Source organism: Quercus robur, chromosome 9 (assembly GCF_932294415.1).
Source record: "Quercus robur chromosome 9, dhQueRobu3.1, whole genome shotgun sequence".
Classification (NCBI taxonomy): domain Eukaryota; kingdom Viridiplantae; phylum Streptophyta; class Magnoliopsida; order Fagales; family Fagaceae; genus Quercus; species Quercus robur.
This window is the reverse complement of record NC_065542.1, coordinates 4,528,458-4,816,815: the sequence shown is the minus strand read 5'-3', so window position 1 is coordinate 4,816,815 and position 288,358 is coordinate 4,528,458. Positions and strand designations below refer to the sequence as shown.

At 34.0% G+C, this 288,358-nt stretch overlaps 14 protein-coding genes, 4 long non-coding RNA genes and 2 pseudogenes across 55 annotated transcripts in view; 16 read left to right on the top strand and 4 right to left on the bottom strand.

Moving 5' to 3' along the window:
- LOC126700610 (uncharacterized) overlaps positions 1–744 on the top strand; it is a 2,338-nt gene extending 1,594 nt beyond the window's left edge. Inside the window, exons 1-2 of the mRNA XM_050398830.1 lie at positions 1–7; positions 96–744. The exon at positions 1–7 is cut by the window's left edge and continues 1,594 nt beyond it. Of these exons, the coding sequence (XP_050254787.1) occupies positions 1–7; positions 96–744 (656 nt within the window). The remainder of the gene's footprint in view (positions 8–95) is intronic.
- Positions 745–1,829: 1,085 nt separating this feature from the next.
- LOC126699812 (probable disease resistance protein At5g66900) lies at positions 1,830–9,194 on the top strand. Of its 4 annotated transcripts, none has more exons than XM_050397787.1 (6): positions 1,830–1,906; positions 2,003–2,879; positions 4,998–5,398; positions 5,816–5,885; positions 5,982–6,177; positions 7,816–9,194. In XM_050397787.1, the coding sequence occupies exons 2-6, from the start codon at positions 2,276–2,278 to the stop codon at positions 8,915–8,917; spliced, it is 2,373 nt and encodes a 790-aa protein (XP_050253744.1). In that variant the 5' UTR covers positions 1,830–1,906; positions 2,003–2,275; the 3' UTR covers positions 8,918–9,194. The 4 variants fall into 4 exon arrangements, with proteins under 4 accessions (XP_050253744.1, XP_050253746.1, XP_050253745.1 ...); XM_050397788.1 differs by having other exon boundaries at positions 1,872–2,118; positions 2,202–2,879; XM_050397789.1 differs by having other exon boundaries at positions 1,871–2,879; positions 5,991–6,177.
- A 31,246-nt stretch (positions 9,195–40,440) lies between these two features.
- On the top strand, positions 40,441–41,079 carry LOC126699573 (uncharacterized). Its single transcript, XR_007646820.1, has 2 exons — positions 40,441–40,751; positions 40,950–41,079. It is a non-coding gene; the product is annotated as an uncharacterized LOC126699573 (long non-coding RNA).
- Positions 41,080–45,095: 4,016 nt separating this feature from the next.
- LOC126699839 (putative disease resistance RPP13-like protein 1) lies at positions 45,096–48,217 on the top strand. Its single transcript, XM_050397814.1, has 2 exons — positions 45,096–45,492; positions 47,939–48,217. The coding sequence occupies exons 1-2, from the start codon at positions 45,178–45,180 to the stop codon at positions 48,215–48,217; spliced, it is 594 nt and encodes a 197-aa protein (XP_050253771.1). The 5' UTR covers positions 45,096–45,177.
- Positions 48,218–58,280: 10,063 nt separating this feature from the next.
- On the top strand, positions 58,281–60,553 carry LOC126700040 (uncharacterized). 4 transcript variants are annotated; one of them, XR_007646981.1, is made up of 5 exons: positions 58,281–58,450; positions 58,544–58,644; positions 58,946–59,046; positions 59,585–59,947; positions 60,109–60,553. It is a non-coding gene; the product is annotated as an uncharacterized LOC126700040 (long non-coding RNA). The 4 variants fall into 4 exon arrangements; XR_007646980.1 differs by having other exon boundaries at positions 58,281–58,644; XR_007646982.1 differs by lacking the exon at positions 58,946–59,046 and having other exon boundaries at positions 58,285–58,450.
- Positions 60,554–62,938: 2,385 nt separating this feature from the next.
- On the bottom strand, positions 62,939–63,511 carry LOC126699838 (uncharacterized). Its single transcript, XM_050397813.1, has one exon. The coding sequence runs from the start codon at positions 63,509–63,511 to the stop codon at positions 62,939–62,941; it is 573 nt and encodes a 190-aa protein (XP_050253770.1).
- Positions 63,512–71,858: 8,347 nt separating this feature from the next.
- On the top strand, positions 71,859–154,274 carry LOC126699248 (12-oxophytodienoate reductase 2-like). Of its 4 annotated transcripts, XM_050396983.1 has the most exons (7): positions 71,859–72,026; positions 74,047–74,187; positions 74,318–74,397; positions 110,479–110,529; positions 113,051–113,227; positions 113,409–114,001; positions 154,137–154,274. In XM_050396983.1, the coding sequence occupies exons 1-6, from the start codon at positions 71,956–71,958 to the stop codon at positions 113,999–114,001; spliced, it is 1,113 nt and encodes a 370-aa protein (XP_050252940.1). In that variant the 5' UTR covers positions 71,859–71,955; the 3' UTR covers positions 154,137–154,274. The 4 variants fall into 4 exon arrangements, with proteins under 4 accessions (XP_050252940.1, XP_050252939.1, XP_050252942.1 ...); XM_050396982.1 differs by lacking the exon at positions 154,137–154,274 and having other exon boundaries at positions 113,409–114,155; XM_050396985.1 differs by lacking the exons at positions 110,479–110,529; positions 113,051–113,227; positions 113,409–114,001; positions 154,137–154,274 and adding exons at positions 74,997–75,167; positions 75,323–76,083 and having other exon boundaries at positions 71,860–72,026; positions 74,318–74,448.
- LOC126699252 (uncharacterized) lies at positions 81,565–90,571 on the top strand. Of its 3 annotated transcripts, XR_007646727.1 has the most exons (8): positions 81,575–81,975; positions 83,942–84,472; positions 86,248–86,303; positions 87,109–87,718; positions 88,438–88,822; positions 89,182–89,542; positions 89,791–90,021; positions 90,180–90,571. It is a non-coding gene; the product is annotated as an uncharacterized LOC126699252 (long non-coding RNA). The 3 variants fall into 3 exon arrangements; XR_007646726.1 differs by lacking the exon at positions 90,180–90,571 and having other exon boundaries at positions 81,565–81,975; positions 89,791–90,113; XR_007646728.1 differs by lacking the exons at positions 81,575–81,975; positions 83,942–84,472; positions 90,180–90,571 and adding an exon at positions 84,618–84,692 and having other exon boundaries at positions 89,791–90,113.
- Positions 122,923–124,730, bottom strand: LOC126699253 (uncharacterized). The gene is made up of 2 exons (XR_007646729.1): positions 124,283–124,730; positions 122,923–123,228 (listed from the first exon to the last, which is right to left on the bottom strand). It is a non-coding gene; the product is annotated as an uncharacterized LOC126699253 (long non-coding RNA).
- Positions 131,681–176,881, top strand: LOC126699243 (probable disease resistance protein At5g66900). Of its 4 annotated transcripts, XM_050396952.1 has the most exons (10): positions 131,681–132,262; positions 132,371–132,854; positions 134,474–134,529; positions 135,407–135,745; positions 136,396–136,829; positions 137,203–137,268; positions 137,393–137,754; positions 138,049–138,260; positions 138,359–139,233; positions 176,708–176,881. In XM_050396952.1, the coding sequence occupies exons 1-9, from the start codon at positions 132,217–132,219 to the stop codon at positions 139,195–139,197; spliced, it is 2,838 nt and encodes a 945-aa protein (XP_050252909.1). In that variant the 5' UTR covers positions 131,681–132,216; the 3' UTR covers positions 139,198–139,233; positions 176,708–176,881. The 4 variants fall into 4 exon arrangements, with proteins under 4 accessions (XP_050252909.1, XP_050252910.1, XP_050252908.1 ...); XM_050396953.1 differs by lacking the exon at positions 176,708–176,881 and having other exon boundaries at positions 135,419–135,745; positions 138,359–139,402; XM_050396951.1 differs by lacking the exon at positions 176,708–176,881 and having other exon boundaries at positions 138,359–139,402.
- Positions 140,790–144,011, top strand: LOC126699836 (disease resistance protein Roq1-like). The gene is made up of 6 exons (XM_050397811.1): positions 140,790–141,074; positions 141,158–141,276; positions 142,026–142,998; positions 143,184–143,456; positions 143,596–143,894; positions 143,984–144,011. Exons 1-6 carry the CDS (start codon positions 140,790–140,792, stop codon positions 144,009–144,011), a joined length of 1,977 nt encoding a protein of 658 aa, XP_050253768.1.
- On the top strand, positions 144,041–145,531 carry LOC126699250 (uncharacterized). Its single transcript, XM_050396987.1, has 2 exons — positions 144,041–144,640; positions 144,771–145,531. The coding sequence occupies exons 1-2, from the start codon at positions 144,335–144,337 to the stop codon at positions 145,278–145,280; spliced, it is 816 nt and encodes a 271-aa protein (XP_050252944.1). The 5' UTR covers positions 144,041–144,334; the 3' UTR covers positions 145,281–145,531.
- On the top strand, positions 147,416–176,881 carry LOC126699833 (probable disease resistance protein At5g66900). Its single transcript, XM_050397809.1, has 14 exons — positions 147,416–147,533; positions 163,817–164,388; positions 166,364–166,764; positions 167,179–167,445; positions 167,581–167,593; positions 167,643–167,670; positions 168,052–168,263; positions 168,346–168,776; positions 172,592–172,795; positions 173,037–173,061; positions 173,179–173,297; positions 174,104–174,230; positions 175,163–175,223; positions 176,044–176,881. The coding sequence occupies exons 3-14, from the start codon at positions 166,591–166,593 to the stop codon at positions 176,669–176,671; spliced, it is 2,289 nt and encodes a 762-aa protein (XP_050253766.1). The 5' UTR covers positions 147,416–147,533; positions 163,817–164,388; positions 166,364–166,590; the 3' UTR covers positions 176,672–176,881.
- Positions 147,486–153,243, top strand: LOC126699244 (probable disease resistance protein At5g66900). The gene is made up of 5 exons (XM_050396955.1): positions 147,486–148,095; positions 150,474–150,874; positions 151,279–151,640; positions 151,933–152,144; positions 152,241–153,243. Exons 1-5 carry the CDS (start codon positions 147,486–147,488, stop codon positions 153,077–153,079), a joined length of 2,424 nt encoding a protein of 807 aa, XP_050252912.1. The 3' UTR covers positions 153,080–153,243.
- LOC126699249 (12-oxophytodienoate reductase 2-like) lies at positions 153,707–154,274 on the top strand. Its single transcript, XM_050396986.1, has one exon. It carries the CDS (start codon positions 153,745–153,747, stop codon positions 154,258–154,260), a length of 516 nt encoding a protein of 171 aa, XP_050252943.1. The 5' UTR covers positions 153,707–153,744; the 3' UTR covers positions 154,261–154,274.
- Positions 171,801–175,617, top strand: LOC126699251 (3beta-hydroxysteroid-dehydrogenase/decarboxylase-like; annotated as a pseudogene).
- Positions 176,882–179,275: 2,394 nt separating the features above from the next.
- On the top strand, positions 179,276–271,134 carry LOC126699247 (12-oxophytodienoate reductase 2-like). Of its 23 annotated transcripts, none has more exons than XM_050396975.1 (7): positions 201,353–201,506; positions 227,905–227,996; positions 249,601–249,649; positions 249,761–249,891; positions 251,161–251,337; positions 251,518–251,997; positions 270,884–271,134. In XM_050396975.1, exons 1-7 carry the CDS (start codon positions 201,436–201,438, stop codon positions 270,994–270,996), a joined length of 1,113 nt encoding a protein of 370 aa, XP_050252932.1. In that variant the 5' UTR covers positions 201,353–201,435; the 3' UTR covers positions 270,997–271,134. The 23 variants fall into 23 exon arrangements, with proteins under 23 accessions (XP_050252935.1, XP_050252933.1, XP_050252929.1 ...); XM_050396974.1 differs by lacking the exons at positions 201,353–201,506; positions 227,905–227,996 and adding exons at positions 246,786–247,051; positions 247,595–247,721 and having other exon boundaries at positions 249,509–249,649; XM_050396978.1 differs by lacking the exons at positions 201,353–201,506; positions 227,905–227,996; positions 249,601–249,649; ... (2 more) ...; positions 251,518–251,997; positions 270,884–271,134 and adding exons at positions 179,276–179,444; positions 181,925–182,065; positions 182,177–182,307; ... (1 more) ...; positions 184,220–184,812; positions 194,519–194,672.
- On the bottom strand, positions 232,615–275,813 carry LOC126698454 (uncharacterized; annotated as a pseudogene).
- LOC126699246 (uncharacterized) lies at positions 252,579–276,258 on the bottom strand. Of its 2 annotated transcripts, none has more exons than XM_050396958.1 (4): positions 275,648–276,258; positions 273,580–274,196; positions 272,716–273,231; positions 252,579–253,111 (listed from the first exon to the last, which is right to left on the bottom strand). In XM_050396958.1, exons 1-4 carry the CDS (start codon positions 275,907–275,909, stop codon positions 252,953–252,955), a joined length of 1,554 nt encoding a protein of 517 aa, XP_050252915.1. In that variant the 5' UTR covers positions 275,910–276,258; the 3' UTR covers positions 252,579–252,952. The 2 variants fall into 2 exon arrangements, with proteins under 2 accessions (XP_050252915.1, XP_050252914.1); XM_050396957.1 differs by lacking the exon at positions 252,579–253,111 and adding an exon at positions 271,463–271,995 and having other exon boundaries at positions 275,648–276,253.
- Positions 261,068–264,543, top strand: LOC126699245 (uncharacterized). The gene is made up of 4 exons (XM_050396956.1): positions 261,068–261,241; positions 261,855–263,703; positions 263,819–264,023; positions 264,120–264,543. The coding sequence occupies exons 2-4, from the start codon at positions 261,861–261,863 to the stop codon at positions 264,424–264,426; spliced, it is 2,355 nt and encodes a 784-aa protein (XP_050252913.1). The 5' UTR covers positions 261,068–261,241; positions 261,855–261,860; the 3' UTR covers positions 264,427–264,543.
- Positions 276,259–288,358: the final 12,100 nt, after the last annotated feature.

Here is a 288,358-nt window from a genome sequence, read left to right as displayed (position 1 = left end):
ATCCTAAGTAAGTACATTTATTATCTATTTTCCTTAATTCACCCTTTTAGTAAAACACACGTTTGATCTATATTTGTTTTTTAATCTTTAACTAGGTATTACTCCATTGAATGGCTTTCGGAGAATCCAAAATGCATCCCTCCACATCGGGATCATGAAATTTCTATGGAAAGAAGCAAGTGTTTGGAGAGATACTTTGAAGATGAGAATGACTTAACGGTGGTGAAGTATGAGTTTGCTAAATTTTCAGGAGGGAGGTTTCCTTCACCAAGTGCCTTGACGGATAGGTGGACCTTACTACCTTTGGCTTGGTGGCAATACCATGGCTCCGCATTTCCAACTCTTCAAACCCTTGCCCTTAAACTTCTTGGACAACCTTGCTCATCCTCATGTGCTGAGAGAAATTGGAGCACGTACAAATTCATTCATTCCTTAAAAAGAAACAAAATGGCTCCTGCACGCGCTGAGGATTTGGTATATGTGCATTCTAATCTTCGACTCTTGTCAAGGCGCAATGAAGAGTACATACATACCGCAACAAAGATGTGGGATATTGCAGGAGACTCTTGGAATGAGAGTGACATGCATGGAGGAGCTGGAATTCTTGAGAATGCAGCTCTTACACTTGATGAGCCAGAGTTGGAGGCCATAGTTATTGGGAATGTTAACACTAGTGCTACTACTAGTGAAAGTGAAGTTCGAAGTGAAGCTATTGATCTTGAGGATGATGATATTTGTGTTTGATTGTCTTGTTGATTATCTTTTATTTTGTTTTAGTTTCAAACTTATGAGTTGTATTCTAATTTTCAAACATCATGGAATGTTTTAGTTTCAATCTTGTGGATTATATTTAATTTATGAACATCATGTTTTAGTTGTTATCTACTATTGCTCTTAAATTTGGTATTTGTTTATATAATGTGAAAAAGTAAAAGTATGCTTAGCAATATATTAAACATATATTATAAAAATATTTTTAATAATTTTTTAATCGCCGAGTCCTGCCGCACCTGCACCCACCTTTTTCAAAAATTGCCGAGTCCCGCACCCGCACCCGCACCCGCACCCGAGTCCTGAAATGCACCCGTGCTTCATAGCTAGAGAAAAATCAGAGGGAGATGGGTGTCTGTACTGTGAAGTTGGACGTAAACCCAAAGAAGAAAAAGCTTGCAATTAAGCTTGGATTTGACAAGTCACTTACTTGGGCCCTACATACTTGCATCTAATTACAAACATACCACCCAAACTCACATCTTAGACCCTAGACGTATTTCAAATTAATTCTGTCCATTATTGAAATGTGTGTAAAATTATTTAAAATGTGAAAATATGTGTTTTATCCACACAATAACAGGGCCTAAAAGTTTAACAAGGAGATTTTTGGTTTCCATCAAAGCTTCTGAGATTTTGCAATGTGAAAGAGTTATTTCCATGATATTGATGCAATATAAAGAGCGTAACTGGTACCTAGAAGTTTCAAAAAATAACTGGTCATAGTTTACACATAAAGCAAGACTACGCTTAAGTCTCTTCTTCCTCCCTCGCAGATAATTAGAGGTTTCTTGGAGGAAGGCTGTTGCACTTGCAGTTTCTTTTCATTGAAATTGAGGATTTTATTATTACTTTTTATAAAAAAATTTTAATTAATTTACGGTGAAATTATTTTTGAGGATGTTTTTATTTTGTTGGAATTTGACAATTGTGATAAAAAGTAATAACTATATTACTCTCCGAAAGATAATTGGTATATAAATATGGACCCCATCAAAGCTAGAATTTGATACGTATAAACTCCTCTATCAAACAGGCTCTTTAGCATCTTCTTAAGGTTTATACTTTATGCCTTCTTTCTAAGTCTACTAAAAAACAGAAAGAAGTCAATGTGTTCAAACTGGGAAACTTCCAGGTTCGTGGCATGAAACTACATGCACAATTGCAGAAAAAAGTATAAATCTGTTACTTGGTTTAGTCTTTTATTTATACCCCTATGATTGTTTTCCAGGGAAGAAGCATACATTCTTCTTTCATCTCAAATGGCTTTACTTTGATCCTCTGCTCCGTTTCCTTATCAGCACAGGGTAACTGATCAGAAGAAACAGGAGATAGAGATCTAAATTGGTATCCAATTTTTTTATTTATTTAAATCTATTTGGCCTATTCCTTGATATGTAGTGTGTTTGTTTCTTAACTAGTTTCCAAAGATCTTGCATACAGAATCTTTGGTTTCTTTTCTTTTGTCATTTTGGAGGTTTGAGTTAGTTTGCAAAGCAAAGCTATGGCATCATTGGTAGGAGGGGCTGCTCTGGGGGCAGTGTTTGGAGAGCTAGTTAATGTGTTGCATGACACATTTAAGAGTGTTGGAAGCGATGCCCTTATGTTCAAGTCAATTCTTAAACGCCTCAAACGCAGTCTAGATCTTATAGATCCAGTGGTTAAAGACATAACACGATTGAACGAAATACTTGATCACCGAGAAGAGGAAACAAAGAGCTTGATCGAAGATATGAGGAAGGCCAAGGAGCTCATTGGCATGTTGGACAACCAAGAGTTGGACTCCTCTTTCGAGAAAGAACTTGCAGAGTTGAATGAGTCCATTGCGACATTCTTTCAGTTTCATATCCCAGCTCAGAACAGAAGGGATATATTGCAGATTTTGGAGAAGCAGAATTTTCTTTGCGAGCGAATGGAGTCGCTAGCGATTAAAAGTGGGGCAACGTGTGTTGTTGCTCCACCCCTGGGTTTTACTATCGGGATGGATCTGCCTTTGATGGCGTTGAATGATGAGAGGCAGCAGATTCTAATAATTCTATGGACTACCCCTGCAGGATGCGGAAAGACCACACTGGTGAAAATGCTTGGTCATGGCCAGGAAATTAAAGGTATTTGATCTCTCTCTTCTTTTTTGTGTATGTAATTTTATGTGCATAATTGGCATGTGTTTGCATATTCTTAAAGTTATTTATTGTGCTAGTATGTGGATCTTAGTAAACTGTTACGTACTACCTAAAACAAAATACGTATAGAAGTTTGTTAAAATGCTATATAAACAAGAATGCTACACATTTTTTATTTTTTTTAAATCAGATGAAAAAGAAGTACAATGCTGTGTAATGGTTTAATGAACACCTGACACACTCATGCATTACGACTAGCAATAAAATACTCAATAATCTTAAGCTACAATTAATCGTTTATATCGCAACTACTGCATTACGACTAGCAGTAAAATACTCAATAATCTTAAGGTACAATCGTTTATATCACAACTAGCAAACTCAAGCCTTCTTCGAATCAACTAATTTTTTAGTTGAATTCTTAACAAAGTTCATTGTTGAATCTGAAATTGAACTATTGCTTGAATTTTATAAGCATCGGTGGCAAATCCCACGCGTTGCCAGTGATAATATTAATTTTTTTAATACAATTTATTTTTAATATTTTGTATATCATTAAAAAGTATATATAATTTGGAAATTATTCTTTTAGTTTTAAACAAACTTTTTCAAATCCAATTTTTTCTACCACACAATCAAAAATACCAAGAAACGTATCTAAAAAAATTAATAAAACTCAACAAAACTACAATTCAAAATAATAAAAAAAGAAACGGAAAAATAAAATATTGTAACTCTTTTTCCTTTTAAAAAAACCAAGGGTACAATTCCAAAGGGGAAAAAAGTAGGGAATTTTTTTTGAAAAAGAAGAAGTATTGTGTTAATTTTGCTATAATCTAATGTTACATCTAATCCAACATGTGAAAAGTGAATAGATAAATAAATAATTTGAAGCACAAAATTGAATTTGTTTTCTTAAAAATCTCAAAGAATACGCTAATAAGATAAGGAATTGCTCAAGCATCTAAGAACATCATATAAAAAAGACATAACAATCTACTACTAATTTGTTAAAAAAAAATTACAAATAGTGAAAGTAAATTGCACACAAATCATTGTCTTCGACTACACTAACTATTCTTAATTAGCTTATCCAAACTATTTTATTGTTTTTCAAATAAATTAAAACCTAAAAACAACACAAAATTTGACATATTATAATATGATTTCCTCAAATAAGATTAACAACAAACACCATTCATTAAAAGTATTTAGTGTTGTAAAGAAAATGATAAAAAAAATAATAATAAAAACTTGCATCAAGGAACATATATGAATTAGTTAATAATATTCATCAATCTAAGGTAAAGATGCAAGAAAAATAAAAAACTTCAACGAAAAAAAAATGAAAAAAAAAAGTTGAGAGAGGAATATATATAGACAACATTTTTGTTTTGATTTTCCATTGATTTATTATTTAGTTATAACATCAAAATTAAAATAGATGAATATGTAAAGTTAAAACCGCCTAAAATGAATTTGTAAAACAAATATTATTTTATATTTAATATTGTAAAAATAATTAGAGGTAAAAATAAATATGAAAAAGACTAATGGTGTGGTCAATGATATAGCGGATGAGGTGGTTTAATAGGAACGTAGTAACAATAAACGCTACACTTTAGCTTAAATATATATATATATATATATATATATATATAGATGAGTAATTGGAATAAATGGGATTGTAATGCATTCACACATGAAGATTTGAATTTCTGCAAGTGAAATTAAACTACGATTCATAAAAAGTAAAAAAATAAAGGTGAAGTTAAACTACAGTTTGAAACAAATTTATGTCTCATTAGGTAAGATATGATAGGCCTTTGCTAATTATGTTCATTATTTTGTGTTAAGTGTTAAGCCTCTTGACAGTCATGAAGCACTGTTCTTGGAACATTTCATCCTCTGCATTTATTGCCTTAGAAGCGGAGTAACAAAGAAAATGTAACATACACACACCTCTTAATCTTTGCTGCGATTGAAATTGTGTGTAATTCACTTCGTCTGCCCGCCATTATTATCCATGTTTTCAGTTTACAATGTTATAAGAAATGAAATGTGCCTTAATGGCAACTTTCTAACTGGATTGTTTTTGGGTAGGAAAATTTAAGTACAACAAATTTTTGGTCCACTTTTCTAAAAATTTCAACCTGACGACCATTGCGCAAAGACTTTATCAATTTATAAGTGATCAGGTGCCCGAGTTCCAAAGTGATGAAGATGAAATCAACCAGCTATGGGAAGGAGTGGCCAAAATTGGATCAAAATGTAAATTTTTGATCTTGGATGATGTTTGGTCTGAATCAGAATTCTGTCTTAAGGAGTTTATGTCTGATATTCCAAATTACAATATTCTGGTGACCTCAAGAACTGCACTTCCAGGATTTAGCTTTACATATTACTTAAATCCGTTAAATGATGACCATGCAACGATGCTGCTTCATCACTCAGCATCTCTGCTACATGAGAGTTCTAACATTCCTGTTGAAGCCATCAACAAGGTGCTTTGTCAATCTTGCATAAATATTCCGATGAAAATTGCTTAATTTTATTTATGCATATCACCATTGGTTAAGGAATGTATATGCATATGAATGAAGAAATACTATCTAGTTTTGGTCTTTGATAAGTACATGATACCGTATGTACCCTATTTCCAACCAAAAAAAAAAAAAAAAAACATATGTACTTTCCAAAATCATGCTTTCATACTTATACATACATTTGAGCTTGCTTGTTTTGTTTTGAACCAATTGTTCCAAAAACTTGAGTGCAAAAGGAGAAAAATAAGAAGGTCCTACTAGCCTTGTTTCATATTTCCAAACAATTCATGTGGTTTGAGCTACTATAGCATTGGCCAATATTACCCCTGTAGCCTCCAAACTATGACTAATTTTATTTGGTTCCTTAAATTGCAGATAGTGAGAGGCTGTAGCAGGTTCCCACTGGCGCTCAAAGTGATTAGTGGATTACTCAATGAGAAACCTGGTGAGACCTGGGACAGTATAGCTAAGAATTGGTCTAATAGTCATTATATTTTCAATTCAAATTCTGATTTGCTTGATTGTCTTCCAAAAAACCTAGAATTTTCAGATCACGAGGTCATCTTCAAAGAATATTTAATGGATCTAGGTTCATTTCCTGAAGACCAAAGGATCCCTGGTCCTGCCATTATTGATATGTGGGCAGAATCATATAAACTAGTTGAAGTTGGCAACAATGCCATTCACAATTTACAGAAAATCCCCACCCGGAATCTGGCTAATCTTGTGAGGAAAAGGTATACTGACTCTTTATTTCTATGGTCTGATATTCTTGTAGCCTCTTTCTTCATGTAACCATTGCTAGTTGCTAGATATAATTAATACTCCCTCTGTCCTAATTTATTTGTCCTGTTTGAAAAGTCAAACGTTTTAAGGGAACGTCATTTATTTGTCTTATCTACTTTATAAAAATGTATAAGTTTACAAAACTACCCTTAAATAAATATATTAGCTTTTTTTTAAAAGAGTTATTTTTAATGAGGCAACTAAAAATGTGCCCCAATTAGATTGATTTTTTAAATATTTGTTAGTTTTCTTTTCAAATATGTTTTTGGCCTATCAAGTGGTATCAGAGCTCTCACATTCCTCACTTCATTTTCAGTCTCAAGATCCTTGTTTCTCTTCTGGTATGATACCTTTGTAAGGTTGAATTTATTCAACCATCTAATTAGCTTTATTCCGTGCCAAATTTGCTTGTATTTCAGCATTTAGTAACCCTGTATTTAGGTGGGTTTGATGTAAGGGTAGTGAGTGAGATAGAGTGAAGTTTGCTCAAGAGTGTGCAAGAAAACAGAGACTCGCGGCTTGGCCTTGCGGGTGACTCGCAGCTGCAAGCCGCCAAACGCAGCACACGTGCCAAGCATGCCGGAAGGTGAACAGTCATGCTAGCTGGAGCACTACAGGACAAAACAGGACAACTGGCCATACGGTTATCTCACGACTGGATCTCGCGACTTAGTCAAGCTGCGAGGTCAAGCCGCAAGCCACCCCTGTTTTGTAAAACCTGACGTTTCACATTCCTCTCCCACTCCAGTATAAATACCCCTTTTACCCACAAATGTAAGAGAGCTTCCAGAGAGAATTTTGAGAGAAAAACCCTAAAGAAAAGCAAGATTGATTCACCCACAATCTATACATTAGAGTCTCTTCAAATTCCTCAACTCTCTTCCTCTCCATTGTCAAATCCTTGAGAGGCATTTTACCAAACCTTGTTCTCACCATATTCATCACTGTGAGAGAGCTGTTTGGATTTCTGGGAAGCAGTTAGGAAGGAACTAATCTTCATTGATTGATGCTACGGTCTAGTAGCGGAATCTGGGAAGCTAGAAAAGAAAAATGTTCGGCGCAACCTCGTTGGAGCAAGAAGTTTGGAGGGCTTAGGTGCACTGGGTAGATTAGGCTTGGAGGGTCTATTGCTGTCCATGTATCCCAACTACATTTTCTAGTGGATTGTTTACCGCTTGGAGGGCGGCGGAGATGGGTTTTTAGCTCGGCTATTACTCTTTGTCCATGCTTAGCCTGTGGAAGCTTTTGTTTCTGTTTTGGGCTTCATTAAATTGTTGGTTTTGTTCTTCATCATGTGCTTAGCTAGGGTTTGTTATTTGTTGGTTTCTCATCTTGCCTGATCCATTGTTGATGTGTTGATTCAAAATGCTTATGTGTTGACTGTGTGTTTTTCTAAGGTGATTGTGTGGTTTTAATCTGACCCACTCTACTGTGTAGCTACATTTGGGCCATTTTTGTCCCTCATTGCTATTTTCTGGTCATTATCATCTAGCTATTAGGGTTTCTTCATTATCCCTAAATTTCCACTAACCCACTGCTAATAATGTATGTTGGATTGTGTTCTGTCATTTCCTCTATTCATGATTCAGACTAGACATGTCACCATTCAAGAAAGCAGCTGTGAAAGGAGGCAGTTCCAAAGGGAAGGAACCCGTCATTGATGTTGATGATTACCCACCTCAAACAAAAGAGACTCGTTCTTCATCAAAGAGATTTGATCCCAACAAGTTCAGATCCTATGCAGCCTATCAGTCTCATGAGAATTATTTTCAAAATGCTACACCATTACTAGAAAGAACTGTGGATCAATCATCACTTCATGACACTGACATTCCGAAATGGTTTGCTCACAAGGACTGGAATTACCTTCTCTCTGATCTGGATGACGCGTATGAAGATTTGGTAAAGGAATTTTATGCCAACGCGATTGTGGAAGAAGATGAACTTAAGTGCTGGGTTAGGAAAAAAAGCTTTTCGGTCTCTCCTGCATATTTGGCAGAAATCCTTCACATCAACAGACCAATATTCCGACACTCACCGGTTTATGATGATCTTTGTCCTGATGAGGAGCTTCTCAAAGAAAGTCTTGGACAAGACTTGGAGTTCTCACCCAATGGAAAATCCATCAGTGTTTCCTCTCTTCCTCCAAAACTGAGAGTGCTTACAATTGTGATGTTTCACAATTTGTACCCTTTATCAAGCACTGGGTATATGAACCTCGGACGTGCTTTGTTTCTTCATGATCTAATCTCTGATGTAAAAATCGACATCTGTGCTCATATCTTTCATGTTCTGCGCAAAACGGTTCTACGAACTGAGTCTCGAACATGCATTCCTTTCTGCTGTCTCATTTCAAGGATCTTGAAGCTCAAGGGAATTTATCCAACGACAGATGAATCTCCTCTCTCGAAACCGAGTCCAATCAACATGCGTACATTCAATGCAAGCATTGGACATAGTCGGAAGGGAGCCAAACCAGAAACTTCTACATCTCACAGTGGCTCTCATTTCAGCACTCTCTCCCTTGATGAAAAACTTGATCACATTGTATCCTCTGTACACGAGTTGAATACAAAGATGTCCGGACTCACATCTACTTTACACCATCACAGCACTCGATGGGATATGAAGTTTACTTCACTTCAAACTCAATTGGATCAAATTCAGAGAAAGCTGGAAGAGGATGCATAGCCTATTCCATGACAAAAAGGGGGAGTGTTAGGCTTGATCAGAGGGGGAGGATATTACCTAAGGGGGAGTGTCTTTGCATTCTTCTTCAGTTTAAGTTGATATATTGTGTTTTATAAACTGTTATTTTGTGTTTTGTACCCATGTGCTTATGTAAGCTTTTAGGGTTAATGTTTTTATGCATATTATGTAGGCTTTATGGTTTGTACCTTGCTTAATGCAGCCTTTTATGCTATGTTGAAATCAGTACTTCTATCTAAATGTCTTGCATTTTGATTTATGTATTGTCACTCTTGTGCCCTTATAGGATTGTTCCTAGATGCATATACTTTGTGTATTATGCATTGGTTGAGTGTTGAGCATACAAGTATCTTGCCTTATGCTTATTAACTTGTATGTCCTTGTGTTCATTCCAAGTGTGAATGAGCACTGTGATTACTACCTTGTGGTGTTCACTTGGTTGATCAAGCCATGGTTTGTTTCTTAACTCCATCTTTGCTTGATCACATATTGCCTGTTTCATATGCATTTCATGATTTTCTGCTTACAATGATCATGGTGTATTGTTGTGTTTCAGGAGTCTTATGTTCATATGATTCAAGTGCTTCACAGCTTCTAGAGTTAGGTGTGAGTGAGTTTTGTTCAACTGTTCCCAACTCACATGTTAAGTCTAGAGTCTGTTTTAGGGTTTTGTCATGGAATAGCCAAAGAGGGAGATTGTAAGGTTGAATTTATTCAACCATCTGATTGGCTTTATTCCGTGCCAAATTTGCTTGTATTTCAGCATTTAGTAACCCTGTATTTAGGTGGGTTTGATGTAAGGGTAGTGAGTGAGATAGAGTGAAGTTTGCTTAAGAGTGTGCTAGAAAACAGAGACTCGCGGCTTGGCCTCGCGGGTGACCCGCGGCTGCAAGCCGCCAAACTCAGCACACGTGCCAAGCATGCCGGAAGGTGAACAGTCATGCTAGCTGGAGCACTACAGGACAAAACAAGACAACTGGCCATACGGTTATCTCGCGACTGGATTTCGCGACTTAGTCAAGCCGCAAGGTCAAGTCGCGAGCCACCCCTGTTTTGTAAAACCTGACGTTTCACATTCCTCTCCCACTCCAGTATAAATACCCCTTTTACCCACAAATGTAAGAGAGCTTCCAGAGAGAATTTTGAGAGAAAAACCCTAAAGAAAAACAAAATTGATTCACCCACAATCTATATATTAGAGTCTCTTCAAATTCCTCAACTCTCTTCCTCTCCATTGTCAAATCCTTGAGAGGCATTTTACCAAACCTTGTTTTCACCATATTCATCACTGTGAGAGAGCTGTTTGGATTTCTGGGAAGCAGTTAGGAAGGAACCAATTTTCATTGGTTGATGCTACGGTCTAGTAGCGGAATCCGGGAAGTTAGAAAAGAAAAATGTTCGGCGCAACCTCGTTGGAGCAAGAAGCTTGGAGGGCTTAGGTGCACTAGGTAGATTAGGCTTGAAGGGTCTATTGCTGTCCATGTATCCCAACTACATTTTCTAGTGGATTGTTTACCGCTTGGAGGGCGGCGGAGAGGTTTTATGCCGAGGGCTTCGGTTTCCTCTTCGATAACACATCGCGTGTTGTCTTTGTGTTTGCATCTTCCTTCCTCTTTATCTTTGCCTTTTTATTAACTGCTGTGGGTTGTGTTTTTAATTTGGCATAGATAGTTTTTCCAATTCCATATATTAGCTTATGTTAAGTTTCCGCACACTTGTTGTTTAACATAATGCTTGACTTGGTTAAGTTGTAATTTGGGGGTCTAAACGTTCAAGGGTGTATATACACATATTTGAACTTTCAACATTCTTCATCTTTATCATGCATTTTCATGTTCTTTGACCTAACTTTTGGGGTTTTTGAAATTGGTTGAAAATTTTCAAATCTTTTGAGTTTTTGTTTAAATGATTTTTAAACTTCATGCATTGCATCACATGTGCATTTTAACAATGTTTCATGAATTTTAGATTTGTGTTTTACTTTGTGTTCTGTTGTGTGCTTGTAGGTTTGGATTGGATTGAGCCCATGATGAATTTATTTTTGCATTCACATGTTCATGCATTCTCATGCATTCGTACCATCAATTTTATATATCTTGTTATATCAACTGCTTGGTGCTTTTCTGATTGTCTCCCTCTCTTTCCTTCTTTCTCTCCCTCTTACGTTAGTTGCGTCATGGCACCTAAGCGTAATCCCACTCCGTCCTGGAACCCTTTTCGTTCCGGGGCATCTTCTTTCTCTATTCCTTCTGACCCCACTCCCTTTCACGTCAGGTTCCGTGATGAGAAAGCCAAATCAGACTTCTTTAAGAACTTTTCACGATGCGACATTCATTCGAAACGCCAAGTCATTCTGTCAGATTTTTCTGACACTGACCTACACACTGTCATCTATAGTACGAGTTGGGAGTCACTTTGTGGCGCCCCGGTCATGTGCCCTTCTGTGATCATACAGGAGTTCTACTCCAATATGCATGGATTCGACTACTCTACACCTCTCTTTATCACTCGCGTTAGAGGTGTGCGCATGGTAGTTACTCCGGATATTGTAGCTGAGGTACTACATGTACCTAGGGTAGCGCATCCTGGCTACCCTAGTTCTAAGTGTCTGAGGATTGTGTCCAAAGACGAGCTCGCGTCTCTATTTTGTGAGACACCATTTTCTTGGGGTGACCGCCAAAACACCCCTTGCTCGGCCTTTGCTAAAGGTCCGAGATTCCTAAACATGGTGATGACATTTGTTCTCCATCCACTGTCTCACTATAACACTATCACAGAGCTTCGCGCTCGATTTTTGTTATCCCTCATTAAGGGTCTCACTATTGATTTTCCCTCACACTTTATTCTATCCCTTATATATGTCTATAGGGACACGGCGACTCGTGATAAGCTCATTTTTCCTTCTGCTATCACGAAACTCCTCCGCCATTTTTCTGTTGTCTATCCTGAGTCTCCTCACTTTTCGTTTATGTGTGCCATTGACACTGCTATCGTAAAGCAGAGTTTTACACAACTTCTCTCAAGGCAGACGCAGATGCAGATGGCAGTTCCTCCCACTCCTTTAGCTCCATCCATCTCCACTCCTTCTGCTTCTACGGGAGGTGTAACTCTGGATGCGATCATGGCGCAGCTTCAGCGCATGGATGCTCACCTTGATACACCATCTACTGAGTTGAATCAGGTGAACACTCGTGTTAACCTTATTGCTAGACGGCAGGCTCGCCTTGGTGGCTTTGTGGAGTCTCCCTCTCCTCCTCCCAAGGCATCTGAGACATTCGAGGATGATGATGACTCCGACAACGATGGTGATGATGAGGATGGAGATGCTAGCTCTTCCAGCTCTGACGAAATGTCTACTTGACACTCTTATCCTTTATCCTTTGTCACTCGTGACAAAAAGGAGGAGTAGTTTTGGTTATGAGAGTAGTCATAGTTAGGGGGAGGGTTAGTATAGGAGATTTTTGAGAGGGGGAGCGTTGATTTTGAGGGATGTAGTGAGGATTTGATGTATCTTTTTCTTTACTTTCTACTTCAGATACATTATATCTTGTATATTGGTCTTGTGACCATTCTGACATACATTGTACTTATATTCTTTATATATTGATGTATGTTTTTCACTTACCCTTACATGTGTTGTTTCTTTTCTTTCTTTATACACATGGTTCTTATATTCTTGTATACAATCTATTATTTCTGTTTCACACTAAGATGTCGTGATAAGTTTTGTTTAAAGTGTTTCAGAAATACAGGTTGTCAAAGTCTTTCTTGCGATAGACTCTCTTTTTGTAAAGATTTTCAAGAGTTTATGTTAGGATAGATTTTATTGTATTTAACAAGTGAATATGAGTTGAGTGATTTATGACTTCTCTCATATCTCATTTGTTTGTTGTGGTTTTATCACGGATTGCCAAAGGGGGAGATTGATAGGACATATGTGTTTCACATGTTAGGAACATATGTCACTATTTTATGTTATTGGCTAATTCTTTGACAAAACGCACTTTAGTTGTAATTGGGTAGATCTAGGATGTGTTTAGTACTTCAAGAAACAAGGCTTCAAGTTCAAGTGTTAAAGTCATGCAAGTCTGTCCAAGAACCAAGTCAAAAAAGTGTTGTTCATTAAAGCTCGATAGCTAGCATCTATTGAGGTTTAAAAAAGCTGTGAAGCCCATGGCTCGACAGCTAGCTCGATAGATGGCTATTTATCGAGGTTTATGAAGTTCAGTTTTTCAGGACTGTTTTTCATCGAATCCGTGAATGTATGTTTGGGTTTTTTTTTCTCACAACCATAAACATATATAAGGATTATTTTAAGGGCTGAAAAATGTGACACAAGTTGCACAAAAGCAAATTTCACAAGAGTGAAGAAGAGTATGACCAGAAACCTAGTTTGCCCTAGTTCTTGAAGAAGTTGCTGTGTTTGTACACCGTAGGGTTTTGTGACCAAGCAACTTCATGATCTTCATCGTCTAAATGAATTGAAGAACTTTGCAGCCAACAACCTTCTCTAGTTGGTGATTGAAGACACGTCCTGGGATCCGCGCTATTGGTTAGTCACGTACTGGGAGCGCGCATTGAAAAGGAGAGATTGTTACTACAGAACAAGTCCAATTAGGTATTGGGGTAAGGGTTCAACTGTAGGTTAGTATAAGGTATTGGGATTCCTTTACTTGTAACCGCTTGTTTTGATAATAGTGGATTTTCGGGAGTGGTGACCTTAAAATCACCTGGTGAGGTTTTTGCCGTGTAGGTTTTTCCCATTCGAAAACAAATCACCTATCAATTTATTTTCCACTACCTACTTTAGTTATTGGTGATTTGTTTGTGCTACCATGCACTTTGCATGTTAATTTGATTAATTAATAAACTTGGCTAATTAATCAATTAATTTATCACAATGGGTCAATACATTTTTGGCCTATCACATAATAATGAGATTTTTTTTTTTTTTCATAAGTCATAATGAGTTGCCTTTCATGACACAAATGGAAGAGAGTGTTTATGGACTTACTCAATAAAAATAAAAATAAAAATCAGTTGCCTTTAACAAGAGTAAAAATAAAATGCTTGGTTCTCAATTTGTCAATCGGTTCATCACTTATAAATGGGTTAACTAGTTAAGAAAAAGAAAATATATTTATGTACCATTAGATGTGTCACACCCCAAACCCAAAAGGGTCCAAAGCATGAGAAACATCTCAAAAGTACCTGTAGATTTTTTCCTTTTGAACAATTCTATCCAAATAAATCATATCAAGTACCAACATCAAGAATTATCATAATAAATCCGTTAGATATACTCCCAAAGTAAGTTAGAGCTCTATGTAACAATTACAACTACCATTGGCCACAAAAGAATGGAGGTCTAAATAAATACAATTACATATCAATAACTTATCCCATTAGTGGAAATAAAGTCATAACCACTATTAGATAGAAAAGAATTGAGTCAAGCCTACTCTAAGTTATACATCATCAATTATCTCCATCACAAAAGTTGAATTTAGTAAATAATCATATAACCAATTGCTGCACAAAAATAAAACTGGCAACGTCATCTTCATCTAACACATATATTAGGTAACTTTAATACAATGCTTTATTATGTTAATAATGAAAATCTATACAATGCTAACAAAAGAATTATAAAAAAGATAAAGATAAAGATAGAGATAATATAGTAGAAAGCAAACCCGAAAGAGAAAGGACTTAAAGCAATATCACAGTCAGAGTAAATCTTTTCCTTTCATTTGTGGCTCAATTGACCTGAAATTTCATGGAATTAAATAGCTAAACATAATGATAAGTTACTGAATTACATGATCTTTCTAAAAAAGAATTTGACTTAAAAAATGTAATATATTTAAGCATATAGTGTCTGAAAAATGAATTCGACTTTAAGCAACAACAACACCAGCAATTATGCAGCTACTTAAGCCTCCAGCAGCAGCAACAACATGAGTTATGCAGCAACTTAAGTTGAGAATTATTGCCACCAATCATGAGCATTGGTTCAGCCATCATAAATCCTGAAAATCAGTCTCATTCTAGTAAAAACCCAAACATAGAAAATCATTGCATCAAATCTAATCAAATCTTTGCCAAACTCAAGGAGAATATTATGCAATAATAAATCATGACAGATCATATTTAACCCCACCCTCTAATTTCATAGTGATTACAAAATTAAGAAAACAATTATAATATATGAAGCACATTACTAATTACATAAAAACAAAAGGAAAATATAAAACAAACTGATACAAACCCAGAGGAGAAAGAAGAAACAGAACAAAGTGGTAGATTTTTAAGTGAGGAGTTTTCCTACATGTTGCAATGGCCTTAATTGCAGAGAAAGGTTTAAACCCTCCTATCATTGACCTTCTTAACCAAAATTCTCAAAACAGAAACAGTACTGAAGGCAATTTCTTATTCTCAAACACTTCTACCTTCTGCATAACTTTGATTTTTTTTTTTTTTTTGGCTACCAAGCATGGTGCTCAAAAACTTTCAAAAACTACAACATGGTTGTAGACTAATTTAAAAATAGTTGATTTCTAAGGACCATGCTATCAATAACTTATTAAGGAAAACTCATAACAAAATGAATTGCATGGTTAACATTGGGAATAAGGCCAAAATCTAACTCTAACCTTGGTCCCATAGGCCATAAATTCAATCATGCAGGCCACACCTGTAATTGTTGAATCAGAACATATAGCTGATTACGTACATACTTTTAGATCAATCCTCACGTGCTCCAATTATACAAATATAAATAACCATATATCTTAGGCAACAAACTTAAGTGGACCTCGAGGCAGCTTGTACAAAACTTGAAGTCTTGAACTTAAGTCCATTATTAGGACCTAACAATTGCATCTACTGCAAAAATGCCTATGTTGGATAAGTTTGATTGGATCAATTTCAAGCTTAATTTTTCTTCCAATTAAACACTAACAATCTATTATTAATCCAATAAGTAAGCATTTCATGCACATGCTGATTTGATTTCAAAAAAACTTCTAGAGAATTACTACAATAAGTAAACCATTTAGCAAAATATTCCACATAATATAATCTTTTCAAGGCAGGCATTTTATCAAACACACATCATGCATTATTATTGCAACCACTGCTGCATATAATCTTATCAAAGAACTACCTACAAATACATTCAACTCAAAACCCAACAACTAAATCCTTTGGTAGACTAAGTTCTCCAAATTGCAATTGCCAGTACTTCGAATGAAATTTTTGAGGCTGAAAGTATATAGAACACATACAGCACGTTAAAACACACACATACATGAAGGAGAAAAATCTCATAGATCATTTAATCTAAAAATAAGATGTCAAAATCTCAAACACGTAAAAGCAGCAAAAGAAACATCACAAATTTATGCATAAAGCCATGCCTTATATGACTTTTAAATAATCCAAATGCAGCAATATTAGAAGCAATTTTAAGGATTATTCCCTACTCTCAGTGGCTTTTGTAACATAAAAATCACAGTCAACACATATACATCTCATAAAGAACAAATAACATATTTCGGGGGAAAAAAGATCATATTTAATGCACAAATTTAAAAATAAAGAGGAAAACTTACTGTTAGCAGTCCTGGCGAGTCAGCGGTGGGAGGGTACACATTGGTAGGAAGCTGGCTTGACAGAGGGGCTGACCTTCTTATTTCTATCTCTCTCTCTCTCTCTCTCTTTATTTATCTCATTTTGTTCTATGTTTAAAGTTTATTAACGGTTCTGGGCTCCCATTTTATTTTTTTTAATTATTTTTTTTAAAATAAAGTGTGGATCGATAGGTTTTAATGATTAGGAGTGTAGATATTGAAAAATTCAAGTGCAAAGGAAAAGCAATTGTAGTAAATTATAGACAACAGAAACCGTATTTGGGGAAGGAAAAGTATTCGAAGAGTATAATTAACAATGTTATGCTTAAACTTAGGTATATGGTGTTGCAAAGAAGATGCAGAATAGAATTCTTTCAAATATCCAAAACAAGCAAAACGCTAAGAAAAAACCAAATTGTAACTGAAGAACCTTTATTGAAACCATAGATAACTGAAATGCCTAGATCAAAATAAAGCAAATACCCAAACTGCCAAACATAAATCATAGTTATCGCAAGCTTTTGGTTTTTTCTTTTAAAAATTAAAATAAAATCAGAAAACAAAGAAAGGAAAAATAAATAAATAAACCTCACCCTGTAATAGTGTATCGCCGGTTGAGGGAAGCCAGTTTTTTGGTGGTTAAAGTCCGACGGTGGTGCTGGCCTAAGATGTCTCCCTATCTCCCCTTATGCATACGTTTTTTACATTTCATGCCAAACGGTAGGAAAAACAATGGCAGAACCCATCTATTTTTTGAAAGGGGTCAAAGAACAACAGTTGACAATTTAGATTTTAAATAGTTTAAAACAGAAACATATGTATATTGGAGATTTAATATGATAATTCTTAAACTAAATGCAGTGGTGAGAAGTTTCAAGGAAAAAGACTATTTGATGTAAAAAAAGAGTGTTGACCTTTAAAAAATAATGTTACAGAGAATAGATGAGGCAGAGCAGCAAATCATATGGCAGTTGCAGTTAACGATTACATTGTCCTCATTAGCTTGAATATGAATATCAAGATCAAAAACTCAGGTAAATAATTCCTTAATATGCAGTAACACAGAGTTTAACAAAATCTTCACTCTAAACTTCAGATTTGGCTAATAAAATCAATCTATAAAGAAAAAAGCTTGCTAAAACATGCAAATCAGAATCAATTCAAACACAAATACACTAAATGGACAAAATCTAATACGAAGTATAAGATTAGTAGAAGGGAAATCAGACCATCCTAACCTATCAATTTGTTCCAGCAACTTTTCTTGGAAGTTTCCCAAGTGTTGTAATTGCCAAAGATCTCAACAAATCTGTAATTTCAATAGAATTACAAGGTCAGAATTAAGCTTTCAGATTTAACTATTAAAATCAAGGGTGACACTCCCAATATCTTCAAAACAGATGGCAAATATGATAAATTAGGTTTACAAATTAGGTATAAAATATTAAATTATATGAAATAAAATTCTTGAAAAATTAACTTAATAACTAAATAGAATAGACTGAAAATAACATAAGAAAGGCAGAATTATTTAATAATAAACAAATTTTGCAAATTAACAAAACAAAACTCACAAACATAATAATAAATGATGCTAAAATACATTCATAACTGATTGTGCATGATGTGTGGAGAGCAAAACTTCATCTTTCTTTGAATTATAAGGTGAAATCCAAAATCAAAACAACCCAAATATACAAATTTGATGTGAGGAGAGGAAGGAAGGAAGGAAGACAGAGAGGCTACTGTTAGAAGCCAAAACTGAAGCGAAAATCCTAGAACAGGAAGATGAAACCGTGAGTGAAACAGTAAACAGAAGCTAAAACCGTGAGAATCAAAAAGTGGGGAAGGGGAAGGGACTAAACCTGAAACAATGAAACAAAACGTGGGACTGGGAGACAGGAAGTTGTAACCGTGAAAAAACATCAGGTTTGACAAAGGGAATTAGTTGAAAAGGCTTTGGGTGTGGGCTTGGGCTTTACAGTGGAATTAAATGTAAAAGAAGTGGACTTTAAAGTAGAGATAGGGCTGAAAATAATTTTAGTTTTATTAGGATTTTAAAATTGGTAAAATGTATTTTAAAATTAAATTAAAAATTCAGAAAAGGGGATGGAAATGACGTGGCTGCTGACGTGGCTTAATATGAGTATAGCAACATTAAATGTTACGCTTCAGCTTTTAGTAATATATAGATTTAAAGGTTCCAAAAAACATAATTTTCATGAAAAAATATTCTTTAACATATCTTCTATAATTAGGATAATTAAAGAATATTCTTAGAGCATTTGTTAATGGACTATTTAAAAAAAATTTGATACAAATTTTATGAAAAAAAAAATTATTTTTTTATTTTGTTATAAAAATATTTTCTAAAAAAAATGCGTTCAAAGAATGACCGCTCTAATTAAACAAAAAAAAAAATGGCATTATTTTTTTAAAGAAAAGAATGGCATTTAAAAAATAAAAATAAAATAAAAGAATGGCAGTTCTGATTTGATGGGGGGGCTGAGAGTGGGGAGCCTTCTGTAGAATCTATGATTTCAAAAGGTTTTGGAAAAAAAAGGTCGTACCCTAATTGCATTTGACATATATAGATCTTGTAATGGCCTAATTAACATGTGAAAAATAAATAAAAGATACATATGAGTTTAATGATGTACCAAAGACTTTAAAAGAGAGAGAGAGAGAGAGAGAGATCTGGCCCTCACACTTGGATTGCAAGTGGCCAGAAATGTTTGAGGCAATCAAACAAACCATGATTCTTTCAGCTGAAAATTCCATAAGCAAAATCTTGTATCCAAACTAACAAGTGCCACGCACATGAACCCATGAGAAAAAGGTTACTATTAACACCGACCAATTACTCTATGGGGCCATGGTCAATCAGTTCATACATCAGAGACAGATCAATGAGACCCACAAATCTATGAGAAGCATCACTTTTTATTTCAAATAGTAGCATAAAACACAGAGAAAGACACGAGATGTGAAAAAAAAAAAAAAAAAAACTTAAACTTGACACATTTTAAAGAGCGCTCTCAATTTCAAACCCGTAAGTGTACTCTTACTCAGTTCCTTGTCATCTGCCTTGTCCCACAGCATCGTCCTCATAGCCCTTGAAAATAAAAGGCTTTTCATACGGCGAAAGTAAAAAAGAAGAAATAGTTAACATTGAAGCTTTTAGAAGCTAAAATGTCATTCTTTAAAAAAAAATCTATGGTTTTTCTTATTTAAAAAAAAAAAAAGCTATAGTAAATCGAGGGGACTAAAGTAAACCCCATAGATTGAATTTGAAATCTATTTTATTGAATAATTATTATTACATACATTCGTTAAATGCATCATTTTATTCATGACATATGTGTTTTGCATGTGAATTCAACAACAATTGCATATCTATATATTTCCAAGATTTATTATAATTAAGGTTAAAAACAAATTTTTATTGTTTAAATTGAAAAATACATCACATAAAAAAAATGTTAAAACGAAAAACTCACTGTCTATGTTTTACTAAAATTCATTTCAATATTTTAACTTTACTTTTATTCATTTCAATCCTCTAATTTTCAAGTTTATTTAATTAAAGTCTCTTCATCAAATTTTTTTGAATGTTGTAGTTAATTGTACAAATTTTAGTTTTTTCTTCAAATTAAAAATAAAAAAAAAACCAATTATGATTTAAAAATATTTTCCAAAATTTTTTAATAAAAATTTAATAGAAAGTGAGAGAGAGGCTTTAATTGAATACTTCAAACTTAGAGGACCAAATGAATTCTGTTGGCATTTCCTCATGCACAAAGTGCTTGGGATGTAGGAGGAAAATAGTGAATTTTGCATTTAAACTTTAAAAAAAATTTAAAAGTACAAATTAACCCTAATTCAAGATGGTTTCTACAATTAATCTATTTTTTATAGGATTAATCCAATGTGTTATGTGACAGACTCACAAAGTCTATTACTAGTCCACGTTGAATTATTGCTTTCAAGATATATATATATATATATATATATATATATATTAGAGATTTGAAAATAAGTTGATATGGCTTTGGCAAATTCTTTTGCCAGCCAAGTCAACGAACCTGTCATTGTTTGGAAAAACTTTTTTTTTTTTTTTTTTGACTGAACTTCTTTGGAAAACTTTTTTTTTTTTGAGAAAAAAAAAATGGGGGTATTTATGGTTATATTAAACCCCCGGGCAGAGCACACATGCTTAGGGATGTGATGCCCACCAACGGACTCCTGCTGGTAGCGGGAATCGAACCTGAGCGTGTTAGGCAGAGCGAACGAACCATACCCAGCTGAGCCAAGCCCCCGTTGGCAACTTCTTTGGAAAACTTAGTTCTGAAGAATAGGAAAAATATACATAAAAACAAATTAATAGTAGGTGAATACAGCTAGTCTTGTCAGGGACACAATGGCCTAAACGCAGAAAATTAAATGAAACTTTAATGTCGGCAAATTGGGTTCAAATTCTGCTTTCATTAAAAATCTATTGGTGTATGATAATTATAAATACGTTTTACATAAAACAAACATTACAAGTTCATATCCTATCTTATGTAAAAAAAAAAACAACTAATCATGGCATCTTCAATGCAATAGGGAAAAAAAATTACCCCAAAGAAATGTATGATAATGGTGAATACCATGAATTGGTAGTTTACTTGGCACATACAAAGACTTCTTTCTTTTTTCTTTTCTTTTTTTATAATGTGCATGTTGCACCACATGATATTTATTTTAGAGGGATGCACAAAAACATTTATTGAATTTTTTGATGTTGTAACCATTTTTATAATATGATTTTTGTCAATAATATGATTTATAATTTTAATTCTTTTGGCTAAATGGTTTGTTGGGATTTTTTTGCATATGATAAATGCAATGAATCAATTTGATTATATATATATTATATTCCATTAAGTTATCACTTGAACTCTAAATCAATTTGAAATTATAGAAATAGAAAAGAAGAATATTTGTATTATAAAGTATTAGGTGACTGACTTATTTTTCTAAAAAAAGAAAAGAGTGATTGACTTATTCAAAAAGTCACTTTATCATTATATCATACCATTTTACAATACCTCCCACATCCCAAAACTCTATTTTTATTAAAATATTATTTTTTAATCTTTCTTTATTATTTCTTTCCAACTGTCACTTTTTTTCAGACTTGGCATGATTCCAATGGCTCCACCATCACCAATCACCACACCACCACCACCACACCACAACACACCTCCACCTCTACGGCTCCACCATCATCAATCACCAAACCACCATCTCCATGGCTCCACCATCATCAATCACCACACCACCACCACCACACCACAACACACCTCCACCTCTACGGCTCCACCATCATCAATCACCAAACCACCATCTCCACGGCTCCACCATCATCAATCACCACACCACCACCACCACACCACCACTAAAATGCTTCAGCCTAACTGCTTCAGCCTCTCATCATACACATTACACAATTAGAAAACCCAAACCTATTTCAGCAGGCCCGCAGCCATTGATGAACGTAGAGGAAGTCATGAACCCAGACACCGCCGATCAACCCCAATCACAACAGGAAAAAAAAAAAAAAAAAAAAAAAAAAAAAAAAAAAAAAACCCAGATCAACCCCGATCAAAACCCAGACATTGCTGTCGCCGCTAAATCAATGTTTCCTCTATCGTTGATCAACCCAGATCAACCACCAAAATCCCACCGGAACAAAAACCCAGACATCGCTGATCAACCCCGATCACAACAAGGAAAAAAAAAAAAAAAAAACCCAGATCAACCTCGATCAAAACCCAGACACCGCCGCCGTTAGATCAATGTTTCCTCCATCGTTGATCAACCCAGATCAACCACCAAAATCCCACCGGACCAAAAACCCAGACATCGCCGATCAATCCCGATCACAACAGGGAAAAAAAAAAAAAAAAAAAAAAAAAAAAAACCCATATCAACCCTGATCAAAACCCAGACACCCACCACTGGCCTCGCTAGGTCAACGTTTCCTCCACTGTGATGTGTGATGTTGATGTTGGGAGGAGGATGATGTTTGGGTCTGAAGAGAGGAGAGAGTAGATGAGAAAGAGAGAAGGAAGAGAGAGAAGAAAATAGAAATAATAAGGGAGGAGAGAGAAATTTCGGGGGAAAAGCAGCTTAAAATATTATTATTATTTTTACAATACTGCTACAGTGAAATTCTAAAGATAGAATTGCATTGTAGTAGTATTGCAAAAAAACTTGCATTACTTGCCTTTAGAATTCCCTGATGCAGTAGGTTTTGAAGCTTAAAATGCCAAATATACCTTACATATGGCATTAGCATTCTCCAATGCTAATGCAAGTGTGCCAAATGATATATTTTTAGCATTTAGCATGTCAAACATAAAAAAACAACCCTACTTTTTTTTTTTTTTAGAATATAAAAAAAAAAAAATAAAAATAAAAATAAAAAAAACCCCTACTTTAGATCTCCCAAATGCCACCAAAAAAAATATAAATAAATAGCATATGGCATAGTACACTTCTATTTAATTAGCAGGAGTGTACAGCACCATGTGCAATAATTATTTTACTCTTTCTTTTCTTTTTCTCTCTCCTCTCACATGTCACGTCATTTCTTCAAATAGATGTCTTTTTTTTTTTTTTTTTTTTTTTCTCTTCATTTATTTACATGGAAGTTCCTAATGCCATGAATAGATTGATAAGTTTTATTCCTTTTATTTCGTGTCGTGTGGGTGTGCCGACGCCACGTTGAGGTCAGGGTGTTCCTAGGAACACCCTGACTTGAAATTTTTTTTTAATATATACAATAATTTAATTTTTTTTATTTGTTTACCCTTAAAATATAAAATAGGAACACCCTCAAGCAAAAATCAGGAACACTCTCAAAAATTTTTATGCCAAACAAGGCATAAAAATTTTGAATTAAAATCTAAAAAAAAAAAAAAATCTTTTGCCGGCCAAATCCAAACGTATAGCTTTCTACCCCCCCCGCCCCCCAAAAAAAATTATAACACCTTATGATTTTATAGAACAAATTTGTTTGGATTTTACACGGCAAGCCCAAAAAAAAAAAAAAAAGCCCAACATCAATCCTAAACAAATACCCAAAGCCCAACCCAAACGTATTCTCAAAAAAAAAAAGAAAACACCAAAACCAAAACCCAACGCTAATACCTCAATCTTCAAATGATAAAGCTAAAGCAAATCTAAAATCAGAAACCCTAAAGAAGAAAACCTCATCAAGGACAACGCCTCTGCCTGAAGCCTCATCATCAAGCACATAGGCGCGACGCGGCGACGGAGCCTCCGCCTGAAACTCAAGCAATAGAGCTTGGATCGGCTATTGGAGATCAGTCCAATCAGATCAAAGCTTGCAACGCCGACTGAGAGAGAGAGCTCAGTGTATGCGGCGCCGATCGGATCAGAGCTTGCGACGCCTCAAGGTATTTTACACTGTACTTCTCTCTCTTTTCTCTCTTAGTCTTTGGGTTTTGGCGTTTTGCTGTGGACTGTGGTGCTCATCTGAGACTGAGAGAGAGAGAGCTCTCTTTCTTTTGAACTGATTCTTTAAGTCTTTCTTATTGAATTTATTTGCCTCTGTTTGTTGGTCAGGTGTTGGTGAGTGTCTTTTTACCCTTATTCAAATTTTTTTTTTTTTTTTTGACTTTATCTGTTGGTGTGTCACTATTATCTTGGTCAGGTGTTGGTGAGTGTCTTTTTATTTTATTTTATTTTTTTTATTTATTTTATAGTGTATTGACAGTATTGTGATTTGTGAATTTATGCTCCTCTCGTGTGAATCTTGTCTGTTGAGTGGGGGTGGATGGGTCTGGGTGGTGTGGGGTCAGGGCCGAATTATTTGAATTGGGGAAGTGTAGTTTGTGTGTGTTAATGCACAAAAAAAAGATAAATAAATAAAATAATGAAGCAACTAAACACCAATAATTAATAATTTAATTAACTAATACATTATAAAAGATAAACAAATTAATGAAACAACAAAACAACAATAATTAATAATTTTATTAATATTTCAAATGAACTTATAGTTTATTGTATAGGTATCTTTGTTCATTTCATTTCTTTTTTATTTTTTTTTTCTTTTGAGGATTTTTGGTGTACAGAATGCAAATTTGTTTTGGTTTTAAGAATTTTTTTTTTAGCACAAACTTCATGTTGGCCAAATCTTGAATTTCGGCCGGTATTTAACGAAACACCCGAAATAGACCGAAATGACCCGAAATTTTTTCAAAGTGGAATAGGAACACCCTGGACAAAATTCCTGGAGTCGCCACTTTGTGGGTGGTGGCATGACTAGATCGTGGTATATAAGATGAATTACGTAATGTATTTTATTTTATTTTTCTCTTTCCCCCTTTTGCATGGAAGTTGATATGAGTAGACTGATGAGTTTCATTCCATTTATTTCGTGTCGTGTGGGTGGTGCAAACTGCAAAACGACCACTTTGATTTGTATATGTGGGCCTTTGTGTGGAAAAAACAGGCACATTATGGCTTGAAGTTTCGGAGAATGACTCCAACGTTGTATTTAGCATTTTAACTAGTATTTATTTTTTTAGAATTTTTTTTCATTCATTTTTTTGTTCGGCTTTCGTTTCTTTGGGGCCTTCTGACTACAGTAAGATTTTCAGGGCACTAGCTTCGGGATCAAATTCGAGTTATGATTTGAGTGGAGAAAAAACAAATTTGAGCTAGCTCCACCATTGTTCCAAAAAGCTCAAGGTATCATTCTCTTATTTTGAAAAGTAAGGGAAACGTGAAATGGGCTAGATCTTGTTCTAGCTTCACAAAACCTTTTAATCAATAAGGGATCCTGGACTCCACAATAAAGAATTCTAGAATTTACCAAAACGAAGAACAAACTTCTCTAAAAATGTTATTGATATTTTGAACTCTTAATTTTCGTTTTGCGTATTAAATGTCTATTTAAAGGTTCCAAAAAAAAAAAAACTTAATTTTCAAGTGAAAATGTTCCTTAACATATCCTAATTGATATAGTACCATATTAAGACTCTAAGTTAACTAACAAACCCTTGAAAACACATAGAATCAAGGAAATAAAATTCTATTTCCTAAAATTACAAAAATTACCTAAAAAACAAAAATTAACAGATGATGCATATAAAGTAAACCCCTACCTTGTCCTATATTAGACCCTTCTACATCTACTTGAATGAAACTTCGGCCTTAAGTTTTTGTGGTTTTGAAACTTGCATCCTTGAGATTTCATTGGCCTCCAATTGATTTTCAACATCAATCAACAAAGGATTGAAAGCAAAATCAAATTTGTTACTACCAAAAGTGAATAGGCTTAAATGTGTTGTCAATGGGATCAAGAGATTTGAGAGTTATGACTTATGAGCTCACCTTCATATCTAACATCAATTTAATCATTCACAGTATTCAACTTATAATTTTTGTCATTCTCCCCAATCAACTCCATATTTTCCTCTTGAACCTCTTCAAGAACTTCTATAATATCACCTTCAATAGACAATCTTTCTTCAAATTGTTTGGCTTCCAACTCTTCAATTTTTGTCAAAACTTGATCTTGTTGGACAAAATGGGCTTCTGCACTTTTTGGGCAAATTAATTAGCATTTTTCCTTTCATCCCAAACTAAATATGGAAATGCCCCTCTTTTGGAAATCGAGTTTCTCAAAATCGAGTTAAAAAAAAAAAAGATCTGGAGCCTTATAGTGACGTTTATAAGGACCTATAGTGACGTTTTGTAACTTGATATCCAGTCCCAAGAAAAGTTTTTCAAAGAAGAAAAATTGGAAGTTTCTTCGACGAAAGCAAGTTAAAGGAAAAACTTCAAAAGGCTGCTTTGTATGCAGAAGACCGGGACATTTTGCAAAAAATTACCCAAAGAAGGAGAAAGCAGCAAAGTTTCTTGAACAAGCCCAGATCCATGCAGAGGATACTCCATTTTTATCTGCAAATCCTTTCTTTTGCAATTATCTCTGAGCTTGCTATGAACTTTGTCTATTTCTGAAAGAAATTTTCTAAAAAAAAAAAAAAAAAAAATGTCCAAGCCTTCAAGTTTGATCAGTATAATATCCCAGCAAGTGAAACAGAAAACTTCATTACCCTTGCCTAAGAAACTGTTGTATCTGTTTAGCACTTGTGAGCCTATTTGGGAATTCACTAAGGGAGACAGTTATGTGAGGCTCTGGAAAGATAATCAGTGATAAAGTTATCTCTTCCTTTGATGTGCTTGACTTGGAAGGACCATTGTGAAAACCAATTTGACTATCTGAGTAACTGAGGATGTGGAAGCATTTTCCTTTTGAATTGAAGCATCTTAGGGAAGGAAGATATGAACTTGCCATGATAGTTTCTTTCAGATAGAACTGTTTACCAAAGGCCTGACAGGACTAAGATGCCAATTTTAGGCTAAAACGTCCACAGGGTTACTATGGAAAGCAGGTTCTTTGAAATCTTTAAAGGCAAACCCCTTAGTGTTTTATTTGATTATCAAATCCAGTGTTTTGATGTGATTAATACAGAGGATCCACAAATTATGGCAACTGTAAATCACAGAGCATACTAATCAGGACAATAATAATATATACTAATCAAAGGGGAGTGAAACTGATCACGGGCTCTGATACCAACTATTAACTATTAGTACAAAGGAAAAAACAGAAACCAGAGGGAAGATTGAAATAGAGGGTGTAAGAAGATTATGGAAATTGGTTTACAAAGTATACGACTAAGAAGAGATAAAAGATTACATGAAAATAAGGAATGGAACACAGAACTAAATACAGCAAACTCAAGGATATTATTAGACTTAACAACTTTTTTACATTGGATATGCTAGTGGACATCTTACAGGGATTCTTTTTTCTCCTTTCTTCACTCTGCCCCCTTACAAAGCCCTTTGGGGGCTATTTATAAGGAAAACTTTTACAGAAATATCTTACATTCAGAGTACAATGATCTTTGAAGAGAGAGTAGGGGCCGGCTCCATGTTGACATCTGGCTAAAGGAGCAGAGGCCTCAGTTTGTCATGATTAGGTTGTGAAGTAGGTGTATGGTAGGGGTCCTTATTGCAGAGGTGGACAGCTGGGAAGATGATCTGTAAAGTATGCTATAGGGATAAGGATGAAACGTCTGAAGACGTTTCTAGGGTCTTTTTTTTTTTTTTTTTTAAATACAATATATTAGGAAAGTATAGTCCCATCCATCTCTTCCTTGGAACCGTTCTTCATCTACATCAGCATTTACATCTGGATCATGGTTATGGTAATAGGGGTCGTCATACCCTTCAAGAGGATTTGGCATTTCCCAATGGTCTTCATGTGGTAATTGCTTTCTAAAGGTTTCTGGATCCATGGGTACTGTTTGAGATAAGATCCCTTTATTTAGAGATTTTGTCAGTGTGAGAGTATAATAACAGGATACCCAAGATGGGTCCCGATGTGTGTGTGTAAAGTGCCATCTGGATTGGTAAGCCACTGTATTTCTGCAGGGTAGAAAAGTCCTTCTGTACAAACATCATTTTTGGAGTTAAGCTTAACAATCAAAGTTGCTAAAGTAATCTTGCTTGCAAATCTTGGATGTTCTGTAGAAGGATACTTTATCCATTCTCCATCATAGGCATCATTTTTCAAAATGTCAAACCAGAATTTATGAAAATATCTGTTTTCACGTGGGAAAATATATTTGTAAAATTCTGGCTCAAAATGGATGCACAAATGATACTCATTAAGTAAATACCACATGTAGAGATAATGTGCAACCGTCCAATTTGTTATCCAAAAGGCAAAAGGGGTTTTCCATGGTTGGTCAATATCAGGGAAAATAGCAAGGAAGTGGGGTTGGTGATTTTTGAGATAATTATGGAGGATTCTAATAATCCTTTTGGCTCTGGCTTGAAGAGTTAAGGTCTTTATTTGATCTTTTATTTCTAGAGGGAGATTCTCTATCATGTTAAGGATATCACTAGGAATTGCAGGAGAAGGATTTGATGATGAGGAAGGATCTATAACAGGGTATACACATAAGGGGAAGGAAGAATTGTGGTATTGAGGATTGGAGGCTTTCTGGAAAGATAATTAGTGATAAGGTTATCTCTTCCTTTGATGTGCTTGACTTGGAAGGACCATTGTGAAAACCAATTTGACCATCTGAGTAACTGAAGATGTGGAAGCATTTTCCTTTTGAACTGAAGCATCTTAGGGAAGGAAGACATATCCATTTCTACCAGGAAGATGAAACTGGAATTTTTCAATTCCATGTTTGATTGCTAGAATCTCTTTAAAAGTAGAGTGGTAGTGTAATTCTGAAGGTTTAAATGCACCACTCTTATACCCACAAATATTTCTTTTACCATCAAGTTCTTCAAAAAGAGCTGCTGCCCAATACTCATCACTTGCATTTGTTTGCAATATCCGTTTGCCTGTTCCTGGGATCTGCAAAGGAGGAAGCTTTTTTGCCAATTTTTTCAACTGTTGGACTGCTTCTATATGGACAGAATTCCATTCTGGAGGAGATTTTTTCAGCAGTTGGGCTAGAGAATTTCTATACTTGGAAATTTTAGGAATGAAATCTGACATGTAATTAACAATTCCAAGAAACTGCTGTATTTATTTAGCACTTGTGAGCCTATCTAGGAATTCACCAAGGGAGGCAGCTATGTGAGGCTGTAAAACGTACTTTCCATCTGAAATGTTTACCCCTAAGAAATCTATAGAGGATTGTCCAATGATCATCTTCTTTTCCGAGAGCATAATCCCTTGTGATTTCACTAAATTATAGAATTCAGTGAATAATTTCTCATGGGATTCTTCATCCTTGGAAAACAGGAGAATATCATCATTTACGTAAATCAATGCATTGTTCAGGAGTGGCTGGAGCAACGTTACCATTGTTTTTTGGAATTGGGATGGGGCATTTTTGAGGCCAAAAGGCATGACAGTCCATTGATAGTGGTGATCAGGGATGCAAAAAGCTGTTTTGTATCGTTCTTCTGGATGGATTCCCAATTGCCAAAATCCTGCTTTCAGATCAAACTTTGAGAAAATTTTTGCATTTGAAAGATGTTGAAAGAGTGCACTTTTGTTTGGCAGAGGGAATTTTTCATCTACAAGGAAGTGATTGAGATCCTGATAATTAATCACCAATCTGAGTTTTCCTCTGACTTGTTCAGAATGCTTGTTAACATAAAAGGCTTCGCATGCCTATGGAGAGGTGGTTGGTTCAATGAGGCCTTCGGAAAGGAGGGCGGCAAGCTCTTGTTTGGCTAAGGTTAAATGTTCTGGATTCATTCCCCGATGACTGGCTTTTGTGGGATTAACGTCTTCATTTTTCTTGAAGGGATATGAAAAAGTTCAGGTTTTTCCACAGAGGGTTTGAATTCTTAAGGAGGAATTCAGAATAGGTATTTGCATAACAGACATGGATAATCTGGAGTTTTTCCACAGAGGGTTTGAATTCTTGAGGACCATCTGAGGTTAGATATTTGATGTAGGAGATCAAATCCTATGAGAAGGTCTCTTCCTGTGCGAGGGGATCCAAGGACTTGGTGTCTAATGATGAGAGTCGGAAAGATTCTAATGAACAGAGGTTTACTTTTCAAAGTGATAAAGAATGTTTCACCATTTGCCGCTCTGAACATTTGATTATGGGGTAACCAACATTCTGTAGGCAAAATCTTGAGGTGGAGAATTGTTGCTGCTGCCCTCGTATCAAACAGGGCTATTACTGGGATAGGTCTGGAGTAGGTGTCTAGGAGGATGTGTACCTGGGCTATAGGGGTGGGATTGGTTAAAGGGGCTATAATAGGCTGGGATGTATAGATGGTTTGGATTTCTGGTTCTGAGTCTTCATCATTGTCCAGATCTGTATCTTCCTCTGAAGTGGAATAGGCCATGACAACCAAAGCATGAGAGGAATACTCATCATCCAACGGGAAAAGTGATTCTACGACTGAAAATGGAGTATCCTCTGCATGGATCTGGGCTTGTTCAAGAAGCTTTGCTGCTTTTCCTTCTTTGGGCAATTTTTTGCAAAATGTCCCGGTCTTCTGCATACAAAGCAGAGTTTTGAAGTTTTTCCTTTAACCTGCTTTCGTCGAAGAAACTTCCAATTTTTCTTCTTTGAAAATCTTTTCTTGGGACTTGCATAATGTTTTTTCTTCCAGGAATATTTCTTGAAATGATCTCTTCTTTTTGTTGAGCAGGAACAATTCTTGTCATAACACTTTATCTGCAAATCCTTTCTTTTGCAATTATCTCTGAGCTTGCTATGAACTTTGTCTATTTCTGAAAGAAATTTTCTCTGGTTGCAGAGTTTTTCAAGGGCAATGAGAGCATGTTGGTAAATTTCTCCTAAGGAGGCTTGTTGCAGAGTTATTTTCTGGAGATTCATCATGCGAAGTGTCTCATCCCCTAATGGTTCTGGGAGGGAATTGAGGAAGGTATGCTTAGCATTGACATCATCCATACCATTGAAAGAGTAATATCTTCTAAACATCTTGTCAAAATGTTTCTCCAAATCTTTTCTTTGAAATGAGCAACATTTCATCAGCAAAAATTCCTCTCGTGCTGCTTCCTTATAATGGGTTGGTGCTCCCAGAAATTCATTATGGACAATTGTAAAGAAATCCTCCAATGTATTACATTGGGCTGCTTGTCTCTGTCTGTATTCTCCCAAATTGATCCACCATTCTCTCAATCTTCTTGTAATCCTTGCAACAAACTTGGCAATAATCTGAGAAACAGTGGCATTTGGGGCTTGAAATTCAGCTATGCACCAGGAGTACATGTTAAAAAACTCATCATGCCATTTGGAGGGAGGAACATTATCAAGGGTGAACAAATGTTTTGAATCTGTAGTTGGTGAGTAAGACAATCTGGTTTGGTGATCTGGAACAAAAGGTGGTGGAGAAAAGATTGGTGGCGGAGATGGAGGCCTTTGGGGACGGAGAACATCATCTTCCTCTTCTTGTTTTGGATCAGTCATAAATACTTCCTCCAAACCAAGATCAGACAAGTCTAAGTTTGAGTCTTCTACTATAGGGAGCACAAAAGGTTCTTTGGGGTCTTCAAGAGTGAGAGTTCTAAGAAATGAGGAGATTGGGTTTGGGGGATCAAGATTCATGGCTAACATATTCATGTCTGGAGGTCTTGAAGAGGCTCCTATAGTTGGATCTGGAAGTTGGTATAATGGTTCTTTGTCCCTTTTTATTGGGGAGGACTCATTTTGTGGTTTACTTTGGGGCTCTGGTTAGGGTAGGGTAGAGTATGTGATGGCCGGAAAAATTCCACTTGGTTTGAAAGGATTGTAGTTAGGATGTGTTATAACCGGTGGTTGGAGGTTTTGATAAGGAGAAGTTGGTGAAAATGGGGAGGTCGGTGGTACCGACAAGTCCTTGTATAATGATTGTCGTGACTGGAGAGGCATATGGACATGTATGGGAGGAGTGAGAGTAGGTTCCTTTTGTGATCTTTCCATAGATTGAAGCTATAACAACAACTGCTTCCTTTCTTTTTCTTTTTGTCCAATGAGAGGAAAAGAGACAGACAAGTCTTTGACTGTGGAGGTAATTGTGGCCAACTCCTATTCAACAGTTTTAATTTTTTTCCTTCAAATCTTGGACTAGAGCATTTGAGGCGGAAAAGGTGTGAGTAACTACCTCAGCCATCTTTTGCTGGAAAGATTTTATCTTTCTTTGCGAAGAATCTGCTTCAAACATCTCTTCTTCTTGGCAATCAATATAATTACAAACATCCCACCAGATATGGCCAGTGGATGATTTTCCTTCATAACAAGTCTTCCCATCTTCTCGAAATCCTTGAATTTTAAGACCATCTTCTTTAACATATGAGACTGGTTGGAGCATAGCAATCTACATCGAAAAGATTGTTACATCATTCTTTTCTAGAGGAGCTGCCAGGAATTTTGTCTCTACTTCCCCATTCTCTTTTCTGATAAAAAGAGGAGCCTTTGATTGAATTGGTTTAGCCGCTTGATGGAGGATCTCATATTTCGTAATCCATGACTCTGGGAAGAGAGAAGTCATCTGCTCTCTATTGAGTTGTCTTGGAATGAACGTGCCCATAAGTGTCATTCCAGGATCAACTTGAATTAATAAGGCATCATTAGATTGAGCCATATCCGGGACCGCCATGTCGAAAGCATGATTCTGTAGTCTATAAGCAAACTGGTAGTGGAGGGTGGCAGCAAATGTGTCTTGCACCTGGGAGGCTCCTGTAATTTGGACTTGTACCTTAAGAGCATCACAAAGATGGGGATCTTTAAGGGACATATTAAAATTAGGGAAAAGTGTGACAAAGACTGTTCCCGCATTTAAGGTGGTTTGAACTGCCCCTATAACTGCATTTTGAACCGACAATAGCCGGAGATACTAGACCATTGGATTTTATTTTGGCTTAAGTATCATCTTCGTTTGGTGCTGAGAATTCAAGTTCTGTTAAAAGCAAGGAAGAATGCACTCAAGCTATTAACAGATACAAGACCAGAGATGGAGAACAGGGCAGAGAACAAGGCAGCACTCAAGGAACTGAAACTCAAGAGAAATTGGATTAGTCTAGAACTGTTAGAAGTAATTGAATTAGTCCCTTATCATGAACACTTTATTCACATGCATGAAGGAGCCTTGCCACGTGGATAGAAGGATGACACGTGGATAGAAGGATGACATAAGCAGAAATATAGCTTGCACAAGTGGGACTGTTGTAACCTTTTTTCCTCTTTTTACGAAATTAGTTACTTTCCTTTACTTCCACAGATTGTATATATAGATAGCTACAGTGTACAAATTAAGTGGTATTCTCATATTCAATCAATAAAGATCATTCATTCTATTTAGAGAGAGAGAGTTCCCAAATTCTTTATATGGTATCAAAGCTTCGGTGAAGCACAACAATGGCATCCTCTGAATCCTATAATCCCTCTGATCCTCAACCATCACAGTCTGCCTTGAATTCCAATAACGATCCTCCTAATTCTACTCTTCCTAACCCTAATTCCACTCCTCCCAATCCCTATTTTCTTAGCTCGAGTGAAAATCCACGCAGTATCTTGGTTACGCAACCATTGCTTGGAATGAGGAATTACCAATCATGGTCTAGAGCGATGATTCTTGCCCTTACAACCAAGAAGAAGATTGGTTTTGTCAATGGCAAGATCATCAAACCAGATTTGGATTCACCTCTGTATGAAGATTGGGAGAGCTGCAATACTATGGTATCATCTTGAATGATCAATTCGATGCATGTGGATGTATCAAGTAATATTATGTACTGTGAGACTGTGAGGGAGATGTGGATTGAGTTGCAGAACCAGTTTTCACAAGGGAATGGTCCTAAAATCTACAATTTACAGAAGTAGATTTCACATCTTTGCCAAAATCAGATGTCAGTTTCTGAATAATACACTAAATTCAAGAGACTTTGGGATCAATTGCTCAATTTTGAGCCACTTCCACAGTGTTCGTGTGGTGCTATGAGGCTGCTAAGGACTTCACCCAACAAGGCATATGTTTTGAGGTTTTTAATGGGGCTTAATGAGAACTATGAGACTCTTCGTAGTCAAATTCTCACATATGATCCGTTTCCTTCAATGAACAAGGTTTACTCTTTGGTTCTACAAAAAGAATCACATAAGAATATTGGTCATGAAGGATCAAGCTCATCACAGGGAGATGTAGTAGCAATGTATGCTAATTCAAAGAACAATTCAGGAGGTTCTTCTTCTTGGAACAAAGGCAATGGGAAGAAAGAAAGTCCATTTTGCACACATTGTAACATGTCTAGGCATACTGTTGAAAAGTGTTATAAACTTCATGGTTACCGCCAGGATACAAGCCAAAAGGGAAAAATAATGCTAGTGCAAATCAAGTCTCTTCACATTTGAGCAATGGAACTGAGAATTTCACATCAGGAAGCAATTTGTGTCCTATTTCCAAGGCACAATGTGAGCAATTATTGGCTTTTCTCAATTCTGGTTCAGGATCAGCTTCTGGAGGTGATGGATCACACCAAGTAGCTAATGTGAGAGCTTCTTCAAGTATGGCTGGTGTGGAAGGACATTCTAGTGGTACTTTTGATGTGCTTTCTTCACAATCACAAGTTAATTCCTCAGCCAATCTTTGTTTTGACCTTATTTCAGGTACCTCCTCTAATTTTCCTTTTAGTCCTAATCTGTCACACTCTATATTTTCTACTAAAAATGTCAATAGAGATGCCTTTAGGAATTCTGATTGGGTCATAGACACAAGAGCTACAGACCACATGGTTCACTCTATTACTGTTTTTACCTCTATCACTGCCACTCTAAACACATTTGTGAAGCTTCCAAATGGTGAATTTGCCTTAGTGACTCACATAGGAACAGTTAAAGTCTCAGAACATCTTATTCTTTCTAATGTGCTTTGTGTTCCTTCCTTCAATTTTAATCTGATTTCTATCAGTCAATTGGCAAAATCCATTCTCTATTGTCTCATATTTTTTGGCAATCTATGCTTTATTCAGGACCTACCTCATTGGAGCACGATTGGTCTGGGTAAGGAGATCAATGGTCTCTATTTGCTATTAAAGGGAGAATCAGCATCAACTTCAAACTGTGTTTCTTTGTCGTTTCTGCTAATAAGGTTCTGCCACACATATGGCATGCTAGATTAGGACACATATCAGATGCCAAATTGGCTTTATTGAATAAGAACAATGTACATTGTATCAATTCTAATGCAAATTTTCATTATGACATTTGTCCACTTGCTAAATAGAAGAGATTATCCTTCAATATCAGTACAACTATTTCCAATGAATGTTTTGATTTACTTCATTGTGATATATAGGGACCTTTCTCTGTTCCCACCATTCATGGTTGTAGATTTTTTCTAACCATTGTAGATGATTGTTCAAGATGTACATGGGTATATCTGTTGAAGCATAAATCCCAAATTGCATCTTATCTAGACCAATTTTGTACAATGGTTGAAACACAATTTGCAAGGAAAGTGAAATGCATTAGATCAGACAATTGTATTGAGTTTTTTCTTAAAGATTTCTTTACTAAAAGAGGCATCTTACATCAATTAAGTTGTGTTGAAACTCCACAACAAAATGTTGTTGTGGAGAGAAAACAGCAACACATCTTAAATATGGCAAGAGCTCTTAAATTCCAATCCAATTTACTTTTACACCTTTGGGGTTATTGCATCTTAACTGCTGTTTATTTGATAAACAGATTTCCTTCCTTTGTTTTAAACCATAAAACTCCTTATGAAGTTTTATTTGGTCATTCCCCCATTTATTCTCATTTAAGGTCCTTTGGATGTCTTTGTTATGCTTTCACTCTTTCTCATAATAGGACCAAGTTTGATCCAAGAGCTAAAAAATGCATTTTTTTTGGGCTATCTTTTGGGGTTAAAGGCTATAGAGTTTTGGATTTGTCTACCAAAACTGTGTTTACATCTAGAGATGTTATTTTTCATGAAAACCATTTTCCTTATGTTCAAGGCAATACTGATTTCAATGATCCTTTTGTTACTTCTGATGTTGGTTCTCATTCTCCCACAGATAGTAATTTAGATTCTTTTGTCACTCCTGTTAGTATTTCAGAGGTCCATATTCCGTCTCATATTTCAGATGTCATTGGTGTTCCACCTCATACTTCAAATATTCCAATTACATTGGTCAATGATACTGACAACTCTACATCCATTCCCCGTGACACTGTTTTGTCTAATTCACATTCTTTAGAAATTACTTCCGTTTCACCAACTGTTCCTATACCTGTTACTGCACTTCCACACACCAGAAAGTCCACCAGGGTCCATAAAACACCTGCCTACCTGCAAGAGTATGCTTGCAATTCAGCTGCAATAGTTGTTGATCCGGGTTGCACTTTAGCTGCAAAAGTTCTTGATTCAGATTGCCCATATGATATGGCTAATTTTTTTAGTTATTCACACCTTAATCCTTCCTATCAGTCTTATCTCATGACTATCAGTGCCTGTCATCCAGAACTTGCTACTTTCCCCCAAGCGGTTCAAATTCCTGTTTGGAGAGAGGCAATGGATAAGGAAATTCAGGCTTTGGAGAAGACTGGGACTTGGATTCTTACTCCTCTACCTGCTAGAAAGACCCCTATTGGCTGTAAATGGGTGTATGTGGAAGATATGGTTCTAACAGGTAATAATCCAAGATGTATTGCCTCAGTTAAAGCTGTTCTAGACTAGAAGTTTGGAATTAAGAACCTAGGTTCTCTCAAATACTTCTTGGGCTTAGAAATTGCAAGGAGTGATAAAGGTATTAGTCTAAATCAGAGAAAATATGTTCTTGAAGTACTTAAAGAGGCTGGCATGGTTGGTTGTAAACCTGCCAAAACACCTATGGAACAACAGTTAAAATTGTCCAAGGGTGATGGTGAGTTACTTAAGGAGCCAGGTCAGTTTAGAAGGTTAATAGGGAAGCTAATGTATCTTACACTTAGCAGGCCTGATATTACCTACTCTGTTCACAGACTTAGTCAGTTTTTATCACAGCCTAGAGTCCCTCACATGAAGGCAGCAACAAGAATATTACAATACCTCAAAGGCACACCAAGGCAAGGAGTTTTCTTTTCTGTGGAGTTAGATTTGCAGCTTAAAACTTACTGTGATGCTGACTGGGCAGGCTGCCCTGATACCAGAAAGTCATTAACTGGATATTGTGTGTTTCTTGGCAATGCATTGATCTCTTGGAAGTAAAAAAAAAACAGGCTGTGGTGACAAGGTCTTCAACAAAGGCAGAGTATAGGTTAATGGCTTCAACTACATGTGAAATTCTCTAGCTGATGTACCTGTTGAAGGACCTTCATGTCTCACATAACAAACCTGCCTTGATGTACTGTGACAACCAGGCTGCGTTACATATTGCTGCAAACCCAGTCTTCCATGAAAGGTCCAAGCACATAGAAGCAAACTGTCACATTGTGAGAAATAGGGTTTTAGATGGTACAATTAAGACCTTCCATGTTAATTCAAGGAATCAATTGGCAGATATCTTTACTAAAGCTCTAGGTGTGGATAATTTTCTAAGGTTGCAAAAAAGGTTGGGAGTTATCAATATTTTTTCACAAACCATTCAATATCCTGAGTATCCATCCTTGAATCAAAAAGCAAGAGCTTTGCTCTTGAGGGGGAGTGTTAAAAGCAAGGAAGAATGCACTCAAGCTATTAACAGATACAAGACCAGAGATGGAGAACAGGGTAGAGAACAGCGCAGCACTCAAGGAACTGTAACTCAAAGAAATTGGATTAGTCCAGAACTGTTAGAAGTAATTGAATCAGTCCCTTATCATGAACACTTTATTCACATGCATGAAGGAGCCTTGCCACGTGGATAGAAGGCTGACATAAGCAAAAATACAGCTTGCACAAGTGGGACTGTTGTAACCATTTTTCCTCTTTTTACGGAATTAGTTACTTTCCTTTACTTCCACAGATTGTATATATAGATAGCTACAGTGTACAGATTAAGTGGTATTCTCATATTCAATCAATAAAGATCATTCATTCTATTTAGAGAGAGAGAGAGAGTTCCCAAATTCTTTATAAGTTCAAACACGGGAAGAAGAATTTAAACCATTTGTTTTATTAACAAATTCTCTGGGCACCAAGTAGATTAAATTTATGGGCAAAAGAAGAGAAGATGAAATGAAAATTATTTGTGGGTTGGACAATAGACAGCAGAGACAATTTTTAACAAGCATAATATGTATACTTGTGCTCATGTAAAAGAACACAGGAATTACTACTTCTATCCAATTTTTGCAGAGTTTTCTGTTATACTTTAGAATTGCAAGCTAGAAATAAATTTTTTTGCACAGTAAGTCTAATATAATAGTTTGCTAAATGCTATGACCACCTGATGCATGAGTTGCTAGCTTTGAAAGTTTAACGGAAAGTTGAAATTAAAAGAAATTAAATTAAATAATAATGTAGGTTTTTTGGTCATAGTAAATTAGCAATGTACAAAACCAGTTCTAATATTCAAGAACTAGTATGGTTTGGTCGTTTATTGAGGCTTTGGGTGGAAAAAAGGCAGGGGAACAGAAAGGGTTCAACAGTTGATTGTGGCTTTAGAGAGCAAACTAGAGATCTTTGGTTCCATTCTTTCTGGCTAAAGGCACATGACTTGCGGCTGCGGGTGATCAGGTGTATAATCAGATCAAAATAAAGTTTTTATTTCATGTAGATATATAATATTAGTAAATAATTGTTTAAGCAAACCAAATTTTATTAAGTTTGGTCTCTTCAATGTTCTGCATGTGGCTTGAAGTGAAACTCGAGGAATTATAATTCGGAGTGAAATCTGACTTCATGGATTAAATGGCTCACCTAAGAGGACTTTATGTCGTAATGCAAGTAACAATGAAAAATGAAAAATATAGACACTACAACCGTGACAAAGTGCTGAGATATTTAATCTAAGTTATTTCTAAATTCTAATGCCATTGATTCAATAAGTCATGCAACAATACAAGGCTTTTATCAAAAGCCTAAGGGCTATTCATTTGTACAATCTTTTTATCGAGGGGGGGTCCTAAAAGTAGAATATGAACATATTCTCTCCCAAATCTCTCGCCTGTACAGACACAATAGGCTTCCATCTATTTATCATGGTAATCTTGAATGCCTCCCAGTTAAAAAATTTGTTTGTGAATAGTTTTGCTACTAATAATTTAGGTTTCCTCCAACTCTCAGCCCATCCTCGATTAACCTTTAAATACCTAGTTCAAATCCTCAAAAGAGAGTGGGTCTAAGACCTCACCTCTCAGGAGGTATTAGGTTTTCAACTAAGTTTATGGTTACTAAATATTCTAGAAAAATGTATACAAAGGAAAATGCCAAAAAGGACAAAAAATTTTGCTATATCAAAAATGCCAAAAATGTAAACAAAGTTTATGGTTACTAAATATTCTAGACCTCACCTCATAGTATAGGTTTTTATTTTTCAAGAAAAAAAAAAATTTTGCTATATCAAAAATATTTTGTTTGGACTTTGGATTAGATTATTTTTAAAAAAAAAAATCAAGGGATTTTGAAGAATGACTATTAGTATAAACTAGTCGCTAACCCGTGCGATGCACGGGATAGTTAAACAAAATTTATACACATTCACTTTTATTGGTACAATCATTTGAAAATAATTCTAACTAATATCCAAATGTAAGAGACACATTGACTTACTATTTAAAGTAGTCTTCTGAAGAATTTACACATATTGTGCAATTGAGCCTTAATTTCTCATCAACAATAAAAACATGGAAATTCAAAACATTGAAAGAAAATAAAAATTAAAACAATTAATTCCATTATCTTTCATGCTATACTTTGTAATTGTACGGAATTAAGTCAACTCAATTTAAGTAGTTGTAATAAAATTGGCTTCTACTATTATCTATTCTATAGGGATATGAACATATTGGATTTCTCAAACAATTACCGGTATTGCAATAAAATGATTTATTATTGAAAATAAGAAACAAAGAAAATCTGTCTATAGCTTAAGAAACACAATATAATAAAATTAAAGAGATAAAATTTTCGGAGGACAAAATATTATAGATAATTTTAAAAACAGATTATACACTTAAAAGGGTTAGTAATTTGTAGCACTTACCCCCCACTATTAGTATACAGATACCAAGTGCGGTCGTCGTAACCCTTTGAAAGAACCTTCCCCAATTGGACCCTATAAAAAAAAAAAAAAAACACCCAATTAACAAAATTGATCCAAAAGGATCTAAAAAGCACACAAAATCAATTCAAAAAACAAAAATATAAGACAAAGTAATTACTTTCCGCTGTCAATGAAATCGTCTTTTGTATTGTTGTTCCAAACTGCAACACTTATCTCTCTAAGGCCTTCAATTAACGAAAACACAAACTTTTCTTGGAATACTGGAGTATTATGACTATCTATACACACACACAAAAAAAACGAAATTAGCATAACTCACTATAACTCTATAGAAGCCTCAAAAATATAAAGAGAAATTAAAGGGGTTGAATTTGATATTTACGTTTGGAGAGAGAGAGTTTGCAGAAACTGTGGTTTTATATTTCTTAACTTGAGAGAGGGGTAAGGTTGCTAGGGTTTTGAGGGTAAGGTTGCTAGTTTGTTTTTATTTTTATTTTTTATTTTACTGTGGCTTTATATTTCTTAACTTGAGAGAGGGGTAAGGTTGCTAGGGTTTTGAGGGTAAGGTTGCTAGGGTTTTGAGGTGTTATAATGTTTTTGTTTTTATTTTGGCTTTATATTTCTTAACTTGAGAGAGGGGTAAGGTTGCTAGGGTTTTGAGGGTAAGGTTGCTAGGGTTTTGAGGTGTTATAATGTTTTTATTTTTATTTTTATTTTTTATTTTTTAAATATTGTGCTGACGTGGAAAATTGTGGTGTCAGCAGAGGCTTCGGTTTTATATATATATATATATAGATTACTTTATATAAATTTAACAACACGTTTTATACAAAAAAAAAAAAAAAAACCAATATATGTATATGATGAAGTGGATTTTGGAGATTTACTCAAATAAAAACACAAGATAATTAGTTAAATCAATGCTACATTTTAATAAAGCTCAAATATTTCCATAATTTTTCATCAATTAAAATAATTGAAATTTCATTCTCTATTCAAATTATATTTCAATCTAAATTTAAAAACTAAAATTTTCTAATTTATTTAAATTAACCACAGGAATTGAATATTAAACAAGTTAGGACAAGAATAACAGATAAAAAATCTTGTATTTCAATGACATTGCTTGATCTTCTTAAGAGAACAAAGGCTAAATTATTATTATTAAAAAAAAAAAAAAAAAAAAAAAAAAAAAAAAAAAAAGAGGGGGCCAGGAGTACAGGAACAGTTAAAACAATACCAAACGCACCCGACTTCAAGGCCCACTTTCTGCAGGAATGGGCTGCTTCATGGGCTTCTTGTAAAGAAAAGAATTCTCTGGAAACTAACAGAACTTCAAAGAAGCTTAAAGGGAGTAAAGAAGACTCTGATTGAAAACTGTATATTGATTATGAAGAATGAGTTTACATAAATAACTTTTCCTTTATATACAAAAACAGAGAAAGCAAAGAAGCGGTAAATTAGGAATTCCCTAACTAATTCCCTAACTAATTACACTGTGTAACTGCTTAAGGCTTCAACCAATAGATGAGTGACAACTGGCTCTTTGAGTAACTGAATCTGCCTCGCTTCTTCTCACGTGTGAGCTATGTGGGCTGCGTGTCTTCATTAAACTAAACGCTGCCGTTTCCTTCACTGCCTTATTTCTAATTCTAACTGCAAGGCTACTTGGTGTCGTTTTCTTCTCATCTTGTTCAGCCTCTTTGTCGTTTAACCTTTGAATACCTTGCTGCTGTGTTACTTCAACACTTCTCTAGAGGCCCAACTAAAACGGCAGTGAGAGAATCTCTTGTTATATCTGTAGCAACTATAATAACTGGTCTCCGAGCATAGCTTCTTTGAAGGAAGGACTAATGGGAAAATCAATTTCTTTCTTTTTTTTCTTTTTCAATGGGAAAAGACGGTAATAAAAAGAGGCATAACAGAATGGTTCATAAAATGTTTTACTCAATATAGTTAATACAGTTATTACCAATAATATGCTATAATAAACCACCTTAGAAAGGTGCAATTCATTACTTTCTATGATTAGAAACAAAAACAAAAGTACAGTGAAAATATTTTGAATGCAGGTTGTCTTCTGGACAAAACTCTGCTTCCAGGCAACATTTAGAGTGTTGGTTGCGTTCTAGAAAATGCCATGAAAAATATATTTTTTATTACTTTCTCACATTTTCTCATCTCTCAAGAACATATATAATAAAAATAAGAAATTTTTAGATTAAAAAAAAAAATCGTGATCGTTATAGGTGGTGGCAGTGGCCGGTGGCCACCTATCACTTGCGGTAGTTGGCCATTGGAGACTAGGGACGTTAGTGGGGGTAGTGGTTGGGTGGCAAACATGTGAGGTGTGGTGTGGGGGGTGGAGGTTCAGTTGATAAGTTTTGAGTGAAACAGAAAATAGTTTACGGAAAATTAAACATTAAACCAATTTTCGTTATAAGTGCTTTTATTTTACAGTCAATTGGAAAACAATTTTCGGTTGATCAACATTTTTTGTCACCCCAAACACTTGTAAATGCAGAAAATATTTTCCAGAAGTCAATTTCCATAAAACCAAACACACCTTACACTTAAATCTATAATCTATTGGTATTTTGCACTTAAAGTTGCTTTTGAGATAGGCTTATTTGATCTATAATCTATTGGTATTTTTTGGTATTTTGCCATCTTGAAATTGAATAATTGAGCTAGAGGTCTATTTACACGTATATATGTTGTGTTCTTCCTCTCCGATTTTCAGTGTTTTTGGTCATTGGGAGCTTTTATTTGCTTGCAAATTGGGGTGGCCTGTTTGTGTACATTGTAGTGTCACCAGCTGTGAATTTCTCTTTACATTCATTCTGTTTGATTTGAATTTCTATTATAAATTTTTTTGATTTTATGTTCAATTCAAATTTCATATTATGAATTAGGAGTCCATGTCAACTTGTTCTTGTCTTGGCTAGAGATACGGTTGATTCCATGTGCATTAAAATTTGTAGAAGTTTGCTCCAATAATTATTCTTCTAAAACGTTGTTTTAACAAACTGTTATAGATTCAATGAGCTTGGTATTCATGCTTTGCAATTTTATAATCATGATTGTAATAGGTTCCCCTTCCCTAGAGGCATAGCCAGGAATAATTACTTGGAGGGACTGGGTTGTAGTAAAGATATACTAAATATAATAAAGTTTTACCTCAAACATAATATTTTCTCTTCCTATCTTTAATTTCTCACAGACTTATTAAACACAATATTTTTGTTTTACAGGACTTTGATCCATCCCGAGATTATAATTCTTGTTTCCCACAAAAGGAAATTCCACATTGGTTCAACATTTAGAGTGGTGAGACCCATGTGAGATTCTGTCTGACTCGAAAATTGTATAATAACACTACTTGGATGGGAGTTGCTCTATGTGCTCTTTTTTCAGTTGCAAAGGATGTAGCTAATGTCAATGACATTATGGATTCAAAAACTTCTTTCAAACTTATTTGTCAATTGAAAGCAAGTAATGGGCCTAATGATCTGAGTGTGAAACCTCGCCATATCTATTGGCAAACTAAAGAAGATCTCATGGTGTCACTGCAAATGTAAAAAAAAAAAAAAAAAAAAAAAAAAAAAAAAAAAAAAAAAAAAAGGGTTTTACACCAAGTTAGGATTGGAGGGCTAAAACTTGGGTTTTACACCACATCCTTATAGAATTTAATCTCTCATGTCATAAACGTGTAATTCGTATATATACATAATAATAGATCTTCCAAAAGGCAAATAAGAGATTTGTAAAAATTAATCAATCATGTCTAACCATATTTAATCTTTGATTCTCTCAAACCTTAGGTATATAATTAGATCAAATTTATGAAAATTATCTTAAACAAAAGGCAACAAACACACAGAGCCTATTCAATTTAATGGAAAAAAATAGAGAAAATAAATACATACCTTAAGCTTATGGGTACAGTAGTTGAGCAAAGGGAAAAATTACATCAAAAAGCCTTAGGTAGGAGAAGGAAAGAATACACCAAAATTTATATGAACAATACAATAAAATTCAAGTTGTTAACTTGTTGGATTTATTGAAGCTAACGTGTATTCCATAAAATAAAAATAAAAAATAATGATGGTGTTTACATCCAAAAAAATTTGTCAAACTTCAATGTGAGGGCCCAAATTTTATTACAGAGTATACAATATGATGTAACTTCTTATAATATATGGGTCTTACTCAATCTTTTTTTTTTTTTTTTTGGGTCCTATTCATTTCATATGTGGGTTCCACTCGTTTTGAATGGAAAAAGTCGCAGTACCAACACACCACATGCTGCCTCTTATTTATTTATTTAACAAAATGACAAATTTTTACCACAATTATATTATGTATCACATTATGAACAAGTGTCTATCACTTTCACATACATATTCACCTACCGCTTACAATTGACTTACTATGTCAACAATTATGACACGAATTATAGCATTTTACGGGGGTCTTTGAATTTTTGTTTTTATAAACATATACTGGCTATCTAAGGAAAGGCACGGTGGCCTTGTGGGATCCACCACAACATGCAATTCCTTGATCCACTGGCACTTAAAAATCAGGATAAAAGACCCCACCGCATATCTTTAGTGTAGTAGTCATTTCATAAGTATATGTGTTTGTGGGGTGTGGAAGGTAAGAACCGGGATTCAAGTCTCTAGGAAAGATGTTTACACATATATATACTTAGATTAGGTTAAAATAAAAATTCTATCTTGTATCAAAAAATCAGGATAAAAGACGATGTAGTAGAAGAGTGTCTTTGCAAAAAACTTGCACACAGCGACCAATCTCTTTCTACTCTTTTGCCTTACTGCAATCACTTCCCTTGACCTCTCTCCCAAACTTCTTCCTACTAAGAAGAAATCATGGTTGGAGCCTTGGTGGGTGCAATCGTTGGATCATTGCTCTCTGTATCCCTTAAGGCGGCTTATGACAAGTTGACTTCTCCTGAGGTTGTCAACTACTTCAAGCGAAAGAACAATGATTTATTGCTGACAAAATTGAAGATGCTGCTGAATTCTGCTGATGCAGTACTCATTGATGCGGAGGAGAAGCAAATTACAAACTCAGCCGTGAAAAAGTGGCTGGACGATCTCAGAGATGCTGTTTATGTTGCGGATGACCTCCTGGATGACATAGGCACTGAAGCCTTAGTAGCTGAATTTTCGGATGATAATGAGGTACGTAAATTCTTATCTAAAACATTTAATTCGTTTGACAATCGGATAAAATCAGATCTGAAAAAAATTGTGGAAAGGTTAGAAAATGCTATGAAAGAAAAGGATGTCCTTGGTCTGAAAGCGTTTGCTGGTGAATTACCACCACGACAATTAACAACTGCTTGTCCCGAAGAATATGGTGTATATGGTAGAGATATTGATAAGCAGGAGATATTTAAGAAGTTGGTATCAGATGGTAATGTTAGTGGGGATGGGATTAGTGTTATTCCTATAGTGGGCATGGCTGGGGTTGGTAAAACAACCCTTGCTCGACTTGTATACAACGACAACAGAATTAAGAAAAATTTTGATATCAAAGCATGGGTTTGTGTTTCTGAAAAAATTGATAATTTCAGAATAGCAAAAACTATTCTTGAGGAAGTCACTTTATCCAATTGTGACATTCAAAACTTGAATGTGTTGCAAATTAAAATAAGTGAGAGTTTAGCAGGGAAGAGATTTCTCCTTGTTTTAGATGATGTTTGGAATGAAAATTATGTTGCTTGGGATGAGTTGGTCAGAGTTTTTAGATGTGAGGCCAAAAAAATTAAGATAATTGTTACAACACGCAGTGAAAAGGTTGCATCAATTATCTGTCATTTTCCACCTCATCATCTAAAACAATTGTCAGATGAAGGATGTTGGTTGTTATTTGAAATACATGCATTTAAAAATGGGAAATCTAGTGAATATCAAGACCTCGAAGTAATTGGTAGAGAAATTGTCCATAAGTGTAAAGGCTTACCTTTAGCTGCAAAAACACTTGGGGGTTTGTTGCGCTCAAAACAAGACCAAAGAGAGTGGAAAAGGATTTTAGAGAGTGATATATGGGATCTATCAGAAGGTGAAAGTGGTATCCTTCCAGCTCTAAGATTAAGTTATCGTTATCTCTCATCACATTTGAAGCAATGTTTTGCTTATTGTTCGATATTTCCAAAGGATTATGAATTTTCAAAGGAAGAATTAGTTTTGTTGTGGATGGCAGAAGATTTATTGCAGCCATCCAAAGGAAATGTGCAGATGGAAGAATTAGGTGAACAATACTTTGATGATCTAGTATCAAGATCATTTTTTCAACGATCAAGTAACAACCAATCATGTTTCATAATGCATAACCTTGTTAATGACTTGGCAAAATCTATATTTGGGAAATTTTGTTTTAGGTTGGACATCAACAATTTATCTGAAATGACAAAAAAGACACGTCATTTGTAATATTTTACAACTGAATTTGATTCCTTAGGGAAATTTGAGGTGTCTTATAAAGCCGAGGGTTTGCGGACCTTCTTGGGACTAAAATCATCATTTGAGCTGTCTTCACCATCAAATAAGATAACACTGATGGTGATAGATGGTTTGCTGCAAAAATTTCAGTGTTTACGGGTGTTATCATTTTCTACCTATAAAAACATAATGGTGCTTAAATCTATTGATAATTTGAAACATCTACGTTATTTGAATCTTAGTAGCACTAACATCCAAGACTTACCTGATTCTGTGTCTAGATTGTATAATTTGCAAACCTTGTTATTGCGGGAATATCAATTCCTTGAAAACTTGCCAATCAACATGGTAAGCCTAGTAAACCTACGGTACCTTGATATAAGTCGAACTGTTTTGAATGAGATGCCATTACAGATGGGTCAATTAAGAAGCCTCCAAAAATTAAATTCTTTTGTTGTGGGAAAAGACAGCAGGTCTAGCATTAAAGAATTGGGGAAGCTTTGACATCTTTCTGGAATATTGTCTATATCAAACTTGGAAAATGTCCTTTCCAGTGAAGATGCCAAGGAGGTTAATTTGAAGGATAAAAAGTACTTGTCAGAGTTGGAGTTGCAATGGGGACGGGGCCATATCATCTCCCAGGATGGAAATGAAATAGATGTGCTGAAGCATTTGTGTCATCATACAAACATGAAATCTCTCACCATCCGATGTTATTATGGTAAAACATTTCCAAATTCGTTAGGAGATACTTCATTCTCTAATATGGTGTCCCTGAAGCTTTCTGATTGTGAGTGTTGCTCGGCCTTACCTCCACTTGGAAGTCTACCTGTCCTGAAGAAACTCTCAATTGAAGGCTTTAATGACGTGGTAAATGTGGATAAAGAGTTCTATTGGAATGACTCCATTACAACTACGCCATTCAAATCCCTCGAAACATTAACATTTAAAACGATGCCAAAGTGGAAAGAATGGGCCACATTTGAAGGTGACATTTTCTCTACTCTTCGAGAACTTCACATTATTAACTGTCCCGTGTTAATTGGGAATCTACCCATCTCTTATGGCTTTGATATTGATTCGGTGTCCAGAACTCGAATCAGTTGCTGGCTGCAGTTTTCCCTCCAACTTACAAAAACATGAAATCAGCTACTCTGACAATTTTTTTCCTTCTTACATGCAGTGGAGTTTACAGAGTCTTCACTCTCTCAAAGAATTCATTATTGCCTATCCAAGTAAGGCGTCGTTGCCCCCTAGTCTTATCCGATTCTCCATCTTAACTTTTCAAAATCTGAAATTGCTGGATGGTAAGGGACTTCAACACCTCACCTCGCTCCAAGAATTGTCGATTATTTGGTGTAAAAATATTGACAAGTGCTGTAAGCTGAAACCATGGTGTAAGAATTGGTCCAAGATTGCTCACATCGAGGTTGACAACAAAGTGATTCCACGTAAGCCATAATTCAACAAGCGCTTTTCCCAGGTAATTGTTCTGCACTAATTTTAATTTTATTATTGCACAATTTGTTTATTCTGATGCACCATCACTACCAGCGTTTTAATTTTGTTTGTTATTACCAAGAATCCTTATTCAAAGAATTTGCTTTTTATATTATTTTATTTTATTTTTAAATGGACTTGCATTTGGTTCGGGGAGCATAAATTAAAATCTCAGACAAAATTTCTTTTATAAATAACTTATATTGTGTATTTTTCAAAAGATTATTTGTCTATTCATCAAACTTAATAACTCCTAGCCATAAAATAGCGTCATCAATATTTTAAAATCTTTTGTAACAAATCATTTTGTTTCATCTTAATTTTTTTTTTTTATGAGAAGCTTGAAAAAAAAATGATAATACAATTAATGAAAATGGACAAATAAAAATGACTGCATCAATTTGAGACTTTTTTTTAAAAAAAGGCCTACAAACACACAGCTAACTCAAACTAGCAATCAACCGTGTTTTACATATAGAGAGGAAAAAAAGAAGATTTTTTCTTCAATTTAAGTTCTAATCAATAAGAAAATCAATGGCTATTAGTTATTGGATTTTTTTCATGATAATGTTTTGCTGTAGAAATATTAAAATTGGGTTTTATAATATTTAGGCTTGTTTATGTTGATAAAGACATCACATGGCTTAACTCTACATGCCATATACCATGTTTTATGATAGCACAATTTTAGTTTTGGTTGGATTATTTATATTTTTTTAAAAGAAAATAAAATTATAGGAAAACTTCAAAACATCGAGAAAGTATATATATATATATATTTTTTTTTTTTCTTTTTTCTAATTGTAGAAGTTAATATATTTTTGGTATACCTATTAAGAGATGTTAAATGCTATTCTACCCAAGACCTTGAAGAGAGAGAGAGAAGAAAAAAAGAAGAAGCACTATATCATGCTAATTAACAAAAAAATTAATGACCTATGCGATTTTCACATGGCGGTATATGCTCATTTCCTTGCCTTTCTTTTGCAGGGTCACTTTCTGTTGTCAATGACAAGTGCCTTACCCTTTTCACAGTCAATTTTATGCCACTGCTAGTTTGATCCTTTAGCATTGTGTACAAGCTCTTATGGGTCTGTTTGGATTGAGCTTATTTTTGCTGAAACTAAAAACTGAAATTGAAAATACTGTAGCAAAATAATTTTTAAACGTGTAAATAGTGCCGTGTGACCCATTTTTAATGAAAAAATTGCTGAAAAGTGGAATTTGTGGCTCCGTAAACAGTACACAGGTGCATTGTTCACCGTGGAAAAGTCAACTTTGTGGCTACTATTCATGAACAGTGCATAAACAGTAGCCGTAATACTCCCTGAAACGCGTGAAAAAAAATGGAAAACACAAACTTGTAAACGCAGTCGCCCAATCCAAACGAATACTATTTGTCTTCAAGTCATATACAATTCATCCTTGTTTAACCCAAAAAAAAAAAAAAAAATTTACTCTCATTCTTTCGGAGCTGCTTTGGCTTCATTATACATTCACTGCATTTCTACTTTGGACTTTTGATATACAAGACAAAGACCTTTAAGGAATGATTAACCCAAGGTGGGACATTTTTTCCAGAATATGTATTTGATGATTAACAAATTTTTTTTGTAAGTTTTAGACTATTTTAAGTAATTATTGGGATTTGACTTGGGCAATATGGTGTGCTACTTAATCTCAGGTAGACACTGGGGCAGTTGAAAGCTATGCTACTTCAAAAACTTCCTACATATCAGTTGAAACACACTGCTTGTGTCTGGAGAGGGACTTGCTCAGGCTGTCTTTGAGATTTCAAAACTTGTGGTGAATTGGAATATGTATAGTCCTCTCCAGAGGACAGGATGCTGCTTTTGGTTCTTTCTTCTATTCCTAACTTGAGAGAGCATAAATGGTTCGGCTCTTGACTACTCTTGCTGTCCTCACCAGTTGGAGTTGTCAAACTCAAACACCCTCTCTTACTGCCATAAATTTTATTGTCCTATGGTGAGGCATTGCAACCAGATTGCTCAGGTGCTTGTTCAATGACAAATCAAGGCCAATTTCAAGGCACTCTCAAGTCATTACCAGATTGCTCAGGTGCTTGTTCTATTCCTAACTTGAGAGAGCATAAATGGTTCGGCTCTTGACTACTCTTGCTGTCCTCACCAGTTGGAGTTGTCAAACTCAAACACCCTCTCTTACTGCCATAAATTTTATTGTCCTATGGTGAGGCATTGCAACCAGATTGCTCAGGTGCTTGTTCAATGACAAATCAAGGCCAATTTCAAGGCACTCTCAAGTCATTACCAGCAATTACTAATCTATATATTACTAAAAGCTGAAGTGTAGCGTTTAATGCCGCTACTCTCATATTGCGCTACATCAGTTGCCACGTCATTCTTTTTTTCTTTTCTTTTTTAAAATATAATTTGTCCTACAATTTTAAAATGGTTTTTACAATTTTCAGCCCTATAAATGCAACTCACTACTTATTTATTTACTTCCACTATCACGCTATAATAAATCTAGCCTACTACTTATTTATTTACTTCCACTATCATCCTATAATAAATCTGTATAATTAATCCAACCCACCTCTTATTTATTTAATTCTACTATCAAGCTCAACCCAAAACCTTTTCAGTTCAGTTTTAGGGTTTTGTGTGAGCTTTTTTAGCTTAAAGGTAAAAAAAAAAAAAAAAAAAAAATCGTTGAAGCCTTTCAAGCTTTAGGGTTTTTTTTTTTTTTTTTTTCTCCAATTTTCCTTACCATTTCATCTCCCTACTACTTCTTCAATCTTTCTCCCTCCCTTACCTTTTCATCTCTCCACTACCTTCTACATTAATGAAAATGGACAAATAAAAATGACTGCATCAATTTGAGACTTTTTTTAAAAAAAAGGCCTATAGACACACAGCTAACACAAACTAGCAATCAACCGTGTTTTACATATAGAGAGGAAAAAAAGAAGATTTTTTCTTCAATTTAAGTTCTAATCAATAAGAAAATCAATGGCTATTAGTTATTGGATTTTTTTTCATGATAATGTTTTGTTGTAGAAATATTAAAATTGGGTTTTATAATATTTAGGCTTGTTTATGTTGATAAAGACATCACATGGCTTAACTCTACATGCCATATACCATGTTTTATGATAGCACAATTTTAGTTTTGGTTGGATTATTTATATTTTTTTAAAAGAAAATAAAATTATAGGAAAACTTCAAAACATCGAGAAAGTATATATATATATATATTATTTTTTTTTTCTAATTGTAGAAGTTAATATATTTTTGGTATACCTATTAAGAGATGTTAAATGCTATTCTACCCAAGACCTTGGAGAGAGAGAGAAGAAAAAAAGAAGAAGCACTATATCATGCTAATTAACAAAAAAATTAATGACCTATGCGATTTTCACATGGCGGTATATGCTCATTTCCTTGCCTTTCTTTTGCAGGGTCACTTTCTGTTGTCAATGACAAGTGCCTTACCCTTCGCAGTCAATTTTATGCCACTGCTAGTTTGATCCTTTAGCATTGTGTACAAGCTTTTATGGGTTTGTTTGGATTGAGCTTATTTTTGCTAAACTTGAAAACTGAAATTGAAAATACTGTAGCAAAATAATTTTTAAATGTGTAAATAGTACCATGGGACCCATTTTTAATGAAAAAGTTGCTGAAAAGTGAAATTTGTGGCTCCGTAAACAGTACACAGGTGCACTGTTCACCGTGAAAAAGTCAACCTTTGTGACTACTGTTCATGAACAGTGCATGAACTATAGCCGTATTACTCCCTGAAACGCATGAAAAAAAAAAAAAAAAAAAGGAAAACGAAAACTTGTAAACGCAGACGCCCAATCCAAACGAATACTATATGTCTTAAAGTCATATACAGTTCATCCTTGTTTAACGCAAAAAAAAAAAAAATTACTCTCATTCTTTCGGAGCTGCTTTGGCTTCATTATACATTCACTGCATTTCTACTTTGGACTTTTGATATACAAGACAAAGACCTTTAAGGAATGATTAACCCAAGGTGGGACATTTTTTCCAGAATATGTATTTGATGATTAACAAAAAAATTTTGTAAGTTTTAGACTATTTCAAGTAATTATTGGGATTTGACTTGGGCAATATGGTGTGCTATTTAATCTCAAGTAGACATTGGGGTAGTTGAAAGCTATGCTACTTCAAAAACTTCCTACATATCAGTTGAAACACACTGCTTGTGTGTGGAGAGGGACTTGCTCAGGCTGTCTTTGAGATTTCAAAACTTGTGGTGAATTGGAATATGTATAGTCCTCTTCAGAGGACAGGATGCTGCTTTTGGTTCTTTCTTCTATTCCTAACTTGAGAGAGCATAAATGGTTCAGCTCTTGACTACTCTTGCTGTCCTCACCAGTTGGAGCTGTAAAACTCAAACACCTTCTCTTACTGCCATAAATTTTATTGTCCTATGGTGAGGCATTGCAGCCAGATTGCTCAGGTGCTTGTTCAATGACAAATCAAGGCCAATTTCAAGGCACTCTCATGTCATTACCAGCAATTACTAATCTATATATTACTAAAAGCTGAAGCGTAGCGTTTAATGCCGCTACTCTCACATTGCGCTATATCAGTTGCCACGTCATTTTTTTTAAATATAATTTGTCCTACAATTTTAAAATGGTTTTTACAATTTTCAGCTCTATAAATGCAGCCCACTACTTATTTATTTACTTCTACTATCACCCTATAATAAATTCAGCCCACTACTTATTGATTTACTTCCACTATCACCCTATGAAAGTTCAAAAACGTGTATAAACACCCTTGAACGTTTAGACCCCCAATATACAAATTACCAATACAAGCTTTAAATCAAACAATTAATGTGCGGAACATGAACAAAAGCTTAATACAGAATTGGTAAACAATCTAAGCCAATTAAAAACACATCCACAGCAGAAAATAAAAGGCAAAGATAAAGGGAAGAGAGATGCAAACACAAGGACAACACACGATGTGTTATCGAAGAGGAAACTGAAGCCCTCGGCATAAAACCTCTCCGCCGCCCTCCAAGCGGTCAATAATCCACTAGAAAATGTAGTTGGGATACATGAACAGCAATAGACCCTCCAAGTCTAATCTACCCGATATACCTAAGCCCTCCAAGCTTCTTGCTCCAACGAGATTGCGCCGAACCTTTTTCTTTTCTAGCTTACCGGATTCCGCTACTAGACCGTAGCATCTGCCATCCTTGGCATCCTCCAATGCTTCCCAAAGCTCCAAAAACACTCAACACTCTAAATTGGTGTGGGTAGTGTTTGGATAGAAATCTCCTCTCAATAGGTATGACAATGAGAGAGGGAATGAGAAGAGACTACAAAGGTTTCTCTCTAAGAATGAGTAGCTCTCTCTAATTGGGTGGGTGTTTTGAAGAAACCTCTCTTAGGGTTTTTTTTTTTTTTTTTTTTTTTTTTTTTTTTTTTTTTTTTTTTCTGAATAGCCACACATATCTTGTGGGAATGAGGGGTATTTATACTGGTGTAAGAATGGAATACGAAGAGTCAGTTTTTCCAAAAACAGGGTTGGCTGGCAACTTGACCTCGCGACTTGACTGAGTCGCGAGTTTAAGTCGCGAGCTAACTTAATGGCCAGTCTGGATTTTTGTCGTTTAGTGCTCCAGGTGGCGTGACTGTTCAGCTCTCCTGCATGCTCTGCACGTGAGCAACTTTTGGTGGCTTGCAAGCCGCGAGCCACCCGCGAGTCCTAGCCGCGAGTCCTAGCCGCGAGTCTCTGCTTCACTGCACTGTCTTGGGCATTTCTTCACACTCTCTCACACACTGCCCTTACATGATTCCCACCTAAATACAAGGTTTCTAAGTGCTATATTACAAGCAAATTTTTCATGGAATAAAGCCAACACATGGTTGATTAAATTCAACCTTACACCCTATAATAAATCTATATAATTAATTTAGTCCACCTCTTATTTATTTAGTTCTACTATCAAGCCCAACCCAAAACCTTTTCAGTTCAGTTTTAGGGTTTTGTGTGAGCTTTTTTAGCTTAAAGGGAAAAAAAAAAAAAAAAAAAAAAAAAAAAAAAAAAAAAAAAAAAAAAAAAAAAAACCGTTGAAGCCTTTCAAGCTTTAGGGTTTTTTTTTTTTTTTTTCTCTCCAATTTTCCTTACCATTTCATCTCCCCACTACTTCTTCAATCTTTCTCCCTCTCTTATCTTTTCATCTCTCCACTACCTTCTACATTAATATTATTCTTCCTCTTTCCCTCATCTTCCTTTATTTTTGTCTCTTCTTATTCACACCCTCTTACTATAAATTTGTTACTATCTCTTCTATTCTATGCATAGTTTTCTCTCACAAAAAAAAGGTTCCCTCTCTCTCTTTCTCTCTCTCTCTCTCTCTCTCTCTCTCTCTCTCTCTCTCTCTCTAAATTTTTTGGTGGATTTTTTTTATTTTTCTTGCATCTCTACTTTAGGTTGATAATTTTTTATATTCTTTAAAACTCTATTTTGGATTAATACGATTTAGTTTTGTTTTTTAAATTGTGATTTAGTTTTGTTTTTATTTTTATTTTTATTCTCTTTGATTGTTAAATGTTATCTTATTGCATTCTAAAGAATTAAATATAGCATATAAAAATATAATATTATTCTATTACATAGCATGATTTTGATAATTTGGTATTTATTCTGTTACATAGCATGATTTTTTATAGTGCTCAATTTAGATGTTAAACTATGACTTTACTAATTTTGTTTATTTTCTAATCCTTTGTGGTGAATAAAATACTCTTAATAGTTGTATTAGAAGTACTCTATAATGCCATTTATTTAAAGAAAAGCAAAGGTTAGCCAAACGAAAATAATCCGATAGGTGACAAATTTTAACTTTTGCAATTTTATTTTTATTATTATAATTTTATAACAATGCATGTATAGAAATTTAATTCTTAGATTTTGCTAATAATTGTTTATTTGATAATATGTTTTTGGCGGCCGAAGTTATAATTTCTACAAAGAAAATAACCTTAATAGATTATCAAAAACAAAATTTTATCCTAATATTGGTTCAATTAATCATTGTTAAGTTTTATTATTATTTTTTTTAGTTTACGGTTTTTTGCTGTTTTTGATTGTTCCTATAATAAATAAAAATATAATTACGAAATACATTACTCATTATTAGATTAGTTTAAATTGTAAAAAAAAATAATAATAAAACCACCATAAAAATAATTATCACGCGTAATGTGTGGGTTCATGGCTAGTACATTTTTAAAAGCCAAAGATGATCTGTGCCTGTGGTTGTTGGGTTTGTTCAATTGAGTTGTTCTTCTTGGTATAAACTTTAGGCCTATAATCATAAATTTTTTAAAAACTTTGTCAATTCTTCCGCAGGTTTTCAGATTCAAATGCACAAATTATTGATGCATCTGACAATATTATATGTGACAATTCCTTCAACTCATTTTATCGATGAATAGAATATTTATAAACCTGTTTGAGACCTGAGGGGGTTGCTACCATCCAAATGAATCTCCTGCGATCAAAACTTCCAAAGAGCTTTTTATGTCCAATGAGTTGATGTCTTCTGTCAAAATGTTCTGTTTACTTCAAGTTTGGACTGTCATATATACAGTGTTTCAATGAAGAGCATTGAAGGTAATGGTGCCTCTTAGCTCCAATTTCATCTCGTTTGTGACACCTTGACAACTAGATGACAAAGTCATTATATGAACTAAAATTCCAATTTGAGCCAAGCCACCATTTTACAGTTAGGTACTTCATTCTACTCGACCAGTTTCAGTTTGATTTTATTTATATCTTTTTTTAAATTTATCTTTTGATAAATACATCTCAAAAAATGTTTGAAGAATTAGCTGAAGAACGCCCTCCAGAAGATGGGGTTGCTTATCTCCCTTTATTTATTGAGCATTGTTGAGTATTGTCCTTTCTTGAAGGAATGGTGCCATAAGAAGATGCAAAAACGAGGGTGGATTTCTCATTTTAACAGCATGTGAATCAATAATGAAGTGATCATGATTCATATGAGCTGAAAGTGTAGGCTGAGTCCCCATCTGCTGTTTTCTTCATTCACATCTCAACATTTTAATATTAAAGTAAGGTATATCCTTTTCTACAGGAACCAGCTAGTTGTCAAATTGATTTAGTACCTTTTTTATTGGATAATCAAATTTTGATTGGTGTGAATTCTGACAAAGCAAAAGGCTTTCCTGCTTGCTTCCTTTACTTTTTCAGACATCATGATCAATTTCTCTGTTTGAATATCTATCTCTCATGTGACTATGCGAGCACCTGAAACTAGAAGAAGCCCATACAAAATCGTGGGGAGGTCTGCAATTCTTCAGGTTTGTTTAGTTGATATGTGTTTCTATTAGATTCCCGTTGCACTATGCTCAATTCCTCATTGTGTTCTTTTGTAGGGGAAATTCTTTTTGTCAATAACATTTGCCTCACAATCTGTGTCAAATTTGTGTGACTAGTTGCTTAAGATTTCTAAAATTCTCAAGTAGTTACAAGTCACCATTAAAATTAAAATTGAAAAAATAATAAAAAACTATTCTTGAGGATATCTGTATTGAAGAGTCCTTTTCATACCAATGTATTTGTTGATTAACAGATAATTTTTGGGGTTTGAGTAAACTATGTTTTTGTAGCATATAATTTATTGTAGACATTGTGGCAGTTTGAAGCAACTTTGTTTGCGTACCTTCTTACCATGGACATGATTTTCATGGCAGACAACTGCTTGATCTAACAACTCTGGTCTGTGTTATATAATCTTTTCTTTCTTTTTCTTTTAATGTTGTTGTTTGTTTCTTTTTTTCTTCTTTTTAGGAGAATAAGAATGGTTTACAGGGGAGAAAATTGAACAAGGAATAAGAACTCAAAAATGTTCCAAAAAATAGCAAAAAAATGTTTTTTAAAAGACAATCTCTCCCCCCCTTTAAAAGACTCCCTCAACCCCCCCCCCCCCCCAAAAAAAAAAAAAATCAGTTTCCTTAAGAAATACCAAGAAGATTAACGTGTATTAGAACATATTTTTCCACTGCCTATGTTTTTAAATATTTAATTATGCCTTTTTTTTTCTCTCAACTCCTTTCTTGGCCTGCATTTTTTCTGGATACACTGGAATTTTCCAGGTGCTGAATATTTGGCTTTCGTCTTTAGTACTCAAGTAATCTAAATCATATTTCCATAATAAATTTCAAGCCAGCTTTCATCTTCCATATTCATTGGGAAAAGTAAAGAATGATGTAATTGGGGTGGACAGCTAGATACTAATTAAATAAATACAATCATTGGTTACTTATTTCTTTAGATCGTATGCTAGTGAAGGATAAAACCTTGTTCATTATTTATTATGTTTTCCAATTTTTGTTCTGTTAGCAGAATCTCCTTCTATTGGCCTGTTCCAAGAAGAGCATTGATCTGGTGCATTTATATAGGAAGTCCAATGGTTTCGCAGATGAGATTTGAAACTTATATTTTTAAGGCTGTCCTTTGCAACAATGATTGTGGCAGACGGAGTCTAGGTAAGCGTTGTACAGGATTGCTGATGTCTATCACATACAGATTGACAGCCTTCACAAAATGAAGTTTATGTGCAACGATTTAATTTGGCACCCAGAGAACTTCAAACAATTTATAGTACGTTCCACACTCTTAGACAATGTTGTGGCTTTCTCAGCTTTACTACCAGCAATTTCAGCTAAACATTATTCTTTGTTCTGTTTTAGTTTACATATTATTTTCAAGGATGCTGCATCATTCAATATGTTTTCCAGTTGACATGTATTTCTTTGCAAGTTCTTCATTGGGTGCTTCCAACAATAATATCTTGTAAATAGCTCCGTGAGATTCAAGCGAACCAACTAAATCGGAGGTGGCTGCAGCAAACCAACTATATCTTCCTTTGCACTCAAGTCTTCCGGTAAGTATTCTAATCTTATCATTCTTCAAGACTATAAACAGCTGTAATTCCCCCTTTTTTTCCCAAGAATTCTAGCATAAATTTCCTACGCACTATTGTTGCTGGAGCCAGGAGGTAGGCTCTGAGAGCATGTATTGTTTGTTTTTGTTCAAGATTGGACTTCCAAGAGCAATTGAAAAAGTGGCCACAGTTGGACCTCAGTTTTAGCTTTGAAATTTGATTAAAAGGAAAGCATTTCCTTTAGGCAAATTGAGTATGAACCATGATATTGAATTTTACAACTTGATTATTTTATAATTCTTTTCCTTTTTGCACATGGTTATTGAATTTAATTTATACTTTCTAGGACTCTTCATTTGCTCCACTACAGAATTGAGGTTGGGAAATTTCGGAGAAAGAGTACCTTTAAATGAATATTAACAGTGGCAGCATTTCACAGCTCACCAGGTACTCCATCCTAGTTCCCTCTAAATTTGTTTGATATAAAACTATTATAACGAACAAGACTGCTCCTGCATTTATGCATTTCCATGCTTCAAATCAATTGAATCCTTGTTTTTCCCCTTCAAAAATATTAAAAAATTATAAGCAGCATATCAAGTTTCTGGTAGTCCTCACTAAAACTTTTACTTTGTTTGTGCACACACGTCATATATTTCTTTTACTTTGTTTACGCACACATGAAAAAGGCCAATGTTTTGGCTTTTTCAGCTCACCACCATCAAATTCCCTCTTTGGCTTTGGATAGGTTTGGTGTCTTTTCCACAGATCACTAGAAATTTTTTGTTCAAGCAATCCAGTAATATAACATCGCAAGAGGTTGCAAGGAACAAATCTACCTGACTTCAGGTTAGTCCTTGGTGCCAATGCCATCCTCTAATTTTCTTACAGATGCATACAAGTGCAATTTTGTTGTTGAATTTTCAAGGCCAGAGCAGTAGTTCCAATGAGAACTATGTGAGCTTGCTAGTCATGGAATGCATAAAATCCATACAAATGGATCATGCAACTAAATGGGGTTAGCTCATTTGCTTCAAACCATTGCTCTGGTTTGTCATTATCTAACAAATAGAGAAGCATTTATGAACAATTCCTTCATTGCTAAAAGAATTTCTTCTTCTGTTTTACTAACCAATATTTTGGTGCTTGATAATGCCAAGTTATATCCCATTGAATACTTATCAAAACAATTATTTCCCACTAAACATAATTCTTTTTTTATTTATTTTCATAACATGACTTTAAAAATCCACCATCCAGAATGGATATATCACAAGCAGAAAATGAAACGGTGGATTTTATTTTACTTATGTAATTAACGTGGGGTCAAGGAATGAAATTCAGTATATTTCATATGACTCAGTTTAAATCCAATTTACATAATCAGATGCAACAAACACACCTGCAAGTGGATATGGGCTTAATAAGATACACTCTTCAAGATTTTGGAATTGGTGGTGAACTTGAAGATGTGAAGTCTTGAGGACAGGTTGCTACTTTTGGTTTTCATCTTTCTAATTTCAGACAGCTCAAAGGATCACAAATCACTACTCTAGCTTTGGTTGCTATTGTCACCAGTAGGAGCTACTGAACTCTCTGTTTTACATGAAGAATATTATAAAGTCCTATGTTGAGACAACGTTGCCTGAAAGAGAGAGGAAAAGCTGGTTGCTGTGCCATTCTTGAGGCACTCATGTCAATACCAGTATTATGTGATCTCCAACTAGAAGAAGGTGCTATGTGATTGCAGGTTCGTTCAATTGATTGATTTAATCATTTTCACCAAGTTAGAAGTAGATTAGTAAATGAGCTTTATAGATCTTCAATCGATTTATGTTTCTTAATATAAGCTTTGGACTTTTATCGACTATCGAGTGATTATTGTTAAAATCTTTGCAAACTCTTCCACAGATTTTGAGACGCAATATGTGCAACATGTTCAAGGCTTCTACAAATGGTATACTCGGCAATTGGGTCACATAATTCTATTTACCGCTTGATTGAAGATTTGTGATGGTTGCTACAACCCAAGTTTACTACCCGCAATAAAAAATTCCAAAGAGCGAAATTTACATCGAATGAGTTGCAATGATGAATGTCCTGTTAACATGTTCTGTTTACTTGAAGTTTAAACCTCCCTTTGCACAGTTATACTATGAAGAGCATGGTGCCCCAAAACTCCAATTTTCAGCACCTATATTTGGTTGAAAAAAAATTCTGTAGGCAATTTGTATGATATCATTTGTGATTGTGACATGTCTAGAACTTTTTCATTTTCCGTGAGTTTTCTAGGATGTCTTCCAAAAATATTTTCCCGAATTTGTCTTCCTTGGTTACTTCTTCAATGCTATCAAGTATTCACCTTATTTTTAGCAATTTTGTTTTCTCTTAAGAATTCTATATATTGTGCCCATCTTTGATAATTTTGGCATCTGTCTTGTTTGTTAGTTTCGTGGGCTTTGTACAGTGTTCGATCCAGCCTAGGAGGACTAACTTTTCCTTAGAAATTGATACAAGTTCAAGATTTGAAAATACTAAGGGGGTGTTTGGTAGAGGAGTTTGAGTAATGTTGTTTGAGTGTTTTTGATATATGTGTGGGTGAAAAAGTGTGTAATGTTGTTTAAAATGCTCAAAAGTATGTTCAAATATACTTACCAAACAGGGCCTAAGCGGTTTAAAGGCATCACTTTATGGAAGTGCCAAATTTGCTTAGTCAATTGAATTTCAACACAAAATGTTTTTGAGATCATAGTGAGATCAAAACAGTTTCAACTTCAATTTTACACAAATTGATATGACAAAGGAGCATGAGTTCTTCAATTTTGGTTTCAAGTGAGAGACATTTAGGTATTTCAAGTGAGAGACATTTTAGTAGTCTATTCCGTGGCAAACAGGTTCGGGTTAAAAGCTTTGACTAAAACAGTTGTTCCAATGACCCTTTACTCGATCTATGATAAACCAGGTCGATCTGGAATGATCCATATTTTTGTTTACATAAAAGAAAACTTAACATACTTTTTATCCTCTTTTTCGTATTTCTTTTAATACAAATATTTTTTTTTTTAAGTCAAAGATTATAAGTGGAAATACATAGTTCCATTAACTTATCATCTAATTAATAGTCTTTTAGTCTAATAATTTCCCCAAAGAAGAAAAAGAAAATGCGTATATATGCAACATTAAATAAAGTAAAATGGCCTATAAACTAATTATGCTTTTGGATTAATTTTTTGTTGAAAGTTAGCAAAATTGTAGTTATACTTAAAAAAAAAAAAAACCTGTACATAAGCAAATATTGTAAAAAAGTTAAAAGAAAAGACTAATCCAAACTCATATAATATATATAGTTTTAAGTATAAAATATAACATGTTCGATAAAGTAAATAATTAAAAAAAATTTAAAATGAACTTATGAAAAAACTACCTAATGTTAATAGTGGATTCAATACTAAAAACATTTATATTTGAGAATTGCTCATCAAGTTGATGAGTAATGTCATAAGTATTTTCATTTACCATATGGAAAATTTCATACAACTACAATATACAAATATATGGTGAAAATAATTCCAAAAAAATTAAGTTTAAAATCCTATATATAGTAAAGGCTTGATGAACGCTCGGATCAAGTATGGGTTTGACCTAGAGGAGTTAGGTCCAAATCAAATACAGAAACTTATCAAACTAAACCAGTTGCTATTTCCATATCCTATTTTTTCAATTGGGTTTGGACAGAGTAACAAGTTCAGGTAGGGATAGCAAAAATTCCCTGGCCCAAAAAGACAACGGAACAGTGGTATATGCCATGAAAGTAATCTCATATAATATATCTCAATTTTGATTTCTTAGTGGATACTAACAAAAAGTAGCACAAAAATTGTAAAACAGCACTTGGAAATTTTTTGAACGCCAAATCCCCATTCACATGAATCATATATGGCATTTTTTTTACCAACATTTTCAATCCCATACCCGAGCTTATTTTGGTTTAACTAGGGGAAAATAAATAGTATTGCGGTAGATATGCAACCCCAATAGAAAATTTGGGTCTAGCATACCTAGAGCCTATAAACTCCAAGAGTCCAACCTCCACTTAAAAAACAACTAATATCTCCGTGTCAATCTCATTTTAGTTCTTTTTTTTATTAAAAAAAAAAAGAAAAAGAAAAAAAAAAGCTCATTTTAATAAATTTCCCATATCCTCAACTTATTCTTTTCTTTTCTTTTTTTCTTTTTTTATCCTTAACTTATTAAAAAACTTTAGTTATTCATAAACTGATTATATATCCAGCCCAATTGAAGTTGCAATTTACCAAATAGGGATCTTAATCGCATTTAAAAAATAAATAAATAAAAATAATAATAAAAAAAAACCTTTCTATTTGATAGACTTAAAACACCCAGCAATTTGAGATAATAGTAACTGAACAAATCCCAAATTTCTTACCTAAACTGAATCTTATATTCTTTTTTTTTTTTTTTTTTGGAGAAACAAACACACACACATGTAGGGAGAGGGAAAAAAGTTCTAACATAAAGGCACACCACTTCACAACTCAACTGAATCTTATATTCAATTCTATAATTAATCACGATCTTATCATTATTCACCATATTAAAGGTTCATGCACGTCAATTCAGGACCTCAATTTCACATTATTAACAAATTATCATTTTTTAAGATAAGTAAATACGCATATTTCGATTACAACCGGAGGAAAATGAAAGACAACAACAACAATTATAACTTGAGTTTGGTCTTGCATATAGACTCAACTGTCTGAGGACTAATAAAAACAGATATATTACAATTGTTATAAACAGTGGCATGGAACTTGAAGATGTTTAGCACAATCACTTTCCCAGGCAACACGGCTGTTGAAGTCAAATTCAAGCTCCCACCAGCAAAATCAGATAATAAATGGGGATTGATTAGCAATTTACCAGCCTTAAGCTCCACAGAAGTTGTAATGTTAAGCTTGTGGCGTGCAGTCACATATCTTTGCTCTATTGAAGCTTCACCCACAACTTCCCCATGATAAGTAACATAAGACGTGGTGTTTTTGTACTTGAAGCTTCCATAGTTTGGGTTCTCAATTGCAACAACAGTGCCTAATGACAATGTGACATTAGGTGTTAAGGCTGAGAAGTCAATGTTTTTTATGCCTTCAGGGTAGAGGGAAATTTTGGGGTCTTTAGGCTTGAAGATGGTAAAGAACAAGGTTATGATAACAATGACAAAGATAACAAAGAAAGTTGCTGTAACACCACAGCATAGTTTATGACTTCTACGGGAAGGTTTGCCATTAGCCATGTTCTCAGATTAACAATAGGCTTTAAGAGATTTTTCCCAAGAGGAATTCTATAAATCAAGATACTACTAACATATTATTTAATGTAAAGTGAATAGCAAATATAATGAGAAAAATCCCAAAATAGTACGAACACAACACTAGCCTCAAAGTTCTTTCAATTCACACCATTACAGTGAAATTCAACGGAACTAAGATCAAAACAAGAAAGAAAGAAAAGGGTTGATAAACAGCATGTGGGGTGGTTCAATTTGTCAAAAAGTATTCAAAATCAAGGTCGTTCACTTTCGGTGGAGCCGATATTTATTAGCAGAAATTTTGACCAAACAGTGGCCCTGGTGACTTACTTCGGTTTATGAGCCACACAACATCACTAGTTCAGACAAGGTCGTTGACGCCAAGTCCACACTCGTTCGAATTTTGGTTTGAACAATCCAAGAAAAAGGAGGCGAGTCTAAGTTTTTGTTTTCCAAAAGGGCTGGTGTGAATGAGACAACTTTTAGATGAAAGTGTTGCCAGTGGATAAAAGTGTGGTGGTGTGAGCTGGTTTCAGTGCAAACTACAAAGAAAAAGAGAGAGACAGAGATATTTAGAGAGGAGATAATTCAAATCCGTGTGGTTTAATAAAGAACAAGTGCAACTGCTTCTATGGACCAAAATAATTTCTAATTTCCCATTGCAGGTGATAATTGCAAGGCATATAATTTACAACCTAATTGAAAACAAACTTATGTTAAAAATTCATGGAGTTAATATTGTTGCCAATACTTGCCATGGATAATCCATTTTAACTAGATTGTTAATATAACATATAAGAATACCACTTAACCAAAAACTTTAAGTCTATGAGTTTGAACACAACTATGTTATGTTAATCACCCACTTTTCTTCTTATTATTCATTGTGGGAGTTCAATAACACACGTATATCCAACATTAAATAAACAAAATAAAATTGTGTCAAAATCCAAGATTATTGCAAAATGTGATTTATTAAAAGCCTAATTCTCTCTCTGTAAAATCCTAGCACAAATTAGGTGATTATGCAGAGGAAGTATGTAAATTTTCATATTGAAATTGATAGGGAAGAGGGAGATATATGTGAAAGAAGAGATCAAGAGAACAATGCAAAAGAAGTTATCATGACATCTCATCTAGGGAACAATTTTTTTGTTATTTTCTTCTTATTCGTATATAGAAACATTACTTAAAAAAATTAGTGTAAACAATATGATTTATGTTTTACTATCCTAAGAAGGATCCTATCTTTGATGTCTTAGATGGTATATAATCATTCAATAATCTTGTTTCCATAAAAATAAAAAAATAAATAAAAAAAAGTGTTGTTGCTTATGCCAAGAATTTCTATATGTTTTTCCTATTATAAAAAACACTTAATGAACATTTGGGCACACATGAATAATACTCTAACAAATGAAGAGTATACATGAATGAATAATTCTCCCAACTAATAAATTTAGAACAGGCACATAGCATGGGTGAAAAGTAGTTAAAATTTTGTTTTGCACATTTGAACTATAATTTTCTAAATCATACCTATGAATTTTCTTATTAGCATAAATTTTTTTGTCTATTGACAGAAAAGAAATGAGGATTCACTCCTGTGTTGAGACTAGTCACGAATTAACAAAAAATAAAAGGAAATAAATGCACTTGAGTTAAGGCGGTTGATTTTGACATTCAAATCAAATCATCAGTTTTGGTAACATGGGCAATGTGTTCCTCCTCTTCACTTTGACCTTCTTTTCCACTTTTAAAGGACATTCAAACCTCTGTTAATAAAAGAACTTAATTTGGACTAGTTGACTAGACTTAGAAATAAAGAACGTTCTCTAGAAAATTCATCAAAAGCTTTATATGCGTGTCCCACGAGTGGCACACATATTCAAAGAAGTGAAAAATGCCAGAGACCCCTGAATTGTAATACTGTGATGGAGAAAGTGAATGTTAAGATTGGGTTTAAATTCTTGACTATACACGCGTGATATGTTATATGTCGTTTTACTTATGTCTTTGATGATAAACGCAAAGCTACAGGTCGTTTAACTGAAGTTTGTTAAATAGCCGTTGAGGCTGTTAGTTTGTTGCTGTTGTTCAGTTTTACTTTGGCGCTAACCTCTGTTTTCTAAGTATATCTACTTTAATGATGTGGTTTATGAATTGCTTCGCTGCATAAAGAGTAGAGACAAGGGCAAGCGAGTTCTAGAATAACCTCTCCTTTCATTAGTCTGCTGCTCTTCTTTGAATGCTCTTTTTTAAGATATCCTGTGCAATTGGTTATGCTTTTGAAAACATTTTGTAATAAATTATCTCATGCACATGTTTAATACTTATTATATTATTTTGGGAATCAACTTCAATTATATAATATGTCATTAGAAATATTTTGCAAGAAATTATGTTATGACTTATGACCTATGTTTAGTAATATGTTATAATATTTTTGAGAATTAACTTTAATTATATGCCATCTCATTAGAAAGAGATAAAATGCAAATTAGTAAAATTAATATAGTTATGAATATGAGCTTATTATGCAAGTAAATTGAAAAACATGTAATCATTTTCATTGACTTAAACATTTATTTTTTGTGGGTTACAGTTAGCTCAACATATAGTCTCTTAAAATTAGTGCATTGGTCTGATAATAAAAAGCAATTATCATGGTAGACATCATAAGTTGAAATTTTATGGTCACTATATTCTTAACTACATGTTATTAAACTTGATTTGTAGAATGCTATATTCCAAAATAAATAGCATTAAAAAGATCTAACCATTAAAAAAATAACTCTAAATATTTATCGTTTTTTACCTCATTTACAAAATAAATAGCATTTTTTTTCTCCTTGTTAATTGCTTTCCATCTACAATTTTATTGCAATTTTACAAATTAACAAGGCAACCACTTCTCTTTCTCTAGTATCCTTGTTAAAAAAGAAAAAAAAGTAAAAACTTGTTGCACACACCTCTACTCACAAAAAAGCAACTGAAATTGCACTACTTAAAAATAAATAAATAAATAAACACTAAGGCAACTGCAACAGTAATTGTTCATAGGCTTTCTACAGCAACAGAGAACTTCCCCAGTTGGATCTATAATCAGAACTTCCCATGCCAAACGCTACTCATGCTCTGGAACATATCTTGGGTAAAAATGCCTCCATAAAGTGGTATAATAAATTGTTTGTGGCTCACATTTTGGAGAGAGAAGGAATTAGTGATCACACCCTTATAAATCTCATCAAGTTCCTTATGGTCATGTTCTTGAGAATTTTCAAGTTTTCCCATTATTTTCATCTCATTATCTCTTTTGTCAATGCCAAAATTACTCCCATCTTGAGAATCTTCAATTTTATTTCCTGGACACTTCAATACACTTCTCATTTCTCAATAGCATAATAACCTCCATTTTTAAGACCTTCATCCTGCTATTTTTCTACCTTCTGCGTCTGTAATTAGTGGTTTCCTGTATATGATCTTGCCCTTCCATTCAAATGAATTATTAGCTTCGAAAATCTTACGGGATAATTCCAAGATGCCATTTGCTTTTGAAATCATTTTTTTTTCTTTATTTTATTTGCAATTTATCATCCTCTAGAAAACTTAAACAAAAACAAAAAATTATAACAAAAATAATACTAGAGGTGAACACAGCAGAGTCATTCTCTGCTACTCCAACTCCAAGCCAAGTTTTTTTTCCTCAACAGCCCACACGCACACAACAATGTCCTCCTTTTGCATTACTACTACCTGCACAACACGAAACTCGATAAAAGGAATGAAACTCAGTTTATATGAGTATGAAAATGGTGAATCCGCGGTTTAATTGGCACATACAAAGTCCTTTTTTTTTATGTTGTACAACATGATAATATTGTCGATGTACACTTTCTCCTAGTCCTATCTCAAAACATGAGCTGCAATGCAAGGCATATTATAAACAGAGAGAAAAAAATGATTGCAAAGAGACACTGCCAAAAGAAAGTTATATGTCGTTCTTGAAGCTATGCTGTTATACTACATGCCGTTGAGAGATTGGGTTTAACCGTTTAGGTTCAACCGTTTAGGTTCTTGGCTGTACTGCGTGATATGTTATATGTCGTTCTACTCGAGTTTTTAATGATAAAAGCAAAGCTACAGGTCGTTGAGCAGTTAGTTTCCCATTGCTCATTTCATCTCTCCCTGTAACTTCTATGCATTTGTATTCCTGTTCTTTGTTTTTCCTTTTAAGTTCATTGCTATTACCAAAAAAACTACATTATTAATTAATTTAATTTCTTTTAATTTCCACTTTCAATCAAATTGTTTTATGTCCCTATCCCATTTCCAGCCAAATTTTTCTGGACATGAGAATATATTTAATTTATCCCATTTCCACCAATGTTCCTAACACATTAAAAAGTACTATTCCCAAAGCGTGCTTCTCCATAATGCTTGATTACGATTGATTTAAAAAAGGAAGATTCATAAGATCCAAAAAAAAAAAAAAAAAACAAAAAATGCTAGGCAAACGTTTATAGGAGATAACATGCACTAGGACATTCTTAACTTTTTTTTTGTCCAATTAATTTAGTACATAAACTTTGATAGTACAGCAAATGGACTCCTTATGTTAAATTCAACAATTTGCTAATGGAAACTAATGTGGTAGCCTATAATTTTAAAAAACTCATGCCAAAATTTTTATATTGGGCTAAAATAGCAATAGCCCAATAATATTATTTAAAAACAAGTAGAAAAGCATTCTGCCTCCAATCAAAGCCCAGAATTTTAGTAAAAACTCCAATCTAAACCGTATGTGGGTATTACGATATATATGACACACACACATATATATATCATGGGATTCAAAGGCACTTCTAATATTTTTTATAATACAAAACTTTTTTTATGTCATAATAACGTGTATCATACAACACTGAAAACTACCAATACCAAAGATATAGACATAAACCAACCAAGTCAAGTTACATTAATTCTCTGTTCTCTTTCATTTAGTCTTTCTCTTACTTCCTTCTCTGTCTCTCTGCATTATATTATTTTCTTCTTTCTATTTTCATTTTTCACATCAACTTGAAGATTTTTAAATAAGCATTTGAAATTTTCTCTCCTAAACATATAATAAAATTTAATATAGACCAAAAAAAAAAAAAGAGCATCCTTGTTGATTGTGTGATTAGACTAGTCATGTATGAACAAGGATAAAGGAAAAGAGAGAACTTAATGTTTAGGTGGTATATTTTGACATTTGACTGTACATATGAACCATTCAGTCTCCAAGCCATTCAAATCAAAGCATCAGTTTAGTAAGATGGGCTATTTATTTGCCAATTGTACTAGTTGGCTAGGTTGGAAATAAAGACTATGCTGTGTAGAAAATTCATCAAAAGTTAATATGCGTGTCCCACAAAGTGGCATACATATTCAAAGAAGGGGAAAATGTCAAGAGATCCCCCGAACTGTAATACTGTGATGGAGAAAGTGAAAATTGATATTAGGTATAAATTCTTGACTATAAATGCGTGATATATTATATGTCGTTTTACTTATGTCTTTAATGATAAAAGAAAAGCTACAGGTCGTTTAACTGAAGTATGTTATGTAACCGTTAAGGCTATTAGTTTGTCGCTGTTCATTTTGCTCAATATGAAAGTTTCTTAGTTTGAGCACTTTTAACTTCTTTGTTTTTTCCCTTCTCAAAAAAAAAAAAAAAAAAACTTCTTTGTTTTTTCAAGTTATAGACTTTTAGAAGGGAAGCAAGGCATAAATGATAAATCATAGGAATATGCTAAAGCTACTAAATTTAGTAGCATGTGTGTAACACGTGTGTGGCTGGGTATGTTCAATCCACTCTTGATATGTTTGTTAAATATATTAAGTTCCAATCTTGATTAAGGTCAAAGTCTGTTGTTGTCCATATTCAGTGTATCTAGTTTCTAGTTCTAATTGGTGTTCCAGCAATACAAGAAATTGGGTTTATTGTACTTCCAAGTATTTTTCGCATAGGATTTATTTAGCCTAACAAGTAACAAGGAGTCAAGGACTGACTTTTCGCCATGGACATAAACCATTCAGGTCAAACCACGTTAGTTCTTGTGTTCTCTCGCTTTCTCTTACTTCTGCTTTGTCTCTCTACATTATTTTATTTTCTTCTTCCTATATTCACATATTATGAAAACCTTATCTAATAATATGTTTTACCTCTGCCATCAACTTCAAGATTTTAAATATGCATCTGAGATTTCCATGTGATTTTTAATAACATTTATTCCTTCGATGAATTAGTCAAGTTTCTACCGCAAATACTGTCACATCCCAAGCAATATAACACACAAAACCCAAGTAGAAAATTTTTAAGTCTTTTTTTTTTTTAGTAAATAATCTTAGTCTTACCTCAATTATTTCATTAATCTCTAAATAGTTAATTTCTTAGTCCCACCTCAATTATTTCGGGAATCTCTGTTAAAATCAAGCACAGCCTCTCTCTCATTCTCTAGAAAATTCTCTTACATTCCGGAAATTTCTCCATAATGCTCTTTCTGGATTTCACTATGAGATATCTCTAGAGACTTCTACGTAGAAGTAAAACTCATCCACAAATTGTTGCAATAGTCTAGAGGCTGTCTGGGCTAGATATTAAAATAATAATAAAATAAAGCCTAAAACTACTAGAACTCTATTGTGGCAGAAATTAGATGAAGCTTGAAGCTTCAATGTCGGTTACTTAACCGACCTTATGCTTGTATAAATAAGAACCTTTGGTTTCCACGTGTGGTATGAGCTGTGAGAGACTTGTGAAGTAGAGTGTGAGAGTAGTACAAGGTGTGAGAGACGTGTAAGGTGAAGTGTGTGAGGTGAAGAGAAGTCAAGTGTTGGTGAAGTAAATTAGAGAGAAGTGAAGCAAAGTCAACAAAGAGGGCTATAGTGTCAGTAGGTGTGAATGTGTATTTGGTGAGTGAGTGTATGTAATAGTGCCCTGTGTATTGATGCAATAATAGTGCTTGTAAAATGTTGTAATTTAAAGAGTTAAGTTTTAAATAAAAACTCTTTGTTCAGTTTTTTGTTAAACAATCTAGTATCAGAGCTTCTACTAACTCAACAATTTATGGGTCAGTGTATCTCAAAACAAACAACAACTGCACCAGAACCACCAACAGTTCACATTGATTAAGCCGGCGGCTGTCAGAGAAGTCAAAATTCCAGGTGGTCCCAACCTGTGTCGTTTCTCCGCGTGGACGGCTGTGATTCGCTAATGTGGCGCGTGCTTCCAACCGGTCCCCACTAGTGGTCCAAGCGACCAGGGCACGACGCGTGTCTTAGTGTCTTTGTCCCGCGAGTGGCGGAGAGAGTAGCGACGTAAATCATGGTCCCCCCCCCTCTCTTCTCTGGTCTACTCTCGACTCGCGATGCATCTTTACCGGCTGCAGCCGGTTTTGGTCACTCTATCATGGAATGACGTGGAGGCCACGCTCCAAGAGTTCAGGGATACTGGTATACTAATCATACAATTAATCAATACTTCTGTTTATTAATGGAGTTATTTACGTATTGCAACTTGCAAGTTATCAATGACCGAACGATGATTTCTTATTTTGGGGTTAATACTTAAAAAGTTTGTAAGTTTGTGTTCCTGTCTTGTCGAAGGAACAAGGATATTTGAAGTGAGATTTTTTTTTTCAGTTGAATGAAAAATGGGGTGTTTGGTGGACTGATTGATTTTATGCCACGTGATTTTTGTAATTTTTCAAGCAATTCATGTATTCTTACCTTCTTTGTGGTTTTCTTTATAAGGAATTCACCACCCTTATAGTTTGTTTTATGAAGTATTTTCGCTAACTTTAACAAAATTTGATGAAGTTGCAATTGCCAACAGCATCCGTTGGAAAAACAACACCCATTGGGGACAAAGTATAGAATAAAGTTTACTCCTTGAGAAATGCATTAATCCAATGCAAACAATTTAGACCCCAAATTTTACAGCTAATGTCAATTTTGATACTAATTAAAATTAAACCCAGTTGTTTACGTAATTTTTCAATTAACATTAGTATGCATGGATAAACATAAAATATTCTTGTAGTGTGCTTTCTTCATATAATCATTGCTATATAGTTACTAGTCGCAATATGTTATAACTTTGTACACATAAGGCCCAAAATTTGTTGTAATGTACAGTAAATTAACTTTGATGGCAGTAATATTCATTATAGCATATTTGAGAAGTATTTTACGCATTTTAGGACTGATGAATTTAAATATCTAATTTTGTGCCATCTTGTTTGACTTATATTATACAAATCACACACGCATCCACGTATTCCTCGCACACATTATAAAGCAAGGAGTCTTGTCCAATCGGAAGCATCCTCCTCCTAACTTATTGTACAAAGCATTCAAGGAGAAAGAATATAATACTGCTAAAAATGGCTGCTGAAGCTCCCACAATTCCTCTTCTTACTCCTTACAAACTGGGCAGGTTCAATCTTTCCCATAGGTATACAATACACCTTTCAAAATTATTATTATTATTATTATTACTACTACTATTTTTTTTTTTTTTTTTGTTTTAGTATGATCTGAATTGTCAAAATGTGTGATGGGTTCTGGTTTTTCTTTTCCCTTCTTGGGAAATCATGTTATGGGTATTTTTTTGTTTGACTTTCATTTGCCAAGAAAGAAGAAGAAGAAGAAAGAAAAAGTTTTTGTGACAAATCACAGTTGGGACAATGAATTTATCTGCCATAATGTATAATTGTAACTGTTATACTAGGAAGCACCAACACGGATATAAGTATGACATGGCAATACAACAATTTTTAAAAATTAGAACAGGCAGGAATATGTATTTTATTAATTATTAAATTTTTTTTTTTATATGTTGTTAAACATTTATTTTTCATATTAACGTTAAGCATACATCAATTTTAAGAACAACAATGGATAATATGATAACAAAATCCAAAAACCAAAATATACCTCAACCATGTCCTGTCATATTTATAATCAAAATAAATAAAATATAAAAATAAAAAAGCTGGGATATGCATGCAGTCATTTGCATGTCCTAGAAGTGTCTAGTGTCCAATGCATGTCAGACACGGGCATGGCAGCCCAAATGAAGTGTCCATACTTCCTAGTTGTTATATACATAGGTTGTTTTGTTTACAAAGGTTTCAAGAAATCCTAGTGGACACTCTTGCGCTATTTGATCATTTTCTTATCAGTTCACATCTGTGTTTGTTTCATGTTTAACCAAGAAATGACACATTTTTCTAATAATTCTCTATATTAATCTGCTAAAACTCTGAGACTTAACTAATTTTGCAAATGTTAAGATTTATGAATTTAGTTACAACTCATGAAATGAGTAGTTCAGCAAGACAGCAATATTAATCATGAGCTGTCAGTGATGATTTTTTCCTTGATCTCAAAAGGGACAATATTAATCACGCTGTCATTTGGTTTGTCCAAAATTTGTAAATCATCTCTATTGTGTAAATTGGTTTTAGATTTGCAGATTAAGGTATCTGATAGCCATGGCTGTCAGGATTCTGTGTGTTTTCAGAACCTCTAAGTAATATATTTGTAGCTTCATCATGAGAGTGCTTACATTTATTTACAGTTGCAGTGATTATATAAGATATAAATCTATAGTTATAAAATCATTTCTCAAAAAAATTACGGTCAGACTTTTTTTGGGCTGGGGAGGGGGGATGAGATCCTTCCATTTATCAGTGTTATGTTAATACCCATGAACTATGACTACACATTCTGTATGATGAAAGGTAATCCAGTTTGGTTCCCTCCTCTATATCCTACCATAGTACCAAAGTCATTCTTGAAATGCTCCATGTTATCATGTGATGATCTTGGACCTACATGTGATTAACAGAATTAATCACCTTATTCTGTACATAAAAATTCAACAAAGTAATTGGTCCAACTTTTTTACTTTATCATCATTCATCTGTGATGTCCCCTCCATTTACATGGTTCATTTTTTTTTTTTTACTTATCTTCTCTGGAATTTTCTTAAAGTAAAACATGACCATGCTAGTATATTAGTATTGCACGAGCCACGGGCAGCAAATAAAAAATATACAGTACTCAGGAAAAAAATTTGTGGATCATATCAAACATTCTCTGTCTTTGTCTCTGTCTCTGTCACTCTTTCTCATTTAAGTATTTATTTTTTTACTCAAAAGGAAAAGCATTATAATGTATGTAGAGTTTTTCTGATTTGGTGTTTTTCTTTAACCCTCAAACCTAATTATTGTTTTATGTTTTAGTAATCCATAGGAGAAGTTGTGAAGCTGTCGTTAGTTGTAATCATTTGTTACTTTCCTTTTGTATTTCTTAATATCTATTATAACATATAAAAGGGGCTTAATCATGTTATTCTTCCCGACTTTGCTACAGCCCATAAATATTTGATTCCTATAGGTACTACTTTCTTCAGTTGGAAAGATTACTAACTTGACTTACTTAATCTATCATTTAATTTGTACTTTCAGAGTTGTTATGGCACCATTGACCAGATTGAGATCTTATGGCAATGTTCCTCAGCCACAAGCTATCTTATATTATTCTCAAAGAACCTCCAAAGGTGGTCTACTAATAGCTGAAGCCACTGGAGTTTCTGACACTGCTCGAGGGTAATATTACAAATAATAGTTTGCCAATTTCTTACCATGTTTCACAGTAAATGGCAAATTCCATTTTGAGGGTTCCCTTTCTTGCCTCGAAATTTTTATGACTTCTTAGGTTTTTTTTGCTATTGTAAAGGTATCCAGACACACCTGGTATATGGACAAAAGAACAAGTTGAAGCATGGAAACCCATCGTAGATGCTGTTCATGCCAAAGGTGGAATTTTCTTTTGTCAACTTTGGCATGTGGGGAGGGTTTCAAATCAAGGTTTGTCTTTGACTAAGTCCACCTTTATATCCTCTCTTCTAATATTACAAAAACTTTATGCTAAACAAGTCATAATTTGCAAATGAGTAGTTTTCGGTTTTCTATTACATATTGGGTTACCAAACTATTGATTGTTGTTGATCCTGAAGGAAGTATTGCATGTGAAACTATTTAGTAGAGAATCAAAATTAGATGGAAGTTTTGATTAACTTCTGAAATAACTATGCGTGAGTGTTCTAGAATGCTATTTCCTGCATAATGAGTGTCACATTTGAAGAAAAAGAAACTTACTTTTTGAGAAAGAGCATCACATTTGAAAAGTGATGATCATTGTTGGACTGACGGAGTAAGAGAAATTTATGTAATAATATAATTATTTTGAAAAAAATATTGATCTATCATTGAGGTGTTGTTATTTTTTGCATTATCCTCTCTATTATATGTGGATTTGTTATCACAAGGGGGCTTTTATGATTATCATTGCCTCAGTCGAGGGGGCATCTTCTGTTATAAGTCTGATATGTAAAATGTCATTTTGTTGTCTGCAGGTTTTCAGCCAAATGGTCAAGCTCCAATTTCTTCCACTGACAAGCCTTTGACCCCTCAAGCTAATGGAACTGACAATCCAGAGTTCACTCTTCCAAGGCGACTGAGGACAGAGGAAATTCCTCAAATTGTCAATGATTTTAGACTTGCTGCAAGGAATGCAATTGAAGCTGGTAAGTTTTTTGGTGTTTTAATGATTTTGTGAGAGTACAAGAGAGTGAAGAAATGTAATTTGAGACAGAAAAATTTAAGATCCATGGGGCTCATGGTTACCTTTGTTATTACATAGTCCCTTTATTAAAAATGTCATCATTTGTCTTATACACAGGTTTTGATGGAGTTGAGATCCATGGGGCTCATGGTTACCTAATTGACCAGTTTATGAAGGATCAAGTGAATGATCGAACAGATCAATATGGTGGATCCCTTGAAAATCGTTGCCGGTTTGCTCTGGAAATAGTTGAAGCTGTTGCTAATGAGATAGGAGCAGACATGGTTGGAATAAGGCTATCTCCTTTTGCAGACTATATGGAATCTGGAGACTCAAATCCAGAAGCTTTGGGCCTTTACATGGCTGAATCCTTAAACAAATATGGGATTCTTTATTGCCACATGGTTGAGCCAAGAATGAAGACAGTTGAACAAAAAAGTGAAAGTCCCCATAGTCTTCTGCCAATGAGAAAGGCTTTTAAGGGTCACTTTTTTGTTGCTGGGGGTTATGATAGGGAAGATGGGAACAAAGCTATTGTTGAAAACCGTGCAGATCTTGTTGTTTATGGTCGTCTGTTTTTAGCCAATCCCGATTTGCCTAAGAGATTTAAGCTCAATGCGCCTCTCAACAAGTACAACAGAGACACATTCTACATCTCTGATCCTGCTCTTGGATACACTGATTATCCATTCCTTGAAGACACTGCTTAGGTTTCCAAAGGAGAAGAGGGAAAATGAATTGTCTAAAAACATTGCTCTTTGTAATTTCAAAGTGGTTATTGTCTTCTAGTGATTATATCGTTGGTGCTGATCTGCATCTGTGCCTGACTAATCATAATTTTGAAGCAAAATTTGGCTATTACAAGCAATGATTCTTTACTTAAATTGTCAACCATGCGTATAGGTTTTGCCCTTCCGCTTTAGGCACAAAGGACTCAGTCTCCATATTTGAGGAATGCAGCCTAATCTTCTCACTTTCATTCGTAATATAACGACTAAATTTCAAGTTTGCAGTCAACCTGCTGTTTATCTTTCTAAGTTCAAGACCGGTTGCAAACAAAATATATGACATTAAGCACAAACGAAAACAGAGTTTTATCTATTCACTTCCATTCTGTTCCTTAAATCTCCAGTTAACAGAGAAACATATTTCAATGGCCAAAGATTCATGTCTAACAGAAACATCACGGTATTACCAATGCACCACATTGGAGGCCTGAATAATGTTTCTGTGCAATCAGTGGACAATAAGAAAATTGGAAATTCTCAGTGCAATAACCAAAGCATAACCTTCTCTTGTAAAAGGGCATTATACAGGGGTTGTCTAATGAAAAATAACCTATTCAAATAATGACTTGACAATATGTATTAGAAATTCCTTTTTCCACTCAATTTATTGGCAACCATGTAGAATTTAAGAAAAGTTATTTGTGATTGTCAAAGGGTATCATAAGGTGAGCTCCAATGTTTAAATTTGAAAAGCAAAGAACGTCAAGAGGATTATCTCTAGATTTAAGAGAATATATACATAACACTAATCATGTGTATATGTGCATGTTTGTGTTTGTGTTTGTGTTGAATCTATTGCTGACATGATAGCGTGGTTTAAGTAGTCAGTAATGGGTTCTCCTTATTCTCTTTACTAGATGAAAAAATGAATATACTGTGGCCAGATCAATCAAAGCTACTGCCAGTGTTAGTAACATCTACAGGAAGTCAGGAACCAACACATCAAAATCACTGACAGACCATTCTGCAGTCACTTCTGCGCGGCTAATATATATCTCTATACCAACATTGATTGAGGACCATACACACCTTGCTGGTTAAGTTCCTGGATCCTGTGCAATGGTAATATGGTTCCCATTAGTGCCCCATAATTATATTGTCCATCTTGAAGCAGAGGGACAAACTTAGCTGAACTAAATAAAAGTTAGACTAAACTAAGAAAGTTCACTATTGTGAATTAGGGAAGAAATTGCTCTAATGGGTTCAGGTCCTTCAGGATGCTGGGAGTGGGTCTAGATAAATGAAAAATCCAATGCAAAACTATGATATATTTCGATTGCATCTAATCTGAAGATTGAAAGCTGCATAGAGTTAGGGCTAGAATTTTTGGACAAAGCTGTAGCACCTCAAAGATAGCATATAGAAACTAACCATTTCTGGTAAGGAATTGCAATTAGTCGAATTGTCTATGCATAGAAGTTGTTGATTAAAATTTCAAAATGCTCCTATATGCATAGCACAGAAACATACATTTGAAAATGCTCCTAGATGCATAGCACAGTAGCATACATTTACCATGACACATGAACTGGGCATGTAGCCAAATTTTATGAGTCCACATTTGCATAACATTCCTTTGTGTGTGTGTGTAATTTCAACTAGGATTCTATAACCACTTTAATAATGGCTAAGGTAATAAAAACAACATAATGACCTGATAGAAGTACAACCGACTAGCGAGAGCACCCACATCAAGCACCCCAGTCCTAGAGTCTCCAACATAAATTGTTGTTGCTGGATGTATTATCATTTCTCTTTATCTAGTCACATCTGTCAGAACTCAGAACATCACCATCACATGGATCTCCATTATTCTTCCAACAGCTTTCTATATCAAGAAGATATAATTCAATGTTGGGCCCCCAGTTTTATCTTGAAGTTTGGAAATTCTAGCAACTGAAAAAACAAACCTCGAAAGACAAATTCATAAACCATAGAATATAAAGAACTAGTAAAAGTGACTCTTAGTCAATTACAGCAAATCTTGAAATTTTGAACAACAAAAAGTAGAGAGAGCATTTAGCCCTGCCCAATTAGTTGGAGTAAGGATTCATTGAGCATCTAAATTTTATGAATCTATATAATATCTAAAAACTGAAGAATAGCATTAAATATTTATTGTTGTTATAATTGACCAAAATAGACCAAAGGGGGCCGAAATAGACCAACGTGGGCCAAATTGGACTAAAATGGATCTAATGGACTGAAATAGACTGAAATGAACCACATTGGACCAAAATAAACTAAATAGACCGAAATGGACCGAATATACAAAAGTGAACCCAATGAATTGAAGTGGACCGAGCACCCTGTATAAGAGCTAATTTTTAGCCAATAGTATATATATGAACGCTATTTGGTATTGTTTTTAGTAAAACACCAGTTATTATAAATAAAAATATTTATATTTCAGGCACCAACATATGAACAATATATTTTTAGTAGCTTTGGCATCTTCCTATAAAAAGAAAATAATGACATGGCCGCTGATATAGTTCAATAGAAGTATAGCAACAATAAATGCATGTTTCAACATTTAGTGTCCATTTGAAACAGCTTATTTGGCTAAAATTGAATTTTTTTTTTTTTTTTACTGAAAGTGTAGAAAAAATGTTAAAAAATAAGTTGAATAATACAGTGGGACCTATAAATAGTATCAAAAAGTACAATGAGACCCATGAATAGCATAAAAAATAAGCTAAAAGTGGAGATAAGCTAAAAAATTCAGCTTATCCCAAACGCACACTTAGATATTATATAGATTTAAGTTTATTGTTTATTTCTTTCTCAAAAAAAAAAAAAAAAAAGTTCTTTGTTTATTTGATGCTGCCAATAACCTTGTAGCTTAACTAATATTTTCTAGTGTTTCTAGAGAAGGAGTCCAAGATTTAGATGAATCAAATCCCTCCTCCCCAACTATCGAATTATTAAAATAAAAAATAAGAAAGCTAAAATAAAACCATATCAAACAAATAGATGTCCAATGTGGGAATCAATTAATACCCACATAACATACACTCAGTTAATTCAATATCAATTTTTGCATCACATAATCCGTTAATTATATGATATTTTTCTTTGGCCAAAAATATTATTGCATCCCTAAAGTTTGTACAAAGTTAGACACATATGATAGAAAATTAACGAAAATAAACAAAATTAACGGAAAGTATAATGTTTTTAATAATTTAAGTAATGAGTTAAAAAAAGCTTTTAATAGTTTAAAGAAAAACAAAAAGTGAACTTGATGCAAACTTTGATAACGAGACAAATGCTCTTATGTTTTGATTTTGATTTTCTTTTTCTTTTTCTGGTTGGGATGAAATCATGTTATGGGTTTTTTTTTTTTTTTTTGACTTTCCAAAATAAAAATAATGTTTGTGACAAATCCCAGTTGTGATAATGAATTTATCTGTCATTGTGTATCACTGTCATCCTTATATACAAAGGTGTCGTTTTCATAATGTAAGAAATTTTCTATTCTGCTGATTTTGCTAACGTTAAGATTGGATGTACGTATTAGCTGACTTGCTGAACTACTCATATTTCCCTTGATCTCAAAAGGGACAATCACGCTATCATTTGGTTATCCGAAATTTTGTAATTCATCCATATCGAGTAAATTAGTGTTAGATTTGCAGATTAAGGTATCTGATAGTCAAAATTGTTGCTGACTTGCTAAATATTTAAAAAGTTAGTTGTGCATTCATCTTTAATTTAACATCTTTATATTAAGAAAAATTATTGAATACTCCTAAAGTACCATAAATACGTAATTTCCCCTCTCACATGAATTATGAATCCTACCACAAATTTAATTAGTGAGATCCACAGTTATGTAAGAAAAAGGAATAAGCATTTATGGTACTCCAGAAATACTGAATAATTACCCTTATATTAAAGAGATGAAGAACATTCTTAAACAAAAGTAATTAACTTATCAATAATAATTAGTCTTATTGGCTTTAGACTTTTTATATTCTTTTTCTTTTTTTTTCAACCATAATTATCTTAGCAACAATAAATGTATTACAATATATTATGAAGTAATCATTTTGTGTCTTTTTAGTTTTGTTAATATTAGGTGGATATTATTTTGCATTTTCAAGAATTTATTTTGTTCATACTTAAGCCGCTTTAAATGAAATCCTGACTACGTACGTAACTCTTTACACATGAATCTATCACGTAAAGCAGTTCAATCAATGCCAAATAAGTTTTTTTATTTTTATTTTTTATTTTAATCTCTACACTTAGATTATATTATGTCATAATATAATTTATATCTTGTATTAAAAAAAAAAATCCCAAATAAGTTGTGACAAAACCAAAAATGTTTCCTAGATTTTTTGGCATGCTATTTACTAGATGTCTTAAATTTTTTTGGGTAAACAACGTTTTTGGTCCCTATTCTATACACCATATTTTAATTTAATTTATAACCTTTCAATTGTGCCAATTTGGTCTCTAATTTTTCAGTACAATGCCAATTTAATTCTTACTATTATCTTTTGGATGAAAATTGATAATGTAGGTGGACAATTTAGTGACCCAATCCTTATTATCCAAGTCTTGGTTCAAAAAGTCCAACACAATGAATTTTCGTAGAGTATGGGCTAAAGAACTTTGTTTCAGTTAGTTTAAACGGTTTGCTGCATGGATTAAGGGAATACACGAACAGGAACGAAATGCTACTGTGTTGAAAAATTCCCAGAAATGATTAGGCTAAAAACTTGATTATTGGATACAAATTATTGGATACAGATTCATGCCCTAGGATTCCTTTCTTCTTTTTTTTTTTTTTTTGCTAAAGTCCTCCCCGCTCTTTTATTGGGATTTATACATATTATATAGGCCTCTTCTTATCATCCTGACTTTACACTTGTCGATCATCCAAACCCTTAATTGAGCACCTGTCCCGTCAGACACCCCTCTCAGTCCTTTGTGAGTAGCGGAAGCCAAGGTAGCACTGTTCAGAGGTCTTCTCCATATTAATGTGGCAAGGAGAGTAGTTATAATGCATTTAACAAGGCGGTGGCAGCCTTTGCTGAGATATTTCGGGCTTTCTTCCTTTTTACGTATTTAGAAGATGAGCTGTAGTGCCTTAGATGTACCTTTACTCCAGATTTTGCTTTATCCGAGGAGAAATTACTCCTCGTAAATACTTTCTTTGCCCTAGTGGGTCTGAATAAGGATTACTTGAGTCACACCGTTTCCTCGGATGGGCCGCGTCCTCGGACGGGCCTAGGCCCTAACTTGTTATTTTGGGTCGGTCCCCACAAATAAAATGTCTAATGGTCAAAATAAAAAATTAGCTTACATTGATGTGAGAATAAATTAAAATTTTATTTTGGTCATTTGTCATATCACTAATTTTCATTTAAGATATAATAATAGGAACTAAATTGACACAAAACAAAAAAATTAGAAACCAAACCGACCCAATTAAAAAATTTAAGATTAAATTAAAATATGATGTAAAAAATCAAAATCAAATATGTGCTTAAGGGTTTTTTTTTTTTTTTTAAGCCATTTTGTTTTTGGCGCTCCACTGCTCCACAGTCCCCGCTGTTATTAAATTATTGAAGGAAAAAGGAAAGTGGAAAGTGGACACATAATTTAGACTCTTCGCTGAGACCCTTCTTCAGTCTAAGTCTCTGTCTCTTCTGAGTCTCTTGTACTCATTACATCACTGGGCAAGATCTTATCTAGTCCACGGATTGATGGATTGGGCTACCGACGAACGAGATCGGCATGGAATTCTGGCCTGGAAGATCCATTTTGGCTTCCGGCCACCGTTTTGAGGAAGAGAAATAATACAGATCCGGCCGGTATACCCGTCCGGTTAAACAACAGTTCGTGAGGTTCGAAGGGCAAAACTGTTTTTCCGGTTTTTGAAACCATGTTGGTCAATTGTCATCACTTACAACATTCTGGCTCACAAGATATACACACAAGCTCTTCCCTGGACTCTGGTGACCGGTAATCAAATGTTTATTTATTTATTTTTATGTTAGCCCAAGCCATCAGGATGCACCACTACTCCATTTTTATTATACCGGATACTTTTAAAAATAAATATTGTACGGCACCGAGACTCCAAGACCCATAAAGGCCCTTGGGCCCAGGCCCAACAGGAACAACCCCATTGCCCTAAGCCCTTCTTGGATCTGCCTTAGCGCAAAGAAAACAATTTTGGGCCTTATGTTTTGATGTGTGCTCGGCATATGTTCCCCGAACAAGCTTATTAACCGTGTCCGGGTTAATTGAGATATGCTCGGTAAACTGCATTACCGAGCACCATCAACTAAGCTGGAACCAAGTTCCAAGGTCATAATTGTTGCACCCCACTCTCACCTAAAAATCCACTTAAATCAGATAATACTGGACCTTCAATAGCACTAACAGAGGCTGAAGGCGTAATTTCACCACTGACCTTGGCTATAAATAGCAGAAGTTTGGAAGGAAGAGGGGGTTCAGAAAAACTGAGAGAAAACAGTCAAGTGAGAAAGTATAAACTGAGTGTTGTTTTGAGTCTCTCTGCCGAGAACGACCTAAAGTAGGAAATCCTCAAGACCACTACAAATAAATTGTGAGCCCAAGTGATTTAAGGCCCAGAAGTCTCATACTTGGTTCTTACAAATACCTATTCTTGTTTTTCTTTTTTCTTTTGAAAAAAAGAATTCAAAAATACCATATGGGTTTGTAAAGTATGTTACTTTTGTTTTGTTTCATGTCAAGAAAAGGGTAAATACTAAATGGGTCTTGGTTTTGCTTTGTTATTGGTCTGAAGAGAAAGAAAATGGTAAATTCCAGTTTTCTGGAAAGAGATGGGTTGTAATCGGGGTGCCCATTTGTTTTGTCTTGTTTGTGAATTATTAAAAGCTTCATCATGATCATCATCAAGGCTTTCAATTTCATTCTGTAACCATGTCACTGTAGATACAGGAATTCAACTCTCTTCTTTTGTATTCTTCTCTTACCCTGGCCCTTTCAACTTTTTATCTTAAACTCAAAGTAATAATAATAATAATAATAATAATAATAAAAAGTTTTTTTTTTCCGTGAAACAAATTCAAAGTTAATTTCACTCTCTGTTTATTTTAAGTAAATTTAGTTTTCTGTATTTTTCCATGTTGAGTAGCAATAAAAAAAAAATAAAAAAAAAAAAAAAAAAAAAAACGTGGGTTAAAAGAAAATAATTTTTGATCAATGGAAACTAAAGATTTATTTTTTAGAGATTGTGTTTCCATTAAAATTTATCTTAAAAACAACCTTATTACATGCCATGTGAAACAAAAGAGTAAAGAATCATGTTTTCAATCTCATTTTTAAGGATGCTACCAAATATAGGAAAATATGATAGTTTTCTAAAAAAATATTTTTTGAAAAATGACTCATTATATAGAAAAGAAAAGCGCTATGTCCATAATATTTTCACAAAAAATCATAGGTGATTAGTTATTATTAGTTCAAATTTGAACTTACTACTGAAATTACTTTTTTATCCCACCAATAACAACCCATAATAATTTGTTATTTAAAATTTATTGTAAAAATATTGTGGATATAGCATTTCTTTATAAAATATATCAAACTTAAGAATTTTTATTTATATTTTTTATATCTTGGTTTTAATTTTGAATGCTTGTCTAGTTATATTTTATTTAATCTTTCGAATGCTTGTCTAGAAATTATTATCCACTATTGCTCTTAAATTGATATATGCTTAACAATATATGAAATATAAATACTTAATGGTATTTGGTATATAAAAAATATAAATAAAATAGTTAATAAGCTCCCTGATGTATGGTAACCTAAGTTTTTTAATAAATACTATTTCATCCTCGTACCGTATAACCAAGCCATGATCCAGAAAGTAAAGCTCTCATAAATCTCTTTTAGCATTATTACCTGAAATTCTTTGTAATTTTTCCGTTAACAGGTTAGCTAGCGAGTTTCCAGTACGGCTTCCACCGGTTCTGCAGGCTGAGCTTCTTCATCATCATCATTCACCTCGATTCAAATATGATGTTTTTTTTAAGTTTTCACGGCAATGACACCCGTGACAATTTTACAAATCATTTATTTTCTGAGTTGATAGGCAATGTCATTAAGGCCTATAGGGATGAAGAAGGAATTGAGCAAGGAACATTCGTCGCCCCAGAGCTCATGAAAGCAATAAAAGAATCCAAGTTCGCAATTGTCGTTCTTTCATAAAACTATGCTTTACTCAGGATGGTGCTTGAATGAACTTGCCTAGATTGTTGCATGCATAGAAGAGACGGGTCTAAAAGTTATCTTTTATCATGTGGATCCCTCTAATGTAAGGCAGCAAAATGGAACTTTTGCTTTAGCCTTTGCTAAACATGAAGAGGACTCCAGAGTTAAGACTTAAGAGTGAGAAGATACAAACGTGGAAAGATGCTTTGAAATGCGTGATACACATTGCCGGGTTTGTTGTAGAAGATAGCACGTAAGTCTGCATTTTCTGCTTTGAATAGATGTGTGTTTGGTTTTTTACTTTTTGTCTCAGTTTAGTGTTTTATTTATTTATTTATATTTTTGGTAAATATAAAATTAAATTTTAGCCTTCATATTTTGAAATAACTTAGTTTTTTCAGGGTTTTGTCACGCATTGAAAATAAAAGAAGTTATCAAAAATTATATCTTTTGATAAATTTTAAGCAAATAAGGTACGTACCTTAGACAGTTACTTTCTTCAAATTATCTGTAATTGTCACACTACAGTAATACTTGGCTGACTCAACATGAAATTATTATTGTTAATTTTTTACTGTTTCAAATCAAATCCAGTATAGGACAATTTTTTGTTGTTGATAATTTTATAGTTACAACAAGGGGATTCAATGTCATCCAATTAACAATGGCAAAGGTAAGGGGGTTGGGGGGCCATGACCCCTGGCTTTTCAAAGTATGTTCGGTAGATCTACTAAGCTAATCTTTACACGCAAAAAAAAAAAAAAAAAAAAAAAAAAAAAAAAAAAAAAAAAAAAAAAAAAAAAAAAAGTTCGTATACTTTTTTATGTTTTGACAAAAACACATTTTACACTTTGTAACTTTGAAGAATTATGATTTTAATCCATTAAGTTCAAAAATTGTCATTTTATTCCATTAAAAACATGTCTTTAAGTTATAGGATTTTCTTGACTATTTTACACACTATATTTATTGCACAAGACTACAAACAAATAAACCCCAAGTGGGCCATTTTCTTTGCATAATCATCCTAGGAGTATTTTTCCTTAAACATTTTCGTAGTAATTGATATTATTATATAGTGTTGGAGCATTTTAATATTAATTAATTAAAATGAATAAATTTTTTTTTATAAGTAATTAAAATGAATAAATATTACAACATAAATGTGAAGATGTGGGAGTTAATATGGAAAATGAGAAGTTAAAGAAAATGTTTAATCCCGCGTTGAAAAGAAGAGAGACTATTTTTTTTTTTATTGTTTTAATTGTAGTAATTAATAGGCTAACATGAATTGACTTAGATATTGGGGTAAATACATGCACAAGGGGGAGGTCAAGGGAGGAGGTGTCAAAAATGGATATATCAGTTTTCAAATTATACTCCCTCTTAAACTCAATAGTTATTATATTTTTATGTTTATACGTGTAATTTATATTACTATTAAATCTGTGAAATGTAATTCATGTAATCTGTGTAATTTATATTTTTTATCATGAAATTAACAATGCTTTTAGTGAACTTTTTTAAATACATATTTAAGATGTCATTAGATATTAATTAGAATGAAAAATCAATTGAATTCAACCAAACTTTGGCCAGTAAAGAAAAAAAATGGTGCCTGTGCATTTGCAGAGGTTACCAATTAGTTAGTCATAACAAATAAACAGCATATGAATAAGTAACTAGAAATATACCAAATGTCAACAAATAATAATCTATCCAAAAGGCTAAAAACTCAATTTCAGATAAGAATACAAATGGCAATATATAAGACAAGAAAATGTTTATTTTTGTTCCAAGTCAAACTCCCAACTTATGGGAAAATGCAGCATTTTTACACTTGGTAATTTTAGTGGGTTTGGGCCTGCCTCCTCACTATCAAACATCCTAAGTTATCCCACCATTCTATTTGCTTCCTTTTATTGTTCTTCATGTTTATTCCTTTTGGCTGCTTAGTAAGAAACCTTGAGTTATTTTCATCTCTTATGCCTATCACTGCCTCTTCAAAATTATTTTCCTTTATTACAGATCTGAATCAGCAGTTGTCCAGCATATCAGTGGAGACATAAAGCGTGAATTGTATGGTAAATTCTCTACTTTTACTAAGGAACTTGTTGGATTAGTTGAAATGGAATCATGTGCAGAGGAAATGACGGAGTTATTAGGCGTTTGTTGTAGTACATCTTCTATAATTTTGAAATGAGATTGGATTTTATCACAACATTAACGTTTGGAAAATCGTTGACTATGACCATTTTGTAATCTATTTAAATTATTAATCGCATGATGAAATCCAATCCACTTATTTCTCTGAGAACTTTGTGAAGTTTCCCTAAGAACTTGAAAGGATCATAATTCACAATTAGCATATGACACAATCACCATTTATAAAAATACCAACTTTTATCTTATGGATATGGTATATGGTATATGATATGAACAATATTTAGTAAATTTAACAAAGCATCACTTAACATAAAGAATGTTTAAGGCACCAACGTATGAACAATATATTCCCTTTGTTTTACGGCTTGCTTCCCTTTTAAGTCTATACTTGATTTCATTTAAAAAATTAAAAAAAAATAAAAATAAAAGTCTATACTTAATCAAACAACGAAGTGAATGTGCTTAGTATTGCTTTCCTTCTTACATAAAGGTGGAACATAAAAAATGGGTTAGAATATTTTGAATAAAAATCTTCTGTCCTACTTATATTTATTACTTCAGAGTTTAGTCTTCTAATCCCCTTTGCATTCTTCTTTCATCTCAAATGGTTTGCTTTGATTCTCTTCTCCGTTTCCTTATCAGCACAAGGATATTGATCAAGAGATATAGAAGAGTTAGAGATCTAAGTTGCTTTGTCCTTTTTAATTTCTTTTCTTATGGCAGCATCATTTGTTGGAGGGGCCTTTCTGGAAGCAAAGCTTGGAGAAGTATTTGGGGTGTTGCATGACACAGTTAAGAATGCGGGAAGCAAAGTCCTCACGTTCAAATCCTTTTTTAAAAACTTCGAATCCAATCTAGATCTTTTAGCACCTGTGGTCGAAGAGGTAAAAGAAAAACTTGATTGCCCAGAACAGGAAACACGGAGCTTGATCAAAAAAATGAAGGATGTCAAGCAGCTCATTGACATGTGCTCAGATATCGGAGATATGAACAAATTTTACCGCATTTACACCAACAAACTAATGAATTTGGATGAGGCCATTTGTGAGGTTCTGTAAGGTTCATATGAATGCACAGAACAGGGGATATTTTGCGGATTTTGGATTAGTGGAAACCTACTCAGGAGGAAATGAAGTTGCCCATCCTGAAGATTGGTAGGTTGTCGTGCTCAGTTCCTAGACCCCCGGATTTTACTGTTGGGCTGGATGTGCCTCTGAAAGTGTTGAAAACTAAGCTGTTGAAGGAGAAGCAGCAGCAACTTCTACTGACTGCTCCTGGCGGATGCGGGAAGACTGCATTTTTGAAATGCTAGGTCATGACAAGGAAATTATTGGTATTTGATTTTTTTTTTTTTTTTGGTTGTGTCTAATTTAATTTATAACTGGAAAGTGTTTCCATATTCTTAAGTTGAAAAGAAAGACTAGTCTGTTAAAGATTTATAACTGACCCCAAACTTTTAGAACTAAGGTTTGGTTGTTGTTATTATCACATTTTCTTCAATTTATTTGTAGTGTTAGTAGGTGGATCCTTAACAGTAAAAGTAATCTATTCGGTATTACCACAAACAAAATACATAGAGAAGTCATTCATTGCTGAATCTTAAATTGAAATATTGCTTGAGCACCATATATACATGACTGTAATTGGAATGAACGGAATTACATTCACACATGAAGATTCAAATTTCTGCAAGTTAAATTAAACTACAGTTCGAAATAAATATGTCTCATTATTTTGTTTTAGCCCTTTCAACAATATTAGCAGTATTTTTGTCACATTTTTGTCCTTCGGAACTACTGCCTTAGAAGAGTAGTAACTGGTAACAAAGAATATGTAAACTAAAAAAGTACTCATTACTTAAGAATTGTTGTTGTTTCTCGAAAAACTGTTTATTATTATTTTTTTTTTCTCCTTTGTAATCTTTGCTGCGATTGGGATTATGTATTCACTTCATTCAACTTTACCATTATTATCTATGTTTTCTGTTTACAGTTTTATAACAAATGAAATGTGCCTCAGTGGCAACTTTCTAACTAGATTGCTTTTGGATAGGCAAATTGAAGGACAATTTTTTTGGCCCCGTTTCTAAAATTCTCAACCTGATGGTCATTGTGCAAAGACTATTTCATCATATATGTGGTCAGGAGCCTGAGTTCCTAAGTGATGAAGATGCAATCTACCAGCTGCAGGAACTGTTGACAAAAATTGGATCCACTCCTATATTATTGATCTTGGATGATGTTTGGTCTGGATCAGAATTCCGTCTTGAAAAGTTTAAGTTTGATATGCCAAAATACAATATTCTGGTGACCTCAAGAACTATATTTCCAGAATTTAGCTTTACATATAACTTAAAATCGTGAAATGATGAAGATGCAATGACTCTGCTTCGTCACTCAGCATCTCTACAAGAATTCCAGTCTAAATTATTGAAAAGGTGCTTTATCAATCCGTGAAATATATATATATATGGACGAAATTTGCTTAATTTTATTTATACTTTTTGCCATTGGGTGAGGTATGCATTAATGTATATGCATATGGATGAAGAAATACATTCTAGTTTTGGTCTTGATATACCATATGTACCTGCCAAAATCATGCTTTTCATAATTATACTTACATTCAAGCTTGCTTGTTTTGTTTTGAACCAATTGGCCCCGAAATCCTACAAAGCTTTGTTTTCATGTTTTCATATTTCAAAGTATTCACGTGGTTTGAATAGATATAACATTGGCTTATATTACCCGTGGCCTCCAAACTATAACTGATTTAATTCAGTTCCTTATATTGCAGATAGTGAGAAGCTGTGGGAGGTTCCCACTGGCCCTCAAAGTGAGTGGCAAATCACTCAAAGAGAAGCCTGTGGAGGTTTGGCGCAGTAGAGCTAGGAAATGGTCTAATGGTCATTCTATTCTCAAGTCTAGTCCTGATCTGCTTCAATGTCTTCATAAAAGCCTAGAATTTTCGGATGATGAGGACATTTTGACAGAGTGTTTTATGGATCTAGCTTCATTTCCTGAAGGCCATGGGTTACTTTTCCTACCCTAGTTGATATGTGGGCTGAATTATATGAACTAGATGAACATGGCAATGGTGCCATTGACAATTTACATGAACTCACCTCCCGGAATCTGGCTACTCTAGTGAGGACAAGGTATGGTGACTTTATTTTATGATCTGATATTCTTGTAGTGTGGTTTCTTCGGGTTTGGCTTTGGCCAACTTATTCTTGTAATATGTTGTAGCTCTCTACACGGCTCAAGGCCCTAAGGTAGAAATTATTGTAATGTTAAAAGTCATGATCAACTTCTGATGTCAATAATATTTTGTTATAATTTTAAGCTTACTTGAGATTGAAATTTTTGAACCTGTTCTAACTTCTAATTTATGCCCATTCACCAGGAAAGAATCAAAATATACAAGTGAGAACAACAATTATTATACTTGTTAATATGAAGACTTTGTCACACAACATGATCCTCTTAGAGAACTAGCTATTTATGAGGGCAGCTGGGGGGCCAATCGGACAAAGGAAACGATTGTTTATGGACATAAATAAAAACACTCTACTGAAGTGGTGTACGAAACAGGATCAGCACCTCATCAATGGCCGCCTAATATCTATCTCAACTGGTTGGTTCATTTTGCTTCTATCACACACGCATAAATGCACACACATGCATGGATGCATACACTTGTGAGCACTCACATGTGTGCATGTGCAAAGATTTATATACATAACATGCCAAATATTGAGTGCCCTCTCACATCATATAGAATTCTTTTTGCAGATGAATTATTCTTGTCAAGTTGGTGCAACATTCAAGCACCCAAAGTTGAGGTTCTAATTCTGAACTTTCAGACACACAATTACAGCTTACCTGATTTCATGTTTAAAATGGATAAACTCCAGGTGTTGATGATAACTAATTATGGTTACTTTCCTGCTGAATTAAGAAATTTTCAACTACTCAAGTCTCTACCCAATTTAAAAACAATCAGATTGGAGAAGGTTTCTATCCCTTCCCTTTGCAAGGCCCCTGTATTGTTAAAAAGTTTGAAGAAAATTTCCTTATTTATGTGTAATATTGGTCAAGCTTTTTAGAATTTTACTATCCAAGTTTCAGATGCATTGCCAAATTTAATTTATATTTATACATTACTAAAAGCTGAAGTCAGCATTTATTGTTGTTATGCTCCAGTTAAGCCACGTCATCATCTATGTCATCTTTTTTTCTTTTTCTTTTCCTTTTTTTGTTAATTTATTACCTTTTTTAGAAGAATGCAAAATATATGATGACTTTACATATTCTCATGGCTTTACACATTCTAAATAGTCTTAATTCTTTTACTTTGCTACATATTCTCGTGACTTTACAATATATCATGACTTTACATATTCTCATGACTTTTTTTGCATTAAATTATGCTCTCCTCCTATTACTCACACCCAACTATCCATTGAATGTTTTCCTATTTTTCAACTTCCTCAATTTATATTTTTTTGGATAGAATATGTAGAATCCTTTCCAGAATGACTGAGTGCAACCCACTCATCTTCCCCATTTACTCCATTAAACCCAACCGACTAACTATTCCAATTCTCAATTAACCGTCCTCCTTGGCCTCTGTCTTCATTGAACAAAGGGATAACATCACCCCACTTTTCCACCACCTTATTAAATTCATTTTAACCTCAATAGCACTACTTCAATTCTTTGATCTCAACTCCTATTCTCTCTTTATTGATTTATTTTCTTTATATATTGTAGTTGCCCCTTCTCTACTTCTGCAGAAGCTGCTGAAACACCATCGAACTAGGTAATGTTATGGTCTTTTTTGATCTTCTTCAATCAACCAGGTAACCAATTTGTCTCTCCTAATTTCTGTCTCATACTCTCGGTTCCTCCTTTCTCCATCTAATTTAATCTATTAAGAAAACCAGAGAACTAGACAATGCAAAAACAAAAGAGACATATTGAAAAAGAGATCAATCTTTAGACCCAATTTTTTGTCTATTATTTTTCTCCTTTTTGTCAATAAAAACATTTTAATTGTCACCCATTCGCTTTTTTATCCCATGTGGAATGTCGATAATTTTTTTTTTTTTTTTTTTTGGTTATTGTTACATGACATATAACTGATGAAATTTCTCTTAGATGTGTGGTAGCAGGTAATCAATGGGAAGAATACTTTTGAACACTATTTCTAAACTTGGGCACCCTATTCTCCTTTGAGCTTCAAATGTTTTTGTGGCATGTAATGATTGGAAGAAGTTTCTTAAGTTTATGTCCATAAATGCCATCTACATATTGCATGAATTACAGCTCCTTACAGTGAGGGTTTTGATTTTAATATTTTTGTCTCTATTGATTTTGTTTCTATTGGTCACATTTGCATATGCACTCTCTTTTTGTAGCGTTTGGCTTACTTCCAGTACTTTTTTAACTGGAGGTCTCCTTTTGTTTTAAATACACAATAGCAAGTAATTGCAAGAATAAGATTGAAGAGGAAAAAGACCTACTTTGTTAGTAGTAGAAATAAGATGTTCGATGTGGGTATGTGGGTTTTTCGATGTTCGATAGTTGCAAAACTATATTTTACACTTTTTGTATAATTTTATAGACATGACTTGAAAAGCTAAAAAACTATAAAAGTTTCTAATTATAAAAATAAAAAATGACCAAACTATAAAAGTAATTTTTTTTTTTTTTTTTTGATGAATTGCAAGATTTAAAAATAAAAAATAAAAACACAACAGGGGAACAATTGCCAACATCAAAAGAACCAAAAATTTTGATTTGAAGCAGCCAATGTTCCTTTTAAACTAATTTATAAATGTTTTGTTGTTGGAAACAATCAAGCTCAATCAGTTATTGAAGCTTACGAATTTTTGTTGGCACTTATTATTATTCCAATTATTCTTATATCTAGCCCCTTAGATTAATTTTTGGGGGTTCAAGACTTCAAGTGATAGTCTACCAGTAATAACATCTTTTGTGGTATCCCATTATTTAATTAAATATTTCATATATGCAATGATTATTTCATTTAACATTTTTGAATTAATATTTTGTTTTTCATTTCCCCATTTTAGACTCTTTGCAAGTTTTGAAATTGCATGACTTCTATTACAACATTTAGCACCAGCTAAAGCACTATACCATATAAGCTTCTCAATAGTGTTGGTTTCTATGATTAAGTCATTGATATTTGTAAAGCAAGCCTAAGTGGAGAATAAACTTTAAGATTCCATAACTATATACAACACATGGAAAAAGAGGTTGAATTTATCTATACAAAGTTTTGAGTAATAATGTATTAAACAGTTTTGCATAACTACTCAACAATCGTTGTAGTTTGTATATGCCAATGTCATCTTCATTCTGAAAAGTGAGAAACCAGGTAAATTAAAGAGAAAACTCACATGGTTGACAGTGATTAACTATTCCGTAATTAATTTCTCTTGGTTGAACATGTATGCTCTCTAGAAAAAAAAAATCTTGATCTTAATGTTGAGGCAGTCTACTAGAATTCTCTATCATATGTTACATTTTAAAGATCTTATTAGCTGTATAGATGATACTTTTGGTTTATGAGATAAGATCAACAAAACGGTGGTTTTATATGATTATATTTAGATGACTTTACAATGCCATGATGGATGGGTTGGACTTATTTTACCACATAATGCAAGTAATCATGTAATTCATTTATGAATTTAAAGGGCAATATATTGTGGAATTTTTTCATATGTTGTAATTTAAAACACAATTTCAAATAACACATATTGACTTTCTAAATATATACATTTTATATTATATTAATTCAATAATATTCCAATAAAAAGTAATTATATCAAATTTTCCCGCGCATTGTGCGGGTCTGTGACTAGTGGAGATAAACATCGACTATTGCAATGATTTGGTTGAATTGCCTGCAGTGTTGTGTGATGTTATTTGCCTTAAAAAACTCAGCATCACCGATTGTCATCAACTATCTGCACTTCCTAATGGATTGGAAAGCTAGTGAATTTAGAAGTGCACAAGCTTGGGTCCTGTACTGATTTATTAGAGTTGCCAAAGTCAATAAGAATCCTCCATAAGTTGTGCATTCTTGACATATCCGATTGCCTAAGCATTAGACACTTGCCAAAAGACATTGGTGAGTTATGTAATTTAAAAGAGCTCCACATGAAAGGGTGCATGAGCTTGCGTAAAGGTTGCCACCATCAACTACAAAACTTGAGCAATTGAAGCTTGTGATATGTGATGAAGAGAGGGCCATCTGGCTGAAAAAGATATCAACTTGACTTGGTTTCTCAATCCATGATTTCTGAGAATTGTCTCTTTTTGGAAAATTTTGTAGGCTCTGTCAACTTATTATCATTATCTTCTACTCTTTGTTTCTTTTTTCTTACATTTCGGCCAAATTGAGCACATGAAAAAATATGTATCAGTAGAAAATATGATTGTTTTAAATCCTAGAATTATGTAGATTTTTGTTTTTCCTTAATTTTATGATTTTATTTTTTGGGAAGAATATATTGGTTTCATATCTAAAGTTTGTTTGAAATCAAGCAAACATGATAGAAAATCAACAATTACCATTAGAAATTGTCAATAACGTTTTTGAACTATATTCTCTTTCAAGAGTCTAAGAAAGGTTTCTCTGTATCATAGTGAGGGCCATACTCGCCAGACTTTGATACTGTAGAATTGCTGTTCCTTCGTGTAAGGCAGAGAGTACCTCCAGTAACACTGTTGCTGAAGGCTTAGTGGGTTATTTTTTCGGGGGTTTTTGGGAAACACTGTGTGAGTAGGGGACTACAGAGGTTAAGAGGAGAACTATGGAAAATCTGGTCACAAAATGGGGGAATTTATCCTTGGATGAAAGGAAAGGCAGAGAGGTCCAACTTGACGACAATGAGAGTTCGAATAACGTAACCATTGCAACAAAATTCTTGACAAAATGAGCTTTGAACACAGAATCTGTTGTGCGAACTTTCAATCCTATCTGGAGGCCAAAGAACGGATTTAAGGTACGGAGGGTAGGAGATCATATCATCCTGTTTATTTTTGACAATGAAGAGGAGGTGGAGAAAATTATAGAGGGTGAACCGTGGAGTTTCGACAAACATCTAGTGATGCTAAAACGATACGACTATAGCATCCCAATACAGGACTTGGTTTTTGATCATGTCTCTTTGTGGGTGCAAGTTCATGATATTCAAACAAGATATCTAAGTAGAGAGGTGGCTGAGAAACTCTGTGAAGCAGTGGGTGTAGTAGACAAGGAGACTAGCCTAGGTAAGGTGGATCGTGGTACAATCATGCGGGTGCGAGTGAAGGTTGATGTAACCCTTCCTCTCTGTCGTGGACGAGTTTTTAAACTTGGCAATGGATCGAGGGGCTGGGTAACCTTCAAGTATGAGCGGTTGCCAAATGTTTGCTATTGGTGTGGTCGGTTGAATCATGTTGATAGAGATTGTGAGCGCTGGATACAGAGCAGTGGTACTCTAACGAAGGAAGAACAAGAGTATGGCTCATGGTTGCGTGCATCGTCTTTATCGGCACACAACAACTCCGTGCTAGTAGTCCCAGGGTTCTACGACACAAAGAAGAAGGAATTAGACAGTAACAAGAAACCGAAGGAGATTTTTTCCAGTGGCAATCTCGGTGAAGCTTGTGGAAAGGTAGGTGCGGCGGAGCAAGGTAGAAGTCCGGTGGAGGAGGCGCTGAGGAGCAGGATGAAGGCATTTAATGCACATATTATGGAAGAAGACGTTATGGACGTTACTCATAAAGAAGGCTCAACGGGTGATAAGGCAGAATCACTTCAGTTGGGGAAGGTTGCCGGGTTTCAAGGGAAATTAGTTAATGAGGAATTATGTGAGACTGCTGTAGGTTCAACGGATGATGAGACAGAATCAATTCAGTTGGGGAAGGGTGCCGGTTTTCAAGGGGAACTATTTAATGAAAAATTACGTGAGATTGATTTGGAACTAAATAAGTTTGACTTGGAGAAGGGCTCTACTACTGGTTCAGTGCAAATTGGGGAAACGGATGGTGCATTTAAGGGAAATTCCAATTATTGTGGGATTATGACAGATAATGGGTTTCAGGATAAGGAGGTGTGTGGAAAATTGAAGGAAAAACAGCAGTACGTGGCACTTAATGAAGAAAACCCTAATAGTTTTGAACCTAACGTGATAGATGAACAAAATAAGGAGAAGGAAAGATTATCCGGGGTGGCCGTGAATGCAAACTCTACGTGGAAGAGGGTAGTGCACAAGAAAATAAATAGCCTATCTACGATTCCTCCATTGAAATCTCTTAAACGTCCAGGTACTGAATTGGTGAATCTTGAGTTACCAAAAAAAAAGAAGCAGGTTTCTCATGATGATCAAGTTACTACAATGGAATTGGCGGGGTCTGATGTTCAGCCCTGCCAGAGGCAATGAGCATCTTATGTTGGAACTGTCGTGGGCTTGGGAACCCACAGACAGATCAAGAGCTTGGTGACTTAATCCGGGCACAAGATCCCTTAGTCGTGTTCCTAGCTGAAACATGGCTTGACAAAGTTAGGCTGGAGGAAATAAAAGTTCGATACAAATTTAAAGGGTTGATAGAAGTCTCAAGAATAAGTCGAGGAGGAGGGGTGGCTATTTTTTGGAAAGAGGAGTGTAATATTTCCCTAGACACATATTCCCCCAACCACATTGATGTGATCTTGAATAAAGGGTTGGAAGATGAATGGAGGTTTACTGGGTTTTATGGAGAGCCAAATACTAGAATTCGCAATGAGTCATGGGATAAATTGAGGAGATTAAAAAATAAATTCACCCTTCCATGGTTGTGTGTGGGTGACTTTAATGAAATTCTGAAGGCAGATGAAAAATTGGGTGGAAGGCTTAGGCCAATTAGACAGATGGAAGCTTTTAGGGAAGTTCTTGATGAATGCGAGTTTAAGGATTTGGGTTATGTGGGAGGGAAGTACACGTGGTATAGAGGTTCTAGAGGGGGTAATTCAATATGGGAAAGGCTTGATCGTGCAGTTGCTACTATTGATTGGATAGAAAAGTTTCCAGCAACAAAGGTTGTGCACCTAGAATGTGGTTCCTCGGATCACAAGCCACTGCTCATCCTTCTAAAAGGGGTCCAAATGAAGCATAAAAAACCATGGAGGTTTGAGCATATGTGGTTGGAGGATGGGAGGTGTGGTGAGGTTGTGGATCTTGCTTGGAGGAGGGTTTGTCCAGGTAACCCGATGGTCCAAGTGGAAGGTAAAATAAAGGTGTGTCAGGCAAAGCTTAAACAGTGGAGCCGGACCTCCTTTGGCAATGTTACCAATGCACTAAAAGAAAAAAAGCAGCAGCTACGGCAGGTAGAAATGAGAGCAATCAGGGAGGGTACAATGGAAACGGTGAATCGGTTGGAATGGGAGATAAATGGCTTGTTGATAAAGGAGGAAAAGATGTGGAAACAAAGGTCAAGGGCTTTGTGGTTACAAGAAGGTGATCAAAACACAAAATTTTTCCATAATAAGGCCTCACATAGATATAAGAGAAATAGAATTGAAGAATTGAAGAATGAGGCGAGAGTGGTGTGCACAGATGAGGAGGAGATATCAAGGATTTTGATAGAGTACTACCAGAACCTTTTTACCTCGGCCTCTCCATCAAACTTGGAAGAAGTTCTAATGACAGTCCCCACTGTTATTACGGAGGACCAAAATGCAATGTTAGCAGCAGAGTTTGTCCAGGCAAAGGTGGAGGAAGCACTTCAACAAATGGCACCACTAAAGGCACCTGGACCAGATGGTTTACCTCCTTTGTTCTACCAAAAATTTTGGCCAACTATTGGTGAGGATGTATCAAAGGCAGTCCTCAATTGCCTAAACTCAGGTTCAATCCTTTCTTCCATTAATTGTACTTTTATAACTTTAATCCCAAAAGTTAAAAGTCCATCTGTAGTATCAGAATTCCACCCTATTTCTCTTTGTAATGTTATTTATAAAATTGTATCTAAGGTTGCTGCAAATAGGCTCAAAAAAGTCCTGCCTTTTATTATTTCTGACTCATAGAGTGCTTTCCAGTCTAATAAAGCTATTTCAGATAACATTCTGGTGGCTTTTGAGTTGCTCCACCATATGAAGACTCAAAAGTCTAAGAAAGCAGGTTTTATGACCTTCAAATTGGACATGAGCAAGGCGTACGACAGGGTGGAATGGCTTTTTCTGGTGGAAATTATGAGGAAGATGGGGTTTTGTGATAGGTGGCTGAAGCTCATTCATGAGTGTATTAGCACGGTGTCCTACTCAATATTGGTGAATGGGGAACCTAAGGGTGAAATTTTCCCTTCTAGGGGAATTCGCCAAGGGGACCCATTGTCACCATACTTGTTCTTATTATGCTCGGAAGGGTTAAATCGAATGATTCAGAAGGCTGCAAGGGACGACAGTATCAGAGGCTTTTCATTATGCAAAAATGGGCCAAAAATTACTCACCTATTTTTTGCAGATGACAACTTATTATTTTGCCGTGTAAGGAAGGAAGATTTACAAGCCATCCAAACAATCCTAACTAGCTATGAGCATGCATCCGGCCAGAAAATAAACCGGGAGAAGACAACGCTTTTTTTTAGTAAAGCTGTGTCCGATGACAGGAAGAGGGAAATCATGGACCTTTTAGGGGTTGCAGAAATAAAGGAGTATGAGAAGTACCTTGGGCTGCCTGCAGTTGTGGGGAAAAATAAAAAGGCGAGCTTAAACTACATTAAGGAAAGGGTGTGGGCGAAGCTTCAAGGGTGGAAGGAGAAGCTTTTATCTCAAGCAGGGAGAGAGGTCTTGCTAAAAGCAGTGGTTCAAGCGATCCCTACTTTTGCAATGACTTGCTTCAAATTACCGATGGGTTTATGCAAAGAGATTGAAATGCAAATAAGAAAATTTTGGTGGGGAGAGCGAGGTGGGCAACGGAAAATCCATTGGAAAAGTTGGAAAATCTTGTGCAAATCAAAAGCGGAGGGGGGAATGGGATTCAAAGATTTGGTTAGATTTAATGAAGCTATGCTCGCTAAACAAATTTGGAGATTACAAACTGAAAAGGAGTCCCTTCTGTACAAGGTTTTCAGCACCAAGTTTTTCCCTTCAGGATCGGTTTTTGAAGCAAAATGTTCCACAGGTTCCTTTGCTTGGCAAAGCTTGCTCAAAGCTAGACATGTTATTGAAAAAGGAATGTTGTGGAGAGTGGGTGATGGCATGCAGATTAGGGTGTTCCATGACAATTGGATTCCTGGATGCTTCCCGAATGGAGTTGTACCACGCACACCAGGCTCAGAAGATGATTCTACTGTTTCCTCACTCATTAATCCGGTCACAATGGAGTGGAATGAGGAGCAAATTGACTTAATAGTTGCACCTTTCTTGGCTCAGCAAATTAAAGCCATTCCATTATGTAAATCGGTGATGAGGGACTGCTTAGTGTGGCCACGAACTAGGGACGAAAATTACTTGGTGAAGACGGGATATCAATTATTGGAAGAGCTTGAAAACAGGGGAGAAGCGTCGGGGTCAAGCAGCAGCAATCTGAGAAGTTTCTGGAAGGGAATTTGGAAGATAAGGATTCCAAACAAAATCAAAAATTTCTGTTGGAGAGCTTGTACCGAGTCCTTACCAACCTTGGCGAACCTCCATCGACGGAATGTGGTAAACTCTCCCGTGTGCAGCAGCTGCGGATCAAACAGAGAAACCGTGATGCATGCACTTTGGGAATGTGTCCAAAGTCAGTGTTGCTGGGCTCGTGGTTTTAATAGTGTCAAAAACATTCAGATGCACCTGGGTTCATTCAGTGACCTTTTGTCTGCTGTAAAACAAAGTGACGAGGATGTAGAGCTGTTCACAGTGATCGCATGGCTGGTCTGGTGCAGAAGAAACAAACGCCACTTCAAGGAGCAATGTTTACCACCTGAGAAGTTAGTGGACACGGCAGAAGCTATTTTAAAAGATTTTCAGGCAAAACCAAAGAACATGCCACTGAGATTACAACCACAGTCACAACGTTGGACACCACCGGAACCTGGGATGTACAAAGCAAACTACGACGGGACTTATTTTGCAGAGGAAGAGGCAGCAGGAATCGGCGTCGTTGTGCGGAATGAACTGGGACAAGTGATGGCGTCCCTCGCAGAGAAGATCGTCATGCTTCAAACGGTGGAGATTCTTGAGGCGTTGGCAGCTAGAAGGGCTATGATCTTCATGGAGGAATTGGGTTTGGGTAGGGTTATTTTTGAAGGTGATTCAGAGAATGTTGTAAAGGCCCTAACAGAGGGCTGCCCAGACAGGTCCAGTATTGGGCACATTGTTAAAGACTGCATGTCGTTTATGGGTTGGTTTCAATCCTGTTCTTTCTCTCACGTGAGGCGGCAGGGCAACGGAGTTGCTCATGCTTTAGCTAGGAGAGCAAGAAATTCTTCCCCTTTGTCCGTTTGGATGGAATCGGTTCCGTTAGACATTTCTTATTTGGTGTATGTTGATGTAACGACTTAAAGTTGATTATTTTCTTAATAAAAGTGGATTCATTCCTTTCTCAAAAAAAAAAAAATCAACAGAAAATAAAATTGTTTTTAATAATTTAAGAACCATACAAAAACTAATAGTTTATAAGAACAAAAATTAAAATTTCTTGCAAACTTTAATAAGGAGACAAACGCTGTTACTTTCTGCTGGTCTTTGTTTTAAATTTTTTATTCTTTGAACACCCATTGGTTTTTTCTTGGTCAAGAACAAGGAGCTCTTTTCTATACTATTTCCTGCCTAATCTGAATTTCGACAGCCATTTGTCTAAATTCATATCATACGAAAACAAACGATCCATCTGTTGGAGTGGGCCGTGTGTGGCTTGAATTGCCACAAGCCCACATCCTCATTGCCTAAGTCGGTCACTATTTGACCAACTCCTATTTGGAATAGTAACCCACCACCTTTTAGCCGACTTTGATATATATATATATATATATATATATTAGGTTTTGACAAGAAAAGGTGCAGCCGTGTGAGATTAAAAAGAGAGAAATCCTAATTAACCTAGTGAGCAGCCGCATGAGAGAAAATAGAGAAAAGAGAGGCAGCCAGCTTCTATTCTTATTTTTTATGTGAGAGAGTGCTAGGGTGTAATTGGGATTTGGGTTTCTTGAGAGTGTTCTTGTGCACTATTGTATTTTCCCTGATAATAATGAAATCCCTGCAACTCCGTGGACGTAGGCAAATTGCCGAACCACGTAAATATTGTCTTGTGCGTGTGATTATTTTCTTTGACGTGTGTTTTCTCTATTTGTTTTGTTTCTCACAGGTTGGGAATTTTTGGTTAAATTCCCTACAACTGGTATCAGAGCCTAGGGTTAGGTTTAAGTGAGAGCAATGGCAGAGGAAGCAGAAAAGGCGTCTGGAATAGAAAAGTTTGATGGCATAAACTTCGCGTATTGGAGGATGCAGATTGAGGATTACCTTTATGGGAGGAAATTGCATCAACCGCTTCTAGGGGAAAAACCTGAGGCTATGAAGGCTGAGGAATGGGCTCTTCTTGACAGACAGGTACTAGGAGTTATCAGGTTAACTCTGTCTAGGTCTGTTGCACACAATGTTGTAAAGGAGAAGACCACAGCAGATCTGATGAAAGCTTTGTCTGGTATGTATGAAAAGCCGTCAGCAAACAATAAGGTGCACTTGATGAAGAAACTGTTCAATCTGAAGATGGCAGAGAATGCATCAGTAGCACAACATCTGAATGAATTTAATACTATCACAAATCAATTGTCGTCTGTAGAAATTGAATTTGATGATGAGATTCGTGCTCTGATCGTCTTGGCTTCTTTGCCAAACAGTTGGGAGGCAATGAGGATGGCAGTAAGCAATTCTACAGGAAAGGAAAAACTCAAGTACAATGATATACGATATTTAATTCTGGCTGAGGAGATTCGCAGAAGAGATGCAGGTGAATCCTCAGGATCTGGTTCTGCCCTAAACCTTGAGACAAGAGGCAGAGGTAATAATAAAAATTCAAATCGGGGCAGATCAAAATCCAGAAATTCTAATCGGAACAGAAGTAAATCTAGATCAGGCCAACAAGTACAATGCTGGAATTGTGGGAAAACAGGTCACTTTAGGAATCAATGCAAAAGTCCTAAGAAGAAGAATGAAGATGATTCAGCTAATGCTGTAACAGAAGAGGTACAGGATGCATTACTTCTTGCAGTAGACAGTCCACTTGATGATTGGGTTTTGGATTCAGGAGCTTCGTTTCATACCACTCCACACCGAGAAATCATACATAATTATGTTGCAGGTGATTTTGGTAAGGTGTATTTGGCTGATGGTTCAGCCTTGGATGTTGTGGGTATGGGAGATGTTCGAATATTGTTGCCCAATGGGTTTGTTTGGTTACTGGAGAAGATTCGACATATTCCTGACCTGAGGAGGAATCTGATTTCTGTTGGACAACTTGATGATGAAGGACATGCAATACTATTTGTTGGTGGTACTTGGAAGGTTACAAAGGGAGCTAGGGTATTGGCTCGTGGAAAGAAGACTGGTACTCTGTACATGACCTCAAGTCCAAGAGACACAATTGCAGTTGCTGATGCAAGTACTAATACAAGCCTATGGCACCGCAGACTTGGTCATATGAGTGAGAAAGGGATGAAGATGCTGTTGTCAAAAGGAAAACTACCAGAATTGAAGTCCATTGATTTTGACATGTGTGAAAGTTGCATCTTAGGAAAGCAGAAAAAGGTGAGCTTCTTGAAAACTGGCAGGACACCGAAGGCTGAAAAATTGGAGTTAGTACACACTGATTTGTGGGGACCTTCTCCGGTTGCATCCCTTGGAGGTTCAAGGTACTACATCACTTTCATTGATGACTCAAGTAGAAAGGTATGGGTTTATTTTCTGAAAAATAAATCAGATGTATTTGAAACCTTTAAGAAGTGGAAGGCCATGGTTGAGACAGAAACAGGTTTAAAAGTAAAATGTTTGAGGTCAGATAATGGAGGAGAGTACATAGATGGAGGGTTCAGTGAGTATTGTGCTGCACAGGGAATTAGGATGGAGAAGACCATTCCTGGGACACCACAGCAGAATGGTGTGGCTGAGCGCATGAATAGAACTCTCAATGAGCGTGCTAGGAGTATGAGGTTGCATGCTGGACTACCAAAAACTTTTTGGGCTGATGCTGTTAGCACTGCAGCTTACCTGATAAACCGAGGACCTTCAGTTCCCATGGAATTCAGACTTCCTGAGGAGGTTTGGAGCGGTAAAGAGGTAAAGTTTTCACACTTAAAAGTTTTTGGTTGTGTTTCCTATGTTCATATTGATTCTGATGCTCGTAGTAAACTTGATGCAAAGTCTAAAATATGTTTTTTCATTGGCTATGGTGATGAGAAATTTGGCTATAGGTTTTGGGATGAACAAAACAGGAAAATCATCAGAAGTAGAAATGTGATATTTAATGAACAGGTTATGTACAAGGACAGGTCAACTGTAGTGCCAGATGTTACAGGGATAGATCAAAAGAAATCTGAGTTTGTCAACTTAGATGAATTGACTGAAGGTACTGTCCAGAAAAGGGGTGAAGAAGATAAGGAGAATGTAAATTCACAGGTAGATCTGAGTACACCTGTAGCTGAAGTTCGCAGATCTTCCAGGAACATTAGACCTCCACAGCGTTATTCACCCACTCTAAATTATCTCCTGTTGACTGATGGTGGTGAACCAGAGTGTTATGAAGAAGCCTTGCAAGATGAGAATTCAAGCAAGTGGGAGTTAGCCATGAAGGATGAGATGGATTCCTTGTTGGGGAATCAGACATGGGAACTGACTGAATTGCCAGTAGGAAAGAAGGCTTTGCACAACAAGTGGGTATACAGAATAAAGAATGAGTATGATGGTAGTAAACGTTACAAGGCCAGATTAGTTGTTAAAGGGTTCCAGCAGAAGGAAGGCATTGACTACACAGAGATATTTTCTCCAGTTGTGAAGATGTCAACAATCAGACTAGTACTGGGAATGGTGGCTGCAGAAAACTTACATCTTGAGCAGTTAGATGTGAAGACAGCATTCCTTCATGGTGACTTGGAGGAAGATCTTTACATGATTCAGCCAGAAGGGTTCATTGCTCAAGGACAAGAGAATCTAGTATGCAAACTGAAAAAGAGCTTGTATGGCCTAAAACAAGCTCCAAGACAGTGGTACAAGAAATTTGACAGTTTTATGCATAGAATTGGGTTCAAGAGATGTGAAGCTGATCATTGTTGCTATGTTAAGTCTTTTGACAATTCTTACATCATATTACTGTTGTATGTGGATGATATGCTTATTGCAGGGTCTAGCATTGAGGAGATTAATAATCTGAAGAAGCAATTGTCCAAACAGTTTGCAATGAAGGATTTGGGAGCTGCAAAGCAAATCCTTGGTATGAGAATCATTAGAGACAAGGCTAATGGTACATTGAAGCTTTCACAGTCAGAGTATGTGAAGAAAGTTCTCAGCAGGTTCAACATGAATGAAGCAAAACCAGTGAGCACACCCTTGGGTAGTCATTTCAAACTAAGCAAAGAACAATCACCGAAGACAGAAGAAGAAAGGGACCACATGAGCAAGGTGCCCTATGCCTCAGCTATTGGCAGCTTGATGTATGCTATGGTGTGTACAAGGCCAGACATTGCACATGCAGTGGGAGTTGTGAGTAGATTCATGAGTAGGCCTGGAAAGCAGCATTGGGAGGCAGTCAAGTGGATTCTGAGATATCTGAAGGGTTCATCAGATACATGTCTTTGCTTCACAGGTGCAAGTTTGAAACTGCAGGGTTATGTAGATGCTGATTTTGCTGGTGATATTGATAGTAGAAAGAGTACTACAGGGTTTGTTTTCACTCTAGGTGGTACAGCTATATCATGGGCTTCAAATCTACAGAAGATTGTTACTTTGTCTAGTACAGAAGCTGAGTATGTTGCAGCAACTGAAGCTGGAAAGGAGATGATTTGGCTACATGGTTTCTTAGATGAATTGGGTAAGAAGCAGAAGATGGGCATTCTACACAGTGACAGTCAGAGTGCAATCTTTCTTGCCAAAAATTCGACTTTTCATTCAAAGTCGAAGCACATACAGACAAAATACCACTTTATCCGTTACCTTGTTGAAGATAAGCTGGTAATGCTTGAGAAGATTTGTGGATCTAAGAACCCGGCAGACATGTTGACTAAGGGTGTCACTATTGAGAAGTTGAAGCTGTGCGCAGCTTCAATTGGTCTTCTAGCTTGAGGACAGGAGGATGAGTTGCAGGGATGAGGGACTGTGTTATGGAGGATTGTGGCTAATGCTTGCAGCTTGTGAGCCCTTAAGGGCTAAGGTGGAGCTGATGGAGGAGTTTGCTCGTGTAGCTTGATCAATTCAAGCCAAGGTGGAGATTTGTTGGAGTGGGCCGTGTATGGCTTGAATTGCCACAAGCCCACATCCTCATTGCCTAAGTCGGTCACTATTTGACCAACTCCTATTTGGAATAGTAACCCACCACCTTTTAGCCGATTTTGATATATATATATATATATATATATTAGGTTTTGACAAGAAAAGGTGCAGCCGTGTGAGATTAAAAAGAGAGAAATCCTAATTAACCTAGTGAGCAGCCGCATGAGAGAAAATAGAGAAAAGAGAGGCAGCCAGCTTCTATTCTTATTTTTTATGTGAGAGAGTGCTAGGGTGTAATTGGGATTTGGGTTTCTTGAGAGTGTTCTTGTGCACTATTGTATTTTCCCTGATAATAGTGAAATCCCTGCAACTCCGTGGACGTAGGCAAATTGCCGAACCACGTAAATATTGTCTTGTGCGTGTGATTATTTTCTTTGACGTGTGTTTTCTCTATTTGTTTTGTTTCTCACAGGTTGGGAATTTTTGGTTAAATTCCCTACACCATCCACATCACTGGAGTCCACTATAGTCTGTATATGCATAATTATGAGGTTTTTTTTTTTTGGTCATAAGTCATAATGAGTTGCCTTTCTGTTTGGCAAAAAAAAAAAAAAAAAAAATTGACACAAATGAAAGAGAGTGTTTATGGCTTACTCAATAAAAATAAAAATCAGTTGCCTTTAACAAGAGTAAAAATAAAATTAATGCTTGGTTCTCAATTTGTCAATTGGTTCATCACTTACAAATGGGTCAACTAGTTATGAAAAATAAAAAATATTTATGTACCATAAGATGACACTCTCACGCATGTGAAATCAAATATAGATTTGAGTGTGTCGGTAGAAATTTTCAAATTGAAAATACAAGTGTGGTATTCTAAAACCACAATTACTTGATCCAATACAAGAAATCCGATGGAAAAAAAATGTCAAAACTAAAATAAAAATAAATAAATAAACAAGTGAGAATTATACAGTAAGCTTAACAATGCCAAAGTGCTCAAAACACAGAGACATAGATCACAAACATGACTCAAAAAAATAGTGAATTGCCCAATAAAATAGATAAAATAAACTAAAGTATTAAGGTAGTAAGTTAAAAAATAATGATTCCAACTCATCCACCAACAGTTTCTCAAAAAAAAAAAAAAACTCATCCACCAACAGTCACTAATTATTCCCCTAAAAAAATCACTAATTATAAATTTATAAGTTAACATTATGATATTAATTAATTGTGTCTATGTGTATTAGTCATTCGACAATGTCTTGGAAATATTCTCTCTTTATTTGATTGGTATTGTATAGAATTTAGGATTTTTTAATAAAAAATAATTAATAGATCTAAGATTCATTGATTAGATTTGATAAATAATGATTTTTAAAGTGATGTTTAGGTTAATTGGGCTAATTTTTGTTGTTGTATAGACTAGATGTTTTGTTGTTATTGGAACTAATTATATTATTCTTGTCATCACAACAGTCATTTTCATATTATTTAAAGGAGAAAAAAATAATATTACGGAGGCTAAAAATAATTTTCTTTGGCCCAAATTCTAAAAATGTCGTAAAACATATATACTCTTAATTTTAAAAATAAAAATCTAGAGGGACCATGGCCCCCTTGGGTGGCTCTGTCCCTACCTTCCATACATACATACATATATACACACACACATATATATATATATATATATATATATATTCCCTCAAAAGAGTTGGCAAATTCCAATTTTCTTTCAAAAAAAAAACATATATGTGGTTCATATTAAGAAAAATATTTTTAATTTTTTTTTGGCTATACATATTAATTTACAGCCTTAAGAAGCTTTATAAAAAAATAATAATAAAATTTTTCATGTCTCAAAGATTTCTCTATTTTTAAGTAAAACAACTGATGACATGACAAATCTAACAATATTTTCATAATTTTTGAGGTCATAAATTATAACTTATATATTATAAAAATATTTTTTCTTTAAATAAAAATAAAATTAGTGGTGATCTTATATTAAAATAATATGCTAGAATCTAAACACAATCTATATTCTCAAAAGAATTGTTTTAAAAATTTATGAAATTAATTGTGGACGTAAAGTGGTGCCGATAATTGAGGCAGAATACATGATTAAATAAGAGGTAATATACCATGCATCCAATATATTTTCTCGTTAAAGAGGCCAATAGTCCACATTGGTAACCAAATTTTCTTGAGGATTCAATGTATGGGGTGCGGACCCATCCCCATCCACAGCCACGTATTTCCAAACGTCAGCACAGACATCATTATGAATACCATTTTAAAGCAAACATCATTGTCCAATTGGAACCATCCAGCTACCTTATTGTGAGACTTTGTTTTTTTTTTTTTTTTTTGGACACAAATCTATAAATACCCATTTGTGTAACAAGCATTTCATTCCCACTTTTGTCTGAAATCAGGAACAGAAGCAAAGTACTAGCATTCAACAGGAAAGAATAGAATAGAATCATTGAAAATGGCTGCCGAAGCTCCCACCATTCCTCTTCTTACTCCTTACAAATTGGGCAAGTTCAACCTTTCACATAGGTATACCAATACACCTTGCAAAGTTCTTTTCTTTTTTTTTCTTTTTCTTTTTTCTTTTTGCCTTTTTTTTAAACGTTATGTGTTTTTTTTTTGGGTTTGACTTTTGTTTTTCTAAAAAAATTAAAAGGTATTTGTGATTGTGACATATCCCAGTTGGGATAATGAATCGTTTTGTTTACAAAGGTTTCAACCTTCAAGAAACCGTAGATAATTATTTAGTGTGCTAAGCATCAGTTTTCGCAAAAATATCTTATTTTATTGTCTCAAAATGTACTTTATTTATTATATCGTACCATTTTATAACATATTTAATATTTTAACTTTTATATTCCTATACAACACATTAAAATAATATATCTATATAATGCTAACAAGTGCTTTCAGGACATTGATTAACAATCCATTTTAAGACACCACTTTTATAGGAAATGAAAAAAATTGTTAAAATATTTATTTTTTTCTTTTTCCATAAAAACTTTTTTTAAATTGATTATTAACCAATACCCTAAGGGTATTCATTAGCATTTTCCTAAAATATATAACCCAAAACAATAAAAAACAATATTTTAATTTTGTGGTGAGTTAGGGAGAGAGAGAAAGAGAAGATGTTTTTGAGGTGAATGAATAAAAAATATTATTTTAATTTTGTAAGTGAGCTACAATACCATCCTAAATTTAGGATGGTACTGTAGTATAATTGCAAGATTGGGTAATGGGGTATTATTGTGCTTTGATGCTAAAATATAGCATATGCAAGTTTGGGTACTCTCCAAAAAACCTCTCACATCAGATGTTTTAAATGCAAAAAAAATTAGCATTGATGTGCAGTAAAATTTCATATTTGGAAATGTAGGGGCATAAAATTTTATATGTTCTAAACATATTTTGATTTTTTTTTTAATTCCAATTTCCCTCTCCCATGTCACATCCTAAGTCCTCTCTCCCTTTCTTTCTCTGTACCTCTCTCCTTGTCACACGGGGCCACAATAAAATATATTTTTTTTGTTAATTTTTTAATATAAATAAGGTTTGTTTTAAATTATTTTAATGTGATGTAATCTTAAAATAAAAGATGTGATGTAAAGTGTATTGTAAAATTATATGCTAAAATAGATAAAATAATTTTTTAATGTGTCAAATGCTAAAATTTTTACAAGAGCTGATGCTAGTACTAACACTCTTGCCCTTTTGAGCATTTTCTTGTCAGTTTACATCTGTGTTTGTTTTGTGTTTAACCAAGAAATGACACATTTTTTCAAGAATTCTCTATATTAATCTACTAAAAGTTTGAGACTTTGCAAATTTTTGATAATATTAAGATTGATGAATTTTGTTGGAACTGCATTAACTGTCTTGCTGAGCACTACTCATTTCATGAGTTGTTAGTGATGATTTTTTACTTTGATCTCAAAAGGAAAATAAATCTGGCATTTGGTTTATCTGGACATCATCTCTATTGTGTAAATTGGTTTTAGATTAGCAGATTAAGGTATCTGATCACCTTGGCTTTCAGGATTCTTTCTGTTGTCATAACCTCTAAGTAATTTAGTTGTAGCTTCATCATGAGCGTGCTGACATTTATTTACAGTTTCTTTGATTATATAAGATATCAATCTATAGTTATGAAATCATTTCTCAACAACTTTGGTCTGACTTTTTTGGGGCTGGGGAGGGGAGATGAGGCCCTTCAATTTATCAGTGTTATGTTGATACCTATGACTACACATTCTGTATGATGAAAAGCAATCCAGTTTGGCTTCCTCATCTATATCCTACCATAGTACCCAAGTCATTCTTCAAATGCAGTATGTTATCATTTGATGATCTTGAACCTACATGTGATTAACAGAACTAATTCACCCTACTCTGTGCATAAAAATTCATCAAATTAATTGTTCCAAGTTTTTACATGCTTCATTTTGTTTCTTATCATCTTTTCTGGTATTTTCTTTAATTAAAACGTGGCCATGCATGTATTGCACAAGCCACTGGCCCCTCACCAGCAAATTTATAGTACTCATGGGATTGTACTCAAGGGTGTTTAAATTAGACAACTGGGAAGTACAAACTTTCTTTTGGATCTGCCAAAATATGATTTTCTACCTTAGAAAAGCAGTGACTGTGATTCTATTGAAATAAGAAATATCAGAGTTCAACTGCTGCATTCGGTTTGGTCTGCTTGTACAGGGGTTGGACCTGGAGTGGAAGCCATTTGACCAATTTAACTTATTGTACACTAAGTCTAGGCTAGGTTTGGATACTATAAGAGTTGAAATGTCATAAGCAGTCACTTTTGAAGTCCATACTGCACAAATATATACTTGCCTTCTTTCCAAATGCTCTCATTATAATTGTTAAGTTTTATGTTTGAAAACAGTCCTAAACTAAGTGCCACTCTTTTTTTTTTCTTTTTTTTTTGCAACCAAAAAAAAAAAAAAAACTTACTGCTCTTTGCTGCAGCTTTGTAGGTGTTGGAAAAAGGTAAGCTTATGATGTAAACATAGGTTGAAAAGAGAGTTACACGAATTAAAAACAAACGTAGGCCCTGAACTTGAAACAAAGTATTTTCAAATTTCAAGTGCCTGGCAAATTAGCTATGGGGCTTAATCATATTATTCTTTCCGAATTTGCTACAGGATATATGTATTTGATTCTTATAGGGTACTACTTTCTTCAATTAGAAAGATTTCTCACTTGATTTACTCAATTTATCATTTAATTTGAATTTTCAGAGTTGTTTTGGCACCAATGGCCAGACAGAGATCTTATGGCAATGTTCCTCAGCCACATGCTATCTTATATTATTCTCAGAGAACCTCCAAAGGTGGTCTACTGATAGCTGAATCCACTGGAGTTTCTGACACTGCTAATGGGTAATCAATTTCTTACCATGTTTCACACTAAAAGACAATCTCCAATTTGAGGGTTCCCTTTCTTGCCTTAAAATTTTTATGACTTCTTAGGTTTCTTTGCTATTGTAAAGGCACCCATACAAACCTGGTATATGGACAAAAGAGCAAGTTGAAGCCTGGAAACCCATCGTAGATGCTGTTCATGCCCAAGGAGGAGTTTTCTTTTGTCAAATTTGGCATGTGGGGAGGGTTTCAAATCAAGGTTTGTCTTTGACTAAGACCACCTTTATATCTTCTCTTCTAATATTGCTTGTTGACAATTAAACTTTTGTAATGGATGGAGAGAGTTGAATGCTTTGTAATATGCTAAACTAGAAAGACTATATATGGTAAACGATTCATGAATTGAGTAGATTTGGGTTTTCTATACCACATTGTGCTACTTAATTATTGATTGCTGTTGATCCTAAAGGAAGTATTGCATGTGAACCTATTTGGTAGAGAATCAAATTGGATGGAGGTTTTGATTGACTGCTGAAATAACCATGCGTTGGTGCTGTAGAATCTAGAAAGCATCAACGCGACTACAGAAGTGCTGCACCTGCGTTCGATGCAGCCTGACGTGGGGTGTGGTAGGTGACGCCGTTGTCCACGTGTCGACATCAGAATTTTTTTTTTTTTTTTGTTTCCGAATATGCGCCGATTCTTGCCAACTCAAGCCAATCCACACTAATCCGGATCGGATTGTATTGGCCGGCCGAAACCGGCTTTGAATCACACCGAAATTCAAGTAAATATTATAAATAAATAAAATGTGCAAAACGCACTGTTTGAACTTGAACATCTTTAAACCAAAAAAAAAAAAAAAAAACCCCTAAAATCTCTCATTCTCTTCTCGTTGCCTCCCTGCCTCTCTGCTCTCTACCTCCCTCCCTATATTCTAATTTTTGAACATCTTGAAATGTTTTAGTTTCAAACTTATGGGTTGTATTTAATTTATGAACATCATGTTTTAGTTATTATCTATTATTACTCTTAAATTTGGTATATGTTTATATAATGTGGAAACGTATGCTTAGCAATATATAGAAAATATAAATAAAAATATTTTTAATAATCTTTTAATCACCGCACCCCACCGCACTTGCACCTTACTTTTTCAAAAATTTCCGACTCCCGCACCCACACCCGCATCTAGAAACACACCCATGCTTCATAGTGTAGAATGTTATTCCCTGCATAATGAGTATCACATTTGAAAAAGAAACATACTTTTTGAGGAAGAGCATTAATTGGATTGACTCTCATAGTTGGACAAAAAGCTAATGTTGTTGCCATTTTAGCTAAAGAGGTTGTTTTATATCATTTTAGTAGAAAAGGCCAGAGTGTTGGTTGCATGCCACTTTTTCAAAAGCATGGTTCCTTCAGTTGGTTGGTCTTTCAAAATCTTCATAGTTTTGTTTTAGATATGCAAACACCACTTGCTCTAAATCAATTGTTGTTAGGTTCTAAAGACTTAGGATTTTATGTATTTAGAACTCTAATGTGTATTGTTGGCAAACCATGATCAAAACAAAGTGTTTAGTCATGTTTAGACTTGCTCAAAGTTGGTTCATTTATGTAAAGTTGGATCTAAGTTGGTGTGGATTTAATAAGGCATTTCAGCCTAGTTCGATCAATCGAAGTTTAGGCTCAATCAATCGAAAATCGGGTTAGATGCATTTTCTGTAGAATTCCAACTCAGCCCTAGTTTATTTAAAACATTTAGGGTTTTGCGTTTTTGCCCTAGGTATATAAGGCAAACCCTAGCCACGTTTTAGTGTGGCTCATATTGCTGTTTGTGTAAATCTCTTGTGAGATCTGTGAGGAGCTTTCCTTTACATAAGCTTAGGACTATCAAGAAGGAGATTTCTTCAAGAGCTTGATGATCATTCAGTTGCTGCCATAAGAACTTAAAGAAACACAAGCAGGTGTGCTTGTACTTGCTGGAGAATCCAAGAAAGAAGGAGTTCGTGGTTTCGAAGCTTGCACGTGGTCTTGTCAGTAAGTTTCTACTAGTGGGTAGCAATAAGATGTTAGTAGTCTAAGTCTTGTTGAACAACTTCGATTCTTTCATAGTGGATTCAGGTTTACCTTGAGGATAACTAGGTTAAATCCTCCCCAGATTTTTACCGGTTTGGTTTCCTGGGTGATCATATTGTTGTGTTATTTATCTTTCCGCTACTTTGCATGATATGATTGTTTGATTGTGATAACCTAGATTTAGAATTTGAACTAAGTAACAACTTAGCTAATTACCTAGGTTAATCCAATTGTGTTTTTAAGGGGTCTAAAAACTATCAATTGTCAAAATCATTATTGAGTCCTACATCTATGGTAGTCATAGACAGCCAAGCACCACTATTTGGAGTGTCAGATAGCCCTAAGATCATGAGCTTTCCTTTTCTTTTCTTTTCTTTTTTTAATGGAATAAGATCTTGAAATTTCCTTTTTCGAAGTGGAATATTTATGGAACCCATCCTTACTATACAATCATGTGAAACACAAAATGGAGCTATTATGCCTTTATGATCCAAAAGAATTATTAATTTTGTCTCCTTTTTATTTATTTATTTATTTATTTTTTTGTGTTTTCAAATCAATGAAGGTCTTGTCAATTACTTCTTTGGATAGTTTTTTTTTTTTTTAAATAAAAATTAAATCTTTGTGAAGAAACATCGTTTTCAAAGTAATTTAACGGATCATAATTGGATATTTATTTTTCTTTATATTGTTGCCTACAGGTTTTCAGCCAAACGGTCAAGCTCCAATTTCTTCCACTAATAGGCCTTTGACCCCTCAAATTCAAGCTAATGGAATTGACATTGCCGACTTCACTCCTCCAAGGCGGCTAAGCATAGAGGAAATTCCTCAAATTGTAAATGATTTCAGACTTGCTGCAAGGAATGCTATTGAAGCTGGTAAGTTCTTTTCATGTGTTTATATAAGATAAATGATATTTGATTGGTCAAACGTACAAGGGAGTGAAGAAATGTACTTTGTACTTGATGAAAGAAAACTGAAAGAACAATGGGGGCTCATGGTTACCTTTGTTATTACACAATACCTTCATTAAAATGTCATTATTTGTCTTATACACAGGCTTTGATGGAGTAGAGATCCATGGGGCTCATGGTTACCTAATTGACCAGTTTATGAAGGATCAAGTGAATGATCGAACGGATCAATATGGTGGATCCCTTGAAAATCGTTGCCGGTTTGCTCTGGAAATAGTTGAAGCTGTTTCTAATGAGATAGAAGCAGACAGGGTTGGAATAAGGCTATCTCCTTTTGCAGACTACATGGAATCTGGAGACTCAAATCCAGAAGCTTTGGGCCTTTACATGGCTGAATCCTTAAACAAATATGAGATTCTTTATTGCCACATGGTTGAGCCAAGAATGAAGACAGTTGAAGAAAAGAGTGAATGTCCCCATAGTATTGTGCCAATGAGAAAGGCTTTTAAGGGTAGCTTTTTAGTTGCTGGGGGTTATGATAGGGAAGATGGGAATAGAGCTATTGTTGAAAACCGTGCAGATCTTGTTGTTTATGGTCGTCTGTTTTTAGCCAATCCCGATTTGCCTAAGAGATTTAAGCTCAATACTCCTCTCAACAAGTACAATAGAGACACATTCTACATCTCTGACCCTGTCCTTGGATACACTGATTATCCATCCCTTGAAGACATTGCTTAGGTTTTCAAGGAGAAGAGTGAAAATAAATTGTCCAAAAACATTGCCAATGTAATTCCTTTCTTGCTTTTAGTGTTTTCATTGAACTGTACAAGTGCAACAAAAAGATTTGATAGATCTAAATAATTTTGAAGTGGTTATTCTCTTCTAGTGATAATATTGTTGGGGCTGATCTGCTTCTATGCCAGACTAATCATGATTTTGAAGCATAATTTGGCTATTACAAGCAATGATTGTTTACTTAAATTGACAAATATGCGTATAAGATTTTGCTTTTAGCTTTAGCTACAATGGACTCAGTCTCCTTTACTTTTTTGCATACATAAGGTCTACATTGAACCATTATAAGTGGCTACTCAATTACTAGTGATATTATCTATATTTAGGGCATTTAGGCTTATTTTCTCACTTCCATTCATAATAAAGTGACTAAATTTCAAGTTAGCTGTCAACCATATCTTTCTAAGCTAGAGACCAGTTGTGTACAAAATATGTGACATTTAGCACAAACACAAGTGGAGTTTACAAATGGAATTATATGCACACACATGATTACCAAATAGCATTTCCTCAATTTCTTAGTGTTATGATTCTAGTGTCTCATATGGATTAAGTATAAACTTAACCATGTGTTTATAAGCTCTTAAGCACCCTCCCCTTGCAAGCAGGTTTTCAAGGGTGAGTTCTACCCATGGGTTTGCAACATTTGGTATCTCAGCCAACCACCACATCGAGTAATCAGACTCAACTCATTGAGTATGGGATTATATGAGTTGTGGCTTTATGGTCGGATCCCAAAGGGGGCAACCTAAAGGATAGATTAAAATAACTAAGGGCTACCATTGGGCTACCTGCTGGTTCAGTTCCTGGATCCTGGGAAATAGTAATATGTTTCCCATTAGTGCCCTATAACTATAATTAGTTGAATTTTCTATGCATAGAAGTACATGATAAAAATTTTGAACGCTCCTAGATGCATGGCACACAAACATCCATTTACTATGAACATGAACTTAGCATTTAGCCAAATTTTATGTCCACATCCGTGTATCATTCCTTTGTGTGTGTGTGTTTGTGTGTGTAAGTGTGAATTCAACCAGGATTCCATGACAAATTTGATAATGGCTAAGTTACTAAAAATAACATAATTACCTGATAGAAGTATAACCGACTAGGGAGAGCACCCACATCAAGCACCCAAGTCCTAGAGTCTCCAACCCATCCATCTCCTTGCTTTTCAGGATATCCATGCACAGCCTATTCAGGATGTCGCAGAATTTGCACCAGTTCCTGTGCCTGTGGATTGCTATATGGATCACAGATATCATATGGTTTCTCCAGATAATTGGCATTTCCTGGGCTGCAATAGAGATGATGAGTAGAATACGGAAACTGAGATGTCTCATTTCTGTATATTTGGCCTATAACTTGATATGACATGTGTGTTGATATGTAGTGTGTTTGTTTCTTAACTGGCTTCCAAAGATCTTGGATACAGAATCTTTGGTTTCTTTTCTTTTGTCTTATTGGAGGTTTGAGTTAGTTTGCAAAGCAAAGCTATGGCATCATTGGTTGGAGGGGCTGCTCTGGGGGCAGTGTTTGGAGAGGTATTTAATGTGTTGCATGACACAGTTAAGTGTGTTGGAAGCGATGCCCTTATGTTCAAGCCAATTCTTAAAAGCCTCCAATTCAACCTAAATCTTTTAGCGCCAGTGGTTGAAGAGATAAGACAATTAAACAAAAAGCTTGATCACACAGAAGAGGAAACAAAGAGCTTGAAAGAAGATATGAGGAAGGCCCGTGAGCTCATGGGCAATTTGGGCCGCCAAGAGTGGGACTACCCTTTACAAGCCTACTAAGAGAGACAACTTACAGAGTTGAACGAGGCCATTGTGATGTTCTTCCAGGTTCATATGCAAGAACAGAAGGGATAATTTGCAGATTTGGAGCAGTTGAAATCTCTTTTGCTGTCACCCATCTTGAAGATTGGTTAGTTGTCGTGCTCAGTTACTGGACCTCCGGATTTTACTGTTGGGATGGATGAACCTTTGAAGGTCTTAAAGACTAAGCTGCTAGAGGAGAAGAAGCAGCAGCTTCTATGGACTGCTCCTGGTGGATGCGGAAAGACCATATTGGTGAAAATGCTTGGTCAAGACCATATTGGTGAAAATGCTTGGTCATGACCAGGAAAGTAAAGGTATTTGATCTCTCTCTCTCTCTCTCTCTCTCTCTTTTTTTCTTTTTTCTTTTTTTGTGTATGTAATTTTAATGCATAATTGGCATGTGTTTGCATATTCTATAAGTTATTTATAGTGCTAGTATGTGGATCTTAGTAAACTATTAGGAACTACCTAAAACAAAATACATATACAAGTTTTTTAAAAATGTTAAAACAAGAATTACAATGCTGTGTTATGTTTTTATACATCAAGAACAGGTTACAAAACTTATTAACTGACTGTATTAGCCATTATACTGTATTAACCAAAGGGTGATGTTTATTTCACACCACTTGAAGTCACAATTTCAGTGCAAAAAGTGTGTACATTTGTGTGAAATAAGCAGTGTATACTAGTATTTACCCTTAACGAAAATAACTGACTCCACTAGTGAAATATAAGAACCAATGTGTCCTGGTCTGCTGGTGGTATTATGAGACGCACATGTATAAACATTACACAGAATACATAGAACGACTTGCAGTAAAATACTTGATAGTCTTAAGCTACAATCATTTATATCACAACCAGCAAATCAAATTTCTTCAAATCAAATGGTTCATCAGTTGAATTCTTGACAAATTTCATTGTTGAACCTTAAATTGAACTATTGCTTGAAATTTGAATATCATATGCATGACTATAATGGGAATAAATGGGATTGCAATGCATTCACACATGAAGATTTGAATTTCTGTAAGTGAAATTAAAATACAGTTTGAAACAAATTTATGTCTTACTAGGATTTGGTAAGATATGATAGGCCTTTACTAATTATTTTAGCCCTTTTAAAAGTCTAGCACTGCTTTTGGCCCATTTCATCCTTAGGATTTATTGCCTTAGAAGAGTAGTAACAAAGAAAATGTAAGATATATGTAACAGAATTTTATTTGGTTCCTTAAATAGTGAGAGGCTGTGGGGGGTTCCCATTAGCCCTCAAAGTGAATGGCAAATCACTCTGTGGGAAGCCTTTAGAGGCTTGGCGCCGTAGAGGTAGAAATGGTCTAGTGGTCATTCTATCCTTCTGATCTGCTTCATTGTCTTTAACAAAGCCTAGAATTTTCAGTTGATGAGGACAATTTAAAAGTGTTTTATGGATCTAGGTTCATTTCGTGAAGACCAAAGGATCCCTGTTCTTGCCCTCATTGATGTGTGGCAAGAATTATATAAACACGATGAAGATGGCATTGATGCCATTGCCATTTTACATGAACTCACCTCTCGGAATCTGGCTAATCTTGTGATGACAAGGTAGGCATGCTGACTCTTACTAAACATAAAAAGGACTCCAGAGCTACGAGTGAGAAGATACAAACGTGGGAAAATGCTTTGAAATGCGTGAGCGGTATTGCTGGGTTTGATGTAAAAGACAGCATGTAAGTCTTCCTTTTCTGCTTTGAATAGATGTGTGTTTGGATTTTTGATTTTTGTCTCAGTTAGTATTTTTTATTCTTTTCTTTTGCAAATATAAAATTGAATCCTAGCTTTTATTTTTTTTGAAATAACTCAGTTTTCAGGGTTTTATCACAAATTTAAAATAAAAGAAGTTACAAAAAATTATATCTTTTGATAAATTCTAAGCAAATATGGTACCAACCTTGGATAGTCACTTTCTTCAAATTATCTGTAATTATCAGACTAATACAGTAATACTTGACTGATTCAACATGAAATTTTTATTGTTAATTTTTAATGTTTCAAATCAAATTGAGTACAGGACACTTTTTTTTTTTTTTTTTTTGATAATTTTATAGTTACAACTAGGGGATTCATTGTAACCCAATTAACAAAGACAAAGCTAAGCTAAGGGGGTTGGGGGGCCATGCCCCCTGGCTTTTCAAAGTTTCTTTTGTAGATCCATTGAGCTAACCTTTACCCAAAAAAAAAAAGTCATTTACTCTCTTTATTTTTTGAGAAAAACACATTACACCTTGTAACTTTGATGAATTATGATTTTAATCCATTAAGTTCAAAAATTGTCATTTTATTCAATTAAAACCTTTAAATTATGGTTTTTTTCTTGACTATTTTACACTATTTTTGTTGCACAAGACTACAAACAAATAAAACCCAAGTGGAGCATTTTCCTTGAAGGCATAATCATCCTACAAGTATTTTTCCTTAAACATTTTCATAGTAATTGATATTATTATATAGTATCATCAATTTAGGTTGAAAACAAGCATGATGATATATTTATATAGACACACACCTAGCTAATAGACTTTTTTATACATGTTTTTAGGATTCCTAATCAATATAGATCATGCCATCTATAAGTGTTAGATTAATTAAATATCAGTTTTCAAATTATACTCCCTCTAAAACTCAATAGTTATTATATTTTTATGTTTATACGTGTAATTTATATTATTCTTAAATCTGTGAAATGTAATTCATGAAAATATATGAAATCTTTATCCTTAAATTAACAATGCTTTTAGTGAAATTTTTTAAATACACATTTAAGATGTCATTAAATATTAGTTAGATTGAAAAATCAATTGAATTCAACCAAACTTTGGCCAGTAAATAAAGAAATGGTGCCTCTGCATTTGCACAGGTTACCAATTAGTTAGTCATAACTCATAACAAGCAAACAACATATGAATAAGTAAACTAGAAAGATATCAAATGTCAAAAAACAATAATCTATCCAAAAGGCTAAAAACTCAATTTCAGATAAGAATACAAATGGCAATAAGACAAGAAAAGGTTTATTTTTGCTCAAGTTAAACTCCCAACTTATGGGAAAATGCAGCATTTTTACATTGGGGTCATTTTAGACACCCTAAGTTTCCCACCGTTCTATTTGCTTCCTTTTATTGTTCTTCATGTTTATTCCTTTTGGCTGCTGACTAAATATATATAGTAAGAAACCTTGAGTTATTTTTATCTCTTATGCCTGTCAATGGCTGCCTCTTCAAAATTATTTTCCTCTGTTACAGATATGAATCAAAAGTTATCCAGGATATCTGTGGAGACGTACATCATAAATTATGTGGTAAATTCTCTACTTCTACCAAGGAACTTGTTGGAGTAGTTGGAATGGAATTGTGTGTGGAGGAAATGACAGAATTATTAGGCATTTGTTGTAGTACATCTTCTATAGTTTTTAGTGTACCTCCACCATAAAGCTCTTAAAATATTATCAATTAATTTAGAAATGAGATTTGATTTTATCACAACATCAATGTTTTGAAAATCAATGATTATGACCATTTTTTAACCTATTTAAATTATTAATCACGTGATAAAATCCAATCTACTTATTGCAAAATGAATGGATAGAATTCTAAGAATTTCATGAAGTTTCCCTAAAATCTTTAGAAGATCATAATTCACAATTAGCATATGACACAATGACCATGTATAAGACCGACATTTTAGCATATAGTATATTATACTAACAATATTTAGTATATTTAATAAAGCATCACTTATCATAAAGAACTTTTTAAGGCACCAACATATGAACAATATATTCCGTATGTTTTACAACTTGCTTCCCTTTTAAGCCTATTCTTGATTGTTTCTAAACCAAAAAAAAAAGTCTATACTTGATTTAAAAAATAAAATAAAATAAGTCTATACTTAATAAAACAAGGAAGTCAATATGCTTAGTATTTCTTTCCTTCTTACATAGAGTGGAACATAGAAAGTAGGATAGAATATTTTGAATAAAAATCTTCTGTCCTACTTACATTTATTCCTTCTTTGCATTTTTCTTTCTTCTCAAATGGTTGCTTTGATTCTCTGCTCCGTTCCCTTATCATCACAAGTGTACTGATCAAGAGATATAGAAGAGTTAAGAGATCTAAATTGCTTTGTCATCTTTGGTTTCTTTTCTAATGGCAGCACCATTTGTAGAAGGGGCCTCTCTGGAAGCAACGCTTGAAGAAGTATTGCAGGTGTTGCATGACAGAGTTAATAATGTGGGAGGCAAAGTCCTTATGGTCAAATCCTTTTTTTAAAAACTTGATTGCCCAGAACAGGGAACACTGAGCTTGAAGATGGGTAGGTTGTCGTGCTTAGTTCCTAGACCCCCAGATTTTACTGTTTGGCTGGATGTGCCTTTGGAAGTGTTGAAAACTCAGCTGTTGAAGGAGAAGAAGCAGCAACTTCTACTGACTGCTCCTGGCGGATGCGGGAAGACTGCATTGATGAAAAGGCTTGGTCATGACCAAGAAATCAAAGGTATTTAATTTTTTTGTTGTGTGTCTAATTTATTTTATAACTGGCAAGTGTTTCCATATTTCTAAGTTGAAATGAAAGACTAGTCTGCTAAAGATTTAAAACTGACCCCAAATTTTTAGAATTAAGGCTTGGTGGTTGTTATTGTTACATTTTCTTCAATTTATTTAGTGTTAGTAGGTGGATCCTTTACAGTAACAGTAAACTGTTAGGTACTACCGCAAAAAAAATACATGGAGAAGTAATTCATTGCTGAATATTAAATTGAACTATTGCTTGAGCACCATATACATGACTGTAATTGGAATGAACGGAATTGCATTCACACATGAAGATTCAAATTTCTGCAAGTTAAATTAAACTACAGTTTGAAATATATATATGTCTCATTATTTTGTTTTATCTCTTTCAACAATAGGAGCAGATAAACTAAACAGGAAAAATGCCTATACACCCCCTAAACTTTCAACCACCGGCCAAAAGACCCCCTGAACTTTTATATTAGCCAACGGTTTAAATCACGTGAGAAGCACACAAAAATTACCAAGGTGAATCAGCTCAGTTGAGAGAGAGAGAAAAGGCCAGGTTTAGAGAGAGACAGACGATAGACTGTGAAACCAGAAGGTTGAACCACCGCGACAACCTTCTCTCTGGTGCCGAAATCTTTGTCCTCCAATTGCCTTGCCATTGGTACGATTTTTTTTTCCCCTACTCTCTGTTTTTCTAATCTCAATCTCCATGTGCGAATTTTTGCATTTTTTTTTTTTTGTTTGGTTTAATTTTCGGGCTTACCCTTTACACTTATTCAAGTGTTTCAAGACCTGTGGTGGATTGCGTAGAGTTGGCTGTGGTGAAATTTCTATTTGATCAAAACTGGTTTTGAGTATGCTATACAACTATTTGATGAAATGCCTAAGAGAGATATGACCATTGTTCTAATGGGTTTTTGTTGTTTGGTAGGATTTTAGATGGGTTTCCAATTACTTGAAAATAATTTTCATGGCCGGGTTTATGTGTGCTTGATTGTTTCATATAAACTAATTGAAATTACAAACTGCATAAGAAAATTTTAAAAAGTTGTGGTTATATTACATTTAGTTGTTTAAACTGTAACATTTTATTTTTCAAATTTTCTTCTTCCAAATGGTTCCAGCACCTTGTGGAAGCCTTCAATGCAGAATCCTTCAAATGATTTGCCATTTGAGTTCATCATATTCATGTCCTGCACAGACTCTTTGAACGTGGCATTACTATTCTCATTGGATTCACTTGTGTAGGGGGAGTAGGATTTAGCCCGGCTGACCAAGTTTTTTCCATTGTTTCTTAACATCATTATTTTCTGCAATTTTTTTGTTTGGTTTAATTCTTGGGTTGGTTTAATTCTTGTTTGTTCGGTTTTTTGAGTATGCTATAGGGCTGTTGCTATTGAGTATGCCATAGAGTTGTTTGATTAAATGCTTGAGAGAGATATAACTTATTGTGTTAGATGGAATACTTTTACAATGAGCTAATTTTATTTGAAATTGATTGTTAGAGGCTTGTTCTGGGGCACTGAGTGGAATATATTTTGATTAAAGCTCTATTAGGTGAATGATAAATGCTTAGAAGGACCACGCCCAGGTAGAGCACTAGTTGCTGCTCATACATGAGAATTAGTTCAATGTGCTTTGCTCTGTTTCTTTGAGGCTTTTGCTTTCAACTGCTGCCCAACTTTTTTGCACATTAGCTATGAACCTATTTTTTTGACTAAGTGTGGCTTACACCTTATTTTATAGCTACTGAATGCGTATTCAATGTTCATCTAATCAGGTAGTGACTAGTGACAATTTTTGTCATACTAACATTCCTATCTGTTGACGTCCTTTGTCCGCTTTCATGTGACATTTATATATCTCACTGTTGTATTCCTGTGTGCTTTGGTGAGCTTAATTGACTCGTCCTTTTATTGCATTCAAGCATATTTTTTTTTTCCCACTATTCTCTATATTGTGTTTTTTTTCCCACTATTCTCTATATTGTGTTTTTTTTTTTTCTCTCTCCAGCTCTTATATTAATGTTCTTGTTAATTTTGTGTTGTAGTCATGGATGAATATCCACTGTCACTCACTGGAAATTCACATTCTATGCCAAATGTTCAAGCTCCTCAATTCCAATATGATTCTATTGAGTCTGATGGCCAATTTGAAATTGTTAATGTTCCAATTGAATTAGAGGATGATGAGGATGATGAAGATTACGATTTGAGTGATTTTTCTGAATCAGATGATGATATAAATGAAGATTTTGGTATGGAGGATGATAGAATCAATAGAGCAATTGGGGGCAAGGCTTGAGGGAGTTTGGAATGGTGAAGAAAACTCAAACCATGGGGACAATGATGAGTTGAGGAGTGTAGAAGGGTCATCTGATGATGAAGGAAATTCAAGGCCTAGGTTCCTTGAGTTTAACCAATGCACTGGCATGAAAAATGTACAGTTAATGAAGGATCTCAAATTTGCATCACATGTAGTCTTCAAGGAGGCACTCATTTGATGTTTATATTCATGGTAGATTGAGATCCTTTTAAGAATATTGATGGAGCCATTCTTATAATGTCACAAACCATTTTTTAGTACTCATACATAAATAGTCACTTCAAGTGGCATCCAACATTAACACTCGGACTTAAACACAATCCTCTTATGCTTTGCAACTTTGTTCTTTTTGCTACCACTAGGCTTTGGCCTTTCCCTTGTCCTTCTTGCTTCCACTAGCGTTGTTCTTCTCTATACAAATTTGACTTGATTGTTGAGTACCCATACATGATTGCCAAGTACTCTATATAACAAGACAACCACAATATAAATGCATTATTTTGAGGGAGTGATAGTGGACATTCATCCATGACTGCAACACAAAATTAACAAGAAGATCAACAGAACGAGCTTAATGAAAAAAAGAAAAAAGAAGAAGAAAAATATAAAGAACACCTTGGTAATTGTACCCTCAAAGCTAGATATTTTTTTCAAATAAAACAATATAGATAAAAAAAAATGGTAGGAAAAACTTCAAACAAAGTTGGACACACAACCAATAGCCCAGCAACAACACTTACAACAACCCCCCTCTATGTCACCAAAGTACAAACAGCTACATTTGCAACCACATTTCACAAATACAAGTCCAATAGGGCAATCAAACCCCAAGCCTGAAAATTAAACCAAACCAAAAAATTGCAGAAAATAATGATGTTAAGAAACAATAGAAAAAACTTGGTCAGCTGGGCTAAATCCTACTCCCCCTACACAAGCGAATCCAATGAGAATAGTAATGCCACGTTCAAAGAGTTTGTGCAGGACGTGAATATGATGAACTCAAATGGCAAATCATTTGAAGGATTCTGCACTGAAGGCTTGCACAAGGTGCTGGAACCATTTAGAAGAAGAAAATTTGAAAAATAAAATGTTACAATTTAAACAACTAAATGTAATATAGCCACAAGTTTTAAAATTTTCTTATGCAATTTGTAATTTCAATTAGTTTATATGAAACAATCAAGCACACATAAACCCGGCTATGAAAATTATTTTCAAGTAATTGCAAACGCATCTAAAATCCTACCAAACAACGAAAACACATTAGAACACTGGTCATATCTCTCTTAGGCAATTCATCAAACAGTTGTATAGCATACTCATAACCAGCTTTGATCAAATGAAAATTTCACCACAGTCAACTCTATGCAATCCACCACAGGTCTTGAAACACTTGGATAAGTGTAAAGGGTAAAGGGTAAGCCTGAAAATTAAACCAAACAAAAAAAAATGCAAAAATTCGCACATGGAGATTTAGATTAGAAAAACAGAGAGTAGGTAAAAAAAAAAAAGCATACCAGTGGCAAGACAATTGTAGGACAAAGAGTCTAGCACCGGAGAGAAGGTTGTCGTGGCGGTTCAATATTCTGGTTCCACAGTCTATCGTCTTCCTCTCTCTAAACCTGGCTTTTTCTCTCCCTTCCAACTAAGCTGATTTAGTTTGGTAATTTTTGTGTGCTTCTCACGTGATTTAAACGTTAGTTTTTTAACACCCAACTAACAGAGGTATTAATTTGGCAGATAGGAATAGTTTAAGGAGTACATTGGCTAGTATAAAAGTTTAGGGGTCTTTCGGTCAGTTGTTGAAAGTTTAGGGGGGTGTATGGGGTATTTTCTCCAACTAAAAAAAATACTGATTACATAAGAATTGTTGTTGTTTCTCAAAAAAACTTTTTATTAATTTATTTATTTTCGCTCCTTTTTAATCTTTGCTGTGATTGGGATTATGTATTCGCTTCATTTGACTTTACCATTATTATCTATGTTTTCTATTTACAGTTTTATAACAAATGAAATGTGCCTTGGTGGCAACTTTCTAACTAGATTGCTTTTGGATAGGCAAATTTAGGATTTTATTAAAAAAATAACTATAAAATCAAAACTATATTATTAATTAGGCAAGATTTGAAATAAATTTCATTTCTAACAAATCGAGTCCAAAGGACTCTATTTTGCTCTAAGAAAATCAATTGTGAGACACTCAATTTCCAAGAGAGTATCGAAATCGAGAGTCAGACACTAGATTTCCAAGTGCAAATTCACTGGGCAAAATCGAGTGTAGAAAACTCGAATTGTTAGAAACCAAATATGTTTGAAACGTTGTCTAACTAATAATATAGATTGGGTTTTATAGTTATTTTTTAATAAATTCTGCAAATTTAAGGGCAATATTTTTTTTGTCCCCGTTTCTAAAACTCTGAACCTGATGGTCATTGTGCGAAGACTATTTCATCATATATGGGATCGGGAGCCTAAGCTATTTCATCATATATGTGATCGGGAGCCTGAGTTCCAAAGTGATGAAGATGCAATTAACCAGCTGGAGGTACTGTTGACACATATTGGATCCAGTCCTATATTATTGATCTTGGATGATGTCTGGTCTGGATCAGAATTTCGTCTTGAGAAGTTTAAGTTTGACATCCCAAAGTTCAATATTCTGGTGACCTCAAGAACTACATTGCCAGAATATAGCTTTTCATATGACTTAAAACCATTAAATGATGAAGATGCAATGACTTTGCTTCATCACTTTGCATCTCTGCAAGATGGGAGTTCTCACATTCCCGATGATGTTATCAAAAAGGTGCTTTATCAATCTGTGATATATATATATATAAATGAAATTTTCTTAATTTTACTTATAGTTTTCATCATTGGGTAAGGTATGCATTAATGTATATGCATATGAATGAAGAAATACATTCTAGTTTTGATCTTGAATAGTACATATGTAATACCATATGTACCTGCCAAAATCATGCTTTCATACTTATACTTACATTTGAGCTGGCTTGATTTTTTTTGAACCATTTGGCCCCAAAATCCTACAAGCCTTGTTTTCATGTTTTCAAACAATTCATGTGATTTGAATAGATATATCATTGGCTTATATTACCCCTGTGGCCTCCAAAATATAACTGATTTTATTCAGTTTCTTATATTACAGATAGTGAGAGGTCGTGGGGGGTTCCCACTAGCCCTCGAAGTGAATGGCAAATCACTCTATAAGAAGGTCCTACAAGCCTTGTTTCATATTTCCAAACAATTCATGTTGTTTGAGTTACTATGGCATTGGCCAATATTACCCCTGTAGCCTCCAAACTTTGACCGATTTTATTTGGTTCCTTAAATTACAGATAGTGAGAGGCTGTGGCGGGTTCCCATTGGCACTTGAAGTGATTGGTAGATTACTGAGAGAGAACCCTGTTGAGGCCTGGTGCAGTATAGCTGAGAATGGGTCTAATAGTCATTATATTTTCAATTCTAATTCTGATTTGCTTGATTGTCTTCGAAAAAGCCTAGAATTTTCAGATCATGAGGTCATCTTCAAAGAATGTTTCATGGATCTAGGTTCATTTCCTGAAGACCAAAGGATCCCTGTTGCTGCCCTTATTGATATGTGGGCAGAATTACATAAACTAGATGAAGTTGGCAATAATGCCATTCACAATTTACATAAAATCGCCACCCGGAATCTAGCTAATCTTGTGAGGAAAAGGTATACTGACCCTTTATTTCTATGGTCTGATATCCTTGTAGCCTCTTTCTTCATTTAACCATTGCTAGTTGCTAGATATAATTAGTAATAACTCTGCACACAGCCTTAGGCACAAATTATTGTAATGTCATATAAATTATAACTTAATTAACTTCTTATGGCAATAACATTTTATCATAGATTATTTGAGATATAAGTTTTACATTTGAAGAAAAGAATCTTTTATTTTTTTATGAACCATTTGAATAAATAATTTGAACCTTTTCCAACTTATAATTTTTGCCCATTCATCAGGAAAGATGCAGGTGAGATCAACAAATATTATAATGAAGACTATGTCACACAACATGATCTTAGAGAGCTAGCTATATTTGAAAGCTGCCAGGGGCCAGAAAGACAAAGGCAAAGATTGATTATGGACATAAGTGGAAACACTCTACCAAGTTGGTGCACAGAACAGGATCAGCAACCCATTAATGCCCGCTTGTTATCAATCTCAACTGGTTTGAATATGTTTCCCTCTATCACACACTTGCATAAACATGCGTGCACACAATACATGTTGAGTGCCCTCTCACATCGTATATAATACTTTTTGCAGATGAATCGTTCTTGTCAACTTGTTGCAACATTCAAGCACCCAAAGTTGAGGTTCTAGTTCTAAACTTCCAGACAAAGAATTACAGCTTTCCTAACTTTGTGGATAAAATGGATAATCTTAAGGTTATGATAATCACTAATTATGGTTTCTTTCCTACTGAATTAAGAAATTTTCAACTACTCAAGTCTCTACCCAATCTAAAGACAATCAGATTGGAGAAGCTTTCAATCCCTTCCCTTTGTAAGGCCCCTGTATTGTTGAAGAGTTTGAAGAAAATATCATTGTTTAGGTGTAATATTGGTCAGGCTTTTGGGAATTGTACTATCCAAGTTTTAGATGCATTGCCAAATCTAACGGAGATAAACATTGACTATTGCAATGATCTTGTGGAATTGCCTGCAATGCTGTGTGATGTTATCCTCCTAAAAAAACTCATTATCACCAATTGTTGTCAGCTGTCTTCACTTCCCAAAGGAATTGGAAAGCTGGTGAATTTAGAAGTTCTCAGTCTTAGGTCCTGTACTGATTCATCTGAGTTGCCAAAATCAATCAAAAGCCTCAATAAGTTAAGACTTCTCGACATATCTGATTGCCTAAGCATTACACACTTGCCAAAAGAGATTGGTGAGTTATGTAATTTAAAAAAGCTCCACATGAAGGTTGCTTGAGCTTGCATAAAGGGTTGCCACTATTAACTTCAAATCTTGAGCAATTGAAGCTTGTGATATGTGATGGAGAGAGGGTCAAGTTTTGGGAGCCTATAAAGGAAGTTCTTACCAATCTAGAGGTCAAGGTGGCTGAAAAAGATATCAACTTGACTTGGCTTCTCAAACCATGATTTTCTGAGAATTGTTTCCTTTTTGAAAATTTTGTAGGTTTTGTCATGTTATATCATTCTCTTCCACTCTTTGTTTCTTTTTTTCCCTTTATGTTTCGGTCATACCAAATACATGACAATATATATGTGTGTGTGATTGCTGTAATACTTTGAATTATGTATATCAACATGCTGCCAAGGAGGTGGTTTGAGCTTGATGCTCATCAATGCAATATTTCACTTGATTGTGTTATTAATTACACTATTCGCAAACTCACACAATGCATGAGAATATATAATTATTTTAAGATATAATAATGTATAATTTATTTGCTAAATTTTATTATAAATAATTTGTTCTCCCTAAAAATTAATATATATATATATATATATATGTATATATAAGTAATTTCTATCACTCCATAAGACACAATCAATTAATTTTATGATTTTTTTTCTTTGGAAAAAAATATTATTTTCTCCCTAAAGTTTGTATAAAATTAGACACATATAATAGAAATTAAGGAAAATAAACAAAACAAAAAAGTATAATGTTTTTAATAATTTAGGAATGATTAAAAAAAAAATAGTTTGAAGGAAAAAGAAAAAAAAAAGTGAACTTTATGCAAACTTTAATAATGAGGCAAATGGTCTTAGTTTTTTTATTTTTTATTTGGTAAATTTACGTCTAAATTCATAATTAAGTATTTTCTTAGTGTGCATATCAACAAAAAATGGTGCCCCATCCACAACTTTGGAATCGACTATCCATATCACATTTAGATCTTGATTTTTACATGTTTAACGGTAAAAGTCTTGAGGTGGATAATACAAATCTAACTTTTGAATCATAAATAGACAAAATGAAATCTAACCTAACTTCAAGTGGGTTATATGTAATTACCTTTTTTTTTCTTTTTCTTTATTGTCTTTCTCATAAGTCATAATGACATAATGAGTTGCCTTTCTTGAGCAAAAACATAAAAGAAGAAGAAGAAAAAAATAATAAAAATGAGGAAAATTCTAAATGTACTATAAATTTTACAAATTGATATGATAATTAATGTGATTGGTGGGTTTCAACCACTCATTGACAAATATTTGAATTTTCCTTTTATAATTAGTAACATGTCAGTTTTTAAATTCAATGTAGTACAATTTGTAATACCCATACTACTACTCTAATAATAACAGTAGAATCATTAAAAATGGCTGCTGAAGCTACCACCATTCCTCCTCTTACTCCTTACAAGGTGGGCAAGTTCAATCTTTGCCATAGGTGTGTATACAATACACCTTGTAAAATTCTTTTTTATATATTTCTTTTCTAGTATGATCTGAATTGTCAATGTATGTGATGTCTTCTTCTTTTTTGTTTGCCTTTGATTTTTTTTTTCTTTTTTTTTTTTTTTTGCTGAATTTTGTTTGCCTTTGATTTCGCAAAAAAATTAAATAAAGGGTGTATGTGTCAAAGGTCTCAAGAAACCCTAGTTTATAATAATATATGTCGTTTTCATACCGTAACACTCCTGCCCTATTTTTGCATTTCTTGTCTGTTCACATCAGTGTCTGCTTCGTGTTTGACCAAGAAATGACAAAGTTTTTCTAGAATTCTCTATGTTATTCTGCTGAAGGTCTAAGACTTTGCTAATTACGCTAATTTTAAGATTGATGAACAAAACAACACGTATTAGCTGACTTGCTGAACTACTCATTTCATGAGTTGCCAGTGATGATTTTTTCCCTCGATCTCAAAAGGGACAATCAAGCTGTAATTTACTTTATCCGAAATTTGTAATTCATCGGTATTGAGTAAATTGTTGTTAGATTTGCAGATTAAGATATTTGATAGTCAAAATTATTACCGACTCACTGAATATTTAATAAAGTTAGATAAGCATTTGACATTGAATAGACAGAACATTGTTAGACAAAAATAATTAACTTAACAATAAGAATTAATCTTAGTAACAACTGACTTTGAATTTTTTTGATTTTATTGTATTCTTTTTTACCTAGCAAGTAGCAATAACCATATTTAATATGAGCAGCAATAAATGTATTACAATGTATTATAAAAGAATCATTTGGTATCTTTTCACTTTCTCAAAGACTAAGTGGGTGCTATTTTAGATTTTCATGAATTTCTTTTGTTCATAGACTCCAAACTTTGACCCTCTCAGGCGAAATCTTGACTAAATCCTTACTTACACATGAATTTACCACTTAAAGTACTTCAATCATTAGTTAACATACAAACAAGTTATAGCAAAGCATATGCCAAAAGTGTCTTTATAGATTTTTTGGTCTGCTATTTACCTTTTTTCCTATCTAAGAGAAAGGCTATTTGATATACTCATTCCTTTCACATTCATTAAGATTTCACCATAAATTTAATTAAAGATAATAGAACACCAAGACCTGCTTAGATACAACCTACTAATTGCTCGGAATTATATTATTTTACCGAGAACCTCATATAAAAAAAAAAGGGGAAAAAGTAATGAAAAGTGGAACGTCAATAGCACATTGGCTGTTTGACTGTTCACATGAACCCGTTTCACTTAATGTCTCCTCTGGATCTTTGGCTACTCATCAGTTGCGAAGTTAGAAATTTATCTTTGAAAGCTATATATATATATATATATATATATATATATGAGATAAGTTCAAGTTACACCTAGTGTAACTTTTTAGAATTACACATTTTTTAAACCATTAAATTTAAGTAGATCCAACGGTTAAGAAAAGAGTATAATTATTACAAATACTCTGATTAAAATCTAATTAATTACCCTCATTTATTACCTTCTAAACTTATCTCTAAACTCAAAAAAAGTTACACTCTTGACTTTCTCTCTCTCTCCATTTCTCTCTCTCTCTCTCTTTCTCCTCCACCACCTCCATAGGTTGTCGGCAGGAAAAAAAAAATGGCATACAAATAAAGCATACAAGTAGCAATTGAAGAAGGTTCGCACATGTTGCTCCATTGTAGAGCCTGTGGACAGTTTCATAAAAGACAAGTATAGCATCATACACATTGTTGACTCATGTACCCAACAATAAAAAGGTTTGATATATATATATATATATATATATATATATATTTTTTTTTTGTGTAAGAAATATAAAATAGTATTATAATTTGTTGATATATATGTATTTATGACAATATTATTGATTCTGTTCAAATCCTGTTTTAATTTGTCCAATGGAATAAAATATTTTGATACTAATTTTTTTCTTTTTCTTTTTAGAGTGATACCAATCTATTTTATATATATATATATATATATATATAACCTAAAACTATCAATTCAAGAAAGTGGGATATATATAAAACAATAAATTTAATTTAATTATATAAAATAATGATTTTAATTTTCACTGCTCATTCACTACTCATTCATTTTCTCTTACCGATTCCACCCTGCCACATCTTTAGATTCATTTCTTTAATTTTCTTTCTAGTTTCTTCTATCTCACGTGATTTTTGGTCTTCTTTTCCCCTATTTTCATCTCTCATTTATCCATCACCAAAACCCATCCCAACACAAATAAAAAAAAAAAAAAAAAAAAAAAAAAAACAAACAAACAAACAAACAAACAAACCATCACAACCGGATATTCAAAACCGGGTGCGGCTTACTACCACTGGACCCGTTGGATTGCGGACACGTGTCCAGTATTGACACGTGTCCGTATCCTGACGCGCCCTTCCCTTCAGAACCCATCACAGCTATACTCTTCTACTAAAGTCTAACACTCCCACCTTATTGCTACACTCTGATGCTCTCTTCTTGTCTCTCGTCTCCTCTCTCTCTCTCTCTTTCTCCAAGGATGCCTCTTCGGGTCTACTATTCTGTGTAAATTTCTTGAAACTATCTCATCTTATCTTTTAATTTCTGTTCTCATCGTAAGCTTCATCTTCATCTCTTTCTCAAAAAAAAAAAAAAAAGTTTCATCTTCATCTTTTTTTTTTCTTCATGAAATTAATAACATTGATTTATGGATTATATTTTATTTAAATGAAAATTATGTTTATTTTTAGACGGGTATGGGGGCAAAATGATAAGGTAATTTAAAATTTTCCAAATTATTTAGGATATTTTCAAAAAAAAAAAAAAATGTGGGGGTAAAGGCCCCCCTCGGTCGTCAGGTGGCTCCGCCACTGCTACTCGTCCCAACACCAGGCAAGATCTTATCTGATTGGGCTACCGACGAACGAGATTGGCTTGAAATTCCGGTCACCGTTTTGAGTGAAAAAAAAAAGATCCGACCAGTAAACCCGGACGGTCGAACATGGACTAACATGGTGCTCACAAGATCTATAGGCAGAGGCCCTTCCTTTGTGACAGGTAATTAAATGCTTATTTATGGATAGAAAGTAGTTAAAGCTCTTTTAGCATTATTTTCTGCAATATTCTCTTTGTATAATAATTTTATGTCTTCAACTGGTTTTGTAGGAGCACCTTCATCATCATCCTCAACACTTAGATTGAAACATGATGTTTTTTTAAGTTTTTATGGCAAGGAAACCCGTTATACTTTTGCGGATCATCTATTTGCTGCGTTGAAAGGCAATTCCATTAAGGTCTTTAGGGATAAAGAAGGAATCAAGCGAGGAACATTCATCGATTCAGAGCTCAGGAAAGCAATAAAAAAATCCAAGATCGCAATTGTCGTTCTCTCAGAAAGTTATGCTTTCTCAAGATGGTGCTTGAATGAACTTGCCCAGATTATTGCATGCATAAAAGAGACGGGTATAAAAGTTCTACCCGTCTTTTATCATGTGGATCCCTCTAATGTAAAGAAGCAGAATGGAACTTTTGCTTTAGCCTTTGCTAAACATAAAAAGGACTCCAGAGTTACGAGTGAGAAGATACAAACGTGGAAAAATGCTTTAAAATGCGTGGGCGGTATTGCTGGGTTCGTTTTACAAGACAACATGTAAGTCTTCCTTTTCTGCTTTGAATAGATGTGTGTTTGGATTTTTTATTTTTGTCTCAGTTAGTATTTTTTCTTTTCTTTTGCAAATATAAAATTGAATCCTAGCTTTTATTTTTTTTTTGAAATAACTCAATTTTCAGGGTTTTATCACAAATTTAAAATAAAAGAAGTTACAAAAAATTATATCTTTTGATAAATTCTAAGCAAATATGGTACCAATCTTGGATAGTCACTTTCTTCAAATTATCTGTAATTATCAGACTAATACAGTAATACTTGACTGGCTCAACATGAAATTATTATTGTTAATTTTTAATGTTTCAAATCAAATTGAGTACAGGACGCTTTTTTTTAATTTTTTTTATTTTATAATTTTATAGTTACAACTAGGGGATTCAATGTAATCCAATTAACAAAGACAAAGCTAATTGGATTCAATGCCCCCTGGCTTTTCAAAGTTTCTTTGGTAGATCCATTGAGCTAACCTTTACCAAAAAAAAAAAATTTCATTTACTCTCTTTATTTTTTGAGAAAAACACATTTTACACCCTGTAACTTTGATGAATTATGATTTTAATCCATTAAGTTCAAAAATTGTCATTTTATTCCATTAAAACCATGTCTTTAAATTATGGGTTTTTCATGACTATTTTACACTATTTTTATTGCACAAGACTACAAACAAATAAACCCCAAGTGGAGCATTTTCCTTGAAGGCATAATCATCCTATGAGTATTTTTCCTTAAACATTTTCGTAGTAATTGATATTATTATATAGTATCATCAATTTAGGTTGAAAACAAACATGATGATATATATATATATATATATATATATATATAGACATCACACCTAGCTAATAGACTTTTTTTTACATGTTTTTAGGATTCCTAATCAATATAGATCATGCCATCTATAAGTGTTAGATTAATTAAATATCAGTTTTCAAATTATACTCCCTCTAAAACTCAATAGTTATTATATTTTTAAGTTTATACGTGTAATTTATATTACTCTTAAATCTGTGAAATGTAATTCATGAAAATATATGAAATCTTTATCATTAAATTAACAATGCTTTTAGTGAAATTTTTTAAATACACATTTAAGATGTCATTAAATATTAATTAGAATGAAAAATCAATTGAATTCAACCAAACTTTGGCCAGTAAACAAAGAAATGGTGCCTCTGCATTTGCACAGGTTACCAATTAGTTAGTCATAACTCATAACAAGCAAACAACATATGAATAAGTAAACTAGAAAGATATCAAATGTCAACAAACAATAATCTATCCAAAAGGCTAAAAACTCAATTTCAGATAAGAATACAAATGGCAATAAGACAAGAAAAGGTTTATTTTTGCTCAAGTTAAACTCCCAACTTATGGGAAAATGCAGCATTTTTACATTGGGGGTAATTTTAGTGGGTTTGGGCCTGCCTCCTCACTATCAAACACCCTAGGTTTCCCACCGTTCTATTTGCTTCCTTTTATTGTTCTTCATGTTTATTCCTTTTGGCTGCTGACTAAATATATATAGTAAGAAACCTTGAGTTATTTTTATCTCTTATGCCTGTCAATGGCTGCCTCTTCAAAATTATTTTCCTCTGTTACAGATATGAATCAACAGTTATCCAGTGTATCTGTGGAGTAGTACGTCATGCATTATGTGGTAAATTCTCTACTTTTACTAAGGAACTTGTTGGACTAGTTGGAATGGAATTGTGTGTGGAGGAAATGACAGAATTATTAGGCATTTGTTGCAGTACATCTTCTATAGTTTTTAGTGTACCTCCACCATAAAGCTCTTAAAATACTATCAATTAATTTAGAAATGAGATTTGATTTTATCATGACATCAATGTTTTGAAAATCAATGATTATGATCATTTTTTAATCTATTTAAATTATTAATCACGTGATAAAATCCAATCTACTTATTGCAAAATGAATGGATAGAATTTTAAGAATTTCATGAAGTTTCCCTAAAATCTTTAGAAGATCATAATTCACAATTAGCATATGACACAATGACCATGTATAAGACCAACCTTTTAGCATATAATATATTATACTAACAATATTTAGTATATTTAATAAAGCATCACTTATCATAAAGAACTTTTTAAGGCACCAACATATGAACAATATATTCCCTATGTTTTACAACTTGCTTCCCTTTTAAGTCTCTTCTTGATTGTTTCTCCAAAAAAAAAAAAAAAAGGTCTATACTTGATTTAAAAAATAAAATAAAATAAGTCTATACTTAAAAAAACAAGGAAGTCAATATGCCTAGTATTTCTTTCCTTCTTACATAAAGTGGAACATAGAAAGTAGGATAGAATATTTTGAATAAAAATCTTCTGTCCTACTTATATTTATTACTTAAAGAGTATAGTCTTCTATTCTTTGCATTTTTCTTTCCTCTCAAATGGTTGCTTTGATTCTCTGCTCCGTTTCCTTATCAGCACAAGTGTACTGATCAAGAGATATATAAGAGTTAGAGATCTAAATTGCTTTGTCATCTTTGGTTTCTTTTCTAATGGCAGCACCATTTGTAGGAGGGGCCTCTCTGGAAGCAACGCTTGAGGAAGTATTGCAGGTGTTGCATGACAGAGTTAATAATGTGGGAGGCAAAGTCCTCATGGTTGAATCCTTTATTAAAAAACTTGATTGCCCAGAACAGGGAACACTGAGCTCAAAGAGGGGTTGGTTGTCGTGCCCAGTTCCTAGACCCCCAGATTTTACTGTTGGGCTGGATGTGCCTTTGAAAGTGTTGAAAACTCAGCTGTTGAAGGAGGAGAAGCAGCAAATTCTACTGACTGCTCCTGGCGGATGCGGGAAGACTGCATTGATGAAAAGGCTTGGTCATGACCAAGAAATTAAAGGTATTTGATTTTTTTGTTGTGTGTCTAATTTAATTTATAACTGGCAAGTGTTTCCGTATATTAAAGTTGAAATGAAAGACTAGTTTGCTAAAGATTTAAAACTGACCCCAAAATTTTAGAACTAAGGCTTGGTTGTTGTTATTGTTACATTTTCTTCAATTTATTTAGTGTTAGTAGGTGGATCCTTTACAGTAAAAGTAAACTGTTAGGTACTACCACAAACAAAATACATAGAGAAGTAATTCATTGCTGAATATTAAATTGAACTATTGCTTGAGCACCATATACATGACTGTAATTGGAATGAACGGAATTGCATTCACACATGAAGATTCAAATTTTTGCAAGTTAAATTAAACTACAGTTTGAAATAAATATGTCTCATTATTTTGTTTTAGCACTTTCAACAATAGGAGCAGTATCTTTGGCAAAAAAAAATACTGATTACATAAGAATTGTTGTTGTTTCTCAAAAAAAAAAACTTTTTATTAATTTATTTATTTTCGCTCCTTTTTAATCTTTGTTGTGATTGGGATTATGTATTCACTTCGTTTGACTTTACCATTATTATCTATGTTTTCTGTTTACAGTTTTATAACAAATGAAATGTGCCTTGGTGGCAACTTACTAACTAGATTGCTTTTGGATAGGCAAATTTAAGGGCAATATTTTTTTTGTCCCCGTTTCTAAAAGTCTGAACCTGATGGTCATTGTGCAAAGACTATTTCATCATATATGGGATCGGAAGCCTGAGCTATTTCATCATAAATGTGATTGGGAGCCTGAGTTCCAAAGTGATGAAGATGCAATTAACCAGCTGGAGGTACTGTTGACACATATTGGATCCAGTCCTATATTATTGATCTTGGATGATGTCTGGCCTGGATCAGAATTCCGTCTTGAGAAGTTTAAGTTTGACATCCCAAAGTTCAATATTCTGGTGACCTCAAGAAGTACATTGCCAGAATTTAGCTTTACATATAACTTAAAACCGTTAAATGATGAAGATGCAATGACTCTGCTTCGTCACTCAGCATCTCTGCAAGATGGGAGTTCTCACATTCCTGATGATGTTATCAAAAAGGTGCTTTATTAATCTGTGATATATATATATATATATATATATAAATGAAATATTCTTAATTTTACTTATAGTTTTCACCATTGGGTAAGGTATGCATTAATGTATATGCATATGAATGAAGAAATACGTTCTAGTTTTGATCTTGAATAGTACATATGTAATACCATATGTACCTGCCAAAATCATGCTTTCATACTTATACTTACATTTGAGCTTGCTTGATTTGTTTTGAACCATTTGGCCCCAAAATCCTACAAGCCTTGTTTTCATATTTTCAAACAATTCATGTGATTTGAATAGATATATCATTGGCTTATATTACCCCTGTGGCCTCCAAACTATAACTGATTTTATTCAGTTTCTTATATTACAGATAGTGAGAGGCTGTGGGGGGTTCCCACTAGCCCTCGAAGTGAATGGCAAATCACTCTATAAGAAGGTCCTACAAGCCTTGTTTCATATTTCCAAACAATTCATGTTGTTTGAGTTACTATAGCAGTGGCCAATATTACCCCTGTAGCCTCCAAACTTTGACTGATTTTATTTGGTTCCTTAAATTACAGATAGTGAGAGGTTGTGGCGGGTTCCCACTGGCACTCAAAGTTATTGGTGGATTACTGAGAAAGAACCCTGTTGAGGCCTGGTGCAGTATAGCTGAGAATTGGTCTAACAGTCATTATATTTTCAATTCTAATTCTGATTTGCTTGATTGTCTTCGAAAAAGCCTAGAATTTTCAGATCATGAGGTCATCTTCAAAGAATGTTTCATGGACCTAGGTTCATTTCCTGAAGACCAAAGGATCCCTGTTGCTGCCCTTATTGATATGTGGGCAGAATTACATAAACTAGATGAAGTTGGCAACAATGCCATTCACAATTTACATAACATCGCCACCCGGAATCTGGCTAATCTTGTGAGGAAAAGGTATACTGACCCTTTATTTCTATGGTCTGATATCCTTGTAGCCTCTTTCTTCATTTAACCATTGCTAGTTGCTAGATATAATTAGTAATAACTCTGCACACAGCCTTAGGCACAAATTATTGTAATGTCTTATAAATTATAACTTAATTAACTTCTTATGGCAATAACATTTTATCATAGATTATTTGAGATATAAGTTTTACATTTGAAGAAAAGAATCTTTTATTTTTTTATGAACCATTTGAATAAATAATTTGAACCTTTTCCAACTTACAATTTTTGCCCATTCATCAGGAAAGATGCAAGTGGGATCAACAAATATTATAATGAGGACTATGTTACACAACATGATCTTCTTAGAGAGCTAGCTATATTTGAAAGCTGCCAGGGGCCAGAAAGACAAAGGCAAAGATTGATTATGGACATAAGTGGAAACACTCTACCAAGTTGGTGCACAGAACAGGATCAGCAACCCATCAATGCCCGCTTGTTATCAATCTCAACTGGTATGAATATGTTTCCCTCTATCACACACTTGCATAAACACGCGTGCACACAATACATGTTGAGTGCCCTCTCACATTGTATATGATACTTTTTGCAGATGAATCGTTCTTGTCAACGTGGTTCAACATTCAAGCACCCAAAGTTGAGGTTCTAGTTCTGAACTTCCAGACAAAGAATTACAGCTTACCTGAGTTTGTGGATAAAATGGATAATCTCAAGGTTTTGATAATCACTAATTATGGTTTCTTTCCTACTGAATTAAGAAATTTTCAACTACTCAAGTCTCTACCCAATTTAAAGACAATCAGATTGGAGAAGGTTTCTATCCCTTCCCTTTGCAAGGCCCCTGTATTGTTGAAGAGTTTGAAGAAAATATCCTTATTTATGTGTAAAATTGGTCAAGCTTTTCAGAATTTTACCATCCAAGTTTCAGATGCATTGCCAAATCTAATGGAGATAAACATCGACTATTGCAATGATCTGGTTGAATTGCCTGCAGTGTTGTGTGATGTTATCTGCCTTAAAAAACTCAGCATCACCAATTGTCATCAACTGTCTGCACTTCCTAATGGAATTGGAAAGCTAGTGAATTTAGAAGTGCTCAGGCTTGGATCCTGTACCGATTTATCAGAGTTGCCAGAGTCAATAAGAAGCTTCCATAAGTTGTGCATTCTTGACATATCCGATTGCCTAGGCATTAGACACTTTCCTAAAGACATTGGTGAGTTATGTAATTTAAAAGAGCTCCACATGAAAGGGTGCTTGAGCTTGCGTAAAGGGTTGCCACCATCAACTTCAAATCTTGAGCAATTGAAGCTTGTGATATGTGATGAAGAGAGGGCCAAGTTCTGGGAGCCTATCAAGGAAGTTCTCACCAATCTAAAGGTCAAGGTGGCTGAAAAAGATATCAACTTGACTTGGCTTCTCAAACCATGATTTCTGAGAATTGTTTCTTTTTGGAAAATTTTGTTGGCTTTATCAACTTATTATCTTCCACTCTTTGTTTCTTTTTCCTTACATTTCGGTCATATTGAACACATGAAAAAATATATATCAATAGAAAATATAATTGTTGTAAATCCTAGAATTATGTAGATTTTTGTGTTGCCTTAATTTTATGGTTTTTTTTTGGGGACGAAAATATTGGTTTCATATAATCATTGGAAAGTAAAAATGTTTTTAATTTAGGTACCATAACAAAAATTAAAAGTTTGTATATTATAAGAACAAAAATTAAAATTCCATGCAAACTTATAACGAGACAAACGCTGTTATTTTGTGCTGGTCTTTGTTTTTATTTTTTATTTTTTTTATTCTTTGATCCATTGGTTTTTTGTTGGTCAAGAACAAGAAGCTCTTTTCTATATTATTACCTTTTTACCTGTCGTATCAGAATTTCAACAACCTTACGTCTATAAGGCTCTATATTCATAATTATATGTTTTTTTTTGTGATTGTGGGTTTCAATTAACTCAATTGGTATATATTCACCACAACCCCATCATGACACAAATGATTGAGAGTGTGGATCCCATAAAAAAAAATGTGGAAAATTGTTGGTAAATCTGTGTCCACGTACTACATACTCAATAAAACCTAAAAAGAGTTATCTTATAATAAGAATAGTTGTGAAAAAAAATTATGGTCTTAATTCTCCAGTCATTCTCTTCCTCCCCATCTCTCTCTTTCTGTCATAGTGTCATGCCTCCGTTTCTCTCTCTCTACATCACGCTGCCGTTTCTCTCTCTTTATCATGCTGCTTCGGTACGCTTCTTCGCTGGTACGCTTCTTCGCCCTTTTTTTTTTTTTTTTGCTACTTTGCTTGGTGCTTGGTGCTTGGTGTTTGGGTGGTGAGAAAACATGGAAAAGTAGAGGGAAATATATATATTTTCTTATTTTGGTATGAACTCTGAATATATACATGATTTTGAGTTTTTTTTTTTTTTTGCTGGGTGCTTGGTGTTTGGATGATGAGAAAATGTGGGAAACCAAAGGGAATTTGGCTTTTTTTTTTTTTTTTTTTTGATCTGTTTGGTTTCTAAGAAATTGGAAGCAACCGAAAGCCGGCCAAACTGAACCGAACCGATTGAAATCCAGTCAGTTCGGTTCGGTGTTCCTCCCTTACAGTTCGGTGACGGTGCCAAATTTGGTAAAACCAAATATTTCGGTTCGGTGGAAAAACCGCAGTTCAAACCGACCAAACCGCACCGATTACACCCCTCCACGACTGTTCCCTACCAACAAATAGAAAAATACTAAAAAGGCAATATTAATATGTCCAGGAAACTGCTTGGAACATAACTCCCAAAGCTGTTCTCCAACGATAAATTAAAAAATAAAAAATATAAATATAGGATAGATGCTTAGGTATGACTTAATTTCTGATGAGTTTCTAATGATTTGACGTACAGAAAGTAAGCACTCTTAAGGCTCGGATGGTTCAATTTTCAGGTTTCAGGTTTCCATTTTCTTTGTTCTGAAACTCTCTTTGTAGATTTTCCACAAACAAGCTTGTTAGTAAGTTTCCAATGGCTTCCACTAGCTCTGAAAGACCCTCTTCATCATATTCAACTCCTATACAGCAATACGATGTTTTTATCAGTTTTCAGGGTGAAGACACCCGCAATACCTTTACAGACCATTTATATGAGGCATTGGAACGGGCGCACTTTGTTGTATTTAGAGACAACAAAAGTATCCAACCAGGAGAATATATTTCTTCAGCGCTCATTGACGCAATAGAAGGGTCCCAGTATGCAATCATTGTTTTATCAGAAAATTATGCTAGTTCCAAGTGGTGTTTGGATGAACTTGTCAAAATTGTTGAATGCAAAAATAAGACCAAACAGTGTTTCCGGTCTTTTACAATGTAAAACCCTCTGATGTACGCAAACAGACTGGGCCATTTGCAATTGATATTGCTCATGGAACCAGCGTCAACGATGAGAGGATAAAGAAGTGGAGCGATGCCTTGAGACTAGTGGCCAATATAGCCGGATGGGATATGGACCTAAGGTATATAATATCTTACTTTGCTTTAACCTGTGAGAAAGTAACATATATGTTGGATTCTTAATTTAATTTAATTTTTTTTTTTCAGATTTTTAACATCGTAAAATATTGTTTAGATACTATATATTGTGAAAGTAACATATTGTGTACTCTTTCCTTCGCCTCCCCAATCAAGACCATAATTTGTTTCACAATATATATATATATATATATATATAAACTAAAGTTGATATATATATTTTCTAGTTTGTATATATAAACTGCTATCATTCCTCAAATTTTGGGACCTTCTTATAATACACATCGTTAGAGCCGACCCTGACTTGTAGGCTGACATGCTTTGGTGAGAGACTGACTTGTAGACACTATAGCTTAGAGATTTCCTTGGCTGCTATCAATTTTATTTTTTTTTAAAAAAAGAAAAAAAAAAACCCTTATAAATTTAGCTAACAATCAATGTGTTGATACTTGGTATTACATTAATAACATAATAATAAATGAATAGAAATTACTAAAACTATGATTTTCAATTTTAATTCTAAAAAATCTATAAATTGACATTTTAATTAATGTGATTGGTATTACATCAACAAAATAATAAACACATTTTCTAGTTTTGCATTTAAAAGTTGATGCATGAGATTTATATGGTAAAAATTGCAGTAATTAATCTAGCATCATTTTAAGGATTTTTTTTTTTTTTTTTTTTTTTTTTTTTTTGTCTTCTCTACAGACTACAGTTCTAAATCAAGCGTCGTCGTCATTCAGGCAATTGTTAAACTTATAAGAGAATCTGTTGATGGAAACAACTTCCTAAATATTTCCGAAGATCTTGTTGGAATGGAATCCAGTGTGAAGGAAATGATGGATTTAGTAAATAAAAGGTTGAAAGATGTTCTCTTTATTGGGATTTGGGGGGTTGGTGGGGTGGGAAAGACAACTTTGGCGGGAATTATTTATTGCGAAATTTCTCAAGATTTTGATGACAAAAGCTTTATTTATTTTAAACATGATACAGAAACTGGAAATCTAGTTTCTTATCAAGTGGAAGTTCTTAAGCACATTTTCAAAAGAGTATTTAATATAACAAGTATTTATAGTGGAAAGCAGATTATTAGGAAAATGCTCTGTGGTAGAAAGGTTCTTATTGCTCTTGATAATGTGTCTGAAAAAGGCCAACTAGATGCAATTGTGGGGAGCCATGATTGGTTTGCTCAAGGGAGTAGAATCATTATAACAAGTGAAGACAGACAGTTGTTGGTAACACATGAAGTGGATGATATATATGAGGTAAAGCCAGTAGATAATTATAAAGCGTTGGAGCTCTTTAGTAGGAAAGCCTTTAAGCAAGCCCATCCTGAAAATGATTTTGTGAAGTATGCTCAAGGCCTTCCTTTAGCTCTTGAATGTTTTGGTTCCTTCTTACATAACAAAGAAATAGATGTATGGAAAAGTTACTTGGGTGAACTAGAGGAAAATTCTGAAGGAGAAATTTTAACTAAACTTGAAATTATTTATAAGAGAATATTGGACAAGAATGTGAAAGGATTATTTTTGGACATTGCATTTTTCTTCAAGAGAATGGACAAAAATCAAGTTGCAAATATTCTAAATGATCCTGGTTATCTTGCAAACCTAGTATTTCTACAGAACAATTCTCTCATTACTATTTTTCAAGGAAAATTATGGATGCATGATTTGCTACAAGCAGTGGGTAGGGCAATGGTTCGTCATGAAGCAATACACGAGCCTGGAAGACGAAGTAGGTTGTGGAAGTAAGAGGATATTTTTTCTATACTGAGGAATAATACTGTAAGTGCATTAATATATATACACATAAGCTTAGGGAAGTATACATTTCTATAATTTTCCAAATTTCCTACACTAATTTCGTTTTTGATGGTAACTAGGGAACAGAATATGTTAAAGGCATGATGCTAAACTCCCCTCCATGTAAAGAAGACTTGAATGCCAATGCCTTCTCAAAGATGGAAGGACTAGAGTTGATTAAGATCTGCAGTGCAGTCCGTTTTTGGGGCCCTAATCATCTTTCTAATCAATTACGAATGATGGAATGGCATGATTATCAATTGAAATCCATGCCAAGGAGTTTTCGACCATGCAATCTTGTTGAACTTACTATGCCTAATAGCCAGCTTGAACAACTACCAGAAGTATTTAATGTAAGATTGTTACTAATGCAATTTATTATTATTATTATTATTATTATTATTATTATTATTATTATTATTATTATTACTGTAAATTAGACTAAGTTATTATATGCTTAATTTTTCATATTTATTTTTTGTTTTATCACAGAATTTGAACCTGCTAAGAGCTATGGACCTTAGTTACTCTCAAAACTTAATCAAGACTCCTGATTTCAGTGGATTTCAAAATCTTAGGAGTTTGACTTTTCAAGGTTGTACAAGACTGTATAATGTTCATCCATCAGTTGGAGCTCTCCAAAATCTTACTTTATTAAATCTAAAAGATTGTGAAAGTCTTAAGAACCTTCCACAGGAGATCAAATTAGAATCCCTTGAAGTTCTTATTCTATCAGACTGTGCAAGACTCGAGAAGCTTTCAGATGAGATTGGGGAAAATATGACACGCTTGTCAAAGCTTTATTTGGGCAGGACTGCCATAAAAGAACTACCATCATCAATCAAACATCTAGCTGGCCTGACCATATTGAATCTTAAAGATTGCAAGTACCTCTCGAGTTTTCCTAGTGCCATTTGTGCTTTGACATATCTTGAAATCCTTACTCTATCTGGATGTAGGGTTCAACTACCAAAATCACGTCATTTACCCGGGCTCTCCCTTGCTTTATGGACACAGATTTTTCCATGCTCAACGTCCTGAACCAGAGCCCGCCAACCTGCTGTTACCCGAGTCATTCTCAGGATTAAGCTCTTTAAAATCTCTTGACCTAAGTGATTGCAATTTGTCAGATGGAGCACTCCCTGATCTTAGTAGCTTATCCTCACTGCGGTCTCTGAATCTGAGCAAAAACAATTTTACACGCTTGCCTGATGCCATTTCAAAACTTTCTATGCTTAAACTTCTTTTCTCGGATAATTGTAGCAAGCTTCAATCATTGTCATGTCTTTCATTAAGTACGAAGTATGTAATGGCACGAGGATGTACTTCATTGGAAAATTATTCAAATAACTCTGTTGTCTGGACTTCGGCTGAAGCAGGATTGGCTTTTATTAATTGCCTTAGCTTTCTTGAGGATGAAGAAGGAAAAATCACCGAGGGTTTTTTGCTGGACAGCTTGCTCGAGAATGGAGGCAAAATAATTGAGAATTCTTTGCCAGATATACACTTCCAGCCATTGTGGCAAAGTTACATGGAGGTTTTTCTCTCACAAACATGCATGCATTGAAAACATCTTTTTACACTTTTTATTTTTATTTTTTATTTTTTTATTTTTTTTATATACAAAAATTTGAACATCTTTTTGCTTTTGCATTAATATTTTACAGGATCATATTCGTGAAAGTGAAGAATTTTATAGCGTGTTAAATCAGATTGAAATTCCAACGTGGTTCGACCATCAGAATCGTGGGTCAGATGTTTCAATCCCGCTACATCAGTATGATACTAATTGGACAGGAATTGCTCTATCTGTTGATATTAAAGTCCAAAAAAATTTGAGCGAGGTTTCTCCTGGTGATCCTACAGATTTTCATGAATTTCGTTTGGAAATGCACGGTGGTCCTGAAGATTTTCCACGAAACTATGAGTTCCCTAGAGACAAAATTCATGTTGGCTCATTTCAGTCATTTGGAATTTGGCTATATATTTCGCATGCGAAGTTAGGAGTACTATTACATGGATGTGATGACATTAGGCCATTCATTAAAACCTACAGCCCAGATATTGAGATTAAAGGGTGTGGTGCACGTATACTCCATGAGCCAGATTTGGTACAATTTGTACAAATCTTAAGCCAACAAATTTTTCGGAACGGAAGATTTTTGGCGGGCTCATGAGGCACCCCTCTCACAACAAGAATGAGCTGCCCCAGCCTCTCTCTGATGACCTCAGTAGACATCGTGAAGTTTTCATGAAATATCATATGGGCAAGCCCAAAACCGTGATGACGAGGCGGAATCCGGTCCAATCCAATGCTATTGTAGGTGCCTACAATTCATCTCTAAACACCATATTTTTGTCACTTTTTTCTGTCATGATAGCTTAGTGAGTGTATATATATTATCAATATACAACTTTTTGGTGTCTATATTTTTTAAAGGGTCTAAAATATTTTCACACGTTAATCACAATTAATTTTAAAAAAAAAAATTTAAACAATTGGATCAAATAAGGAAAATAATGTTTTAAAGTTTTTCCTTTTTGTTATTATGTACTTGGGGAAAGGGGGATTTGAACTCTAGAGACATTAGAAAGTGCGATATGTAATTTTAGATAAGAAGAATGGCCTAATCTTATATTTTTCTGATAAAAATAAATAAATAAATCTGCAGCTGATCTAAGACTTTGTTTGTTAGCATCTCCTTTGAACTTCGATCTGTTTGCAGGAGCTTTCCCCAAACTTTTATTAGGCGTATTGCTAAACCATGAATGCGCAATCATTTCCTCACTTTTGTATTTAAAACGATGGCTAGTGAGTGGAACCAATAAGAAGTAAAAAGATTCTCTTTCTTTTTTCTTTTCTTTTTTTATGAAAAACTCGTAACTTTATTAAGAAGAAGATAAATTCATTACATCATGATGACCTATGATGAATTCGTAACTTTTTTTTTTATTCTCTTATCTTCATCTATTTGTTGGGACTATTATCCCAAATTTGATGACCCATGATGTTAGATACTTAAGTGTGTTGGATGTCAGATACTCAATCAGCTATGGTTCTTGACATTACATCATGGCTATTGGAATCATGTTTATTTCTTTCTTTCTTTCTTTTTCTTTTAAGGTGTGTACTTACTTCTTTGCTAACAAAGTAATTACTTCTATTTTTTTTGGACTTTGATTTATTTCCCCCCCGAGTATCTTATTTTAATGTACACACATGGCACTCCAGATGCAACACAAATTTTCAAAGGGATTGACAATCAACAAGGACAGAAAAAACTCTATAAAAAAAAAAAAGGACAGAAAAATAACAAAAATAAACCTAGGAATCAGTAGACGACACAAGAATCATGTATAAAAGAACTAATTTTTATCATAAAGTATATGATATGAAAACATTTGGTGTTTTTTTTATAGTAAATCCCCATATATCATATAGTATATTTAAGACACCACCATATGAACAATATATGTGGTAGCTTTAGCATGGTCCTATGGTTTATACTTTGCTTCCCTTCTAAGTCAATATTTAAAAAGATTCTCCCAAGAAAAAAGAACTAATTTTTAGCATAAAGTATATGATATGAAAGCATTTGGTGTTTTTTTTATAGTAAATCACCATATATCGTATAGAATATTTAAGGCACCAACATATGAACAATATATTTAGTAGCTTTATCATGGTCCTATGTTTATACCCTGCTTCTCTTCTAAGTCAATATTTACTCCCAAAAAAGTAGAAGAAGAAGAAAAAGAAGAAAGAAAGTCATTATTTAAAAACAATGAAGCCAATGTGCTCAAACTTGGAAACTTCCAGGTTCGTGGCATGAAATTATATGCGAAATTGCAGATAGAAGTGTAAATCTATTACTTCAGAGTTTAGTCTTTTATTCCAAAAAAAAAAAACTTTAGCATCTTCTTAAGGTTTATACTTTATGCCTTCTTTCTAAGTCTACTCAAAAACACAAAGAAGTCATTGTGTTCAAACTGGGAAACTTCCAGGTTCGTGGCATGAAATTACATGCACAATTGCAGATAAAAGTATAAATCTGTTACTTGGTCTAGTCTTTTATTTATACCCCTATGATTGTTTTCCAGGGAAGAAGCATACATTCTTCTTTCATCTCAAATGGCTTTACTTTGATCCTCTGCTCCGTTTCCTTATCAGCACAAGGTAACTGATCAGAAGAAACAGGAGATAGAGATCTAAATTGGTATCCATTTAAAAAAAAAAAAAAAAAAAAAAAATCTGTTTGGCCTATTCCTTGATATGTAGTGTGTTTGTTTCTTAACTAGTTTCCAAAGATCTTGCATACAGAATCTTTGGTTTCTTTTCTTTTGTCATATTGGAGGTTTGAGTTAGTTTGCAAAGCAAAGCTATGGCATCATTGGTAGGAGGGGCTGCTCTGGGGGCAGTGTTTGGAGAGGTAGTTAATGTGTTGCATGACACATTTAAGAGTGTTGGAAGTGATGCCCTTATGTTCAAGTCAATTCTTAAAAGCCTCAAACACAATCTAGATCTTATAGATCCAGTGGTTAAAGACATAACACGATTGAACGAAATACTTGATCACCGAGAAGAGGAAACAAAGAGCTTGATCGAAGATATGAGGAAGGCCAAGGAGCTCATTGGCATGTTGGACAACCAAGAGTTGGACTCCTCTTTCGAGAAAGAACTTGCAGAGTTGAATGAGTCCATTGTGACATTCTTTCAGCTTCATATCCCAGCTCAGAACAGAAGGGATATATTGCAGATTTTGGAGAAGCAGAATTTTCTTTGCAAGCGAATGGAGTCGCTAGCGATTAAAAGTGGGGCAACGTGTGTGGTTCCTCCACCCCCGGATTTTACTGTCGGCATGGATCTGCCTTTGATGGTGTTGAAGACGCAGCTGCTGAATAAGAAGAGGCAGCAGATTCTACTGACTGCCCCTGGAGGATGCGGAAAGACCACACTGGTGAAAATGCTTGGTCATGACCAGGAAATTAAAGGTATTTGATCTCTCTCTTCTTTTTTGTGTATGTAATTTTATATGCATAATTGGCATGTGCTTGCATATTCTTAAAGTTATTTATTGTGCTAGTATGTGGATCTTAGTAAACTGTTAGGTACTACCTAAAACAAAATACGTATAGAAGTTTGTTAAAATGCTATATAAACAAGAATGCTACACATTTTTTATTATTTTTAAATCAGATGAGAAAAGTACAATGCTGTGTTATGGTTTAATGAACACCTGACACACTCATGCATTACGACTAGCAATAAAATACTCAATAATCTTAAGCTACAGTCGTTTATATCACAACTACTGCATTACGACTAGCAGTAAAATACTCAATAATCTTAAGGTACAATCGTTTATATCACAACTAGCAAACTCAATCCTTCTTCGAATCAACTAATTTATCAGTTGAATTCTTAACAAAGTTCATTGTTTAATCTCAAATTGAACTATTGCTTGAATTTTATAAGCACTAGAGGCAGATCCTGCATGTTGTACATGATAATATTTTTAGGATAGTCTCATTATTATTTTTTTACAAATTGTACTAATTTAATAAATAGTAATGTAATTCATAATCATATTTTCATTTATTATAAAAACAATCACAAAATGTAATCTTTATATATATATATATATATATATATAATTTCTGTTGTACCAAAATCAAAACAATACATTTTTTTCTCAAGAATTCAAAGGCAATGTAGTGAAATATTAATTTTTAATAAAATTAATTTTTAATATTTTGTATATCATTAAAATGTATATATAATTTGGAAATTATACTTTTAGTTTTAAACAAACTTTTTCAAACCCAATTTTTTCTACCACACAGTCAAAAACACCAAGAAACGTATCTAAAAAAATTAATAAAACTCAACAAAACTACAATTCAAAATAATAATAAAAAGAAAGGGAAAAATAAAAGATTGTAACTCTTTTTCCTTTTAAAAAATCCAAGGGTATAATTCCAAAGGGGAAAAAAGTAGAGAATTGTTTTTGAAAAAGAAGAAGTATTGTGTTAATTTTGCTATAATCTAATGTTACATCTAATCCAATATGTGAAAAATGAATAGGTAAATAAATAATTTGACACACAAAATTGAATTTGTTTTGCTTAAGAATCTCAAAGAATACACTAATAAGATAAGGAATATAAAGAACGATATAAAATATTCATAAACGCTTAAAACAAAATAATTGCTCAAGCATCTAAGAACATCATATAAAAAAGACATAACAATCCACTACTAATTTGTTAAACAAAATATTTATAAACAGTGAAAGTAAACTGCACAAAAATCATTGTCTTCAACTACACCAACTGTTCTTAATTAGCTTATCCAAATTATTTTGTTATTTTTCAAATAAATTAAAACCTGAAAACAACACAAAATTTGACATATTATAATATGATTTTCCTCAAATAAAATCAACAACAAACACTATTCATTAAAAGTATTTAGTGTTGGAAAGAAAATGATAAAAAATAAATAAAATAAAAAAAAACTTGTATTAAGGAACACATATGAATTAGTCAATAATATTCATCAATCTAAGGTAAAGAAGCAAGAAAAATAAAAAATTTCAACCAAAAAAAAAAAGAAAAAAAAAAGGTTGAGAGAGGAATATATATAGACAACATTTTTATTTTGATTTTTCATTGATTTATTATTTAGTTATAATATCAAAATTAAAGTAGATGAATATGTAAAGTTAAAACCGTCTAAAATGAATTTGTAAAGCAAATATTATTTTCTATTTAATATTGTAAAAAAAAATTAGAGGTAAAAATAAATATGAAAAAGACTAACGGTGTGGTCAATGACGTAACAGATGAGGTAGCTTAATAGGAACGTAGCAATAATAAATACTATACTTTAACTTTTATATATATATATATATATATATATATTTTATAGATGAGTAATTGGAATAAATGGGATTGCAATGCAATCACACATGAAGATTTGAATTTCTGCAAGTGAAATTAAACTACGATTCATAAAAATTAAAAAGTAAAGGTGAAATTAAACTACAGTTTGAAACAAATTTATGTCTCATTAGGTAAGATATGATAGGCCTTTGCTAATTATGTTCATTATTTTGTGTTAACCCTCTTGACAGTCATGAAGCACTGTTCTTGGAATATTTCATCCACTGCATTTATTGCCTTAGAAGTGTAGTAACAAAGAAAATGTAACATACACACACGCTCACCTCTTAATCTTAGCTGCGATTGAAATTGTGTGTAATTCACTTCATCTGCCCACCATTATTATACATGTTTTCAGTTTACAATGTTATAAGAAATGAAATGTGCCTCAATGGCAACTTTCTAACTGGATTGTTTTTGGGTAGGAAAATTTAAGGACAATATTTTTTTTGTCCCCGTTTCTAAAAATTTCAACCTGATGGTCATTGCGCGAAGACTATATCAATATATAAGTGATCAGGTGCCCGAGTTCCAAAGTGATGAAGATGCAATCAACCAGCTACGGGAAGGACTGGCCAAAATTGGATCAAATCCTATATTATTGATCTTGGATGATGTTTGGTCTGGATCAGAATTCCGTCTTAAGAAGTTTAAGTTTGATATTCCAAATTACAATATTCTGGTGACCTCAAGAACTGCACTTCCAGGATTTAGCTTTACATATTACTTAAATCCGTTGAATGATGACTATGCAACGATGCTGCTTCATCATTCAGCATCTCTGCAACATGAGAGTTCTAACATTCCTGTTGAAGCCATCAAAAAGGTGCTTTGTCAATCTTTCATAAATATTCGGATGAAAAGTGCTTAATTTTATTTATACTTTTCACCATTGGTTAAGGTATGTATATGCATATGAATGACGAAATACTATCTAGTTTTGGTCTTGATGAGTACATGATACCGTATGTACCCTATTCCCAACCAAAAAAAAAAGAAAAAAAATGTATTTACCAAAATCACTCATACATACATTTGAGCTTGCTTGTTTTGTTTTGAACCAATTGTTCCCAAAACTTGAGTGAAAAAGGAGAAAGATAAGAAGGTCCTACTAGCCTTGTTTCATATTTCAAAACAATTTCATGTGGTTTGAGTTACTATAACATTGACCAATATTACCCCTGTAGCCTCCAAACTATGACTGATTTTTTTTGGTTGCATAAATTGCAGATAGTGAGAGGCTGTGGTGGGTTCCCACTGGCGCTCGAAGTGATTGGTGGATTACTCGATGAGAACCCTGTTGAGGCCTGGTGCAGTATAGCTGAGAATTGGTCTAATAGTCATTATATTTTCAATTCTAATTCTGATTTGCTTGATTGTCTTCGAAAAAGCCTAGAAATTTCAGATCATGAGGTCATCTTCAAAGAATGTTTCATGGATCTAGGTTCATTTCCTGAAGACCAAAGGATCCCTGTGGCTGCCCTTGTTGATATGTGGGCAGAATTACATAAACTAGATGAAGTTGGCAACAAAGCCATTGACAATTTACATAAAATCGCCACCCGGAATCTGGCTAATCTTGTGAGGAAAAGGTATACTAACTCTTTATTTCTATGGTCTGATATTCTTGTAGCCTCTTTCTTCATGCAACCATTGCTAGTTGCTAGATATAATTAGTAATAACTCTGTACACAGCCTTAGGCACAAATTATTGTAATGTCCTATAGGTTATAGCTTAATTAACTTCTTATGGCAATAACATTTTATCATAGATTATTTGAGATATACTTTTTACATTTGAAGTAAGAAATATTTATTTTTTTATGAAACATTTGAAGAAATAATTTCAACCTTTCCAACTTATAATTTTTGTCCAATCACCAGGAAAGATGCAGGTAAGATCAACAAATATCACAATGAAGACTATGTCACACAACATGATCTTCTTAGAGAGCTAGCTATATTTGAAAGCTGCCAGGGGCCAGAAAGACAAAGGCAAAGATTGATTATGGCCATAAGTGGAAACACTCTACCAAGTTGGTGCACAGAACAGAATCAGCAACCCATCAATGCCCGCTTGTTAACAATCTCAACTGGTTTGTTCATGTTTCCCTCTATCACACATGCATAAACATGCGTGCACATAATACATGTTGAGTGCCCTCTCACATCATATATAATACTTTTTGCAGATGAATTGTTCTCATCAACTTGGAGCAACATTCAAGCACCCAAAGTTGAGGTTCTAGTTCTGAACTTCCAAACAAAGAATTATAGCTTACCTAAGTTTGTGGATACAATGGATAATCTCAAGGTTTTGATCATCACTAATTATGGTTTCTTTCCTACTGAATTAAGAAATTTTCAACTACTCAATTCTCTACCCGATTTAAAGACAATCAGATTGGAGAAGGTTTCAATCCCTTCCCTTTTCAAGGCCCCTGTATTGTTGAAGAGTTTGAAGAAAATATCCTTGTTCATGTGTAATATTGGTCAGGCTTTTGGAAATTGTACTATCCAAGTTTCAGATGCAGTGCCAAATCTAATGGAGATAAACATTGACTATTGTAATGATCTTGTGGAATTGCCTGTAGTGCTGTGTGATGTTATCCTCCTGAAAACACTCATTATCACCAATTGTCATCAACTGTCTACACTTCCCAAAGAGATTGGAAAGCTAGTGAATTTAGAAGTGTTTAGGCTTAGGTCCTGTACTGATTTATCTGAGTTGCCAGAATCTATCACAGGCCTCAAAAACTTAAAACTTCTCGACATATCTGATTGCCTAAGCATTAGACACTTGCCAAAAGAGATTGGTGAGTTATGTAAATTAGAGGAGATCCACATGAAAGGGTGCTTGAGCTTGTGTAATGAGTTGCCACCATCAACTACAAATCTTGAGCAATTGAAGCTTGTGATATGTGATGAAGAGAGGGCTAAGTTTTGGGAGCCTATCAAGGAAGTTCTTACCAATCTAGAGGTCAAGGTGGCTGAAAAAGATATCAACTTGACTTGGCTTCTCAAACCATGATTTCTGAGAATTGTTTCTTTTTGGAAACTTTTGTAGGCTTTGTCAACTTATTATCATTGTCTTCTACTCTTTGTTTCTTTTTCTTTGCATTTCGATCAGATTGAACACATGAAAAAATATGTATCAGTGGAAAATATGATTGTTTTAAATCCTAGAATTACGTAGATTTTTGTGTTTCCTTTATTTTATGATTTTATTTTTCGGGAAGAAAATATTGGTTTCATATCTAAAGTTTGTTTGAAATCAGACAAACATGATAGAAAATCAACAGAAAGTAAAATTGTTTTTAATAATTTAAGGACCATACAAAAACTAAAAGTTTATAAGAACAAAAATTCAAATTCCATGTAAACTTTAATAATGAGACAAACGCTGTTTCTTTGTGCTGGTCTTTGATTTAAATTTGTTATTCTTTGACCACCCATTGGTTTTTTCTTGGTCAAGAACAAGAAGCTCTTTTCTATACTATTTCCTGCCTAATCTGAATTTTGACAGCCATTTGTCTAAATTCATATCATACGAAAACAGATGATCCATCCACATCATTGGAGTCCACTGTATATACATAATAATGAGGGTTTTTTTTTTTTTTTTTTTTTTGGTCCTTCTCATAAGTCATAATGAGTTGCCTTTCGTGACAAAAATGGAAGAGTGTTTATGGACTTATGGAATCTAGAGACTCGGATCCAAAATCTTTGGGCCTTTACATGGCTAAATCCTTAAACAAATATGGTATTCTTTACTGCCACATGGTTGAGCCAAGAATGAAGACAGTTGGAGAAATATGTGACTGTCCCCATAGTCTTGTGCCAATGAGAAAGGCTTTTAAGGGTAACTTTTTTGTTGCTGGGGGTTATGACAGGGAAGATGGGAACAGAGCTATTGCAGAAAACCATACAGATCTTGTTGTTTATGGTCGTCTGTTTTTAGCCAATCCAGATTTGCCTAAGAGATTTAAGCTCAATGCTCCTCTCAACAAGTACAACAGAGACACATTCTACATATCTGACCCTGTCCTTGGATACACTGATTATCCATTCCTTGAAGACATTGTTAGGTTTTCAAGGAGAAGAGTGAAAATATATTGTCCAAAAACATTGCCCTATGTAATTTCTTTCTTGTTTTTCGTGTTTTCATTGTACTGTACAAGTGCAACAAAAAAATTTGATAGATCTAAATAATTTTGAAGTGGTTATTCTCTTCCAGTGATAATATTGTTGGTGCTGATCTGCTTTTGAGCCAGACTAATCATGATTTTGAAGCATAATTTGGCTATTACAAGCAATGATTCTTTACTTTAACTGGCAACTATGCACATAGGATTTTGCCTTCAGCTTTAGTTACAATGGACTCAATCTCCTTTACTTTTTGGCATACATAAGGTCTGCATTGAACCATTATAAGTGGCTACTCAATTGCTTGTGATATTATCCATATTTAGGGCACGTAGGCTTATTTTCTCACTTCCATTCATAATAAAGTGACTAAATTTCAATCTAGTTGTCAACCTTATATTTCTAAGCTTGAGACCAATTGTGTACAAAATATTTGACATTAAGCACAAACACAAGTGGAGTTTACAAATGGAATTATACACATACACATGATTTGCAAACAGCATTTCATCAGTTTCTTGGCAACCCAGAGGAGTCTAAGAAAAGTTATTTATGATTGACAATTGGCATTATAAGGTTAGCTCCAATGTTTATAGTTGAAAAGCAAAGAAAGTCAGGAGGATTATCTCTGGATTGAAGAGAACATATACATAACTTATTCTTTACTAAATGAAAAGGTGAATATACTGTGCAAAGATCAATCAAAGCTAACACCAGAGCTAGCAACATCTTCAGGAACCAATATATCAAAATCACTGAGACCATTCTGCAGTCATTCCTGTGCTGCTAACATGGATCTCTGTACCAACATTAATTGAACACCATACATGCCTTGCTGGTTCAGTTCCTGGATCCTGGTCAATAGTAATATGTTTCCCATTAGTGCCCTATAACTATATTGTCCATCTTGAAGCAGAGGAAAAACTCAACAGCACTAATCAAGTTAAAGTAGACTAAAATAAGTTCACTAATGTGAATTGAGGAAGCAATTGCTTTGAATTGTAATGGGTTCAGGTAATTTAAGATGCTGGGAGCAGGTATAGATAAATGATAAATCCAAAGCCAACCTATGATATTTTTCATTTGCATCCAATCTAAATATTGAAAGCTGCATAGAGTTATTGTTAGAATTTTTGGACAAAGCTGTAGCATCTCAAGGATGAGTATGGGAGAAAGGACAGACATACGGATGACAAGTTTGCACAGCACTGCAGAAATTAAGAGTAAGTAAGAGAAGATCAGACAGGAGATAGAAGTGGAATTGAAAATTCTTCAAGTCTCATGAGGCCTCTGGGCAGTCTCACCTGAAAGATAACATATAGAAACTTACCGTTAGCAGTAAGGACTTTTAATTAGTTGAATTTTCTATGCATAGAAGTAGATAATAAAATTTCGAACTCTCCTAGATGCATAGCACAGAAACATCCATTTACTGTGAACATGAACTTAGCATTTAGCCAAATTTTATGTGTCCACATTCGCATATCATTCCTTTATGTTTGTGTGTGAGATTTCAACCAGGATTCCATAAAAAAATTTGATAATGGCTAAGTTACTAATATGGATTTGAGTTTGTCCATAGAAATTTTCAAATTGCAAAGGCAAGTTTGGTCTTCTAAAGCCACAATTACTCTATCCAATATGGGGAATCGGATGGAAAGAATGCCAAACTTTTTTTTATTCTTTTGAGAAAGGATAAAAATGCCAAACTAAAATAATTATAATTAAATAAATAAACAAGTGAGGAATTATATTTAGTAAGCCTAACAATGCCAAAGTGCTCAAAACTAGGGATGGCCATGGATAGGATATGGATCGGGTATACACATACCGGACCCGACTCAAAAAGTTTGCCCATGGATACCCGATGATCAATCCCCGTTAATATCCATACCCGAATCTTATCCGAATATATTATCCATGGATATCCATACCCTATTCGAAACCCGAAACCCATTTAATTTTTTTTTTTTAATTCAAAACATTTTAACATAAAAACTAACCAATCTTAAAAATGAAAAAACTAATCAATAAAAAAATTTTATTGATTTGTTTGTATCTGCTTTTTTTTTTTTTTTTTTTTTTTTGAGATAGAGATAGAAATTTTATTAGATAAAAATGTAATAAAATAAAGAAACAACATTTTCCTCTACCTCTTCAGTTGTTTGTCAAGCAAATGGCAACTCCTAAAATAAATTTTACAAAATCAAGGTCAATGTAACAGTAATAAAAGTCACTTTTAGTTAGTGTAAAATATTTCCATTGGATGAAGCCTCCCTGAAACTTTCATAAGTGGCGTATCAAAATAACTCTGAAAATTTTCAACCTCAAGAGTAGCACTCATTAAATCCATACCTATTAACTCGGGCTGGAAAATCTGAGCTTTGATCACGAAAATACAATATTTTCACAACTATTTCATGACTTACAAATTGACAGGTATGACTGAGTTAAGAACTTGCTACTTTCGAACAATTGTGAAAATTTTTGTGGTCAATGATTTTGTAGTCTATGTCACCTGTTGCGTCAACGTGAGGAAATAGCATGTACTAGTTGCAATTACCAAACGTCAACTTTTGTTACTTGTATAGTTTAATCATCCCATCTTTCTATGGTTTCACACCTGTCGTGTTGTGGTTTTTATTAGTGGTTGGGGAATATTAATAGGACCCAGATGACTGAGTCAATCCCTTTGCAAAAGTAGTAGGGTTTTTTTTTTTTTTTTTTTTTTTTTTTTTTTTGGGTTGAGATTATAGTTGGGCATGCACTTGTTGTATACTCGTCAGAGTTAAATACAAGTTTTGCTTTGTGCTTGTAAACCTTATTAACTTAATAAGATTTAGGGTTTTTTTTTTTTTTTTTTACGGGTCGAGTTTGGATAATATCCATACCCTACCCGAACAATTCGGGTAATATCCAAACCTTACCCGGTTAAGCTCTACCCATGAAGAACCGGATATTACCTAAAACATTTGGTTTGGATAGGGTTGGATATCTATTACCCAATGGGTATGGTCATCCCTACTCAAAACACAAAGACAAAGATCATAAACTTGACTCACAAAAATAATGGACCGCGCAATAAAATAGATAAGACAAAATAGTTAAAATAAACTAAAATATTAAAGTAGTAAGTTAAAAAATAATGATTCCAACTCATCCACCAACAATCACTAATTATAAATTCATCAACCTATGATTTTACATGGAGGTTTTTCTCTCACAAACATGCATGCATTGAAAACATCTTTTTACACTTTTTTATTTTTTATTTAATTTGAACATCTTTTTACTTTTGCATTAATATTTTACAGGACCATATTCGTGAAAGTGAAGAATTTTATAGCGTGTTAAATCAAATTGAAATTCCAACGTGGTTAGACCATCAGAATCGTGGGTCATATGTTTCAATCCAGCTACATCAGTATGATACTAATTGGATAGGAATTGCTCTATATGTTGATATTAAAGTCCAAAAAAACTTAAGCGAGGTTTCTCCTGGTGATCCTACAGAGTTTCATGAGTTTCGTTTGAAAATGCACGGTGGTCCTGCAGTGGCGACTCCAGGAATTTTGCCCAGGGTGTTCCTATTTCACTTTGAAAAAATTTCGGGTCATTTCGGTCTATTTCAAGTGTTTTGGGACGTTTCGGTAAATACCGGCTGAAATTTAAGATTTGGCCGGCATGAAGCTTGTGCTTAAAAAAAAAAAAATGTTCTTAAAACCAAAACAAATTTGCATTCTGTACACCGAAAAACCTCAAAAGGAAAAAAAAATATGAAAAGAAAAGAAATGAACAAATGTAACTGTACAATAAACTATAAGTTCATTTGAAATATTAATAAAATTATTAATTATTGTTGTTTAGTTGTTTCATTAATTTGTTTATCTTTTATAAACTATAATTATAAAATTTGTTGTTTCATGAATTATAAAATTATTAATTGTTATTTAGCCTAACATAATTTAATTTATTTGTCTTTTATAATGTATTGGTTAATTTAATTATACAACTTTAATTATTGTTGTTTAGCGTAACAATAAATTATATTGCTTTAATTTGTTTGTCATTAATTATACTGCTTTAATTTGTTATATTGTTTAGCCCCTTGTACATATTACACATTTCATGTGTAGCACAATAATTAAAGTAGTGTAATGTGCTGCACATTACACTGTTTTAATTATTGTTTACCCGGCCCCAGCCCATTAGCCCATCTACTCCTCCCACTCAACAAACAAGCACAAGCCTAATGCCCCAATCACAATAACCTGCCAATCAGAAAATTTCACAATCACAATACACAGTACATGTTTCTCAAAAAAAAAAAAAAAAAACAATACACAGTACACATTATACTAAGAGATACTGAGTAAAGTTAGATATTAAAGAATAAAGAGAGAGAACCATTCAGTGAGAACCATTCATTACTTTCATTTCATTTTTTCATTTCAGTGAGATAAAGAGAGAGAGAGACCAGTGGTGACTCTAGGAATTTTGCCCAGGATGTTCCTATTTCACTTTGAAAAAATTTCAGGTCATTTCGATCTATTTCAAGTGTTTTGGGACGTTTCGGTAAATACCGGCCGAAATTTAAGATTTGGCCGGCATGAAGCTTGTGCTTAAAAAAAAAAAATGTTCTTAAAACCAAAACAAATTTGCATTCTGTACACCGAAAAACCTCAAAAGGAAAAAAAAAATATGAAAAGAAAAGAAATGAACAAATGTAACCGTACAATAAACTATAAGTTCATTTGAAATATTAATAAAATTATTAATTATTGTTGTTTAGTTGTTTCATTAATTTGTTTATCTTTTATAAACTATAATTATAAAATTTGTTGTTTCATGAATTATAAAATTATTAATTGTTATTTAGCCTAACATAATTTAATTTATTTGTCTTTTATAATGTATTGGTTAATTTAATTATACAACTTTAATTATTGTTGTTTAGCGTAACAATAAATTATATTGCTTTAATTTGTTTGTCATTAATTATACTGCTTTAATTTGTTATATTGTTTAGCCCCTTATACATATTACACATTTCATGTGTAGCACAATAATTAAAGTAGTGTAATGTGCAGCACATTACACTGTTTTAATTATTGTTTACCCGGCCCCAGCCCATCAGCCCATCTACTCCTCCCATTCAACAAACAAGCACAAGCCTAATGCCCCAATCACAATAACCTGCCAATCAGAAAATTTCACAATCACAATACACAGTACATGTTTCTCAAAAAAAAAAAAAAAACAATACACAGTACACATTATACTAAGAGATACTGAGTAAAGTTAGATATTAAAGAATAAAGAGAGAGAACCATTTAGTGAGAACCATTCATTACTTTCATTTCATTTTTTCATTTCAGTGAGATAAAGAGAGAGAGAGACCAGTGGCGACTCCAGGAATTTTGCCCAGGGTGTTCCTATTTCACTTTGAAAAAATTTCAGGTCATTTCGGTCTATTTCAAGTGTTTTGGGACGTTTCGGTAAATGCCGGCCGAAATTTAAGATTTGGCCGGCATGAAGCTTGTGCTTAAAAAAAAAATGTTCTTAAAACCAAAACAAATTTGCATTCTGTACACCGAAAAACCTCAAAAGGAAAAAAAAATATGAAAAGAAAAGAAATGAACAAATGTAACCGTACAATAAACTATAAGTTCATTTGAAATATTAATAAAATTATTAATTATTGTTGTTTAGTTGTTTCATTAATTTGTTTATCTTTTATAAACTATAATTATAAAATTTGTTGTTTCATGAATTATAAAATTATTAATTGTTATTTAGCCTAACATAATTTAATTTATTTGTCTTTTATAATGTATTGGTTAATTTAATTATACAACTTTAATTATTGTTGTTTAGCGTAACAATAAATTATATTGCTTTAATTTGTTTGTCATTAATTATACTGCTTTAATTTGTTATATTGTTTAGCCCCTTATACATATTACACATTTCATGTGTAGCACAATAATTAAAGTAGTGTAATGTGCAGCACATTATACTGTTTTAATTATTGTTTACCCAGCCCCAGCCCATCAGCCCATCTACTCCTCCCACTCAACAAACAAGCACAAGCCTAATGCCCTAATCACAATAACCTGTCAATCAGAAAATTTCACAATCACAATACACAGTACATGTTTCTCAAAAAAAAAAAAAAACAATACACAGTACACATTATACTAAGAGATACTGAGTAAAGTTAGATATTAAAGAATAAAGAGAGAGAACCATTCAGTGAGAACCATTCATTACTTTCATTTCATTTTTTCATTTCAGTGAGATAAAGAGAGAGAGAGACTGAGAGAGATTCAGAGAGAAAAAGATAGAAATACCTTGAGGGAGGGAGCACCGAGCGGCGAGCACCAAGCTGCGAGCGGCGAGCTCCGAGCACCGAGCATCGGAGCAGAGCAATCTGCGATCTGCGATGAGGGGCGAGCGAGCGAGCGACGGGGCCGACGAGCGATCTACAGCTACGGCGACGTGACCTGCAATCGATCTACGGCGATGGTGTCGACGTGACCGTGGGTTTGGTTTTGGACCTTTGGTTTGCTCTGTATTGGGGGTTTTTTTTTTTTTTTTTTTGATAAACACTAAAACACCTCCTCTGTATTGGAGTTTGTTTTGCTTCTGCTCTTTATAGACTGACTGTATTGGGGCTTGGTTTTCTCTGCCAGTGACGTGACCGTGGGTAAGGGTTTGATTTCTGATTCTCTGTGTTGGTTTTTTTTTTTTTTTTTTTTTTTTTTGAGAATCCGTGGGTGGGTTTGCTACCTCTGTAATCTATTGGGCTTCCCGTGGGCTTGGCTCGGTTACAATTTTTTTTTTTTTTTTTTTTTTTTTTTTTTCAGATTTTAGTTCAATTTTTTTTTTTTTTTTTTTTTTTTTTTTTTTTTTTGCTTGAAAGTAGAACAGATAATTTTTTTTTTTAATTTGAGGACGTTTCTAATTTTGTGACTGAGGGTGTTCCTAATTTTGTGATCAGGGTGTTCCTAATACAGCTTAAATATAATTTTTTTTTTTTTTAATAATTTTTTTCAGTTCAGGGTGTTCCTGGGAACACCCTGAGTTGTACGTGGCGCCGCCACTGTGGTCCAGAAGATTTTCCACGAAACTATAAGTTCCCTAGAGACAAAATTCATGTTGGCTCATTTGGAATTTGGCTATATATTTCACATGCGAAGTTAGGAGTACCATTACATGGATGTGATGACATTAGGGCATTCATTAAAACCAACAGCCCAGATATTGAGATTAAAGGGTGTGGTGCACGTATACTCCATGAGCGAGATTTGGTACAATTTGCACAAATCTTAAGCCAACAAATTTTTGGGAACGGAAGATTTTTGGCGGGCTCATGAGGCGGCCCTCTCACAACAAGAATGAGCTGCCCTGGCCTCTCTCTGATGACCTCAGTAGACATCGTGAAGTTTTCGTGAAATATCATATGCGCAAGCCCAAAACCGTGATGACGAGGTGGAATCCGGTTCAATCCAATGCTATTGTAGGTGCCTGCAATTCATCTCTAAACACCATATTTTTGTCACTTTTCTTCTGTCATGGTATACAACTTTTTGGTGTCTATTTTTTTAAAGGGTCTAAAATGTTTTCACACATTAATAACAATTAATTTTTTATTTTTAAATCTTTGAACGATAGGATCAAATAAGGAAAATAATGTTTTGAAGTTTTTCCTTTTTATTATTAAAAGGAAAAACTATATGTACTTGGGGAAAGGGGGATTTGAACTCTAGAGACATTAGAAAGTGCAATATGTAATTGTAGATAAGAAGAATGGCCTAATCTTATATTTTTCTTATAAAAATAAATAAATAAATCTGCAGCTGATTTAAGACTTAGTTTGTCAGCATCTCCTTTGAACTTCTGTCTGCAGGAGCTTTCCCCAAACTTTTATTAATTAAGCGTATTTCTAAACCATGAATGTGCAATCATTTCCTCACTTTTGTATTTAAATCGATGGCTAGTGAGTGGAACCAAGAAGTAAAAAGATTCTCTTTTTTTTTTTTTTTGGATGAAAAACTCGTAACTTGATTAAGAAGAAGATAAATTCATTATATCATGATGACCTATGATGAATTTGTAACTTTTTTTTTTTTTATTCTCTTATCTTCATCTATTTGTTGGGACTATTATCCCAAATTTGATGACCTATGATGTTAGATACTTAAGTGTGTTGATGTTAGATACTCAATCAGCTATGGTTCTTGACATTACATCATGGCTATCGGAATCATGTTTATTTCTTTCTTTCTTTCTTTTTCTTTTATGGTGTGTACTTACTCTTCTATTCTTTTTAGACTTTGATTTCTTTTCCCCGAGTACCTTATTTTAATGTACACACATGGCTCTCCAGATGCAACACAAATTTTCAAAGGGATTGACAATCAACAAGGACAGAAAAAATCTCTCTCTCAAAAAAAAAAAAAAAACAAAGACAGAAAATAACAAAAATAAACCTAGGAATCAGTAGATGACACAAGAATCATGTATAAGAGAACTAATTTTTATCAAAAAGTATATGATATGAAAACATTTGGTGTTTCTTTTATGGTAATCTCCATATATCATATAGTATACTTAAGACACCCACATATGAACAATATATTTAGTAGCTTTAGCATGGTCCTATGGCTTATACTTTGCTTCCCTTCTAAGTCAATATTTAAAAAGATTCTCCCAAGAAAAAAGAACTAATTTTTAGCATACAGTAGATGATATGAAAATATTTTGTGTTTTTTTTTATTTTTTTATTTTTTATTTTTTTATTTTTTATAGTAAATCACCATATATCATAAAGAATATTTAAGGCACCAACATATGAACAATACATTTAGTAGCTTTAACATGGTCCTATGTTTATAACCTGCTTCTCTTCTAAGTCAATATTTACTCCCAAAAAAGAAGAAGAAGAAGAAGAATGAAAGTCATTATTTAAAAACAACGAAGTCAATGTGCTCAAACTTGGATACTTCCAGGTTCGTGGCATGAAATTATATGCACAATTGCAGATAGAAGTGTAAATCTATTACTTCAGAGTTTAGTCTTTTATTCCAAATAATAATAAATAAATAAATAAAACTCTAGCATCTTCTTAAGGTTTATACTTTATGCCTTCCTTCTAAGTCTATACTCAAAAACACAAAGAAGTCAATGTGTTCAAACTGGGAAACTTCCAGGTTCGTGGCATGAAATTACATGCACAATTGCAGATAAAAGTAAATATCTGTTACTTGGTTTAGTCTTTTATTTATACCCCTATGATTGTTTTCCAGGGAAGAAGCATACATTCTTCTTTCATCTCAAATGGCTTTACTTTGATCCTCTGCTCTCTTTCCTTATCAGCGCAAGGTAACTGATCAGGAGAAACAGAAGAGATAGAGATCTAAATTGGTATCCAATAGTTTTTTTTTTAGTATTTGGCCTATTCCTTGATAAGTTGATATGTAGTGTGTTTGTTTCTTAACTAGTTTCCAAAGATCTTTGGTTTCTTTTCTTTTGTCATATTGGTAGTTTGAGTTAGTTTGCAAAGCAAAGCTATGGCATCATTGGTAGGAGGGCTGCTCTGGGGGCAGTGTTTGGAGAGGTATTTAATGTGTTGCATGACACGGTTAAGAGTGTTGGAAGCGATGCCCTTATGTTCAAGCCAATTCTTAAAAGCGTCAAATTCAATCTAGATCTTTTAGGTCCAGTGGTTAAAGAGATAACACGATTAAATGAAATACTTGGTCACCGAGAAGAGGAAACAAAGAGCTTGATCGAAGATATGAGGAAGGCCAAGGAGCTCATTGGCATGTTGGACAACCAAGAGTTGGACTACCCTTCACAAGCCTCTTTTGGGAGAGAACTTGCAGAGTTGGATGAGTCCGTTGTGACATTCTTTCAGCTTCATATCTCAGCTCAGAACAGAAGGGATATATTGCAGATTTTGGAGAAGCAGAATTTTCTTTGCAAGCGAATGGAGTCGCTAGCGATTAAAAGTGGGGCAACGTGTGTGGTCCCTCCACCCCGGATTTTACTGTTGGGATGGATCTGCCATTGATGGTGTTGAAGATGCAGCTGCTGAATGAGAAGAGGCAGCAGATTCTACTGACTGCCCCTGGAGGATGCGGAAAGACCACACTGGTGAAAATGCTTGGTCATGACCAGGAAATAAAGGTATTTGATCTCTCTCTTCTTTTTTGTGTATGTAATTTTATATGCATAATTGGCATGTGTTTGCATATTCTTAAAGCTATTTATTGTGCTAGTATGTGGATCTTAGTAAACTGTTAGGTACCACCTAAAACAAAATACGTATAGAAGTCTGTTAAAATGCTATATAAACAAGAATGCTACACATTTTTTATTTTTTTTTTAAATCAGATGAGAAAGAAGTACAATGCTGTGTTATGGTTTAATGAACACCTGACACACTCAAGCATTACGACTAGCAATAAAATACTCAATAATCTTAAGCTACAATTAATCGATTATATCGCAACTACTGCATTACGACTAGCAGCAAAATACTCAATAATCTTAAGGTACAATCGTTTATATCACAACTAGCAATTTTTTCAAACCCAATTTTTTCTACCACACAATCAAAAACACCAAGAAACGTATCTAAAAAAATTAATAAAACTCAACAAAACTACAATTCAAAATAATAATAAAAAGAAAGGGAAAAATAAAAGATTGTAACTCTTTTTCCTTTTAAAAAAACCAAGGGTACAATTCCAAAGGGGAAAAAAGTAGAGAATTGTTTTTGAAAAAGAAGAAGTGTTGTGTTAATTTTGCTATAATCTAATGTTACATCTAATCCAACATGTGAAAAATGAAGAGATAAATAAATAATTAGAAGCACAAAATTGAATTTGTTTTCTTAAAAATCTCAAAGAATACACTAACAAGATAAGGAAGATAAAGGACAATATAAAATATTAGTAAACGCTTAAAGTAATTGCTCAAGCATCTAAGAACATCGTATAAAAAAGACATAACAATCCATTACTAATTTTTTAAACAAAATATTTACAAACAGTGAAAGTAAACTGCACAAAAATTATTGTCTTCAACTACACTAACTGTTCTTAATTAGCTTATCCAAATTTTTTTTTTCAAATAAATTAAAACCTGAAAACAACACAAAATTTGACATATTATAATATGATTTTCCTCAAATAAGATCAACAACAAGCACCATTCATTAAAAGTATTTAGTGTTGTAAAGAAAATGATAAATAAAATACTTGTATTAGGGAACACATATGAATTAGTCAATAATATTCATCAATCTAAGGTAAAGATGCAAGAAAAATAAAAAATTTCAACCAAAAAAAAAAAGAAAAAAAAAAGTTGAGAGAGGAATATATATAGACAACATTTTGATTTTGATTTTTCATTGATTTATTATTTGGTTATAATATCAAAATTAAAGTAGATGAATATGTAAAGTTAAAACCATCTAAAATGAATTTGTAAAGCAAATATTATTTTCTATTTAATATTGTAAAAATAAAATTAGAGGTAAAAATAAATATGAAAAAGACTAATGGTGTGGTCAATGATGTAGCAAATGAGGTGGCTTAACAAGAACATAGTAACAATAAATACTACACTTTAGCTTATATATATATATATATATATATAGACGAGTAATTGGAATAAATGGGATTGCAATGCGATCACACATGAAGAATTGAATTTCTGCAAGTGAAATTAAACAACGATTCATAAAAATTAAAAAAGTAAAGGTCAAAGTTTAGTCTGGTTTCTCAAAAAAAAAAAAAAAAAAAAAAGAGTAAAGGTGAAATTAAACTACAGTTTGAAACAAATTTATGTCTCATTAGGTAAGATATGATAGGCCTTTGCTAATTATGTTCATTATTTTGTGTTAAGTGTTAACCCTCTTGACAATCACGAAGCACTGTTCTTGGAACACTTCATCCTCTGCATTTATTGCCTTAGAAGCGTAGTAACAAAGAAAATGTAACATACATACGCACACCTCTTAATCTTAGCCGCGATTGAAATTGTGTGTAATTCACTTCATCTGCCCACCATTATTGTCCATGTTTTCAGTTTACTATGTTATAAGAAATGAAATGTGCCTCAATGGCAACTTTCTAACTGGATTGTTTTTGGGTAGGAAAATTTTAGGACAATATTTTTTTTGTCCCCGTTTCTTAAAATTTCAACCTGATGGTCATTGTGCGAAGACTATATCAATATATAAGTGATCAGGTGCCCGAGTTCCAAAGTGATGAAGATGCAATCAACTAGCTACGGGAAGGGCTGACCAAAATTGGATCAAATCCTATATTATTGATCTTGGATGATGTTTGGTCTGGATCAGAATTCCGTCTTAAGAAGTTTATGTTTGATATTCCAAATTACAATATTCTGGTGACCTCAAGAACTGCACTTCCAGGATTTAGCTTTACATATTACTTAAATCCGTTAAATGATGACCATGCAACGATGCTGCTTCATCACTCAGCATCTCTGCAACATGAGAGTTCTAACATTCCTGTTGAAGCCATCAACAAGGTGCTTTGTCAATCTTGCATAAATATTCGGATGAAAAGTGCTTAATTTTATTTATACTTATCACCATTGGTTAAGGTATGTATATGCATATGAATGAAGAAATACTATCTAGTTTTGGTCTTTGATGAGTACATGATACCGTATGTACCCTATTCCCAACCAAAAAGAAAAAAAACATATGCATTTGCCAAAATCATGCTTTCATACTTATACATACATTTGAGCTTGCTTGTTTTGTTTTGAACCAATTGTTCCCAAAACTTGAGTGAAAAAGGAGAAAAATAAGAAGGTCCCTACTGGCCTTGTTTCATATTTCCAAACAATTCATGTGGTTTTAGTTTCTATAACATTGGCCAATATTACCCCTGTAGCCTCCAAACTATGATTGATTTTATTTGGTTCCTTAAATTGCAGATAGTGAGAGGTTGTGGTGGGTTCCCACTGGCGCTTGAAGTTATTGGTAGATTACTCGATGAGAACCCTGTTGAGGCCTGGTGCAGTATAGCTAAGAATTGGTCTAATAGTCATTATATTTTCAATTCTAATTCTAATTTGCTTGATTGTCTTCGAAAAAGCCTAGAACTTTCAGATCACGAGGTCATCTTCAAAGAATGTTTCATTGATCTAGGTTCATTTCCTGAAGACCAAAGGATCCCTGTTTCTGCCCTTATTGATATGTGGGCAGAATTACAAAACTAGATGAAGTTGGCAACAATGCCATTCACAATTTACATAAAATCACCACCCGGAATCTGGCTAATCTTGTGAGGAAAAGGTATACTGACTCTTTATTTCTATGGTCTGATATTCTTGTAGCCTCTTTCTTCATGTAACCATTGCTAATTGCTAGATATAATTAGCAATAACTCTATACACAGCCTTAGGTACAAATTATTGTAATGTCCTGTAAGTTATAGATTAATTAACTTCTTATGGCAACAACGTTTTCTGTCTGTTTGGATACTACTTATGGCTGAAATCTGAAAACTGAAAACACTGTAGCATAATAATTTTTAAATGTGTGAATAGTACTGTGGGACTTAGGTTAGAAGTTATATTTGCTGAAAGAGGTACTTGTAGATCCCGTGAACAGTGCACGGGATCCACCCAAGGAAACGCAAATGCAGATAGCAACGCAAACTACGTTGCTATCCAAACCCACTATTTATCATAGATTATTTGAGATATACTTTTTACATTTGAAGAAAGAAATTTTTATTTTTTTATGAACCATTTGAAGAAATAATTTGAACCTTTTCCAACTTATAATTTTTGCCCAATCACCAGGAAAGATGCAAGTGAGATCAACAAATATTACAATGAAGACTATGTCACACAACATGATCTTCTTAGAGAGCTAGCTATATTTGAAAGCTGCCAGGGGCCAGAAAGACAAAGGCAAAGATTGATTATGGACATAAGTAGAAACACTCTACCAAGTTGGTGCACAGAACAGGCTCAGCAACCCATCAATGCTCGCTTGTTATTAATCTCAATTGGTTTGTTTATGTTTCCCTCTATCACACATGCACACAATACATGTTGAGTGCCCTCTCACATCGTATATAATACTTTTTGCAGATGAATCATTCTCGTCAACTTGGTGCAACATTCAAGCACCCAAAGTTGAGGTTCTAGTTCTGAACTTCCAAACAAATAATTACAGCTTACCTGCGTTTGTGGATAAAATGGATAATCTCAAGGTTTTGATCATCACCAATTATGGTTTCTTTCCTACTGAATTAAGAAATTTTCAACTACTCAAGTCTCTACCCAATTTAAAGACAATCAGATTGGAGAAGGCTTCAATCCCTTCCCTTTGCAAGGCCCCTATATTGTTGAAGAGTTTGAAGAAAATATCCTTGTTCATGTGTAATATTGCTCAGGCTTTTGGGAATTGTACTATCCAAGTTTTAGATGCATTGCCAAATCTAATGGAGATAAACATTGACTATTGTAATGATCTTGTGGAATCACTACAAGAAAAATGCCTATTAGCGACCAAGAACTTTTGACAGACCCAAAAAGCCCTCTCAAAAAATCTTATTTGCAAAGGCAAAATAAAGCCCTCACAAATACTTGGTAAAATGTGAAATATTTGTGACCAACAAGAAAAGCTGTCGTAATTATGTGTTATAGCCGTCACAAATACTAATATTTGGGAGGGAAATTTTCCCTCCATATTATTTGCAAGGGACAATTAAAAATCTCTCGCAAAAAGTGTATTATTTGTGACGGTAAAAAAAAGCCGTCACTAATACTAAATTATTTGTGAGGGTTAAAATTGACCTTCGCAAATAATCATTAAAAATGTCAAAAATTTTGGAGGGAAATGTTCCTACCAAATTATTTCCGAGGGACAATAAAAATCCCTTGCAAAAAGTTTATTTTTTGTGTGGGTTAAAAATATGCCCCTACTAACACTAAATTATTTGAGAGGGCCACAATTAACCTTCATAAAAAATCATTAAAATATTAATTTTTTTTGGAGATAAAATTTATTCTAAAATTCAAAGAAAAATAAAAAGAAACGTATAAACATAGAGCACTTTGTATTCTTTAGATGAACTTTTTGTTTAAAAAACCTTTTATATACATCATATATAAGAAAGGTCTGTCTTTGTTTTCTAAACAATTGTACCCATAAAAAAATGATAGCACTTTCAACTTCAAAATGGTAGCCTAAAATTCAAGAATTTCAGCCTTTTGTACTCTCTCTCTCACAAAAGTGAATAAAAATTTATTCTCATTAAAATAATGCATAAAAGATGAGTTTATAGATCAAATGGTAAATTACATCCGATTGGCATGAAAATTGGCATGCATGTTAAGAATATATAGAACATGTAATCCAATAGTTGGATTTTCAAAATATGAATTCAATAATAAGTTATTTGGTGATGCAACATTTTTTTGAGTTACATCACATGTAACTTGAATCCAACCCTATATTTCTGAATTCGATGTGAATTTTAACAAATCTACCGTTAGATTACGATTTCTTCATATATTTTTCATTCTTACAAAATTTCAAAGTGATCAAAAATTAATAGTCATGTCATCAATCAATTGTCTAGATTAAAGTTTTAGTAGTTTAAAGTAATGCATAAAATATAAGTTTATAAATTAAATGGTAAATTACATTCGATTGGCATGAAAATTGGCATGCAAGTTAAGACCATATAGAACATGTAATCCAATGGTTGAATTTTTAAAATATGAATTCAATAATAAGTTATTGGGTGGTGTAACATTTTTTAGAATTACGTCAAGTGTAACTCGAACCCAACCTATATTTCTTAATTCGATGTGAATTTTAACAAATCTACCGTTAGATTACAATTTCTTCATATATTTTTCATGCTTACGAAATTTCAAAGTGATCAAAGATTAATAGCCATGTCATCAATCACTTGTCTAGATTCAAGTTTTAGTAGTTTAAAATAATGTATAAAATATGAGTTTAGAGATCAAATGGTAAATTACATCCGATTGGCATGAAAATTGGCATGCATGTTAAGACCATATAGAAAATGTAATCCAACAGTTGGATTTTCAAAATATGAATTCAATAATAAGTTATTGGTGGTGGTACATTTTTTAGAGTTACATCAAGTATAACTTGAACCCAACTCTATATTTCTTAATTCGATGTGAATTTTGACAAATCTACCGTTAGATTACATTATTTTCATACATTTTTCATGGTTATAAAATTTGAAGGTAATAAAAAATTAATAGGTATGTCAACAATCAATTGTCTAAATTCAAGTTTTTGTAGTTTAAAATAATGCATAAAAGATGAGTTTATATAACAAATGGTAAATTACATCCGATTGGCATGAAAATTGGCATGCATGTTAAGAACATATAGAAAATGTAATCCAACGATTGGATTTCCAAAATATGATTTCAATAATAAGTTACTAGGTGGTTAGATTTCAAATCCAATGGTTAGATTTCAAATCTAAGTATGACACGTGATGGACATGTGTTGTGTACCTATATGACTATATATATTCTCTTAATCTGACCATCCAGTTGGTCTCAAATTTCACCAACATCAATATGTCACCATACTCTTCAATTCTAATGATCAAGATTTGAATATGAATTTCACCAAATCCAGTGTTATTGGGACCATCTATTAAGTTTGATCGGGTTTGACCAACTTTGACTACGCATTTCTCTAAATCCAATAATTTGATTATTACAATAATTTACTAGAATTAACCTTTCATTGTACTCTTCAAATCTAATGGTTGGATTTCAAATCTAAGTATGGCACATGATAGACATGTGCTTTGTACTTGTATGGTTATGTTTACTCAATCTGAATATCCAATTGTCCAGTGTGTCACCATACTCTTCAATTTTATTGATTAAGATTTGAATATGAATTTCACCAAGTCTAATGGTCTCAGGATCATTTTTTTAATGGTCATGTCAGCATTTAGTATGCAAACAATGGACTCTGTTTGTCATATAAGCAATTTTCATTAGTGTACCGAAGATTATTTCGGTTTGATCAAATAAATGAAATATTTCAGTACCGGTTAAAATCAATGTACCATTTCGGGATTACCGCTAATTTTATATATGTATATATATAAATAAATATATAACTATTTATTTACTTATTTATAAGTTCATTAGTCAAAATCCATATAATTTATTAAAAAGATTTACAATTATAAGTCTATATCTTAAATAATATGCTAAACTTTAGTTAAAAACTTAAAATGTTAGCTCATTTTAATAATAATAGACAGTTTATCTATTTAATAAATACTCAATAGATAGTTTTTTTCAGTTTATTTATTTAATAAATAATAATAATATAATAATAATAATAATAATAGTATTTGTGGTGCACAACACGTTATCAATTTGACAGATGGTAAAAAATTTCAAAAAAAAGTTGAATAAACACTCCATTAAACTTCAGCACTTCACATGAGTGTAGTGATGTTGTCACTTGTCAAGGGCACACTTAACCAAATGCTGTTCACTGCTCAAATATAGATATAGGGAGTTAGGTAGTTGAGGACGAAAATGAAAAGATAAAGAACAGAGGTGTTCGGAAGAAAATTTCCCCCCAAATTTTTTTTCCTTTCCCGCACAAAATTCTCCAAAAAAATTTTCCCACTTACATTTTCATTTCCCACACAAAAGTTTCATTTCTCACACAAAGTTTTTACTCACAAAACTCTCTCATTTTCTCTCTATCTCTCACACGGCCTCTCACATTCACACACGCGCACACACACACACAACCCCGCCGGCGTCGACGAGCAGAGCTCAGCCCAGCCCAGCGACGACGCCGACGAGGCTGAGCCCAGCCATCGACTCCTCTCCTCCTCGATCTCTCTCTCCCTCACTAGAAGATCCTTTCTCCTTTTCTCTCTCTCTCTCTCTCATTACCACCCCCATACCCATACCCATTCCGATTTTGCTTGGTAAGTTATTTATTTGATTTTTTGTTTTGATTATTGTGAAATTTTGGGTTTGGATTTGGATACTTAACATTTAGGTTATTTATTTAATTTTCAGTTTTGATTATTGTGAAATTTGGGTTTGGATTTTGTGGTGTAATATGTAGATACTTTATTTAATTTTTATTTTATGATTTTTATGAAATTTGGGTTTGGATTTGGTGAAGTAATTTAATTTTTGTGATGCATATTTTTGGACGAGCCCAGCCATCAAGCACTCCCTCATTGAAAGTTTGCTTCATAATTCTTCTTCCTTATCAAGGTCTGTGTCAAACACATTACAAATACACACAATTAATGCTTTAGTCAATTGGGTTTTTTTGGTTTTACAGAGAGAAATGGCATCTGGGGATGATGGCACTGAGAGATGGTGCGTGGTGATAGGAGGTCGTGGTTTTGCTGCTCGTCATTTGGTTGAAAAGCTCATCTCATATAACATGTTCCTCGTCCGAATTGCAGATATGGGTCCCACCATTAACCTTGACCCTCATGAGGAGAATGGAACTCTCGGCCAAGCCTTGCGCTCTGCTCAAGCTGTTTATGTTTCCATGGATCTTTGAAACGAGGCCCAAGTTCTCAAAGGTTTGCTCATCCCTTCCAACTGTTTGATAAAATGCCTAGCTGAAAATTTTTCTGCATAAGTTTTTTTTTTTTTTTTTTTTTTGTTTTAATAATGATAATAAACAGCATTGGAAGGAGCTGAGGTTGTGTTCCACATGGGAGCGCTGAATTCTTTGATGAACGATTACCAGCTACATTATTCGGTCAATGTGGAAGGTACAGAGTGCTAGGCGCGGGATGGGTATCTAGCCTATTGGCTTTTTTGATGTTCCTTTGTACTTTGTTAAATCTTTCTTTGTTTTGGATATTTGGATTTGTTTGTCTTATTATGTTGTGGTTCGTTTATGAGCTATTATAGGGACCAAGAATGGTGTTGATGCTTGTATTGAGCTTAAAGTGAAGAGACTGATCTATACTAGCTCTCCTGGGGTTCATGGCATTTTGGATGCGGATGAATCAGTGCCCTACCTGGCTAAGGTACTCACTTCACTTTAAAAGTGTTGAGTTTGTTGTTGTTGCTACTAACCCATGAATGGCAACAAAAATTTTGCCAAAAAATATTAAATCTATTACTTATATTAGAATAAGTCTAAAAAAAAAAAAAATTAAAAGCTTTCAATTTTTGTGTTTAGGCATGAGAGAGTGAGGGAGCTGAGCAAACGGTTCGGATGGGACAAGAAAGGAGCAATGAAGGCGTTAGGAGAATGGTTGGATCGCATGGGTTTGTGGGCCATGCCTGCATACGTTGGGGTCCACACTCTCACTCTGGTGCTCTGCTTGCCTTAGGCTGTTTTCATGGAGGCCACTGCTGCTCTAATCTTCGGCTTCTTCCATTTAAATGGTTGGTCTTCATGCTTTTGTTGGTAGTATCATTATATATATATAATCTCTGTGTGAGTGATGGCTGCCTATATTAGATGACAAGCAGGCCTTTGAAAAGTATAATTCGACTCATGTCATTTTGACTTTCGAGCTCCTCAACTTTTGTCTACATTTTTCATGTGCAAAGGATAAGTTTTTGCAAAGAACTTGTTAAATTTCGTGTTATAATTATGGCCATTAGGTGGTCCTCCAAAAGCTTGGCCTGCAAAATTGCCAAGTTGGCAATCTAATAATAGTTGGATCTTGTTACCAATAGAAAGGAATTATTTTAATTTTGGACATTCAAATGACAAATTGAGAATCCTGTTACTCTAGAGATGTTAGATGTATATTTGGGTTTATAGTATTGTAGATTGGGATTGATTATTTTTACTTTGTCAAGGCTGATGTGCTTTGTCCAGTGTAGGGCTGTCCAAACATATTCGATGACCCGACCCACCAGAGACACGACCGGAACTGATCCGAAACCAGCCGACCCGACCTACTCCAGTGGTCGGCGGCAGATTTTCTTCACCAGAAATCCGGCAGGTTGGTTTCTGTTTCTCTCCCCAAAAACCTGAAAAAACCCAAACCGATTGGCAAAAAAACCCATAATCCGATGAAAAACCCAGATTTCGGCAAGAAATCCAGATTTCGGCGAGAAAATTCTAGATTCCAGAAATAAAAAACCCAGATCTCGGCCAAAAAACCTGGATTCAGGCATTATTTCACGTAGATCTAACAAAATTTTAAGTGAATCTAGCGAAATCTCATCAAATTTGGTGAGATTACAATCGGATCTGGCGAAATCTCATAGATTCCGATGAGATTTTTGCCAGATCTGGGTTTTTTTTTCACCTTTTCTCTTAGTTTCCTTGCCCTTTTTTGTCGTTTTCTCAGATCTTTAACTCTGACCGACCTGTTTGTGTACACATTGAAGTTTGATCTGCCCAACCTGTTTACTCCAGTGGTCAGCGGCATGTGAGTTTTTTCAAAACCCGATTTAGTCGGGTCAATTCCAGGTTGGGCACAAACTCGACCTAGACCGACCTGTGGACAGCCCTAGTCCAGTGTATAAAAGCATGATTATGAAGGTTGCATCTTGGCTTATACTATATTGTAAGGAAGTTTGGGGCTTCCTTACCTTTTTATTTTTATTTTTTATAATATATATCTTAGATGAAAGATTAAGGCTTCCTTATGGTTTCCAAGTATCTCAACATTTTGCCTGCCAGTGGAAGGAAACTTTTAAATGGGGTAATACTCGTCGACCCCAAAATTTTAAGACTAAAGCTTCTTGTTGTTGTTGTTGTTGTTGAATATGTCATATTGATACTCACTTATTATTAACTTTCTTTGCTACTTAGATTTACCTATCAGCAAATTTGAGCACCATAAATCATTGTTCCCACTATTTGTGGAATGTAGTTGGTCTTTCCACTTTTACTTCCATGTTTGATATTCTCTCAACTTGGTTTTAGTTCCATGTTTGATATTCTCTCAACTTGGTCAAGCTATCACCACTGAGAAAATGCTTGAATGGTAACAATTATACTTTTCAATCTATGATTTCAAAGCAACACAATGATTTTTTTTTCTTGCTTTTTAATTACAATTTCATTCGTTTACAGTTGGTTTATTTGGACTATGTGGTTCTATCAAAGGGTATAATTTTGATTTGCTTTTTGGTTGATGGTTTCATGTGCTTGTTGATGATATTGGAGATGTGACAATTACTAATGATGGTGCTACAATACTGAAGATGCTTTAATTTTTTGATAGCTTTTTATGTACAAAGAACCACATTTAAACAACTGCATTTTTTGGAAGTGTTGAAGGATTTGTTTAAATACTTTGGAACTTTGATAATGGTTATAGACAACGTTATGTATTTGATAATAAATTTTTATGTTAATATAATGTTAGTTTGGAGACATTTGTGGTGTTATCTAGTTACATTTGTGGTATTGTTTTAGTGGAGCTAAAATTATTATAGGTTATTTGTAATACATATGTGAGTTTAGAATCCATGAGGAAATTTCTCCAACCAAAAAAAAAAAAAAAAGAATCTAGGAGGAAAAAAAAAAAAAATCACCCATAGTGGCGAGCAAAAACCGCTGCTAAAGCGCTAATATTTTAATATAATTGAAGACCTATAGTGGCATTTTTGGCTCGCCGCAATAGTACAATTTTTTTGTAGTGCAAATAACTAATTGTGAGAATATAAAGGTCTTCACAAATAGTTGTTAACGACGACCGCTTCTCCTCACTAAAAATAAGTCATCGACTTTTCTTGTTGTTTGATAATATATTTGAGGGCAGATTTATTCAGTAACGATGATGGATTGCCCTTGTAAATTATCTATTTACGAAGGTACAGTCACAAAATCTGTTTTAGCAACAACAAATATGACGGCCTTCGAGAGCCATATACTCTCGCTAATAACCTTTTGCGACAATATTTGAATTTTTGCGAGGGCATTTTACCATCGCTAGTACTCTTTTTTTGTAGTGAATTGCCTGCAGTGTTGTGTGATGTTATCCTCCTAAAAATACTCATTATCACCAATTGTCATCAACTGTCTACACTTTCCAAAGAGATTGGAAAGCTAGTGAATTTAGAAGTGCTCAGGTTTAGGTCTTGTATTGATTTATCTGAGTTGCCAGAATCTATCACAAGCCTTAAAAAGTCTAAATCTATCACAGACCTTAAAAGCTTAAGACTTCTCGACATATTCGATTGCCTAAGCATTAGACACTTGCCAAAAGAGATTGGTGAGTTACGTAAATTAGAGGAGATCCACATGAAAGGGTGCTTGAGCTTGCGTAATGAGTTGCCACCATCAACCACAAATCTTGAGCAATTGAAGCTTGTGATATGTGATGAAGAGAGGGCTAAGCTTTGGGAGCCTATCAAGGAAGTTCTTACCAATCTAGAGGTCAAGGTGGCTGAAAAAGATATCAACTTGACTTGGCTTCTCAAACCATGATTTATGAGAATTGTTTCTTTTTGGAAAATTTTGTAGGCTTTGTCAACTTATTATCATTATCTTCTACTCTTTGTTTCTTTTTTCTTACATTTTGGTCAAATTGAACACATAAAAAAATATGTATCAGTAGAAAATATGATTGTTGTAAATCCTAGAAATATGTAGATTTTTGTGTTTCCTTAATTTTATGATTTTATCTTTTGGGAAGAATTTATTGGTTTCATATCTAAAGTTTGTTTGAAATCAGACAAACATGATAGAAAATCAACAGAAAGTAAAATTGTTTTTAATAATTTAAGGACCATACGAAAACTAATAGTTTATAAGAACAAAAATTCAAATTCCATGCAAACTTTAATAATGAGACGAACTTTGTTACTTTGTGCTGGTCTTTGTTTTAAATTTTTCATTCTTTGACCACCCATTGGTTTTTACTTGGTGAAGAAGAAGAAGAAGAAGCTCTTTTCTATACTACTTCCTTTCTAATCTGAATTTCGACAGCCATTCGTCTAAATTCATATCATATGAAAACAGATGATCCATCCACATCACCGGAGTCCTCTGTAGTCTGTATATACATAATTATGAGGTTTTTTTTTTTTTTTTTTGGTCGTTCTCATAAGTCATAATGAGTTGCCTTTCTTGACAAAAATGAAAGAGAGTGTTTATGGAACTCAATAAAAATAAATAAAAAAATCAGTTGCCTTTAACAAGAGTAAAAATAAAATGCATGATTCTCAATTTGTCAATTGGTTCGTCACTTACAAATGGGTCGACTAGTTATGAAAAAGAAAAAAATATTTATGTACCATAAGATGACACTCTCAAGCATGTGAGATCAAATATAAATTTGAGTGTGTCTATAGAAATTCAAATTGAAAAGGCAAGTGTGGTCTTCTAAAACCACAATTACTAGATCCAATACAGGGAATCCGATAGGAAAAAAAATGTCAAAACTAAAATAATAATAAATAAATTAACAAACAAGTGAGAATTATATTTAGTAAGCCTAACAATGCCAAAGTGCTCAAAACATTGAGACATAGATCACAAACTTTACTTAAAAAAAATAGTGGACCACCCAATGAAATAGATAAATAAACTAAAGTATTAAGGTAGTAAGTTAAAAAATAATGATTCCCACTCATCCACCAACAATCACTAACTGTAAATTTATAGGTTATCATTATGATATTAATTAATTGTGTCTATGCGTATTAGTCATTCGTCAATGTCTTGGAAATATTCTCTCTTTATTTGATTGGTATTGTATAGATTTAGGGATTTTTTTATATAAAAAAATAATTAATAGATCTAAGATTCATTGATCAGATTTGATAAATAATAATTTTTCTCCAAAAAAAAAAAGATTTGATAAATAATGATTTTTAAAGTGATGTTTTGGTTGATTGGGCTAATTTTTGTTGTTGTATGGGCTAGATGTTTTGTTGTTATTTGAAATAATTATGTTGTTCTTGTCGTCACCATTGTTGTTTTCTTATTATTTGAAGGGGAAAAAATTATATGAAGGGGGCTAAAAATAATTTTCTTTGGCCAAATTCTAAAAAACTCATAAAACATATATACTCTTAACTTTAAAAATAAAAATCTAGAGGGGCCATGGCCTCCTTGGGTGGCTCTATCCCTACCTTCCAAATATATATATCCTCAAAAGAGTGGGCAAATTCTAGTTTTCTTTCAAAATTATATATATATATATATATATATATATATATATATATATATATATATATATATATGGTTCATATTAAGAAAAATATTTATAATTTTTTTGGCTATAAATATTAATTTACCGCCTTAAGAAGCTATAAAAAAATTGAACTCTTTTATGTCTCAAAGATTGTTCTTTTTTTAAGTAGAACAATTGATGACATGACAAATCTAACTATATTTTCATAATTTTTGAGGACATAAATAATGAGTAGTATATTATAAAAATGTTTTTTTCTCTAAATAAAAAATAAAATAGTGGTGATCTCATATAAAAATAATTGGACAAAACTTAGGTATAATACCTTAGATGCTGTTTCCTAGATTCTCTTTTTAAGATTCAACCATGTAGCTTTTTAATTAAAAAATACACTTTCATCCTATAAGAAAAAATCCACATGGCATAATTTTAAAAAGAGAACCTAAACAATAACACCTAAATATTGTACCTAAGTTTTACTCAAAATAATATACAAAAATCTAAACACAATCTATATTCTCAAAAAAATTATTTTAAAAAATTATGAAATTGATTGTGGACTTAAAGTGGTTCTGTTCATAGAAGCAGAACATATGGTTAAATAAAAGGTGGTATATCACGCATCCAGTATACATGGTATTTTCTAGTTAAATAGGCCAATGGTCCACGTTGGTGGCCAAATTTTCTTGAGGGTTCAACGTATAGTGTAGACCCATTCCCGCCACGTATTTCCAAACGTCACCACAGACATCAGGCGCTGTGAAAAAAGTCATGAATACCATTTTAAAAGGAAACATCATTGTCCAAATGGAACCATCCTGCTAGCTTATAGGAGACTTTTTTTTTTTGGGACACAAATCTTTAATGTTTTTTTCATTTCTATAAATACCCATTTGTGTAACAAGTATTTCATTCCCACTTTTGTCTGAAATCAGGAACAGAAGTAAAGTACTAGCATTCAACAGGAAAGAATAGAATAGAATCATTATAAATGGCTGCTGAAGCTCCCACCATTCCTCTTCTTACTCCTTACAAACTTGGCAAGTTTAAACTTTCCCATAGGTATACCAATACACCTTGCAAAATTCTTTCTTTTTTTGTCTTTGTTGTTTAGTGATCTGAATTGTTAATATGTGTGATGGGTTTTTATTTTTTATTTTTTTTGGTTTTTTTTTTTTTTAGAATCACGTTATGGTTTTTTTTTTTTTTGGTTTGACTTTGACTTTGTAAAAAAAAAAAAAAAGTTGTTTGTGACATATCCCAGTTGGGATAATGAATTGTTTTGTTTACAAAGGTTTCAACTTTCAAGAAATCGTAGTTGATTATTTATATATGTCGTTTTCATTATGTAACACTCTTGCCCTTTTAAGCATTTTCTTGTCAGTTCACATTTGTGTTTGTTTTGTGTTTTGACCAAGAAATTACACATTTCTTTTCAAGAATTCTCAATATTAATCTGCTAAAAGTCTGAGACTTTGCTAATTTTTCTAATGTTAAGATTGATGGATTTTGTTGGAACTGTATTAGCTGTCTTGCTGAGCTTTACTCAGTTCATGAGTTGTTAGTGATGATTTTGTTTACTTGATCTCAAAGGAAAATCAAGCTGTCATTTGGTTTACCTGAATCTTGTACGGCATCTCTGTTGTGTAAATTGGTTTTAGATTTGCAGATTAAGGTATCTGATCACCTTGGCCGTCAGGATTCTTTGTGTTTTCAGAACCTCTAAGTAATGTATTTGTAGCTTCATCATGAGAGATTGAGAGTGCTTACATTTATTCACAGTTGCTTTGATTATATAAGATATCAATCTATAGTTATAAAACCAGTTCTCAACAATTTTGGTCTGACTTTTTTGGGGCTGGGGAGGGGGGATGAAATCCTTCTATTTATCAGTTTTGTTTTGATACCTATGACTACACATTCTGTATGATGAAGAGCAATCCAGTTTGGCTGCCTCATCTATATCCTGCCATAGTACCCAAGTCATTCTTCAAATGCTGTATGTTATCATTTGATGATCTTGAACCTACATGTGATTAACAGAACTAATTCACCCCATTCTGTGCATAAAAATTCATCAAATTCATCAAGTTTTTACATGCTTCATTTTGTTTCTTACTTATCTTTTCTAGTATTTTCTCAAAGTAACACGTGGCCATGCATGTATTGCACAAGCCACTGGCCCCTCAGCAGCAAATTTACAGTACTCATGGGATTTTACTCAAGGGTGTTTAAACTAGACAACTGGGAAGTACAAACTTCCTTTTGGATCTGCCAAAATATGATTTTCTACCTTAGAAAAGCAGCGACTGTGATTCTGTTGAAATAAGAAATATCCGAGGTCAACTGCTGCATTCGGTTTGGTCTGCTTGTACAGGGGTTGGACCAGGAGTGGAAGCGACTTCACCAATTTAACTTATTGTACACTAAGTCTAGGCTAGGTTTGGATACTACAAGAGTTGAAATGTCATAAGCAGTCCTTTTGAAGTCCATACTACACTAATATATACTTGCCTTCTTTCCAAAATGCTCGCATTAGAATTGTTAAGTTTTATGTTCGAAAACAGTCCTAAACTAAGTGCCATTCTTTAAAAAAAAAAAAAAAAACTTAGTGCTCTTTGCTGCGGCTTTGTAGGTGTTGGAAAAAGGTGAGCTTATGATATAAACATAGGTTGAAAAGAGAGGTACACGAATTAAGAACAACGTAGGCCCTGTACTTGAAACTAAGGGGCAGTTTGGATCCCACGTTTCTGCATTGCGTTTTCTGCGTGCACTGTTCACGAGTCCCACAAATTATATTTTTCATCAACTTTTTCATTAAAAATAGGTCCTACAATACTATTCACACATTTAAAAATTATTTTGTTACAGTGTTTTCAGTTTTCAGTTTCAACAAAATAAGTTCTATCCAAACAGACCCTAAGTATTTTCAAATTTCAAGTGCATGGCAAATTAGCTATGAATGATATAGAAATTATCATAATTGAAGGGCATATAGGATCTTTGAGGTTCTCCTACCCCACTCCAGTACAGCATTTTGTGAAATCTATCTTTAATACTTGACAATATGGTTGTACTTTAACGATGAACAAACTCTAAAGGAAAAAAAGAAATTATAGATCAAGTCAAACATTCTGTCTCTTTCTCTGTCACTTTCTCATTTAGGTTTTTATTTGTCTACTCAAAAGGAAAAGCATTATATTATAGGCAGAGTTTTTCTGATTTTGTGTTTTTCTTCAGCTTCTCAAACCTTATTTAAAAGTTTATATTTTAGCAATCCACAGGTGAAGTTGTGAAGCTGTCCTTATCTCCACCATAATCATTCAAAAATGAATTGTTTGATTTGGTTTCATTTGTTACTTGCCTTATTTTATTTTATTTTTTAGTATCTAGTATAACATATAGAAAGGGGCTTAATCATATTATTCTTCCCGACTTTGCTACAGGAAATATATATTTCATTCTTATAGGGTACTGCTTTCTTCAATTAGAAAGATTTCTTACTTGATTTACTCAAGTTATCATTTAATTTGTATTTTCAGGGTTGTTTTGGCACCATTGATGAGACAGAGATCTTATGGCAATGTTCCTCAGCCACATGCTATCTTATATTATTCTCAGAGAACCTCCAAAGGTGGTCTACTGATAGCTGAAGCCACTGGAGTTTCTAACACTGCTCAAGGGTAATCAATTTCTTACCATGTTTCACACTAAGAGACAATCTCCATTTTGAGGGTTCCCTTTCTTGCCTTGAAAATTTTTATGACTTCTTAGGTTTCTTTGCTATTGTAAAGGTATGCAGACACACCTGGAATATGGACAAAAGAGCAAGTTGAAGCCTGGAAACCCATTGTAGATGCTGTTCATGCCAAAGGTGGAGTTTTCTTTTGTCAAATTTGGCATACGGGGAGGGTTTCAAATCAAGGTTTGTCTTTGACTGAGACCACCTTTATATCTTCTCTTCTAATATTGCTTGTTGACAATTAAACTTTTGTAATGGATGGAGAGAGTTGAATGTTTTGCAATATGCTAAATTACAAAGACTATATGGTAAATGATTCATGAATTGAGTAGATTTGGGTTTTCTATACCACATTGTGCTATTTAACTATTGATTGATGTTGATCCTGAAGGAAGTATTGCATGTGAACCTATTTGGTAGAGAATCAAATTGGATTGAAGTTTTTATTGACTGCTGAAATAACCATCCGTTGGTGCCGTAGAATGTTATTCCCTGCATAATAAGTTTCACATTTGAAATAGAAACATACTTTTTGAGGAAGAGCATTAATTGGATGGACTCTCATTATGGAGAAAGTAAAATTAACAAAAGTGATGATCATTGTTGGATTGAGGGAGTAAAGGAAATTTATGCAACAATATAATTATTTTGTTGCATTATCTTCTCTACTATAAATGGTTTTTTTTTTTTTTATTACAGGGGGGCTTTTATGATGATCATTGCCTCAGTGGAAGGGGCATCTTCTATTATAAGTCTGATATGTTAATGTAATTTTGTTTTTAGGATACGAATAAGGTGACACCTTTAACAAAATCAAATCACTGTGGTTGGTTGGACAAAATGCTAATGTTGTTGCCATTTCAGCTAAAAAGGATGTTTTATATCACCATTGAATAGAATATTATTTGGTCATTTCAATAGAAAAGGCCAGAGTGGTGGTTGCATGCCACTGTTTCAAAAGCATGGTTCTTTCAGTTGGCTAGTCTTTCAAAATCTTCATAGTTTTGTTATAGATTTGCAGACACCACTTGCTCTAAATCAGTTGTCAAAATCATTATTGAGTCCTATATCTATGGTAGTCATAGACAACCAACCACCACTTTTTGGCGTGTTAGACAGCCCTAAGATCAGGAGCTTTCCTTTTTTAAAAATGTAATAAGATCTTGAAATTTCCTTTTTTGGAGTGGAATATTTATGGAGCCCCATCCTTACTGTACAATCATGTGAAACACATAATGGAGCTATTATGCCTTCATGATCGAAAAGAAGTATTAATTTTGTCTCTCTTTTTTTTTTTTGTGGTTTTCAAATCAATGAAGGTCTTGTCAATTACCTCTTTAGATAATTTTTTTTTTAAATAAAAATTAAATCTTTATGAAGAAACATCTTTTTCAAAGTAATTTAACGAATCATAACTCTCATTTTTCTAATTCTTTAAGTGGTGATTGATAATTTCTTATCAAACTCATTTGAATTAATTGGATATTTATTTTTCTTTATATTGTTGTTTACAGGTTTTCAGCCAAATGGTCAAGCCCCACTTTCTTCCTCTGACAGGCCTTTGACCCCTCAAATTCAAGCTAATGGATTTAACGTTGCAGACTTCACTCCTCCAAGGCGGCTGAGGATAGAGGAAATTCCTCAAATTGTCAATGATTTTAGACTTGCTGCAAGGAATGCTATTGAAGCTGGTAAGTTCTTTTCATGTGTTTATATAAGATAAATGATATTTGATTGGTCAAACATACAAGGGAATGAAGAAATGTACTTTGTACTTGATGAAAGAAAACTGAAAGAACAACAAGGCTCATGGTTACCTTTGTTATTACATAGTACCTTCATTAAAATGTCATTATTTGTCAAGGAGCGTTCCACGCTTGATCTCAAGCTTCTTTTTTTAGAACCTTACTTGATTGGTTCTCTGTGCAGAGAAACCACCCTTTTTCTTCTATTTTGGATTTACTTGATTTTTGTAATGTTCGTTTTTGATTTGTTCACCCCTGTGTACTTGGGTGTCTCTCTCTTTTTGATATCAATGAATCTTTATTACTTATCAAAAAAAAAAAAAAAATGTCATTATTTGTCTTATACACAGGCTTTGATGGAGTAGAGATCCATGGGGCTCATGGTTACCTAATTGACCAGTTTATGAAGGATCAAGTGAATGATCGAACGGATCAATATGGTGGATCCCTCGAAAATCGTTGTCGGTTTGCTCTAGAAATAGTTGAAGCTGTTTCTAATGAGATAGGAGCAGATAGGGTTGGAATAAGGCTATCTCCTTTTGCAGACTACATGGAATCCGGAGACTCAAATCCAGAAGCTTTGGGCCTTTACATGGCTGAATCCTTAAACAAATATGAGATTCTTTATTGCCACATGGTTGAGCCAAGAATGAAGACACTTGGAGAAAAGAGTGAAAGTCCCCATAGTCTTGTGCCAATGAGAAAGGCTTTTAAGGGTAGCTTTTTAGTTGCTGGGGGTTATGACAGGGAAGATGGGAACAGAGCTATTGTTGAAAACCGTACAGATCTTGTTGTTTATGGTCGTCTATTTTTAGCCAATCCTGATTTGCCTAAGAGATTTAAGCTCAATGCTCCTCTCAACAAGTACAACAGAGACACATTCTACATCTCTGACCCTATCCTTGGATACACTGATTATCCATTCCTTGAAGACGTTGCTTAGGTTTTCAAGTAGAAGAGTGAAATATATTGTCCAAAAACATTGCCCTATGTAATTTCTTTCTTGTTTTTCGTGTTTTCATTGTACTGTACAAGTGCAACAAAAAAATTTGATAGATCTAAATAATTTTGAAGTGGTTATTCTCTTCTAGTGATAATATTGTTGGTGCTGATCTGCTTCTGAGCTAGACTAATCATGATTTTGAAGCATAATTTGGCTATTACAAGCAATGATTCTTTACTTAAATTGGCAACTATGCACATAGGATTTTGCCTTCAGCTTTAGCTACAATGGACTCAATCTCCTTTACTTTTTGGCGTACATAAGGTCTGCATTGAACCATTATAAGTGGCTACTCAATTACTTGTGATATTATCCATATTTAGGGCACGTAGGCTTATTTTCTCACTTCCATTCACAATAAAGTGACAAAATTTCAATCTAGCTGTCAACCTTATATTTCTAAGCTTAAGACCAATTTTGTACAAAATATTTGACATTAAGCACAAACACAAGTGGAGTTTACAAATGGAATTATACACATACACATGATTTGCAAACAGCATTTCATCTGTTTCTTGGCAACCAAGAGGAGTCTAAGAAAAGTTATTTATGTTTCACAATTGGCATTATAAGGTTAGCTCCAATGTTTATAGTTCAAAAGCAAAGAAAGTCAGGAGGATTATCTCTGGATTGAAGAGAACATATACATAACACATATCATGGGTATGTGTGTTGAATCTATTGCTGACATGATAACGTGGTTTAAGTAGAACTGTAATGGGTTCTACTTACTCGATTTACTTGTTGTTTACTAAATGAAAAGGTGAATATACTGTGCAAAGATCAATTAAAGCTAACACCAGAGCTAGCAACATCTTCAGGAACCAATATATCAAAATCATTGAGACCATTCTGCAGTCATCCCTCTGCTGCTAACATGTATCTCTGTACCAACATTAATTGAACACCATACATGCCTTGCTGGTTCAGTTCCTGGATCCTGGTCAATGGTAATATGTTTCCCATTAGTGCCCTATAACTATATTGTCCATCTTGAAGCAGAGGAAAAACTCAACAGCACTAATCAAGTTAAAGTAGACTAAAATAAGTTCACTAATGTGAATTGAGGAAGCAATTGCTTTGAATTGTAATGGGTTCAGGTAATTTAGGATGCTGGGAGCAGGTATGGATAAATGATAAATCCAAAGCCAACCTATGATATTTTTCATTTGCATCCAATCTGAATATTGAAAGCTGCATAGAGTTATTGTTAGAATTTTTGGACAAAGCAATAGCATCTCAAGGATGAGTATGGGAGAAAGGACAGACATACGGATGACAAGTTTGCACAGCACTGCAGAAATTAAGAGTAAGTAAGAGAAGATAACAGGAGATAGAAGCAGAATTGAAAATTCTTCAAATCTCATGAGGCCTCTGGGCGGTCTCACCTGAAAGATAACATATAGAAACTTACCGTTAGCAGTAAGGACTTTTAATTAGTTGAATTTTCTATGCATAGAAGTAGATAATAAAATTTCGAACTCTCCTAGATGCATAGCACAGAAACATCCATTTACTGTGAACATGAACTTAGCATTTAGCCAAATTTTATGTGTCCACATTCGCATATCATTCCTTTGTGTGTGTGTGTGTGTGATTTCAACCAGGATTCCATAAAAAAATTTGATAATGGCTAAGTTACTAATATGGATTTGAGTTTGTCCATAGAAATTTTCAAATTGCAAAGGCAAGTTTGGTCTTCTAAAGCCACAATTACTCTATCCAATATGGGGAATCGGATGGAAAGAATGCCAAAATTTTTTTATTTTTTGAGAAAGGATAAAAATGCCAAACTAAAATAATTATAATTAAATAAATAAACAAGTGAGGAATTATATTTAGTGAGCCTAACAATGCCGAAGTGCTCAAAACTAGGGATGGCCATGGGTAGGGTATGGATTGGGTATACCCATACCCGACCCGAAAAGTTTACCCATGGATACCCGATTATCAATACCCGTTAATATCCATACCCGAATCTTACCCGAATATATTATCTATGGATATCCATACCCTACTCGAAACCCGAAACCCATTTAATTTTTTTTTTAATTCAAAACTTTTTAACAAAAAACTAACCAATCTTAAAAAAGGAAAAACTAATCAATAAAAAAATTTTATTGATTAGTTTGTATCTACTTCTTTCTTTTTTTTTTTTTTTTTTTTTTTTTTTTGAGATAGAGATAGAAATTTTATTAGATAAAAAATAAAATAAAATAAAGAAGCAACATTTTCCTTTGCCTCTTCAATTGTTTGTTAAGCAAATGGCAACTCCTAAAATAAATTTTACAAAATCAAGGTCAATGTAACAGTAATAAAAGTCACTTTCAGTCAGTGTAAAATATTTCCACTGGATGAAGCCTCCCTGAAACTTTCATAAGTGGTGTATCAAAATAACTCTGAAAATTTTCAGCCTCAAGAGTAGCACTCATTAAATCCATACCTATTAACTCGGGCTTGAAAATCTGAGCTTTGATCATGAAAATACAATATTTTCACAACTATTTCATGACTTACAAATTGACAGGTATGACTGAGTTAAGAACTTGCTACTTTCGAATGGTTGTGAAAATTTTTGTGGTCGATGATTTTGGAGTCTATGTCACCTGCTGCGTCAACATGAGCAAATAGCATGTGCCAGTTGCAATTACCAAACGTCAACTTTTGTTACTTGTATAGTTTAATCATCCCATCTTTCTATGGTTTCACACCTGTCATGTTGTGGTTATTATTAGTGGTTGGGGAATATTAGTAGGACCCAGATGATTGAGTCAATCTCTTTGCAAAAGTAGTAGTTTTTTTTTTTTTTTTTTGGTGGAGATTATAGTTGGGTATGCATTTGTTATATACTTGTCAGAGTTAAATACAGGTTTTGCTTTGTGCTTGTAAACCTTATTAACTTAATAAGGTTTAGGTTTTTTTTTTTTACGGGTCGGGTTTGGATAATATCCATACCTTACCCGAACAATTCGGATAATATCCATACCCTACCCGGTTAAGCTCTACCCATGAAGAACCGGGTATTACCCGAAACATTTGGATCGGATAGGGTTGAATATCCATTACCCAATGGGTATGGCCATCCCTACTCAAAACACCAAGACAAAGATCATAAACTTGACTCACAAAAATAGTGGACCGCCCAATAAAATAGATAAGACAAAATAGTTAAAAGAAACTAAAGTATTAAGGTAATAAGTTAAAAAATAATGATTCCAACTCATCCACCAACAATCACTAATTATAAATTCATCAACCTATGATGTCCTCTCTTAAAACCAAAACACCAATAAGTTTTTGGTGTAAGTAAGGATTCAATCCCAAATTTCTTATTCAATCATCAAAGACTTTATTAGTTGAGCTAATAATAAATTTATAAGTTATCATTTCGATATTAATTAATTGTGTCTATGTGTATTAGTCAATTGACATTGTCTAGGAAATATTCTCTCTTTATTCGATTGGTATTTGAATAAATTTAGGGATTTTTTTTTATAAAAATAATTAATAGATCTAAGATTTATTGATCAAATTTGATAAATAATGATTTTTAAAGTGATGTTCTGGTTGATTGGGTTAATTTTTGTTGTTGTATCTGCTACATGTTTTGTTGTTATTTGAACTAATTACGTTGTTCTTGTGCTCATCACCATCGTTTGAATTATTATTTTTATTATTTAAAGGGGACAAAAATTATATTATTGGGGCTAAAAATAATTTTCTTTGGCCCAAATTCTAGAAATCTCATAAAACATATATACTCTTAATTTTAAAAATAAAAATCTAGAGGATCCATGGCCCCCTTGGGTGGCTCTGTCCCTCCCTTCCAAAAATAAAAATTTTTTTCCTCAAAAAAATTGGCAAATTCCAATTTTCTTTCAAAATAAAAAATATGTAGTTCATATTAAGAAAACTAATTATAATCTTTTTTTGGATGTACATACTAATTTACTGCCCTAAGAAGCTATAAAAAAATTGTGAACCATTTTATGTCTCTAAGATTGCTCTTTCTTAAGTAAAACAATTGATAACACGACAAATTTAACAATAATTTCATAATAAAATTAAGAGTAATAAATAATAAAAATTATTTTTCCTTGAAATAAAAAATAAAATTAGTAGTGATATGATGTAAAAATAATATACTAAAATCTAAAACACAATCTGTATTCTCAAAATTTTATTTTTAAAAAAATTATGAAATTTATTGCCGATGTAAATTGGTGCTATTCATAGAAGCAGAACACATGGTTCATAGGGTCATGGTCCACATTGGCGACCAAACATTTTTTGAGGGTTCAATGTATGGTATTTCCAAACGTCAGCACAGACATCATTGTCCAGTTGGAACCATCCTGCTAGCATACTGTGAGACTTTGTTTTTTTTTTTGGACACAAATCTATAAATACCCATTTGTGTAGCAAGCATTTCATTCCCACTTTTGTCTGAAATCGGGAACAGAAGCAAACTAGCAAAGTACTATTATTCAACAGGAAAGAATAGAATAGAATCATTGAAAATGGCGGCTGAAGCTCCCACCATTCCTCTTCTTACTCCTTACAAACTGGGCAAGTTCAACCTTTCCCATAGGTATACCAATACACCTTGCGAAGTTCTTTCTTTTTTTGTTTTTGTTTTTGTTGTTTAGTATTATCTGAATTGTTAATATGTGTGATGGGTTTCGATTTTTTTTTATTGTGACATATCCCAGTTGGGATGATGAATTGTTTTGTTTACAAAGGTTTCAACTTTCAAGAAATTGTAGTTGATTATGGACAAAGTTTAACTATAAAATTGGTTGTAATTACTCAATAAAATAAATATTACTACATATTTTGAAAATTTAACTATTAAATTGTATGTTCTTTACACTCTTAATACACATGTCAAATTTTGTGTCAGTTGGATATTATATATTATATGATCTATAAGCTTATATTTTATTTATAATTTTAAACTATAAAAAACTAACAATTTAAACAATTTATTAATGACATAGCTATTCATCTTTAATTTTCTAGAAATTTTGCAAACATGGAGGATATAAGTAGAAGATGTAATTCAATGGTAAAATTCTCAAAATTCACCTCTAATAAGAAGATATTGAGTAAGATTGTAGCCTTAAGTTATAACCAATTTTGTAACTAAACTTTATCCGTTGATTATTTAGAGCACTAGAATTAGGTGTGCCAAATGTCAAAAATAGTTTTTAGTTGTCATAGCTTATCCCCGTTGCTTAATTCTTTGTATGATTGCAAAGGTACCCATAATTAACCACTGTTCCTTACTTTCATCAATACAATAATCATTTTTCTGAAATTATGAGCTCACCCTTAAAATGATGTCAAAAAATATTTTTCAAACAAAATGTTTTTATTAGGAAAAGATCTCCAGAGAAAGTTTTGCTTTCTTGTTCTCCTTTTCTTTTTCTTTTTTTGAGAAACTGCTTTCTTATTCATGGTTGCATTCTTGGCTGCAACTGAAAATTATTATTATTATTATTATTTTGGTAAAAAGGAAACTTCATTCAAAACAAACTTAGAACCAGCAACTACACTAGAGTCAGGACACATCCAGACATGACAAAGGCCATAAAGGCTCAACTGAAAAACATCTAACAGATTAGAGGAGTATCTGATCACCTTGGCTGTCAGGATTCTTTGTGTTTTCAGAGCCTCTAAGTAATGTATTTGTAGCTTCATCATGAGCGTGCTGACATTTATTTACAGTTGCTTTGATTATATAAGATATCAATCTATAGTTATGAAATCATTACTCAACAATTTTGGTCTGACTTTTTTCGGGCTGGGGAGGGGAGATGAGACCCTTCAGTTTATCAGTGTTATGTTGATACCTATGACTACACATTCTGTATGATGAAAAGCAATCCAGTTTGGCTCCCTCTTCTATATCCTGCCATAGTACCCAAGTCATTCTTCAAATGCTGAATGTTGTCATTTGATGATCTTGAAACTACATGTGATTAACAAAACTAATTCACCCTATTCTGTGCATAAAAATTCATCAAATTAATTGTTCCAAGTTTTTACATGCTTCATTTTGTTTCTTACTTATCTTTTCTGGTATTTTCTTAAAGTAAAACGTGGTCATGCATGTATTGCACAAGCCATAAACTAAGTGCCACTCTTTTTTTTCAAAAAAAAAAAAAAAAAAAAAAAAAAAACTTACTGACTTTTGCTGCAGCTTTGTAGGTCTTGGAAAAAGGTAAGCTTATGATATAAACATAGGTTGAAAAGAGAGTTACAAGAATTAAAAACAACGTAGGCCCTGAACTTGAAACTAAGTATTTTCAAATTTCAAGTGCATGGCAAATTAGCTATGAATGATACAGAAATTTTCATAGTTAAAGGACCTATAGGATCTTGGAGGTTCTCCTAACCCATTCCAGTACTGCATTTTCTGAAATATATCTTTAATACTTGACAATATGGTTGTACTTTAAGGATGAACAAACTCTAAAGGAAAAAAATAAGTTGTAGATCAAGTCAAGCATTCTCTGTCTCTGTCTTTGTCACTCTTTCTCATTTAGGTATTTATTTGTTTACTCACAAGGAAAAGCGTTATGTTATTTGCAGAGTTTTTCTGATTTTGTGTTTTTCTTCAGCTTCTCAAACCTTATTTAATGGTTTGTATTTTAGCAATCCACAGGTGAAGTTGTGAATCTGTCCTTATCTCTGCCATAATCATTCAAAAATGAATTGTTTGATTTGGTTTCAGTTGTTACTTGCCTTTTTTTATTTATTAGTATATATTATAACATATAGAAAAGGGGCTTAATCATATTATTCTTCCAGCCTTTGCTACGGGCAATATATATTTGATTCTTATAGGGTACTACTTTCTTCAGTTAAAAGATTTCTTGCTTGATTTACTCAATTTATCATTTAATTTGTATTTTCAGGGTTGTTTTGGCACCATTGACCAGACAGAGATCTTATGGCAATGTTCCTCAGCCACATGCTATCTTATATTATTCTCAGAGAACCTCCAAAGGTGGTCTACTGATAGCTGAAGCCACTGGAGTTTCTGACACTGCTCAAGGGTAATCAATTTTTTACCATGTTTCACACTGAAAGACAATCGCCATTTTGAGGGTTCCCTTTCTTGCCTTGAAAATTTTTATGACTTCTTAGGTTTCTTTGCTATTGTAAAGGTATCCAGACACACCTGGTATATGGACAAAAGAGCAAGTTGAAGCCTGGAAACCCATTGTAGATGCTGTTCATGCCAAAGGTGGAGTTTTCTTTTGTCAAATTTGGCATCTGGGGAGGGTTTCAAATCAAGGTTTGTCTTTGACTGAGACCACCTTTATATCTTCTCTTCTATTATTGCTTGTTGACAATTGAACTTTTGTAATGGATGGAGAGAGTTGAATGTTTTGTAATATGCTAAATTACAAAGACTTTATGGTAAACGATTCATGAATTGAGTAGATTTGGGTTTTCTATACCACATTGTGCTACTTAACTATTGATTGCTATTGATCCTAAAGGAAGTATTGCATATGAACCTATTTGGTAAAGATCAAATTAGATGGAAGTTTTGGTTGACTGCTGAAATAACCATGCGTCGGTGCTGTAGAATGCTATTCCCTGCAAAATGAGTGCCACATTTGAAAAGAAGCATACTTTTTGAGGAAGAGCATTAATTGGCTTAACTATCATTTTAGAGAGTAAAAATAAGCAAAAGTGATGATCATTGTTGGATTCATGGAGTAAAAGGAAAATTTATGCAACAATATAATTATTTTGAAAAACTATTGATCTATCATTGTAGTGGTGTTATTTTTTGCATTATCTTCTCTACTATACATGGATTTTTTCTTTCAGGGGGCCTTTTATGATGATCATTGCCTCAGTGGAAGGGGCATCTTCCATTATAAGTTTGATATGTTAATGTCATTTTGTTTTTAGGATATGAATAAGGTGACACCCACTGCTTTAAGAAAATCTAATCATTGTAGGTGGTTGGACAAAAAGCTAATGATGTTGTCATTTCAGCTAAAAAGGCATTTTTGTATCACCATTGAATAGAATGTGCTTTACTCATTTCAATAGAAAAGGTTAGAGTGGATGGTTGCATATCACTTTTTCAAAAGCATTGTTCTTTTAGTTGGTTGGTCTTTCAAAATCTTTGTACTTCTGTTTTAGATATGCAGACACCACTTGCTCTAAATCAATTGTCAAAATTATTATTGAGTCCTATATCTATGGTAGTCACAGTCAGCCAACCACCACTTTTTGGCATGTTAGACAGCCCTAAGATCATGAGCTTTCCTTTTTTGACATGGAACATGATCTTGAAATTTCCTTTTTTGGAGGGGAATATTTATGGAACCCCATCTTGTACTGTACAATCATGTGAAATACATAATGGAGCTATTATGCCTTCTCGATCCAAAAGAAGCATTAATTTTGCATCTTATTTATTATTTTTATTTTTATTTTTTGGGTGAGTTTTCAAATCAATAATGGTCTTGTCTATTACTTCTTTAGATAAATGTTTTTTTTTAAGAAAAAAAAAACTTTGCAAAGAAAAGAAAGATCATTTTCTAAGTAATTTAACAGATCATAACTCTCATTTTTTCTAATTCTTTAAGTGGTGATTGATGATGTCTTATCAAACTCATTTGAATTATTTGGATATTTATTTTTCTTTATATTGATGTCTACAGGTTTTCAGCCAAATGGTCAAGCCCCAATTTCTTCCTCTGACAAGCCTTTGACCCCTCAAATTCGAGCTAATGGAATTGACGTTGCAGACTTCACTCCTCCAAGGCGGCTAAGGATAGAGGAAATTCCTGAAATTGTCAATGATTTTAGGCTTGCTGCAAGGAATGCTATTGAAGCTGGTAAGTTCTTTTCATGTGTTTATATAAGATAAAAGATATTTGATTGGTCAAATGTACAAGGGAGTGAAGGAATGTACTTTGTACTTTATGAAAGAAAACTGAAAGAACAATGGGGCTCATGGTTTCCTTTGTTATTACATATTCCCTTCATTAAAATGTCATTATTTGTCTTATACACAGGCTTTGATGGAGTAGAGATCCATGGGGCTCATGGTTACCTAATTGACCAGTTTATGAAGGATCAAGTGAATGATCGAACAGATCAATATGGTGGATCCCTTGAAAATCGTTGCCGGTTTGCTCTGGAAATTGTTGAAGCTGTTTCTAAAGAGATTGGAGCAGACAGGGTTGGAATAAGGCTATCTCCTTTTGCAAACTACATGGAATCCGGAGACTCAAATCCAGAAGCTTTGGGCCTTTACATGGCTGAATCCTTAAACAAATATGGGATTCTTTATTGCCACATGGTTGAGCCAAGAATGAAGACAGTTGGAGAAAAGAGTGAATGTCCCCATAGTCTTGTGCCAATGAGAAAGGCTTTTAAGGGGAGCTTTTTTGTTGCTGGGGGTTATGACAGGGAAGATGGGAACAAAGCTATTGCTGAAAACCGTGCGGATCTTGTTGTTTATGGTCGTCTGTTTTTAGCTAATCCAGATTTGCCTAAGAGATTTAAGCTCAATTCTCCTCTCAACAAGTACAACAGAGACACATTCTACATCTCTGACCCTGTCCTTGGATACAGCGATTATTCATTCCTTGAAGACATTGCTTAGGTTTTCAAGGAGAAGAGTGAAAATAAATTGTCCAAAAACATTGCCCTATGTAATTCCTTTCTTGTTTTTAGTGTTTTCATTGTACTGTGTAAGTGCAACAAAAAGATTTCATAGATCTAAATAATTTTGAAGTGGTTATTCTCTTCTAGTGATAGTATTGTTGGTGTGGATCTGCTTCTGTGCCAGACTAATCATGATTTTGAAGCATAATTTGTCTATTACAAGCAATGATTCTTTGCTTAACTTGACAACTATGCGTATAGGATTTTGGCTTCAGCTTTGGTTACAATGGACTCAGTCTCCTTTACTTTTTGGCATAAATAAGGACTGCGTGAACCATTATAAGTGGCTACTCAATCACTTGTGACTAAATTTCAAACTAGCTGTCAACCTTATCTTTCTAAGATTGAGACAGGTTGTGTATAAAATATGTGACATTAAGCACAAACACAAGTGGAGTTTACAAATGGAATTATACACATACCCATGATTAGCAAATAGCATTTCCTCAGTTATCTGTGGATTTCAGAGAACATATACATAACACTTATCACGTGTAGGTGTGTTGAATCAGTTTCTGACATGATAACGTGGTTTAAGTAGAACTGTAATGGGTTCTACTTACTCTATTTACTTATTCTTTACCAAATGAAAAGGTGAATATATTGTGCAAAGATCAATCAAAGCTAACACCAGAGCTAGCAACATCTTCAGGAACCAGTATATCAAAATCACTGACAGACCATTCTGCAGTCATCCTTGTGTTGCTAACATATATTGTCCATCTTGAAGCAGAGGGACAAACTCAACAGCACTAATAAAGTTAAAGTAGACTAAACTACAAAAGTTCACTAATGTGAATTAGGGAAGCAATTGCTCTGAATTCTAATAAGTTCAGGTTCTTTAGGATGATGGGAGCAGGTCTAGATAAATAATAAATCCAAAGCAAACCTATGATATTTTTCAATTGCATCCAATCTTAAGATTGAAAGCTGCATAGAGTTAGGTTTAGAGTTTTTGGACAAAGCTGTAGCACTTCAAGGATAAGTATGGGAGAAAGGACAGACATACAGATGACAAGTTTGCACAGTAGTGCAGAAATTAAGAATAAGTAATAGAAGATCAGAAAGGAGATAGAGGAAAAATTGAAAATTCTTAAGTCTCATGAGGCCTCTAGGGAGTCTCACCTCAAAGATAACATACAGAAACTTACCTTTAGCAGTAAGGACTTTTAATTAGTTGAATTTTCTATGCATAGAAGTAGATAATAAAATTTGGAATGCTCCTAGATGCATAGCATAGAAACATCCATTTACTATGAACATGAACTTAGCATTTAGCCAAAGTTTATGTGTCCACATTCGCATATCATTCCATTGTGTGTGTGTGTGTGTGTGATTTCAACCAGGATTCCGTAAAAAAAATTTGATAATGGCTAGGTTACAAAATATGGATTTGAGTTTGTCCATTGAAATTTTCAAATTGAAAAGGCAAGTTTGGTCTTCTAAAGCCGCAATTACTCTATCCAATATGGGGAATCAGATGGAAAGAATGCCAAACTTTTTTTTTTATTTTTTTGAGAAAGGAAAAAAATGCCAAACTAAAATAATAATAATTAAATAAACTAGTCGCTAACCCGTGCGATGCACGGGAAAACTATTAGAAAATAATAAAGCATGCATATATTAAAAGACAATTTAAGTTCATGTGTGCTTGCAAGGGATACATACATAAATAGTTCTTGCGGTAGAAATAAAAGCTTTATCTTTGAGATAAAGAACTGATGTAAACAAACTAACCTTACATAAAACAAATTAAAAAAAAAAAAAAAAAACATAAAACTGATGTCACGTGAAATTCAGCCACATAGTAGTAATATATAAATCTCTTAAAACCTAAACCTAAACCTAAACGTAAGGACTAAATATTTATGCGCCTTCTCTTGCTTTCCTAATGTATTTGGTTAAAAATATAAAACTGATGTCACGGGAAATTCAGCCACATAGTAGTAATATATAAATCTCTTAAAACCTAAACCTAAACCTAAACCTAAACGTAAGGACTAAATATATAAACAAACTAACCTTACAAAAGCTGAACTTTATAAGCTAAAATCTATACCGTGAGTTGTAGATCTTGAATGCTATACCGTGCGTTTAGGGCTTCCTACATCTGGAGAGAGAGAGTTTGCAGAAACCAAAGAAAATCTCTCTATAGCTTAAGAAACACAATATACTAAAATCAAAGAGATAAAATTTTCAGAGGACAAAATATTATAGATAATTTAAAAGAATTTTGGTTTAATTCTTGAACACCGCAACTCCATAAAATTCATACTAATAATAATATTTTATGATAGCGCAGTTAGAATTTTGGTTTAATTCTTGAACAGTGAATTGGAAATTGATTATATGAGTATTTAATGGTGAACAAAGTACTATGTATTAATTAATATATAAACAAAACTAACTTTACAAAAGCTGAACTTTATAAGCTAAAATCTATACCGTGCATTGTAGATCTTGAATACTTTAGGGCTTCCTACGTCTGGAGAGAGAGAGTTTGCAGAAACCGTGACTTTATATTTCTTAACTTGAGAGAGGGGTAAGGTTGCTAGGGTTTTGTAGATCTTGAATGCTTTAGGGCTTCCTACGTCTGGAGAAAGAGAGAGTTTGCAGAAACCGTGGCTTTATATTTCTTAACTTGAGAGAGGGGTAAGGTTGCTAGGGTTTTGAGGAGTTATAATTTTTATTTATTTTTTATTTTTTAAATATTGTGTTGATGTGGAAAATTGTGGTGCCAGCAAAGGCTTCGGTTTTATATATATATATATATATATATAGATAATTTTTATTTATTTTTTATTTTTTAAATATTGTGTTGATGTGGAAAATTGTGGTGCCAGCAAAGGCTTCGGTTTTATATATATATATAGATAAACAAGTGAGGAATTATATTTAGTAAGCCTTAACAATGCCAAAGTGCTCAAAACACATCGACATAGATCACAAACTTGACTCACAAAAATAAACTAAAGTATTAAGGTAGTAAGTTAAAAAAATAATGATTCCAACCCATCCACCAAAAGTCACTAATTATAAATTTATTAACCTATGGCGTCCATTCCTCAGATCAAAACACAAATAAGTTTTTGATGTAGGTGGAAATTGAATTTCAGATTTCTTATTCAATTATCAGAGACTTTAACAGTTGAGTTAACTATAAATTTATAACTTATAGATGTGTATTAGTCAATTGACAATGTTTAGGAAATATTCTCTCTTTATTCTATTGGTATTTGTATAAATTTAGGGATTTTTTTTTAATAAAAAATAATTAATAGATCTAAGATTTATTGATCAGATTTGATAAATAATGATTTTTAAAGTGATGTTCTAGTTGATTGGGGTAATTTTTGTTGTTGTATGGGCTAGATGTTTTGTTGTTATTTGTTGTGGTCACAACCGTTGTTTGAATTATTTTTGTTATTATTTAAAGGGGACTAAAATTATATTACGGGGGCTAAAAAAAATTTTCTTTGGCCCAAATTCTAGAAATCTCGTAAAACATAATTGTGAACTATTTTATGTCTCAAAGATTGCTCTTTTTTAAGTAAAACAACTGATGACACAACAAATTTAACAATATTTTCATAATAAAATGATGAGTAATAAATAATAAAAATTATTTTTTCTTGAAATAAAAAATAAAATTAGTGGTGATTTGATGTAAAAATAATATACTAAATTCTAAAACACAATCTGTATTCACAAAATTTTATTTTTTAAAAAAAATTATGAAATTTATTGCCCACGTAAAGTGGGGCCAAAATGGCCAAATACCATGTTTTTTTGAAATTTTTAGCAACAGATCACTGTTTCGGAAATAATTGGGGATCTACCACTTTTTGTGGTACTCGAGCTTGGTGAGCTCGAGTACCACATTTTCCCATTCCACCGTGGCACGCTGGCGTGGAAAAGGGGGAATTTGATATTGCCTTAGTACTCGAGCTTCATAAGCTCGAGTACTGTTTAAACAATACTCGAGCTCATGAAGCTCGAGTACCACTCGGGTTCCAACAACACTTAAAACACACAAACTTTCAAACTCTCAATCTCACTCTCAGTCTGACTTACACCTGAACATAGAAACCTCACTCTCAACGTTTTCGAGCCAAAAAAAAAGAAAAAAAAAAAACTCTCACTCTCACTCTCACTTACATCAGCGGCAGAGGACTTTCGTCGGCGGCGACCTCTGAGTCTCATCTCTCTCACTATTTCTGCACTCAATCGCAGTGTGAGGTTACAGAGGCTTTCATTTCCAAGCCCTTCACTCCGCTCCAAGGTACTCTCTCTCTCTCTCTCTCTCTCTCTCTCGATCGATCGATCGATCGATCGTTAAACGCTGTCGTTTGGAGCTCATTACTACCTTTGTGCTTCTGATAACAAACGGTTGTAACTTTATGAAGAAAAAGATTCCACTGAAAGTGGGTGTTTGTAAATTTTGTATTTTTATGCATAAGTTGATTCTGGGTTTTGATCCAGGAATTAATTAAGGAATTCAATTCAATTTAGTTAGTTAATTTTTATTTTTGGGTGATTACTAGATGTTGGTCTGGTTGTGCTTGTCTTTAGGGTTATTTATTTTGTAATTATTAGGTAAAATGAGTTTAGGGGAGATGAGAATTAGCAATTAGCAATGCCTGCAAAGTAACAAGATACTTAGAGATCAATAGCTATCTCATGATAAAATTTGTACTTTTTAAAAATTTTGATATTATACAAAAAACATTACTATATGGATTATATACTAAATAATTTATGATTACAATAAATTTGACATGCATGTATAAACAATGAAAATATATAATTCAATAATGAGGTTTTAAAAATAGTGATCCAATAAAAAAAATTGAGACATATAACATCACAAATAGTCACATAAAGTGTAAATTGAACTCCTCTATCTCTCTCTCTCTCTCCCCATTGGATTCCTTATTCTCTATATTATTAACATGATTGTCAAATTTTGTGTTAATCATGGGTTATTTACTATACTATGAAATCCAAAAACTCATAAATATGCATGATTGTTTTTTAATTAATTATTTTCTTGCATTATTCTAAAATACAAAAAACTTGAAATTTAAATATTTTAAATACAAGATAGTTATGCCCAGAGTTTTGTAACTGAGTTGGTTGATACATTTTGATATTCCTTAAGATTTAAATCTCTCCTCTTTTCAATTAGAAAATTGTGCTGGTATTAGGATGAAAATTAGGAATGAGCTTGGTCAAGTAATGGACTCTCTATCACAATTATAGAATCATATATATATATATATATATATATTTATATATAAAATATGAGACAATTATTGATTTCTAACTTTTAAACAAATTTCCAAATAAGGAAGATATAAGGAAAAATGTAATCCAATAAAATTCATTAAAATACATATACAAGAAAAAAAATATATTGAATTCCAATCCATATATATTTAATGGATTTTTTTTTTTTTCGAAAAGAGGATAATGCATTTACCAAAATCCAATCAAATTATTGTCTTGAATCAGATTATCACGTGACACTAACGTTTTGCTCATGTTCAAGATGTGGACCAACCGAGCAACTGTTTTTTTTTAGAAGATGTCGAGCAATCTTTAAAAGTTAAAACCCGTCAAATATATAGACATATATATCAGCAGTTGTACATATATATATATATATTTGAGTTCACTTACATTATATATATATATATATATATATATATATATATCATTGAGTTCACTTACGTTTTATATATATATATATATATATATATATATAAGCAATTGTACATATATATATATATATATATATATATATCAGCAGTTAATATTGCAAATTTCAATACATGAAACTCATGCACAAAAATCTCATAGGAACACAATCTAAAAACTAAGCATTTTACTCCCACTATTGCAAAAATGTCATATCTAAAAATTAAGCATTATTACGTCTATGTACTGGTCACAACAGGGTCTGCCCAAAGGATAAATGGACAACACGTTGGTGGATGGAGACACTGAGAGTACACTTGCAGATGGTGACCCAAGAGTAAAGTCTATGCTTCAAATTTCTGACTCGCACAAGGAGGAATGAGAGAGTTTCTGACTCACAGACGGAAAGAGACGGAAATGGAAAAATGGAAAAGAGACACAAATGGGAAAGAGACGGAAATGCAAAAGAGTGGTTTTAGTTAAAAGGTACTCGAGTTCAACAAACTCGAGTACCATTTATTGTACACGTCGTTTTACAGTTCACGTCAGTAGTAGTAGTAGGTTGTGAATTAAATGAAAAGGTGGTACTCGAGCTTCATGAGCTCGAGTACTGTTTAAACAGTACTCGAGCTTATGAAGCTCAAGTACTAAGGTAATATTAAATTCCCCTTTTCCACGCTAGCGTGCCACGGTGGAATCGGAAAATGTGGTACTCGAGCTCACCAAGCTCGAGTACCACAAAAAGTGGTAGATCCCAAATTATTTCCGAAACAGTGCTCTGTTGCTAAAAATTTCAAAAAAACATGGTATTTGGCCATTTTGGCCGGAAAGTGGTGCTATTCATAGAAGCAGAACACATGGTTCATAGGGTCATGGTCCACATTGGCGGCCAAACATTTTTTGAGGGTTCAATGTATAGTATTTCCAAACGTCAGCACAGACATCATTATGAATAATGTTTAAGCAAACATCATTGTCCAATTGATTTGGAACCATCCTCCTAGCTTATTGGAGACTTTTTGACACAAATCTTTAAATACCCATTGGTGGAACAAGCATTTCATTCCCACTTTTGTCTGAAATCAGGAACAGAAGCAAACTAGCAAAGTACTAGCATTCAACAGGAAAGAATAGAATAGAATAGAATCATTGAAAATGGCTGCTGAAGCTCCCACCATTCCTCTTCTTACTCCTTACAAACTGGGCAAGTTCAACCTTTCCCATAGGTATACCAATACACCTTGCAAAGTTCTTTCTTTTTTGTTTTTGTTTTTGTTGTTTAGTATTATCTGAATTGCTAGTATGTGTGATGGGTTTTGATTTTTTTGTGATTGTGAGTTTGTGACATATCCCAGTTGGGATGATGAATTGTTTTGTTTACAAAGGTTTCAACTTTCAAGAAATCGTATTCGATTATGGACAAAGTTTAAATATAAAATTGATTGTAATTACTTAATAAAATAAACATCACTATATATTTTGAAAATCTAACCGTTGAATTGTATGTTCTTTACAATCTTAATACACATGTCAAATTTTGTGTTAATTGGATATTATATACTATATGATCTATAAGCTTATATTTTATCCATAATTTTAAACTATAAAAACTAGCAATTTAAACAATTTATTGATGACATAGCTATTGATCTTTAATTTTCTAGAAATTTTACAAACATGGCGAATATAAGAAGAAGACGTAATTCAATGGTGGAATTCTCAAAATTCACCTCTAGTAAGAAGATATTGAGTAAGATTGTAACCTTAGGTTATAATTAATTTTGTAGCTAAACTTTATCGGTTGATTATTTAGAGCACTAGCATTAGGTGTGACAAATGCCAATTTGGCATTTGGCACACAAAAAACCTCCCACATCAGATGTTCTAAATGCTAAAAAATTTAGCATCGATGAACAATACAATTTCATATTTAGAAATGTAGGGGCATAAAATCTTATATGTGCTAAACATATTTTGGTATTTTTTTACTTCAATTTCTCTCTCCCATGTCACATCCCAAGTCCTCTCTCCCTTTCTCTCTCTACCTCTCTCTCTTTGTCACATGGGGGCCACAATAAAACATATTTGTTTTGTTAATATTTTAATACAGATGAGGTTTGTTTTAAATTATTTTAATTTGATGTAATATTAAAATAGAAGATGTGATGTAAAGTGTAATATAAAATGATATGTTAAAATAGATAAAGTAACTTTTTGATGTATTAAATATTGCTAAAATTTTTAGAGGACCTGATGCTGGTTAGCACCCAATGCTTTAACAAAATCAAATCACCGTGGTTGGTTGGACAAAAAACTAATGTTGTTGCCATTTCTGCTAAAAAGGATGTTTTATGTCACCATTGAATAGAATATTATTTAGTCATTTCAGTAGAAAAGGCTAGAGTGGTGGTTGCATGCCACTTTTTCAAAAGCATGGTTCTTTTAGTTGGTTGGTCTTTCAAAATCTTTTTAGTTTTGTTTTAGATATGCAGACACCACTTGCTCTAAATTAGTTGTCAAAATCATTATTGAGTCCTATATCTATGGTAGTCACAGACAACCAACCACCACTTTTTGGCGTGTTAGACAGTCCTAAGATCATGAGCTTTCCTTTTTTTTTTTTTTTTTTTTTAAATGTAATAAGATCTTGAAATTTCATTTTTTGGAGTGGAATATTTATGGAGCCCCATCCTTACTGTAAAATCATGTGAAACACATAATGGAGCTATTATACCTTCATGATCCAAAAGAAGTATTAATTTTGTCTCTCTCTCTCTCTCTTTTTTTTTTTTTTTTTTTTTGTGGTTTTCAAATCAAAGAAGGTCTTGTAAATTACTTCTTTAGATATTTTTTTTTTTAAATAAAAATTAAATCTTTGTGAAGAAACATCTTTTTCAAAGTAATTTAATGGATCATAACTCTCATTTTGCTAATTCTTTAAGTGGTGATGGATGATTTCTGAAACATGGTGTGGGGTCATGGGCTCAAAATCATACAATGGGGCATGGGGCTTTGGCCAAGAGCGTGGTAGTCCGAGTTCGAAAAGGAATATCTCCTCGGACCAGCTAAAGCACGATCAGATATTAGTCCTAAATAGTCAGAGTGACCTTCCAGGAAGTTCTAAAGGATAGGAACTCAGGAATATCTAAGGGAAAGTTACAAACACCGCATTTATGTGGACAAAACCCCTGAATAGTACTACCTCAGTTACCGCAACTCACAGAACGCCAGAGAGGGTGTCTAATGGGACAGACACTCAAATATAGGCTTGGATGATCAACATGTGAAATGCCAAGATCGTTCAAATAGGACTATATAATAGGAGAAACCCACCATGGAGAGAAGATCCTGGGATTAACAGAGAAAGTACTGTAGCAATCTCAAGAACTCCTATAACCATTCTCATTTAATATTTACGAGAACAAAACTCCTCGGATTATGCCGAGAACAAACTTTCTTTGATAAACTCAGTTCATCTCTGTTTGATTATCATGAACACCATATTAACTGTTATCCATGCACTAAAACCTAACTCTTTGACTCACTCTCTACAAATTTATTGTGTTGGGCTCATTGGTCCAAGATCCCATACACCTTGGGTTTGGGCTGCAAAACGTGTCCCTACACATAGTATACTTTCTCTCACTTTAAATAGTGATGTGATTTTTTGAAACATATATCATTCATTTATTGGGTAGGAAATATCAAAATAGATGCTGAATTGGTATTATCGAAACATGGTATACTTTCTCCTACATTGGGGGCCAAACTTTTCTTGAGGGTTCAATGTATAGCGTAGAATCTGTGAATAAGTCTTGTGCCACATAATGTGGCACAATAAATGCCACAATTCGCCTATGTGGAGAGCTGTAGTTGGTAAAAGGGTGTCTCCACATGGACCCACAACTATTCTTCCACCAACCACAACTCACCACATAATTGAGTTGTGACATTTATTGTGCCACTTTATGTGGCATTAGACTTATTCTAGGGGTGTGCAGAAAACCCGTCAACCCGCTAAACCCGACCCAACCTGTCAGGTTGGGTCGGTTTTTAAGGCTTGGTGGGTTGGGTTGGGTTACAAAAATTTTTTTTATAGCGAGTTGGGTTGGGTTTGAGTCATAAAATTACAAACCCGTTAAACCCGACCCACCCATATTTTAATATATGTTTAATATATGTTAAAAATATATTATATATTTAATAATTTTTTTTAAAAAAAAAAAACCAACTCTAGAGCACTTCCTCGGTTCCTACTATCATATATAATATAAAATCCTATTTATTCTTTTAATATATATTTAAATATATTATATAATTAATAAAAAAATATTAAAAATTTTAGATATATTTTATTTATAATTGAGTTAGGAATTCATGCATATTTTGTTTATAAGTGAATTAGGATACTAGTTCATTTATATTTTGTTTATCAACTCAGTTGGATACTTAAATATATTTTGTTTACAACTAAGTTGGAATATTAGTTTATATATTAATGTATATTTTGTTTATTAACTCAGGTGGTAAGTGTGATGTATTTTTTTCCACTCAATTTAATAATAATAATAATAAAAATTGTCCAACCCATAGGTTCAACTTGACCCAACCCAACTCATATGAATTGGATTGAATTAAATTTTTTTTGACCTACCATAATGGATTTGGTCAAAAAATCCCCTCAACCCACAAATGCACACTCCTAACTTATTCAGAATCTGTAGACCCCATTCCCATCCACAGCCACATATTTCCAAACGTCACCACAGACGTCAGGCACTGTGAAAAAAGTTATGAACACCTTTTTAAAGCAAACTTCGTTGTCCAGGAGCATCTGCAGCCCAAATGATATACTGTATATGATGATATATATTTACCATCACAACTTTAAAATGTCGTTCCAGCCCGACTTGCAAAATATGAAAATTGTAAAAAAAATTTATAATATTACTACAGTACCATCCTATTTTTAGGATGGTACTGTAACAAGATTGTATAATTAAAAATTATTATTATTGCTTGAAAGATCCATGGCTATGAAAATATATGGGATTCTCTCGTATGCAATCTCTATCCCTCTGTTTATGAATGTCATTGAATAATTGTATTGATCTGTCCATTTATATCCAGGTACATTGAAGCTTGTGTTCGCTTGCATGTACATTTGACGATGCTTACGAATGATTTGCATGGCTTTCCAAATTCGGAAGTACTCAAATGGTAACTCACCAGTGATGTTATTGTAAGAAAAGTCAATGATATGCAAGTTTGGAAATACAAAATTATTTTCAGGTTTCCCAATTGCACCTTGGAGTTGATTATATCGTAATATAAGAACCCCTAATTCTGGAAGAACCCCCAACCAGGAGGGAAAAGAATCATTTATCTGATTGTTTCCGAGAACAAGAGTTTCCAACATAGTACAATTCACCAACGATTTTGGTATCCACCCCTGTAATTGATTTTGACTAAAATCAATCATTTTCAATTTGCTCCCCTTCTTGCATAATTGAGGAATGTTGCCGTGAAAGTTGTTCCTTCTTAGATTTCTAATACTGATACAACGACTATAACTGAAAATATGAGCCGCTTAATGATATTTGAATACAGAGAGAATGAGGGTCGTTATCGTGTACCATTGGGCATGGGGGGTCGTTGGAGATCCACAACGCGTGTTGTGATTGGCTGAGTGTTGATTCTATGATTCAATGGCGCGGGTGCCCTCTGCGTGTGGTTGGCTGCTACCCCCAGTAACGTGTACTATTATTGTTCGTTCTGTCATTTTCTAATTTCTTTGCTTTTTTTGGGATCAAAGCCAACTGTTTTTGTGGCTGACAAAAATCCATGGAGTACAAAACTTTCAGCATTGGTCCAACTCACAAGCTTGGAAGACGTGTTCCTCCCTGCGCCTTGGAATTATAGGTTTCTTTTCTTTTCTTTTTTTTCTTTATGGGTAATAGAAAAAATAAAGAAAAAAAAGTGGGCTGGGCCCCAAGAAAATCTGAGAAGATAGATTCCGAACACACCTGTCAGATTTTGGGTTTGTTTAGCTGTTCAGACTCAGACCTCGGCCCCGTATTTTTTTTGTTTAGCTGTTCAGATTTTGGCTTCAGGACCCGCCTGACCTGAAGCCCCACGGTCGGTTCCAAAATCCAAATACCCAAGTCAGTCGGATGCGGGTCTAATTACTACAAAATTTAGATATTAAAACTTTTGAAAGACCAAAAAATATTAAAAAGAATTAAATGATTCACTACTTAGAAATTATTGAAACAAAACAAAATATATATGACTAAACAATAGAGAAAGATAAGTGAAAAATTGGTTACATTCAAAAGAATATTTCATGCCTATAACTATTGAAAGGAATAAAAGGATTCAAAACCTACAAATTATAAATAAAATATAGGGTCATGCTAACGAGTGCCCTAAAGGCACTGGTTAAGAATCCATTTTAGGAAAGTTTTGACATCACTTTTATGGGAAATGAAAAAAACTATCAAAACATTAATTGTTTTTTTTTTCTTTTCCCACATAAACTTTCTTTAATTGGATTCTTAACCAGTGCCCTAAGGGCGCTCGTTAGCATTTCCCTAAAATATATATGTGTGCATGACTACACAAATTCAGGGGAAATTATTAGGTGATCTGGGATTACAATGTCAGCTTACTTGCCACTTCACTGAAAAACAATACACACTTTTTAACTTCCGTTAATCCAAAAACGTTAACTCTCTGTTGAAATTCAAATTCTGATTTAAAAAATTGGACGGGTTCGGTGAAGGTAAAAACTGAAAAAACAAAAAGCTTTTCATTTTCAATCTTCATTTTTGGAGCTCTCTCTCTCTCTCTCTCTCTCTCTCTCTCTCTCTCTCTCTCTCTCTCTCTCTCTCTCTCTCTCTCTCTCTCTCTCTCTCTCTCTCTCTCTCTCTCTCAGTGGCAACGTTATGTAGAGTTCAGGGGGTTCAAATGAACCCCCTGAGCTGGCATTTTTTTTTTATAATATATAATATTTTTAATTTTAATTTTTGATTTGTCCCTCTTAAAATGAAAATTTGAATACTTTGACCCTAATTTTTTTTTTTAATACAATTGAAATAAGCTAAAATATGATATTCTTAACAATATTTTGGTCTTTTTAAACACACAAAAAAAGTCCAACAAAAAAAAAAAAAATCATCTTAAACCTAAAAAAAACCTATTTAGATCTTAACAAATTTGAAATAAACTAATAGAAAATTCTTAGTTTACAGTGTATATATAAGATTTACATTGTCTCTAAACAAATGTGTCTTGTACATTTTTTGCAAATTTTTATAATATTGCACACATTTGTTTTTTCTACAATATAAATCTTACATTAATAGTACAATATTAACATATCATTGTCCTAAACTAATAGATAAAAGTATTTTAAATAGTAATAACTAAAGTTCACTTAATGAAAATAATTAATATGTTCATTGTATTAAGAAATAATGTGTTAAATGAACTTATAGTTTATTTTTTATTTTTTTACTCGTGCATATTATGGGCAATTTTGTAATAAGAAATCTTTGTAAAGTGCAAAATTCATCCATTACCCAAAATACATCTTCTTGTTGACCCCCCTAAAAAAAATCCTAGAGTCGCCACTACTCTCTCTCTGTTCATCATTACTGAAAGTTCAATCAGTGTATAAAACACTATGAACGTTTAGATCCTCAATTAACAAATTACAAATTCAAGTTTAATATCAAACAATTAATGTGCGGAATATGAACATAAGCTTAATACGTACAGAATTGATAAACAATCTAAACCAAATAAAATCACATCCACAGCAGGAATTAAATGGCAAAGATTAAGGGAAGAGAGATGCAAATACAAGGACAACACAATGATGTGTTATCGAAGAGGAAACCGAAGCCCTCGGCGTAAAACCTCTCCGCCGTCCTCCAAGCGGTAAATAATCCACTAAAGAATGTAGTTGAGATACATGAACAGCAGAAGACCCTCCAAGCCTAATCTATCTAATATACCTAAGCCCTCCAAGCTCCTACTCCAACGAGATTCCGCAGAACCTATTTCTTCTTTAGCTTACCGGATTCCGCTACTTGACCATAGCATCTACCAATATGAAATTGGTCCCCTCTTAACTGCTTCCCAAAGCACCAAACAGCCTTCTCACAGATATGGGTATGGTGAGAAAAGGTTTTGGTAATGTACCTCTCAAGAATTTAACAATGGAGAGGAAGAGAGTAGAAGAATTTGAAGAGTCTCTATGTGAAGATTGTGGATGAATCAATCTTGTTTTTCTCTAGGGTTTCTCTCAAAATTCTCTCTAGAAGCTCTCTACATTTTGTGGGTATAAGGGTCTATATATAGTAGGGTGAGAAAGGAACGCGAAGAGTCAATTTTTCCCAAACAGGGTGGTCAATTTTTCCCAAACAAGATGGTCTGGCGACTTGGCCTCGCGACTGGGCTGAGTCGCGAGTTCAAGCTGCAAGCTAACGGCCTGGCCAGCCTGGGACTTTTGTCCTATAGTGCAACAGCTGGCATGACTCTTCAGCTCTCCTGCATGCTTCACACGTGTGCCAACTTTGGCGGCTTGCCAGTTGCGAGTCCAGTTGCAAGTCTTTGCATCCTTGCACAATCTTGAACATTTCTTCACACTCTCTCACTCACTACCCTTACATGATTCCCACCTAAATACAGGGTTACTAATTGCTAAAATATAAGCAAATTTGGCATGGAATAAAGGCAACAAGATGGTTGATAAAATTCAACCTTACAATCACCACTACCGTTTGGCTTCCACTTCCTTCCATCTCAACGTTGGCAACATTTCTGCACTTGTAAAGTACCAATTTTGTTCCTTTTTTTGTGGTACAGAAACTGCTTGCTGAAATGCTTCGTAGAGATTCATTTTTCCAAACTTCTTGTTGTTGTGGCCTTGTGTTCTTATTATTAGGGGCTGTGGGTTCATGTTAGTGTGGTGCTGAAATCTGATTTTTTTTTTTTTTTTGGATTTAATTGGTTAGGATTTGATATGGACAACAATTATAATGATATGAGGTGCTTGCACCCAATGTAACAAGTGGCCTCAGCCCTCAAATGGATGTTGTAGTTGGCTCAACAGTTGATAAGCTGACTTTATTTACATTTCTTGTTGTACTTGTGGGGTAGCTCTGTATTTAGGTGGAACCGTGGAAGGCCTTTTATAAAGAAGGAAATTAATTTCTAGCATGGCATAAGGACATCATGGCCTGGGTACAGAGTAACTATTTCTCTGTTTCTATTTCTTTTCTTTTTTCCTTCTTTGTGGTGTACACCATTTTCATTACACCGCACTAAAGTTTCATATTTTTCAAGCAATTTTTGGGATCATTTTAATGATAATAGGTTCTAAAATTAATTTGCTCTAGGCTACCTTTTGGCATATTTTGGTATATCATGTGTCACTATGAAACTTGCTTATTGGAAGGCCAAAAGTTTAAATTTTTACTGTGTTTCTGTTCTTGCAAAGAAATTAGTTCTTATACTATTTTCAAACTATATGGCATTAAATTAGTTATTTATGTCCACTCCTCTATGGCATTAAATTACAAAATTATGTTCCCTATAATGCTTTTGTGTGAACCATTGTTCATTATGCAGGAGTGGTAAGTTGGATTTTTTTATTATGTTGTGTTGTTTATTGTTTGCTTGTGTGGGCTACTGTTATAGTATCTTAACTTCATGCACTTTTTTTTCTCAGGTTTAGTATCAGTATTTAGAAAAAAAACAGGGAATATGTTGCTGCTTAACAACAAAATTTGTTGAATTCTTTCAATTGTCCGTTTGTAGCAGGCCTTTAGCCCTCTCTATTCACTGTGTTCCATGTCTCTTGTTTGAAAGCTAAATTGGGACACAAGACAGTGCCTCTTTCACTTTTGCCTTCTGTCAATTCTCAAGGCATCCTTGCCTTTGAACCTGTGGTTGTTCTGCAGACTAGATCATGCCAGCTACGCAATAGAACCATTACTCAGCTTTTGATTTAGTGGCAAGGGGGCTCCTCTGATGATGCTACTTGGGAGGACTTGTTTGCTCTTCAGCAGCAATTTCCACATCTTGTGGGCAACATGTTTTAGTGGAGAGGGTAATATTAGGAGTCTAGTTTAATGGTGTACTGAAAGATTGGTGTATTGCATTCTATGTTAGTATTACTGAATTGCTGGTATGTGTTGGTATGTTAGTTACTGGTATGTTAGTTGAGGTGTCCAGTTAGTTTTTGCGGGAAAAGGATTAAGGAACTCTTGTATATAAACTAATAAGCAACATAATGAGAAGCATCTAGAAAATTAACCAAATTGTTCTTATCTCTCTCTCTCTCAATTCAGGATGTTGGTTACCCTTGAAGTAACTATTTCTTCTTCTCTGCTTCTAAAATTCTGATTCACCAAGAGCTTAACTTAACAACTCTTCTCAATTAAGTATATGGACAGGACTTGATGTTAGTGTGCTACAGGCCTTTATTCCTTTACACAAGATGAAGATGGCCAATTGCATGTGGAGTCACAATGTCATATAATAATATGTATAAGCAGTTAAGCACCATAGCTACATTAGGGGCAATTCATCAAGCAATGGTACATTTGGTGGAACTTTTTTAGAAATTATTTTTAAATTTGTAAACAAAATTGCTATTTAGTTTTGCCATTGTTTCAACAAGACACTTGATAGGCATATCCAAATTCACACAAAAGAGTGTTTTGTTGTTGGCATAGAGTGTTTATTTTCACAAGTAGAATTAAGGCCAATTATCACTTTCATACTAGACTGCTCTTGAGAAAATTTATGATACTTAAGTGTTAAAAGATTTATTGAACACTCAAAATAGATTTCCAATGACTTGTAAAATAAATTTGCATAATAAAGGCAAAAACAAATAGTTTTTCTTCAAATAGATTGTAAAATAATCCAAATAAATAACATAATTCACAAATGTGATTTATTTAAGTGCCATTTAGCCAAAATAATATCAAATACAAAAGAATCAATAGGATATACATAGACCAAAAGATTTATTGAACACTCAAAATAGATTTCCAATGACTTGTAAAATAAATTTGCATAATAAAGGCAAAAACAAATAGTTTTTCTTCAAATAGATTGTAAAATAATCCAAATAAATAACATAATTCACAAATGTGATTTATTTAAGTGCCATTTAGCCAAAATAATATCAAATACAAAAGAATCAATAGGATATACATAGACCAAACACAATATAATGTCTACAGCAAACCCCAAACAAATTTTAGCTACCCACAACGCTTCTAGCTACAACCAACAAGGGAAGAATTTCTAGAATTAATATATGTCTACTTCATTATTCAAATCTTTTTTTTTTCTTTTTTTTATATAAGATAAAAATTCTACTCTAACCTAATCTAAGTATATATGTGTGTGTAGCTCCCTTCAGGAGACTTGAACTCCGGCCCTTGCCCTCCACACCCCACAAGCACTTATAAAGTTTATAACAAGCACAATGTTTGTTATAAAGTTGATGATCAACCGAATTACAATAATAAGACAATTGAACATATCTCAATCTGATAGCTCTACCTAAAAACTAGGAATTTATTGGCTGAATTCTAACTCTAATCAACTACTAACAGCTCCCTTGGATAAAGGAACCACTCCACCCATTACTCATACTTTTATCCATGTTGCTAGTCATTTGCATCTTCTTTTTCTGTTGCAAGATATTCACGCCATCAATGCTAAATTGATGATGTTAATCCTCATCATCATTCTTAGCTTGCTGAAGCCTCGCACATCCACGCTGCATACATGCTGAAGGCTCATACATCAAATTAAACATAGAGTGCTATCAAAATCACAAATCAAACCGAAATGACAAAAGAAAAGTGAAATAATGTAAAATTATTTGACTTGATATAGGACAAGAAATTTAATTAACTTATTTTAGTTCCATGTTAACATGAATACAAAGCCACAAGTTTAGACAAACCAAAACTCTATGAAGCCTTTCAACAAGCAATTTTCTATGCCACTGAAAAAATTGTGGGACATTTAGTAATAATGTGAATAACAAGGGGACAATTGCATTGCCTATTGAATTAGAGGTCAATGCTAAATAACTCCTTTATATGGACAAAGATCAACTTCAAAATTCTCTTTTTAGCTTCTATCAAAATCAAATATTAAGTACAACTTTGTTCAATTTTAAAATATAAAAATGAACTAAAATGCAAGACAAAAATACGAAATATGATTCTATGGCAATGACCCACTTCAAACTTCCTATAAAAAAAAGACTTAAAAAGGTGAAAATGAGACACCCAACTAATGAACAAATATTTGCTTTTTTTTTTTTTTTTTCTAACACTAGATTCTGGTATTGTTGCAATTTGCAAAGTACTAGCCCGCTATTCTTTGTTCGTTAGGTGCAAGTATCTCTTATCATTATAACTGTTGTCCATGTCAAATCCTAACCAATTAAATCCAAAAGAAAAATCAGATTTTAGCACCACACTAACATGAACCCACAGTCCCTAATAATAAGAACACAAGGCCATAACGGCAAGAGGTTTGGAAAAATGAATCTCTATGAAGCATTTCAGCAAGCAGCTTCTGTACCACAAAAAAAAGAACAAAATTGGTACCTTACAAGCGCAAAAATGTTGCCAACATTGAACAGAGAGAGAGAGAGAGAGCTCCAAAAATGAAGATTGAAATTGAAAAGCTTTTTGTTTTTTCAGTTTTTACCTTCACCGAACCCGCCCAATTTCCAAATCAAAATTTGAATTTCAACAGAGGGTTAACGTTTCTGGATTAACGGGAGTAAGGGTCCGTTTGGATACAGCTTATTGTTGCTGAAATTGAAAATTGTTGCTGAAAACACTGTAGCAAAATAATTTTTAAATGTGTAAATAGTACCGTGGGACCCATTTTTAATATTTTTTTATATGTGAACAGTAACAGCACAGTACGTGAACAGTACATTTACTGTTCATAATAGTGAAATTTGTCTCCCAAAGTCAACAAAAGCGGGCCAAAAAAAAAAAAAAAAAAAAAAAAAGAGAAAACGCGAACTGGAAAAACGCAGACGCAGCGAACGCGGAGCCCAAACGCTCACTAAAAGTGTGTATTATTTTTCAGTGACATGGCAGGCAAGTTGATATCAGCTGTTTTTAATGATGTGTTTCTTTTCTATTGGTTGGGACTACAAGGTCAACAAGCTAACATTGTAGTCCCGGATCACCTAATAATTTCCCCAGATGTTAAAATTTCCAAAATGCCAAAAGAGATATATAATTAAAGAATAAGTTATTGAAACAATTCAAAAAATATATGACTATTCAAAAAAGAAATATAAGAAAAAGAAAAAAGTACACGAACTCATAAAGCAATAAATTTAAATTTTAATGGGTCTAAACTTTAAACAAACATTATCAGCATGTGGCCCACGCTAAAAAATATTGAGCAATAACCTAAGTTGAAATAATGAAAGCCATACGTCCTCTTAATATATCGTATATAAGCTTTCTGTCCAAGAAATTAATATACTTTCATATCATGAAGTGAAGTAAAGACATAGAATTTTATTTTCTCATTGGGATATAGAATTTGGTAATATATCCACCCAAACCACATGATAGGGAATCAATAGTGATTAGAAAGCCATAGTCTTTCATGTCAGAGCTCTCCTTTTTTCTTCTTCTTTTTTCTTTTTCTTTTTTACCTAGCAAAACTGAGAAGAATGGAGTCACTTAAAAAATGATAGGCTCATTCTGCCTATGTAGAATGACCCCAATTAATTAATACCTAAATGTGTCTTTTATCCTTTAAATACTTAGCTTGTTCAATTTTTTTTTTTTTTTTTTTCAGGAAAAAATATAAAGGGGCCTAAAACGTTTTCTCATTTAGGTGATTTCCACTATTGGAACGACTGAGATCACAAGAAATTGGCTAATATCCTACTAGACTAGACAGAGATCTCTATCAATGACTTAAGCTTAAATCATTGCCACATGTACTGAATTGGTGACATAGAGATGTAAACTTGTAAAGGCTACAAAGTTAACTAATTTGTTGGACAAATCATCTTTTTCTTAAAAATAACAAAAAATAAAATAAATAAACTAATTTGTTGGACAAATCTTGCTTGTCTATAATTCTAAATCTTCTACGTAAAAGGATTGCCAATTCCATAAATATTAAATTAAGTTGTAGGTACGTAAAGAGTTAATATTTATCTTTTAAATTTTTGCTACTGTTGGAAAGGCCTCACTCACCACATCGACATTATTTGAAATCCAATGCATATTATATTGAAATTTATCTGCTTTCATCGCTGGTAGGCTGATGATTTATCACGAATGTTGCCATCATAGTTTGCCAAGTTTATATGATGTAATATTGGTGCAAATAATTTGTAGCTTCCTAGTTTGAGTTTAAGTTGAACTTGTTAGAGAGATAAAGTTTTACTCATTGTTAAGTTTAGACTAAATAAAAATAATTTTGTTTTAAAAAGAAATGATAATAATGAGTTTGAGTTTAAGTTAAACTTGTTAAAGAGGTATAGTTTCACTTCTTGTTAAGTTTGGACTAAACAAAAATAGTTTTATTTAAAAAAAATGATAATGATGTGACAAGTTCTAAAGAGAACAACAAAAAGTCAACACTTGGTTCTATATATAAATTTTTTATTCTTTGACCATCCATTGGTTTTTTCTTGGTCAAGAACAAGGAGCTCTTTTCTATAGTATTTTCTGTCTAATCTGAATTTCGACAGACATTCGTCTAAATTCATATCATAAGAAGACAAGTGATCCATCCACATCATTGGAGTCCACTGTATATACATAATAATGAGGTTTATTTTTTCGGTCGTTCTCATAAGTCATAATACTTAATGAGTTTCAATTCTTGACCAAAATTAAAAAGGTTGGCTAGGGGCATACTGTCACGTCTATTCAGCTTCAGCCCCACCTGACCCACCATGACACAAATGAAAGAGAGTGCTTATGGACTTACTCGATAAAAATAAAAATCAGTTGCCTCAAACAAGGGTAAAAATAAAATGTTTGGTTATCAATTTGTCAATTGATTTCGGGTCAATCCCGGGAGAAAATACATCATGTTTCGAATACATGAGTACTCCCTCTTATATGAAGGTTGGTTTCACACTTATGTATATATAGGTTAACTGCAAGAGAAAGTACATCATGTTTCAGATACTCACTATCATATGAGAGTGGATCCTTATATGAGTGAGAGGACTCATATATCCAAAACATGATATACCTTCTCTAGCCGCTAGTAGTTGATGAAAAATAATTTTTTTTAAAAATATTTATGTACCACAAGATGACACTCTCAAGCATGTGAAATCAATCAAATATGAATTTGAGTTTGTGCATAGAAATTTTCAAATTGAAAAGGCAAGTGTGGTATTCTAAAACCACAATTACTCTATCCAATATGGAGAATCAGATGGGAAAAAAAAAATGCCAAAACTAACAAATAATGATTCCAATAAATAGTGGACCGCCCAATAAATTAAAATAGATAAGACAAAATAGATCAAATAAACTTAAGTATTAAGGTAGTAAGTTAAAAAAAATGATTCCAACCCATCCAATAACAATCACTAATTATAAATTTATAAGTTATCATTATGATATTAATTAATTGTATCTGTGTATTAGTCATTTGACAATGTCTAGGAAATATTCTCTCTTTATTCGATTGGTATTGTATAAATTTAGGGATTTTTTTAATAAAAATAATTAATAGATCTAAGATTTATTGATCAGATTTGATAAATAATGATTTTTAAAGTGATGTTTTGGTTGATTGGGCTAATTTTTGTTGTTATATAGGCTAGATGTTTTGTTGTTATTTGAACTAATTATGTTGTTCTTATAGTCACTACCTTCATTTAGAATATTTTTCTTATTATTCAAAGGTGAAAAAAGTTATATTATGAGGGCTAAAAATAATTTTCTTTGGCCCAAATTCTAAAAATCTCATAAAACATATATACTCGTAATTTTAAAAATAAAAATCTAGAGGGGCCATGGCCCCCTTGGGTGGTTCTGTCCCTACATTCCAAAAATAAATATTTTTTTTCCTCAAAAAAGTTGGCAAATTCCAATTTTCTTTCAAAATAAAAAATATGTTGTTCATATTAAGAAAAATATTTTAAATTTTTTTTGCTGCACATACTAATTTACCGCCTTAAGAAGCTATAAAAAAAAAATTGTGAACTGTTTATGTCTCCAAGATTGCTCCTTTTTAAGTAGAACAACTGATAACATGACAAATTTAACAATATTTTCATAATTTTTGAGGTCATAGTTATGAATAATATATAATAATTTTTTTCTTTAAATAAAAAGTAAAATTAATAGTGATCTCATCTATACTATTAATAATATAATTTTTTGTTTGAGTTTCATCATTTTGCATACTAAAATATCCTTACACAAATTCTTAAATTTTCTAAAATATCCCTACTTTTTGGTTAAATAATTTTAAATTTAAAAATACAAATAAGTTAAAAGAATAATTTACCATTTTTAAAAATGTTTATAAATTTTAAGCGTTCAAGATTTTTTTTTATATACTATAAGAGTAATTTACTATATGAGAATTAATAAAAGTTTTAAAAATAAAAGTAACTTTTATCAATTCTTATATGATGAAAGATTCTAAAAATTAGGATATTATCTTTATCTCACTTTTAATTATTATTTTACTAAATAAAAAATAAAAACGAGTATAGCATAAAACTAATATACTAAAATCTTAACACAATCTATATTCTCAAAAAAAATTATTTTAAAAAGATTATGAAATTGATTGTGGACGTGTCTTTTTTTTTGGTAGAAATATTGTGGACGTGTCATTCATAGAACAGAACACATGGTTAATAATAATAATAAATAAGGCAATGGTCCACATTGGTGGTCAAACTTTTCTTGAGGGTTCAATGTACAGCGTAGAGTCTGTAGACCCCATTCCCATCCACAGCCACGTATTTCCAAACGTCACCACAGACATCAGGCACCGTGAAAAAAGTTATGAACACCTTTTTAGAGCAAACTTCGTTGTCCAGCAACAGTTGGAATTGGAATCATCCTGCTAGCTTATTGGAGTCTTTTTTGACACAAATCTTTAATGCTTTTTCATTTCTATAAATACCCATTTGTGTAACAAGCATTTCATTCCCACTTTTGTCTGAAATCAGGAACAGAAGCAAAGTACTAGCATTCGACAGGAAAGAATAGAATAGAATCATTATAAATGGCTGCTGAAGCTGCTACCATTCCTCTTCTAACTCCTTACAAACTGGGCAAGTTCAACCTTTCCCATAGGTATACCAACACACCTTGCAAAGTACTTTCTTTTTTTGTTTTTGTTGTTTAATATGATCTGAATTGTTAATATGCGTAATGGGTTTTGAATTTTTTTTTTTTTTTTTTTTTTTTTGGGGATGAAATCACATGTTATTGGTTGGTTTTTTTGGTTTGACTTCGATTTTTGTAAAAAAAAGAAAAAAGAAAAAAAGAAAAAAAAGGTGTTTGTGACATATCCCAGTTAATGAATTGTTTTATTTACAAAGGTTTCAACTTTGAAGAAATCGTAGTTTATGATAATATATTTCGGTTACATAACACTCTTGCCCTTGTCCTTTTGAGCATTTTCTTTTCAGTTCACATCTATGTTTGTTTTGTGTTTAACCAAGAAATGACACATTTTTTCAAGAATTCTCAATATTAATCTGCTACGAGTGTGAGACGTCTGCTAATTTTTATAATGATAAGATTGATGAATTTTGTTGGTACTGCATTAGCTGTCTTGCTGAGCTCTACTCATTTCATGAGTTGTTAGTGATGATTCTTTGATATCAAAAGGACAATAAATCTGTCATTTGGTTTATCTGGATTTTGTAAATCATCTCTATTGTGTAAATTGGTTTTAGATTTGCAGATTAAGGTATCTGATCACCTTGGCTGTCAGGATCCTTTGTGTTTTTAGAACCTCTAAGTAATGTATTTGTAGCCTCATCATGAGATTGAGAGTGCTTACATCTATTTACAGTTGCTTTGAGTATATAAGATATCAATCTATAGTTATAAAATCATTTCTCAACAATTTTCGTCTGACTTTTTTGGGGCTGGGGAGGGGGGATGAGATCCTTCTATTTATCAGTGTTATGTTGATAAGTATGGCCGCAAATTCTGTATGGTGAAAAGTAATCCAATTTGGCTCCCTCCTCTATATCCTAGAACAGTTCCCAAGTCATTCTTGAAATGCTCTATGTTATCATTTGATAATCTAGGACCTACATGTAATTAACAGAACTAATCACCTTATTCTGTTCATAAAAATTCATCAAATTATTTGGTCCAAGTTTTTACTATTTCATCATTCATCTGTAATATCTCCTTCTCCATTTTCATGCTTCATTTTGTTTCTTACTTAACTTATTTTACACTAAGCCTAGGCTAGGTTTGGGTACAATAAGGGTGAAATGTCATGAAGCAGCCACTTTCAAAGTTCATACTACACAAAGATATACTTACGTTCTTTCCAAAATGCTCTCATTAGAGTTGTTAAGTTTTACGTTTGAAAACAGTCGTAAACTTAGTGCTCTTTGCTGCAGCTTTGTAGGTATTGGAAAAGGGTAAGCTTTTGATATAGAAATAGGTTGAAAAGGGACATACACAAATTAAAAACAACGTAGGCCCTGAACTTGAAACTAAGTATTTTCAAATTTCAAGTGCATAGCAAATTATCTATGAATGATGGATAATTTGTCATAGTTGAAGGACCTATAGAATCCTTGAGGTTCTCCTCCCCAACTCAAGTGCTGCATTTTGTGAAATTTATCTTTAATACATGACAATATGGTTGTACACTTTAACGACGAACAAACTCTTTAAAAAAAAAAAATTTGTAGACCAAATCAAACATTCTCTGTCTCTGCCTCTGTCAATCTTTCTCATTTAGGTATTTATTTTTTTACTCACAAGGAAAAGCATTATATTATAAGTAGAGTTTTGCTGATTTTGTGTTTTTCTTCAGCTTCTCAAACCTTATTTAATGGTTTGTATTTTAGCAATCCACAGGTGAAGTTGTGAATCTGTCCTTATCTCTGCCATAATAATTCAAAAATGAATTGTTTGATTTGGTTTCAGTTGTTACTTGCCTTTTTTTATATATTAGTATCTATTATAACATATAGAAAAGGGGCTTAATCATATTATTCTTCCAGCCTTTGCTACGGGCAATATATATTTGATTCTTATAGGGTACTACTTTCTTCAGTTAGAAAGATTTCTTGCTTGATTTACTATATTTATCATTTAATTTGTATTTTCAGGGTTGTTTTGGCACCATTGACCAGACAGAGATCTTATGGCAATGTTCCTCAGCCACATGCTATCTTATATTATTCTCAGAGAACCTCCAAAGGTGGTCTACTGATAGCTGAAGCCACTGGAGTTTCTGACACTGCTCAAGGGTAATCAATTTTTTACCATGTTTCACACTGAAAGACAATCGCCATTTTGAGGGTTCCCTTTCTTGCCTTGAAAATTTTTATGACTTCTTAGGTTTCTTTGCTATTGTAAAGGTATCCAGACACACCTGGTATATGGACAAAAGAGCAAGTTGAAGCCTGGAAACCCATTGTAGATGCTGTTCATGCCAAAGGTGGAGTTTTCTTTTGTCAAATTTGGCATGTGGGGAGGGTTTCAAATCAAGGTTTGTCTTTGACTGAGACCACCTTTATATCTTCTCTTCTATTATTGCTTGTTGACAATTGAACTTTTGTAACGGATGGAGAGAGTTGAATGTTTTGTAATATGCTAAATTACAAAGACTTTATGGTAAATGATTCATGAATTGAGTAGATTTGGGTTTTCTATACCACATTGTGCTACTTAACTATTGATTGTTGTTGATCCTAAAGGAAGTATTGCATATGAACCTATTTGGTAAAGATCAAATTAGATGGAAGTTTTGGTTGACTACTGAAATAACCATGCGTCGGTGCTGTAGAATGCTATTCCCTGCAAAATGAGTGCCACATTTGAAAAGAAGCATACTTTTTGAGGAAGAGCATTAATTGGCTTAACTATCATTTTAGAGAGTAAAAATAAGCAAAAGTGATGATCATTGTTGGATTTGTGGAGTAAAAGGAAAATTTATGCAAAATATAATTATTTTGAAAAACTATTGATCTATCATTGTAGTGGTGTTATTTCTTGAATTATCTTCTCTACTATACATGGATTTTTTCTTTTGGGGGCCTTTTATGATGATCATTGCCTCAGTGGAAGGGGCATCTTCCATTATAAGTCTGATATGTTAATATCATTTTGTTTTTAGGATACGAATAAGGTGACACCCACTGCTTTAAGAAAATCTAATCACTGTAGGTGGTTGGACAAAAAGCTAATGATGTTGTCATTTCAGCTAAAAAGGCATTTTTGTATCACCATTGAATAGAATGTTCTTTACTCATTTCACTAGAAAAGGTTAGAGTGGATGGTTGCATATCACTTTTTCAAAAGCATTGTTCTTTTAGTTGGTTGGTCTTTCAAAATCTTTGTACTTCTGTTTTAGATATGCAGACACCACTTGCTCTAAATCAATTGTCAAAATCATTATTGAGTACTATATCTATGGTAGTCACAAACAGCCAACCACCACTTTTTGGCATGTTAGACAGCCCTAAGATCATGAGCTTTCCTTTTTTAACATGGAACATGATCTTGAAATTTCCTTTTTTGGAGGGGAATATTTATGGAACCCCATCTTGTACTGTACAATCATGTGAAATACATAATGGAGCTATTATGCCTTCTCGATCCAAAAGAAGCATTAATTTTGCATCTTATTTATTTATTTATTTATTTTTTTGGTGAGTTTTCAAATAATAATGGTCTTGTCTATTACTTCTTTAGATAAATGTTTTTTTTTTAAGAAAAAAAAAATCTTTGCAAAGAAAAGAAAGATCATTTTCTAAGTAATTTAACAGATCATAACTCATTTTTTCTAATTCTTTAAGTGGTGATTGATGATGTCTTATCAAACTCATTTGAATTATTTGGATATTTATTTTTCTTTATATTGATGTCTACAGGTTTTCAGCCAAATGGTCAAGCCCCAATTTCTTCCTCTGACAAGCCTTTGACCCCTCAAATTCGAGCTAATGGAATTGACGTTGCAGACTTCAGTCCTCCAAGGCGGCTAAGGATAGAGGAAATTCCTCAAATTGTCAATGATTTTAGGCTTGCTGCAAGGAATGCTATTGAAGCTGGTAAGTTCTTTTCATGTGTTTATATAAGATAAAAGATATTTGATTGGTCAAATGTACAAGGGAATGAAGGAATGTACTTTGTACTTGATGAAAGAAAACTGAAAGAACAATGGGGCTCATGGTTTCCTTTGTTATTACATATTCCCTTCATTAAAATGTCATTATTTGTCTTATACACAGGCTTTGATGGAGTAGAGATCCATGGGGCTCATGGTTACCTAATTGACCAGTTTATGAAAGATCAAGTGAATGATCGAACGGATCAATATGGTGGATCCCTTGAAAATCGTTGCCGGTTTGCTCTGGAAATTGTTGAAGCTGTTTCTAAAGAGATAGGAGCAGACAGGGTTGGAATAAGGCTATCTCCTTTTGCAAACTACATGGAATCCGGAGACTCAAATCCAGAAGCTTTGGGCCTTTACATGGCTGAATCCTTAAACAAATATGGGATTCTTTATTGCCACATGGTTGAGCCAAGAATGAAGACAGTTGGAGAAAAGAGTGAATGTCCCCATAGTCTTGTGCCAATGAGAAAGGCTTTTAAGGGGAGCTTTTTTGTTGCTGGGGGTTATGACAGGGAAGATGGGAACAAAGCTATTGCTGAAAACCGTGCGGATCTTGTTGTTTATGGTCGTCTGTTTTTAGCTAATCCAGATTTGCCTAAGAGATTTAAGCTCAATTCTCCTCTCAACAAGTACAACAGAGACACATTCTACATCTCTGACCCTGTCCTTGGATACAGTGATTATCCATTCCTTGAAGACATTGCTTAGGTTTTCAAGGAGAAGAGTGAAAATAAATTGTCCAAAAACATTGCCCTATGTAATTCCTTTCTTGTTTTTAGTGTTTTCATTGTACTGTGTAAGTGCAACAAAAAGATTTCATAGATCTAAATAATTTTGAAGTGGTTATTCTCTTCTAGTGATAGTATTGTTGGTGTTGATCTGCTTTTGTGCCAGACTAATCATGATTTTGAAGCATAATTTGTCTATTACAAGCAATGATTCTTTGCTTAACTTGGCAACCATGCGTATGGGATTTTGGCTTCAGCTTTGGTTACAATGGACTCAGTCTCCTTTACTTTTTGGCATAAATAAGGACTGCGTGAACCATTATAAGTGGCTACTCAATCACTTGTGACTAAATTTCAAACTAGCTGTCAACCTTATCTTTCTAAGATTGAGACAGGTTGTGTATAAAATATGTGACATTAAGCACAAACACAAGTGGAGTTTACAAATGGAATTATACACATACACATGATTAGCAAATAGCATTTCCTCAGTTTCTTGGCAACCAAGAGGAATCTAGGAAAAGTTAATTTATGATTGACAATTGGCATCATGAGATTAGCTCCAATGTTTATAGTTGAAAAGCAAAGAAAGTCAGGAGGATTATCTGTGGATTTCAGAGAACATATACATAACACTTATCACGTGTAGGTGTGTTGAATCAGTTTCTGACATGATAACGTGGTTTAAGTAGAACTGTAATGGGTTCTACTTACTCTATTTACTTATTCTTTACCTAATGAAAAGGTGAATATTTTGTGCAAAGATCAATCAAAGCTAACACCAGAGCTAGCAACATCTTCAGGAAACAGTATATCAAAATCACTGACAGACCATTCTGCAGTCATCCCTGTGCTGCTAACATATATTGTCCATCTTGAAGCAGAGGGACAAACTCAACAGCAATAATAAAGTTAAAGTAGACTAAACTACAAAAGTTCACTAATGTGAATTAGGGAAGCAATTGCTCTGAATTTTAATAAGTTCAGGTTCTTCAGGATGCTGGGAGCAGGTCTAGATAAATAATAAATCCAAAGCAAACCTATGATATTTTTCAATTGCATCCAATCTTAAGATTGAAAGCTGCATAGAGTTAGGTTTAGAGTTTTTGGACAAAGCTGTAGCACTTCAAGGATAAGTATGGGAGAAAGGACAGACATACAGATGACAAGTTTGCACAGTAGTGCAGAAATTCAGAATAAGTAATAGAAGATCAGACAGGAGATAAGAGGAAAAATTGAAAATTCTTAAGTCTCATGAGGTCTTGGGGAGTCTCACCTCAAAGATAACATACAGAAACTTACCTTTAGCAGTAAGGACTTTTAATTAGTTGGATTTTCTATGCATAGAAGTAGATAATAAAATTTGGAACGCTCCTAGATGCATAGCACAGAAACATCCATTTACTATGAACATGAACTTAGCATTTAGCCAAATTTTATGTGTCCACATTCGCGTATCATTCCATTGTGTGTGTGTGTGATTTCAACCAGGATTCCATAAAAAAAATTTTGATAATGGCTAAGTTACAAAATATGGATTTGAGTTTGTCCATAGAAATTTTCAAATTGAAAAGGCAAGTTTGGTCTTCTAAAGCCGCAATTACTCTATCCAATATGGGGAATCAGATGGAAAGAATGCCAAACTTTTTTTTATTTTTTTGAGAAAGGAAAAAAATGCCAAACTAAAATAATAATAATTAAATAAATAAACAAGTGAGGAATTATATTTAGTAAGCCTTAACAATGCCAAAGTGCTCAAAACACAGAGACATAGATCATAAACTTGACTCACAAAAATAGTGGACCGTCCAATAAAATAGATAAGACAAAATAGATAAAATAAACTAAAGTATTAAGGTAGTAAGTTAAAAAATAATGATTCCAACCCATCCAACAACAGTCACTAATTATAAATTTATCAACCTATAGCGTTCATTCCCGAGATCAAAACACAAATAAGTTTTTGATGTAGGCGGAGATTGAACTTCAGATTTCTTATTCAATCATCAGAGACTTTAACAGTTGAGCTAATTATAAATTTATAACTTATAAATGTGTATTAGTCAATTGACAATGTCTAGGAAATATTCTCTCTTTATTCTATTGGTATTTGTATAAATTTAGGGGTTTTTTTTTTATAAAAAATTATTAATAGATCTAAGATTTTTTTTATCAAATTTGATAAATAATGATTTTAAAAGTGATGTTCTAGTTAATTGGGCTAATTTTTGTTGTTGTATAGGCTAGATGTTTTGTTGTTATTTGAACTAATTATGTTGTTTTTGTGGTCACCACCGCCGTTTGAATTATTTTTGTTATTATTTAAAGGAGACTAAAATTATATTATGGGGGCTAAAAATAATTTTCTTTGGCCCAAATTCTAGAAATCTCATAAAACATAATTGTGAACTATTTTATGTCTCAAAGATTGCTCTTTTTTAAGTAAAACAACTGATGACACAACAAATTTAACAATATTTTCATAATAAAATTATGAGTAATAAATAATAAAAATTATTTTTTCTTGAAATAAAAAATAAAATTAGTGGTGATATGATGTAAAAATAATATACTAAATTCTAAAACACAATCTGTATTCTCAAAATTTTATTTTTTTAAAAAAAATAATGAAATTTATTGCCGACGTAAAGTGGCGCTATTCATAGAAGCAGAACGCATGGTTCATAGGGTCATCGTCCACATTGGCGACCAAACATTTTTTTGAGGTTCAATGTATGGTATTTCCAAACGTCAGCACAGACATCATTATGAATAACGTTTAAGCAAACATCATTGTACAATTTGATTTGGAACCATCCTCCTAGCATTCAACAGGAAAGAATAGAATAGAATAGAATCATTGGAGACTTTTTTGACACAAATCTATAAATACCCATTGGTGGAACAAGCATTTCATTCCCACTTTTGTCTGAAATCAGGAACAGAAGCAAACTAGCAAAGTACTAGCATTCAACGGGAAAGAATAGAATCATTGAAAATGGCTGCTGAAGCTCCCACCATTCCTCTTCTTACTCCTTACAAACTGGGCAAGTTCAACCTTTCCCATAGGTATACCAATACACCTTGCAAAGTCCTTTCTTTTTTGTTTTTGTTGTTTAGTATTATCTGAATTGCTAGTATGTGTGATGGGTTTTGATTTTTTGTGATTGTGACATATCCCAGTTGGGATGATGAATTGTTTTGTTTACAAAGGTTTCAACTTTCAAGAAATTGTATTCGATTATGGACAAAGTTTAGCTATAAAATTGGTTGTAATTACTTAATAAAATAAACATTACTACATATTTTGAAAATCTAACCGTTGAATTGTATGTTCTTTACAATCTTAATACACATGTCAAATTTTGTGTTAATTGGATATTATATACTATATGATCTATAAGCTTAGATTTTATTTATAATTTTAAACTATAAAAACTAGCAATTTAAACAATTTATCAATGACATATCTATTGATCTTTAATTTTTTAGAAATTTTGCAAACATGGAAGATATAAGAAGAAGATGTAATTCAATGGTGGAATTCTCAAAATTCACTTCTAATAAGAAGATATTGAGTAAGATTATAACTTTAGGTTATAACTAATTTTATAATTAAACTTTATCCGTTGATTATTTAGAGCACTAGCATTAGGTGTGCCAAATGCCAAAAATTTGGCATTTGGCACACCAAAAAACCTCCCACATTAGATGTTCTAAATGTTAAAAAGTTTAGCATTGATGAACAATACAATTTCATATTTAGAACTGTAGGGGCATAAAATCTTATATGTGCTAAACATATTTTGGTATTTTTTTACTTCAATTTCTCTCTCCCATGTCTCATTCCAAGTTCTCTCTCCCTTTCTCTCTCTACCTCTCTCTCTTTGTCACATGGGGGCCACAATAAAATATATTTGTTTTGTTAATTTTTTAATACAGATGAGGTTTGTTTTAAATTATTTTAATGTGATGTAATCTTAAAATAGAAAATGTGATGTAGAGTGTAATATAAAATAATATGTTGAAATAGATAAAGTAACGTTTTAATGTGCTAAATGCTAAAAATTTTAGAGGACCTGATGCTAGTTAGCACTCTTGCCCTTTTGAGCATTTTCTTGTCAGTTCACATCTGTGTTTGTTTTGTGTTTAACCAAGAAATGACACATTTTTTTCAAGAAATCTCTATATTAATCTGCTAAAAGTGTGAGACTTTGCTAATTTTTGATACTGTTAAGATTGATGAATTTTGTTGGGACTGCATTGACTGTCATGCTGAGCTCATGAGTTGTTAGTAATGATTTTTTCCTTTGATCTCAAAAGGAAAATAAATCTGGCATTTGGTTTATCTGGACTTTGTGAATCATCTCTATTGTGTAAATTGGTTTTAGATTTGCAGATTAAGGTATCTGATCACCTTGTTGGTTGTCAGGATTCTTTGCGTTTTCAGAACCTCTAAGTAATATATTTGTAGCTTCATCATGAGCGAGCTGACATTTATTTACAGTTGCTTTGATTATATAAGATATCAATCTATGGTTATGACATCATTACTCAACAATTTTGGTCTGAATTTTGTCGGGCTGGGGAGGGGAGATGAGACCCTTCAGTTTATCAGTGTTATGTTGATACCTATGACTACACATTCTGTATGATGAAAAGCAATCCAGTTTGGCTCCCTCATCTATATCCTGCCATAGTACCCAAGTCATTCTTCAATGCTGTATGTTGTCATTTGATGATCTTGAAACTACATGTGATTAACAGAACTAATTCACCCTATTCTGTGCATAAAAAATCATCAAATTAATTGTTCCAAGTTTTTACATGCCTCATTTTGTTTCTTACTTATCTTTTCTGGTATTTTCTTGAAGTAAAACGTGGTCATGCATGTATTGCACAAGCCATAAACTAAGTGCCACTCTTTTTTTTTTCCAACCAAAAAAAAAAAAAAAACTTAGTGCTCTTTGCTGCAGCTTTGTAGGTCTTGGAAAAAGGTAAGCTTATGATATAAACATAGGTTGAAAAGAGAGTTACAAGAATTAAAAACAACGTAGGCCCTGAACTTGAAACTGAGTATGGTTGTACTTTAAGGATGAACAAACTCTAAAGGAAAAAAATAAGTTGTAGATCAAGTCAAGCATTCTCTGTCTCTGTCTCTGTCACTCTTTCCCATTTAGGTATTTATTTGTTTACTCACAAGGAAAAGCATTATATTATTTGCAGAATTTTTCTGATTTTGTGTTTTTCTTCAGCTTCTCAAACCTTATCTCTGCCATAATCATTCAAAAATGTATTGTTTGATTTGGTTTCATTTGTTACTTGCCTTTTTTATTTTATTTTTAAGTATCTATTATAGCATAGAGAAAGGTGCTTAATTGTATTATTCTTCCTGACTTTGCCACAGGCAATATATATTTGATTCTTATAGGGTACTACTTTCTTCATTTTGAAAGATTTCTTACTTGATTTACTCAATTTATCATTTAATTTATATTTTCAGAGTTGTTTTGGCACCAATGGGCAGACAGAGATCTTATGGCAATGTTCCTCAACCACATGCTATCTTATATTATTCTCAGAGAACCACCAAAGGTGGTCTACTAATAGCTGAAGCCCTTGGAATTTCTGACACTGCTCAAGGGTAATCAATTTCTTACCATGTTTCCCACTGAAAGACAATCTCCATTTTGAGGGTTCCCTTTCTTGCCTTGAAAATTTTTATGACTTATTAGGTTTCTTTGCTATTGTAAAGGTTTTCAGACACACCTGGTATATGGACAAAAGAGCAAGTTGAAGCCTGGAAACCCATCGTAGATGTTGTTCATGCCAAAGGAGGAGTTTTCTTTTGTCAAATTTTGCATGTGGGGAGGGTTTCAAATCAAGGTTTGCCTTTGACTAAGACCACCTTTATATCTTCTCTTCTAATATTGATTGTAGACAATTGAACTTTTGTAACGGATGGAGAGAGCTAAATGTTTTGTAATATGCTAAATTACAAAGTCTTTATGGTAAATGATTCATGAATTGAGTAGATTTGGGTTTTCTATACCATATTGTGTTTACTTAACTATTGAGTTCTGTTGATCCTGAAGGGAGAGTACTGCAAGTGAACTTGTTTGATAAAGATCAAATTGGATGGAAGTTTTGATTGATTGCTGAAATAACCATGCATTGGTGTCGTAGAATGTTATTCCTTGCAATGCATAATGATTGTCACATTTGAAAAATAAAAATACTTTTTGTGGAAGAGCATTAATTGTCTTCACTCTCATTTTAGAGAGTAAATTAGCAAAAGTGATGGTCATTGTTGGATATAGGGAGTAAGGGAAATTTATGCAATAATATAATTATTTTGAAAAATTATTGATCTATCAACGTAGTGGTGTGTTATTTTTTGCATTTTCTACTCTACTATAAATGAATTTTTTTATTACAAGGGGGCTTTCATGATGATCATTGCCTCAGTGGAAGGGTGGAAGGGGCATCTTGTATTATAAGTCTAATATGTTAATATCATTTTTTTTAGCATCTAATATATAAGTTTAAGGTGAAACCCACTGCTTTAACAAAATCGAATCGCAGTAGTTGCTTTGACAAAAAGTTGATGATGTTGTCACTTTGGCTAAAAAGGTTGTTTTATATCACCATTGAATAGAATGTTATTTAGGGCCCATTTGGATTGAGGGGAGAAAGAGGGAGAGTGGAGGGGAGTAGAATATAGTTATTTGAAAATAGGCTAATTTTGGGCCGGGCCAAATCAACTCAACTCCCCCCCTTTTTCCCCCCTTAATCCAAATGAACCAGTAGTCATTTCAGTAGAAAAGGCTAGACTGGGTGGTTGCATGCAGTGTTATTAAATCCGGCCAGTCGGACCGGTAACCCAATGACCCAGCACATAGATTGGTTCGGGTCATCAATTGGATCAGATGAGTATAAGACCTAATCAAAACTAGTAAAACCCAGCGGGTTTTAAGCAAACTGTGTGACCCAGCTAGGTTTTAATAACCCAATTGGGTTTGTGAATTGTGTAAAATTACATTAATGGGCCTTCCCCATTAACTTCTTTACTTTTTTTTTTTTTTGAGAAACAACTTCTTTACTGTTTAATGTATGATAATATGGTAATTTAAATAAGAGAAAACCTAAAGAAGAAATAAATGTATTGTTCTCTCACTTCTTTACTATTTAATGTATGATAATATGATAATTTAATAACATATCACTTTTCAGTTTCACGTAACCAGTTAACTCATAGGCATGAGTATATCAGTATATGTCACATAGTTTATTTCTTAAACCTTCTTTTCTCTTCTTTTGTTTGTGTTTTTTGTGCTTTATTTGTTTATTGCTTTATATTTAAGTCTTTAACATTTTTTTCTCTCTCTTCTTTTGTTTACATCATTTGAGATTTGCTTTTTTCCCCCCCCCCTAATATCCCAAATTTTAAGACATGAAACAAGATTTGATTTAGCAAAAACTTTATTGCAAAATGATGACATCTGTTTATTTTGCTTGTGAATTTATAAAATTTCTAATGTCATTACTTGGGGAACCTTAAATTTTAATTATAATGGCGAGTTTATTTTAGGCATATGCCTTTTTTTTAATTTACATATTAATGTTATGATTTTAAAAACTTATATATATATATATATATATATATATATTTATATATATTTATTTATTTATTTAAAAATTATTTGACCTGTGGTTCAACCAGTGATCCACTAGTTGAACCAGTGGCCCGACTCATAAACCTGGTCAATGTTTGGTCTGGGTTTAATAATTATGGTTGCATGCCACTTTTTCAAAAACATGTTTCTTTTAGTTGGTTGGTCTTTCAAAATCTTTGTAGTTTTGTTTTAGATATGCAAACACCACTTGCTCTAAATCAATTGTCAAAATCAATATTGAGTCCTATATCTATGGTAGTCAAAAACATTCAACCACCACTTTTTGGCACGTTAGACCGCCCTAAGATCATGAGCTTTCCTTTTCTTTTTCTTTTTTAAATGGAATAAGATCATGAAATTTCCTTTTTTGGAGTGGAATATTTATACAATCATGTGAAACACATAATGAAGCTATTATGCCTTCTTGATCCAAAAGAAGCATTAATTTTGTCTCTTATTTATTTATATTTTTCTTGTGTTTTTCAAATCAATAAAGGTCTTGTCAATTACTTCTTTAGATAATTTTTTTTTTTTTTGAAGAAAAAAAAAATCTTTGCGAAGAAAAGAAAGATCATTTTCTAAGTAATTTAACCAATTATAACTCTCATTTTTCTAATTCTTTAAGCTAATTCTTTAAGTGGTGATTGATGATTTCTTATCAAGCTCATTTGAATTATATGGATATTTATTGTTCTTTATATTGTTGTCTACAGGTTTTCAGCCAAATGGTCAAGCCCCACTTTCAGCCTCTGACAAGCCTTTGACCCCTCAAATTCAATCTAATGGAATTGACGTTGCAGACTTCACTCCTCCAAGGCGGTTAAGGACAGAGGAAATTCCTCAAATTGTCAATGATTTTAGACTTGCTGCAAGGAATGCTATTGAAGCTGGTAAGTTCTTTCCATGTATTTTTATAAGATAAATGATATTTGATTGGTCAAATGTACGAGTGAAGGAGTGTACTTTGTACTTTATGAAAGAAAAATGAAATGGTTACCTTTGTTATTACATAGCTCCTTCATTAAAATGTCATTATTTGTCTTATACACAGGCTTTGATGGAGTGGAGATCCATGGGGCGCATGGTTTCCTAATTGACCAGTTTATGAAGGATCAAGTGAATGATCGAACGGATCATTATGGTGGATCCCTCGAAAATCGTTGCCGGTTTGCTCTGGAAATAGTTGAAGCTGTTACTAATGAGATAGGAGCAGACAGGGTTGGTATAAGGCTATCTCCTTTTGCAGACTACATGCAATGTGGAGACTCAAATCCAAAAGATTTGGGCCTTTACATGGTTGAATCCTTAAACAAATATGGGATTCTTTATTGCCACATGGTTGAGCCGAGAATGAAGACAGGCGAAGAAAAGTGTGAAAGTCCCCATAGTCTTGTGCCAATGAGAAAGGCCTTTAAGGGTAACTTTATTGTTGCTGGGGGTTATGACAGGGAAGATGGGAACAAAGCTATTGCTGAAAACCATGCAGATCTTGTTGCTTATGGTCGTCATTTTCTAGCCAATCCAGATTTGCCTAAGAGATTTAAGCTCAATGCTCCTCTCAACAAGTACAACAGAGACACATTCTACACCTCTGACCCTGTCCTTGGATACACTGATTATCCATTCCTCGAAGACATTGCTTAGGTTTTCAAGGAGGAGAGTGAAAATAAATTGTCCAAAAACATTGCCCTATGTAATTCCTTACTTGTTTTTAGTGTTTACAAGTGCAGCAAAAAGATTTGATATATCTAAATAATTTTGAAGTGGTTATTCTATTCAAGTGATAATACTATTGGTGCTGATCTGCTTCTGTGCCAGACTAATCATGATTTTGAAGCATAACTTGGCAATTACAAGTAATGATTCTTTACTTAAATTGACAACTATGCATATAGGATTTTGCCTTCGGCTTTAGCTACAAAGGACCTAGTCTCCTTTACTTTTTCGCATACGTAAGGTCTGTATTGAACCATTGTAAGTGGCTATTCAATTACTTGTGATATTATCCATATTTAGGGCATGTAGGTTTATTTGCTCATAATAAAATGACTAAATTTCAAGCTAGCTGTCAACCTTATCTGTCTAAGCTCGAGACCGGTTGTGTACAAAATAATGAAATATGTTACATTAAGCACAAACACAAGTGGAGTTTCCAAATGGAATTATACACATACACATGATTAGCAAATAGCATTTCCTCTGTTCTTGGCAACCAAGAGGAGTCTAAGAAAAGTTATTTATGATTGACAATTGGTATCATAAGGTTAGCTCCAATGTTTATAGTTGAAAAGCGAACAAAGTCAGGAGGATTATCTGGATTTAAGAGAACATATACACAACACTTATCATGTGTATGTGTGCTGAATCTATTGCTGACATGATAACGTGGTTTAAGTAGAACTATAATGGGTTCTACTTACTCTCTTTACTTATTCTTTACTAAATGAAAAGGTGAATATACTGTGCAAAGATCAATCAAAGCTAACACCAAAGCTAACAACATCTTCAGGAACCAGTATATCAAAATCACTGACAAATCATTCTGCAGTCATCCATGTGCTGTTAACATATATGTTTATACCAACATTAATTGAAGACCATACACGCCTTGTTGGTTTAGTTCCAGGATCCTGGGCAATAATAATATGTTTCCCATTAGTGCCCTATAACTATATTGTCAATCTTGAAGCAGAGGGACAAACTCAACAGCACTAATCAAGTTAAAGTAGAGTAAACTACAAAAGTTCACTAATGTGAATTAGGGAAGCAATTGCTCTGAATTCCAATGGGTTCAGGTCCTACAGGATGCTGGGAGCAGGTCTAGATAAATGATAAATCCAAAGGAAACCTATGATATTTTTCAATTGTATCTAATCTGAAGGTTGAAAGTTGCACATAGTTAGGGTTAGAATTTTTGGACAAAGCTGTAGCACCTCAAGGATGAATATGGGATAAAGGACAGATACGGATGACAAGTTTGCACAGTAGCGCAGAAATTAAGAATAAGTAGGAGAAGATCAGACAGGAAATAGAGGAAGACCTGAAAATTCTTAAGCCTCATAAGGCCTCTGGGGAGTCTCACCTCAAAGATAACATATGGAAGCTTACAGTTAGCAGTAAGGAGTTATAATTAGTTGAATTTTCTATGCATAGAAGTAGGTGATAAAAATTTTGAATGCACCTAGATGCATAGCACACAAACATCCATTTACTATGAACGTGAATGACAATTTTTAGACCCCTTAAAACACAATTGAATTAACCTAGGTAATTAGCCAAGTTGTTACTTAGTCCAATTAAACAAGTTTAGGTCATCACAATATAAAAGATCAAATCATGCAAAGCAGCGGAAAATAAATAACACAAGATATGATCACACAGGAAACCAAACCGGTAAAAACCTGGGGAGGATTTGACCTAGCTATGCTCAAAGGTAAACTTGAATCCACTATCTTGAAAGAATCGAAGTTCATACAATAAGACTTACAAGCCCCCACGCTCGACTTCTTATTGCTACCAACCAGTAGAACTTATTGACACGACCACATGCAAGCTCCGAATCCACGAACTCCTTCTTTCTTGGATTCACCACCAGATACAAGCACACCCGCTTGTGTTTTCTTTAAGTTTTAATGGCAACAATTGAATTGATCATCAAGGCATAGATAAATCTTCTCCTTGAAAACCTTAAGTTTGTGTAAAGGAAAGCTCCTCTAGATCTCACAAGAGATTTACACAAACCGCAAATATGAGCAACACTAAAACGTGGCTAGGGTTTGCCTTTTATACTTAGGACAAATAAGAAACCCTAAAAATGTTTTAAAAACAAATAGGGCTGAGTTGGACGAATCTGCAGAAAAGCATTCTGCCCGAGCTTTGATCGATCGAGCCTGTCTCTCGACCGATCGAGCCAGGCCGAAAGACACAATGCTTCCTGCTTTAACTCGATTCTAACTTTACATAAAATCACAACTTTGAGCTAGACTTAAAACACTTCTAAACACATTGTTTTGATCATGGTTTGCCAACAATACACATTAGAGTTCTAAATACATAAAATCCTAAACTTTAGAACCTTACAAACTTCCCCTTTGGCAATCCGTGACAAAATACAACTTAGAAGCTCAAAGTTTACAAAATAAAAAGTCCTTTACAAAATAATGCTCATAAAACAAATTCAATCCTAACTACTATCCATCAGTTGCAAGTGTAGACAGCAGCTCAATTGAATCAACCTATATATTTCCTGAAACATTTAAACAAAATGCATAACCGCATGTGTGGAAACAATACAAGTAAACAAAATAACTTCTTGATTTCAAACAACACACAAATAAAGGCATATATCAATGAATAACTCATAAATATAAATCAATAAGCAGTTTGAAACAAGAAACAAATAAAATACCAACAAAACATAAAACTCCCCCTAACATGAATATCCCATCAAAAACACAAGGTAAGAGCTAAAAATGTTAAGTACATAGTGAAGCACCTAGATACAATCTAAAATTCCACAAGCTCCAACCAAAAAACAAATAAACTCCCCCTGAAAACAAAAACCCTACAAAGTACTCCCCCTTTTTATGACGAAATGCCAAAGGGCAAAGAAGATATCCATCATCAAAAGGGAGATGGTCTAAACTGCGCCAACTCCGCACGCAAGGCACGGATCTCATTAAGTACGTCCACCAAAATCTGTCCTTGAGCCGCCTGAATGGTCAAGACATGATCCAACGTGCAACGAATGTCTGAATCATCCGAAGCAGTCGGTGGAGGAACAGCATCAGCAGCAGCAGCAGCACCTGAAGTCTCAGCAGCAGCTGTACCTGTAGAAGAGGAAGGAGGGGGAACACCACTAGATGACGCACCTCTAGGACGAGAAGGAGCAACTCTCAACTGAGCAGCCCTCTGACGAAGAAAAGAGGCACCTATGAGAGTAATCACATGAATAGGCTCACCAGACGGAAAACCATCTAGACCTAAGTAGAGCAAAATCCTATGAATGAAAATATGATGAATCAGTGCATGCCCTACGGCAGAACTCCTATGAACCTCGTTCAAAGAACGAAGGAACAAGTGAGGAAAACTGATAGACACTCCAGAAACAAAAGCGTACAAAAACACACATCGCTCTAGAGGGATGGTGTGGAAGTGAGAGATAGGCCACAAGGAATGACACGCTATCCTAAAGAGGAGATTGGCCGTCTCGGTAAGCTCAGCGGACGTGATCCGAGAATCAGAACCCCACTGGATAGATGACCCAGTGATGTAAGACATGACAACGTCTAAAGAGGGTGACTCATCATAGGGATAGTTAGCATCCCGAACAACCGGCACCCTAAAAGCCTCAGCCACTACCCGAGGGGTAATGGTGAACTCTACACCTCGTATCCAACTCCTAACTAGGGTGTTGGAATCATAGACGTGGCAAGAGATGTTCGAGAAGAACTCTCTAATCAGGGCGGTCGGGGGTGGATGATCTATCTCTAAGAGAGACAACCAACCTCTAGACTCAAAATTGGCCCTAATGGCAGGATCAAGCTGATCTAACACAACAGCTCGCTCAGACCAGATCTTATGCTTACAGTTCAAAGTGTCATAGGCTTCTCTACACTTATCATTCTTAAACAGCTCAACCCTAGTGGGAGACTTAGAGGAAGTGGAAGTAGTCCTATGAGCTCTAGTTTTCCTAGGCATGGTGCTAAGATAACGATCAAAACACAGAGCGAAAGAACAAAAACACAAAACCAAAAACCAAGGGCAGACTGCAAGTTAGAACAAAAATAGAATATAGAATAAAAATCTATATGATGCATGAACAAGTTTAAATGTCATGATGTATGTTCTAATGCAGCGTATTAAGTCCAAAAGGTTCAAATTTCAAAATTGGCTTGAACATTAAGATTTTTAACACAAAAACCCCAAAATTTGGACAACCACTTGATCAATTTGAAAAATATTGATGAATTGATCATTACACATGATATAATAACAAAAATAATGACCAAATACATCAATTGGATAAGCCAATTTGACAAAATCTCCAATTCGGATCAAATTCAAAACCCTCGAATTTTTAATTTTTCAAAAACCACAAAATTGATCAAATTAAACTATAAGGAACATCATTATAGCATCATAGCACAAAAACCCATTGATCAATTTCACAAAAATAGGTTCGAATCATCAAAAACCCCAATATGATGAAAGTTCCGAAAATACCCATGATAATGCATGAAAAATGCATGAAATAAAGAAATAAACTTGAAAAAGAAGGGCAAAAGGGACTTACCGGCCTCCAAGGACAAAAACCTTGCAAAAATCTTGAAGGAAAACGACAAAAAAATGGATGGTGGAGCCTAGAGCCAACGCGGAGAGAGAGAAAAGCAAAGAACTATTTGAAAAGTAACTTTAAAAAAGTCCAATTCTGTCTTTTAAAAAACCTGATTCACAAGTTTCGATCGGTCGAAAATCAGCCTCGACCGGTCGAAACAGACAGAGACTCCCTCTCTCAAATTTTAAAAATTTCGATCGGTCGAAAAACAGAATGGACCGATCGAATTAGGCAGAGGCTCACCATATTTTTGAGGAAAAACACAATTTTTGAAAACAAGTTGATTTAACTCAAAGCATTAAAATTTAAGAACAAAAATGCATGAGTATGAGATGATATGATTTTCAAATCAAGGATTTTAAGCCCAAAATTCCCAAAAACAAAATTTTTGCATTCTCCACAAATTTTCAAGTAACAAATTAAGTTTGCACATAATTCAAAGTATTTGCAAAAACTTGGTTGGTCAAACCATAACCACACACAATAACATGTACAATGTTTAGCAAAGAGTAACTCGTGTAGTGTGTGCAACTAGCAAAAACTTGAGATGCATGTGAGGTGATATGTGAATAGCAATCAATCACAAAGTCTACAAAATTCATCACAAAGAATTTAAAAGAGACTTTCACCTAAAGAGTTACATCATATAACTCCCACATCTCCTAGATCATAAGCTTGCAATCATGTAAGTTTCTTGTATTTATGCCTCATAATATACATTCCAATTTTAAGTTATGTGAGTTTGGCATTAAGCCTAATAGTACACACCAATTTTGATTTTAAGAATTAAGCAATTTAACCCGAGGCTTCACCTTATGCTCTTTTTGTGCATGTGCTACACTTTCTCGAGCACAAAATCTTATGATATGCATTAAGGTGTTCATGATTGGCTAGTGAACAGTGGTGAGATGGTTATTTATGCCTTTCTCTAAAAGTTCAAGTCCAACATTTAAAAAAAATGTGACTTCAAGATTAAGACATAGTAATCAAAAGCCATAAACATTTTTCCCACACAACATGCACTACAAATCTTCAACTAGTAAAGTGCAATAAATAAGTTTATCAAAGCTAAACAAGGTACAAAAGACATGTTATGTGAAAATAAATTGACCAACCTCGTTCTCAAAAACCAAGAAGAATAGTGCAAAACAAAATGTGCTTCCTTTTTCTTCCTTTTTTATTTTATTTTTTATTTTAATAAAAATAAAAAACACCTAGAATGAAATGCATGAATGTTATGTTATGCAAATCCTAGAAACACAAAAAACAAAACAAAAACAAGGAACAATGGTCACAAAGGGTAGAGCAAATGAAGCACAAGGACCATGTCAGAAAGACTCAGTTAGGTCGAGTCTTTTGCATCCAAAACCTTTTAGATGCACCACGAGCATTGGAGTTCTTATTCACTTGAGAATGATTACCAACTCCAGGATTGGAATAAAGGTTTAAAGCCTTTACCAAATCACCAATAAGTACCATAGGATCAAGTGCTTGAGGCACAGGTACTTTTGGTTTGTTAGCTCTCTTAGCAGCTTGCAGCTTGTAGCAATTTGGACGGATGTGTCCAGACTTTTCACAAAAGTGACAAACCCATGCAGGTTTATCATGTGTCTTATCCTTAGATAGGGTAGGCTTCTTAGGCTTAGATTCTTTCAGATCAACCCTAATCTTCCTAGATGATGAACCTTCTAAGGGTTTAGCAACCTCACTCACAAAGGGTTTGACAGTTTCACTCACTATCTCACTCACTGAAGGTTCAGAAGAAGAAGATGAAAGAACAAACTTAGTGGAATGGGGAGCGGACACAGAGATGCTATCTACATAACCTAATCCAGTTTTGTCAGAAGACGACTTTTGAACACTCAGCATTTTATCAAGTTTAGAACTAGCAGATCTAGTAACAGATAAATCAAGTTCCAAAGATTTAACTTTATCAAGCAAAAGCATGTTTTCAATTTTCACATTGTTCAAAAGATCATTAGCATCAAACAATTTAACAAGCAAATTTTTCTTTTCAAGCTCAAGAGATTCAATTTTCTTTAGGCCAAGTTTAACATTTATAGCATCCTTTGCAGCAACTTTGCAAAGTTTGTTATAGGCCTCTTAAAGATCTGCATCTTCAGAGAGTTCCCCATTAGAAAGGTTCTCTTCAACAGATATGCCCTCATCAACTACAGCAGTAGCAGTGAAAGCAATGAAGTTTCCATCCTCATCACAATCAGACTCATGATTAGAAACTTCACCGTCACTAAGGGTTACAGCCATAGCCTTACCCTTAGACTTCAAATAGGTTGGACATTCAGATTTCATGTGTCCATACCCTTGACATCCAAAACACTGAGAGCCCAAGGAATTATTGGAAGATTGACCTACTCTTTTTCTAGGCTTATCATTGTTGTTAACCTTAGTGGGATCATGCTTCCTAAAATTTCTAGGTTCAGCAGTGTTTGTGCCTCTTGCCTTTCTATTGCTCTGATACCACTTGACAGTTTTTAGACCCCTTAAAACACAATTGAATTAACCTAGGTAATTAGCCAAGTTGTTACTTAGTCCAATTAAACAAGTCTAGGTTATCACAATATAAAAGATCAAATCATGCAAAGCAGCGGAAAATAAATAACACAAGATATGATCACCTAGGAAACCAAACCGGTAAAAACTTGGGGAGGATTTGACCTAACTATCCTCAAGATAAACTTGAATCCACTATCTTGAAAGAATCGAAGTTCATAAAATAAGACTTACAAGCCCCCACGCTCGACTTCTTATTGCTACCAACCAGTAGAACTTACTGACACGACCACGTGTAAGCTCCGAATCCATGGACTCCTTCTTTCTTGGATTCACCACCAGATACAAGCACATCCGCTTGTGTTTTCTTTAAGCTTTAATAGTAGCAACTGAATTGATCATCAAGGAATAGATAAATCTTCTCCTTGAAAACCCTAAATTTGTGTAAAGGAAAGCTCATCTAGATCTCACAAGAGATTTACACAAACCGCAAATATGAGCAACACTAAAACGTGGCTAGGGTTTGCCTTTTATACTTAGGACAAATAAGAAACCCTAAAAACGTTTTAAAACAAATAGGGCTGAGTTGGACGAATCTGCAGAAAAGCATTCTGCCCGAGCTTCGATCGATCGAGCCTGTCTCTCGACCGATCAAGCCAGGCCGAAAGGCACAATGCTTCCTGCTTTAACTTGATTCCAACTTTACATAAAATCACAACTTTGATCTAGACATAAAACACTTCTAAACACATTGTTTTGATCATGGTTTGCCAACAATACACATTAGAGTTCTAAATACATAAAATCCTAAACTTTAGAACCTAACAGTGAACTTAGCAATTAGCCAAATTTTATGTGTCCACATTTGCATATCATTCCTTTGTGTGTGTGTGATTTCAACTAGGATTCCATAACAAATTCGATAATGGCTAAGTTACTAAAAATATCATAATTACCTGGTAGAAGTATAATCGACTAGGGAGAGCACCCACATCAAGCACCAAAGTCCTAGAGTCTCTAACCCATCCATCTCCTTGCTTTTCAGGATATCCATGCACAGCCCATTCAGGATGTGGCAGAATTTGCACCAGTTCCTGTGCCTGTGGATTACTATATGGATCACAGATATCATATGGTTCCTCCAGATAATTGGCATTTCCTGGGCTGTAGTAGAGATGATAAGCAGAATATGGAAACTGAGATGTCTCATTTCTGTATATTTTCTCACCAGTACGACTAACATGGTAAGGAGGGCAGGAGACCAGGTTATTAGCATGGCACCAGCTTGTAGTAGCTGGGTTTATTATCATTTTGTTGTATCTAGTCACATCTGTCAGAACATGACCATCACATGGATCTCCATTGTTCTTCCAACAGCTTCCTATATCAAGAAGATAAAATTGACTGTTGGGCCCTCCTCCTTGTTTGACAGCAAGTGTCACCTTTACCTTGAAGTTTGGAGATTCTGGCAACTAAAAATGATATCCCAAAAGACAAATTCATTAACCCTAGAATATAATAAACTAGTAAAAGTGTCAATTACAGCAGATCATAAAACCTTGATCAACAAAAAGTAGGGAGAGCATCTAACCAACCCCAATTAGTTAGATCAAGGATTCATTGAGTTTAAGAGAGATCATCTAAATTTTATGAATTATTAATTTACTTGTTATACATTGAGATACATAAATTTCAAATCAACTGACATTCTGATTTCTCTCAAGGGTAGTGTGATCAGTAAGAATTCATTTATAGAGACAACGTGTTTAGAGAACAAATTTTTCCTGCTAGCAAGAAACAAGTGAAGATAAGGAATAAACCTTTCTTATGATTCCACGGCCACTGTAGTGATAACCTCCATTAAATCCTTCAGTTGCATCTACACATAGATACAACATAAGCCAAGGATACTTTGAAGATGTTGTTAATCTTTATGAGAAAACCCAATTTCCTGTGCTCAGATTCTTCTGCCATGTGACCGAGAAGTATGATTTATTGCCTACACCTTTGCTTAAATTGGCATCAAGGTCATATGTTCCATAAAATCCCCCTGTTAAAGACTCTATTTGGTCCCCTGAAGAAACCAATCTTGTATAATTATGGTATACAAGTGGTTGATTCATACACCCCTCACCGAAGCATGGAAAATTTCTCTTTGTTATGATTTTACCGACATTCTTGCCATTCTCAGGACAAAGGGTAGTATTCTTGTCAAAGTTTCCATTCTTGAGCATAATCATCCAGAAGTACCATGGATCTGAGGAATCTTGCACCTCACACAGAGAAGCAAGATACTTTTCCTTTTCCACAGCAAACAGGTCAGGGTCCATGTATGGCTTGAATCTCGTTACAGGAAACTAATCACCAGCCCCTAAGCTGTTATCTGATTCATTCACTTTGTGATGAACTTCGCACTTTGTGGTGCGGCCCAAGGAATCTGATTACAGAAGCATAAAACTAACAATGGCCTCAAAGTAAAGAATCAATGTAGTAGATGATTACATTCAATTATATACTATATAATTCACTGTTATCTTAGCTAAATCAAGTATAGGTTCTTCAAAAGAGTTGGTTGGATAAAAGTGTACATATAGCAAAACTGAATGGTGGAAAAACTGATGGATTAAGGGGATTTTAAAATATAATATAAGCATTACCAAAAGAAAGATGACGTGTGTCATAAATCGATAGAAGCTAGGCCAGTTAATGGCTATGCAGATGTTTCAGAACAATTATCCATTTAAGTTCCTTGAAACATAACTGTGGAGTAAGGAAAGATAAGGAAGTGGGAAATGATAGGTCTTTTATACGCTAAACTTTCAATAAGAATCATGGAAGAGGTCAACGGTTCAAATATCCCCTACCAACTCCCATTGGATTCACTTATCTAGTAAGGGAAAATACATACATACATATATATATATATATATTATAAGAAGTTATGCATCTCAATATTACACTATGCAAATGGAAAACAACACCTTGGTCTAATGTTTTTTCAACAAGTCCCAGAAATACCCTCTTTGGCTTTCCAAAGGAGCAAAAAAAACAAGCAAAGTACACAGTAGGGAATACCAAATATCAAGAACAAGCCTATAAATATGAACACGCATTGTTATATGTAAAATAAATTTCTAAAGTCACAATTTCATTTCATCATCCAAGCTTTGATCAAAGTAAGTTAAGTTGGCATTTATTCCATTGTCACCGTAGCGAATCAAACCATGGTGACAAATTTTGGTATTGAGTGTCAATTAGCATCAAGATAATTTAGACCCCGGAAACCATACCTGAATTACTGAAAATAATTAGCAGAGAAAGGTTAAGGATAAAACTGCAAGCTGAAAGCTGATAGTTTTGATTCTGTCTTTTATGTATTGGACACAAAGATTAACAGAACTAATTCACCCTATTCTGTGCATAAAAATTCATCAAATTTATTGTTCCAAGTTTTAACATGCTTCATTTTGTTTCTTACTTATCTTTTCTGGTATTTTCTTAAAGCAAAACGTGGTCTTACATTTATTGCACAAGCCATTCTTTTTTGTTTTTCTCAACCAAAAAAAAAAAAAAAAAAAACTTAGTGTTCTTTGCTGCAGCTTTGTAGGTGTAGGAAAAAGGTAAGCTTATGATATAAACATTGGTTGAAAAGAGAGGTGCACGAATTAAGAATAATGTAGGCCCTGAACTTGAAACTAAGTATTTTCAAATTTCAGGTGCACGGCAAATTAGCTATGAATGATATAGAAATTGTCATAATTGAAGGGCCTATAGGATCTTTGAGGTTCTCCTACCCCACTCCAGTACTGCATTTTGTGAAATTACTTTAACGATGAACAAACTCTAAAGGAAAAAAAAAAGAAATTATAGATCAAGTCAAACATTCTCTTTCTCTGTCTCTGTCTCAGTCTCTGTCATTCTCTCATTTAGATTTTTATTTGTCTACTCAAAAGGAAAAGCATTATATTATATGCAGAGTTTTTCTGATTTTGTGTTTTTCTTCAGCTTCTCAAACCTTATTTAAAAGTTTATATTTTAGCAATCCACAGGTGAAGCTGTGAAGCTGTCCTTATCTCTACCATAACCATTCAAAAATGAATTGTTTGATTTGGTTTCATTTGTTACTTGCCTTATTTTATTTTATTTTTTTGGTATCTAGTATAACATATAGAAAGGGGTTGAATCATATTATTCTTCCCGACTTTGCTACAGGAAATATATATTTGATTCTTATAGGGTACTACTTTCTTCATTAGAAAGATTTCTTGCTTGATTTACTCAAGTTATCATTTAATTTGTATTTTCAAAGTTGTTTTGGCACCATTGACCAAACAAAGATCTTATGGCAATGTTCCTTAGCCACATGCTATCTTATATTATTCTCAGAGAACCTCCAAAGGTGGTCTACTGATAGCTGAAGCCATTGGAGCTTTTGACACTGCTCAAGGGTGTCAAAGTTTGAAGGTAAATGAAAGCATATCAAGATGAGATATCAGAATAGGCAGAGAGGCAGAGCATTGGGGCAGAGTATTCTTGTGTTTTGTCATTAAACGACAATTGCCTCAGCTACAAATACGACCTGTAGCTTTTTGTAACAATATAATTAGTTTACATGTAGCTTTTCTGTTGTAGTGTAGTTAGTTTATTTGTATTAACATGTGTAAGGTGATGATTAGTGGTTTGTTGTAATGATCAGATGGTGTGAAGTTGATCCGTGTAATTAGGAAGTGGTTTAGAGGTGGTTAGATAATTTTCTTAATTCTTTAGGCTATATATAATTTTTCTGTAACTATTTGTCATATTCAATTTTTCAGAAATTCTCAGAGCTTCTAAACTTGATTCTCTTTCTTTCTCTCTCTCTCTCTCTTTCTCTCTAGCTTCACTGTGTTTGTTACACTCTGTTTTCTGTTAAAGGGTAATCAATTTCTTACCATGTTTCACACTGAAAGGCAATCTCCATTTTGAGGGTTCCCTTTCTTGCCTCGAAAATTTTTATGACTTCTTAGGTTTCTTTGTTATTGTAAAGGTATCCAAACACACTTGGTATATGGACAAAATAGCAAGTTGAAGCCTGGATACCCATTGTAGATGCTATTCATGCCAAAGGTGGAGTTTTCTTTTGTCAAATTTGGCATACGGGGAGGGTTTCAAAGCAAGATTTGTCTTTGACTGAGACCACCTTTATATCTTCTCTTCTAATATTGCTTGTTGACAATTAAACTTTTGTAATGGATGGAGAGAGTTGAATGTTTTGTAATATGCTAAATTATAAAGACTATGTGGTAAATGATTCATGAATTGAGTAGATTTGGGTTTTCTATACCAGATTGTGCTATTTAACCATTGATTGCTGTTGATCCTAAAGGAAGTATTGCATGTGAACCTATTTGGTAGAGAATCAAATTGGATGGAAGTTTTTATTGACTGCTGAAATAACCATTCGTTGGTACTGTAGAATGCTATTCCCTGCATAATAAGTGTCACATTTGAAATAGAAACATACTTTTTGAGGAAGAGCATTATTTGGATTGACTCTCATTTTGGAGAAAGTAAAATTAACAAAAGTGATGATCATTGTTGGATTGAGGGAGTAAAGGAAATTTATGCAACAATATAATTATTTTGTTGCATTATCTTCTCTACAGTAAGTGGTTTTTTTTTTAATTACTAGGGGGGCTTTTATGATGATCATTGCCTCAGTGGAAGGGGCATCTTCTATTATAAGTCCAATATGTTAATGTAGTTTTGTTTTTAGGATACGAATAAGGTGACACCCAATGCTTTAACATAATCAAATCACCATGGTTAGTTGGACAAAAAGCTAATGTTGTTGCCATTTTAGCTAAAAAGGATGTTTTATGTCACCATTGAATAGAATATTATTTAGTCATTTCAGTAGAAAAGGTTAGAGTGGTGGCTGCATGCCACTTTTTCAAAAGCATGGTTCTTTCAGTTGGTTGGTCTTTCAAAATCTTCGTAGGTTTTTTTTAGGCATGCAGACACCACTTGCTCTAAATCAGTTGTCAAAATCATTATTGAGTCCTATATCTATGGTAGTCACAGACAACCAACCACCACTTTTTGGCGTGTTAGACAGCCCTAAGATCATGAGCTTTCCTTCTTTTTTTTTTTTTTATTAAATGTAATAAGATCTTGAAATTTCCTTTTTTGGAGTGGAATATTTATGGAGCCCCATCCTTACTGTACAATCATGTGAAATACATAATGGAGCTATTATACCTTCATGATCCAAAAGAAGTATTAATTTTGTCTCTATCTATTTTTTTTTTTTTTGGTTTTCAAATCAATGAAGGTCTTGTCAATTACTTCTTTAGATAATTTTTTTTAAATAAAAATTAAATCTTTGTGTAGAAACATCTTTTTCAAAGTAATTTATCGGATCATAACTCTCATTTTTCTAATTCTTTTAAGTGGTGATGAATGATTTCTAAAACATGGTAAACTTTCTCCCCCTTTAAGTGGTGATGTGGCTTTTTGAAATAGGTGTCACTCATTTATTGGGTAGGAAATATCAAAACAGATATTGAGTTGGTATTACCGAAACATGGTATACTTTCTCACACTGGGGGCCAAACTTTTCTTGAGGGTTCAATGTATAGCGTAGAATCTGTGAATAAGTCTTGTGCCACATAATGTGGCACAATAAATGCCACAATTCGCCTATGTGGAAAGTTGTGGTTGGTAAAAGGGTGTCTCCATATGGACCCACAACTATCCCTCCACCAACCACAATTCATCACATAATCTAGTTGTGACATTTATTGTGCCACTTTATGTGGCACTAGACTTATTCTAGGGGTATGTAGAAAACTCGCCAACCTGCCAAACCCAACCCAACCCAACCCGCCTGGTTGGGTCAGTTTTTAGGGCTTGGTGGGTTGGATTAGATTACAAAAAAATTTTTAATAGCGGGTCGGGTTAGGTTTGGGTCATAAAATTACAAACTCGCCAAACCCGACCCGACCCACCCATATTTTAATATATGTTTCAAATATATTATATATTTAATAAATTTTTAAAAAAACCAGCTGTAGAGCACTTCCTCGATTCCTACTATCATATATAATATAAAATCCTATTTGTTCTTTTAATACATATTCAAATATATTATATAATTAATAAAAAAATTAAAAATTTTAGATATATTTTGTTTATAACTGAGATAGGAACTCATGTATACTTTGTTTATAAGTGAATTAGAATATTAGTTCATTTATATTTTGTTTATCAACTCAGTTGAATACTTAAACATATTTTGTTTACAACTAAATTGGAATATTAGTTTATATATTAATGTATATTTTATATTTCAACTCAGATGGTAAATGTGATGTATTTTTTTCAGCTCAATTTAATAATAATAGTATTAAAAAAAATTGTCTAATTCATGAGTTCAACCTAATCCAACCCAACTCATATGGATTGGGTTGAATTGGGTTAAATTTTTTTTTAACCTACCATAATGAATTTAGTCAAAAAGTCCATTCAACTCGACCAATGCACATTCCAAACTTATTTAGAATCTGTAGACCCATTCCCATCCACAACCACGTAGTTCCAAACGTCACCACAGACATCAGGCACTGTGAGAAAAGTTATGAACACCTTTTTAAAGCAAACTTCGTTGTCCAAGAGCATCTGCAGCCCAAATGCTATACTGTATATATTGATGTATTTTACCGTCACAACTTTAAAATACTGTTCCAGGCCAACTTGCAAAATGTGCCGATTGTTAAAAATTTTACAATATTAATATAGTATCATCCTATTTTTAGGATAGTACTGTAACAAGATTGTATAATTAAAAATTATTATTATATTATCTCTGATTCTTTTCTCTCTTTCCTCTCTCATTCTCTCTCTTTTCTTCTTCACTCTTGTTTGTTCTCTTCTCTTCAGACCCAAAACCATGGTGGACATGAACGCCATCACCAAGCCACCATGGCTGGATCCACTGTCACAGGCCCCACCGCAAGCCACCGTCAAGGCCACCACAAGCCACCTGACCAAGCCTCTCTCTTCTCTCTCATCCTTTCTCTCTCTCGCCATCGCTGCCAACGCCAAGCTTCTCGTCTTCTCCGTGGATCGTCTTCTCTGAGTTCTGGGTAGGGTTTTTTTTTTTTTTTTTGGCTGTGACCGGTGCTTAAAGGAATTGGGTATGGCATTTTGCTATTGGTTTGATTTGATTTTGGGATGGATTTTTTTTGTGGGTTCATGGTGGTGGAGTTGGGGATTGCCGTGGTTTGGTTTGATTTTGATTTTGATTTTGTGGGTTGCCAGAGTTTGTGGCTGGAGTTTCAAGAAAACAACAGTTTGGGTATGTTCTTCGTGGTGGTGGTGGTGGTAGCAGGTGGTTGCAGAGGTGACGTGGGGTTTTGGGTTTTTGTTTTTATTTGGGTTTTGTGATATATTATTTTATTGTATAAAAATAATATTTTAACTTGTTGTATTTGCAAATAAAAGTTTGAATGCTGGAAGATTGTAAAATTGTATCGTATAATTAAGTAATTTTTTGGGATTTGAATAGAATAACATTTTGGACTGCATTATTGGAAGACTTTTTTGACACAAATCTTTAATGTTTTTTCATTTCTATAAATACCCATTTGTGTAACAAGCATTTCATTCCCACTTTTGTCTGAAATCAGGAACAGAAGCAAGGTACTAGCATTCAACAGGAAAGAATAGAATAGAATCATTATAAATGGCTGCTGAAGCTGCCACCATTCCTCTTCTTACTCCTTGCAAACTGGGCAAGTTCAACCTTTCCCGTTGGTATACCAACACACCCTGCAAAGTACTTTTTTTGTTTTTGTTTTTTTTTTTTTTTTTTTTTTTTTGTTTAGTATGATCTGAATTGTTAATATGTGTGATGGGTTTTGAATTTTTTTTTTTTTTGGGGTCTTTTTTGGATGAAATTATGTTATTGGTTTTCTTTTTTTTACTTTGGTTTTGTAAAAAAAAAGGGTGTTTGTGACATATCCCAGTTGGGATAATGAATTGTTTTATTTACAAAGGTTTCAACTTTCAAGAAATCGTAGTTTATGATAATATATATGTCGGTTACATAACACTTGCCCTTTTGAGCATTTTCTTGTCAGTTCACATCTGTGTTTGTTTTGTGTTTAACCAAGAAATGACACATTTTTTTTAGGAATTCTCTATATTAATCTGCTAAAAGTGTGAGACTTCTGCTAATTTTTTTATAATGTTAAGATTGATGAACTTCCTTGGAACTGCATTAGCTGTCTTGCTGAGCTCTACTCATTTAATGAGTTGTTAGTGATGACTTTTTCCTTTGATCTCAAAAGGACAATAAATCTGTCATTTGGTTTATCTGGATTTTGTAAATCATCTCTATTGTGTAAATTGGTTTTAGATTTGCAGATTAAGGTATCTGATCACCTTGGCTGTCAGGGTTCTGTGTTTTCAGAACCTCCTAAGTAATGTATTTGTAGCTTCATCATGACATTGAGAGTGCTTACATCTATTTACAGTTGCTTTGATTATATAAGATATCAATCTATAGTTATAAAATCATTTCTCAACAATTTTGTTCTGACTTTTTTGGGGCTGGGGAGGCTGGATGAAATCCATCTATTTATCAGTGTTATGTTGATAAGTATGGCCACAAATTCTGTATGGTGAAAAGTAATCCAATTTGGCTCTCTCCTCTATATCCTAGAACAGTTCCCAAGTCATTCTTGAAATGCTCTATGTTCTCATTTGATAATCTAGGACCTACATGTAATTAACAGAACTAATCACCTTATTCTGTCCATAAAAATTCATCAAATTATTTGGTCCAAGCTTTTACTATTTCATCATTCATCTGTAATATCTCCTTCTCCATTTTCATACTTCATTTTGTTTCTTACTTAACTTATTTTACACTAAGCCTAGGCTAGGTTTGGATACAATAAGGGTTGAAATGTCATGAAGCAGCCACGTTCGAAGTTCATACTACACAAAGATATACTTACGTTCTTTCCAAAATGCTCTCATTAGAGTTGTTAAGTTTTATGTTTGCAAACATTCGTAAACTTAGTGCTCTTTGCTGCAGCTTTGTTGGTATTGGAAAAGCGTAAGCTTTTGATGTAGACATAGGTTGAAAAGGGACATACACAAATTAAAAACAACATAGGCCCTGAACTTGAAACTATGTATTTTCAAATTTCAAGTGCATAGCAAATTATCTATGAATGATAGATAATTTGTGATAGTTGAAGGACCTATAGAATCTTTGAGGTTCTCCTCCCCCACTCAAGTACTGCATTTTGTGAAATTTATCTTTAATACATGACAATATGGTTGTACACTTTAACGATGAACAAACTCTAAAAAAAAAAAAAAATGAATTGTTTGATTTGGTTTCAGTTGTTATTTGCCTTTTTTTACTTATTAGTATCTATTATAACATATAGAAAAGGGGCTTAATCATATTATTCTTCCAGCCTTTGCTACGGGCAATATATATTTGATTCTTATAGGGTACTACTTTCTTCAGTTAGAAAGATTTCTTACTGGATCTACTCAATTTATCATTTAATTTGTATTTTCAGGGTTGTTTTGGCACCATTGACCAGACAGAGATCTTATGGCAATGTTCCTCAGCCACATGCTATCTTATATTATTCTCAAAGAACCTCCAAAGGTGGTCTACTAATAACTGAAGCCACTGGAGTTTCTGACACTGCTCAAGGGTAATCAATTTCTTACCATGTTTCACACTGATTGACAATCTCCATTTTGAGGGTTCCCTTTCTTGCCTTGAAAATTTTTATGACTTCTTAGGTTTCTTTGCTATCGTAAAGGTATCCAGACACACCTGGTATATGGACAAAAGAGCAAGTTGAAGCATGGAAACCCATCGTAGATGCTGTTCATGCCAAAGGTGGAGTTTTCTTTTGTCAAATTTGGCATGTGGGGAGGGTTTCAAATCAAGGTTTGTCTTTGACTGACAAACCTTCTTAGGATTCTTTTATTGCTTGTTGACAATTGAACTTTTGTAATGGATGGAGAGAGTTGAATGTTTTGTAATATGCTAAATTACAAAGACTTTATGGTAAATGATTCATGAATTGAGTAGATTTGGGTTTTCTATACCACATTGTCACATTGTGCTACTCAACTATTGATTGCTGTTGATCCTAAAGGAAGTATTGCATATGAACCTATTTGGTAAAGATCAAATTAGATGGAAGTTTTGATTGACTGCTGAAATTACCATGCGTTGGTGCTGTAGAATGCTATTCCCTACAAAATGAGTGTCACATTTGAAAAGAAGCATACTTTTTGAGGAAGAGCATCAATTGGCTTAACTATCATTTTAGAGAGTAAAATAAGCAAAAGTGATGATCATTGTTGGATTGACGGAGTAAAAGGAAAATTTATGCAACAATATAATTATTTTAAAAAACTATTGATCTATCATTGTAGTGGTGTTATTTTTTGCATTATCTTCTCTACTATAAATGGATTTTTTATTTCAGGGGGCCTTTTATGATGATAATTGCCTCAGTGGAAGGGGCATCCTCCATTATAAGTGTGATATGTTAATGTCATTTTGTTTTTAGGATACGAATAAGGTGACACCCACTGCTTTAAAGAAATCGAATCAGTGGAGGTGGTTGGACAAAAAGCTAATGATGTTGTTATTTCAGCTAAAAAGGCATTTTTGTATCACCATTGAATAGAATGTTATTTAGTCATTTCAGTAGAAAAGGTCAGAGAGGATGGTTGCATATCACTTTTCAAAAGCATGGTTCTTTTAGTTGGTTGGTCTTTCAAAATCTTTGTACTTGCTGTTTTAGATATGCAGACACCACTTGCTCTAAATCAATTGTCAAAATCATTATTGAGTCCTATATCTATGGAACCCCATCCTTGTACTGTACAATCAAGTGAAATACATAATGGAGCTATTATGCCTTCTTGATCCAAAAGAAGCATTAATTTTGCATCTTATTATTATTATTATTATTTTTTGTGATTTTTTAAATCAATAATGGTCTTGTCAATTACTTCTCCAGATAAATGTTTTTTTTTTAAGAAAAAAAGAAATCTTTGCAAAGAAAAGAAAGATCATTTTCTAAATAACTTAACAGATCATAACTCTCATTTTTTCTAATTCTTTAAGTGGTGATTGATGATGTCTTATCAAACTCATTTGAATTATTTGGATATTTATTTTTCTTTATTTTGATGTCTACAGGTTTTCAGCCAAATGGTCAAGCCCCAATTTCTTCCTCTAACAGGCCTTTGACCCCGCAAATTAAAGCTAATGGAATTGACGTTGCAGACTTCACTCCCCCAAGGTGGCTAAGGATAGAGGAAATTCCTCAAATTGTCAATGATTTTAGGCTTGCTGCAAGGAATGCTATTGAAGCTGGTAAGTTCTTTTCATGTGTTTATATAAGATAAAAGATATTTGATTGGTCAAATGTACGAGGGAGTGAAGGAATGTACTTTGTACTTTATGAAAGAAAACTGAAAGAACAATGGGGCTCATGGTTACCTTTGTTATTACATATTCCCTTCATTAAAATGTCATTATTTGTTTTATACACAGGCTTTGATGGAATAGAGATCCATGGGGCTCATGGTTACCTAATTGACCAATTTATGAAAGATCAAGTGAATGATCGAACAGATCAATATGGTGGATCCCTTGAAAATCGTTGCCGGTTTGCTCTGGAAATAGTTGAAGCTGTTTCTAATGAGATAGGAGCAGACAGGGTTGGAATAAGGCTATCTCCTTTTGCAGACTACGTGCAATCTGGAGACTCAAATCCAGTAGCTTTGGGCCTTTACATGGCTGAATCCTTAAACAAATATGAGATTCTTTATTGCCACATGGTTGAGCCAAGAATGAACACAGCTAGAGAAAAGAGTGTAAGTCCCCATGGTCTTGTGCTAATGAGAGAGGCTTTTAAGGGTAACTTTATTGTTGCTGGGGGTTATGACAGGGAAGATGGGAACAAAGCTATTGCTGAAAACCATGCAGATCTTGTTGCTTATGGTCGTCATTTTCTAGCCAATCCAGATTTGCCTAAGAGATTTAAGCTCAATGCTCCACTCAACAAGTACAACAGAGACACATTCTACACCTCTGACCCTATCCTTGGATACACTGATTATCCATTCCTTGAAGAAATTGCTTAGGTTTTCAACAAGGAGAGTGAAAATAAATTGTCCAAAAACATTGCCCTATGTAATTCCTTTCTTGTTTTTAGTGTTTTCATTGTACTGTACAAGTGCAACAAAAAGATTTGATATATCTAAATAATTTTGAAGTGGCTATTCTCTTCTAGTGATAATATTGTTGGTGCTGATCTGCTGCTGTGCCAGACTAATCATGATTTTGAAGCATAATATGGCTATTACAAGCAATGATTCTTTACTTAAATTGACAACTATGCGTATAGGATTTTGCCTTAAGCTTTAGCTACAAAGGACCCAGTCTCCTTTATACTCTTTCGCCTACATAAGGTCTGTGTCAAACCATTATAAGTGGCTACTCAATTACTTGTGATATTATCCATATTTAGGGCATGTAGGCTTATTTGCTCATAATAAAGTGACTAAAATACAAGCTAGCTGTCAACCTTATACATCTAAGATTGAGACTGGTTGTGTACAAAATAATGAAAAATGTTACATTAAGCACAAACACAAGTGGAGTTTACAAATGGAATTATACACATACACATGATTAGCAAATATCATTTCCTCAGTTTCTTGGCAACCAAGAGGAGTCTAAGAAAAGTTATTTATGATTGACAATTGGTACCAAAAGGCTAGCTCCAATGTTTATAGTTGAAAAGCGAAGAAAGTCAGGAGGATTATCTGGATTTAAGAGAACATATACACAACACTTATCATGTGTATGTGTGTTGAATCTATTGCTGACATGATAACGTGGTTTAAGTAGAAGTGTAATGGGTTCTACTTACTCTATTTACTTATTCTTTACTAAATGAAAAGGTGAATATACTGTTCAAAGATCAGTCAAAGCTAACACCAGAGCTAGCAACATCTTCAGGAACAAGTATATCAAAATCACTGACAGACCATTCTGCAGTCACCCCTGTGCTGCTAACATATATCTCTGTACCAACATTAATTGAAGACCATACACGCCTTGCTGGTTCAGTTCCTGGATCCTGGGCAATGGTAATATGTTTCCCATTAGTGCCCTATAACTATATTGTCCATCTTGAAGCAGAGGGACAAACTCAACAGCACTAATCAAGTTAAGGTAGACTAAACTACCAAAGTTCACTAATGTGAATTAGGGAAGCAATTGCTGTGAATTATAATGGGTTCAGGTCCTTCAGGATGCTGGGAGCAAGTCTAGATAAATGATAAATCCAAAACAAACCTATGATATTTTTCAATTGTATCCAATCTGAAGACTGAAAGTTGCACAGAGTTAGGGTTAGAATTTTTGGACAAAGCTGTAGCACCTCAAGGATGAATATGGGATAAAGGACAAATACGGATGCATGACAAGTTTGCACAGTAGTGGAGAAATTAAGAATAAGTAAGAGAAGATCAGACAGGAGATAAGAGGAAGACCTGAAAATTCTTAAGTCTCATGAGGCCTCTAGGGAGTCTCACCTCAAAGATAACATATGGAAACTTACAGTTAGCAGTAAGGAGTTATAATTAGTTGAATTTTCTATGCAAAGAAGTAGATGATAAAAATTTTGATTGCACCTAGATGCATAGCACACAAACATCCATTTACTATGAACGTGAACTTAGCAATTAGCCAAATTTTATGTGTCCACGTTCACATATCATTCCTTTGTGTGTGTGTGTGATTTCAACCAGGTTTCCATAACAAATTTGATAATGGCTAAGTTACTAAAAATATCATAATTACCTGGTAGAAGTATAATCGACTAGGGAGAGCACCCACATCAAGCACCCAAGTGCTAAAGTCTCCAAACCATCCATCTCCTTGCTTTTCAGGATATCCATGCACAGCCCATTCAGGATGTGGCAGAATTTGCACCAGTTCCTGTGCCTGTGGATTGCTATATGGATCATAGATATCATATGGTTCCTCCAGATAATTGGCATTTCCTGGGCTGCAGTAGAGATGATAAGAAGAATACGGAAACTGAGATGTCTCATTTCTGTATATTTTCTCACCAGTACGACTAACATGGTAAGGCGGGCAGGAGACCAGGTTATCAGCACAGCACCAGCTTGTAGTAGCTGGATTTATTATCATTTCGCTGTATCTAGTCACATCTGTCAGAACATCACCATCACATGGATCTCCATTGTTCTTCCAACAGCTTCCTATATCAAGAAGATAAAATTGACTGTTGGGCCCTCCTCCTTGTTTGACATCAAGTGTCACCTTTACCTTGAAGTTTGGAGATTCTAGCAACTAAAAATAATATCCCAAAAGACAAATTCATTAACCCTAGAATATAATGAACTAGTAAAAGTGTCAATTACAGCAGATCATAAAACCTTGATCAACAAAAAGTAGAGAGAGCATCTAGCCAACCCGAATTAGTTGGATTAAGGATTCATTGAGTTTAAGAGAGATCATCTAAATTTTATGAATTATTAATTTACTTGTTATACATTGAGATACATAAATTTCAACTCAACTGACATTCTAATTTCTCTCAAGGGTAGTGTGATCAGTAAGAATTCATTTATAGAGACAATGTGTTTAGAGAACAAATTTTTCCTGCTAGCAAGAAACAAGTGAAGACAAGGAATAAACCTTTCTTATGATTCCACGGCCACTGTAGTGATAACCTCCATTAAATCCTTCAGTTGCATCTGCACGTAGATACAACATAAGCCAAGGATACTTTGAAGATGTTAATCTTTATGAGAAAACCCAACTTCCTGTGCTCAAATTCTTCTGCCATGTGACCGAGAAGTATGATTTATTTCCTACACCTTTGCTTAAATTGGCATCAAGGTCATATGTTCCATAAAATCCTCCTGTTAAAGACTCTATTTGGTCCCCTGAAGAAACCAATCTTGTATAATTATGGTATACAAGTGGTTGATTCATATACCCCTCACCGAAGCATGGAAAATTTCGCTTTGTTATGATTTTACCGACATTCTTGCCATTCTCAGGACAAAGGGTAGTATTTTTCTCAAAGTTTCCATTCTTGAGCATAATCATCCAGAAGTACCACGGATCTGAGGAATCATGCACCTCACACAGAGAAGCAAGATACTTTTCCTTTTCCACAGCAAACAGGTCAGGGTCCATGTATGTGGCTTGAATCTCGTTACAGGAAACTTATCACCAGCCCCTAAGCTGTTATCTGATTCATTCACTTTGTGATGAACTTCCTACTTTGTGGTGCGGCCCAAAGAATCTGATTACAGAAGCATAAAACTAACAATGGCCTCAAAGTAAAGAATCAATGTAGTAAATGATTACATTTAATTATATATTATATAATTCACTGTTATCTTAGCTAAATCAAGTATAGATTCTTCAAAAGAGTTGGTTGGATAAAAGTGTACATATAGCAAAACTGAATGGGGGAAAAACTGATGGTTTAAGGGGATTTTAAAATATAATATAAGCATTACCAAAAGAAAGATGACATGTATGTCATAAATCGATAGAAGTTAGGCCAGTTAATGGCTATGCAGATGTTTCAGAACAATTATCCATTTAACTTCCTTGAAACATAACTGTGGAGTAAGGAAAGATAAGGAAGTGGGAAATGATAGGTCTTTTATACGCTAAACTTTCAATAAGAATCATGGAAGAGGTCAACGGTTCAAATATCCCCTACCAACTCCCATTGGATTCACTTATCTAATAAGGGAAAATATATACATATATATATATATATATATATATATATATTATAAGAAGTTATGCATCTCCATATTACACTATGCAAATGGAAAACAACACCTTGGTCTAATGTTTTTTCAACAAGTCCCAGAAATAACCTCTTTGGCTTTCCAAAGGAGCAAAAAAAACAAGCAAAGTACACAGTAGGGAATACCAAATATCAAGAACAAGCCTATAAATATGAACACGCATTGTTATATGTAAAATAAATATCTAAAGTCACAATTTCATTTCATCATCCAAGCTTTTATCAAAGTAAGTAAAGTTTGCATTTAGTCCATTGTCACTGTAGCGAATCAAACCATGGTGACAAATTTTGGTATTGAGTGTCAATTAGCATCAAGATAATTTAGACCCCGGAAACCATACCTGAATTACTGAAAATAATTAACAGAGAAAGGTTAAGGATAAAACTGCAATCTGAAAGCTGATAGTTTTGATTCTATCTTTTATGTATAGGAAACAAAGATTAACAGAACTAATTCACCCTATTCTGTGCATAAAAATTCATCAAATTAATTTTTCCAAGTTTTAACATGCTTCATTTTGTTTCTTACTTATCTTTTCTGGTATTTTCTTAAAGCAAAACGTGGTCTTGCATTTATTGCACAAGCCATAAACAAAGTGCCACTTTTTTTTTTTCAACCAAAAAAAAAAAAAAAAAAAAAAAAAAAAAAAACTTAGTGCTCTTTGCTGCAGCTTTGTAGGTGTAGGAAAAAGGTAAGCTTATGATATAAACATAGGTTGAAAAGAGAGGTGCACGAATTAAGAATAACGTAGGCCCTGAACTTGAAACTAAGTATTTTCAAATTTCAAGTGCATGGCAAATTAGCTATGAATGATATAGAAATTGTCATAATTGAAGGGCCTATAGGATCTTTGAGGTTCTCCTACCCCACTCCAGTACTGCATTTTGTGAAATCTATCATTAATACTTGACAATTTGGTTGTACTTTAACGATGAACAACTCCCAAGGAAAAAAAAGAAATTATAGATCAAGTCAAACATTCTCTCTCTCTGTCATTCTCTCATTTAGATTTTTATTTGTCGACTCAAAAGGAAAAGCATTATATTATATGCAGAGTTTTTCTGATTTTGTGTTTTTCTTCAGCTTCTCAAACCTTATTTAAAAGTTTATATTTTAACAATCCACAGGTGAAGCTGTGAAGCTGTCCTTATCTCTACCATAATCATTCAAAAATGAATTGTTTAATTTGGTTTCAGTTGTTACTTGCCTTTTTTTTATTTATTAGTATCTATTATAACATATAGAAAAGGGGCTTAATCATATTATTCTTCCAGCCTTTGCTACGGGCAATATATATTTGATTCTTATAGGGTACTACTTTCTTCAGTTAGAAAGATTTCTTACTAGATTTACTCAATTTATCATTTAATTTGTATTCTCAAAGTTGTTTTAGCACCATTGACCAGACAAAGATCTTATGGCAATGTTCCTCAGCCACATGCTATCTTATATTATTCTCAGAGAACCTCCAAAGGTGGTCTACTAATAGCTGAAGCCATTGGAGCTTCTGACACTGCTCAAGGGTAATCAATTTCTTACCATGTTTCACACTGATTGACAATCTCCATTTTGAGGGTTCCCTTTCTTGCCTTGAAAATCTTTATGACTTCTTAGGTTTCTTTGCTATTGTAAAGGTATCTAGACACACGTGGTATATGGACAAAATAGCAAGTTGAAGCCTGGATACCCATTGTAGATGCTATTCATGCCAAAGGTGGAGTTTTCTTTTGTCAAATTTGGCATACGGGGAGGGTTTCAAATCAAGGTTTGTCTTTGACTGAGACTACCTTTATATCTTCTCTTCTAATATTGCTTGTTGACAATTAAACTTTTGTAATGGATGGAGAGAGTTGAATGTTTTGTAATATGCTAAATTATAGAGACTATATGGTAAATGATTCATGAATTGAGTAGATTTGGGTTTTCTATACCACATTGTGATATTTAAGTATTGATTGCTGTTGATCTTGAAGGAAGTATTGCATGTGAACCTATTTGGTAGAGAATCAAATTGGATGGAAGTTTTTATTGACTGCTGAAATAACCATCCGTTGGTGCTGTAGAATGCTATTCCCTGCATAATAAGTGCCACATTTGAAATAGAAACATACTTTTTGAGGAAGAGCATTAATTGGATTGACTCTCATTTTGGAGAAAGTAAAATTAACAAAAGTGATGATCATTGTTGGATTGAGGGAGTAAAGGAAATTTATGCAACAATATAATTATTTGCATTATCTTCTCTACTATAAATGGTTTTTTTTTTTATTACTAGGGGGGCTTTTATGATGATCATTGCCTCAGTGGAAGGGGCATCTTCTATTATAAGTCTGATATGTTAATGTAATTTTGTTTTTAGGATACGAATAAGGTGACACCCAATGCTTTAACAAAATAAAATCACCGTGGTTGGTTGGACAAAAGCTAATGTTGTTGCCATTTCAGCTAAAAAGGATGTTTTATGTCACCATTGAATAGAATATTATTTAGTCATTTCAGTAGAAAATGCTAGAGTGGTGGTTGCATGCCACTTTTTCAAAAGCATGGTTCTTTCAGTTGGTTGGTCTTTCAAAATCTTCTTAGTTTTGTTTTAGATATGCAGACACCACTTGCTCTAAATTAGTTGTCAAAAATCATTATTGAGTCCTATATCTATGGTAGTCACAGACAACCAACCACCACTTTTTGGCGTGTTAGACAGCCCTAAGATTATGAGCTTTCCTTTTTTTATTTTTAAATGTAATAAGATCTTGAAATTTCCTTTTTTGGAGTGGAATATTTATGGAGCCCTATCCTTACTGTACAATCATGTGAAACACATAATGGAGCTATTATACCTTCATGATCCAAAAGAAGTATTAATTTTGTCTCTCTCTCTCTCTTTTTTTTTTTTTTTTTGTGGTTTTCAAATCAATGAAGGTCTTGTCAATTACTTCTTTAGATAATTATTTTTTAAAAAAATAAAAATTAAATCTTTGTGAAGAAACATCTTTTTCAAAGTAATTTAATGGATCATAACTCTCATTTTTCTAGTTCTTTAAGTGGTGATGGATGATTTCTGAAACATGGTATACTTTCTCCCACTTTAAGTGGTGATGTGATTTTTTGAAACAGGTATCATTCATTTATTGGGCAGGAAATACCAAAACAGATGCTGAATTGGTATTACCGAAACATAATATACTTTCTCCTACATTGGGGGTCAAACTTTTCTTGAGGGTTCAATGTATAGTATAAAATCTGTGAATAAGTCTTGTGCCACATAATATGGCACAATAAATGCCACAATTCGCCTATATGAAGAGCTGTAGTTGGTAAAAGGGTGTCTCCATATGGACCCACAACTATCCCTCCACCAACCACAACTCAATACATAATCGAGTTGTGACATTTATTGTGCCATTTTATGTGGCATTAGACTTATTCTAGGGGTTTGCAGAAAATCCGCCAACCCACCAAACTCGACCCAACCCAACCCGTCAGGTTGGGTCGGTTTTTAAAGCGTGGTGGGTTGGGTTGGGTTATAAAAAAAAATTTTATAGCGAGTCCGGTTAGGTTTGGGTTATAAAATTACAAACCCGCCAAACCCGACCCGACTCGACCCACCCATATTTTAATATATGTTTAAAATATATTATATATTTAATAAATTAAAAAAAAAAAACCAGCTCTAGAGCACTTTCTCAGTTCCTACTATCATATATAATATAAAATCCTATTTATTCTTTTAATATATATTTAAATATATTATATAATTAATAAAAAAAATTAAATATTTTAGATATATTTTGTTTATAACTGAGTTAGGAATTCATGTATATTTTATTTATAAGTGAATCAGGATACTAGTTCATTTATATTTTATTTATCAACTTAGTTGGATACTTAAATATATTTTGTTTACAACTAAGTTGGAATTTTAGTTTATATATTTATGTATATTTTGTTTATCAACTCAGGTGGCAAGTGTGATGTATTTTTTTCTACTCAATTTAATAATAATAATAAAAATAAAAATTTTCAGACCCATAGGTTCAATCTGACCCAACCCAACTCAACTCTACTCATGTGGATTGAGTTGGGTTGAATTATTTTTGACCCACTATGATAAATTTGGTTAAAAAATCCCCTCAACCCAACCTATACACACTCCTAACTTATTCAGAATCTGTAGACCCCATTCCCATCCACAGCCACGTATTTCCAAACGTCACCACAGACATCAGGCACTGTGAAAAAAGTTATGAACACCCTTTTAAAGCAAACTTCGTTGTCCAGGAGCATCTGCAGCCCAAATGATATATTGTATATGATGATATATATTTGGCCAAAATGGCCCATTAGCATTAATTTTTGAAATATTTAGCAACAGAGCACTGTTTCGGAAATAATTAGGGAAATACCACTTTTTCTGGTACTCGAGCTTGGTGAGCTCGAGTACCATGTTTTTTTAATCCACCGTCGCCCCATATTCAAGGAGCCCTATAGTGGCGTTTTTAAGCCCTATAGTGACGTTTTCGGGCCCTATAGCGGCGTTTTTAAGCCCCCATACCAGGTTAAGGGGCCCTATAGTGACGTTTTCGGGCCCTATAGCGGCGTTTTCCTGCAAAATTTTTTTTATAAGTCCCATAACAGGTTCAAGGGGCCCTATAGTGGCGTTTTTAAGCCCTATAGTGACGTTTTTGGGCCCTATAATGGCGTTTTCCTGCAAAATTTTTTTATAAGTCCCCATAACAGGTTCAAGGGGCCCTATAGTGGCGTTTTTAAGCCTTATAGTGACGTTTTTGGGCCCTATAGCGGCGTTTTCCTACAAAAATTTTTTATAAGTCCCCATACCAGGTTCAAGGGGCCCTATAGTGGCGTTTTTAAGCCCTATAGTGACGTTTTCGGGCCCTATAGCGGCGTTTTTTTTTTTTGAGAAGATGTTTGACCAATGAAAAGATGGTACTCGAGCTCATTGTTATTAATTCCGTTCCGTTCCGGCCGGAACGGACGGAATTTTTCGTGCCGGCATGAAGACCGGAACCGGAAACCCCCCCGTTCCACCTCGGGCCAGATTTCGGGGTGTTTCGGCCCGTTTCGGCCGTTCCGGCCGATTCCGGCCAATTTCGGCCGGTACGTGATTCTGAGTAAAAAAAAAAAAAAAAAAAAAAAAAAAGGTCCATACAACGCCGTTTTGGACTTGAGTAAATTACCTAGCTCAGACCCTTTTCTTCTTTCATTCGTTCACTCTCACTTCACTCTCACTTCACTTTCACTCTCAAATCCTCACTGCCGTCGCCCTCATCCCACTGCCGTCGTCCCACTGCCGTCGTCTCGTCCCACCGCCGTCATCCTCACTGCCGTTGCTCAGCTGTCTCTGACTCTCTCACAGTCTCACTCGGTCTCCTTGAACAGCCAAGGTATTCTTTCTCTACTCTCACTCTCTCGGATTCAACCTTCAGTTCAGCTTCAGCCAAATTTTTTTTTTTTTTTTCCTTATGATTTGCTTTGTGGTTAAGAGTTTTAGTTTACCAACCACAAACAAAGAAAATAATATATGCGTTTTTTTGTTTTATTTTCCTTTATAATGAAAAAACTACTCTTTAATGAGATAATGTGTTCTACAATCTACTGGCAGAGAGCTCTGTGAACTTGAGTTCTATTTTAGAATTTTTGTAATTGAATTCAAGCAGTTTGTTTATTCTATTTTGGATCTATAATTGTCACTGATGAATATTTTGCAGGTCAAACCTTAATTTCTTATATGGGTTGTGGTTTGTGAACTTAATTGTTAATGGTGTTTTATAATGTGATACACTATGCTACTACTATGAACTTAAGACTTAAGATTTAATGTTACTAAGATATTAGATATGTGATTTGTTTGTTAAGTTATGTGATTGAACAAATTGGGTAAACTGCATAAATTAGTTAAACCATGTTTAGTTTTTTTCTTAACTTGATTTATTTGTTCGTTAACTACATATGGCTGTTCATGCATTTGATTGAATTTCATTTCATTTCATTGAACAGTAAATTATGGCTCATCAAAGTTCAGGGGATCCCGCATGGGCTCATGCCCGTGCAGGTGCTTCCTCTGCTTCTGTGGCCTCTGCCCCTGCAAGATCAGATGATCCCGCTTGGGCTCATGCTCGTGCAGTGCCTAATGCAAAAAATAACACTATATGTTTGCATTGTAATAAGTTGATTAAAGGGGGTGGTATTACTAGACTTAAGTATCATCTTGCTGGGATTAGGGGTCAAGTTGAACCATGTAAAAAGGCTTCATCTGATATTAGGTTTCAAATGAAACAAATGATTGAAGACTTGAAAAAATCTAAACAAACTAAAAAGAGGATTCAATTAGAAATTGGGAACCCATATGATATTGATGAGGAGGATGATGAGGAGGAGGAGGATGATGAGGTTAGGGTTGTTGAAAAGAGTCCCCCTCAAACATTAGGTAAACGAAAATCTAGGGGAAAGGATGTTGACAATGATGTGAGTCAAATAAGAGGAAAGAAGAAAATTAAGAGTTATTTTGCTCCTAGAACAACCCCCGGTGCTCAACCCTCTATAAGAAGTGCTTTGGCTACAAAAGCAATGATTGATAATGCAAAAATGAGTGTGGCAAGATGGTGGTATCATTCTAATGTACCCTTTTATGCATCTCAGTCACCTTATTATCAACCTATGATTGATTCCGTTGCTGCTATTGGGCCGGGATTTAAGGGGCCTTCTTTTTATGAGTTGAGGGGACCCCTTTTGAAAAATGCTGTCCATGAAGTTAATGATTTTTTGTTAGATATAAAAAATGATTGGAAAGTATATGGCTGTTCACTGATGTCTGATGGGTGGACAAATCAAAAGCAACAACCAATAATGAATTTTTTGGTGTATTGTCCAAGGGGAGCCATGTTCTTAAAATCAATTGACACTTCAGGCCTTACAAAGGATGCTGATACTTTGTTTAATATATTTGATTCTGTTGTTCAAGAAATTGGTGTGGAATATATTGTGCAATTGATTACAGATAATGCTTCTGCCTATAAAAAAGCTGGAAAAAAATTACAGCAGAAGTATGGTACTTTGTTTTGGTCTCCTTGTGCAGCTCATTGCATAGACTTGATGTTGGAGAATATTGCTAATCCTAGGTGGTTCCCTCTTATTGATGAAGCAATTAAAAAGGCAAAAAAGATAACAAAGTTCATTTACAACCATGGAGTTGTTTTAGACTTGATGAGGCAAGACTTTACAAATGGAAGAGAGTTATGTCGTCCTGCAATTACAAGGTTTGCCACTAACTTCTTAAGTCTACAAAGCATGCTAAGGTTCAAAAAAGAGCTTAGACAAATGTTCACTTGTGATAAATGGCTTTCATGCCCTCATGCTAAGACCGCCGTTGGGAAGGAGATAAGTAAAATTGTTTTGGAAGATTATGCATTTTGGTCTCAATGCAAGCACATAGTGAAAGTTAGTGAGCCTTTAGTTAGAGTACTTCGTCTTGTTGATGGGGATGAGAAACCTGCTATGGGGTATTTGTATGAAGCAATGGACAAAGCAAAAGAGGAAATAAAAAGAAGGTTGAAGAACAAAGTTTCTTTGTATGGACATTATGTTAGAGTTATTGATACTAGATGGGACAAACAACTTCATAGTCCTCTGCATGCAGCAGGTTGCTTTCTTAACCCTGCAATATACTTTAGGCCTTCATTTAAAAGGCAAAATGAAGTTCAAAGAGGGTTGCTAAGCACTCTAATGAGGTTGGTTCCCGATCCTGACATTCAAGACAAAATAAGTTCACAACTTGATGAGTACAAAAAATCAATTGGTGACTTTGGCACATCACTAGCAATCCGCCAACGAGAGAGACTAAATCCAGGTAAACATTAATAATTTAATAGTATTTCCTTTCAATATGTCTATTTATTCTTTATAGTTGTTATTGTAAGATTACATGAGCAATGCTTATTTTACATTTTTATTTGTTATTATAGTTTCATGGTGGGAGCAATTTGGACTTGGAGCTCCAGACTTACAATCATTTGCCATTCGTGTGCTAAGTCAATGTTGTAGTGCAACCGGTTGTGAGAGAAATTGGAGCACATTTGAGTATGTTCACTCAAAGAAGAGAAATAGATTGGAACATAAACGAGTAAATGATTTGGTCTTTGTCCATTATAATTTGAGGCTTCGAGAAAGGTAAATTTATAATCGTTACTCATATGTAAATAAAATGTACTTTCATGTAATTATAATTTATAAAATGTTACTAATGTTTAATATTTTCATTGGTAGGAACATTCAAAGGAATAAATATGCAATGGATCCTATAAGCTTGGATAACATTGACTTGATGGGAGATTGGGTGGCTGAAGAACCTACACTTCTTAATCCAGATGACATAAATTGGGATTGCCTTAATGAAGTGAATGTGGAAGAGGATGCTGAATTTGAAACTATTGATGTTGATGACGATGATGATGATGACAACAACAATGAACATGTCTTGACAAATCTTCCAATGGGTGCTAGTAGTTCTTGTGGGAGTTCTTTTGATGATGAATTTGATCCATTTTTCATGGATGATGAGGAGGAGGAGTAGGAATATTATGTTAAATTAATCTTAAATGTTTTTATTGTGTGATACTATATTTGTTTAAGACTTAAGACTTAAGACTAAGTGTATGTTGAATTGATGTTATGTTGAATTGATGTTTAAGACTTAAGACTAAGTGTATGTTGAATTGATGTTATGTTGAATTGATGTTTAAGACTTAAGACTAAGGTTATGTTGAATTGATGTTATGTTGATGTTTAAGACTTAAGAGTTAAGATTAAATGATTTGTATTATTTGATATTTAGTTATTTATTTATTAGAATTGACAATTTTATGTTCTACAAGAATATATATAAATTATTTTTTAGGAACCCCGAACCACCCTGAAACGGTATGCCGAAATCGGCCGGTACCGAAATATTCCGTTCCACTGGACAAACCGAAACGGGCTCCGAAACGGTATTAATAACTTTGCTCGAGCTCACCATGCTCGAGTACCACAAAAAGTGGTAGATCCCAAATTATTTCCGAAACAGTGCTCTGTTGCTAAAAATTTCAAAAAAACATGGTATTGGGCCATTTTGGCCTATATATTTACCATCACAACTTTAAAATGTGGTTCCAGCCCGACTTGCAAAATATGAAGATTGTAAAAAAATTTATATAATATTACTACAGTATCATCCTATTTTTAGGATAGTACTGTAACAAGGTTGTATAATTAAAAATTATTATTATATAATATATTATATCTGATTCTTTTCTCTCTTTCCTTTCTTATTCTCTCTCTCCTGTCTTTTTCACTCTTGTTTGTTCTCTCCTCTTCAGACCCAAAACCATGGTGGACATGAACGCCATCACCAAGCCACCATGGCCGGACCCACTGTCACAGGCCCCACCGCAAGCCACCGTCAAGGCCACCGCAAGCCACCTGACCAAGCCTCTCTCTTCTCTCTCTCGCCATCGCTGCCAACGCCAAGCTTCTCGTCTTCTCCGTGGATCGTGGTGGATCGTCTTCTTTGAGTTCTGGGCTGGGTTTTTTTTTTTTTGCTGTGACCGGTGCATAAAGGAATTGGGTATGGCATTTTGCTATTGGTTTGATTTGATTTTGGGATGGATTTTTTTTTTTTGTGGGTTCATGGTGGTGGAGTTGGGGGTTGCCGTGGTTTGGAATGATTTTGATTTTGATTTTGTGGGTTGCCGTGGTTGCCGGAGTTTGTGGCTGGAGTTTCAAGAAAACAACAGTTTGGGTATGTTCTTCGTGGTGGTGGTGGTAGCAGGTGGTTGCAGAGGTGACGTGGGGTTTTGGGTTTTTGTTTTTATTTGGGTTTTGGAATATATTATTTTATTGTGTAAAAGTATTATTTTAACTTCTTGTATTTGAAAATAAAAGTTTGAATGCTGGAGTATTGTAAAATTGTATCATATAGTTAAGTAATTTTTTGGGATTTGAATAGACGCTCCGTTTGTTTCGATGGAAAACCTTGTGTAAAGATAGTTTTCCGTGTTTTCCGTGTTTTCCAGTGTTTGGTAGCATAAAAAAAAGATGAGTCAAAGGAAAACTATTTTTAGTCAACATAAAAAGTATGACTTATTTTTAAACATTGTTTTCCATTAAATTTTTTTGGAAAACAACTCTATCTCACAGCAAGCTAAATAAGGAAAGTTATAAGATTGTTTTTCAACTCATTTAAAGTTGCTACCAAACATTGGAAAATGAGATAGTTTTATAGAAAATGATTTTTGAAAAATGACTCATTTTCTAAAAAACATCATTGCTGAAACAAACAGAGCGGAATAACATTTTATGCTGCATTATTGGAAGACTTTTTTGACACAAATCTTTAATGCTTTTTTCATTTCTATAAATACCCATTTGTGTAACAAGCATTTCATTCCCACTTTTGTCTGAAATCAGGAACAGAAGCAAGGTACTAGCATTCAACAGGAAAGGATAGAATAGAATCATTATAAATGGCTGCTGAAGCTGCCACCATTCCTCTTCTTACTCCTTACAAACTGGGCAAGTTCAACCTTTCCCGTAGGTATACCAACACACCCTGCAAAGTACTTTTTTTGTATTTTTTGTTTTTACTTTGATTTTGTAAAAAATAAAAAGGGTGTTTGTGACATATCCCAGTTGGGATAATGAATTGTTTTATTTACAAAGGTTTCAACTTTCAAGAAATCTTAGTTTATGATAATATATGTCGGTTACATAACACTCTTGCCCTTTTTGAGCATTTTCTTGTCAGTTCACATCTGTGTTTGTTTTGTGATTAACCAAGAAATGACACATTTTTTTTAAGAATTCTCTATATTAATCTGCTAAAAGTGTGAGACTTCTGCTAATTTTTTTATAATGTTAAGATTGATGAATTTCCTTGGAACTGCATTAGCTGTCTTGCTGAGCTCTACTCATTTAATGAGTTGTTAGTGATGACTTTTTCCTTTGATCTCAAAAGGACAATAAATCTATCATTTGGTTTTTCTGGATTAAGGTATCTGATCACCTTGGCAGTCAGGATTGTGTGTTTTCAGAACCTCTAAGTAATGTATTTGTAGCTTCATCATGAGATTGAGAGTGCTTACATCTATTTACAGTTGCTTTGATTATATAAGATATCAATCTATAGTTATAAAATCATTTCTCAACAATTTTGTTCTAACTTTTTTGGGGCTGGGGAGGGGGGATGAGATCCATCTATTTATCAGTGTTATGTTGATAAGTATGGCCACAAATTCTGTATGGTGAAAAGCAATCCAATTTGGCTCCCTCCTCTATATCCTAGAACAGTTCCCAAGTCATTCTTGAAATGCTCTATGTTATCATTTGATAATCTAGGACCTACATGTAATTAACAGAACTAATCACCTTATTCTGTCCATAAAAATTCATCAAATTATTTGGTCCAAGTTTTTACTATTTCATCATTCATCTGTAATATCTCCTTCTCCATTTTCATGCTTCATTTTGTTTCTTACTTTACTTATTTTACACAGCCTAGGCTAGGTTTGGATAAAATAAGGGTTGAAATGTCATGAAGCAGCCACTTTCGAAGTTCATACTACACAAAGATATACTTACGTTCTTTCCAAAATGCTCTCATTAGAGTTGCTAAGTTTTATGTTTGCAAACAGTCATAAACTTAGTGCTCTTTTCTGCAGCTTTGTTGGTATTGGAAAAGCGTAAGCTTTTGATATAGACATAGGTTGAAAAGGGACATACACAAATTAAAAACAACATAGGCCCTGAACTTGAAATTAAGTATTTTCAAATTTCAAGTGCATAGCAAATTATCTATGAATGATAGATAATTTGTCATAGTTGAAGGACCTATAGAATCTTTGAGGTTCTCCTCCCCCACTCAAGTACTGCATTTTGTGAAATTTATCTTTAATACATGACAATATGGTTGTACACTTTAACGATAAACAAACTCTAAAAAAAAAAAAAAATTGTAGAACAAATCAAACATTCTCTGTCTCTACCTCTGTCACTCCTTCTCATTTAGGTATTTATTTTTTTACTCACAAGGCGAAGCATTATATTATATGTAGAGTTTTGTTGATTTTGTGTTTTTCTTCAGCTTCTCAAACCTTATTTAATGGTTTGTATTTTAGCAATCCACAGGTGAAGTTGTGAAGCTGTCCTTATCTCTGCCATAATCATTCAAAAATGAATTGTTTGATTTGGTTTCAGTTGTTACTTGCCTTTTTTTATTTATTAGTATCTATTATAACATATAGAAAAGGGGCTTAATCATATTATTCTTCTAGCCTTTGCTACGGGAAATATATATTTGATTCTTATAGGGTACTACTTTCTTTAGTTAGAAAGATTTCTTACTGGATTTACTCAATTTATCATTTAATTTGTATTTTCAGGGTTGTTTTGGCACCATTGACCAGACAGAGATCTTATGGCAATGTTCCTCAGCCACATGCTATCTTATATTATTCTCAAAGAACCTCCAAAGGTGGTCTACTAATAACTGAAGCCACTGGAGTTTCTGACACTGCTCAAGGGTAATCAATTTCTTACCATGTTTCACACTGATTGACAATCTCCATTTTGAGGGTTCCCTTTCTTGCCTTGAAAATTTTTATGACTTCTTAGGTTTCTTTGCTATTGTAAAGGTATCCAGACACACCTGGTATATGGACAAAAGAGCAAGTTGAAGCATGGAAACCCATCGTAGATGCTGTTCATGCCAAAGGTGGAGTTTTCTTTTGTCAAATTTGGCATGTGGGGAGGGTTTCAAATCAAGGTTTGTCTTTGACTGACAAACCTTCTTAGGTTTCTTTTATTGCTTGTTTACAATTGAACTTTTGTAATGGATGGAGAGAGTTGAATGTTTTGTAATATGCTAAATTACAAAGCCTTTATGGTAAATGATTCATGAATTGAGTAGATTTGGGTTTTCTATACCACATTGTCACATTGTGCTACTCAACTATTGATTGCTGTTGATCCTAAAGGAAGTATTGCATATGAACCTATTTGGTAAAAATCAAATTAGATGGAAGTTTTGATTGACTGCTGAAATAACCATGCGTTGGTGCTATAGAATGCTATTCCCTACAAAATGAGTGTCACATTTGAAAAGAAGCATACTTTTTGAGGAAGAGCATTAATTGGCTTAACTATCATTTTAGAGAGTAAAATAAGCAAAAGTGATGATCATTGTTGGATTGACGGAGTAAAAGGAAAATTTATGCAACAATATAATTATTTTAAAAAACTATTGATCTATCATTGTAGTGGTGTTATTTTTTGCATTATCTTCTCTACTATAAATGGATTTTTTTATTTCAGGGGGCCTTTTATGATGATAATTGCCTCAGTGGAAGGGGCATCTTCCATTATAAGTGTGATATGTTAATGTCATTTTGTTTTTAGGATACGAATAAGGTGACACCCACTGCTTTAAAAAAATCGAATCAGTGGAGGTGGTTGGAAAAAAAGCTAATGATGTTGTCATCTCAGCTAAAAAGGCATTTTTGTATCACCATTGAATAGAATGTTATTTAGTCATTTTTGTATAAAAGGTCAGAGTGGATGGTTGCATATCACTTTTCAAAAGCATGGTTCTTTTAGTTGGTTGGTATTTCAAAATCTTTGTACTTGCTGTTTTAGATATGCAGACACCACTTGCTCTAAATCAATTGTCAAAATCATTATTGAGTCCCATATCTATGGTAGTCACAGACAGCCAACCACCACTTTTTGGCATGTTAGACAGCCCTAAGATCATGAGCTTTCCTTTTTTGACATGAAATATGATCTTGAAATTTCCTTTTTTGGAGGGGAATATTTATGGAACCCCATCCTTGTACTGTACAATCATGTGAAATACATAATGGAGCTATTATGCCTTCTTGATCCAAAAGAAGCATTAATTTTGCATCTTATTTTATTATTTTTTTTTTTGTGAATTTTCAAATCAATAAAGGTCTTGTCAATTACTTCTCCAGATAAATGTTTTTTTTTTTTTTTAAAGAAAAAAAAAATCTTGCAAAGAAAAGAAAGATCATTTTCTAAGTAATTTAACAGATCATAACTCTCATTTTTTCTAATTCTTTAAGTAGTGATTGATGATGTCTTATCAAACTCATTTGAATTATTTGGATATTTATTTTTCTTTATTTTGATGTCTACAGGTTTTCAGCCAAATGGTCAAGCCCCAATTTCTTCCTCTAACAGGCCTTTGACCCCTCAAATTAAAGCTAATGGAATTGACGTTGCAGACTTCACTCCTCCAAGGCGGCTAAGGATAGAGGAAATTCCTCAAATTGTCAATGATTTTAGGCTTGCTGCAAGGAATGCTATTGAAGCTGGTAAGTTCTTTTCATGTGTTTATATAAGATAAAAGATATTTGATTGGTCAAATGTATGAGGGAGTGAAGGAATGTACTTTGTACTTTATGAAAGAAAACTGAAAGAACAATGGGGCTCATGGTTACCTTTGTTATTACATATTCCCTTCATTAAAATGTCATTATTTGTCTTATACACAGGCTTTGATGGAGTAGAGATCCATGGGGCTCATGGTTACCTAATTGACCAGTTTATGAAAGATCAAGTCAATGATCGAACGGATCAATATGGTGGATCCCTTGAAAATCGTTGCCGGTTTGCTCTGGAAATAGTCGAAGCTGTTTCTAATGAGATAGGAGCAGACAGGGTTGGAATAAGGCTATCTCCTTTTGCAGACTACGTGCAATCCGGAGACTCAAATCCAGAAGCTTTGGGCCTTTACATGGCTGAATCCTTAAACAAATATGAGATTCTTTATTGCCACATGGTTGAGCCAAGAATGAACACAGCTAGAGAAAAGAGTGAAAGTCCCCATGGTCTTGTGCTAATGAGAGAGGCTTTTAAGGGTAACTTTATCGTTGCTGGGGGTTATGACAGGGAAGATGGGAACAAAGCTATTGCTGAAAACTATGCAGATCTTGTTGCTTATGGTCGTCATTTTCTAGCCAATCCAGATTTACCTAAGAGATTTAAGCTCAATGCTCCACTCAACAAGTACAACAGAGAAACATTCTACACCTCTGACCCTGTCCTTGGATACACTGATTATCCATTCCTTGAAGACATTGCTTAGGTTTTCAAGGAGGAGAGTGAAAATAAATTGTCCAAAAACATTGCCCTATGTAATTCCTTTCTTGTTTTTAGTGTTTTCATTGTACTGTACAAGTGCAACAAAAAGATTTGATATATCTAAATAATTTTGAAGTGGTTATTCTCTTCTAGTGATAATATTGTTGGTGCTGATCTGCTGCTGTGCCAGACTAATCATGATTTTGAAGCATAATATGGCTATTACAAGCAATGATTCTTTACTTAAATTGACAACTACGCGTATAGGATTTTGCCTTCAGCTTTAGCTACAAAGGACCCAGTCTCCTTTACTCTTTCGCATACATAAGGTCTGTGTCGAACCATTATAAGTGGCTACTCAATTACTTGTGATATTATCCATATTTAGGGCATGTAGGCTTATTTGCTCATAATAAAGTGACTAAATTACAAGCTAGCTGTCAACCTTATCCGTCTAAGATTGAGACAGGTTGTGTACAACATAATGAAAAATGTTACATTAAGTACAAACACAAGCGGAATTTACAAATGGAATTATACACATACACATGATTAGCAAATAGCATTTCCTCAGTTTCTTGGCAACCAAGAGGAGTCTAAGAAAAGTTATTTATGATTGACAATTGGTATCATAAGGCTAGCTCCAATGTTTATAGTTGAAAAGCGAAGAAAGTCAGGAGGATTATCTGGATTTATGAGAACATATACACAACACTTATCATGTGTATGTGTGTTGAATCTACTGCTGACATGATAACGTGGTTTAAGTAGAAGTGTAATGGGTTCTACTTACTCTATTTACTTATTCTTTACTAAATGAAAAGGTGAATATAATGTGCAAAGATCAGTCAAAGCTAACACCAGAGCTAGCAACATCTTCAGGAACCAGTATATCAAAATCACTGACAGACCATTCTGCAGTCATCCCTGTGCTGCTAACATATATCTCTGTACCAACATTAATTGAAGACCATACACGCCTTGCTGGTTCAGTTCCTGGATCCTGGGCAATAGTAATATGTTTCCCATTAGTGCCCTATAACCATATTGTCCATCTTGAAGCAGAGGGACAAACTCAACAGCACTAATCAAGTTAAAGTAGACTAAACTACAAAAGTTCACTAATGTGAATTAGGGAAGCAATTGTTGTGAATTATAATGGGTTCAGGTCCTTCAGGATGCTGGGAGCAAGTCTAGATAAATGATAAATCCAAAACAAACCTATGATATTTTTCAATTGTATCCAATCTGAAGACTGAAAGCTGCATAAAGTTAGGGTTAGAATTTTTGGACAAAGCCGTAGCACCTCAAGGATGAGTATGGGATAAAGGACAGATACGGATGACAAGTTTGCACAGTAGTGCAGAAATTAAGAATAAGTAAGAGAAGATCAGACAGGAGATAGAGGAAGACCTGAAAATTCTTAAGTCTCATGAGGCCTCTGGGGAGTCTCACCTCAAAGATAACATATAGAAACTTACAGTTAGCAATAAGGACTTATAATTAGTTGAATTTTCTATGCATAGAAGTAGATGATAAAAGTTTTAAACGCACCTAGATGCATAGCACACAAACATACATTTACTATGAACACTTAGCAATTAGCCAAATTTTACGTGTCCACATTTGCATATCATTCCTTTGTGTGTGTGTGTGTCCAATTTCAACCAGGATTCCATAAAAAATTTGATAATGGCTAAGTTACTAAAAATATCATAATTACCTGGTAGAAGTATAATCGACTAGAAAGAGCACCCACATCAAGCACCCAAGTCCTAGAGTCTCCAACCCATCCATCTCCTTGATTTTCAGGATATCCATGCACAGCCCATTCAGGATGTGGCAGAATTTGCACCAGTTCCTGTGCCTGTGGATTGCTATATGGATCACAGATATCATATGGTTCCTCCAGATAATTGGCATTTCCTGGGCTGCAGTAGAGATGATAAGCAGAATACGGAAACCGAGATGTCTCATTTCTGTATATTTTCTCACCAGTACGACTAACATGGTAAGGCGGGCAGGAGACCAGGTTATCAGCACGGCACCAGCTTGTAGTAGCTGGATTTATTATCATTTCGCTGTATCTAGTCACATCTGTCAGAACATCACCATCACATGGATCTCCATTGTTCTTCCAACAGCTTCCTATATCAAGAAGATAAAATTGACTGTTGGGCCCTCCTCCTTGTTTGACATCAAGTGTCACCTTTACCTTGAAGTTTGGAGATTCTAGCAACTAAAAATAAAATCCCAAAAGACAAATTCAATAACTATAGAATATAAAGAACTAGTAAAAGTGTCAGTTACAGCAGATCATGAAACCTTGATCAACAAAAAGTAGAGAGAGCATCTAGCCAACCCCAATTAGTTGGATTAAGGATTCATTGAGTTTAAGAGAGATCATCTAAATTTTATGAATTATTAATTTACTTGTTATACATTGAGATACATAAATTTCAACTCAACTGACATTCTGATTTGTCTCAAGGGTAGTGTGATCAGTAAGAATTCATTTATAGAGACAATGTGTTTAGACAACAAATTTTTCCTGCTAGCAAGAAACAAGTGAAGACAAGGAATAAACCTTTCTTATGATTCCACGGCCACTGTAGTGATAACCTCCATTAAATCCTTCAGTTGCATCTGCACGTAGATACAACATAAGCCAAGGATACTTTGAAGATGTTGTTAATCTTTGTGAGAAAACCCAACTTCCTGTGCTCAAATTCTTCTGCCATGTGACTGAGAAGTATGATTTATTTCCCACTCCTTTGCTTAAATCGGCATCAAGGTCATATGTTCCATAAAATCCCCCTGTTAAAGACTCTATTTGGTCCCCTAAAGAAACCAATGTTGTATAATTATGGTATACAAGTGGTTGATTCATACACCCCTTACTGAAGCATGGAAAATTTCTCTTTGTTATGATTTTACTGACATTCTTGCCATTCTCAGGACAAAGGGTAGTATTCTTGTCAAAGTTTCCATTCTTGAGCATAATCATCCAGAAGTACCACGGATCTGAGGAATCGTGCACCTCACACAGAGAAGCAAGATACTGTTCCTTTTCCACAGCAAACAGGTCAGGGTCTGTGTATGGCTTGAATCTCGTTACAGGAAACTTATCACCAGTCCCTAAGCTGTTATCTGATTCATTCACTTTGTGATGAACTTCGCACTTTGTGGTGCGGCCCAAGGAATCTGATTACAGAAACATAAAACTAACAAGGGCCTCAAAGTAAAGAATCAATGTAGTTGATGATTACATTCAATTATATATTATATAATTCACTGTTATCTTAGCTAAATCAAGTATAGATTAAGAGTTGGTTGGATAAAACTTAAAAGTGTACATATAGCAAAACTGAAAGGGGGAAAAACTGATGGTTTAAGGGGATTTCAAAATATAATATAAGCATTACCAAAAGAAAGATGACATGTGTGTCATAAATCAATAGAAGCTAGGCCAGTTAATGGCTATGCAGATGTTTCAGAACAATTATCCATTTAACTTCCTTGAAACAGAACTGTGGAGTAAGGAAAGATAAGGAAGTGGGAAATGATAGGTCTTTTATACACTAAACTTTCGATAAGAATCATGGAAGAGGTCAACGGTTCAAATATCCCCTACCAACTCCCATTGGAGTCACTTATCTAATAAGGGAATATATATTATAAGAAGTTATGCATCTCAATATTACACTATGCAAATGGAAAACAACACCTTGGTCTAATGTTTTTTCAACAAGTCCCAGAAATACCCTCTTTGGCTTTCCAAAGGAGCCAAAAAAACAAGCAAAGTACACAGTAGGGAATACCAAATATCAAGAACAAGTCTATAAATATGAACACGCATTGTTATATGTAAAATAAATATCTAAAGTCACAATTTCATTTCATCATCCAAGCTTAGATCAAAATAAGTAAATTTTGCATTTATTCCATTGTCACCGTAGCGAATCAAACCATGGTGACAAATTTTGGTATTGAGTGTCAATTAGCATCAAGATAATTTAGACCCCGGAAACCATACCTGAATTACTGAAAATAATTAACAGAGAAAGGTTAAGGATAAAATTGCAATCTGAAAGCCGATAGTTTTGGCACGTTTTTGTAATCAGCATGATTTCACATAAGAAAGTTTTCCACATTTAATTTAGAAGCTAAAACTTATGTCTAGGTTCAAATCCTAACCTATCTATCAAAAATAAAAAAATAAAACCTATGTCCTAATTAGAGAGAAAGGAATCATTTTTAGCACATTCTTGCAATCAGCATAATTTCACATAAGACAATTTGCCACATTTAATTTGCAAACTAAAACCTATGTCATAGATTCAAATCCTAACCTTTATCTATAAAAAATAAAAATAAAAACCTATGTCCTAATTTAGAAAAAAAAAAAATAGAAAGGAAACATTTTTATTACATTCTTGTAATCAGCATAATTTCACATAAGACAATTTGCCACATTTAATTCAGAAACTAGAACCTATGTTCACTGATCAATGATCATACTACTTCATTAGCTACATGGGTTTCCCCACACACACGAAATTAGCATTAATTGTTAACAATGTAGATAAATTAGCTAACTTTGTAATCAAATATCTATAACTGGAATGAGTAAAGTAGCATGCATATATTTATACCAATGATCAAAGGGCAGTCCAAGTCAGCACAATCAGCCAGCCTGGGGCTACCCATGTTGGGTGCCTCCATTCCAACCTCGTTGCAAAAGTTCCAAGCTTCTAATCCAACTCTCACATCTGGGCTCTTCATACCTGGGTCTCCTATGGCTGATATGTACTTGTCTGATGAGGCATGAGCTAAATGATAAGCAGCCAAATTCAAAAGAAACAGTGTTTGACAAAGAAGTGACCAAGAGGAAAAACAACAACAACAACAGCCCATGTTTGTGAAATGAAGAGGAATTGGGTTTGTATCAGAGTGTCAGTCACTCAGTTTGAGGTGCTACAGTTAGTCAGTCATGTGGTGCACGCGCCGTGGATGCGCGTGAAGATGTGGGACTTGGGGTTGGGGAGGTGGGTTTTGTTTGGTTTTTGTGAAATCCATGGTAAAATTTAGCAGATAATTAGAGATACAGATGGAGATTAGAGAGAGACAGTGAGAGAGAGTTTTGCTTTGAAGCAAAGTTGACGTGGAGAAATGGAAAATACCAAAAGATTTGAGGAATCAGAAATCCCAGGTCTAAAAATAGAAGAAAAGCTATTTTACACTCTGTTAATATGCACTGTTTTAACTGAAATGATGAGTTGAAGGCACTATAAATAATTGATATTTTCATTTTATCTCTATTATCTAAACCTCTCACGTGTGAGGTGGACATGACTTTTTTTTTTTGGTTATAAAGATAAGAATAAATAGGGATGGCAATCTATCCTTGTCCCTGAGAAAAATTTTCTATCCAAATCACTGTCCACATCCCGCATCTAACACAAATGTTTTTAAATCAAAATTTTTAATAATTGGTCTTCAATAATCTATAATTTGCTTGCTTTTTAAGGCATAAAACATAATACTAGTATCTAATATTCAATAATAAATAATAAATAGAAAAGAGACTCTAATTTAATATATTTTGACGGTTGTGTTTTTAGTTAGTGTCATAGCAAGTCTAAGTCTAGCGCGTAACAAATATAAGACAATATATTTCTACTATAAATAAAAAAATATATATTAACAAATAACATTTAGTAATCTATTAAGAGATTTATGAAATATTTATAGGTAAGATTGTTCATGGGTCGGGTTTAGAAAGGTACTATTCCACCCATCACCTCAACCCAACTCTTTTGGATTGGAAATGTAAGAATCCATTGTTAATCATTATGGCTCAAGTATTTGGCCAGCTAATGACCCATTGATGATCAATCGATTTTGAGATTATGACATGTTGATGATGAAGAGAAGAGACTATCATCAATGAAGGGAGGGAGGTGATGATCTTCGCTTGTAGATTGAGGCCTCCCCATAACTAGGTTTAGAGTTTTTGGTGAAAATTCAGCCTCCAACTAACCAAGTTTTGGCTCACGAACTCCAAAATAGCCTTCCAATATGACGATGGAGAGTTTCTCTTTGTGCAACATCGAGAGTTACCCATAAATGCTAGAATAGTTTTCGATCAATTAATATAATAGTTTATTAAATTCCCTCTCCCTAGTTGATATATGCTTGACAAGGGTCGAGTTTCATGCTGTTAAACTCGATGCTAACCCAAAGCGACTGACAATATCAACCCTAAAGCCCCAAGTTGTGCCAAGTCCAGCTATCAAATCAGTGCCATGGGTTTGATACTCTCCCCCTTATTATTTGGGCTTGCAATTAAAATTCATCTCTATTTAAACCCAAACTAAAAGTTACAGTTTTTTTTTTAATGGTGTTGTGACACCATCTTGTTACACATTTTTGTCAACATATGAGTTTTTTATTCATCCAAAAAGGAGGAAGGGAGATATGTTATAGATAATTGTTCAATATTACTAATTTATGTGCTATTTTAAAAGTACATAATAGCATTATCATCAAAGATTAGAGTGGGGTATATCAATTATTTATTCTACAAGGGGATTGTAAAATTAAAGAATCAAATCAAATCAAAAAAGTATTGTCTTCCTCTCCTCCCCCCCCCCTCCCCCCCCCCCCCCTTTTTCCCAATGCAACTTTTCCCTCCTTGCAATCAATTGGAAACCCCTATCCATGTTCTTTGTGACTACCCTTGGGCCTCACAAATTTGGCAGTCTCCCTCCTTGTTCCTATCATGATCACCATCCCACACTTCTATACTATGGACATCAAACACTGGAGCTATTCAAACCTGGTCAATAACACACATCTTCACAATACTACATGGCCAACTATATTTGCTTTCACTACCTGTACCATTTGGTTGGCTCGAAATAATCTCATCTTTAAAACTGTTTCCACATCTCTTGCTTCCATTGACCACATTATTATCAGCCATGCAATTGACTTCACCTATATTAGTGGCCAGGCTCTAGTCAAAGCTCATCTGAGAGCTATTAGGCTGATCTCATGGACTCCTCTGACTAATGAATTTATTAAACATAATACATGATAGTAGGTGCTAGAGGAGTTTTTCTAAATAATATATCTCTGTTTATGAAAAATGAAAAAGAAAAACACAAAAACAAATACGTAACCTTTGTGTCATGCATGAGGCGTTATTCCAATTGAATATACTAGTATTCAAGTTGATTATTACTGTTTTTTTATAAACTAGTCAGGGCAACACGTGCAAGGGAAAAAAAGTAGTAATTATGATCAATTTTAGATTTTATTTGTTTCACAAGATAAAGATATAAATCATTTGATTTTTAAAATACATAGAGATTTACATTAATCAAAAGAGACATTAATTTTAAGAATTTTGATAATTATGTCATAAAAAGTTAATCTCATTCATATAAGACCGTGACAAATCCTAGTCCAATATTTTATTATTTTATTTTGACCTATAACTTACACCTCAATAGTTGTGAATATATTATAATAACAACAAAATGTCATTTTTAGTTGTGCTAAATCCCAGTATAATATTTTATTATTTTATTTTATTTTATTTTGACCCATAAGGAATTGACACATGCGTCACAACATTTTCATAATATCTCTATGTATACATTGTACTTAATTACAATGTAAATTTATATTGTAGACACAAAAAAGTTGGCAAATTTTGTACAATATTTACCATTTTTTGTGCAAATGTGTATAATATTAACCACTTTTGTGTATTTACAATGTAAACTTGCATTACAAACACAAAGTAAACATATAAAGCGTGGGCCAGAAAATTCATGGCCCAGGCCCGCCCTATATCAAGGCCCAGGGCCTGATCTGAGGAGACCCATTATCAAGGAGGAGTTTAATGCACGGATAGGATAAGTGAAAAGACTGCCCATACTGTAGTAGATAACTCTGTGCCTGACAAGCCCCTATTCTTGACCAAGCTATTCAACCTTTACGTCTACTCCCAACCACTGGAAGTATGGGCGGATAGGACAAGTCTTCTGCCCCGAAGGTAAAGCTCACACGTGGACCCTAAAGAAAGGAAGGAGTACGAGTATAAAAGGAAATGAAGGCCAAGAGAAGGGAAAAAAAAAAAAAAAAAAGGAGAAGAAGGGGAAGAACTTAAATGCTCCTCGGGACTAAGTCCGAGGAGTCCAAACCCTCAGACTACGACGCTGTAGGGCTTGGATGTTCAGGCTGACCCCTTTTTTACATGAGTCCCCCTAAAATCAAGACCAGACCATCGCCCCGTGATTAAAGGCAAGCCTTTTAAGCCCACTCTCTACAAATCATATTGTGAGGGATCTTTTTTGTACGAGCCCAACGTCATTCTTGGGCCGTTAAATAATTGTGTCCCTACAATTGGCACCATCTGTGGGAAGGCTTGCGCGTTGGCGCAGGTGGCGCTTGAGTCAACTTTCTAGCAAGCAGAGATTCGCGGGTTTTCCCCCGTCTCCGGTGACATGCAGTTGCTGTTCCGACATAAACTTCAGCCAGGGGCTACGTCCTGTAGTGCCAACGGCACGGGCAGCTCTAGGGGCTTCCGGCCTCAAGCCAACTCTCCCCGCCACGGGCAAGGGGCTGACCTGCGAAAAAGCAAATAAGTACAAAAAAGTACTCAAGAGAAAAAGCAGAAGTTTTGGACAGAACCAAGGCCTTGCATGGTCCTCGGACTCAAGCCTATAGGGAAACCAAGTAAAAAAAAAAAAAAAAAAAAAAACACAAGTTTTGGACAGAACCAAGGCCTTGCATGGTCCTCGGACTCAAGCCTATGAGGAAACCAAGTACTCAAAAAAGTTTTGGACAGAACCAAGGCCTTGCATGGTCCTCGGACTCAAGCCTATGGGGAAACCAAGTACACAAGAAAAGCACAAGTTTTGGACAGAACCACGGCCTTGCATGGTCCTCGGACTCAAACCTATGGGGAAACCAAGTACACAGAAAAAATTACAAGTTTTGGACAGAATCAAGGCCTTGCATGGTCCTCGGACTCAAGCCTATGGGGAAACCAAGTACACAGAAAAAACTACAAGTTTTGGACAGAACTAAGGCCTTGCATGGTCCTCGGACTCAAGCCTATGGGGAAACCAAGTACACAGAAAAAACTACAAGTTTTGGACAGAACCAAGGCCTTGCATGGTCCTCGGACTCAAGCCTATGGGGAAACCAAGTACACAAGAAAAGCACAAGTTTTGGACAGAACCACGGCCTTGCATGGTCCTCGGACTCAAGCCTATGGGGAAACCAAGTACACAGAAAAAACTACAAGTTTTGGACAGAACCAAGGCCTTGCATGGTCCTCGGACTCAAGCCTATGGGGAAACCGAGTACACAAAGAAAAAATTACAAGTTTTGGACAGAACCAAGGCCTTGCATGGTCCTCGGACTCAAGCCTATGGGGAAACCAAGTACACAAAGAAAAAACTACAAGTTTTGGACAGAACCAAGGCCTTGCATGGTCCTCGGACTCAAGCCTATGGGGAACCCAAGTACACCAAAAAAAATCTATAAGTTTTGGACAGAACCAAGGCCTTGCATGGTCCTCGGACTCAAGCCTATGGGGAAACCAAGTACACAAGAAAAGCACAAGTTTTGGACAGAATCACGGCCTTGCATGGTCCTCGGACTCAAGCCTATGGGGAAACCAAGTACACAAAGAAAAAACTACAAGTTTTGGACAGAACCAAGGCCTTGCATGGTCCTCGGACTCAAGCCTATGGGGAAACCAACTACTTAAAAGAAAGACTACATTACATGGACTCTCAAGTCTGCCCTCGGATTCTCAGTACCAAAGGGATTGATGCTATATAGGGCAATAAGTTACCAAAAACAGAATTGGAGTCCCTTATTGCTCGGTTACCCCCTCGGATGAATTATTTAGAGTTTATCGTTCTTGGACGGTCTCCTCGCACTTATTACGAAATATTCAGCTGCTATCTCGGTTAGTTTCCTAAGTTTAATTTACTGTGAATTATCGTTATTATGCCTGGTAATGTCGGTAAATTAAAATTAGTTAGACTATGTTTTGAGGTTTCCTGCTCTAAGTATCATTGAAGAAAAACACACATGAAGCACACCCATTCACAAAGTAGTGTTGCAAAAAAAAAAATTCAAAACAAATAAATAAATTTCTCTTTTATTAAAACAATAAAATAATACAGCGTACAATGAAAAGCTGGAATCAGCTTATAGCTAAGTACATAATCGAAAAGAAAGATACAAGAGAATAAGATAAAGCCGAGGAGGTAGTCCAGAGGAGAGGTTGGCTACTGCTCAAGACTTTGTTCTTCCTCAACACTTTTACATGCCCATAACTCAGGCAACAAAAGAACCCGGCGTGGGGCCTGCACCATTGAAGAAAAGGTGCAGAGAGCGCCCAACTTCAGGCTAGCGCAGCTGAAGAAAAGGTGCAGGGAGCCCAACTTGAGGCCCACACCGTCGAAGAGAAGGTGCCGGGAGCCGGAAATTGAGGAGCCTACACCAAAACTTGCCTGCGACAAGGCAGACGGCGCTGATGGCGGAGAATCTTTCTTCTGACACACCAAAAATCTGGCGTGACCAGAACCTGCTTCGGATTTTGACTAAAAGATGGGAGGGTACCGTTCCCACCATGTCCCAGCGGGAAGACACCTTAAATCTGTGCCTCTCCTGCCCAGACCACATCACTTTACGTCTTGGAAGGGTCCGGTGCCTCTGTGGCGGGTGAAGTTCCTCCATCTCCACCCAAGCCTCAAACATACAGCGCAAAGGGAAGGTGACACCGGAAGAGGGAACTGGGTATGGACAAAGGGTTATGATTCTGAAGAGGGTGAAAGGGTTTATATGCCAGGAAAGCAACCACTTGTCCTACTTATATAAAGGGTGAGGAGGGGTCATTTGGTTTAATTTGAGCAGATTCCCAAGACGCGCTGCAGACAAGGCAGCTCTGGCTCAATTTCCCACACCATCCACAATCGTAGGATCTCAAGATCCTCGGGAAGACGCGCCTCGATTGCTGAAACTTCAGGGTACTCGCGAACGAAGGGATGACTCTTGACTTGGCATGTCTCCCATGCAGAATTTGAACGAGTCGTGATGTGGGCCCAAAGTCAGCAAAACCCTTCTCCCTAACTGAAAGTCGGACAGCAGGATTTTAAGGGGCTATTGTGGGCCAGAAAATTCATGGCCCAGGCCCGCCCTATATCAAGGCCCAAGGCCTGATCTGAGGAGACCCATTGTCAAGGAGGAGTTTAATGCACAGATAGGATAAGTGAAAAGACTGCCCATACTGTAGTAGATAACTCTGTGCCTGACAAACCCTTATTCTTGACCAAGCTATTCAACCTTTACGTCTACTCCCAACCACTGGAAGTATGGGCGGATAGGACAAGTCTTCTGCCCCGAAGGTAAAGCTCACACGTGGACCCTAAAGAAAGGAAGGAGTACGAGTATAAAAGGAAACGAAGGCCAAGAGAAGGGAAAAAAAAAAGAAAAAGGAGAAGAAGGGGAAGAACTTAAATGCTCCTCGGACTTAGTCCGAGGAGTCCAAACCCTCAGGCTACGACGCTGTAGGGCTTGGATGTTCAGGCTGACCCCTTTTTTACACGAGTCCCCCTAAAATCAGGACCAGACTATCGCCCCGTGATCAAAGGCAAGCCTTTTAAGCCCACTCTCTACAAATCATATTGTGAGGGATCTTTTTTGTACGAGCCCAACGTCATTCTTGGGCCGTTAAATAATCGTGTCCCTACATAAAGATCTTAAAAAAAAAAAAAAAAACAAACAAAAACAAAAACAAAGCTCAAACCAACTGGCATACTTGAAGGGGGAAAAAAAGAAAAAGAAAACGAAAAAGTGCACCTCACTAATTAAATAAAACAAAAAACACTATTCATGAGCCTTTGGCTCTTTTTATATAGTTAATAGATATGCCAACTTACATAAATATTTAAAAAAAAAAAAACACAAACCAATAATTGGGAAAAAAAAAAAAAACTTTAGGCACTATAGAAATTAATGTTAAAATGTTGTGAACTTAGCATTTTTTTTATTTGATCTATAAGAAACTGAGATCTCAACAATTGTGAAAATATTGTGATAACAATAAGTGTTGTAATATTTTCTCAAAACATTTATTTTTAGTTGTGGTTGGTCACAGTCTCATATTTTATTATTTTATTTCGATTGGTAAGAAATTGATACGTCAATAATTGTGGAAATATTGTGAAATTTGTTGTGTCAGTATAATAATATATATACCAACTTACATAAATATTAAAAAAAAAAAAAAAACCGATTACTAAAAAAAAAACTTTAGGCACTGTAGCTACCGTGCCAGTTGAATAAACCAAAAACACTACACAATAAGTGTTGTAACATTTTCTCAAAACATTTATTTTTAGTTGTGGTTGGTCACAGTCTCATATTTTATTATTTTATTTCGACTTGTAAGAAATTGACAAGTCAATAATTGTGAGAATATTGTGAAATTTGTTGTGTCAGTATAACAATATATATACTAGCTTACATAAATATTTAAAAGAAAAGCAAAAACACAAACCGATTACTTAAAAAAAAAAAAAAAAAAACTGTAGTTACTGTTCAAAACTTGGGAAAAAAGAGTGGCTCACGAAACCAAAGCACTGTAGCTACAGTGCTTTAGCGCATTCGTGCATGTCAATAATTGTGAAATTTGTTGTGTTAGTATAACAATATATATACCAGCTTACATAAATATTTAAAAGGAAGGAAGAAAAAAAAAAAAAAAAACACAAACCGATTACTAAAAAAAAAACACTGTAGCTATTGTAGCTACAGTGCCACTTGGCACTGTAGTTACTGTTCAAAACTTGGAAAAAAAAAAAAAAAAAGTGGCTCACAAAACCAAAGAACTGTAGCTACAATGTTTTAGCGCATTCGTGCTTGTGAAATTTGTTGTGTTAGTATAACAATATATATACCAGCTTACATAAATATTTAAAAAGGAAAAAAAAAATGTAGCTATTGAAGCTACCATGCCACTTGGCACTGTAATTACTATTCAAAACTTAAAAAAAATAAAATAAAATAAAAAGTGACCTACGAAACCAAATCACTGTAACTACAGTGTTTTAGCGCATTCACGCTTTTTTTTTATATATATATATATATATATTTATATATTTATAGATTATGCAATAAAGGTATCTCATTCCAATTGGCTACGAAGGAGAGTTACTAACATTCAAGGTGTTACATATCATGGAAACATAAACAACTCCGGGCTTTTAGAACAAGTATAGATCATCTAAGCTCCCAATATCATTCACCAATTAATGCATAAAAGGCTGGCCCATTAACATGCGAATAAGTTTTGCTCGGACGAATAAACAACATGCATAGCCCAAAAGGACTACAGGTTGACCCAAAAGATATACTTAATGCTCAAAGAATTTGATCTATATCTACTTTATTTGCTTTTAAAATATGGAATAAAAATTTAATGTTTTAGGAATCTGAAGGTGGTGTTATATAATCTAAAATAAGTTATCATTCCTTATTTCATGAATTATGATCATAATTAAAGGACTATAGAAAACTAAATATTTTCACCATTTAAAAGGACATTCTTTACATCAAATCAAATAGCTGGGAAATTGATGATATTCCAAACTACACGCATGCCTTTAGGCTAATTGCACGCTGATTCTCAACAATGTATTGGGTGGGTTCCGGTTTGTATTTTGGGGTCAAGTAAGGAACTTGATTCAAATTCTACCTGCATCAAACATTGCTCGGTAAAATAATAAATAACAATTATCATGGAATGAATATCGTAAATTAAAATTCTATTGTAACTAAAAAGAAAAATTATTAGAGCGGGAATCACAGTCACTTCCTTTCCTTTGACATTAACACAAATCACAAAAACAAAATGCTCTTTCGTTGGTTGTGGGAAACAATTAGAGCATAAGGCATACATAGTGATAAGCATAAGAACAAGGAAGCCTTCTTTTTTTATTTATTTTTACATGCCACTCTTCTGTTGGAGTGTGATGCTGATAAGTTAATGTATTACTCCTGCTGCCTAAAGCATGCTCAGAGAATCTCTGCGACTTGATTGGCTAAAATTGTTCTTGCATAGTCTAAGTTTTATATTGTTTAATCAGATGGCTTGAGAATCTGAATATTGTTTGAAAATGAATTGCTTTAAGCTAACTTGATACTGATTATTTTATATACTATATATAACTACTTAATTACCCAAAAGAGAGAAATAAAAATAATAGTAATTAGAGTATTAGACTCTTTTTTTTTTTTTGGTTGAGATAAAGATAGATAAGTAATCTCAAATGGTAATTTAGATTATACCATGCACTGCACCATAATACCATATGAATTATTCTTACCAGGATCATAGACAGTGACTTGTCTTACACCACACTAATTATGTGCTTTTCATGGATGACGGATCTAAAGGAAAAACACGTTTATTTGGAGGGTTTTTATATTTTTTCCAAAAAAAATTTAAGGTCCTTAATGTTTCCTAGCATCTAACTGAAACAGTTGAAAATAAATATACGCTTGAATGGAAAACTCACAAGAACAAAAATTGAGAAATTATAAATTTAATATAATATAATTGAACCCAATTTATTTTTTTATAATTTGATAGTTAAGGAATGAAGAATTTCCATTAAAAATACCTAGAGATACCAATTAAACTTAAATTCATAAATTAACTTAAACTTTTAAATTATGGAGTTTTTATTTTTATTTTTTTATTTTTTATTTTATATATATTATATTAAAATCTCCATCAAAGTTTCTTTGATAGGCAATTCTTACATATTCTCAAAGTAGTTTTTTAAGCTCTCACAAAAATGGTGGATCCTATAATGAATCCCACGTGTAAAGCCTACTCCCTTTAGGAGAGTTCAGTTCCGAGAGAATGTAAGTTTTTTCCCTCTCCAATAAGTAATTGACACTAACCAAAGAAAAAGATGATTTAGACAGGCGATATTGTGGTTTATTTCCATCATCTTTACACGACTCATATATATAGTCAATCACCCTGCTGTGATACCCTTCACCTTTTTCTCTTTTATTCTTTATATTTTGGAATAATGTTTATGGAGATCCTTCTTGTCTTTAGACCAGATGTCATCTCTCTCGTTAGAAACACGACATATGTCACGTATCCATATATGCTGCCATTTAAATTCTGACCACTTCCATGGAGATCTCAGAAAATATGATATTAGGCGAGAAGCCATTGGCCTTTTATATGATGCTTGAATAAAGTAGCTAGATTGACCAGATAAGTATAAAGGAAGAGGTTGAACACCTATGAGCTATGAGCATTGAGCAATGGAAAGTCAGTTGCTAAGAGAAAGAGACTTCCAAAGCAACCTGTAAGATGCATGTTGTTCCTGCCTTTATGAATATAAAATGATGGTAATGATATCATAAATTTTGCTATATAAATATTATTGAAATGGCATTGATCATATTTATTTATTTTATGTAATTTGTAAACCTTTTATTGTAAAATTAGTAATACTCAACTTAGAAGATTCAAGTTTTTGTTATGAGGCTCAGCAAAAAAAAAAAAAAAAAAAAAAAAAAAGTTTTTTTGAGAGAGTTGTTATGAGGTTTTTGTTTATGACTTACTGACTTTTTATGTTAAGATGTTAATGCTTGAAATAACCCTTTTTGAGGGAAGCAGCCTAAGCTTGGTTCCTTTTTTCTTGGTTATGTATTATAGTACCAGTCAATTTAATTAGATGGCACTAGCTAGATGTTTTCCAAAAATAAAAAATAAAAATAAAAACAATTGGTCACCCGTGGCCGGTTTTTTTTTTTTTTTTTTTGGTCATTTAATAAAAACAATTTAATTAATTTCTTTCTCCCTCACTTAAAAAAGTTTTTTTTTTCTAAGTTTTTTTTTCCAATTAAACATCTCTTTCTTCTCAAAAAAAAAAAAAAAAAAAAAAAAAATCTCTTTCTCACTCCCATGAGAGTACTTAGGTAGTGAGCTTATTAGTTTAAAGTATGATGTAAATCAGAAGACTTAGACTCAATTTATCACACTATTGTTCCATAAAGTTTTCGAACATCCATCTCAAGATGCATATCTTACTAACAAGCCGTCATCCAACGTATGTGATTTCAAAACCTTCCCTTCCCACTATTTAGTATTTACCAATCTAACTCAAAAATACAAAATGTGCCAAACTGAAGGTGACAAAGAAATTGGAATTCAACCGGAGAAGGCCTTGAAAACCATAGAAGAAAATTTAAAGCGTCCGTGATTCTCTCTTGTACCCAGTGGAAAGCATGTAGTACGTTGCATACTCTTATTTTATAGTGACTAGTTGCATTTGTTTATATATGCTTAAAGTTTAAACTGGACAGTTTCTTCCACGTCTTTCATGGAAGAATAAATTTTGTTGTATCTTGTAAGTGGAATGCATGTTGTATTTCACAGTCGATCGCTAGTTGAATCCATCCATTTAATTATGCTTAATACAAGTACACAACATTTTCTTACTCGAAAAAACAGAAAAGTGACCAGTGCCTTGCACTTCAAATTCTACGCAATAATATGTAGGAACACTTGTTAAGGGTGACTCTCTTATACTCTTACATTACACATAGAATTATTATAAATTATAGTACTTATACACATTATTTCGATTATTATAAATTATAGAGTAAGATTCTACAAAATTCTTAAGGCCAATACCATAGAATTTGTAAAACTTTAAATTTATTCATTTATTTTGAAATGAGTAAATATTAAATTAATTTTACGACGTCATAAACATTAAAAGAAAAACTCTGAAGGATCCCAATTTAACTGCATGAAGCACAAAGATGGACGAACTATGTTGAAGAACTGTTTTTTTATATATAGTTCTATTTTTGTAATAACTAGCAAATCCAACACCCAATTATCTCACAAATTAGGGTTCACCATTAGATAAAATAAAATCGAAAAATAGATGCATGAAAGATTAATCTCTAAAAGAGAAGTGATCTTGGGACGACTTAAGTATCATATTTTTCTTGATTCATATATATTTAGTAATCACTAAGGATGATAACTTTAAGAAAATTGTTCATGTTAGAATTATTGAATGAATGTATTGTATTTCTCAAGTAATAAAATATACATGAGTATCTTTATATAAGAAGCAGAGTGTGAAGTACAAATATGTGTGCTATACAAATAAACAAAGTAGGTCTAAGACCCACAACCTATTACACGTTAACAGTCCTCCTCAAACTCAAGGTGGGTGTGAGAACAACTTGATGTTGTCAACTAAAGCATGAAGCGTCCTTTAGGA

Bases quoted from the DNA above. Each gene is read 5' to 3' on its own strand.
- LOC126699246 (XM_050396958.1), bottom strand. From the start codon at position 275,909: ATGGGCTGTTGTTGTTGTTGTTTTTCCTCTTGGTCACTTCTTTGTCAA. The intron at 273,232-273,579 runs GTTTATTCCTTG...TTTTATTTTTAG, and splicing joins GCCGTGGAATCATAAGAAAG to TTGCTAGAATCTCCAAACTT. The intron at 253,112-272,715 runs GTAATTATGATA...ACCATTGCCCAG, and splicing joins GTCGATTATACTTCTACCAG to GATCCAGGAACTGAACCAGC.
- LOC126699249 (XM_050396986.1), top strand. From the start codon at position 153,745: ATGGAATCTAGAGACTCGGATCCAAAATCTTTGGGCCTTTACATGGCT.
- LOC126699833 (XM_050397809.1), top strand. From the start codon at position 166,591: ATGTTTGATATTCCAAATTACAATATTCTGGTGACCTCAAGAACTGCA. The intron at 174,231-175,162 runs GTTGGTTTCTGT...ACTTGGTTTTAG, and splicing joins CTTCACCAGAAATCCGGCAG to TTCCATGTTTGATATTCTCT. The intron at 175,224-176,043 runs GTAACAATTATA...CTTGTAAATTAT, and splicing joins ACTGAGAAAATGCTTGAATG to CTATTTACGAAGGTACAGTC.
- LOC126699247 (XM_050396973.1), top strand. From the start codon at position 201,436: ATGGCTGCTGAAGCTCCCACCATTCCTCTTCTTACTCCTTACAAACTG. The intron at 249,892-251,160 runs GTTTGTCTTTGA...TGATGTCTACAG, and splicing joins GGGGAGGGTTTCAAATCAAG to GTTTTCAGCCAAATGGTCAA. The intron at 251,338-251,517 runs GTAAGTTCTTTT...TTTTATACACAG, and splicing joins AAGGAATGCTATTGAAGCTG to GCTTTGATGGAATAGAGATC.
- LOC126699812 (XM_050397787.1), top strand. From the start codon at position 2,276: ATGGCATCATTGGTAGGAGGGGCTGCTCTGGGGGCAGTGTTTGGAGAG. The intron at 2,880-4,997 runs GTATTTGATCTC...GTTTTTGGGTAG, and splicing joins TCATGGCCAGGAAATTAAAG to GAAAATTTAAGTACAACAAA. The intron at 5,886-5,981 runs GTGAGACCTGGG...CAAAAAACCTAG, and splicing joins ATTACTCAATGAGAAACCTG to AATTTTCAGATCACGAGGTC.
- LOC126699248 (XM_050396983.1), top strand. From the start codon at position 71,956: ATGGCTGCTGAAGCTCCCACAATTCCTCTTCTTACTCCTTACAAACTG. The intron at 74,188-74,317 runs GTAATATTACAA...GCTATTGTAAAG, and splicing joins GTTTCTGACACTGCTCGAGG to GTATCCAGACACACCTGGTA. The intron at 113,228-113,408 runs GTAAGTTCTTTT...TCTTATACACAG, and splicing joins AAGGAATGCTATTGAAGCTG to GCTTTGATGGAGTAGAGATC.
- LOC126699836 (XM_050397811.1), top strand. From the start codon at position 140,790: ATGGCTTCCACTAGCTCTGAAAGACCCTCTTCATCATATTCAACTCCT. The intron at 141,075-141,157 runs GTCAAAATTGTT...GTACGCAAACAG, and splicing joins AGTGGTGTTTGGATGAACTT to ACTGGGCCATTTGCAATTGA. The intron at 143,895-143,983 runs GTCAAAGCTTTA...TGAATCTTAAAG, and splicing joins GGGGAAAATATGACACGCTT to ATTGCAAGTACCTCTCGAGT.
- LOC126699243 (XM_050396952.1), top strand. From the start codon at position 132,217: ATGGTGCTCACAAGATCTATAGGCAGAGGCCCTTCCTTTGTGACAG. The intron at 132,855-134,473 runs GTAAGTCTTCCT...CCTCTGTTACAG, and splicing joins TTCGTTTTACAAGACAACAT to ATATGAATCAACAGTTATCC. The intron at 134,530-135,406 runs GTAAATTCTCTA...TTCTAATGGCAG, and splicing joins AGTACGTCATGCATTATGTG to CACCATTTGTAGGAGGGGCC.
- LOC126699838 (XM_050397813.1), bottom strand. From the start codon at position 63,511: ATGGCTAATGGCAAACCTTCCCGTAGAAGTCATAAACTATGCTGTGGT.
- LOC126699245 (XM_050396956.1), top strand. From the start codon at position 261,861: ATGGCTCATCAAAGTTCAGGGGATCCCGCATGGGCTCATGCCCGTGCA. The intron at 263,704-263,818 runs GTAAACATTAAT...TTGTTATTATAG, and splicing joins ACGAGAGAGACTAAATCCAG to TTTCATGGTGGGAGCAATTT. The intron at 264,024-264,119 runs GTAAATTTATAA...TTTCATTGGTAG, and splicing joins AATTTGAGGCTTCGAGAAAG to GAACATTCAAAGGAATAAAT.
- LOC126699839 (XM_050397814.1), top strand. From the start codon at position 45,178: ATGGTTGGAGCCTTGGTGGGTGCAATCGTTGGATCATTGCTCTCTGTA. The intron at 45,493-47,938 runs GTACGTAAATTC...TCTTACATGCAG, and splicing joins AATTTTCGGATGATAATGAG to TGGAGTTTACAGAGTCTTCA.
- LOC126699250 (XM_050396987.1), top strand. From the start codon at position 144,335: ATGCTTAAACTTCTTTTCTCGGATAATTGTAGCAAGCTTCAATCATTG. The intron at 144,641-144,770 runs GTTTTTCTCTCA...AATATTTTACAG, and splicing joins TGTGGCAAAGTTACATGGAG to GATCATATTCGTGAAAGTGA.
- LOC126699244 (XM_050396955.1), top strand. From the start codon at position 147,486: ATGGCATCATTGGTAGGAGGGGCTGCTCTGGGGGCAGTGTTTGGAGAG. The intron at 151,641-151,932 runs GTATACTAACTC...TCCAATCACCAG, and splicing joins GCTAATCTTGTGAGGAAAAG to GAAAGATGCAGGTAAGATCA. The intron at 152,145-152,240 runs GTTTGTTCATGT...TACTTTTTGCAG, and splicing joins CTTGTTAACAATCTCAACTG to ATGAATTGTTCTCATCAACT.